Source organism: Myiozetetes cayanensis, unplaced genomic scaffold (genome assembly GCF_022539395.1).
Source record: "Myiozetetes cayanensis isolate MyiCay16 unplaced genomic scaffold, myiCay2020 scf6-25, whole genome shotgun sequence".
NCBI lineage: Eukaryota > Metazoa > Chordata > Aves > Passeriformes > Tyrannidae > Myiozetetes > Myiozetetes cayanensis.
In genome coordinates, this window is record NW_026087853.1 from 26,876,144 (window position 1) to 27,164,501 (window position 288,358).

The 288,358-nt window shown below is 34.8% G+C and overlaps 1 long non-coding RNA gene across 4 annotated transcripts; it reads right to left on the reverse strand.

Moving 5' to 3' along the window:
• Positions 1 to 34,122: 34,122 nt before the first annotated feature.
• On the reverse strand, positions 34,123 to 185,107 carry LOC126651287 (uncharacterized). Of its 4 annotated transcripts, none has more exons than XR_007631609.1 (4): positions 185,031 to 185,107; positions 83,585 to 83,681; positions 83,285 to 83,438; positions 34,123 to 35,199 (listed from the first exon to the last, which is right to left on the reverse strand). It is a non-coding gene; the product is annotated as an uncharacterized LOC126651287 (long non-coding RNA). The 4 variants fall into 4 exon arrangements; XR_007631607.1 differs by lacking the exons at positions 34,123 to 35,199; positions 83,285 to 83,438 and adding exons at positions 48,657 to 48,763; positions 75,049 to 75,123; XR_007631608.1 differs by lacking the exon at positions 34,123 to 35,199 and adding an exon at positions 48,657 to 48,763.
• Positions 185,108 to 288,358: the final 103,251 nt, after the last annotated feature.

Below are 288,358 nucleotides of genomic sequence, written 5' to 3' on the forward strand. Positions count from 1 at the left end.
TTCTTCCTCTGACTTGGTTGCAACTTCTGGGTTTATTATAGAGAGTTGTTATTTCTATCATGCTTTTTATACTGTTGTTTAACTGCTCATGCTTAGGTTTTTTAGCTTAGATAATATACATTGTTGACACAAGTATAAGAGAGGTTTGAAATAAATCTACTGTCCTATATTTCTACTAGTAGTTCACCCTTTTAACAATTCCTTTTAATTTCCTTTTAACAGATGCTATAATTTTGTATGTAGTTTGCCATTTTGAAGTCAAGTTACTGTGGATTTTTAAAGTTTTCTTATATCCAAAGCAATGCAGAGTCTGAGTGCATCAGTGTGTTCCTGTCACTATTTCAGAAGGGCCAAAACCTGAAAGTGTTAAAACAACCTCTGTGTACCTGTGAAGTTAAAAATAGAGAATTGTTTCTCCAGTTGTTGATTCACTGACCTGTTTTCCTTAGGTCCAGACAAACATGAACAACAGGTTCTTCTGTCAGATATTGCATCATAATTCACTTTAATGATATTAAACCAGTACTTATCTAACTATCTAACCCACCAAATCAATCAGTTCTCCATATTTCATTGTTAGGAAAAGGTGGAGTTTGTCAAACCTTATGAATCCTGTTACTGCCTTAATGTACAAGTGGATCCATCTGTATCTTTACTTATGGTCAATGCTGACAGTTTTCCACCTGATTCTTATGTGATTCTTATACAAGGTTAACTTTTTCCACAGAAGCTTCCTATTTTCTTTGATAATGCATCCTTTCTGCTCACAGTCTTATCCATCAGTGTATTTTCTATTGGATAGCATGTTTCTCTTGTGAAAAATTTATTCTCAGACAACCTGATCATCTGTGGAACATCAGGATATGCTTGCTTTATATGAAAAAGAAAGATACACATAAAGAAGTGGCTTTTAAAACATATTATTATATTTGTGTTTTTCCAAGTGTGGGTGAAGATAAAATTAATACATTCCTGATCATGTAAATATTTTCATTTCAGAGTAGCCAGATTTCTCAAAATCTTAATTTCAGATTTACAGTGGCTTAGAGGGAGGAGCTTGGCCTTCCTCATAACTCATCCTCCTTAACAAACACTTCAATCTCATTGAACTGAGACATACATGTTCTTACTCCTCTCTTCTCTGTCTGCTGGTGTTGTGCAGTTGTTTTTCTTTCCTCTTCTTAAATACATTATGTCAGAGGTGTTACCACCATGTCTGATGGGCTCAGCCTTGGTAAGGGGTAGATCTTCCTTGGAACCAGCTGTGCAAACCCAACACGTAGCAATAATAAGAGTATTCACACACATATATATATATTCACACATATATATACATCCATGTGTATAACATTTAAAGGCATATACAAGTATAAAGACACATATAACAACCTTCTAAGTGTAGATAATAATAATAATCTATCCAATTATGGCAATAGTACTGGTGGCTGTGAAACTTGGTTACTAAAATATATTTGATTCTTTCTAGCCTACAACATGGGAGTTAATAATAAAATGTTAGTACTACCTCCTAATTAATTCTGATATGTCACCTGTAGGAAGTCTGTGCTGTGTTAATACTGTTATTTACTTACCATATTAAATACTGAAGTTTCTACCATTCCTATGTTTTTTGAATTTTCCCTTCCTCTTTTATTGTCATACATTTATGGAATTTTGCATAGCATTTTTAGTATTCTATCAATTTATCTACTTCAGCCAAGTTTTTGTTTACTGTGCTTAACCTCAGATTATAACAAATGATAGAATAAATAAATAGAATCATTTATGTTAGACTTATTTAGTTCAGCCATAACTGAAAGGAAATACTGGTTTTTTTGATAGAGTCAAAGAAATAGTCAACCTCAGATGGAGTTCCATCCCAGGTCTTTTGCCAGTAGGACTGGTCTTTTGCCAGTAGGACTGCTATAAGTCTTACTAGACTAATATTCTATCAAGTGGACAAACTGTTTGGAGCCCTGATTGTGACCACATCTGTTTGACAATTTTCTGTTTCTTTTCTCCCCTCACCCTGCTTTCATTAGGAATATACCAGTTTGTGGAAACCAAAGTTTTCTGTATAAATGTTAGTTTCAATTAGAATCATGTTTTTCGGTGAAATGTGAGACCTTTAGTGCTCTGCCAAATAATTCAGTAACTGAACTAATAAGTGTTAAATTGAGATAGCCTGAAGATGCATTATAGCCTCAAGCCAGAGATTTGAACTTACTTGAATACACAAATCTATTAAAACAATTGTTATTCTGCTGTATATCTCTCATAAAAAGTCCCACTATACATATTTGACTTTGAGTATTTTAGCATTCAGAAGAATGAACTGAATAAACTGAACATTGTTTTTACTTCAGAGAACTCCTGCCAATGTATTTAGATTAGGAGACTTAAATTGTTTTGCTGAAAAGGGGTGAAAAAAAAAGAGAAGAAAGGCAGAAAATAAATACTTATCGGATTTTAGGATCTGCAAAACTAGCTTCCACCTACTAAAATTGTTCTGTAAGAGTTGAAAAAAGCAATTCCCCAAAGAAGGAATTCCTTTAGCTTTAATAGAACAGTGTATAAATGTTTATATTAGGGGTAACATCACAATTTAAGCTACTAGTGAGCTTAGATTGTTCATAGAAATGTATATACATTTCTTGACTGTAATAAGTTATGACTCACTTGGCCTTGGAAATCACAAGTTTTAAGTACATTCTTTCTCATTCCAATAACACAATGAGCATCCCTGCTAATTGTGAAAATTAGAAATATAAAATTAAGTGCTTCTGGACTGAGCTGTCTCAAACTTTCTTTATGTTCGTATTGGAGGTATGTTATGTTCCTATGTGTTAATGATTTATTACCATTCCTATCAGCAGTTAATATTCCCTTTACACTTACTTCAGTTAGAATTTCTTCTATATAAACTTCTTCTGTAGAAACTTTTGCTTAAATTTAGACATTAGATTACATTTGAAACATATTAATTGTTAAGGGTAAAATATAATGTCCATTTCAATACAACATTGAAAGAAGGCAAGTCAACGTGATTAAATGTTTGAATAGATTGTTTTCTGTACAGGTTGGGGGATGAACAGATTGAAGGCAGCCCTGCAAGAAGGACTTGGGGGTGCTGGTGGATGAGAGTTTGGACGTGAGACGGCAGTATGCGCCTGCAGCCCAGAAACCCAACCGCGTTCTGGGCTTCATCCAAAGAAGTGTGACCAGCATGTGGAGAGAGGGGATTCTGCCCCTCTATTCTGCTCTGGTCAGACCCCCATCTGAAGTGCTGCATCCAGCTCTGGGTCCTCAGCACATGAAAGACATTGACCTGTTGGAGTGAGTACAGAGGAGAGCTACAAAGGTAATCAGAGGGATAGAACATCTCTCAAATGAAAAAAGACTGAAAGAATCAGTGTTGTTCAGCCTGGAGAAGACAAGACTCTGGGGTGACATCCCTGCAGCCTTCCAGTGCCTAAAGGGGGTCCATAGAAAAGACAGGGACAAAACTTTCAGCAGGGTCTATTGCAATAGAACAAGGGCTAATGGTTTTAAATGAAGATGATAGATTGAGGTTAGACTTTAGATATCAGATATAAGAAAGAAGTTTTTTCCAAAAGTGTGGCGAGGTACAAGCACAGGTTGCCCAGAGAGGTGGTAGATGTCCCATCCTTGGAAACATTCAGGGTCAGGTTGGACTGAGTTCTGAGCAGCCTGAGCCAGCTGAAGACATCCTTACTTGCTGCAGGGGGGCTGAAGTAGATGAACTTTAACAGTCTCTTCCAACACAAACTATTATCTGATTCTGATTCTACTTCGTTCTGCTTTACTGGTGGATTCCATTAGTCAGGACAGCCTCACTGGAGAAGGACATGAAGATACCCTCTACTGGCTGTTTTCCCCTCTCACAGAGGAGTCACTTAATTCTTCCTGAAGAAGATTAAAATGTTTTGGGATGTTTTCTTGAGGACAATATATGTGAGCCTGTCTTCTCCATAGAACTCATTCCTTAAACAGAAGCTAGGCTTACATGTCTAGATTTTCAATAATGTAGTAACTTTATGGACTCTGCAAATCACAGTATAGAAATACTACCATTTCAAAAAAGTGTCATTTTAGCTACAGCAGAAGCACAGGATCCTAGTCATACAAACACATAAAAATTTTCAGATTTAATTGAAATTCTGTTTCAATATATCACAGAGCTGTAAAACTTTCTTTTTTTCAGAAGTCTTTCTGTTTCCAATTTAGCATGCATAATGCTTGTATGCTGTATTCAGTGAAAATGAAAAGCTTTATGTCTCTGAGACTCATTTCTATGTAAATGAACTAACAAGCATGTGCACAGCAAAGCAGAGGCTATAAAAAATAAAACTTAGTTTAGTTTACCAATATTTTGCCAGTGTTTTAACAGCTTGCACAATTAAGTTTGGAACTATGGTGAATTGGATTTGTGTGTGCGTTTTTATCTCTTTGATTGACAAAATTTTTCCTTTGTTTAGCTCTAATTACTTTTTTGAGTTACTTTGAAGTTGGAGATTTGCATTTACTAGGCATCATGTATCACTGCCATTTTATATCACAGAGTATATATCCATATGTCCGGTTTCTTGGCTGTCAGGAACTGGGGAACAGAAAGGAGGTACATGATCCTATCAAAATCCAAAACAATGTTCAAGAAATCTAAGTCTGGAGGAAATCACTGTTTTCTGAGCTCCCTTCATTTTGAGGGAAAATTCTTAGATATGAAGAGATATGCCCTCTATCAGGCTGAGGATGGGACTGAAACAACTTTGCATGCTTCTGTGAGTCTAATCCTCTAGATTATGAGCTAAGTTCAAACATAGATATGATAACATGATCTTCTTTAAATAAACATTTTCATCACCCCTTGGGAAACATACTTAGAATATGGGTATTACATCACAGCTTTCAATGACTTTAAGCAGTGTAGCAACTAGAGATGGATTGCTTATAAGCAGATGTAGATGTCTGTGTATGACAGAACCACCCAGACTCTTCATTATTGAACAGAAAAGAACATCTCACCCCAGTGTAGACTTCTGAACTAAGTTGGAAAACTGTTTTCCAAATTTTCTATTTTCCTCTTGAAACACAGAGTGATTAGCTTGGATAAATAATCTGTAGAGAAGACATCTGAAGTCCATTTCTAAATCTCAGGGGGGCCTAATTATAAGAAATACTCAGCTGCTTATACTGGCTCAATATTAAGCTTGTGCCAAATAAAGATGACAGCTTTAAAGTCAAGCAATATTTGGCATCTCTCTGTTCACATGGGTGGCCACATAAGCAAGCAGGTATTTTTTGTTGCAGTCCTTTTAATTCATTTCATACTTTGCTGCAGGCATCTAAGACTTCTTCTAGATATAATTCTCAATCTTTTGTGAAGCTTTTCATTATGTTTTACATAACCTCTCGTCATTCATTCAAAGAAAGAGCACTTTTCTGATGGAAAATATCACTATTACTGTATCAGTAAAACAAAAAAATTAAATAGATTAAGAACTACTTGATAGACATCAAAGTGGGTTCTTTCCAGATGCAAGCTAAAGATGCATTTATATACACAATTTATAATGATAACAACTTTGACTGACTTAAAGATTGACTCAATGACAATTATAGAAGTGAAAAAACACCCCATGGCGTACAGAACATAATGAAAAAATCATGGACTAAAATAACAAGAAAAATGTTTAAAAAAACAAATCTAAAATTGCATAACTAACTATAGGAAATATAAACCACAGCTACTGCATCCTGAAAAATAGTGACTCAAAAAGTGTTCCAGTTCATAATTGGCAGATAATTCAACAACAACTCTCAAAATGAAGCCATAAAAGAAAAGTAATATTGGAGGTAAAAAAAAAAAAATAAATAAATGGAGACTAGTGAGTAGGTATAGGAATATTTATCCTTGTAGATTGGTAAGCTTATAACAAAATGCTTTATATAGTACTGATGTTTGCATTTCAAAGTGGACATCAGCAGAAATACGGAGAATTAAAGAAAATGTTTGACAGCAAGAGATACAAAGAGGTCTGTGTAGTTTATTAAAAAGACTTTTTAAAGTCAACATGATTACATTCTGTAAGTGCAGGGTAGGGGGAGAGAGAGATGAATGACAAGGGACTCTCTGGTCTAACAGGAGAAAACACACAAATTTTCAATAGATCATGTCCAATAAATTGAAACTAAAAATGAGTAGAGTTGATTAGCTCCTGGAACAGACCAGTAAAGAGAATACTGTGTTCAGTGTCTCCTTGAGGAATTCAGTTTAGGGCTATCAGTCTTTGTAGAAGACAGGTGATAATGAAGTGCAAGGTAGAGTGGAGATATTCAGGAATCTCTGCTATGTGTGTTAAGTCAGAGGAGTTAAGTTCCTTCTGGCTTTAAACTGAGGGAATCTAATTAAACATACATAATGCAAGGGATAAGAATGTACTCCTGAGAGAAACACATCTGAATTTCTACCCTAGTGACGAGATTACCTTCACATGATTTGTCTCACAACTGGCCTAATCTGTCACAAAAGTTGAGACAATAAGCCTTTAGAGTTGTGTAAGGGATGGAAGTCCCTTGTGAATGGTGAATGACATCTTTTAAAACTCTTTAAAAGGGAACTTCATGGCTTGCAAATGTGACTTTGTGTCATAAAAGGAAAAGATCTCTTGCTGAATGAGTTGCTCCTGATACTGAATTCTGCAATCCCATCTTTTGGAGACTGTGCAAGACAGTGTGTAAGGCCTAGGGAAGAGTCACCCATTAAGAATGCCCCTTGCCTAAAACTTTTCCAGTCTATTCTTATAACTACCAGCTGGAGCCCTTTTATCTATTTTCATGTTTTGGTATGACGTAGGAGGTAGTTAAGTGTCAGTAGAGCAAATTGAACAATCTTATTGTATTCAAAGCAAATGGGAAGCCTGGGAGAGCACAGCAAGCAAGGAGATTTTGGTTTTGCAGAAGTCATAGATTTTCAAACTGTGAAATATCTCCAGTTATGAAAGAAAATGCTTGACAAGAACACCTGCCATGATGAAACTTGGCAAACACGGTTCCAAGATAAAATGAGACTACTGTTTTGTGTGATGCATTTGGTGCGTTGTGTGACTGTTTCTTTCCAGCTACAGGATCAAAGTCCAGGTCCAGTATGAGTGGTACAAGAGCTGCATTTTTGGGAGGAGCTGACTCTTTGGATATTGTGTCCCTCTTGGAAAAAATAAAGGAAAACATCCCAGTTTATTGATGGTAGGGATTAGCCAAGATGACACCACAGGAAGGAAGAAAGAATAATATTTTCTAGATTTATCTGCTGTGCAGCCTTTAAATTTGTTCTGAAATAAGGCTGCAGTCCTTGCTATATAAATGATTCAATGATGATTGTAGATAATAGCATAATATCTTTAAATGAAAAATTGTTCCCAGTTCCAGAGAGAATAGCTTTGAGGAACTGCTAGAGTCACCAGAATAGAATTCTTTAGTCATGTTTGTCCAATTGCATATATGTATAATCAATACATATAAATAATCACATAGAATATTTTAGTAGTTTTTAAAAAATCATAATGCAATATAAATTTTCATAATTTTAATTATATAAGATTCTACATGTAAGTCACAGACAAGTGTGTAAAAAGTGTGTGAATAACATCTGCTGGGCACACAAGTATTGTAAGCAGAAAATCTCTAAGGCCATTTGTATAGGACTCTGTTCCTTATTTGAAAAAGTTGTTGGCATATTTTTTTATTGAAGTTGTCACTAAATGATGTTTAAAAATTTAGCATGCATAAATATTTTACTAGAGCTCCTGAGTTCTTCTCTCTTGGTCTTGAAGAATTATTAGTTACTAAATTGATAAAAAATTTCCATGAAGGACTTACTAAACATGTCCAAAAGTACATATTGTTTCAGGGAAGGTAAATGCCAATACTAATTGTCTTTACAGTGTTTTCAAACATAGATTAAAGGTAAACAAATTAAACATTTTTCATGTTGATGAGGCTTCAAAGCAATTTACAGTTCATCTTGAAACAGGAAGTGCTTATCTTTTTTAGTTACTCCTTTGTGCTTCCATATTAGAATCATACCTGACTCAAAAGTGTATCAGGGCCTTTACGTGACTGGGGCCTTACGTGAAATTTAATCTGTGCACAATGTATTTTTTTTTTTTTTTAAATAATTTACATTTACTTTAATAGATACCAGGAAATGCTTTCAAAAGTTTTTTTTTTTTTTAATCTTATTTCAAATCCTTATCTCTAGATTGAAAGGTGTGATACTGGAAAAAACCCCACAAACTGAAACCCCAAAGAACAGCAATACAAGCTCTACTCCTTCATCCCCAGAACAGTTAGAAAGTGTATACAGGGAAAAGTAGATTTTGTTCTAAAGAAAATACAGTCCTAAAATCTAATAAGCTGTTTAAGATAAGCACTGTTTCACAGAGCTGAGAAACAGATTTTTTTTCTGAACTTTGAAAATAATTTTATAGTGGGGTTTTGATACCAAGAAGTTCCATGAAGACAGTCCCAATAAATTTTACTGTTGCTCAATAAAATATATGATGCATCGATGGATTTTACTCCGAGTTCAAAGAACCATTGTTTAGAAGACACATTCAAAATATGAATAAGAACTTTACACCTGATTGTAGTATTGTCTTTATTTTACCTTTTTTTTATTATTATTGTTTACCAGAATACCTGTGGACATATTTCTCAATTTCTGTGCTTAATCTGCAACATATTTAAATATAATCAAAGGGTACAGCTAAAGTATATTTACTTACTTTCACAAATACTGAACTTAACAGTGGCCATTCTGCTGCTAGGTTGAAGGACACGCACATTTTGATCCACCATTTATGAATATTAAGGCAAAACCTACTCAATTGAAATATTGGCTGCATTATGTTGATGTTGTGGTAATTCATCACTAAAACATAAGCTTCCTTTCATTTGGTACTAATCATTTATTTCTGGTAGTTAGTTTTGAGCTGGATCAGCTTCCTAGAGGAGCTCACTCCCTAGTCTCAAAAATGTGAATATTATCACAGAGGACAGGGAGAAAGCAAAGAGGTTAAGAGTGATGAAGGAGAATGGTATTACAGTGTGTTGGATATAGAGGACATTAGGCTGAGATGGAATTACATGCTTTATTTCCTATACTTAATAGAACTCATCTCTAATTCCAGGTCAACACCCAGCATATGAGGGCAGTATACCATTTGAAAAGTGTAGTTTAGAGATGACAATGACTTTTATCTAAACAGTTCTTTTTTCTCATGTTAGGAAGATAAATATTGACAGCAGTAGGAACAGTTTTCCATCCTGTATGTCTGTTAGCTAAGAAAAATGGAGAGAAGAAGGTATTTGTTTACCGCTCATGAGAGTGAACATTTTTGAGTAAAAAAGAATCAGCTTCAGTGAAATACTGAAAGTCCTGGCAAACTGAATGCTTCATAAATTACTTCTCTGATGCAAAATAATTATATAATTAGTTCTTCAAAAAGAACGACTTCAATAGGTTGTTGGATATGAGGCCAAGTATAGAAGATAATAATTGTAAGATCTTAATATAGTAAGGTCTTGATAAAGAGTAATTAAGAAAGTTCCTCTGTACTTCTCCTTCTTCATGATTAAAGAAATGATCTATGCATTGATAGAACATAATTCTTATAATTTCTACTTTGGACACCCAAAGTAGATAATGCAATTTTAAAATTTCTACTTTTTATCAGAGTGAATAACTAGTGTGTTATCAGTACAGCATCAATTTATTTTATAATGCTAATAATATGAGCAAATTACTTCAGCAGAATAAAGCATACAAGCCCTTGTTTTTCCATTTCATTGTATCATACAGTACTAAAATATAATGTATAATTAGATCAGAGCTTTTCAAGCAGAAAAAAGGGATATAATTGTCCATTGACCCTGAAACTAGCTCTGTCAGTTAGAGACTGGTGCTAATAACACCAAGGTTGTGGGTGCAATCTTTCTATGAACCATTCAGACAAGAGTTGGACTTGAGGATCCCTGTGGATCACTTGCAATTCAGAATATTCTGTGATTCTGTAATTGATTCTGTGATTTCAGGATAAATCAAACTTCTCTAGTAATTCAGTTTTATGGTCTTATTTTACAATTTCAATTCTAAAACTCTCTCTCCATATATATGTATGTGTATATATAAGTGTATTTACAATCTCAAAAGAGAGATACTATTACTTGCACAATTTAGCTTTTATGGAAGAAATGTACAAATGTCCTTTTGTTTATTTTGCTTAACCTTACAACAGATGACCATCTGGGTAACTGCTATGCATGGTGCCAAGAAAAGCTGTGAAACCCTACAATAAATAAATAAATGTAATTAAAATGAAAATCTGCCAAGAGTGTGTAATCACTGGTCTTAGAGTTGAACCTATAAATACAGGTCAAATATTGATTGTCAAGAAGCTTATCTTGCATAAGTGTCTGTGTTAGGTAGGAGAACACCCTCACTGCTTGATGCTCCTCACTGACATAAATGCTTACACTCAGCTTTATCTAGCTTTTGCCTGATTGGGAGGTTGTGGTGGGTTCTTTCCTGTTGATGTTACTATTAAAGACAGATGATTTAAACATTTAGTCAACCTCTGTTCTCACTTTGCACATTGAGACAGTTAAATTCTCATGATTTCATCTGGAATTGCAAATGCCTGAAACCATTGAAAACCAGGACATAATCCATGTGAACTCTGATCTGCTTATCTGAAAGAATAAAATGAGGCAAAATAAATGGGGTAGGTTCAGGGACAAATAGCTTTACAAAGCTCCAGGACACCCTGGCAAAAGTGCTGTAAAACTGCAAAGTGTGCATTCTTCTTGCTGGCTTTTGTAATTTTACTTGTAGTATTCAGTTTTTCCTGTTCAACCTTTTCTGGGAATTGAAATAGCAATTGATTTTCTCTTTGAAGGAGGGAAAATGCTTTTTTCTTCAGTTTTTGCAATTGAGTTGGAAAGTGCAGTTTTTTAGTAAAAAAAAGTTGCCTGATTTTTAATAGAGAACTCTTTAAAAAATAAAGATAGATCATGTATGAAACAAACTTATCTTTATTTACTTTCACTATCTGATAATCATAGAATATCAGCTTGGAAGGGACCTTAGGGATCCTTTGGTCCAGCCTTTCTTGGCAAAAGCATGGTCTAGAAAAGATGGCCCAGCACCCTGTCTGGCTGAAAAAAGTGTTCAGTGTTGGGGAATTCACCACTCCCTTGGGATATTATTCCAGTGGCTCATTTTTGTCTTTGGGAACAATTTCCCTCCTGTGTCCAACCAGAATCTTGCCCGAAGTAAGTCTCACAGTTCCCTCTCAGGATATCAAGTGGGCCTGAGGGTAACCAGAGTAACCCACTATGAACACTCATTTCTTTTTGCAGTATCCACTGTGTGCTATTGGTTCAGTTTCTCCTTGCAGACTTTGTTTGTGGGTGTCTACAGTTGTTAAAGCTTCATATCTGTTTTTGATTGTAATGCTGGAGGGTGGGGACTGAAGCAGATTCTGTAGGTGACACTTTTCTCTACTCCTCCTAATCTAAGAGAAAAAACCCAAGACTTTAAGGTCTTTCTAAGACTATGTGTTAGATGATGCTTATCAGTTGTCATACAAATTGTTGCCCCTATTCTTCAATGGCAGGTAGCCATCAGATCAAACTTTGCTTTGTGAGGTTTCTGAAAGTTATCTAATTTCATCAAATGAAATTACCTCTGAATTTCTTTAAGACTTCATAAAGAAAACTTATTTTAAGTTGGTCCAAACTGATACCAAGTGAGGTAACCAGTGTATCTAGTCACCTTAGGACTCTGGAAATAGCTGAAGAACATTTAAATTTTAGCTATGTATTTGATCCTGATGACTTTATTGCTTGTATCACTGATGAAAGAATAAAGGCCTTAGATTGCATTAAGCTAGACTTTAATCTCCCTTACTTGATTATTATGTGTTCAATACTGATTAAAGCAATTTTTATTCCTTCTTCAAATTTTTCTTCATGTGAAAACTGTTTTGAAAATGAGCAGTGAAAACTGAGCTGTTAGAACCAAACCTACCTTTTCCAGCAAAAGCATGACTAGAGGACAATTTTGTGAAAATCTTACTCCCTGAAAAGCAAATTCTTTTGACTCACAAGCTTGAAATTGTTCCTGATCTTTCTTCTTACAATACCTCAGATTGTTACTACTGACTCTATAAGTTTGATTATTTGGATACCTATCATGTAACTGGAGGGTGGTGCTGAAAACCCCACAAACAACTGTTTTAATCAAAGTTGGATTGTAATTTTCTGCAACACCTGTTCCAACCAGCTGCCTCTGACTGTTGAGCATGATTCTTTGAGTTCTTACAAATTACACAGTGAAATAATTTTGAAATAAATGGACAATCCATTGTAATTTTGCTAGAATAGGTGCTGAATAATAAACCCATGAAATTTTTGAAATGTATGCTCAGGTGAATGCACAAAATAATAGGAAAATCTTGATGATGAAAAACAAAACACCCATTTTAGAAGTCTGAAAATCTGGTTTGCTCTGAGACACTACAACAGCTATTCTCACTATTCAGGACTCTGCAGAGAAAATATTATCTTTATAATTGAGTCTTGTTATTACATGATTTTTTCCCACTGATTTTTAATTCTTTATTCTTCTTGGGGAAAAAAAAATCTGCTCAGCATAAATTATTGCTTTTCTTCCCAGAGGTATGAGTTCCATTATTTTGTATAGTGTTTTTTAGTGACACTGCAGAATCCCCAAAAATAAAGATTCCATATCTGGAGAGTGGCAACAGCATATCTGGGCAAGGATGAAGATGAAAAGCAGTAGCCAATGCAGAGGACAGAATTCCTCTAAAATCTCTGATTGCATGAAGAAATAATTTTTTTTTTTGGTGCCCCCTGTGTAGTCCCAGATAGAATACTCCCTAGTAATTATTTTTTCCTCTCATAAATCCCCAATTTTCAATTTTCTTTTGAGAGACAAAAAAAATTACCACAGTACATTTGCCATGGCAGTCTGAAGAAACTGTAAAGTGCTGCAGAAATATAGCTAGATAGATTGGTTGTTTGCTTCAGATTCTGGAAAGTTCAGGTACTTCAATCTAGTGATCTGAAGTCCCAACAAAAGCTCCAGTGTTGTTTCTTGATACAGAAAGGATCTAGGAGAATCTTCTTGTTCCCTTGCTGAAAAAAGTAAACCAGAGTTGCCTGAATGTCGTTTGTACAAGCCTGAAAGAACTAGGAAATTTTAAAGGTACAGTACTCTCTTTCATCAGAGAGGCTCTGAACTGCATCGTGGAAAATAATTACTCTTCTCAGAGTATGAATCTTCTAAATGCATGATTTATCTAAAATTTAAAGCTCTGCTGTGTCAATCTGTATATGCAGTTTGTTTACTACCCAAAGTACTCTAAATGGCACTCAGCCATTCTCCAAACAAGTCTGATAGAGCCCTGCAAAACAAGTTGCAAGGGTGTTTTAAAATAAATAAAATTTTACTGCTGCAAGTTCTGTTTAGTTTATTCAAACTGTAGCAAAATTGATATATAAAGCTGTGCAACAAATAAGACAAACTGTAGTATATCTGTATGTTGTATGTACTCAGTATAGCAAATCCTATGGAAATGCAGTTTATACAGAGTAAATTTTATATCTGATTAAAAGTTCCTTTATAAACTTTCAGTCTCTATTATAATCATAAATGTGCTAAATCTAAGCAAGCCATGCTATTTTTGAACTTTTTCAACCTTTGCATTCTAATTACTTGAGCTATACTAATAACACAACCAAAGGAAAACACCTCAAGCATTTCATTCTACTGACAGAAATAAAACCCCTTCCTTAGCTCAAATATTGAAGGATATTTAGAAAAGAGGATTGTAAGCTTCAAAGGTCATGAAAATCACAGCAAAATGAAGTGTTTCAAACTTTGTTTATAACGAGCTAAAGATTTCTAGTTTTTGCTGTTCTAATTTAATGTACTACTTTTTATTTTGAAATGTTTGGAATTAGTGTGTTGAAAAATGTAATAAATATTTGTCAATGTAGTAGCATTCCGGAGCCAACAAAAAGTGAAAGAGGACTTTTCAGGTGATAGGAAAAGATTATTGATATTTTGGAAATCTCAGGGCAAATATTCATTCTAGCCTCTGGTATACACTATGTAGAGGGTACACTGTGAGGCCTGAATAAAAGCAGGGATTTTAAAAGTGGAGGCTAGACTTAATCACAGGTAACTTTGATGGAGGTAGCACAGGATGCTAAGTCAAAAACTGCCGTAAACTGATGTCATGAACATCTTTCAATAGATCTTGATGATAAATATTGTCATTTGCCAATAAACACACTTGTAATTTGCCTGGCAGTACCTTTACCAAATGTAAATATATCTGAAATTAGTGGGATATTAATACTATCCTCTGAGACTTGTAATGGAAGAAAGATCTAAGGCACCACATTGAAATTCTGAGAGCAGTGGCAAGGTAATTCCCATACAGGAGTCACTTAGGCATAAGGAGAAATTGCAGCAGGGAGAAAGGAAAGGGTGGTAAACAGATAGTACCTGATGCTCTGAGCAAATACAGTGTATATCAGGAGCTTGGCTCTGCAGTGCAGCGCTTTGCTACTCTTATCAAAATCTACTCAGGTAAAGTGAGATGAGAGGAGCAGGTGCAGCAGGGTGATCGGCCAAGCAAATAGTCTGAGTCTTGAATATATCATGAGACATTGAGCAGCTGCCTTTGAGAAACAGCCTTTTCAATAGAAACTTTCAGAAGCAGCTCAGCACAGCTGTCCTTACTCTCATTTTCCATAATCAAGAACAATTCCTTCTGTTGACAGTAGAAATGTCTAAAAACCTTAAAAATGGCTCCTGTGTATACACAGTCACTGTAAGCTGTTTAAATGTGTATAGTCTAGACTGTATCTATCCCTCTACCATCAAAAATTTTTCTTTCTCAGTTTTGTAAATTTATCAGAGGTATATTTGTATGATTAACAATGCAGTTTCTTGCAGTTTATGGAAGTTTCTTACAAAAATTAAGTGAGCAATAAGACCAGATTGGGAATCTCCTTCCATAGAGAATTGTTTTTTATTATGGTTCTGTGTTCAGGGAAATCCTGCTGAGCAAACTTAAACCCCACTGACTTCAAACTAAGCACATACTCACATGTTTTCTTAAACATGATCCAAAGCTGGCTCCAATATGACATCTAATTGCTTACTAGTGTGAAAAATGGTTCACAATCTATCTGAAGTGTGGTGCTTATTTGACTTTTGCACTTCTTACGGCAAGGCTTAGAGAGCTTGCAAAATCAAGCCCCTATAGCTATATCATCTCTCAGGTCTCTGTTCTCCACAGAGACCAAGGAAGCCCGCTTTAAAGAGACTTTGAAAGGAAGACCTGCAATGACTGTCTTGGGATATGACGATATGTTTTCCTACCTAATCTCTTATTACTGTGAAAATTGAAAATAGAATACACATTTTTCTCCCCACTCTATGCAGGTATGATCTTATTGGTTTAACCCTACTGAAAGTGAAATCTTTCATATAAAGGTAGTAATTTAGATTATTTAATAGTTCTGACTTAATGATTTATAATGGGTTTTGTTTTATAAATCTACCTTTTATAAATGAGAGAAATTGCTCCTTTTTTTTTTTTAAACAGATGAAATTTATTCTTTATATTATACAAAGTAATTTTGGGGGAGGAACATTTTATCTTTATTTTCTTTTCTTGTCTCATTTTGTAAATTAATATAAGGTTAATAGAGATGCTCACAAATTCCCTTTTCTAATTATATACTTACTAGAGTCATTAATTTCCTGTGAAACCAGTGAGCTAAGAAAGTATTGAGTTTTTTCCCATTAAATATTTGTGTTGGTATTTCTGTAGTCTGTGACACCTGTACAAAACAAACTTACTCCAAAGTATGAATTATATGGAACTTTGTTTTGTTTTTAAGGACTACTTTTATTTTTTCTTGTCGCTGTTAAGCATATATGATTTGTAGAAGATTAATGAAATTTCATAGTTTAGTTTTAATACTCTACCTTCTTTTTTCATTGTTATAGCCTAGGAATTCAATGAAGGATTGCAGCATGTTTTTTCTCTTTATCAGAAATCGCTAAATATGTGTTTTATGACACTATGAGGAAGTTTGAAAGATCAGGATGATGTATGCAATGAGTCAGGTGAAAATTCAGTTTACCTCCAAAGCTGCATTCACTTCTTGGCCTCAGGATTTCTACTTGAAATATGAAAAGGTTCTGCTGTTTTTTTTAAAACATATTTGTCTAAAACCTTTAAAATAACGTAGCTACTATGTGACTCAAAGACTAACAGAGTTAGGATTTCCATTAACCCCTTCCTATGAATGAGAGTTTTTGCACATATTTAAGTGACACAGAAACAGATCAGAAGGTATGAACGGCTACTGGCACCTTCTTTGTGCTTTGATTATCTGTTGGCAAGAGTAGTCAGGGAGATTTTACATGGAAGACCTAGCATGACTGAAAATGTTTCCAACACTAGTGGTTTGTCAATTTAAATACTTTGTCCCTACATATTTTGATACTTCCGTGTACTTACATTGTCACTGCTACAAAACCTTTGTATGTTTAGGTATGTGTTGATTCCCTTTTATTTCTGTAAGGAAACCATCAAATTAGAGAACAAATTACTTTTGAAAATTCCTCATTATTGTGTAACCTGAGTGCTTGTGGAAACTACGCATAGACAAACTCACTTTTCCCATGGATGAATCCTTCATTTTGAACTTAGTGGTTGATTTCCTGTATTTTTTAGCAGGGTGATTACAGAGTCAAAGGTAATTATGTTCTTAATATTTTTTGGTAAAATCATTGCAAGCAGATCAGGCAGACCATGTCAGTTTCCTCTCTGAAGAAAAGTTTTCAGATATCCTGAAATAAAGTAACACAGATACCATGAAAAAAAGCTTCAGTCAGGCCTAGTTCCTAGAATATCAAATTCAGTTTAAGTCAAGTCACTAATGCATGTGAAATATTGCATCATTTGTTCTAGAGTTGACAAACAGTTTTATTTGTTTTTTCAAGAGGATACATTATGCAAGGGTGATTTTCTTAAATATTTACTCTTCACAACTATAACAGAATTCAAAGCAACACTCAGGGACTACTGAAAGAGCAGAAGAAAAAAATGGTCTTCATAGCAAATAAATAAGCACAAATGATGCAACCTTTGCAAATATGTCCTTACTGCTTATGAATTCAGAACATATCCAAATTCTGACTATTTGTTGATTTTATAAAATTTTGCATAGGTTCAAAATGGCATTACACTGACTAATTTTCTTTAATCAGTACTCTAGCTTTAGTTCTGTCATTTGGCATGTAAATATCATTAATCTTGTCATCAGCTTAACACTTTTTTTTTCAGGTACAGAAGGTCACAACTTCAGTTGAAATTGAATCTAATCTTAATTTGAAAGCCTAATATTTAACATCTTTAATAAGAAAAGATGTTAAGAGAAAAAACATCTCTAGTCTTTTGCTTTTACTATACACCGTTTTGTCACTTTGACTCAGGAATCCTGAAACCAATGCTTTCCCTAAATTTCTTGAAATAAATCTTTCTAGGAAGGTGTTTAACTTGATAGTTGCTTCAGCTCCATGCAAACTACTGTACAACTATGATTTTATTTCAATACACAGTGAAGAAGAAAGTAATTCTCCCTATGTCTTTTTTATTGTCAACAGTAATGACTTGGCTATCATCTGGAAAATGGCAAATGTTCTTTCCTTACTCTGCCTGAAGAAGTTTTGTTATCAGTCACTCTAGAAAGCACTCAAATTACTACAAATTTTGATAACAAAATGGGGGCAGGAAAAAGATCTTTGTCAGTGTTATTGTGTACAATACAGTTCAGGAGTCATCGTGTCAATTAACTTTTGCTATATCACTTTCTCATCCCATTTGCCTGATTTTACAGGGGAAAAAAAAAGTATTTGAAAAAAGGAAAGACCAAATCAAGTTGTTGCTCCAGTTTTGACAAAGTATTAAGTAGATTAAATTACATTGCCATATTTATTATTAAACTGACATTAGATTTGATCTTAGCTAGAAGGCCAAAGAAAATAAAATGCTTGTAGTGAAAATCCAATGAAAGAAACATATTGCTTTCATTTGATTAAAATTATTTTTATTCCTTCTCTCTTTATGTAGAAAGATGTATCTATGCAACAGTGAACACAGCTGCAGCTAATATTTGTGTGACCTTCAATATTATGGTAATTTATTTAAATGTTCTTTGTTAATTAAAATATTTCACATCAAAGGCAACTAACTTACTTCTACCAATTAATTATATCTTCGAAATTTTGGAGTGATCAATTATCATAATCAACAAACATTACAGAAATAAAATAACAAATGAGTCTGAAATGCCAGCTGGTCCGTTTTTGGCTTGTTTTGTATTTCAAGTTGAAAGGAATACTGCAAACCCATTTATGCATTGTTCAGTTCTACATAAACTAATAATGGAATCTCCATTAACAAGGAAATTAATATTTTTAATTCTTTCTCATTACAAATTTCATAAAGTATGTGTGGTACTATTGTAGTTTAGGAATGGTATCCTACAGTTTAGAATTCCCACTGAAAGAAAGATGCTGCTCCGCTCTGCCCTCCAATGGAAGGAAAAAAAGGCAGAGATCATGGATTGAGATAAGAACTGTTTACTGGAAACAGCAATGAGATATAAAAAACCCAGACAGTAATAGCAACAATATTAATAAGAAAAGCGATAAGACAAAGAAAAAAATTACATGTAAAATAAAACAATATCAGATCTTCCTGCCTGCCACCAAGAGTCCCTTCACCCCTGCTCAAGGCAATGACACAAGCTGTTATAGAATAATATCTTGTTCCTGGTCATGCCCCCTCAGCTACTGCAAAACATTAACCCTCTCCTGGCCAAAACCAGGTTAAGTTCACATCTAATGATCTGGTAAACGTTGTACCAAGACCCCAAGACTAATATTAGGTACGTCAAATACAAATGAAGCTTCTTCATTGTTTGTGTCAAACAAGAAAAAGGAAGTTAAAAAAAGATTAAACAATTTTCTTTTCAATATGTTCTTCTAGAGCGTACAACTCCTGCAAACTAAAGATGACAATTCATGATCAAGAGATGAAAAAGATTAGAAAATATTGTGTTGCCTTCAGAGATTCAGTATTTTCCAATAATTAAGCAAACTTCTTAGGTGGTTTTTAGTATAATATTTGCGTCAGTAAATCCCAAATTCTTCAAAACCAAAATTTTAAGGAATTTCAGTCTCAATAAAATTTTTATTGACAATGGGTTTCAACAGTAGATTTTTCAGTTATAGTCAGTGGGCATAGAAATAAAATCCAGTTGCTTTTTTTTTTTTCCTGTCATTGTCCATGCTCTCACAGCCATGGAGCACATTCCAGAACAAGAGAAGAGGGAACCTTTGATCAGTGATGACCATCTACTACATACCTGATTAGACACCTGCAAAGAGATTCAAGATCTGGAACTTATGGTTAGTCTCATGCAAAACCTAACCATGAGGTAACCTTCTACTGTAGATGGCATGGGGTAGGAAAGTGGACTATTTTTTCCTAAGAAAAACTGTAACAGTTTTATTGTGATGATGTGACTGTTATAAGCACAGAAAGCTTTATGGTGAAACTTCTTTCATTTCTGGTGCTGAAATGATTCCTTTTGTATCATAGAACAAAAGTCTACAGAACTTACCTTCTGTAACTGTCTGTAAACCATGTAACTTATCATAAAAGACTTTAATCAATTAATCAATTGTTCAGGCTTCTTCCTCTTTTTCTCCCTCTCTTTTTCCCTCTCTTTCTCCCTGTCTTCTTTTCTCTCTTTTCCTTCTTTCCTTCCTTTCTTTCTTCCTTCCTTCCTTCTATTTCCTTTTTTCTCCTCCTACAGAATTATAGTTCTTAGCTTTAAAAAGTAGAATTCAAAATTTCACACATTATAGAGATTCTCTCCCTGTCTTTTTTTTTTTTTTAGTTTTACTTTGCCAGTCATTAATGCTATTTCTGAGTGTTTTCCAGCTGTAACAGACAGTGTAAACATAGTTCCTCTGGGGAATTAAGGTTTCATGTTGACAATATTTGGGAGATCTTCCATTTGTATTTGGAAAATGTACATGCTAATGAACATTGCAAAGGTAATACTCAGACTGGTCAAGTTTTGTAATGCATTTGAGTTTCTTTTCAAGCACATGTGGAATAACACATTTAAAGAAAAAAGATAAAACCGAACCTTCTTAATTTTTATCTGCATTTTTAATGGATTTTTTTGTTTTTGAAAAGTTGTAATGTAAAATTTGTAACTCAGAATAGAACAGCCTTCCAGGTCACATACATGTAACCTTTTGTGTTTATACATAAACGTGATGACAAAGAAGCAGACCCTGACATGACCATGACTGACAAAATTAAATGCATTTTTCAAACACACGCAAAATTAAAAAAAAAATTTAAATGGCAAGAATTGTAGAATCATAAGGGATGTGAAGAGTGGACAGTGAGCAAGACATTACATGTACTTTATAGCCAAGAGGTTCTAATTAGTAGCCATTCTAGGTTAATCTTTTTATTAAGTAAGAAAGGAGTAAAATCTGCTTGTCAAATAAGGAACATCACCAATGAGATGGCTGCCTTACCCTAATCTTGATTCTTGAAATTAAGTATTGTGGCTCAGGACCCTTTCGCTTTAAACATAGATTTCTGTGGATGATCAGTGAGGGCTGCATGCTTTGATCATGTCCTCTTCCCCATGCCTATTATTTGTGTCAGAAACTAAGGGCAGGGAATTGTTAAGTTGTGGCAGCTCTGTGTCACCCAAGTTTCTCCTATTCAGGGAAATTCCCTGACTGGATGTTTAAGCTGACTCCTACTCTCTTTTGCATCAACACAAAAAGTACCAGTAATTCTGGTGCCAGAGCCTTTTTCTCCTTCAAAAAGAAAATCAAACAGCATGACTGAACCTGGAAGACTGAATAATCAGCTCCACCTGAATAAAGAAGGACAAAAAGGGAAGAGAAAGTTGCTGATGCAAAAGCAGATTTTCTTATTTGTGCTTTTCACTTTGACTCCAGTGGATCACATCGCTGTGAGCCAGTGTTCAGAAAAATAACCTCTGTGATGTGTCCTACAAAAAGTTCAGCAAAGCCTTGCATTGCTCTGAAACAGATATTTCAGAAGTTTAGCATTTTAAATTAAGTATCTGCTTTTCAACTGAAAAGAGCTCTGAGACATCCAGACAATTCGCTGGTTCTGGAATATTCTTTTGGGATTGTAATTTTTAATATATTTCTATATTTTTTAATATCTTACACATACTTAATTTTTTTATGTAAGGATTTTGGATTTTATATGTTCCTTGTTATATTATTTTAAATTTCAGTTTAATTTGTATAAATAATTTTATATTTTTATGTATTTACAGTTATATTTACTTCTTTCTTTACATAAAATCAGCAAAAACCAACAAAAATAACAAATTCTAATCTGATTGCAGTCAGAAGTTGCATAGAAAAAATACTAATGAAAAGTTTATTCCTTTTTTTGCCCTGCTCCTGCAAGTAGTAAATCTTTCCTTTAGAAGATGAAGACACTCAGAATCTTAGCAGATCATCCAATAAAGTTTAATTGAGTGTAAGAGAAGCAGAACGTAAAGACATGGAATATTACAAGAACCAGTTTTTTTTGCTGGTTTTGTTTTTATCTTTAGATAACAATATTTGCATAATACATTTCTTCTTGTTCTTTCTGTTGACTGAAAAGACATAAAAAAATTTCCAAGTTTTTAGAAAAGATTTATTTTTCAACCTGAATAAACATACATTACCTTTTTTTATTTTCAGAAAGTTATTACTAGTTTCACAGCACCAGGTATATTTGGAGGACCAATGCAAAATGTAACCCAGGTACAGGCATTCTTCACTCTTCTCTGTGATGACCAGTGTGACAACTGGGCTATGCCATCACAAAAGAGTTGATTTCATCAGCTACTTGTTTACCTCTTCTTGATGTATGCATTACATAACTTTTAGAGAGGGGTAAAGGACATACTAACTTTCATTTTCAGTGCCAGTTTACTCAATCAAACATTTAATACAATTTATATTAGGAGTTTGGACTTTCACCAGTACTACTGCTGCTATCATGCACAATGCATGCTGCCAGCTCTTCAGCTCACATCTCTTCTGAAGCAGCTTCTCTTTCTCCTTTAACAGTTTTCTTCTGTCTATGTTTGAAAAATGATGCATCATAAGAGTTCTCTCATGCTAGGATGAGAACATCCCAGTAAGAAATTTGTGGTTGTCATAGCTCAACTTTGTTACAGATACTGGAAATAGGTTTGGAAATAAAGAAGCAGTCAAGGTTTTCTCAATTCTTTCAGCAGAATTGCTAGAAGCAGGTTACATTTCAGGAAAAGGGAAACAAAAACAAATTAAAGAAGGGCAGACAGAGTGGAAGTTACACAAGAATTATAACTACTTCTAAGTGATGGCTTCTAGCTTAGGATTCTTGACCTATCTTTGTGGGTGCCTGCCACTCTCCACAGCGTTCCTCATTCTTGTTCCTCATTCTAACTGCGTCTGAGATAGGCAGTAGTGTTGTTTGTCCTCAGAGATACCTTCCTTTATGGGTTGTTTATTTTCCCTGTCTAACTTTACAAACTGAGGGTTTCTGTATAATTAGGTCAAGTACCTTAGCCAAGTTTTTGCAAATCGTTGCACAATGAAAAAATGAATGTAGCATGGTCTACTTAAGTGTAGGTTATGTTCTCTTCATCTCCTCAGTTCTTTTGACACTCTTTTCATCAGATGGTGACAGTTCCATGCTTTCTCTATTCTAATCTATGCTACAAATTTCACAATCCAGATTTTATGTTTATTGTTAACAGTTGTGTTTTACTCTAAGGCTAAATCTAAACCTAAACCAAGAGGTTTCAATAATCAAGATAAATGGAAAACATCTCTGAACTCGAATGTATTTTTGCCCGGGCTGGCTACTCAAGAGTATAAAACTAAAAAAAAATGAGAAGAAATCCTCTAAACATAATGGAATCTTACAATGTTATTGTCTTCTCAACCTCCTAAAAACCCAACATGGTAATTGAAAATCAGTTGAATTGTGATTAGTAGTCAGAATTTTCCTACTTGTGTGCAGTAGAAGATGAATTTGAATATGTGAGTATAATCATCACTTTTTTTCTTCCTGTGAAAAGTTGAGACAGTTGAGATAATTGTATGTTTCATCCTTTAAATTAAATGTTTATTGCTTTAAAAACTGTTTGTGCTTGTCTTCCTCTCCTCTGATCCTACTGGTGTTGTTAAAGGCCTAAATCCATGGGTTATTTCTCCTAATATCACACTCACCACAGAAGGTTGTGACATCAATTTCACATAGGTAACACACAGATAACTTCCCTGAAATAATACTAAAAATTTTCTGAGATATTTGAGTGAATGTGTCTCCTTTCTTTAAGTCCTAGTTTCTTGGCTTCTCCATGGTAAATTATACACATTCATAATGAAGTATTTAATGTGGCATGACATTATTATTTTCTATGAATAACATAAGAAAAACCTCCCTTTAAAGCAATTTCAGGGTGAAGTTATCAGAATAATATATAACGAATATATAAGGAATATCTCCACTTAGACAAAGTGTCTTCACAGGAAAAAAAAGGGTTAAGTCTGTGTTCTTCTCAAGAGCTTTCTTAAGAATACCAGTGCAATAATTAGAAATGAACAAACAAATAAAAACCTGGACCTGTTAAGTAAAATCACATCAGTTTTTTCAGATCTGATTCTGTCTTTCTACTGACTTAACTGGAATCTGACTGGTTTTATTGCGTGTTATTGTATTCCATACTGAATGTTATCTTTGTATAACTTAATATTCACTTTGGAGTCACATATTGCCATATTTATCTGCTGGTTTTACTAGTAAATTTTTTTATACAAATTCTGAAACATACTGCTATTGGAGCAAAAATGTCTCAATAATGGATCCTGAATAATATGTGCCCCTGGGACACAAATGTTGTATCACATCTGAATTCCTGCAAAATATGGTATGCCACAAAAGTGCCTGACATTTTTCAGGTGCAGAGGCTTCTATGGGTAGGTTCCTCCAAAGCACGCTTCTTAAAATTTAAACTTTGAGATACATACCAGAGAAAATGAAAAGTAAGGTTTAACATAGGTGTGTGAATTGCCATTAAGTGCATACCCTTCAGTCTTTCCCACAATTTCTAGATCATGTAGGGAAAATGCACACTTATGTTCTTAGATTTTCTTTATGCTACAGCATTTTCATTCTTTTTTGTCTCCTGACCAGTAATCATGAACTTGGATAGCATGTTTAATTGAACTTTTCATGACATACTCATCACAACAATATTATACATTTTTTCAAATAAAACCTTCAAGTAAGCATCTCAGGTGAACAGGGCTGGGAAATGACCAACTGCACGGCTCATTGTGTTTGTTTAGCACCTAGTACTTAATGGCTTTAGCTAAAACAAATAACAAATAATAGCAGCACTAAACATTCTGCATATCTTATACTATTCCCTGCATAATGCTAGATAATGGACTGATTAATGCTTTTCATTATGCTCGTTTTCTCTACAAGTGTTGAATTAAAAAGATAACTGTAAAGGTTAGTGTTGTCAGCTTAGTAGAAAGCACTGCATCTTAAATCTTATGACGATGTACACTGTAATAGTAACTATCGTTGTCTTTCAAGTTAGTTATAGATATATCAGCTGAAGAGAAAAGCGGAAAGGAAACTACAGCACTGGTGAACGGGAAGCTTTTAACTGGGAAATTTGTTTGGCATCCAGCTGTCTGATGTCTGATTGATATCAGAATTCCCTTTTAGTTATTGGAATAGTAGAAGTTTTCATAAATTTCCAAGAAGATATGTTTGGTTGGTTTTTTGGTTGGTCTGTTTTTTTTTCTGAGTGTGTGTTTGTGTGCAAGTGCAAACACATCTGTATGCTCGTATCATGCAGTCAGCAACACAATACATTTTGGTAAGCTTTGGTTGGGTATAACTAAGCCAAGACATAGACAAATACTGTCCTATGTCCTTGCTGTGGTTTAACCTCAACTGGTAACTAAATCCTACACAGCCATTTGCTGTCCCTAGTGGGGTGGAGGAGAGAATCAGAGGAATACAAGTGAGAAAACTTGTGTGTTCAGATAAACACAGTTTAATAGGGAAAGCAAAAGCTTCTCACATAAGCAATGCAAAACAAGGAATGAATTCACTACTTCTCATAGGCAACAGGTGTTCAGCCATCTCCAGGAAAGCAGGGCTTCTTCATGCATGATGTTGCTTGGGAAGACAAATGCCATCACTATGAACGACCCCCTCCTTCGTCATAATTTTATGGAATTATATCCTTTCTAAAACAATACATTGGCTAAATTTGATGTCATTGTTCTTCCTTCCACTATCTTTTCTTTCTCCTTACTGTGTTAATGCAGAAAAAAAATTCTATCAAATATTAAGTGTTTCATTATTGCTATCAATTTCAAATGTACCATGAACAAAGACACACTTTAGTACCACAGTATCTTTGCTTTTATGAACCATGTCCCTACAACTCTCCATGTGGATAAAGCTACTCAGGTGCTTAAATATTTTGTAGTGGCAGTCAGTCTCCACCTTAGGATTGTAACAGCCAGCCACAAAGTGAGACACCAAACAGAACAAATGCCACACCTAAATATTTTTATTTTTCTTAAAACAGTGTTTTTGGAGATTACATGAATGGTGACTAATTGTAAAATTTTTATGGACAAGAAAAAGTTCTCTCCTCATGTTTTCAAACTATTCTAATTGAGCGTTGACTAATAATCATGCAAATTTGATGGATTAAAGTGTCATTAATAAAATAATAAAAGAAATTGTTTGTTTGTTGCTTGTATTTAAGGACGTGTTTACTTATCTTTAGCTTATGAAAAGATTTAAAATAATTGTGAGCACACATTATTTACCTTCCAGGCATTTGGAAAGTGAGTGAATAGAGAGGATGTTAGAGAAATGCTATGCTGCTTATGATAGCCTTTATAAGGACAGGCAGATGTGATGGACAGATGGGTGAACTAACAGAACTAAATGCATTATTAGCTGCTCACACATTTGTTGAATGTCAGCCAAAACTACTGAATTATAGTAATTGACCATTGTTAAACATCTCCCATGGGGAGAACAATTACACGCATAACAAAAATGCATAAGATTTTTGGTTGAGATGCAGAGACAGAAAAATGATTGTACAAACTTATATAAACCACAAGTAAACAGTTGAAAAAGCCTGTTTGCTTTTGAAGTGTCTGTGTGAGTTTCAATTTTCAGTAAATCATCTTAATATAATACTGTTTTAAAAATATTTATGTACTGAGTTCCCCCTTCTTCTACACATCAAGAAAAATAATATCTGGTTTTGTTATTATGCCCTTCAATCAAATAGTTTAGAAAATTTTCAAATAGGTCTCTTATCACCACTAACATTTATTTTAGTCCTCACTGAAATGCAGCCATTGCAATTTGCAGCTACTGCAGCTGTCAAACAGTATTCAGTATTGGACTGCTCCTTGTAAAGTGTTAAATCATCCCTATTTGTTCTCTAATATTTGCTGATGGATGAATCAAATCAGTATCTACATTTACAGAATAAATAGAAATATATGTTTTGTCCTGATTCCCTTAAAATTAAACTGCACCTCACTAATATCCAGATACTAATTGGAAATGGACTGCAGCACCTCTGAAGGAGGTCATGGTGTGAGGCACACCATAACAGTGAGTAATACTTGGGAAAAAAAATGATCTGCTTTCTAATATGACAAGAATGATTTGCAGTTAATAATAGAGGGAGTAAAGGCCAGTCTTTTCAGTTACCCTTGGCTTCACCTAGGACAAAATAAAAAATCACTTCAGTTGCTGTGAGCTACTTGCTTTTTCCGACTCATTATTGCTTAGTTATAACTTAGTGATAAAATCTGTCATTACTGACTTTATTGACATTAAAGTTGATTTATTTGCACGCTTGATGAATAAGAACTGCCTTATGCTGGCTTTCAGATTGCTTGCATACTGAAGATAGTAAGTGCATTGCTGACTTAATTGTCTTTTGCAGGTTCACTTGCTCTCTAATCTCAGTTTGAAAATAATATTGAGTCAAATTCAACCTTGGCATAAGTCCACTGACTTCGGTGGTAGTTCTCTAGAGGGGAATTTGATCCATTATTTTTAAGCAGAGTCAAACGATAATAAAGAACTGTCTATATGATAAAGTATTTTTCCCCTTGCTATTGTATAATGTGTTAGTCAGAAAGCAAGAAGATAAACTTTAAGGTCAAATTCTGCCCTCAGGTATGTGTTACTGTGGCTGAAAACCTCAAAGACAATTTTGATATATTTATTCAAATAACATCTTCCTGAATTACACTCCTTGTTCCATCTTGGTTAATAACATATATGAGAGACTAAATTTGGTCTGTCTGAGGAGTGCATTTCCCCTCAGCAGCCCTCACAGGGCTGTGCTTTGCATTGGTGACTGGAAAGGGGTTGATAACACAGCTGTGTTTTGGGTACTGCTGAGCAGTGCTGGCACAGCATCAGCACTGTCTCTCAACAGTTCCCCCCATCAAGGAGCTGGTGGTGGGCGAATTCCTGGGAGGGGACACAACCAGGCCAGCTGACCAAACTAACCAAAGGAATACTCCATACCATATGAAGTCAGCTCAGATATAAAAGCTAAGGAAAGGAGAAGGAAACAGGGTCATTCGTTATGTACAGTGTTTGTCTTCTGGAACAACCACTGCATGTGCTGAAGTCCTGCTTCCCAGGAGTGGCTGAAAATCGTTTGCTGATAAAAAGTAGAGAAAAAACCCATTTTTTTTTTCCTCTTGTGCTCCAGCAAACTGTAACTTTTGCTTCAGTAAACTGCCTTATCTGAACCTACGAGTTTTCCATCTTATTCCCTCTCCTCCATCTGGCTGGAAAGGAGTACAGATAGATGGGCTTGGTGGGCACCTGGTGTCCAGCCAGGGTCAACCCACCAGAGACTGAAGCCATGTAATTTCTCTGTACATGGGGGCCACATCCTGCAAGCTGCTTAACACCTAGTAACAAATGTCTTTTCCTCCTACAGGTTTCAGTGGAAGATGAGTAGTAGCCTAAGGAATACACTGCAACATTTAGGGTCCAGACCTCAGAACAAATACATGAGGGTGTACCTTATTCTGGTCACAAAGAACCGTCCTCATCTCTGCAGTGGTCTGAAAAGGTCCACTACCTGAATCAGGAATTTAGATTTTTACAGCTAAACCAGTCTAAAATAAACACTGAATGACCAGGAAAGTCTTCTGATTACTCCAATCCTAACACTTTTTAAGCCTAGAGTTTGAACTTACACCAGATTCCCAAATACAACTCTTTATTATGGGGAGCAAGGACTGAGGGAAGATGGAGTAAAAAGGTGTACTCAGCTCGAAACACACTTTCTTCAATTTCATTTCCTGGTCCAACCTAGGTCGCTGTTCTTGGTACAGTTCTGTTTTCTGTGTTCCCTGAACTTGTCTGAATTGAACTTCCAGAACTGAATTGAAAGTAGCATTATCCCACAATGGTGGCAGAATTCAGAAGAAATTACTAAGCAAATAAACAATTAAAGTACCATTAAGGGAAATGGTACTGCATAAGAGTAGTAGTAACGAGAAATACTGTGAGGGTCAGAGGTGGTGTTAGAATTGGTGCCTAAAAGAATAGCAATAAGAAACCCACTGCTGACATGGAAATCAGTGGAGATTTTAGGTCTTTTTTCTTTCTGCAAATTAAGTCATTTATTTAATTGGTGAAGTATAGACTCAAATGCCTATGTTTTAGGGACCCTGTATTAAAAATTTTAGCATTTGGTTGTCCTGTGGTATGTGTTTATCATAGGAGAAAAAAGAAATTAAACACTAGTTGAGAAAATACAGGTTCATTGCAAAACAAATAAATTAAAACCAAGCAAGATTTAATTCTTCTCATAGCCAAATATTTCTGTAATGAACTATTCAAAAATAATAAAAGAAATTTATTTTGTTTACTGTTTTTCCAACAGTTTCTATACTCTTTCAGCTGAGTTCTTTTAAAAGAGGTATTTTGATTCACAGTAATCTCTTCAGCTATTTACACCCAATTTCACATATCTGACCAAGACAAAGATTCGGAAAAATTATTTATATTTCAGGATTTGTTTTGATGTCCCAGTCTTGGACTTACAGCAAATCCTTTTGGCATGCAACTATTCAGACTACTCACCTTCAATTGAATCTTTTGGGTTAACACAGGTGACATAAGTATCCAAAATAACTGAACTCTCCTCAGTAACTGAAAAACCATTCCAGAAAACAAAACCTATGAATCATCTATATCAAGAATACCCAGAAGCCCATAAGGCAAACATGCAAATAGAAACTCATGCTGAATCATAGCAGCTTTTTGAAAATTACTTGAGATTTCAGATCCAAAAATATCTACTTCAGTGTGTTTGTTCACTGATGAAAATGGTAACGTTTTAACCTTAATTAAAATATGTACTTTCTCGAGTACTTGTAAAGAGCAAATGTGGAATTTCAGATAGAAATTTGTTTAAAACAGAACACTGTTGATCATATTTGTGGAGTGTTCAAAGTTTTTCTCAAGGTTTTTCAGTATTAATTGGCAAATTTTGTCCAATGACATAAAATAAAAAAACCTCTGCATTGCAGTTACATATACTGCATTCTCTGTGCCAAACACATTCTCATTGAATTTCACTGAAGTTTTCCTCCTTATAAAACCAATTTCTGGCTCTTTCATGGGTATAATATGAAACTTGCTGAGATAGTGAAAAACATCTCATTGAATACTACATCAGTAAATACATGAAAGTGACTTCTCTCCTGAAACAACTTCTGTTTCCCAAGTTTTCTGGTTAAATACAGTTAATCACTTACCACTTTAATCCTTTTCACTGAGCTTTAAAAAATATATATTCTATGATTATTTTAAGAGTGCTCTCTATGTACCTAGACTCTACTGGGCTGAAAAAGTCTATGGTTGCTGGCTCCAAGAGATTTTTATTATCTTGTTTTGTTTAATTTATGGTGCCAGAAAAGCAGACCAAAGTAATGGTATGATAAAGTTGGAGAAAACTAAGAATGTCATTTAATCTTCTTACACCTGCAGAGAAGAACAGTGGGATATTTTTGACAGATGTTTGTCTAACCCCCAATGATGAAGATTCCACAGTCTTCCACAGCAACATGTTCTATGGGTATCATTACTCTTTTAGAAAGATTTTTTTACTGTTCTGTGAAAATATTTCTAGTTGTAACTAAAAGAGTTTATGGTTGTTTTTATGGCCTAATCCTGATAGCACTTGCAATGTAATAACAGTAATTTAGATAGTGTATGAAGAAACAATTAATTTCTTGGTATGACTTTTAAATTTGTTGTTTCTTAGTTTTGTTGGGTGAAATTTGTCCTAGTAATATGAATTACTATGAGTAACTCAACTTTTGCATTATTTACAATAATTTTATGACATAATTTCTGTATCATTTACATCACAAAATTATGGTTCAAACCTTTAAATCCTCCCCCATATCTTATCTTACTTCATGTTCTTTTATACCATGTCTAGAACTTTTCTAATGGCAGACTAACAATCTACAAAAATGCAGTAATAGATTTTCAATCCTCTATTTTTCTTCATTAAAAAATTAAAATTAAAATGAAATTAAATGTTATTTGCTTTCTGATTTTTTTGTTATGTTTTCCTAGGTACACCAAAGAGTTACATTAAATAAATTGTCCATATTGAAACTGTTCTTTTTTATAGTGATTGTTGTTGACTTGGGAGGTATAAGTATGGATGAATTAATGTAAAGTGGCCAGATTCAACATTCACTTCTTACGCCTAAACAATTTCCTTTATTGTTATGATAGCTAATTTTCTGTTTTGTTTATGCATTAAATTCTTAGTTGACTTTTCATTCTTGGCCTAAATAACTTCCAATAAGAGGTATTAGTTCCTCCTTCTATTTATCTTTTTCTTCAGGACATTAATAAATGTGTAATGTATCAAGTATCACCACTGTTAGGAAGAATACGGGGCCATCTCATCATTAACCTTCTTCCATGCTGAAAATGAACATTTACATCTATTCTTTGTTTTCCTATCTCTGAGCCATTTTCTAATATGAAACAGAACTTTCATCATTTATTCTGTGGCTTCTGTTTCCTTGATAATCTCCTGTGAAGAATTTTATCAAAGACGTCTTGAAAGTCTAAGTAAATTTTTTTTTATTTATTGGATATTTTTCTCCATTCAGTCTGTGCTATGTTTTCTAGGCCAATATAAAGCAGTGGGATACATTCCAGAGTGAGTGAGAAATTTGGTCCTTTCTTAATTATTTCCAGTTAAAATAATCACAGTTTAGTCAGGTGGAAAGTTTACTTCAGATGCTGGTATTCCTTCGTTATATTGACAAAGATGGGTATTGGAAGCATTTTTATCACACAAGCTAACCAGTCCATTTTCTTAAACAACAGAAGACCTGTTGTCCATTTCAGATATTAGGAAAATGGAAGAAGTACTACTACCTAAGATAATTTGGTCTCTTGTTATGCATCCAAATTTTGCCATGTTTTTTCATGACAAACCTTTTTGTCCAAACTTTTGGGATTAAACTCAATACTGAAAATATTGTTGATATCAATCTTAATCAATGTAATAGGCTTTAATTATTAGGCAAAATGGTGCCTTTGTAAATTCTTTGTTTTAGTTTGCCTGTACAGTTTTAAATATGTGACAGTTCTTACTCTTGAAGGATTATTGCAGTATTCACAAACTATTTTCTAGAATTTCCACAAACTTGATGGCCTATCAGAATAATTATTATTCATTATGTCTTCAAAAGTACTTACTCTGCTGTTAACAGGAAATATTCTGCACAGTTGTGCTTCAAAAGTTTTTGGAGTTCCTTAAATGAATGATAAATAACTCACTAAGTAGTCTGATTTCAAGACACTGAGCACAGTCAGTATTCATCTACATCAGATGAAATTATAGCTACTTAGTAGATGCAGGAATTCATACCCATCACTTCCATGAAATACAAAATAAGATATGTTGAAGGCAGTAGTTTAGCCGTTGGTATGCGGCTTTCAAAGGTCTTTTCAGAACACAGCACAATTTTTGTCAAGGTATCCTTTCTAAATATATCAAATGGAAAAGCATTTTACAACCAATCTGATCAGTTATTTTATTAATGTGGTAAGTGGAGTATACTTTAACAAGGATCTCTGCTCAGTGATCCAAAAGTATATAAAAGGCTCTATAACTTGAAATATTTTGTGTCTTTGCATATTTATATCCATTTTCTTTTTTTCTGTAGTACTTTACAAATATATAACATAAACCTTATAATTCTTTATTCTATTTATAAAAAATAACAAAGTTTTTCTGTTTTGAAAAGATTCTTCTGCAATAACACATACCTCTTAAAAATTCTACTTAGTCAAATATTTACAGGTAGACCATCTTGTTGTCTTGAAAAAAGTCAGAAGAATATGAGACAAATATAAAACTTGGCATAATTATTTTCAGAATTTTCTTAGGGTGAAAAGAAAAAAATAGATATTTTTCTATTTTGGGAAACTATGTTAAAGAAGATCGGAATGTTCTTAGCATATTTTCTTTTAAAACAGTTCTACAAAGTGTAAAACTGTTGTGTTGATGTCTATACATGTCTGCCACATGACCATGACAGAACAGAGATATAAAATTTCCTTATCGTTATTGTCATGGAAAAACTCAGTGAAAAAAAAGGAATTTGCTTATCCAGTGGGAAAGAAGGAACTGCTTTTGCATGGCAAGGTGTAATGTGTCCAGCATTTGTCCCTTGACTTACAAATACATTACGAATTCTCCTATTTATTGGTGTTGGAAGACAACAGAAGAACAGGAAAATAAGGATGATAGGTATTCCTTCTCCCAATCCAGTGCAAGAGACTACACAGAGGTGAAGGATCTTTCACCAGTCTGCCTTGTCAAGAGTAACAAGCAGATGATTGCACTGCCTTGTTTGCTGCTTAGTAGAGACTTGATTGCTCATAATCACTGATAGTGATTTATCGGTGCTTTATTTTTTGTGCTTTATTAATGGGTAAGACTTTGTGGTACTTTATTAATGGTGAAGACTTTGTCCTTTATACTTTTCTGTTACTGTTTGTTTTTTCTTTTATTTCAAATAAAGGACATTCTTTGTGTAAAGCAGGTTTTCAGCACCTTTTTTTGTGCAGTTCTAAGTATTTAAGAAAAAAAGAAGCTCAAAATAAAAGGTGTTTCCAATTTTTGTAGATCTTTGCCCGCCAAAAACTGAACACTTTGATTAAATAAACATTAACATTTAAAATGCTTGTAACCCAGTTTTTTCATAATGCAGGATTGATACAGGAGGCTTGTTTAAATTTAGCTTTCAACAGTGGGCTGAATTCAGTGTAGCTTCACAGATGATACTGAATACCATTGAACCAGACCCCAGTCCATATCGGGGAAAATTATGCTGAAATCTTGTTCATACAAAAGTGTACATTTTTAAGAAAGAACTTTTATTTCTTTTGTTCATCACTGAACTATTCAATGAACATATGAGTACTTAATAAATATGAACAAAACCAATTTTTTTTACTTCAGTTTGTATCACTCCAAATGTTGTTCTACTTTATGACATGTAGCTAGAAACAGGTTTATCATTTTGTTCCAGTAGCTAATTTCAAGAATGGCATCAAGTTTTGTTTCTGCAAAAGACACTGTTAAATCAATTTTGCATTGTAAAAAAACCCATTTCTTTCTTATTTTGTCTGTAATAGCTATTTCATCTATTCAAACTAACAGAACTCTGAAAATGCAATTTTCTTGTTCCTCCTTATGCAGATCTTCTCTTAGGCAACGAAAATTAAATGTCGGTCCCATTTTAGTTAAAGTCAGATTCACTGAAATTGCAATACTCTCTTGGTTTTATGATTTATAAAAGGAAAAACAGCTAAAAGATCCCCTTCTATATAATGAGAATGATTAGGCAAAAACCACCAAAGTAGTAGAGAAGAGAGGTGAGGTTTCTCTTTTGTCTTTCAACTTAAAACATGTATACACAATTTCTTTATTCAAAAAATAATTTAATATTGTACCTACTAAGCAACTAAATGGACAGAGAGAAACTATTTATTTATGCCAATTTCTGTAATTACAATTTGTGCAGCAGAAAAAGGCAGTGACTAGAATATTTGTCATTTAGTTAAGAAACTACAGAAAAGTTCCTTGTATGTTGAGACTTTTCTATGACTAAATTAAACAATAAATAAATCTATGGAGGACATTGCAAAGTAGTTTTGTCTAGTTTTTAATAAAAATATTGATCATCATTTTCTTAACAAACTGGAAATTAACTAGTTCCTTATGGAAATAGAAAAAATAAACCATAACTCAAAATCCTTTATCCCACCATGAGTGATATTCATGGTGATTCATAAAGATTAATTAAGAATCTTCTATGTATTTATTATTTTTACAGAGACATAATGCATGCTTTCATTTATAATTATATACAGTAAACTGGCAGTTTCATAACTCATTCATCCACCAGAGACTGCAGTTCTGATTTCACAGCTGAAAGGTACCATACAAACATAAGTTATTTATATTAATACAGTGGCTTGAGGCATACTGATGTTTCAGATGGACATGGTGAAAACTACTAGGTACAGAAAGAAATTTTATATACACAGTGTTTCAGGTAGATTCTAATTTAAAATTCTGTAGGGAAGATACTGGCAAATTTAATCAGTTTCTTGCTATGTTCTTTCTTTCTCTTGAAGACACGACTATATTGTGGCAGGATTTCATATAATTTCTTCTGGAAATGAAGATGATTCGGTCACTAAGATTGTTGTTAAACATGGACTGCAGTAGTTTTCTGATAGCTGAAACATACTGGCAGAATGTCAGACAAACACATAAGAACCGACAACACTGCTGAAGTAGAAAGAGATATTTTGAGTCAAGAAATATTCTATCAGAATGGGATGCATCTTCTTTAATGACCCCTAGCAATAAATTAGTCAGAAAATTCACTATTACTAACTTTTAAACCTGTATCAATTTTGTCTTTCAAGCAGCTGTAACTCATTTGAGCATGAAGTCATATAATAGTAGTGATACAGACAAACACGACAAAAAATATATGGAGTTGTATTTTATCTGCATTTTCCCAGCATTTCTGTCTTTCAGCATTTTACCTCGATAGTTCTCTTAAAAGTTTTAGAGAAATATCAAGTAGGAGAGAGAACTGATCCCCATGGAACCCTGTCAATGAAAGATCTGAAACCTGAGTTTTCTTGTTATACTTTTTGGGTACATTCCTTAGGAAGCCCCTAAGTCATCTTAAGCATTTCACTTGATTCCTGGCATTTCTGTCAGGTGGAAAAAAAAGTGATTTTAGTGTTGAGTGAGTTAATGTTAAAGAACGGCTATGAAAGATAAGAATGAATGTCTGCCCGTCATTATTTATCAAGCCCACTAAGGCTGTTTCCTTCCCCTGTTCCAGCAAAAGAATAGAGGTTTCTAATTGTTAAATACTTGTATTTAATAGGTGAGTTTCTAGTTGGTTAGGTTATTTAAATGTTTTATCAGGTCAGAGTGGGGCTGGGCTAGGCTAGATATAACATGCAGCAAGGTTTACTGTTCCCCATCTGTATTCTCTGTGTTTTTACCAATGTTCAATAGTAGCTTCAGTGGCACACATGTGATGAAAACTAGCAGCCAATTATTAGCTATAGAAATCTATCAGAGGTGAAAGCTGTGACACCTCCTAGATATTAAGACTATGTGTCCACTTCGCACAGAAATCACACACAGTGAAGACAAAATGGGTGAACCTTTATTTCAGGGGTGAGCTAGTTTTTATGTGGTAGAGCATGGAATGTGTGGAATTTGGGAGGAATTAAGGGAGTTTCATGCAAGGGAATGTCTATAAATGGAGAAATTGAGCTAAACACATCCAAATATGTGTGAGAAGATATAGAAAGAAGGGGAAAAGCTATAATTTTTAACTTTCAGGGGCCAATAAGCAGAAGGGTTACAATCAACGAATAGGGACAGGGCTAACAATAATTGAAACTGTAGATTACATATAAAGTAAGATTTTTTCTAACAACATTGTTACTAAATTGAATAAACAGAATGCTTTTATAACATGAAAAGCAGTCTCGGAGGTAGGAAGTTATCTGTTATCCAGGAGTTTAGCTGCATTCCAAAGCTGTCTTCAATTCTCTTTTTCTTCAGAGGTTTTTCTCCACCATGAATAAACCTCTAGTGGGGAACTTCCAACAGAAATCTATCCTACAAATCAACAACTATGCCCATACTGATTCTTCTACAGAAATCGTTGCACTGTTTCCTTACATAGTGCAACCAGCAAAAAAAAAAAAAAAAAAAAAAGCACAGTCAGTTGAGCTATTAACTGTTGCTCAAAATATCCTACAGAGAATTTATTTGAGAATTAAGAAAAGAAATTCTGCAGTGTTTTGCTTCAGCATACTACAATTTGGAGTAACAGACTTCATCTCTCTACAATGCAGTTGCTGCTGGCCTGATTGACTTCAGTTTAAACTCTTTTGTTTTATTGGTATTTCAACAAACCCTTTTGCTTGTGAATACATGATGTCACCATTTTTTTCTTTCCAACATAAATATGGTTGCTTTTTTTTTTTTTTTGCTACTGTAATAAAAATTTCTACCAGCGCCTCCTAGCCCAGATGAATTTTCTGATGTGCAATTCTCATCCTACTTGCTGTTAAGACACATCCTTTTTGACTAAGGAGCTTTATAATTGTGGCATTTTCATACTCAGCACATCTGATTAGTAAACTATGAAACAAAAGGTAAAGCAGTTGGTGTTCCAGTAGTGAATAACAGCACAGACTCATCAATAACATAATGGGAAAAAAGTGATACAAAGGTGAGCATAAGTTTGTGTCAGTATGGTACCATATATATAAATGGCTCCCAGAGGTGCTTTGCCCTCCAAAATAGTCAAGATTGAGGTGGTGCAGGTCCAGTCCCTCATGCCTTCTTAAAGAAACCACAACTGTTCAGTAGCAGTACAACAGATGTTCAAAAGAATCATTAACAATCAAAATGTAGGTATGGGCAGATGCCCCATTTCTACTGCACATAACTTTTGGGCATAGAGAGTTTTAAAGAAAATCAATAATGAGCAGATCTGTATACAAATTACTCCTCTAATTATATTTAAAAGGTAGATTAAGGTTCTTTGCTTTAGTGATTGTGGTTGAGATAAGGCAGACAAGTGATGAGAGTAGCTATTAGAATAACCATGCGTGATTGACTTGGCATGCATAGTAGATCAATGAGAGGCAAAATAAATGGCAGCATAAGAGAGAAGCTTGTGCCAAAGCCTCATTCCTACTCTTTTTGCTGCTTTTCACTAAGGACATATGAAATGCAGTGCCATCAAAATAAAGGAATAAGTAAAATAAATAGATGGGTCTAAAAGACATAGGGAAATTCTATTTGCCTATTAAGCAACTTGTCAGTGACATGTTACAGCATAACTTTTGTAATCTTTTCAAGAACATTACTGGTATTGCCATAGGGGGCACTGTCTGTGAGGAATGATCTCATTGGAGTTGAATAATTCCTTCAGGCACGATGACATATTGATAACAAGATATGCAAAAACTGTAACTGGTGGGCAAAATCCTGCCTCAGAATGAACTTAAAAAGGGGCATCAGGGGTGTGTGGAAGACTCAGTTTTTTGCTCAAGAATGTGACTACAGAAATGTATATGTAATTCATTCACACTTTGTCTTCATGATTTACTTTCACAATAGATGTTGTATAATGTTGCAATAGTTGTCATTCTATAAGCATTTATTTAAAAATGATAGGAAACTTTGGGAATAATCTGTATTAATACTAGAATTCTAAGAGCCTTAACAACTTGTTTGACTTTTCATATCTTTTTACAAACCATCGTATCCTACTGTATGACACCTAGCACACTAATTTAACGTGCATTTAGAGCCATGAGCTTGTAGTCACATTTTACTGCTGAGGCTATACATAGTCACCGTGCTATCTATATGTGGACACATACAATCTAATCTCTCTTTCCCTCTCTGTTTTGAGCTTCCTCTAGTTCAATATTGCCTTATGTTTTACAGAAGATTTTGCATAAACGTAAGCTGAGGATATGTTTTCCATCAGCAACTGCTGTTTGCCATCTAGACAAAGAAGATATAATTTTCATTCTCTTTTGCTTAGGGCTGGTCATCATATTTCTGCTTTAGAAAGTGCATCTACTCTCTAAATTTATGCCATCAATGTACTAAACAATGCTGTTCTGCATCTGATTTATTGTGAGACAAAACAGAAAAAAGCAGAGAGAAAAATAAAGCATCTCTGTGAGGTACAGGGGAAATCAATTAGATTCATCATCTGTTTTACATTCTAGTCACTGCTTTTAAAAAAGAGGAGTGCATAATACCATGGCAACAGTTGGAACTGCAGTTCTTTATGGTATATAATCATTATGGATTCTTCAGCATTCCCTGAAAATTGATATAAAAAGTCACAGGCGTTGTACTACCTACTAGGCTGATTAAATGACAAGTTTGTAATTTGCAAGCTCCTTATTGCCATGGGAAGGCAATCATACAACTCCGGTTTCTAACTCAAGGGTTTTTGAAACATGCTGCATGATTTCTAGCTGGGCTGCAAGCTAAGATTAAATTGAAAAGGATAGTATGTAGATTTTCAAACATGGTGTTGACATTTACTAGCCAATCAAATCTTGTAACTTTTCTGAATGACAGCAGATGTTGACCTTTCAAGCTTCCCTATCTGCTTTCATGCATTACCTGCAGAAATTAACATTAACTTGCTTCTTGCTCCTTGCTGCTATTAATGTCAGCTGGGAATTGAGAATCATGAATTCATTTATTACACAGAGTGGAGACCTGTTTTATACTCTAAGCACAGAAGGGCTGCTCCTGGGAGCTGGTATTTTTGGAAGCTGCTTCAACTACCTTTGTGGTTGAGGGATAGCTGGGAGCTATGGTGTAGAAAATGTCACTGAGAACAAGAGCAAAAAGAGGCAGTGGAGGATGGATTCAAGGAGAAACCTAGGGGCCAAATACTTGCAAATAGTATTGCATACAGAGAGCTTAAAGTCTAAAATAAAACACTTAAAGCTGTTCTAATGGAGTGCAAAACTAGATGCAAAGAACCAATGTCTCTGACTTGTTAACTGAACTATGAAAATGTAAGTCTGCATAATATGCAGCCTGGTAACAAGAAGCTTCAGGGGGTTACACAGCATTGCCTGAGGCTCTCTGGTATTATACTCTGAGGGAAATATTAACTTCGGTAGAGATGTCTCCTGCAATCTGAATAAGATTTTGATACAATTTCAGCTAATTATGGAAACTTGTGTTTAAAAAGCAACAGGAAAAAAACATAAAAGGAGCATTTTCTCTCCTGTCCTTTTGCTTATGTTAGGAGCAAAAGCTTCTTTTGGGTACACACAGAAGCATTATCATCAGAAAGGAAAAGCTAATGTCTATAACTGTAACAGCATTGCTGCAAACATCAACTTTGTGTTATTTTTTGTTATATATGTAACTTACCAGTCCAATGGGTCAGTATACTTCAAGTAACTATGAGTTTCATGCACACGTATTTCTAATTTTGTAGTAAAACACCTCATTAAATGACAAACATTTGTAAGATAAATAAATTACAGTCAAATTTCCAAATTTACAAGGAAAACCTGCAGTCATAGCTGGATATAAGCTTCTTGGTCACTGGTTCTGCTCTTCGACTTCAATCACTGATGTGCTGGAGGGACAATGTAACAGGGCACAAGCATTCTGTCAGGTTTCTAGAGAAGACTGATCTATATCCTGAAATAGGTGATCAAAGGGCCAATGGGGGAAAATAATGGACCAGATGCTTACAAGCAAAAAGGAACTGGTGGGGATATTTAGACTGGGAACAGTCTCAACTACAGTGACTGTGTGTTGGTTAATCACAGTGGGCATCTAAGCACCATATAACTGCTTGCTCACTCCCACCCGGTAGTATGGGAGAATGAATCATATGGGTAAACCTGAGAAAAATGTGGGTTGAGGCAAAGAAAGTTCAATAAGTAAATGGAAAAAAAAAAAAAAGAACGGGGGAGGAATCAAACCAAAAATATTCAAAAGAAGTCACTCACCTCTTGCCAACCAGTGTCCAGGCAAACCCAGAGCAACAGCTCCCGTGCTTGCTGAGTATGACATTATATGATATAGAATATCTCTTAGGTAAGCAACAGTTGCGTTCCCTCCAAGGCTCTTGCCTACTCCTCCCTACTTTCTGTGGGACACAGAGCAAGAAACACAAAACTTTAAAGCTAATAGCAGTAGCTAAAGTGTTGATGTGTTATCCACAGTTCTGATCACCAATTCAAAACTTAGAACCAATAAGAGATGCTCTGAAAACAATTAGTTCTATCCAAGCCATAGCCAATACACCATGAGGCGCTAAAGTTCAGATCCTGAGAGGAGGGAACAAGACAACTAGTAGATCACAATCCTGAATTTCAGGAGAACAGAATTTGGTCTATTCAAAGACCTGCTTCGAAGAATGACACAGGAGGCAGTTTTGCAGAGAAGTTTAGAATAACTGGTTGATTTTTCAACATTCATCTTCTCCAAAACCAGGAATGGTCCACTGATGAGAAAGTCAAGAAAGATGACAAGATGCCTGGATGGATGGAGTTTCTGACAAAACCAGGACATACAATTGGTGGAAACAGAGTCAGAATATGGAAACAGTTTCCAAATGTGCATAGATGGTGTTGGGAAAGCAAAAGCCCACCTGGATCTGAGACTTGAAAACAATGTGAAGGACAATGAGAAGAGTTTACCTAGGTAATTCAACAGGAAAAGGAAGGTTAAGGAAAATGTGGGTCCATTGCTGAATTAGACCTGGTGAGAAGGGATATAGAAAATACCTTCTTCATATATATCTTTACTGGTAAGAGTTGCCTTCAGGAATTCCAGATCCCTGAGACCAGTGGGAAAGTCTTGAGCAAGGAAGGTTTATCCTATGTAGATGACCATCAGATACGTGACCATTTAAAGCAACTGAATATAAATAAGAATATGGGAAGGAATGGAATGCACTCGTGATTGCTGAGAGAACTGGCTGATGTCATTGCGAGGTGATTCTTTATTATCATTAAAGGGTTCTGGCAGACAGTAGAGGTGAGAGACCAGGCACTCTGCGAAAGCAAAACTTACTCCTTTTGTCAAGAAGAGCAAGAAGAAGGAACCAGAGAACTACAGACCAGTCAGCCTGACCTTGATCCAGGGAAGGTGATGGATCAAAACCTACTGAAAGCCATTTACAAACATATGAAGGACAGGAAGGTGATTAGGATCAGGTAGCATTGACTTACAAAGAAGAAATAATTCCTGACTTACCTGACATCTTGCGATAAGTTGTCAGTGGATGAGAGAAGAGAAGTAGAGGTTTATCTTGACTTTAGAAGAGTTTTCAACACTGTCACCCATAACAGTCTCATTAACAACCTGATGAGGAATGGCTTAGACAAACGAGCAATGATGTGGGTTGAAAAATAGCTAAACTGCCAGGACTAAATAACTTCAGTATGAAGTCCAACTGAAAGACAGTCACTAATAACTTATCTCAGGGTTTTGTCCTATTATTAATATTATTTAACAACTTTGTTAATGACATGGATGATGGAACAGAGCACATCCTCAGCAGGTTTGCAGGGGATACGAAACTGAGAGAACTGGCAAAAACACCAGAATGGAGGTGCTGTTGTTCAGAAGACTTTGACAGGCCACTGAATGGGCCAACGGGAACATTATTAAGGCTGCAGAATGGGAAATGCAAAATCTGCATCTGGGGAAGAAGAACCCATGCAACAGTACACATTGTTCATCCATAACCTGGAAAACAACTTTTCCAAAAAGAAGCTGAGGTTCCTATTGCACAATGGTATCCTGGATTAAATTAGGAAGAGCATTACCAGCAGGTACAGGGAAGTTTATTCTCTTCTGCTCAGAATTGATGAGGCCTCATCTGGAGTGCTGTGTTCAGTGCTGGGCTCTGAAGTACAAGACAGATATTGACATAATGGAGCAAGTATGTAAGTGATCAGACTCTGCAGTAGGTTGCTGAGAAAGGTTGGTGAGTCTATATTCCTGGAAATTTTTGAAACATAACTGGATGTGATCCTGAGCAATCTGCTCTAGTTGACCTTCCTCTGAGCAAGATGACTGGTCTAAGCAATGATCTTCAGAGGTCCCTAAACCTATTCTGATTCTGTGAAAATGGAGTTAACAAATTAAGACCAGACTGAGTAAAGGTCCAAGGCTTCTCATCAGAGTTCTGCATGGTGGACTCTCAATTGGTTTCCCTCAGACACTAGAGTAGTAAGTAAAACTTGTCTCACAAAACCCAGGAGGACACTCTGGTCCTAGCAATAGGCAGCCATTACCAAGCTGCCTTTATGTCCAGCCCTACCTTGCATCTGTATCACTGTTATTTAAATTAATAATTTCTAATACTATGCCAGGTAGAGATGAATTAATTTGGAAGTTGGAATTTCCTGTAAAATCATCCCAATAGCTCATTATCAGCCCTCAACAGGACCCATAAAATCTATTTAACACCACTGTTATAGAAGAGCAATAATACCTTCATTTTGAAATTGTTGGAGTCTGAATTGAAGCTTATTCTGTAGGAAACTGATTGATAGCAATTGCATTGTTAATTGAGTTCTTATTTCCTGGAGAGGCTATCAGTGATGACAGGACAAAATTTCAAGAAAGGGGGAAGTAAGTTAATGATTAATTGAAATGTTTATTCTTATGTCAAAGATTTATAGACATGATGTAAATGTGCTTTCTTCAGGGTAGAAGTCATTTAAACAGATGAAATAGGAACAAGGTGCCTTCCTTTGTGAAGCAGGTTTTCCTACAATTGTTCTTTTGCAACTTTTTTCTGAAACAACTGGGAAAAGTTTGTGTGACAGTTTATGCCCTAGGAGGTTAATGGTCTTCCAGTATTCCCTGGACTAGTGATTTGGTTTCTCAGACAACAACAGCAATGGGAAAAACAATAATAATATAAAATTAAACATAAAAATTTAATCTGATTATATTACTACTGACCACTTATTTGAGGCAAATGTAAAGCTGAACTATGATATTGTGCAAAATAAAAAGACTCTCAGTTGTATGCTAAGAACCACTAACCTACATTTAATTTACCATTTGTGACCTATTCCTCCCAACAGTAAAAAAAGACATGTAATAGGGCTTAATTTTAGTCTGCAGCCTGTCTATTCTCAAACAAAATCAGAGCTTGCTTCCCAATTTTCAAGTGAGAGAGAATAGGCTGAATAGTCTGACTGCCAACAAGTATTTCAAAACTTATTAAGAATGGCTAACACCATTTCTAGGGGTAGAATGAAGAATTCATAGTCATTAGATACAGTACTGTCTATGTCTATTCAGCAGCTACTTTCTGCCTCCTGAATGCCTAAAGTCCACAGCAAGAGCAATGAAACTTTAGTATCCTGAGAAACATTGTTAAGTTGCTCACACTTGTAAAATCGAATGTTAGAATTTTTGGAAATTAAATACATGTAGTGGATGAGAACACATATCTGCTGTCTGTGACGTTTGGTCTTTTAAGACCCTGTGACCCTATACCACACAATAGCTGACTGATACAGTAGCTAGAGAAAAAGATGGTTTTAGAAGGCCTCAGCTGTCTTTACTGTACCCTTTCTTTCCCAGACAATCCCTTACATGACAGATTATGTGGGCATCTAACCAGTGCACAAAAGGGTCTCCTACTGACCTTGAAATTAAGGTTTTTCTTCAAATAGGAGGAACAGTAAAAATTGCAAATTCTCTCTTGCTATATCATCTGCAGTTACCCTGCAATGAATGCATAAGGAGCTGACAGTCTTTATTAGCAGAAATAAAAGAATGAAGGTTCCAAAAAGTTGAGATAGAAAAATGCCAGGCAATTCTAAATTACTCTTAGCTAATCTTCAAATGTAGTTTCTTTTCAGTTGGAATGGGAATGCCTGACAAAATAATTACAAAAAAAGCATCACTTGGAAGTTACAGCCTGTCTCAATACACCAAAAATAACTCCACCCTAAATGCTTTTGTCACACAGTGGTAATACACAGACTCTCAATTCCTGTGACCATCTGGCCTGTGATGACAAGAGTCCTTCTAAAGACAGGATAACTGAAAAAGACCTCTGCTCAAACCTGCCAAGGCCTCCGCAATCACAGCTGAGTTCTGTTGCCAAGTGAAATTTTCACATTTTCTGCTTGAATACACGGAATAATCAATCTTTGACTTTATAGTTAGTTTATAGTCTGCAGGATGTAGACACCTTCTTGCATAGTTCAAGAAAACTGTCTGTGTTAGTGAATGATTACCAGGAGAATGAAGAAAAAAAATTCAAGTTGTTGCAAGCACCTGTTTGATTTCTGAACATTAAACTGCTAGTGGCTGTCTCACATATTTCTTGGGCAAAACATATATTGGCCTCCCCTGTTTTGTCTCCAGTCATTTCTGCTCTCATTCATTCTACACTGGTAGTTTAATGCAATATCCCGGGAAAATGACAACAAACTAACATGTTAGAACTCTTTGGTGGGATCTTAGTAAGGATGTGGAAAGACAGGCCTAGCTTGACAATTCATTGAAAGTTGGATATAATTGTCAAAATATTCAGTCTAGAGGTCAACAAGTCTTTAAGGGACCAACTGACTTAAACATGAGGTTTTAGAAAGCTTTTTACTATGGCTCTAGCATAGGAATCTAATCCACATGTTTGTAATCTCTAATCTAATCTCCAACCCAAACTTTGTTATAAATGTAACCAAATTGGACTTTTATAGGATCTTACTCTTTCTCAGAACTCTGTATTAATTCACTTGCCTCATTTAAATTTTCACTTCTGTCCTAACCTTATTTCTGAACTAGTTTATCAGCATAACATTTTGTTATTTCTCAAAGTTTATTTCATTTCTGCTCTGAATTCTTCATAGTTTAACAATGCAAACACAACAAATAGTCTGACCTGAAAATGTAATTAACCACACTGTGAGCCATTTATGAGTTTAGAAAGTGTGAGCATTATATTTTATGTGGAATATATAAGTATCACAATATATAAACCAACTAATCAATAGGCAGCCAATAGTTGCAGTTCTTAATAAAATCATAAATGTTTCTGAAAATTTTCTGTCTTGTTTTTCAACAGCTAAATGTAGCAGGTTTCCATAGCAAAAATGCTTTCTAGCAAAGCTGATTTTGAAAATAAATTTAGATATTGAAGAAATCTGTCCATAGTGCATAGAGATGACTACTGATTTAAGAGCAACAACTAAGTAACTAGAAGTTGATCATTCAGACCATCAGAGTCTGCTGTTTAGGTCTTGATTAGTAATAGCTAATGGTTTTGTCTTTTCTTTGCAATGTTACTAATATACTAGATCATAAATTCCTACAGAAAACTGAGATAATAATGCATATTCTTTACCACTCACTGTTTGACTTCATTTGTCTTGGGAAGAATGTAAACAAGTTGTGTTCTGCTGTCCATATTTATGATGTCAGCTAATGGTACATTGCTAAAAGAATATACTGCTGTATTATTAAGAACTGAGCATGATAGATGAAAGACTTGGCATATGCAAAAACATGTAGTGAAGCAATTTAAAAATATGGTATGAGAGGTACTAGAGAATTTTTTAGTAGTTTTTAGTAAGTTTGCAGTTGAACTGCCGTCCATCTGCCACAATGTTGTTTTACAGCGTACATATGTCAGTTATTCTTGATTATGCTTTTAATGGTAGCATATCTTCTCACATGCTATTTTATTATGAAGCTGGCAATGTGTTTTGGCTGTCTGGACCTGTTAGAGAGAAAATTTAAGTCACATTATGATTTAAAAGATTTTAATTATATACTTCTTTTCTCTCTCCAGAATTCAACTCCTGTCTCTGTTTCTCTGACTAGCCTTTATTTTATGTTATTGAGAAATTTTTCACCAAGCTGGTTTTTTTTAAACTTTTATATGTTTTAACTCTCATTTTTTCATTCCCTTTTTAGAGCCTATGAGTACAACAGTGATGGACTTTGCAGAAATTTAGTAGATGCATGACTTTTAAATGGCCTAAGAATAAGAAAGTAATAAAAGCTGTTTTCCCTTCCTATCTGATTGAAGTGATGTTAAATTTCATGAAAGTTTTTGTGATTTTTTTTTTTCTTAAATCAGATTGAGATGTAAGGACTGGATTTGGAAATAATAATGCCTGATTTTTACTACTCTTTCCTGTCTGAAAAAGCTGTAAATTTGTGTGCATAAAAAGAGTATCTTATGTTTCACATAAACATGACAACTGTATGACATTACTCACCAAATATAAACTCAGGTAAGTTGACTGAAATTGTCATAATACCAGGAAGTAGTTCACCATAGTTCTAAAACACTGATAAGTCCTAAGAAATTTTGTTTTCATTCAACCTTTTGAACCCAATAATTTTGCAGGAAAAGGCTTTTTGATATTTGAAAATTATAGGGAATTCCTTTATGGGATTTGCCTTAGAAGATTTTTCTAAGAATGAAATTAGCAAAAATGGAGAGTTATGAGATTTTAAAAGTACTAATGATGAGGGTAAATAATAATAATAATAATGGTAATTGATCATTTGGGTTCTGGTTTTCTTTTTATGATGGGTTTTAGATAATTCTATTAGTTTTATAAATTATACGTAACCATGTTTGTTGAGCTTTAGGGGCTGCAGTCTATACCTTCCTATAGTCTGTACCTTCCTCCTTATTGTTCCTCAATGCAGTGACTTTCAAATATTTCTTTTAAAATTAAATTTTTATAAAATGTTGAAGTTTTTATGTACTGCAATTTATCAAGAAAGAGGTTTTATTCATAAAAACCTTAAACATACAGTCCCAAATCAGTAAAAACAAAGAAGAGCTATTTATAGAATAGCTATGAGTTGGTTTTGATCATATTATGATTATATTTTATGTGCTTCTATACAGTTGTATGTTACCAACAGATATAACCTTCTTATACTAATTTAAGGATAAAACTGTTTAGTGGAAAGCTGCCAGTATTAGAGCCCACTAGCCTTTGTCTGGACTGATATGGCTTACAAAGATGACTTCTACTTAAAGATGCTCCCTTCAGCTTAAGTTTATGTAAAATAGAACTATTTAGAATTATGTCAAATCTTTCACTGACTTAGAAATCAGTGGCAACTGTGAATGTTTAGGGTTTTTTTAATTTCTTTCTTTTTTTTTTTTTTTTTACTAAGCATTCTTTTTATCACTTTTAAGTATAAGCTTTCTCTTCTTAACAACGTATGAATACACATAATTCAAATTCAGTCTTCGAGAAACTTTAATATAAAGCAATGTTTTTTCATGTACTTCTTAAATTGTATTAACTATGAAGAAAGATTTAACATGGCATGAGAAAATAAAGCTAAGCAGCTAACCTAATGCTAGGTTTATTAAAATTAAGAATATCTATTAAATACTCTCACAATTATAGTTGTCAAGAAAGATAAGTTGTTCCCAAATGAGCTTATAAATTATTTAATTTTTAAAAAATTAAAAGTATAGCAATAAAAGTACTTAGTGCAGTGCAACAGTAGTTTCAGCTTTTCCTGTGCTAACAGCATCTTGACTACAGAAAAAAAAATAGTTGCATTTCTGTCCAATATGAAACAGAGATAAACACTCCTGCTCTCTGAGTCATTGATCTCATCAACTGATTTAGGCTGCCCAGAGGCCTACATTCTATTCATTATCTCAGGAAATGGTTTTTCTAAGTTAATTGTTGTAATATAACTCTACAGTTGGAATATTTTTTTTCTAATAAAGTAAATATTACAGTTAATATTTTTCTGTTCAAGATAATTTTCTTTGATAAAAAAGTCTTCTGTTTGATTATGAAGATGCAGACTGAGACTAAACTGTGAAACTGAAACATTTGTACTTTTTGTCTATCAGTTTGATGGAATTCATTAGAATTCCTTTATTACTGTTGTTCTGTCTCAATTTCACATTTCTCTTTTAAGTGTCTATATACTTTCAGGAATTAAGAAACCTGACTCTCACATAAGCAAAATCTTCAAAGGAGCACAATTTATGGAAATCTGTTTTCTTTCTTTCCAGAAAACACAGTAAACTCTCATATGATTCTCTGGTTTTCTGTTTATCAGCTTTTACGTTTGTAAAAAAGAATTAATGACAAAATTCCTTTTAATAGAACACTTCATGATCTGAAGGTAGAAAGCTTTACATCATTTATTGCTTACCTTTAATGTTAGGACATAGTCGTATTTAGTATTGTTCTGGTCTCATAGTTGCCATTGAATTGATTCCTAGATGCCTTCCATGTACGTCATTAGATGGTTCTGTGACCCTAGAGCTCTAGAAAAAGAGGGTACCATCATATTGGAGGAAGTGCTCTGAGGCCCTGAGTTGCAGCTACCAAGAAGAGAAATGCTCGGGTGAACAGATGTAGTAGTGGCTAAAAATAGAGATTAAGGAAAACTGGATTGCCTTAGGTTCTAAAATATCCTTGAGTACCTCTTTGTGTTCCTACATAATTTCTAAATATGGCCAAACATCTTGCTTCTGAAAAACATCAACAGGGGAAATTCAGCTGTGGATATAATGTTTCAAATCACCTAATTTAGGTCAGGACACTAATTTGTGTTCCTTTCTACTGTGGCTTTTTATGCATTTGACAAGAAATTATCACTGAAAGAAATTTTTACAAGACTCACAAACAGAACTCAGATTTCCTCTCTGGAGATAAGTGGAAATGAGAGGACATAACTGGACACAAGTAAGTTCTTCACAAGAAATGAGGATTGTCCTATCATTCAAACTACTCTACAACAAGATGAGACGAAAAATGTGAAGTTGCAGACACTTAGAATGAGGTTAACAAACTCTGGCTCTCACTATCTGGAACAGTGTTGTAACTGCTGCCTTATGATACAAGAGCTGTGTGATAGATGTTTTTTGTTTGTTTGGGGGTTTTTAGGAGACGAGTTCTGTTTGTACTCCTGACGTTCCTGTCATTGCAGATTGTAATTTGGATAGTTAACACATGCATCCAAATTCATTCCATATCACCAAAATTCTTGAATTAGTGGCATGATCATCCTAGACCTCCTGGTTAGTCAATGGAATAAAACAGTCCTTCAAAAGTGAGTCTTCCTGATCAGTCTCTTTTCTTTATCAATTGATGATGAGGTTAACTAATCATTTAATTTAGATTAGATACTTCATCTAAAGAAAGATGGAATGAATTGAAGCTTTGCCACGCAGTTTGAATTGGGTTTGTACATGAGTCAGAAGTTCAAAAATTGGGTTTGACTTGTCTTATTAACTAGTATTAGTTTGCTAATGAGAATATTCTGACACAGTTATGTTTAGCACTGTCAGATTCAGAAGTATACCAATGAAACTTTAGATGTGGTTTACCGAGTTCTTGTCTGCAGAGAATAAAAGGATAACAAAATTGTTAGAAACTATTAAAATATACTCTTAGAATCTTGTGATTTGTTAAAAGAGACAAGAGATGGGAAAAAGAAAAAATATTTTCAAATCTTTGGTTTGACACCTTACAAAAATATGTACATTGATGACAGGAAAAGTTGAAATGGTTTTAGAACATTGTCGTTTCCAACACAAACCATAGAAGACAGTAGCTCTAAATCCTAGAATGGAGGAAAATAAGGAGAAGTTATTCAGAAATTTAACCCTGGAAAGTGTCAGGCAATCACAGAATGTTGTGTGTTGGAAGAGACCTTTGGAGAACATCTTGTCCAATGCACCTAATCAAGCACGGTCAGCTAGAGCAGGCTGCACAGGACCATGTCTATGTGACTTCTGATTATCTTTAATATTTTGCAAATATTGCTTCTTTAATTATTGTTTTCTTTGCTTAGGGATTATATAAAGAACATTCTGTTTAGAGTTTTGCATTGAGATCCAGTTGAAATTGTTAATGTGTTAGAAGCCATACAAAAATTGGATAATTTTCTGTTAAGACTCCTAGATAACACATGGTTTTAGTAAAGACAGCGTTGTGTGGTTATATTTTATATCAGAATACTTTGTATAAATGAGTTAAAATAAGAATTTTTTTCAAAAGTATTTGAAAATATTTCTGAACAAATTTTTTTTGTTAGGCATTATGTGAGCTGCTCATTTGTTCTTCAGTGTGCAGTTACTTTTATCTAGTAGAGTAAGAGAGGGCTCCAGCAAAAAAATTGGTTCAAGACACTCGCAGTAGGGCTTAAGTAAGGAATACGGAGTCCAGCAGATTCATGTAGGAACCCAGCAAATCTCTACAGAACTGAAAGTGTTTCATTTCAACTACATTAGCAACTATATCTTGTAATTCAGTTCCTGAATTTCCTGATAAAAAACTGTGTCCATGTTAAAGAATATCAGAAATTGTTTTACTGTCTCCAATTCTACGATGATGAAGGGAAAGAAAAATGCCTGTTCCTCAGGGTAAATTTGGCAAATTATCAAAATGTCAAATGGTAAATAATATTATAAGGTTGATGTTTAATACTTCATAAAAGTAAAATATTATCTTAATTTTACTTTTAATCTGATCTGAGGACAATCTAATTCAGCATAATTAACACTGAACAATCATCTCCCATTTATTTTGTGTAAGTTTAGTTTCTGAGTCTCATGAACCAAACCTACATGATCTACATTTGTATGTTGGGGCATAATTTGATTTACTATTTCTCCTGTTTTTTCCACAAAATGTGCTAATGACATGTATAAAATTGAATACATATTCAAAAAGCCAAAGAACAGATCTGAAGATTCCCTATTTGGCTGCAGTACGCAGGGCATATCTCTCTGTTAGAAAAATGTCATTTCCCATATGAGCTGTGCTAATGTAGTACTTGTCATCCTAAGCTGCTTTTTGCTGTGCAGTTGGTCAGCCTATTGCACCTGCAAACGTTCTCTATAACCATCAAAAGACCAGTTTATGTCATAGCTTTTCAGAGCTCTCATCATCCAATCAAGCTAAAAATACTTAAAAAAGCAGTTTTTCTTGCAATATTACAGCATCCCTGCTTCTGGCCCAGATGGAGATGAAACTAAAGTGTGATTTCAAAAATGGCAAAGAAAATGTGCGGCAGACAGAAATGACAAGGCTTTATCTATAGCTGGTGAGACAATGAAGTGAAATGCCTTCCCATTGTCCCTAAGCAGTACATGCAGATTAGCTATGCATTATTACTTCAACATACTCATTGAGTGCAATTGGACAATAAACAGAGAAGACTCCCATCATTTTTACATGTGTATTAGCCCCTCAAAACTGCATGTATGTTTATTTTTTCCCCTATGATTCTGTCATCTGTGAATCCAGGAGGCCAACAGTAGCAGTATAAAGATGGCTCGGTCATCCAGACTGCAACGGTTTAACCCAGGCAAGTGTTTTGCCTACCTCAGTTCAGAAGAACATAAAATGGTACCAATAAAGTCCTGGATTTCTTACAGTAAACTTCTAATTAGATATCAGGGGGAAAAATGCACTGAAAAGCATCAGAGATTGTAACAAGTGTTGTAATGTATAACAGTGCTATACATTAAAAAATCAACTGGGCAATGCCCTGAACAACCTGATCTGCTTCTGACCTGCTCCGAGCTATGGGCTGAAGGAGAAAATCTGAGGTCTCTCACAACCTTAACTATTGTGTGACTCTGTGATTGCATGCAAGTAGATTGCATGCAGCTGTATATCTATTTGTTTGCAAATGTTGACTGGAAAGTTGACACCAATATTACTTCTACTTAAATGCTCGGTTAAAAAACTGCATAAGTTACATGGATAAATAATTTCTTATAATATCATTAGACAAGATATCTAGGGAACATTTCTTGATAGTACTTTGCCAGATAACTCAGAAAACCATTCTGTTTCAGAGAGCAGTTGTCTGCAGTTGTCTTAGTCTTAAAAGAGAGAAAAGGTTTTAATATGTAAATTGGAAGATGCCACCTTTCTGTAAATACGGTGATACTGAAATGCCTAAAAGTTCCATTATCTTTTCCTCTGATCCATTGCCTTTCACATTACCCTCAGGAAAAAAAATTAAAAATATGGTTTGTCAAAGTTTTCTTTGTTAATTGACATCACAGTCAACTAATTCCCTCCAATACAGTTTCATTTTTCAATGTTTAATCTACCACTTGTTCAGTCTTACTTGGAACCCCCTCAAATAATGAAAGAGATCAAAAGCCTTTTGGTGTTTTTTTTTTGTTTGTTTGTTTTTTTTTGTTTTGTTTTTTGTTTTTGCTTTTGTTTGCTTGCTTTTTGTTGTTATTGTTCTAGGAATTTATTTATTTTAGAAACAGTTTTCACATAAACAATACAATACAAAATACTGCCCTTAGAATATCATGGTAAGGAATATAATGGTACAGTAATCCTATTCATGATGTTGACTTGTGTAGACAATTCTGTGTGCAATGTTACTGAAAGATGAGATGAAGGGACATAAAAAATCTGGTTTCACTGTTTAAGAGGTATTTGTCTTCCATGTAAGTAACTTTTTGACTACACAGAACTCCAGTTTGAAGCCAAAGACACAACTTTTAAAAGTTCTCTGGAGCATGGCTAGAACGGGAAAGATCACTAACATTGTTGTGGTGATTGCTTGTTAGCAAACACCTTCTCAACAGGATGCAAAGGATGAAGGCTGGCAGCCAGAGGGCTTTTGCTGGCTCTTTGTGGAAGGTCTCATCTGCATGGCAGATTTCAACTATTCAGGCATCTACCAAGTCAACACAGTGTAGTACAAACAAGCCAGGAGGATTCTGGCTGTATTGAGGGTTTCATAATATAAGTGTTGAGGGGCTAGCCAGCCTTACTGGCTGGTTGGCATTAGTCAGCTAAAGATAATTTTTAAAAAGTTAAGATTATGCTCATCCTCCTTAAATGCAAAATGGAAGATCCAGAGTTCCAGGGCTTCAGTCTTAGGAAAAATTGTAGAATATATACTTTCACCATTGCCAAACATGCTACAGACAAAAAAAGCATCAGAAAGATATGAATTTACCAAAGTTAAACCAACTGGATTACCCTCAACCTTGAAATCACTGGAGAAAGAAAAAGTGGAAAGCAGTCAATATAATGAACCTTGAAAAGTCCTTTCAGAAGGCTTTTTGACAGGCTCTCATTTTTATTCCCTCTTAAGCTGAGAAGGCATGGGCTGGATGAATGTAAGGTTAAACTATTTAAAAAATCACCTGAACTACTGGATTTATAAAATATTCATCAATGGATTGACAATGATCTGGTGACTACTGACAAGTAGAGTAATGCACAGATGATATTGGTGCCAACGTTTTTTCTGTATCTTCACAAAGACAAAATACTCTAGGAGAAAATTTGCAGATTTGAAGAGACTAATTTTCTACCCTTGTTCAAAACTAATAATTATATGTACTTAGAATGTGAATAAAATACTTGAAGCAATTTTCAACATTTTGTGGTGCTTAAGTCTGTGAGATTTTTATCATATGACAATGTTAGTATTATGCATTCTTAAGTTTGGATATGGTTATGAAACACAGGATATCCTCCATAAATCCTTATTTAGGGTTTTTATGGTCATGTACTTCAATATTTAATATTGTAAGATAATGCAAAACACTGATTGACAACATAAACCTCAATATGAATTAAAACAGTTATGTAGAATATTTAAAGAAAATAGTCTACTGGATTTTGCTGTAATTCTTTATGTGACAAACCAGTAATTTGAAACAGATAGAATTAATGACAAAAGATAGTTTAATCTAAATGGCATTTTGAATACTCTTACTTCAGAAATGCTGTGTGTGATTTAGTATTCACTTCAAAATATATAACTTTCTGAATATGGATAACTTAAGCTCCCCCACCCCCATGATTTGTAGAGTGTTTAGTTTCAATAATTATCTCAAGATAAATAGCTTTTCATGGTTAGCTTCAGTACCAACATCTTTCTTCATTTGAAAGTAGTACTTTGCTGTTGATTATAAATAAAGTTTACAATAGATAAAGGAATGGAGGAAGGAAGCCTATTCTTAGGTAAGGTGGTATCTCTCTCCTGAATAACCATGAGGTAATCCAAATCTTAATGGAAGAAAGCCTAGACTTCCAGATCCTGAAAATTCAAACTCTGTAAGAACAAGGAACACGACTCAAACTGGGGTACATTGAGGACATGTACAGAATTTTTTGTTACTTCTCCAAGAGCATATCGACCTACATGGTAGACAGTCTCATCAAAGAATGAATTATATGAATTATAATTGAAGCATATGATTCAAACCTTAACTACTACTTACTGTAGTAAAAAAATGTGTGAATTGATTTGAATCATTAATTTGAGGTAGAATTTGGAATCTTTGATTGTAAGCAGGAGTACAATATTTTTAACTCTTAGTTTACTTGTAGAAAAAAACCCAGTAAAAACAGATATAAGACTATCATAGATTTTTTTTTAATGAGACTGACATAATACATGCTTTAATTTAATCACTTAATTTCATGATTATTTTACATGATGACCTTTGCATATAGCTCCATAAACACCTAAGGTTTGTTCACACCAATAAGTTAAATTAGATTTCACTTATTGCTGCTAAGAAATGTTTAGAAAAATGGCAGAATGGGTTAAATTTTTTTTTTAACAGTTACGATAGGAGTTATTTGTGTATGGAGAATATTTTTACAAAGGGAAGAAAATAACATGCACATAGACATGTGAAATGGTCATGGCTGGAAACAAGCAGACAAACATCAATGAAAACTGGGTTGTTCTTGCTTCTCTAAAAAGATGCACAGCACACTTAAACCCCCATAAATTAGGAGTTAGTACTATTCGGGTGTTATTCTAGATTATACAATCGCATGCCATCTCATGCAAATAAGCATGATGGACCCCAGTGATGTCCATCAAGAGTAGGATATGGTGTAGAAGTGTTCCTTTGAAATACTAAATAATTTTGCTTGTGGGTGCTTTTGATATGAGAACTCAGAGGATCATTAACAGCAATAGCATTTCAGTGGAAATTTCCCACGTAACAACCATAATCAGAGACTAAATATTTAATGCTTCAAATAAACACACCTACATGTTATATTAGACTCTTAGTTAGAACTTATGATACCACTTTATATATGAGTCTGGTACTGTCTTCATTCTCAGAGGTAAATTTGTCTATTCATATTGCAAAAGTTGCTATTCGTGTGGTAAACCAGTGGTGGAACTGAAAAGAAACCTCCAAACCTACTTTATTTACTCTGCAATAGGTCATGACTGCTTTATGATAACCTTTCTCCAAGGTTATAAGGATCTATATTCTATTAAAAATATGGACTACCTTCATATCTTAGAAATAAAATTCAGATACAATAGACATCAAAATACCCTCGTTTATGAACTTCCTAACTCATATCCTTCTAATTTGAATTTCTTTTGGGAAATCTCATGAGATTATCCTAATTTTTAAGATTTTCAAAAGTGCTCAAATAGACCAGATCAAAGCTAGTGTACAATGGTAATTTTTTATTTGTTTTTTTGTTTGTTCATTTGTTTGGTTTGGTTTTTGTTTGTTTTGTTTTGGTTTTTTGTTTTTGGTTTTTTCCCCACACAAACATATGAAAGTGTTTCAGGGAAAAAAGAGAACACTACAAGCTGATGGAATGCCATTCAACAACACTATCCAATCTATAATGTCCATATCTTAAGCTACATCTTAACAGAACTTTAAAAACAAGCTCTCGTGGTTTAACCCCAGCCAAAAAGCAGGCACCGTGAAGCCAGTTGCTCACTTCTCCATGAGTAGGATCCAGGAGGGAATCAGAAGGGTAAAACACATGATCCCAAACTGTTTTGAAGATAGATTAAGTCACTAGAATTTCTAGAGGAGAGTAATGTAGTACATGCAAAATGATTCAGTCTTACATCTTAACACATCAGTAGCCAATTTCCATTTAATCAAAGCAGTATCTGTGCCTACAGAGAAATCCTACCCTGTTAACAACTTGTAATTTCCACTTACTTTTTTTCTGAGGGCATTTCCTTCCTCTTCCATAATTTTTCTATCCTCTCTACTCTTGTCTATGTCTCCAAAGTTCTCTTCCTATACAATAGAACCCAATTTCACTAATTCTTGACATGCTAACAACAACTTCAGACATCATGAAGTATTAACATATTTTGAAATTGTATCTCAATTTGGTATTATATTCCCTCTAATTTCCCCTTCTATCTTTTTAGCAGCTCTTTCAGTGACCTTATGCATGACCTCTTTCATTCCTTAATCTTGCAGTAAGCCTTTCTTTCTTTGTCTTTATCTCTGTCACCTGTAATATTTTATGTCTGAGTTACCTAGAAGACAAAATTTCAACACCTATCTCGGTACTACTAACTCATGGATCTATCTCTATTTCATACCTATTTGCTTCTATTAATATAAAAAAGTATGTCAAGCACTCTTTATGTTTATCTAACCAAGAAATCCACATTGCCCTCCCAAAAGTCCTCTCCAAATTATCCTTCTGATTTACTTTAGAGAATGTGACCCTTCTTGTAATGAAGATCATAAGTTTTAGTGTCATCTTTCATGCATACCTCTTTCTACAACTCAAGATCCAACATATAGCTAGCTATTAAGATTTTTATTTTGCTTACTTTAGTCAAATCTGAAGCTCAGTCTTCCCTACTAATTTGCACAGACATTGTTATTATCCAGGAATATTTGGTTATTTCAATTTTATTTTATATTAAGCATTTCAGTTTTTTAACTTACAACTTCCCCTCCCACCCTTCAAACCCCATTTCTCCAACCTGTCCTCCCCTAAAAGATCAGAATTACTTTTCCTATATATAAAAAGGTTTTTTCAAATATGTTTTCCTATAAGATAAAAACCTCTTTGGTCTTGGTGTTCCTCCATGTTTCACCTTTTCTAGGATACCAGAATAAACTAAGTACCTTTTTTTCTAAGATTAATTTGACCTGTTGTGAACCAATGAAAAAAGAACTTTCTGGAATTTATTTATTTAAGCTAAACTTACCAAAACTCTCTATAGTGGCTTCTGTTTATTACTTTCCATGATAAACCTTTCTCTAATAGTGGTTTCCAAAGTCTATGGTCCCCTGTGTATATCATGAACAAGTTGAGACATCACTTTTAAAAAATCATTTAACTATAGTTTTATTTGGTAAATATTTTTGCAGTATTTGCTTGGAGAAAAATCCTGAGGACTTTTGGGACTACTTATTAAAATTCTCCCAACAATCTCAACAAAGATTTGGATAGGTTTTTGCTCCTGACAGAGTCTGCCGGCAGTCTTGGATAAGTATTGATAAATTATACTAAAGAACAAATCTGAACTTGAAGGTTCATAAGGGCATTCTTTGTCTTGGGAATTAACTGGATTGTGCAAAATGTCAGATATTTCAAAAATATATCCTTCTGATACAAGAATTCTTGGTGTCTTCTAGCATTATATAACTATGCTATTCTTCAGACTGTTCCAGCTGAGTACTTTTCTTTAGTATCATAAAAATAAATATGACTTTTATAAAACTATACAACCTTCTGCTTTCTATCACTTATTTTAATGAACAAATCGAATCAATTTGCTTATAGTAATTAATCTTTGTGAATGAATTTGAAAAAGAAATTTTCTGAAGTGCTTCATTGAGATTTGGATGAGCATTCTGTATGCATCTATTTTATCTGACAGTGGAAGATTTAATTTTCTGCTTTTTAATAAAAAATTTAAATATTGTGGGTTTTTTAATCTTCAACACTGTGTTTTCATTACAACATTTGATATAGCTAAATGTCTTTCTGTCCCCTTTTATGATAAGCATTTCCCACTTTGTAAATAATATCTTTCATTCAATTTATAGGATTAAAGGGTGGGCTCAGTTCCGCACACACTGTGTCTCACCTAAAAAATCCAATGCGCAGGCTGGAAGCTGTAAAGACCTTCCCTGGATTTTTGCTCGCGAAGACTGGCCACTATTATATTATTGGTTTAGAGGCTAAATGAATAGCTTGAGCAAATAATTGTGCATCATTTGTCTTTCTCTGTGACAATAAATTAATATGAAAAAAATATCTTTTGTGGGAAGAAAAATTTTGTCCTAATTTTTGCTTCCCTATTTTATGTTTCAAACATGTTTTAAATTGAAAACAGTTGTATCTCACTACAGTGACAGGTGTCCTGAGTTTGGTCACATGAACCCTGGATGAAAACAATCTGTAAACGTATAACCTTTTCCTAAAATCTCTCTATTGTTGCCCTTTCATCACTCTTAGAACTGTGTGTGTCCTGGCAACAGTTTTCTATGCAACATCCATTCAGATGAAACACTAGAACAACCTACCACTGCCATTTCTGTACTAGATGAAGACATTTCACAGATGTACAGTAACTGCTTGCATAGTCTTCAAAGAAATTTTGTTCTGCAAGTTGTTTCTCAGAATTATGTTAGACCAGGCTAAGAGTAAAGGGTTGATTTAGGATCTGGTCTCTGTGTCTCTTGGTAAACGCAGCAGGACTAGGTTTCGCTGTGCTTCATCAAAGCTGTTTGTGCTGTACCCATTCACACCTTAGGATATAAAACATGTAAGGAGTGTGGAAGAACTCTGAAAAGTTTTAGTCCTTACACTTCCCAGATGAATGAGACACAGAAGTTATGAGTTGCTTCAGATTTCACATGGTAAAAATGAAAATAGTCCCCTGCCATTTCTCCACTGAACTCTATGTAATTTTAGCAATGAGCTCACAACTTCAGTTCTATCACTAATAAAAATGAACAGTTTTGCAATTATTTTCTTGAAAACGATTTTGAGTAAATGATTGCTTTATTCAAGCTCTTTTGGACTAGATGTTAATTTCAATTTCATCTCTATGTAGAAGATCTTATTTGAAAGAAACATAGTCCATGTTCTACTGCTTTTTGTGAATGGTGGAGGAATTAGTGTACTGGTTACTAATTCCTTAATACCTGGAGTATGCCTGGTAAAGCTCAAACATGAGACAGTATGTTCACTATGTCTTACTCCTCTTTTGAAAGCCCATTATGAGTAATTAAAAATCTAAAACCAGCAGAACCACCAACACAAAACCCACAAAAGCAAGCCATAAATAGGCACAATACAAAGGTTTCTTTAGAAATGCTCTCCCCACAGCCAGTGAATGCTTTCTTCTGTCAATCAGCTTCTTTTGGTTTTTCTCTTTCAATGAATGTCACACATAGAAGTATAAGCATAAACCCACAGAAATACAAATGAGAGGAAGGAGAATGGCGTTGGTTACTTTTTGTAATTGTACAGCTAGAAGAGTTGTAGGGTGATGCTGAAATTTGTTTCTAGAATCAACAAGGTTGCAATGCCTGCTACAGAGTTCTCCTCAGTCTGTCCTGAATCAAGGGAGAAAAGGATTCTATGAATAGAGTGGTTTCCAAACTTTTTATGTTCTGGAGGCCCAAATACATGTTTTCAAAGTCCTGCAGAATGACATTGGCACTCTCTGAACATTATACAAGAAAACACACAGGAAAAATTTGCTAACATAAATATGTCTCGACTAGTCTTAAACTTTGTTTTGGTGTCAAGGACTTACAATGCTAATCAGCACTACTTGTACCTCGTGGTGGCAAAGGAGATGATAGTCATACAATCAAATCTGAGGGAAGATAATAAACAAAAATCTTCTGACTAATCACAAAGAAAAAATAATCTTAGAAACCAAAAATTTTAACTTGGGTATGAAACCCTTTTTCAAACACTTGGTATACTTTCATAATTGGATACAGTGAAAAAATTAATTTGTTATGAATTTTTCTACAATATTATGATCTTTTCCTCTCAAAAATTTTTAAAAGTTTGTTAAGTCTTTCCTTATACATGTATTTTCAGAATGTTAACTTATTACTCTGTATCTTTCCATGACTCTATGTGAGGTGGAGAGGAAGACATTATCTTTCAACAGCTTCTGCCTGAATAGTTTATAGACATTAAAGACTTTGACTCATATATAGAATGAATTAATTTGAGACAGATGAAACAGTTTCCATTCCTGCAGTCTGCCTTCCTATCTGCTGCCAGGCATATTAATGTAAAGTATATTAAAGTTAGTGGTTTATGTTAGCATAGCAGTCTGTAAACTACGATGGTTCATCAGCAGCCATGCCTTTCACAGATTGCTCAGACAGCCCTGCTGTGGGAGTGTAAATTTATGGCAGAGAAGTGGGATGGAGAAATGGGGATGGTAACCACTGTAGCTAGACAAATTTAATCCAATTCTATAAATGACTCAGCATCTGCAGCAAGAACAGAACTCTTCCTAGACTTCATTGTAACTGGCATGTTCAGTTCAGCAAGCACAAATGATATCTGGTTTAGTTTTTAATTTTTTTTTTACATAACAGGAATAGTTTTATTCAGCATTATTACAGTGCGTGCTTTAGTTTATGTTCTTGAACCTCAGGGCATACAAGTTTAGCTATGAGTACTAATGTTCTCATGTAATTTTTTTTCTTTTTTCTTTGCTAACACTTCAATTTCATTTCATCTCATCTCCCTTCCAGAGATAAAACTTTGGAAAGCAAAACTTCATAGACTGTTAATATAAACTTGTGAAAAAAATTAAAGAAGAATAATAGTAACTAGCAACACAATAAAACCAAGTCAGTTTCCAGAGCACTTAGGAATCCTGGGTGCTAGTAAGGAGTGCCCCATCCTGAGAACAAAGTTGAAATGCTACTTTCAGCTAAATTACAAGAATATAGAATTTGTTTATTCTGGTTTCTCAGAAAAACTTTGAAAAAGTAAAAATCAAAAAGCAATTGAATATTCGTATGTATACAAAAAAAAGATTATGCAATATAATTCTGGAACCCTTGAAAATAATGAATGGTGCCTGAAATATACTTTCCAAAACTAACACATCACTATTTTTGAGTGACAAAACAGAACAGGCATCTGTACCATATTCAAATATTTTCAGAAAATTCATATTAAAAAATATGAACTTTTTTCTTGTCAAATCTAAAGTAAAGGAACTGTGATAAAAGCCATATCTATGTCCTAATGCTGACACACACCTCTCTGACAGTATTAGCAAATATAGGCACATAAATAAACTGTATACTGTATCTGTTGCCTTACTGTAAGGTATTTTAACATACACATTATAATATTCATATGGAATGGTAAATGAAATTTAGTAATTATTATTATTGGAAGAAATTCTAGACTTACATAAGGAATGATGATAGATTTTGTGTCTTTTTAGATATCTTTGACAAACTTTTTGATTTCTGCCTACAAGGAAAATATAAGATTTTTTTCATCTTTGAAAATCAAAACTAACTATTGCTATTTATAATCTTATTTAATTTGTTTTATTCAAACAACCATCTGCATAAACACAAGTAACTTAAAAATATCTGATTTATCTTAATTAATAGGTGAAAACAAATCTAATACTTGATGTCTAGCATCAAAATCTATATTTTTATACGTCTGACCATTTCCAGGGAAGACAAAAGCTCTAGAGACAATACCTACTAATTAAATACACATCTAGGTAAAAAAGATATTATTAGACCACCATTGTGCAAACAGAAGAGATATTTTGTTAAATCTCTTGATAGGATTATCATGACTGTATAGATTGTTACTTTGTTTAATGTCTTTATTTGAGAACTACACACAAAAATGTTTGGGGCTGACTTGTTCTTGCACAGCAGACAGTCTGGAGATACGGAAATCCTCTTCAAGGCATAGTCTAGTAATTTGCATCCCTCCTCCCTGATAGTTAAGATTAGATCCACTCTGAATACTTCCTTTCAAACTTTCATGGCAATATGGAAGCACCATATGGGTTTTACAGAGGAAAAAGCTAATCATATATCCTACTGAAAAGATTCACCGTGTCTGCTGGAGGGATTTCCTGACTCACCCAGCCAGCCAGCCTGCAACTGCACATCTCCACCCCCACAACACAACTTTTCCCTCAGATCTGCCTGGTGACCTGTATGTATGGATATACTTTGACTGACTTCAGTCTAAATTGCAAAGTTAGTCTAATGAGCAGGGTTTTGCTAACACTATTCATTTTGACAGAACAAAATAAGTGAGCATTTGTAAAACAGTTTAGTAGGTAGATTGGAAACCTCCCAGTGGACATCATGACAAGTAACTTATGAAGAAATCTTTCACTGACAGAGTTGCAGTGGAAAGAGAGCATGTGATCAAGCCCTGAGTTTAAGAAAAAAATGCCAAACCAAGCAAAACCAACACTGCCGTATTCTTTATGGAAAGAATCAGCCTTCATTCAGTGTTAGATAAAGATATGATTCAAAAATGAGGTTTGCAAGTATAAGTTGGAAATCTAGGGTTTCACTTCAGTAACAGCAGATTATTAAGTTTTTAAAGCCAGAAAACTTCATAATGTCATCCAGGTTGCTGTCCTATAGAAAATATATCTTGATTTAACTTAACTAAGGGAAACAATTCTGCAAAATTCACATTTGTGAAGCTGGCTTTCAACAGCTGGCTGTTGAAAATGGTCTCTTGGTTTTCTGAGGTGTCTGGGACACAGGCAAGTGAAAAAACTTAGTATTTAAATTAATTTTTTCTTTTCAATAAGGATTGACCATAGCAAGTTTAAATATATTCTGAATTTTCACAGTTTTTCAAAAGTCTCCTTTTAATAAAAGTCCAAAATGTGCAAACATTTGCACTATTCTGATATAAAAGAGAGTTTCCAACTGCTTTGATGATGTTCCATCATCAAAACACAGAGGTTAATGCTGAATATTAACCTCTTTAATTGTGTACATTTTAGCTCTTATACCACATAGGATACTGTATGTGAAGTATCCTGCTGTTCAAAGACCTCCATAATACTGTGCACAATAAGGAGGGTTAATGATTAAAGAATTTCTTGGCAAATGCAGACTGAAACAGATCTTTAATACAGTGTTCATGCAGGTTTTGTTGTACGAAAGATAACGTTGTGGGAATTGGGTCTGAGTAAAAGAATTAACATTGTTTAGCCTTTTAGGAAGTGCCAGGAAAGTGTTTGAGATAATGGCAAAACTAGGCAGAGTGTCTTTTTTTGCACAGAGCACACCACCCTGGTATGACAAACTCTCTTGCTGTTGGTCCATGTATTTCATTGTGTACTTAATATTTGGGTTTGAATACCTTGCAGTTGTTCCACTTCATGTGATCATAGCATGACTGATCAAAGCAGCACAGAAAATAAGCAGCCAGTCATCAATTTCAAGCTTTTGATAAAGACTGATTTTTTCCCCTTGGCTTTAGATGTAAACCTAACTTTAGAAAAACAAATTTAACAAGTGGAAAAGTGGAGTAGACTAGCCACTGTTTTCAGTTCCTGAAATCAGTGTAGAGGCCTAGACATGTGCAAGCTGTTCTGTCTGAAGCATATGGCCTGGTGTGCAGCTTTTACACATCCAGCATATTTTATATTTTTTCACAACATGACATATGGGTTGTGTTTCAATTTTATTTTAGTGGTTCTAAGGAAATCTCTGCCTCTGCTGTCAACCACAACTGGGGAATGGAAGACAGGGTGAGCCAGATGAATTGGAAACTCCTATGACTTTTTGAAAAAAACAAGACTATTGAGCCACCAAGCAATGAACAGACACTGTCCTGCAATTGTGAATGTAACTGAGGGCTAAATGTCGCCTCCCACGCAGTGTTTGACACTGCAAGTACTCGTTATCCTTGATGTTGAGCGGTGCCCAATAGCTGAACTGAAATGATCTTCAGCTGCTTCAAAAGCAGAATTTTGTACTGTGAACACAAATAATCTGAGTATGAGCTAAATAAATATTGTCAGATACTGCTGTATTGTCAGATATCTAAACCATTCTGTGTTCCCATGGGTTTTCACCCTGTTCCCAGGATCTTTGTGGCCCATATACTATGAATATGAATAAAAAGGAATAAAATTAACTAACTCATAATGAAACCACATGTGAAAACATATAATGGATCACCTTTGGTATTGCCAGAATTTTTTATAAAATGTTACAGAAACCTAACTTTACTGTGTCCTGAGCAGTGCATGCAGAATTAATCTAAGCTGCTTAGTTTAACCAAATAAGTTTCCCTTCTCTAAAAACAGTATTCAACTAAATAAAACCAATTTGAGGTCATCAAAGTCAAGTAAAATATCTCATAGGAATGTATGTGAGGCAGTTTGGAAGATTAACATATGGTTCACTTAGGAGGTAAAAATCCCTTTTGAAGTTGAGCAGAATGATAAAATTTTGGTATGAAAGTGTCATTTAGTCCGTTTAAAATCAGCCATATAGAATTCACCTTTCACGATGAGATGGCTCAACAAAGTTAGTGGAAAATTTCTGCTTCTGCCTGAAAAGTTTTATTTTCAATATGGTAAAGGGAGGCTCATTTAAAAGCATGATAATTCAATTGTTGGAAATTTTTTAGTCCCAGTGAAGGTCAGTAGTACTCATTTCAAGGTCTCAGTGAGGGCCATTTTATAGCCTTATTGTACAGTTTTGCTTCTGTACCTCAATATTAACCTCTGTGGTCAAGAATCACAATTTTAATAGCAGTGTATTAATTTCCACATTACACTGCTTGTTGAATATGACACTTTGTGCATTTCTATGGTGTGAGAACTGCAAAGGGACATTAAGAGGTTTTGTCACATTGAGAACATAAAAGACAGCATTTTTAATGAGGGAGGAATCTGTGAATGCTTTTGGTAATATATTACTATGTAATGAACCTTCATTCAGCTTATGTTACTGATGAATGTGTGCTTAAAGAAATAAAAAGCTGATAGAAATAAGTATGGGTTTTATATATATATATCATACTTTCTCTGGGATCTACATACTGATTTCCTGCTTTATTCTACTTCTGATCAGTTATGCAATGGAAAACAATAAGAAACTAATTGCCAAAATCTTATATGTCATGGTATTGTGTGGAAAAGTGTGCTTTTCCCCTTTTTAATCAGTTTACTTGACAGTCAAGGAGCCCCTGGTGGTCTAGTGGTTAAGGGCGCGGCGCTGTCAACTGGACTCCTGTGAAATACCTGAGAAAGGTAGGGGGAAAAAAAAGTAATTATATAACCAGTTAATGAAAGCATCAGCTCTATTACATTCATCTTTAAAATAATATCTATTCTTCCTACACTGTTAGAATGCTTCCAGATCTGAAGTTTCATGCTATAATAGCAAGTGCTTCTGTTTGAAACTGGCGGCTCATTCCTGTATCTTCTGAAGCTTAAAGTTCTTTTTATTATTTTTTTTCAAACACTTGTGTTTCTGCTGTTATATTTCAGCAGTTCCAATATGGAATGAAAGTCAGAACCATGATATAGAGTTGGAAATGTTATTTTCAGTGAAAAAATTATAAGATTTGTGGGAAAATTGCACTTCTGGTTTGGACAGTAAGTCTCAACAAACTCAAATTTATCCAAAGTTGGCCAGAAAGTTAAAACTTAAAAATTTTGTAGATATTTCTAAAATGAAAGCTTTATTTCTTGAAATATATACTACTGAAATTTATTCTGACATTTTTAAAGCTGTGACTTTTCATTTTTAAATAGCACTCAAGATTTTCCTCCACAGAATGCAACTAGCTAGAAGCAGGAGGAAAAAAAGGGAAAACTTTAGTTTTCAAGTCAAATGAACATTAAGTTGAAGCAAAATTTATCATTTTATCTTATTTTGTTGAATCACTCTTATCCTTACCCCAAAATTTCTGTTTCAGTTTCTCCTCAACATATTTCAGCTTTTTCTGTTTTTGTTCCAACCAACATTTTGAAGACTGTTATTGAAAGATGTGATTGCCCAATTTGTCATTTCCTGCGTGTCTCTCTGGGAAAATCACTTTCTTTACATCAGATAACATCAATACTCTAGTATTTGAAAGCAGAATCAACACTACATGCTTATTTCACAGTGTTGCTAAGTTTTAAACAAGGTTTGTAAATGAGTTTGTGTTTCCTCAGGGTTTTTCATAGAAAGGGAAGAGAAAATTATTTTTCACTGTGTCAGATAGTTTTTCTGGAAGATATGTTCACTCATTGGCTTAAGATAAAACACTGATAAATGCTACTTAGGCCACAGAGGCAGTACAAGTGCTGTATGAGTTTTGAGTTCAGCCTCTGCCAGGCTCAACCTCAGTGATTTTGCTGACTTTTAATAGTCAAGTTTTATGTCATAGGAAAAGACTGACAAAAAATCTGTATCTTGCAAGCCAGGAGGCAGAAAGACAAAAATGAATTGTGAGACAGGTGTTTCCTATTACAGTAGGGCTAACATTGTAATTGTTATGAATGTGAGTAATTTCACATCAATAAATAATCAGTGAATGTAGATAACATTTATTTTTTGTTGGAGCCATCTGTTACAACCATAAAATAAATCCAAAAGTGACGGGGACAAGAAAGTATTGATTTTTTTCTTAGAATATTTATATGTTATTTTAATTGTATTTAAACCTGATAGATTTACAGTTAGAATAGACAGGTGGGTTAATGGTCATGAGTAATATGCATTGCTGACTCTTCCTCTTTTTGTTGGCCTCCAAAATTCAGGAGTGGGTTTCCACAAGTGCTGAAGAACAACATCTCGTATAGCATGAGTGCTACCTCTTGCTTATCTTGCAGAAGCAGAAGTCAAGAAGAATGGTGTTAAAATTTCTAACTGTAGGAAAAAAGACACACTCACAGGTATACTACCATTTGTATGTAAGAAAGAGCTGAACAGATTCCTTTGTATGGAAAACATGAAAGAAATTATGTATTTGCACTTCGAAGAGTAGAAATGAACAAATAAAAAATATCAATAATGAAAAAGCAATAGAATCTTGTGTACAAATCATTCAGACCTGGTTTTGACCCCTAAACTATGTGTAAGGAAAGATGAGATATTTATTGTACACAGAATATTGAAATCTTGTGAAATTAAGCCTTATTTAAGACTAGACTGTATCTTTTTTGCTAGGTCGTAGTAATACCTAGCAGAGGATGAAGAGTGCCCAGCAGTCTGCTCTTGGCACTATCTGGCTTTGACTCCAGACCCTTCTTTCTCCTGTCCCAGTTGAAGATTTTGTCTTTTGAACAAACTGCAACAGCATCAACAGGAAAAACTGAAAGCCATTTGCTGGAAAACTCTTGGCATAGTTGTTAACTATCTCTATCTCTATCTGAATCAGGCAGAATATAAATTAAAGCCTTGACTGGCTACATAAAGTCTTATCCATTGTTCCCACTTTTCACCTAAACAAGATTCCAAAACTAAACCATCCCACTATTTCCCTCCTCAGGCAAGTCCAGGAACAAAACATCTGTCTTGGTCTTTTCTTCCTGGTTCTTTGGCAATGTCTTACCTCTTTGTCCTACCCATGGTTGGCAGTTTGGGCACTGAGAGCATAAGATAGCTGTTTTCAATTCCTCCTCTTGGCACCATAGACTACATCTATACTCATAAATTAAACATTCCCAGGACCATTCTTATCATTGAGGCCAGCTGGAACAGAGGATCTCATGTCTACACTATTGCACTCTTTCCCCCTCCAACAAGGGTGACATCATCCAAATTGCCTAATAGGACTAGTCCTTGGCCTGTTGTAACTCCCAACTGTGCATGGTAATCGTCTGTGAGAGTCATAGCTGACCCAGAGCCAGAACTGCACCAGAGAGTTTTTAACAGATGATTATGTTCCAAAGGTCCAGCATGTTCCCTGCAATATTCTAGCATAAGTGCAGTTATATCATTCTTTGACAGAAGTAGATGGGAATTGCAAGGAAAGTCTTTCTTATCCCTGTGTAAGTATGTAAGTATGTTCAGCTTTCTTACAGTGTAGGAGAATTAGACTGTAAACATGGTGCTTCCCAAATCCACTTTTTATCAAGTTGTTCAAGAGAGAAATTTCTATTAAAACAAGTTTGGCAAAGTGACAAGCAATTGAAAACAAGGTCCTATGTGTGTTTATTCAAACTGATATACCATTAATAGGTATCCTGCAGTTGTAAGTTTGCATCTTAAAAACCATTTTCCTGAAAGGCTCAATTTTCAAGTCTGCCAGCACAATTTACACTTTCATTTTTGCACCTGCATCTTATACTAGGAATGCATATCAGGATATTTGTGCCTATGATGAGTTCATTGTTTGTGAAAATAATGTAATGGAGACCTGTAAGTACTACATTTTAGGGTATTTCTCTTCCCTCAAGATTGAGACTTTCTGTGATTCATTAGTTTCAGTGAGCTGTGCAATTTTGCAGCTTGTGCACAAAAATGGAAAATATTAATTTGCAATATTATCATTGTTTGTTTAAGAAAAACATTACAAACTGGTTGAAATCTGCTCCCACATTTTCCTGTGCTTACTCCAATGTGTAGAGGAAAATTGCTGGTAGTGTTAGAAAGTATCGAAAAGATTAAATATAGATATCTAGCCTTGAGGAGTGTAAATTAGTATGTTTTTAATTGATTGCAATATTCAGGGAAACAGTCCTCAAAGAAAATTAATTTTAGAACAGCATATTTTGACAAGCACATGTGCCAATTTAAAAATCTCTGATCGACTTAAAATTGGTTTTAAAGACAACAAAGGACTGTTTCTAATACTATAGGAATGAACATGGTCTTTTAAGCATGTTTTCTCTGGAATTGATTCACATAATATATAGAAATTGCCATAACCTTTCGACCTTTTTTAATAGAGTTCTTAGGGGCATATTTTAATCTGAGTTACACTGAAGTGAATAGAATAATTCCTTTGAAGATAACAGTTGCCCCTAATATGTGGCAGTGTAATTGAGAGCAGAATTGAGCATGCAAAGCCCTCATCTGAAAGAAAACACCAATTGGCTTAAAACTGGGAACACTAAGAGACTACTTGCTAGGCAGGCTAATCAGTGGCACCTCAAACACTGAGTGGAATCTTAAAATGTTCATTAACATTATGTTGCTTTTTCATTCTCTCTCCATTTTGTATTTCAGAAGTTTCTTCTCTAATTGACATAGGTATATTTCTATCCATTTTTGCGTGCTTACATTAATCCTGCATGCAGCACATAAAGATGGGATGGTATGAAAGAGCCAACTGATGCTTGGTGAAGCTGCTAACTTAGCTTACTCTTGTTTTATAAAAAAGGACAGAAGAATTACCTAGAATTTATTCAATAACACAGTCTGCTCTCATCTTTATTTCTTAAGGACTAAGGACTTACGAATAACTGTAGCAGTGTACTAGAACATCAAGAACTTTCCTGCAGTCTGGAGTTAGATTTGTATGCTCCTGCAAATGCTCATTTGCTTGCCATTTAATGCTAAGAAGGGCCTCTTCCATCCCTTTTTTTGGCTTGTATGACTCTCATCTGACCTTCCCTGTGTGGGAGAATGGATGATCTGTCTCACAGTGTTTGACTTAATACTTGGCAATGTAAGAAATTCTCTTTGCAGTGAACAAAGTCTAACTAAAGGCAGAGTCAATGTTACCTCCTGAAGAATGGAAGTAAAAAAAAATTCAAAAAATTGACTTATCCCTCTGTATTAGTCATTAAAATCTGTTAGATACAAACACGAATTGTCACAAGGAGAAGCGTGGAAACATCTCTTGTGGTAAAAGGTAGTCCTAATCTAATTTAAGTGGAATTTAAAGTTAACTAACAGTATGGCCAGAATGTTCAGCATGTGAAATGATTCAGATTTCTTCAGTATGCCTAAATGTGCCCAATTTGCCTCAGTATGATTCCAAGTAGTGAAAATAAAGTGTTTTCTGCTCTCCAGGTTGAAATAAATGGAGTAACACCATAGATGACACTGAGTTCATCATGTCTATATTGTAGAACAGCTGTATGAAGTATAAATCAACAAATAAAATGTTCTTTATATACATGATCTCATAAAGCTCCATTTCCAATTTTCCTACAGAATAAACAAGGAACAGCTAAAAGCTGATTTAAAAAAGTGTATAAAGAGCATAGGGCTGGAAAAATGATGTATACCAATCATGAATTTTTAGACTTCTTTCCTTCCTCTTTTTAAGCAGTCAACAAATAAAGGCATTTTATCAATTTGCTAAAAAAAAATAAATATTATGTGTTTACTAGAACTGGCAATGTGCCTGATATCAAGACATGGAAGATGTCTTGTGCCTCATGAATATTCAATCTTCACTTGGCAGTGTCTTACACAGCATCCTTGTCTCCAAATTGTAGAGACATGGACCACACAGTGAATGAATAATTGGCTGGATAGTTTCACTCAAAGAGATGCAGTCAACTGCTCCATGTCCAAGTGGAGACCAGTGACGATTGGTGTTCCTCAAGGAACACTGGTACTGGGACCAGTGCTGTTTAACATCTTCACTGTTGGCAAAATGGACAGTGGGATTGAGCACACCCTCACCAAGTTTGCCAATGATACCAAGCTGTGTGGTGCAGACAACACACTGGAGGGAAGGGATGCCAGCCATCCAGAGGGACCCTGACAGACTTGACAAGGGGGCCTGTGTGAATGCCATGAACAAGGGCACTGAAAGACTCCTGCACCTGGTTCGGGGCAATCCCAAGCACAAATACAGATTGGGTGGAGAATGGATTGAGAGAAGTTCTCCAGCAAGTACTCTGGGGGTGTTGGTGGATGAATAATTGACATGTCCTAGCAGCAATGTACTCTTGCAGCTCAGAGGTCACCTGTATACTGGGCTGTACCAAGAACAGCGTGACCAGCAGGTCAAGAGAGGTGACTCTCCCCCTCTACTCTGATCGTATGTGACCCCACCTGGAGCATTGCGTCCAGCTCTGGAAAAGATGTGGAAGTGCTGGAGTGAGTCCAGATAAAGGCCACAAAGATGATCTGAGGGCTGGAACATCTCCTCTATGAGGACAGCCTGAAGAAATTTGTGGTTGCTCAGCCTAGAGTGTAAAAGGCTCCAACTGGACTTTATCACAGCCTTCCAATACCTAAAGGAGTAAAAAAGAGAGCTGGAGAGGGACTTTTTACAAGGGCATCTAGTGATAGGGCAGGGCTGAGAGTGGGCAGATTTATATAAGTTATTACAAAGAAATTTTTTATGTGAGGATAGTGAGGCACTGTAGCAGGTTAATACAAGCTAAAACAAATCTCTGCTTCTTTCAGTTCCAAGTTTCTTTCCAAGCCAAGCAATTCTATTATTCTATGATTTTTGAAATTTCTGCAGAAAGCAAATAAAAAAATTTGAGAACACAGTTGAAATTAAAAAAAATAAGTCTAAATGTTTGCAATTAATTTCTCACTTCTCATATTGATGTAGGCATTAGTCTTGTTAATTATTTCATGATATAGGTCTCTTTTTACATCTAGCAGGTTCAAAGACAATTTAATAATATAAGTATGTATTAAAAGACATCTTGACCTTGCTCCTGAAAGTTACATTTAATGAAAAGTATCAACCATCTTTTTTGATAAATATATTCTTAGAGTAAATAATACAAAAATTACATTTTGAGTTACAAAAGAACAAATTTAGTCATCATTTGAAATTCAGAAAACACACAGATTACGCTTTCAGGTGGTAAAAGCTCCAGGGTTTCCTGGCTGTCTTTTGTGTTACACAGTCTTGTAGAGTGCTAAAGGCTGACAGATGCTTATCAAACATTCATGTAAACACTGCTATCAAAGCTGTGCTTTCTGGTACTGGCTCCAAGCAAGAGGGTCGGCATGAAACCTAATTAAAGGAAGGCCAAAAACAGAAGTGTCATGCCACCAGCCTTTGCTATATTAGAGGACTCACACAGTGTTCTATCTGGCAAAGAACAATGGTGTTAGGAAAACAGTAAAGGATACAGAAATCAAGGAATGGAATTTTTGAAAGTGCTCACATATTTTAGAGCACATATGTTCAAAACACAATTTCTCCCAAGCTAGTTGCACACTTTTTTTTCAAAAAATTGCCAAAAGTGTTTAGATTAAAAAACCCAACAAAACAACCTTTGTACTCCAATGCCTGACTTTAGACATTTGCCTCATACTTAATATTATTACATTAGCTATTGTTGACAGTAAGTCCTCAGTAATTTTTTCATCTGCACGCCAAAAGATAGGGGATAAAGAATAATGAAAGGGATAATTCTTTAGGTAGTGGATTCACATTTAAAGTTTATTGAGATGCTTATTGTTAGAACCACAAAAAGACTCATGCACTGCAGAGGTAAATGCTGTAATATTCACTATTAACACAAACCGTAGTGCCACTAAAGGCACAAAATCTCCTGCTAATTAGGGTCAAGCAAAAGCAACTAACCTCTGTTCTCAGATGCAGACAGGATGAGCAGTCTGCTGGTAAACCAGGCATTGAGTTCATCTAGGAGAAGCACTTGCCTTGCAACCCAGAAAGTCCAGAATCTCAAACCTCTTTCTGTGTTGAAAACTTACAAATTTCATACTTTTCAGTATGAAACAAGAAGAGATATGACAGAAAAATGGGTCAGTGCATAGGAACATCTTGCAGAATGTTCTTATGACCCTAGAAGGATTGACATGTATTTTATAATAAAATATTTCAACCTTGAGGCTTCAGCATATCTTTGTAGGCAAAGTAAATCTGAAGTTAATTGGCATAATTTTTGATAATTGGACTAACTAAGAAGTGAATGTGAAAATAACATTGGAGTTCATTGAATTAAAATGTACTTTTGAAATAGACACCTGAAATGCTTCCTTATCTAACTCTTAGATAAATTTGTTTTTATTAGTATCTAAGAGTAAGCAGATATGAGAATTAGGATTTGGATGGAAATTGAGTAGAAAAAACAATAGCACAGGCTGTATTTTGATTATATCCTTTTCTTTTCTTCCTTACAATCCTCTAATACCTTGTCTTTTTATATACTAGTTCTGTTTGATTTGATGTTTTCAGTCTTGCATGATTGTGTTCTACATCTAAAATTTTATGAAGGTACACCAATGCCACTTATGTTACTCAAACTGATCAGTGATTTCTGGAGCTACAGTTATATAAATACTTATGAAATACTTATGTAAATGTGAAACAATTTGTAATTTTAATTCATTATTCACAAAGAGGAAAGGAAGTGTATTGCAATGTGATCAGAAGCAAATGAATTGAAGATTAATATCACCTAAAAACTTAAAAATGACACATATATGACTATATATTATCCATTTTGATGCAACATAAACATGAAAAATTTTTGCTGTGGCAACAGATATATAGTGAAAATTCCATGAGGAACAGACCATAAGACAAATCAACTGCTTCAAAAGTATTGTCAGACAAAAAATTCTAACCATCTGATATCTTATTTTGTCTTTTGTTTTCTTTTATTTCTAATTATTTTTTAAAATGGTATTGAAAATTTGGGGTTGTGTTTTGAGTTGTGAACTCTCACCATAAATATATTGCCTCTATATGTAAACAGTAGTTATTGTAGTAGTACCAACACATGAAGAAGACTTAAAATATAAACAAGCTTGCAGTTAGTCTTTTTACTTCCACTTCATAATAGCATTGAAACAACTTCTCCCAAACAGTAGAAACATTGTAAATCGTAGAAATGTGGCTCTCAGCAGCAGCAATAGGGAATACAACTACAGCTCTGTACCGATGTGCATAACATCTGATGCATCTACTTTCATGTTGTTACCTGGCTGTCTGCCATCCACTGCTACATCTTCTATAGCAACACAAATCCAACTGTACAAACACCTATAATTGTGTTCTTAATCCTTCTCAGTCTGACAGACTGAAGTCAAGAGAAGAAATAATAACCAACCATGCAAATAATGCTTTAAATTATATCCAAATATGATACCTCATCTATCTCTCTAACAGGTGAGCCTAGTTACTGCAACCATAGTGCTTTTAGGGAGGGGGAAGACATCAGTGCTGAACTCATAACTTGGCTGATGGCTTAATAAAAATATCTTTTTTATTTTCCATTTATACAACACAAAGTGTAATTAAAATAGAAATGTATTGACTCTATTAACTTAGAGACATTGAGCTGAAATCACTGCATGCAGTGCAACTGCAAATATTGAGAGATAAAAAAGTCAACTTTCAAATTGAAACATCTTTTAAAATTACATTAAATGTGTAGAAACACAAAGTGGAAGGATAAGTATTTACTTGGTGAAAGAGGACATCCAAAACAACACATAAAATAACAGTAACTGTATGTACCATAAAATTTGGGACAGAAAGTTGTGGTAATGTATTTTTAGTTTATCACTGTGACCTTTTCACAAGGTTTATGTTTTCAGTAGGTAGGATAAATGTATTTGCAATGAAGGATGAAGGCTATAACAGTCCTGCAATACTGAGAAAAACCCAAAACAACAGCAATAACAACCAAACAAAGCAAAACAAAAAAAAAAACCAAAAACTTTTTTGACTGTATGTAAAATTGAGTCAGATACAAAGGAGTTCATTATAACCTCATTATCTGTCAGAAGTCCTCACCTGTAGATGCTACATTCATGGGATAGCTATGCATAATTTATATATGTGTTACCACACTGAGCTATCAGTCAAACAAAAACTCACTACTTAATGATGTGTACACACAGAAAAGATGCAGAAATTAAGCTGCAAATATCAAAACCTATAAGAATACCTTGTCTTCTTACTCCTTTTCCTCCTCCTTCTTGTCTTCAACCTTTTCCTTCTCTTCATACTAGAGATTTAGTAACTGTGAAATAATAATATTAAGTAAAATCAGTTATTGTGCAATTGTGTTTATTTAAAATTGATTATTTTAAACTGAAAACCACTTTTCTTCTAAAAGTTACAGACATAAATTTCTTGGAAATTGCTGAATTATTATAGATAGATGTGTAACTATTCGTGAGGTAAAGTGAAGACCAAATTAAATCTCATAAAAATAAATCAAATGGAGTTAAATCCAGTGAGAATCTAGGAGATTCTTGGACAAACATAATGCCATAGAGGTGCACACAGTGGACAGTGCTTCTTCTGTAGAAATTTCCCATTAATATTAGATAATTTCTAAGTTCTTTAGAACAAAATTTTGGTGAGTTTTTGAAGCTTATGGCTATTAAGAAGATATTAAGAAAGTTTAGAGAAGAAAGATGAAATAAATTATGAAGAAAGATAAAAGACTGGGAATTGACAAGTATAAGGAAAAACTTAAGGAGGGATATGATGAGGAACATTTTTAACTTCTAGAAGCTGAGAGAAGTCAGTGGATTACTCCCACTCAGAAAAGGTCTGACTCTGCATCATCAACAGAATATGTATGAAGATTCAAATAATTGCCAAGGGTAGCTGGACATTAGCTTCTCCCAAAAAATATTTCTTTACTGTTTTCTCATTTTCCTTCTCTTATCAGATGAAATAAACAGTTAAACTGGAGCCACCATTTGAACATAACAATAGGTGGTACTGCTTGGACTGAAAAACAGAGAGAGAAAATGTGTGTGAATAATCATAGAATCATAGAATAGATTGGGTTGGAAAAGACCTCCAAGATCATCGAGTCCAACCCCTGATCCAACTCCAATTACTATATCATGGCACTAAGGGCCATGTCTAATCTCTGTTTAAAAACCTCCAGGGATGGTGAATCCACCACCTCTCTGGACAGGCCTTTCCAATGCCTGATTACCCTCTCTGTAAAGAATTTCTTCCTAACATCTAACCTAAACCTCCCCTGGCAGAGCTTGAGCCCATGTCCCCTTGTCCTATTGTTGGTTGCCTGGGAGAAGAGTTCTAAGTGTCTAAAACCTATCTACCAAGTATTACACATATTTTAGCACTGATTTTATTCCTAGTTTAAGTCCTCTTCAGAAAATGAGGTAAGTAGTAGAATAGCATTCCTAGTTAATAAAGCATGAGGGTTCCTTCTTTTCTGACTAGGTCTTAGGTCAAGTTGAAATCAGCTGAATTTTCACTTTAGTCCCATTATTTTTGAGGTCTGCTCAAGATCCTAGTCAGGGGAGTTGTTAAAAAGTCAATCCATCCTCCTTGATTTTATTCCAACCATCTTTGCTGATTTTGCAAGAAAGAGTTTTCAAATACAGATAATTTTAGTGAAAATTTCTGTTTAAAGAGATCCAATCTGAAGCTGCCTTCTCAGTTGCCGTTGTTTGACCACAATATTAATAGGTACTGGGTATTTTAGCTGTCCCTTTTGTAAGCTTACAAGGGCCTGACTTGGTAACCTGGATGCAACAGTCTCATTAGTCAAGGATTGGGTTTGCCCTCCCATCAGGTTCTCAGCAGAATATTTACAATATGACAAGTATTTTCATTGTACGTTATGCAGCACTTTCTGCTATTTATGCATGGTCTTTTTCATATTGAAAGCAAAGAAGTTGGCACAGTCCATTTAACAGAGTCCATTGGTCTTTCATCAGCTATTGATGAGATTTATATATAAGTGTCAAAGCATTTCAATGCAAGTCATTTACAAACAAGTCTAAACTTGAGCAAAGAGAGATGACAGGATACAAGAAAACATATTGCTGTGTGAGTGCTTACCAATAATTATACATGAAAGTGCACCTTTGATAATGGCTTATGCAAAATGGTATAGCCTCTCATGAACTGAGTGAGTATATATGCTGACATTAGTAAATCCACTGAACTCTTTGATTCTCTTCATACAGATAATTCCAAAAGCATTTTTCTCTTTTCTTTTGCTTGTAGAATAGCATGTCAGTACCCATATACATTTTATTGTTTAGCAAATACAGCTGTTTTCCATGTGTATATCATATTTAACCTCTGAGGAGTCTACTTTGAGGGGAAAATATTAATTTTTTCAAGAAAGACAATACTGTTAAAAAGCATCATGTCTTAAGCATCATGACTTAAGCATTAAAGAGCTTGAGCCAAAAGAATGACCGTGTGAAGTCGATCCTTTCTTGTGTTGCTGGAAACAGCCACAAATGGTCTTTTCTTTTTTTAATAACAGTGTTCATTTATCCCACTGAGAGAGATAAATGAGTTCCACCTAGCTACTGAAGACTTTAAGAATATTATTGAAGATCCCCAAAGCAGAACCTTTGTTCTAGGTATGTATAAAAGGCCTGATCCAAAGCACAGGGAACAAATAGGAGCCTTTCCTACTATGCATCCCATGGCCCTTGTCTAAAAGATGAGGTTTATTGCCATCTTCTCAGTCACAACTTTTCTTCTCTGTGTATAAATGTGCAGTGTTATGCATAGCTGATGTTTGCCTTGTGGTTACCAGAAAAAAGTTTTCCAAATTGGTTAATTTTGTTACAGTTGACATAGTACATCTTCCTGTTCACATATTATGTTACGTGGATTTTTATATTTCTCTTATAACCTTCAATCTTCATTTGTTTTGAATCAGTTTCAACCATCCTTGACATTATACTCTCTTTCAGGAAGACTAAATTTCAATGTTGTTCTGAAATTTTGATATGAATTTTGATAAGCTAAGGAAATTGAAAAATGGGAGAACAGTAAGTGAGAGGCAGCAGACCAACATTTTTACCTTGGTATAAGACACAATGGAATAGTTCAAAAAGTTTTGATATACACAGTCCCTGAAAGATTTAAAAAAAAAATGTGAGGAAATGCATGCAAAAGCTTCTCAAACAAAAAAAAAAAAGGAGGCTTGTGTTATGTCTGTGACTGAAAGAATCATTCTGCTTATTTTTAATAAGAAGATTGGAAAGTGCCTTAATTGCAGTGTGCAATCAGTCATATGACTGATTGCCTAGTAAATAGCTATTAAACCTTGAAGAGAAATAAAAACTAAGAACCAGTTACTGGAAATTGAAATCAGAGAAGTTGAGACATATTAGGCAGACCTGTATATTTTTTAAAAAAGGGAGAAGACAATCCACTGGAATAAGTTACCAAGGGAGATGTTAGCTTGTTCTTCCCTTGGTAAAGTCCTGATTAAACATGGTTGCCTTCCTAGAAGGTACAATTTATTCACAAAGTGATGATGATTTAGTCAAACTTTTGACACTGAGTTCAAAGCAGACATAATTGGATAAAATGTAATGTAGTGATACAGATTTAATGGTGTTTTTTATCTTTAAAGTCCATTAAACTGAGTAGCTAAAGCTACTTTGGAATGCATGGTATAATTGATCTAAACATTACTGTGCAGTCTATTTCAACCATCCTGTAAATTTCATCTCCTATTCATTTCTCAGTGAGGACTGTCAGACAGCTTTCAAGTGAATATGCTATCTATAAGAAAAAGTTTGAGTTGTAGATGTCTCCCCTAAGTTGAAGAAAAGCATTCTCTGATGAGCTACTTTAAAGCTGTATGTTTGGGGATTTTGCTGATAAGAAAAACTTGTTTATCTAAAGAAGAAATTAAGGACATATAATATATACTGAGAATGTCAATGGTATAGTTTTCTTGCCTGGAAATGCCAGACATTTGAAGAATCAGTGAATATTCTTTGGCCCAGCACATAAAGCTCTGAAATGACTTACTGCGAGGTAACTTACAAGACAGCCAGCAATCTGTCAATGGGTTACAGGGTAACCTTTGTGCAAGCATTCGTAACACTATGAACACATAATTTCAGCCTATTTATTTACTGTTGTTATTTTTTTCCCTTATCCTCCAATTAGAGAGATCTGCAGAGCTTTAAAGCTGTTGTAGAAACAAAACAAATGAAATGTTGCAGGAAATAAACCCACAACAGTTATTATTTAATTCTTGTTTTGTGTGAGCTTTGTCTGTCTTACTTTCTAAGTTGATAGCTTTTAAGAACAAAACTTAAACCTCCATTAAAGAATTCTGTCATTGACATCCTCTACTGTACAGAGTTAATTAAAGAGCTACTACAGTTACTCTTTTTGCCATATAACACATGGCAACTATATTCACATCTCGTGATGCTTTTCTTATTTGAAAAGAATATGGCCATTTTAACCCAAATGCTCACCATAATTTCTCTGTCCTATACCTATAGCATAGCAGTGTAAAACTGGACATCAATGTATAATCATCAATATCTGCCTCTGTCAGTAAATAATGGGATCTAGTTAATTATCTGGCATCAATATATTTGAAGAAAATTGATTAGTTTTATCCTACCAGGTGTGTATACAGTTGCTACCACACAAAACCAAGCTCTTGGGCTTTGCTCATGTCAAAAAAAATCTGCTCTGTATTTCTGTATGTGTGCCACCATGACTGTCTGCATCTAAACTACCGCACTGAAATAGTTCTCTCAGAGCATTTTAAATGAAACCGTTTTATAGTAGTAGCCAGTTGTTTTACATTAATAATATAATGGGATGCATCAGCATATCTCTGCAGCTTCCTCCATGCAATCTGGTACATTTGTATGTAATGTATATGAAATGGACTTATATTTTATTTCTGCTCTCTCCATGTTATTCTATTACAGTCTGGCTATACTCTTCTTCAATAGCATGTGTAAAAGAACTTGATATCTTCTATCTTGATCTGTATTGTGGAGCTTCTTTTATCCTGCAGGAATGTAATTATTTAAAAGAGACTATCCAGTAATTTGTGACTAGATACCATCATTCACTTTTCTAAAAGACTTACAAGGCTGAGAGAAATTTATTATGTGATTATGGGAAGTGTTACAGTTAGGCTGACTACACTGAAAGAGTGTGCTCTTGCCTTTCAACTAGGAGAAATCTTTGCAAGTTCTAACCTGTAGCAAGACTGCCCACCTGACATTAATTTATGTCGAAACCATCAAGTAAAGAGCTTCCCTTTCAGCTTTTTTCTCTTTATTTCTTTTAGTCTTTGAACAACACCTAGGAGATGGAAAGTATCTGCTTTTGAGTAGGGACTGGTGTATTTTCTCTAAGAGGTTGCTATAATGCAGGAAAGTGAAACAGCTGATGTGATATTTTCCATCTTTAGCTACTGTGACCATTCTGAGATACAGTAATGACTATTTCAGCTGTCGTTTGCAATTTTCTCAGCTCTGAAAAAAAATTAAAATATTTAGAAATGTATTTCAGTTTAGATGAAAAATAAGTTATTTGAGTGTTGTACCCATCCAGGAAGTGATGGCAGAGAAACTAGAGAACTAGCTATTAGATTTGGGACCCAGGACATATCTTGGGTCTTAAGACAAAACAGGGAATCCAAGAAGGGGTCCTGGATTGTTGGGGGCTGCCTTGGGTCTGCTTGCCACTGGTGGTTCAGCTGCCCAGCAGAACAGGCTGCAACACTACATTATGGGACATGGTTCATGTGGTGGGACAACCATACTAATGCTCATTCTCTCACTGCTTTTAGGAAGCTTGGTCAGGAGTCTCTACATATTTCTACAGTCTACCACATACACACATCTTGAGAGCAGTAAGGTAAATATAATGACATGGATACATACCTTTAAGTATATATATTCAAAACATTAGAGAAATTGTACTACGTTTTGGGGGATATTTTGATTGAATATCATTCCACTGATAAATGTTATTTAATCAAACTTAACTGTTTACCAAATAAGGATTATTTTCATTTTATTTCCAGAGAAGACATTTTGTTTTCCATTTCAACTTGCCATTTTGCTATTTCTGAAAGAAATATGCTGTTAGCTATCTTGTCCAAGCTCACATAGAAAATCAATGAAAATATTTTAAATTAGATTCTTTATCTGTACTTGCATCTGTAGATGCAAGGTAACATATTCTTTCATTCTTTCTTCAAACTGATTTTTTTATCTAGTAACTGTTGTGTTAAAAGTTGAAATTACTGATCATGTTGGTAAAATTTTACAGTTTGATAGTGTTGGGTCCATGTTTTCAACCCAATATGTATATAAATATGATTAACATTATCTGATTACATATATGCATCTTTTAGCTTTGTACTTTCACACATAAAAATAATATTCATGTGTGTTTGGCAAATAAGTTATGTGAAGCTACTACTGCAAGATGTGAATGGTAAATACAGAATATGCACAAAGTGAGGTACAAATTCATGCATTTAAGCAACTATGTTATATTCTCAAATTTTCGGAATGTAGATCAATATAATAAAAAGATACTTCTTGCCAAACATATATTACACATTTTAAGAAGCTGAGAGAAAGGAAAAAAATGCATTTAATCACAATTTTTCATTTGAGTCCTGACCCTTAGTCTCTTTATTCCTCAGCTCTGCCAATGCTTTCACAATTTTTGTAAGGACTCAAGGAGATACTGGCTTTTTTTATTTTTTTTTTCCTCAGAAGAAAAAATATTCACTATAGGTTAAAGCTTTCTAAACTGAGTTAATCAAAATCCATGGATGCAACATCTGAGTAACAGAAAAATCAGTCTGGAATTACAGTGCTGTTTAGTGTTAGGATATTTGTTTAGTCTTCACTGGTGACTGATCTAAATAAGAAACCTTCATGAAGATGCTTGTTTGAAACAGTTACTGGCATAGGTATAACTGAGTATATAGGAGTGTAAGTTTTTTTAATTTTCCTGTAAAATGTTTGTTTGAATAAAATATATGTTGTATATACTTTATAAACCACATACAGATATGAAAGCTGGTTTCGAAAAGAAGGATTATAAGACAAAGTAGGATCAATAGGTTACTCCAGGCATTCATTTTATTGATACTTTACATATTGCTTTGAAATTTTATCTTGCATCACTTTAAAGTGCATTTAGACAGATCTGCAATATGTATAAACTGGGGACAACATTCATTTGACTTTTGAAGCTTTTGGAAAAGTACTGCAAAAGAACTAGAATGTATTAGGGACAAACACTACTGAAACTGTTTGCAGGTTCTTAAATATTTACATCTGAATTTACATTTTCAAGTTAAATTTACTGAAATGTGCTGTTTGGTTATCTTCCCCATGCTGTTGGTTGAATTGAAAGTGATGTTTTTGGCTGAACGTTGAACATAAATTTCAGATAAAACAGATCAGCTATTCTTTGGAAATAGAAAAAAAAGTTCATCATTATGAAAAAAAAATGAAACTACGTTTCTTCATTTGGATGAAGAAACCTAGTGTTTTCATACTTTGAGCAAAATTTTGGAACTGGGGAGCTGGAGAAATAGAGAGTATCAACATGAGGTCAGAGAGCTGTTTTGTTATCTGTGTGAAAGACACCTGCCTTTGGCTGTTTTACAAACTCATGAAAAAATGTTGTTTGCACATGCTAAATTGTGTGTGTCTGCCAGCGTATTCTCTGAAGATGCCATCTGCATTGAGCATGTGGCAGCACAAGGAGACTCTTTGTGGATTCCAGGGTTCACTGAGGTTATGGGCACACAAACCACAATCAAGAAAGCTTCCTCCTGAGAATGTAACAGGGGGCTTGCTGTTTCTCAGCGGCAGTGGCAGTGGCAGTGGCAGAAGAAGATGTAACGTATACAAAAACCAAAATGTATGTACAAACCTGAGTACAAAGCTTTATGAGGTAAATATTTTCTAACTCAACAAACTTCTACTCATGTAAGAAAGTATATTTATGAAATTGACTACAGCTATCTTGTCTATGTACATTTTAGGGACATTTCTCTTTTCAGTATTGTTCCAACAATTGAGATGTCATTAGGATCTAGTGAAGCATTTCAACTGATGTCTCATAGATTTTACAACAAATTATAAACTAGAAGAAAATAAATTGATTTAGTAATTTTCATAATTTTTCTTTTATTAATAAGAAAACCAGATTGCTATCCTAATTTAATAACTATATGTATCTTTTACATAAACAAAATTTCAAGAAATGGATCAATATTTCAGTAAAGTATTGTGGTCCAAAGTATCCTATTATTTTAGATATCTACCTTTCATGATATTTGCTTTTTATTGCTGTTTTGTTTCTTGTCATAAATGTCAACAATGTGCAACTTGAAGTAATTATGAGGGAAAGTGATAGCATACTTGCTAGCAGAGGAATTGCCAGAAGTAGTATCCCTTCTAGTTTATTTTCTCCATTAGTTATATGTTATTATTTTAGCAAGACATGTTGGCACATTGTTGGGAATTTGCACAGTTAAGATGAATTCCATCAGTTCCATGGTGATGAAAAAGGATGCTGTGAGAAAGAAAACATTTTACGTGAAGAGAAAAGAAACACGGAGAAATGAAGCAATTTGCCTAAGGTCACAAACTTCTTAGAGAGATATGAATTAAAGAGAAGTCTTCTGAAAGCTACATGGAACACCTTAACTAGAAATCTACCTTTCTCCTGTAGCAGGCTGTTTCAGATTTCTTTCTTTCTTTTCCTCAGGCTACTTTTCCTTTCCTCAAAATAGTTGTTCTATATTATTCGTGGTATCTGTAAAGAAAAAGGTGTAATTAGGAATAATTTGAATAATGCAATGCCTCTCTTTTTATGTTAGCTCTCTAAGGAGAGAAGAAATGAACCTAAAATCCAAGCTGTTTAGCAGTGATGTTACACCAAGTGTATCCAGTCTTTGCATTTGAATGGCTACCTAGAATAACAGCATGAACCTGCTTTCTGTGAACACATACTAGGAACAGGAAATGATACAAAAGTATTTCTAGTGACAGTCATTGTCTAATTAATTGATGTTTACATAGATGGAAAATAATTTCAAGAATAATAAAAAGTAATTTTGGGATTTTGGAAAAAAAATCATATAAAGTTCTTGTCAATTTTTGTATACAGAATATTCTACATTGTGTAGACTACTCCCCAATACAAATAATTTTCTCAAAGATTGATTTTATTATATTGTTACAGGAATCCAAGTTATTACAACTTGAAAAGAAATAAAAAGTGTCTGTCAAGAAAATTTAGTCCTGGAATTTCAAAACTTAGCAAGTGTTGACAAATCTCTACAGTAACCTTTTCTGGACCAAAAATTTAAACCAATGCCTTAGCTGACAGAAAAGGGAGCTACTGTTTGGATGATCAGACATTTAAAATTTTCAGATCCCACTTTTTCTTTCTGTAGTGATCAGTGACCACTGACAAACTCAATATTCTACTCAAGCCTGAAATAAAGGTATTCCCTGTACTGCACATTTCTTCTCTCTCAGATTGTATATATCGTCTGGTTTATCTTCCATACTATAAGATCAGCTCTGGTTTTGATTAAATTTTCATTTTATTTTCTAGTTCAACTACAAAAAGATGGTAACCTTTTCAACAGACTCAACTTTGCTTACCTCACTCTAGCTGGTAGCTCAGTTTTCATCAACAGTTTTCCTTAAGGGAGTACTGTGTCCCTTGGTTCATTCCCATATTCCTTTCCACTCATGTCATCAGCCCACATCTACTTTTTCTCTTTTACTTTACTGTATCTGTTTTTTATTTATCCAAATAATACTTCAGCATCTCTTATGTTCTTTCATCAAATGCCCTTCTTCCTAAATATGTAGAGATACAAGATTTCTCTATTCTCAAGACCTGTGAAAACATTAGCAATGTGGTGATTTAACCCTGTGCAGATGCTTGCTCATTCCCCACTCCCCCCAGGTGGAATGGAGAGGAGGACTGAAAAACACCTGGATGGAGATAAGAACAGCTTAATAATTGAAATAAAGTAAAATAATATTGTAGCAATTAATAATGATGATAGTAGTGAAAAAGAAGATAACAAAAAGAGGGAGAGGAATAAAATTTAAGTGTAAAAAAGCAGTGATATGCAAAACAATTTCTCACTACCCATTGACTGATGCCTGTTCCCAAGCAGTGATGGTGACTTCTGGCCAACTCCCCAGTTTATATATACTGAGTATGATGCTCTATGGTACAGAATATCCCTTTGACCAGTTTGGGTCCTGGCCATGCTCTGTTCCAGCTACTTTTGCACCTCCTCACTGACAGAGCAGGGGAGACTGAAAAGTTCTTGACTTAAGCAGGGTAAACACTACTTGGAAACAACTGAAATATCAGTGTGTTATCAATATTATCTCATACTGATTCCAAAACACAGCACTGTACCAGCTACTAGGAAGAAAATTGAGCTGAGAGTTCACAGCTGTAAAGGAGCTAGCTACTGTTTCACATGCGAACCTCGCTCAGCATTTCAAAGGGCCAAGGCTTTAATGGCTGCATGTATCTCCACAGTGTCACATATGACATTGTAGCAGGCTCATTTAGCAAATTTTCTTTTAGTACTTTCAATTCAGAGAAAATGTAAGTTCAGTTTATTCTCATTTTTGAATGTTCTGTAAGAAGTAGAAACTGATATTAATGGTACTATAGTTGTCATTTAGAGACTGTGTTGAGACCTGAAGGGTCATTCTTAATTATAGTCACCGAAACCAAAAAAAATGGGAATAATTCATCATTATACTTTCTTATCAGATGAAAAATAATTTTGATTGTGTTATCACGAGCTTCTTGCAAGTAATCCCATATTTTCAATTAAAGATAGATTATATATTTTTTCCACACAAAATTTGAAACACAGCTAATAAGAATCTTAATAAAGTTTTCAGTTCAAACTATCCAGCTAATTTAGGCAGCTAGTGTCTAAATAGGTTAAACTGTATGTAACAGAATAGCAATGAACATTTTTTCTCTGACCATCAGAATGGTTTGATCACACCAATACACTTCAAAATGACATTTGACATTGGGTCTTTCTGTTCTTTCTACTGCGATTGCTATATGAAGATGAAGCATTTCCCTCAAGTCAGAACGAAGAAAGTTAAATAGAAAGCTGAAAGAGGATTGAGACAAGGATAAAGGACAGTTATTAAATTTGTGAACTCTATCAGGGGACAAGAAGATAAACTGTATGACTGACTAGAATTGTATTGGAGTTTGACATTTCATTTTTATGCAGGTCTCAGTCTGATAAAGGTAACACATTGAAGAACACTGTAATTCCACAAAAGCAGTTAGCACATTCATTGACTATCAAGATGGCTAAAGTGCTTTTCTTTTGTTGCGATCTCATGTTTTTATACGGGGTAATATAGTTCAGGGACTCATGACTGAACATCAGACTCTCTGCTGCTATAGCAAGTTTATTATAGGTTTTCTTTTTTGTTCCATACAGAAACATAATCTCTAGCTGAAATCTTTTTCTTCACTCAGTTTGTAGGGCCATATTCATTTAGGAGTTTTCAGACTATATATACCCAATGAAAACAAAGTGAATAGAAATGCCAAAAGGAATGAGATGTAAGCTTCCATTAGATGTACATTGAATATGTGCTGAGATAGAAAGCAAAGGGCTAAGATGAAATGTATTTGAGTGTGAAGAAATTGTAGAATTGGTTGCAAAGTTAGAAACTATTTTAGGACACAGTCAGGCACCAACACCATCTGTTTACTAAAGAAAGAAAAAGAGAGAAAAGGATAAGATTACTCGTTAGACAAGAGTATGGCAATATGGCTTGAAGCCCTGACAGCCCTAGGAGGAGGCTGTCCAGCAGTAGGAGGCTGTAAAGCCAGATTACTAAATTTGCCAAATCCTTGATAGAATTAGGCTTCCCAGTACTGCCTCAGATTCAGGGCATGAGAAAACTAGTGCATCAACCAATTATCTGCCAAATAGTGAAAAAGTGAGTTTTATTAAATATTTATGAATGAGTGAAGAGTGTCTTTAACTTTTGATACTAATAATTACACAAAAATAAATAAATTTTGTTTAAAATTTCCTTACATATGGAGAAATGTCAAATGATATCATGTGCGGTTCAATTTTTTTATACAGGTATTTTATATGTTTAATAAAGGTTCGGTCCTATAGTCCTGAGTAGATCTAGAGGTGAAAGCAAAATGTCTGTATTGTACCTCACTATATACTAAAAGCCACAATGTCCTTCAAAAAACAGATAAAACTTCCAATGTACCCACATAGGGTGCACCTACATTACTGACTCTTGCTATACAAGGAAGAAGGTAGGAAGATTTGACTTTTCTTTGTGGTTATAGGGCCATACTTTGCAGATACACCTAATAGGCAATGGTAAGTAGATTTCTGTAAATATACCCCAGGTTGTTTTGCTGCCATTGCTAAAATCCTGAACACACATAGAGAGCAAAGTGCCAGAAGGTCATTTTTCTATATTGCAAGTGATGGCTTCTGGATGGTACAGCAAGGCACAATAAGTCTTGGCTTAGCCATGAGGAAAACCTTACCAAGACAATTGCAGTGTTCTACAGTGCTCAGCAAACAGTTAATTAAATACAGATATAAACTGAATCTACCGCTAAAAAGAGCCATTCCAAAGCATGAAGTCACCAGTGTAAGTGCACATACAGTTGCATGTCAAGATAATTCCCTTCCCATCACGTAATAGTGCTCTACTTCTCAGATGAGTGGGAGATTCTTGCTACTTCTTCGTCATCAAGTAATTCAGCCATCAGACTCTATCCAACCACTTCTCTGCTCCTAATTTACACAATAGTTCCAAGCTTCCTGTCAGAGCAAATCAACTAGCTCCCATTTAGACAAATTTTTGTTTAGATGGAAGTTCCCTCTGGGGATCCTTCTTAATAGGCTCTATGGATTAATCACAAATGTCTGGTTCCTTTAACTCTCCACAGTTCTTCATGGTCATCCATAGAGGTCTTGCACTTATTGTAAAATAGTTGTATCCCCTATTCCCTGAAATTATAACTCTCTATTAGTTGTTCATGGCATTACTGGAAACATATGTACAGTAAAAAGTAAGTTTTAAGCTCAGAGGGACACTACAAGGAGTTTGGAAAAGACCTTGGCAAAGTTCAACACAATATGGAGACAGCCTGACCAGTCTAGTGGTGTCTAGCCTTTGGCTATGTGGAGATCAGCCTTTATTCACCGTGTGGCCTAAGAACCAGTGGAATCTCTCACAGTTAGTCTTAGCCTTCAATGTGATCTAAGAGGAAATTCTTTGATCCATCCTTCACAATTTATAAACTCTACATAAACTAAATAACATTACTATGATGTGTCTTTATTTAACAAAGACTGTTAAAACAAAAAATACATCTGTAAATCAAAGTACTGCTGTTTTATTATGCAGCTGAATTGATTTAATTGAGATTTCTTTACTTACACTTTATAGACAGACTTCTATTCTTTGCTATTTTTGTTCAGTTTTTCAACCAAACTTTAAAATGCCACAGATGAATAACATTTTTCATTTGTGCTGCACCCCAGAACATGCAGTGGATTTTCTATTATGTCATTTTTTGGTCTCACACAGACTTCAGCCTGAATCTTAATAGTGCAATCAATTTCAAACCTAATTTGTTGACTTATTAAAGTATACATGAAAAGGAATATCTCTCTGAGGTTCTTCTTTCAAATACAATTAATTTGTATTTTTTCTTCACTTGGATAGAGTTCATAGCTTGCTGTAGTTTCCCAGAGCAAAAGGTGTAGCACAAAGCTCAGAACCACACTCATGTTTTATCCTACTATACTTGGATAAAAGTATATCAATAGATAGGGTAGCTTAATCACTCAGGTGACATTCTTATCTGGGTGGGAGTATAAACTGAGTGGTTTAGGTTCATTAATATTGAGAACAAGTATGACTACATCATTATATTTTATTACATTAATCTCTATACTGAATCCAGTAACCTACCTGTGGCCTCGTATCTTGACCATGACATATCAAAAGAGTGAGAATTCTTCTGTTTTTCTGACAATTTATTTCTGTCGTAGCTTGCACCAGTATTTTATTTACCTTTCTATCTGTATCTCCCATTCCTTGAACTGTTGCATAAACTGTTACACTGCAGCATATGGTTGGAACAGACTTATGTTTTTATTTCCGTTTTGCAGTACTGATGGGTTATTTGAAAGAAGGCTAATTCCAGACATCAGGTCTTGCATAATTAGAAGATACTGAGGTCCATGACTCTCCCATTTGCCTGTTTTTCGATTTTGGAGGTGATATCCAGCACAGTGGGAAAGGTTCTTAAGTCTCCGTATAGATCATCCACGAAGCATCAACAGAAATGTGTGTGTAGTAGGATTCAAAGTAACTTCTTCATCTGGGTGGTACATATATAACCCCATTTGTTATATGTTGAAATAAAGAGATAAGAAATTGTTTTCATTTCTTTAGTTTTGCTAGAATTCTATAAAATGTACACATAAAAATAATGAATAGAGCTATATGACAGATGCTGACTACAAAGACATTATGTTTTACAATAGAATAGGTTACACTCTAAAGCAAGGTTTTCTTTTCACTGTTGGAACTTTTGAGAAGGTTAGTATAATATAGACTGGTTTTACATGTTATATTTAGACATTTAGAAGACAATATCAGAGGAAGAAAAGCATAAAAACAAACATAATGAGTTTGGCATTTGCAAAACAAATGTTCATAAAATCAGTTGAACTTCGTAATTCTCCATATGTACCACAAAAATTTAACTTGAAGAACACTTGAGATTAACCAGCTCTAAAATGATAGAATGAACTTGCTAAAGTTACCCAAATTAATCCATGAAAATCACTAATGTTTCTGTTGGATTATTCTGATAGATTTAGTCTCATGTAAAGAGACAGACATATAATTCAACCAGGCATGAAAATTATTTGGGTTTTAATAGGTTGCTATTCTTGAAAAAGACAGTGTCCATAGACTGTTACCTAATTGGTTTTAAAATAGATTTCCAAAATACATTGTACATAATATAACTGTTCCTGTCTTTTAAAATTTTTCACTAGAATTGTTTGAGGAAATCTGAGTATTTTTACAACAAAGTATTCTGCTTAAACTGGTGTCAAGTGTGTATTGAAGGTGCAACTATTGAGGTCTAATCACACGATTGATATTGCGGATTTAAACATATGTGCAACTATCTACTACAACAGTGGTATCATAGCATGTGGAGATGATTTATTATTTTAATACCCACCAGGCACCTAAGAATTTCCCAATTTAAGCTTAAAACTGACTAAAAAATTACCAGTAAAAACTTAGGTTTCAGTAAAATTAGATCTTCATAGGAAATTATGTTATTATTTCTGATATTTAGAACTTGAAGCTTGCTTTTACACTTTATAATCATGATGTATTTAAAAGAAAATATAAAAGCTGAAAATGTAAAATATTGGTTACATCTGTTATGCCTATACACATCTATCCTTCTGTATAGTTATGCATATGCATCTTTTTAACAAGATCTTTACAAAGGTGATATACATTTGAGAGGCGTTTGGACATTATATCTTAATGTATCAATTGTTATAAGTTAGTATAAGAATTTAGACAACTCAATTCCAATTAAACATTAATAAATTTATTAAGCAAGCGATAATAAAGCAAAACAGAGCTGGGTGGCCTGGAGGGCAAGTGCCCTCCGAGACTCACACCAAAATGTAGTAAATGTTCCTTTTTATACATTTCCAAGTCCCGAGTTTTTACTGCGGCTGTGTTGAGGCTTCAGTTTGTAGCTCATTTTTAAGTGGTCATCTGATATTTGTCAGAGATGAAAGGTGCAGTTTCTTATCAGTTGTAAATTTTACTGATACTGATACTTGTTTGTTTAGCAAGATGTCTGCAATTATTTTTACTGATACTTGCTTGATTAACAGGATGTCCATGAAACTTATCTTGTTGAATTATAACAAAAGTTCCTTATTCCCTCATACACATAAGATTTTATGAACAAAGTTAACCCTTCTATTGCATCAATGAATTACATTTTAAAATCTCATCATTTCAAACAAAAAAGGGAAATTCACATTTGTAAGAGGTTGTAATATGTATTTTACTATACATGAAAAATATCTATCTGAAAAGAGACACAACAATCCAGATAAGATATACTCACAATGGAAGTGACTTTTGGACATGCAGGTAAAAGTCTGAGGAAATCTGAGCTTCAGTACCTAACCTAGGTTTACTAGTCAAACATCTTTTATCAATAGTTTTATATAATGAGTAAAAGCATGGATGGAGTAATTTGTTACTCCTGTGATGTTATCTGATGCTCTCTAAAATATTACTGTAATCTTTAAATTTTAATCAATTTTAGTGTATTTTACAGTGCTGATTAGTAATGGTTGAAAGATAAACATCTCAAAAATAAAAGTCTTAGTGGGAAGAAGTAAAGAAAAAAAGCTCAGAGAAAAAAAGATAGAAAGAGAGCTAGAAAAGTATAAAAATAGGACACAGAAAACAGAACTAAACAGAAATATTATTCCTTGTTTTATCTCCTTTTTTTTTTTTTTAATTAAACCAGTTACTTAAAGATACAATTACTAAGATTATACCAAGCAATAATTTTTTTCAAATTCTGTGTTTGAAATGTTCAAGATGAAAACACAATTGATTTCTGTTTGGAGAGTTTGGATTTTGCAGTATAGGAAAGAAGGATGAGTCACAAGAGGAGAAGGAGAGGGAAGAGGAATCAACGAACCCTATAAAAGTAGCTTCTTTCAAAATGGAACTTGATCAATGGATTATGTAATGGGGTTATCTGCTCTAGCACTAGCAAGGGAATGATCTCAATGATCAAGAAAGTCCCTTTATGACATAATGTATTCCAATATCTATCATTTTAGGTTTCTTCAGGACTCACTCCAATTTCAAGATGATGATTTTAATTGAACCCTAAGCTGGTAAATGTATTCAGTTAGAACAGGAGATAGTAAGCCCTTATGGAGGCCAGGTTGTTCCCAGAGCTCTGAAGTTGGATATTTGCATCCAAATGATTGAATCTGTTGTATAATTATGATGATAAAGTGGATAACATGAATTTTTGTCCTTTTTTTTAAAAAAACAATCTTTTATTTACCGAGCTACTAGCCAAAGCTCTGTTAGATTTTACTAACTGCAACCTACAGCAGAATGTTTCAGTCATGGCCCCAGACTTTAATAAGGTTGCTCTCTCTGAATTTATGTATAAACCAAGGTCATGCTCTGCACGAGGACACCCTTTACAGCTTTTCAAGCTGCTTCATGAATGTGAACTCCACATGTATAGGGGCTGATACAACTTGAAAAACCTGAGAAATAGCAATATGAAGCACTTGTGATATTTGGAGCTAAGTGAACAGTCTTCTTGACACCCCATCCTAGATAGTCTGTCTCATTGCTGTCTGAAACTGAGCATGAAACCCTTCCTATCGTCCTCACGTTGTTATGTAGAAACTACACCCCACAGATCTGACATAAAGGCAGGTAGTCAAAATCATTTTGCTGGCAATGTGTGGAAAGAAGCATAATGGAAACATACTCCTGCAGGATATCTTTTTTCTAAGAGTGAAACAGAGATAAAAATAGAAATCTTTTACTAAGACAAAAACAGTTTGTCCTCAGAGAAATAGAAAATTCCTCTTAAATGTTTTCTTGCTGTTTTTAGTTGAAGAAGCAACCAGAATGTAAATAACATCATCAGTGCACTTTTGAATTCAGATCACTGCTACATTACATAGGAGTAAATTTCCACAAAGGAACATACATTAATAAAGTTTTTCAGTTTCATGTTGAAGTTGAGTAATGCATATGACTTGTGGTATATCTGCCATTGATGTTATATTGTAGATAAATATATTTCTAAATATTGTTAATGTAGCATAATTTTATCTTTTTACTTTATAGTCAGTATAGTCATTGGACAACACTAATATTATTAAAGGTGTTATAGATAAAAAAATAATAAAACTGAAGAAGGAATTATTTGGATGTTCTTCTCTGTTTCTGGACACATTTGATTTCAGATTTTCTTGAAAATTCATTTCTATATTACACAGTCAGCAGTAGAGATGAGATGAAAAGGAGGACACATGGAACCCTGAGCAAAATCTTTTAGAAAGCAGTGAGTAGGAAGTAAACACTGAAAAGTAGCTGTACAACCAGTTTCAGCAGACTTATATAGAATCAAATTTTCTCTTGTTATTGTGATATATGCATATAACCTCTTCTTAGAAAGGAAGACACATGCTAACTATTGTTTTAAATAGTTTTGAAAAGCTCTATATGAATAGTTTGATTTCAAAAAATGGTTCAGACACAATGAAATTCATTCTTGGGCTGAAAACAAAGACTGTCCCACACTTCAGCTGTAATTACATCACCAAATATAAAAAGATAAACTGGATGAATTTCATCTACTGATTGCTGAGTGTAATTTTAGTCTGGAAACCAAGATACTGCAAATATCATAGTTTGCAAAATAATTTTCACCTGTTTCCTGGATAGATTTTAAACTGCTTTTATAAACAGCAAGATAAATATTCAGGGTTTTTTCTTCCAGAAAATTTGTTTCTCTTTTTTATTCCAGAAAATTTGTTTCTCTCCAAGTTTCTAACAGCCTACTGAAGCGTTGTAGTGCATATTGAAGAAATTTTGACTGTAAATTATCAAAGTGAATGAAAGTACTAGGAAAATGAAGAAATCAATGTTTTTTTTTTTAATATCGTCTGTATTTGAAAGGGAAAGGATCATTTTAGAGATATGTGAAGAAAAGACACAGTTGGAAATAAAGAGAGAAAAAGTAAATTCCAAAATGTAATCTACCGACCAAAGTATCTATTTTGATAATAATTTGTGCATTTCTTATGACAGCAGAATTGTCTTAAGTTACAGGGGTTACTATGTGGGTATAACCAAAATTGTGTATTCTACATAGAGTGCTATATCTCATTTTTCTGAGAATCTTAGGTAGGTATTTCAGTGCATCATCTAGTCAATTAACTTTCAATTTATTCACTGCTTTCACCTATGTTCTTATTGTTAGATATGCCAGTAAAATTCAGCAATGCAGTCTTTACGTGAATTGAAAATTTAAATAAATTTAATCTACTGGTTCTCAGCTATCTCTTGCCTTCACTTTTTTTCTTTACAAGTCATACTATACATAATTTTGAATTTCAGTTTTCTTGAAGTTTCCATAATTTTTTCCCTTTACCATAGATAAAATGTTGAGGATAAACACCCCAAATTTGTAATTTTTTTTTCTCTTTACAGAGACAAAATGTTAAGGCCCCCCTCAATATAAAATAATATATGCATTTATAATAGCTATAAAAAATAAACTTTAATGTTAAAAAATTTACTCTTTTAAAGGGTTTTTTAAAATAGTTTTACTTTTGAAAGTTTTCTTTCTTTAAGGTGGGACATTAGTCCAAAGCCTTTGAAAATTTAAGTAATGTTCAAAATATAAAATTCATAAAATTCATAAGATGTTTTATTTAATGTACTTTACAAATACTGTTTTCATATTAAGAAAAGTATTTATTTGGTTATACATTACACATTTTTTCTCTCCAAAATACATACCTCTATGAAATTCAGACAAAGAGTAATAACAGTTCATGGGAATAAACTATAGGACTGAGATGATCACTGATCTGAGAGTTTAAATGAAAAATAAAATGTTTATGATAAGAAATTATATTCATTCAAATGCGTACTGAAAAGGGTCTCAAGGCATGGTGTGTACAATGCTAGTGCCAAAAGGCATATCAAAAAGCAGTAATAGCTGCCACTCTTACACCTACCAATTATCCGTCTCATTGTCTTGTCTTTGGCAGCTATGGAGAGCTGCTGCTTCTCTGCCTGCTGAGGATCAACAGGAGCTCTGGAGCCAGCAGCAACTTTGTGCAGGTTCCAGGTGGGAGGGGAGGTGGGGTTGGTGCCCTGCTCCCTCTGCACTGGCTCAGGGCCCTCTGCAAACACCTGACTTCTGCCCCCAGATCCTGCACAAGACATATGTGTCTGCAGGGTACCAGGTTTGAGATTCATTGCTCTGATATTTGTGCTGTGAATTTCTGTATGAATCAGAGTGTTCTGCTTACTGTCCCTGCAGGGTACACAACAGGGAAAAGACATAGAAATCGTGATGGGAGGCTTTATGCCTTGCTTTTGCCAAGCAGTCACAGTTGCCTTGCTAAAAGCTGATCATGGGTCCTGTTTAATCAGGAACTGGGCTTACAAATAGCTACTTCTAAACTTCATAGTCTGCCTGGAACAGAATGGTTTGAAATACCAGTGTTTCTCACCTGAGAAAGATGTTGCAATTTTTTATTTGTGGGAGAGTCATTTGTACTGCTACTGCTAGAAGTCTTTATCTAGAGAGAGAGAGTTCTAGAAATGAGCTGCAAAAAGGCCCAAAGTTTGTCATTAACTCCAGGTGTTTGGGACAGCCTTCTAAGAGCTTAGTAACTTCAAGTGGGACAGAAAAAATTAAAAAAAAAGAAATAACTATAATTAATATTAAAACAATTTAAAAGGGACTTATAAAGAGGGAAGAGAGCAGTAATTTATTTTCCGATCAAGTTTATCCCCTATAAGACTTAAATCAGACAGACTTAATTAATGAAAGCTGTGACCAAAATTTGTGAAATATGAAATATATCATATGTCTCAATTTTCTGTTTTTGAAAGGGTTGTTTGCTTTCACATGATTGGTAAACATGGATGTATCACAGATAAAGAATGCTGTGGAATATTTGGAAAACTATAGCAGCACATGGAGATATTATAGAAACGCCAAGAAATTCTGCATTCTATGATATTTCCTGTGGAGGGTGATCTCACATCATTAAAAGACCCCATCAATTTTTACTAGGCATTACCATGTATGAAACCATATAAATAAGGCAATAAGAGAGTATAATGTTCCAGATACCACCTACTGCTCCTTGATAAAAACAACAACATGAAGTATGGAATTTCTTATACCTAGACCTATAACATCTACTTTAAAAGTATGCCATTTTATAGCATGTGATGCACCTTTTTGCCATTACGCATTAATCTTTTTTAGATCCAAGAGATGTAGTACATAAATTAGTACGAAAACTGAAACCAAGCCTGGAAGTAAGGGAAGACAAATGCCATTGCTGGCTTCTGGTGCAAGTGATGCATTATGTCTTTAGGCAGCAATAAAGGTAATGATTTCAGAGGTCTAAAATGAGACTGCTATGCTTATGTTCACAAAAATTCTTGTCATCTTAACATTCTGAGCAACATGATATCATTACAAAGGTACAGTGTTATAACTTTATGAAAAAGTATTCTATGGATAGAAAGTATATGTTCAATAATGCCACTTGTTTACTGTTTCATAAAAATTTCCCAAGTGTTCTAAAAATGTATTCTGAAGAAAAAGAATCTAACATTCACTGTGTAATCTTATTGTAGAAATAAAAGTTTTCTTTTGAAAATTGTTGACTGTGATTTTTTAGAAAACAATGAAATTAAGAGATCAAATGTTAAAAACATACATTTTATAGACATTCTATTTCCTGAACAATTTCCTCCTATATATTGGCAAAATTATATTCTAAATAGAGACAATTGATTTATCCTTACATGCATGCTTTTTATCTGGATAACTCTTTCACTTGGACTGGTCCATAGGTGAATTTCACAGCTTGGCTTTTTAAACTCTCCGATTCAAATCTCGAAAGGTGTGTATGTACCTTTGTCTTTACTTTCCTGAAGTCCCAATGTCTCCAAGGCTGCTTTTCAGCTGTTACTCAAACCTACAATTGCATAAATCTTGATGGTTAATCTTTGGTGTGTCAATATTTGCAGGAACACTCTGGTACTGAAAGTGTTCTACAGCAAAATACCTCCTTGGAGTAGGTTAAACCAAGGCTTAAGAGTGTTCAAAATGATTCCTCAAATTATCTGGGAAAATAATTCTGTGATACTGTGGTCTGATCATGATATTATGTTAAGAGAATTTTTGACATTGATCGGCAGTGCTACTTTGTTAAGATAAAAAGTGGAAATCCAGATACATGTGGAAGAACAATAGGGTGCCTACAAAAAGTGTCAGGACAAAAGTAAGCTAAAGATAAATGCAAAAGAGGTGTATAGCAAGAGGATGGAGAACCATCAGATAATTTCTGGAATTGCTGCTTGGCTAACATAGCCACTGATTTAGTGACCATGGATCCTGCCATTAAATAGATAGATCAGGGCAGCTCTAAAAGCATTCATTACATCAGGTAGCTTTATCAAAACCAACTCAGTTATGTATTTAATACTGTGCTATTTCAAGTAATGAGATCAAAATTGCTTCAGTAAGAAAGACTAACTAATAGCTGTGGAAAGGCATTCATTCAATAAACAACCAGCTTTTGAAGATATTACTACCAAAGATCCACTTGTCTCTGCTTCTATTTTGTTCTACCATCCCAAAAGATGTGATGATACTGGTTCACCTGACTGTCTTTTTGTCTTTAATCAACAAGATCAATTTAAGCAACATTAGTTAACTGAAGTTTGAGTTGATTTGTTGTATTTTATCTAAGTTAGGACTAGTGAGCATTTCACAGACAGATTGTCATCTTGTTCTAGAAGGGTACCAAGGACCTTCTTACAATGGTAATATTTCAGACTTTCCCATTTTATATTTTGGTAGGAACACTGCAGGCATAGGCCAATATCAGCCTAGTTATACTGTTCCTGCTGTATGAACTACTTCAGTTATTTCTGCACATCAATGCATAGCACTTCAGAGGTTGGAAAGCTAATAGAATCTTGAATGACACAGAAATTTCTGTGTCTATATTTTAGTAATAAATGTAGTGCAGAATTTATTTCTTTCATCTAGCTTTGATAGAATAGCTTTTATATTGCAATAAATATGTATCTGATGATTCATATTCTATTTTGCATTTATATATAGCTATAACTTTATATATTAGAAGAATACTTTAGACATAACTGTATACAACAATAATTTATATATATTCATCTAAATATATATATGTGTTTTTTAAAAGTTTGTGTTATTATAGGAAAAAATCCCTCATAAATTCATCTTTGGTCTGAGACCATATTAAGTTTACTGTAATTATGACTAGGCTCATCAGCTCTCTGAAAAATTTCTTCTTTTCTGTGATCTCCTTCTGAACCTTCATTCACTTAAATATCCATTTATTTCAGGAAGAATCAGAAACATGTAGATGCCTCATCATTAGTAACCAAAGGTGTTTTACAGAGCAGCTGTGAATGTTTCAGATGTGCAAGTGTGTGCAGCTACACATTATGAGAATGTGAGAGCTTGTGCTGTATGTGAAGTAATAAGCACAGCAGCACAGTAAAACAACCTCACTTTTGCAGTTTGTATTACTTCAGGGGTTTGTTGGCACAGTTTATAACAGTTATTTATATTCATTTCAAGGCTGGGGGAAGAACAAAGCTTGAAAGACAGTTTGCTACTAAAAATTTTAATTCCTCAGAAAATGTACGTAAAATAGAACAAATTAATTTGTTGTATTTTTTTTTTTGCCAGTGTAATGATAATTGCATTTAATCATTCTTCCTACATTGAAAATACATCACACACATTTGAAAAGAATTTATGATGAGCAAAAAGATAATTTTTTTCCTAATTTGAATTTATTTAGGTGCAAAAATAACAAATTTTATGGAACAAGAATTTTACTATTTTAGGAGAAGTATATTAAAATATTAACAAAGTTAAAGTCAGAAGTTAAGACAAAAGCAAGGTACATGTGGGAAGTTACAAGCCACAGAAAATACAACATAATTGGTGATGAAATATTTCTAGTGGGAAAAAAATGAAGGCAGAAAGGTTTCCTTAGCAATGTACTATTAATTTCTCTTGAAGAAAAAAGATTCTCTAGAATGAGAATACTCTCTAGCAAAAATGAATGCAAATATATTATAAAGGTTTAATTTTTAAAATTTCTTTTATTATTTAATTTTATAAGACTTCAGAACTATAAATGAAGTTTGAGACAAAGCTCTAAGGTATACTGGCTTGGCACACACAAAAAATAAAACAGCATCAGTACTAAAATTAGATACATAAAGGTGAAGAAAAAGTGAAACAACCTGAAGGATACAAATTTTGTTCATGGAATGCAGAAACCATTATTTAGCTTTATTACATTTTTCTCCTATGAACAGCAAGAATGGAGATAAAATTCAGATCTACCTCTGCACATCCCATATTTCAAAGTTAGCTGAAGGTCTATATATTCTTTATTAAATAAGTATCAGGGTTAGTGTTTTAAATAACATATAACATTAGTATATAACTGGTATGTTATACTACTATAATGGTCTACAGTAGCCAGACCACAGTCATACTTTCCTCATTTGTCCTACTTTTCTTCCTTCCCCATGACTTTGACATATGGTAGGAAAAATATAGAAACTATTTGTCTTCCTAACTAGACCAACTATAAACCAGAATCACAGAATCACAGAATATGTTGAGTTGGAAGGGATCTACAAGGATTGAGTCCAATCCTTAACCTCACAGGACCATCCCCAAGAGTTACACCATGTGCCTTAGAGCATCATCCAAAAGCTTCTTGAACTCTGGCAGGCTTGGTGCTGTGACCACTTCCCAGGGGAGCCTGTTGCTGTGCCCAACCAGCCTCTGGGAATAGTTAATCAACATTCAATGGGTCCTGAAATAAATTCTCTTTTTATATAAAAATAGATATTATTAATTACTATTATTAATAATAATGCATGTTGCCATTTTGGTTAAATAGAAAAATATTTGCCTTCTGTATCCTGATTTTGATAGGAATTTTTCCTCACTGAAATGCTTTTTTCCAGCATAGTTTTAAAAAATATGTTAGGCAAACTCACTGGCTCAGGACTACCACCAAACACAATTTTAAAGAGGCATGCCACCTTGAAAGAGGAAGTCCTGAAATGTTTTGTTCTTATGTACATCACTCTAATGTTTGCTGTTCTGAGAGGATAATTACTTTCTGCAAGACCTTATCTAAAATTCATTCAAATTTTGCATCCATTTAATTTCATTCTTTACTTGTGAATATTATGTGTTCATATAATGAATTTGTCAGATGTGGCAAGTTGAGAGAACCGGTCTCACTAAAATCAGTGTGAGATGCTTTTGATCTTTATTAAAGACCCTAATCCAAAACCTCCTAACAGGTAAAACATAAATATTGCAATGCAGATCTCTGTTGTGGTTAGTACTGAATTTTTATTGTACAAAGCAATAGGTCAAGTGCCATTCTTGCCTGCCTATTGTCTCAGCATGGTCCAATTTTCAGCATTTTTGAAACCCCTTTTGAAATAAATACTTTTCCATTATACACAACATGGTCATCTTTATACACAACATGGAAATCTTTATTTTGATTTTGTTAATTTAAGAAGAAGTTTTATCTTGGGTTCTAGGTCCCTAGGGCCTACTACATTGTAGTGAAGTCTCACAAGAAAAAGAACAGAAAGAAAAGAATAATGTTGGGTTTATATCTTCTGTCTTTTAATCTATAATAGTTAACAAATCATGCAAAGAAAACTATAGCTGGAAGTCATGTCTGGAAAAATATTTTTCAATATTTTATTCAGTTATGATATAACTTGGAGAGACAAGGAATATTCTGCAAACTGGTAAATTATCAAGAACAGCTGTCACTTTCTTTATATAAATGCACATGGGTATTTGCAAAACAATTCAGTAATGGAGTAATAAATTTCTCAGTGTAAATAAAATAAATGAGCAAAATGCTTCCCTTGGTAAAAGCACCAAAACTGGCATTTTTTTCAAATTAAAATTCATAAAGAAAAGAGATCTGATCAAAGTTGATACCTGTTTAAGCCTACTAACAGCCCCAAACCACTGATTTCTTTTAACAGAGCACAAAAATTTCCAAATTAAATGGAGAATTGTCAATGTGTAAAGAGGGACATAACAGACAAAAATATCTATGATATAGTTCTTTGAGTTGGACCTCATACAACTGGCCTTGGCCCATTGTTCCCTCGTGTCCAGATCCTCTGTAGAGCCTTCCTACCCTCCAGCAGATCTACACTCCTGCCCAACTTAGTGTCATCTGCAAATGTATTGAGCTTGTACTGGATCAAGATATTAAATGGGACTAGCCCCCAAAATCTTGACATGTTGCCATGACATACATATTAAAAGAGAATTAAGATGTAACATAGGCAGCATGAAGTGTATAGCAGCTGACACATCATAAATAACCATCACATTAACCTTATAGTTGTTCTCAGCTCTAGAGAACCAGATTTCAGATGTATAAGGTGAACCAAAATGAATTGCAACCGTCGCATCTGCGATGTAAGAAAGACACGGCTGAGAGCTTCTTGATGGGTCATTAGTTTTAACTTTTGTAAACAATCTGCCTGTTATATTTTCTGCATTTTCTATGGTTTCCTTCCTGTCTTATCAACAAACCCCTAGTCTCGAGAATTTCCTATCCACCTCTTTCAGAGGTATTCTATTTATTTGTAAAAAAAATAGAAAAGTGCCTTCAAATCAGACTACATCAGAATACATACAATTTAAAGGGTAAAGATATTTGTAAGCAATTTCAGAAGCATATGCCTACCTGGAGCTTTGTGAAAGTTTTGCAGATTTACAGCTATGCATCTAAACTTAATGAAAATATTACTGAATTAGTAAGGATAAATAAATACATTGTCATGAAATTTAGAATAGTTAAAAATCCTTTGAACTTCTCACGCAAATTCACCATGACATATATTTTATAGGAGAATTTAGACATAACATAGGCATTATGAATTGTATAGCAGATGACACATCATAAATTGACAAATTTACCATTTAACAATAGAAGTTTTATGTACTCACAAGTGACACGTGCACTATCCTTGTGCTTATTCTCTTTTTCTGTAATATACTTTTATAAGATTATAATACATAAAACTTTTCAGACTGATTGCTAAACAATTCTGTATTCTTCACCAAGTGTAGCTATTTATATTCATTGCCCACCAGGCAAACTCCTACCACGTAGCAGACTCAAGACACTGACCAATTTTTGGGGTAGCTGCCACCCTACTCTCTACCTCAGGATTAACTGTATGGTTCCACCACAATTCCATATGGCTTTTGACCCCAGGCCTATCTTCCACAATCTTTTGAGCATTTTTCCACTCCAGGATAGTCCCTACCCCAGAACTAGGTGGACAATGACTCCAACAGGAATCAAACCCCTCAACCCCATAGAAGTGCCTCTACTAAACACCATGTAGCATCATAAGGCACCAGACCTAACTCTCCAAAATACTGTGATTGAAATCCCTGAGTTTTTAATAAATGAAAAGCCATACATTTTTTTTTTTAAGGTTAATATGCTAAATCATACAAATTTGTACTGTGATAAACTCAGGAAGCTATAGAAAAAATGAAAGTGTCTTTGTGATTAGTCATAATGTGACAATAAAACTCACACATAGTAACTGCAGAGTGAAAAAAAAATCAGAAAGAAAAATGTATCTTCTGTCTAGGCAGTACTATCTGAAGCCTTTGTCATATGTTTGGCATTACTTTTACGGTAATAATTGAGGCAATTGGTCCTTTTTATTAAAGTAAAAATAATGTAATTTTAAAATACAAATATATTTTGTTTTTATAATGAATTTGTACAGACTCCCAAAGTTCAAAGAATCTTCCCTCTCTTCTATCATTTTATTATGGGCTTTGTGGCTAGTGTGAGACATTAGGAAATACTTATGTCACTGCAATTACATAAGCAGTTTCTGTAGAAACGTTTGTGGGTTTCTAAATCTTTCTCCCTCCTATTCTCCCTGCCATGTCTGTAGACTTGAAACCTATGCAAGAAATTCAACATTGCTAAGTGGTCTAATGTATTTATTTCAAAGATGGCACAGATAGGGACAAGATTATTTTGAAGTTTGCCAAATATACTGAAGTTTCTCTTGACACAAGACAAAAGTTAAGGCAGAAAGAAAAGAAAAATTATATGTGTGTAATTTAATTGTAAACATATCATTTACTATCTTGGAAAGTGACAAAAATAATCTACTACTTTGATATGCACATTCTACCTTTGATATGAACAACTCTCCTACTAAATTCTTGAAGCAGAAAGCTCTATTATAGCAATTTAGAATATATTTCTTTCATTCTGTTAAACCAGATTAAAGGGGACTAGTATGAGAGATGCCTACAGTTACAGTCAATCACATAATGGTTCTGCTGCTTGAGATTATAACTTCTCTATATTTGAAAAATTTTGCTTACTTCTTTTTTTTTCCCTTAAGAAAATGAAGAAGGTGGTTTTTCCTTCTCTATATTTCCCAGATTTCACAAGCACATCTCAAATATTGGAGATATGCTCAAATATTTCCTCAAAGTTTGGGACAGCAAAGGTGGTACAAGAAAGATTAAGACAAGAATGCTTTTATCTGATTAAAGCTTCTCTGAGAAGTTTCAACTAACCTTGTTTTAATCATCTGGTTTTTACATGGTGCAGAAATAGGAGCAATAATGTCATTGACATTTTCCACAAAGCTTCTGGAATGTCCTGAAAGGTCTGTGAAAGACTGATTTTAGGCATTTGGGTCAATCTATAATTGCCTTTGCATTTAAGGGGTTAGGATAAATTTCTTCCTTTATCCTCAAAGTTGTTTTTGAATTACATTAGATCCATAGTGTGAAGTCTGTAGGTATGCTTCCCCAAATAATTCCATGCTTGCTTTGTTCTGTTTCAAGTCTCAAATGGTGGTAATGGCATCCATGTGAGTTTGTCATGACTGTCTAATTCAACCAGCATTTAGCTGACCTTCCTCAATATACAGTTGAAGGACTAGTCAGCCTTTTAACACTATCTTGTCTCACATCAGTGATCAGAACAGGTTTTATTTTTTCTCTATGGAAAGAGGGCTTTCCAGTTAAATCCATTGTGCTGGCTATCTTTTCTCTATGGTGGGCCATTCAAAAAAGAAATGTGTCAATGGCAGTGACATGTTAACTCTCCAGAGATTTACATGCAACCTCATCTTGCTATTTCCTCACAGTTTTGCATCTGAATTATATCTGAGAATTCAGTTATGATGAGTTGGTTACAAACTCCTACTCTGACATCTTCTTCTTATGCATCCACTTCACAAACGGCTACAAACCCTCCATGTTTTACTCTGTAACACTCTTTGGTGATGACGCCAAGAACCACAAAATCCATTGGAACCAATTCTTCAAACTTTTTCATCCTGTGCTCAGTTTGAATTCCCTTCTCTCTGCTGCATCTGAAGCTAACAACAACCTCCCTGTTGTGATGGGATTTTAACCTACTGACACACATAGTTGGTGTGACCTGGTTACAAAAGGAGTATTTTTTAACTTTATTGGTAATGTTGTTAACCTTTTTCACAACTTCAAAGGAATTTTCCCAACAATTTTGGAACTGCTTATATTTAACATGAATTAAGAAAGTGGACTTCAAGCCCTAAGTGAGTGTTTATCTAAGTTTTTACTATAAATTCCTTGATGAGCTACTGCTCTATAAATTCATCATGTAAAGTAAATTATTATTGATCTACTGAGTATATAAAATGCCTGCTTCAATCTCTTGTTCAGTCCTATCATCTCCAAAAGTTTCAGTAATATTTTCATTTAGGTAGGTGATCAAGTCAGATTGTGTTATCTAGGGAGGGTGAGTACAGTGAAATTGTAACAATCACTTTCTGTTCAATATGTTAGTAACCTGCATTTAAGTGTTCATTTGACTCTCTCAGCCTATTTGCTTTACCCCATTAAATTCCATAAATCCTTAAAAACTTGTCTGACAGTATCCTTCTCCAACTTTGATAATCAGTGAAAAATAACTCTTGACACTGTTTCAACCTCTGCCTTGAGAAAAAGAGGTTGTGTCTGCAGAGGAAATAATATCACATGACCAGTAAAACCACATAAACAGTTATGGTTTTACCTCTTTTGTGGTGATCATAGAATAAACCAACAATATCCATTAAGACTCCAGGGAATTGCTTCCTGGAAGGGGGTAACACCAGCTTCAAAAAAAATTCTTTTTTGATTTTTTATGTGTCTGACAACATTCACTTCCAATAATATGTAATAGTTTTTAATTTCTCTATGCCCATCATACCAATATTTGATCAAGCATTTTATAAGCTTTAACTGAGCTATGCAGGATATCTCATACATGCTCTTGATAAATTATAGGTATATTTTTCCTAGATGAATGCTTATGCACAAGAACCAGCTTCTAGGAGGTATATCTCAATATTTCCCCTAACATTTCAGGTTTAGATTTGTAGCTTGGTAAGCAAAAAATTTTTCTAAGTTCTGAAACAAACTCCAGGAATTTTGTCTATACAGATGTTACGTTCATGAAGTCCTGCTAGCTCCTTGTCTCATGTATATCATATTATGCTTGAATATGCCTCAGGTGTTCTTTACCTTTCTTTTTCCTGTTTGTAATGTTATTCTTGTAACGTAAGCTTTTTCCCCTCATACGTATTTGTCTCCCTGAAGTCTAAACACACACACTAGATACTTCTTCCACTAAAAAATATTAGATTAACTAATTAAGAGAGATTTTAAAGATATCACAGCAAAAGTATCATCTATCACCCAGGAAAATCACCCTGTCCTTATAACTTGCCACACAAATGCATTTTTCTCCTTTGATCTCACATCCTAAAGTTATGCATTGAGCTATTAATATTTTCTTGGAGAAGGAGATATAAGAAAGTTTTAGTCAAAGAGACTTAATCACAACCATAATGTTTGATTCTTGTTGTGAATTAGTTCTGTATTGTTTTGTCATGGTCTGATATTATGCAGCATTTGCCATCTTCACAGAATAAGACTTGAAAGCATAAATTCCTACAGCTGAAGATAAGAGCTTAATAATCCAGTCTAACAGGTGTTGTAGATCAAACACACAAAGGACAACTAGTACTGGGATTACACTAGCACTGCAATAAGGGATGTCTGTTAGGAAAAAAAAGCACAAATACCTACTAAAAAAGAAACCCAAACAAAACAAAACAAACAAAATGTTTTTGGTGTTGTTTTTTTTTTTTTTTTGCCACTGATAGAAAGCATCAGGTGCTTAAGATATCAAAAACACATTTGACTTTTTATTTTTTTTTTGTCTACGTTGTAACTTGTGTCAGAATCTGCAAATTCTCAGAAAATAAATGTTTCTGTATAAGAGACAGGACTATACATATTAACTGTGCACAATAAATATTTGCATTCACAGGAAAAGAACACTTGTTTTTACAGGAGTTATTGTATTGGATAGTACCCAAGGACATTAGTGATTAGAATAAAGCACTGGTACATGCAACTTCATAACATGGCCCTGTGATGAATTTGCTTGTAGGTTCTGGAAGGAAAAGCACTCTATAGCAGTATGGAAATCTGGGTAGCTCAGAAGGCCTGGAGGTATTTGTACTATGACCTATTTTTTTGTATCTTCATCTAAACATATGCAGCTGAAAGACTCTGAGTTGATAATAATATTTTCTGTTGTGATAGCTCATGGTTCTGATAGCCAAATTTACTACAATAGCTTAGTACTGCATTTCTTTACCACATAAAATATTAATATAAGATTGACTAAATATCTCTTCTAAAGTCTATAGAGCCCAGAGATTATTAAGAAATCCTGGTTTTGTCTTCAGGGGTTCAGTTTCCTTTCCATACCTGCAGATAGCTTTTGTGCACTCAGCTTTTGAAGGATGGATCTTTTTCAAAGCTAAGGGGGAGGAATACTAATAAATCACATCTTTATGAAATATTCATTAATTCAGTGAGCTCTTTACAAGGCTGCTGCCAAGGCAGTGCAGGGTGACGAATTACATTTTACACACAGAGGAAATGGCTGACAAGATACATTGTCTATACAGAGGGTTTCCTGAATGGTCACATACAAAGCTAACCAACAAAAGTTGTTTACACTATTAAGCAAGTGAGACAAAAATGCAGCTGTGTATATCCCTGCCAAGTTCCTGTACCTCCTCTTTTATGAAGAGTTTTCCCTCCTGGCTTAGTTCTACTTTGTAACAGATTTTGTTCTTATGAGGTGCTTTACTTGGAATGCTAGTTGAACGAAGTCAGATGGTAAGAAAAAATTGAGCCAGCATTGTGGCCTTTGTTACATCTTGTAAGAGGATGTGGACTTGCCTTAAGGTCTCTCTTATTCATGTGTCAGCAGTCATCAGCAAGACATTGCACAAAAACAAACTGAATGTTCCTTCACTAGAGAGTGAAACGGAATCTCTTTCTTGATTGCCTCTTTCATCTCTTTAGCACTCTGAAAGCAACCCCCGGGTAGCAAGGACGCTGGAATCAGTACAACTATGCTCCATCTTGCCCACAATTGTACCCCATCATGATAGAAGATGGGGTCCTTGTGAAAGCACTCAAAGGGCATATCTTTCATTACAAGGCACATATCTTTTGGCTGGCTCAGTAAAAGAGGAATGACACAGATTTACAAGGACTCAAAAGCAAAGTTTGCAAAAAGTAGCCATTAAAATGTAATGGAACTCTTTCTCTTCACTGGAGCGTACAAACTATTCAAGAACTAGACTTTGTCCCAGACATGAAAGAAGACAAGATGCAAGGACTGTGACTTAATGAGATTGCGTCTTTATGAACTCATCTGGGAACTATGAAGATCATCTTAATTATTTCCACTTTCTGGAGAGTAAACTCCACGACACTGAAAACCTACACCCTCTGGACTTTTAACATGGGTGTTTGGTAGACTTACCACCCTCTACGTATATGAAGTTCTTTATTTTGTTGATACTGATATAGGTTTTTAGGTTGCTCTAGGATTTTTTTTGGGTTTAGGTCTCCATCTTACAACTCCAAAACAACGTGATTTTAAGAGCAATATGGTTTTCCTAACCTGGAAATAAAATAAGCTCCACTTAATTTTCACATTTACCTCCTTTCATGTGATCATAGAATGTTTTGGGTTCAAAGGAACCTTAAAGATCATCTAGTTTCAACTCCCCATGATGGGCAGGAATGCCACCCACTATAGCGGATTGCTCAGGGACCCATCTTACCTGGTCTTGAACACTTCCAGTGATGAGGCATCCACAACTTCTTTGGGCAACGTGTTCCAGTACCTCAGCATACTCTGAATAAAGAATTTGTTTCTAACATCTAGTCTAAATCTCTTTGCTTTTATTTTAGACAGTTCTGTCTTGTCCCATCACTATCAACCTTTGCAAATAGTTGCTGCCCTCTTTCTTATAAGCACCCTTTAGGTATTGGAAGGCTGCAATGAGGTTTTCCTGGAGCCCTCTATTCTCCAGGCTGAACAACCCCAAATCTCTCAGCCTGTCTTCATAGGATAGGTGCTCTAGCCCCCATATCAACTGTGGCACTAATCTGGACTTGCTCTAAGACAGGTTCATGTCCTTCTTACACTGAGGATCCCAGACTTACATGTGGAGGAGGAGGTGAGATTCCAGGTGGAGTCTCATGAGAGCAGAGTTGAGGGTCAGAATCACCTCCTTCAACCTGTTGGTCACACTTCTTTTGATGCAGCCCTGGATACTGGACTGCAAGTACACACTGTTGGCTCATGTTCAGCTTTTCATTCACGAGAACCCATCAAGTCCTTCTCCACATGCTGCTTTCTATGAATTCTTTTCTCAGTTTGTACTCATGTCTGGGGTGGTCCTGACCCAGCTGCAGAACAGATATTTACAGAATCTTCTGATTTGGAAGAGACCCACAAAGTCATTAAGTCCAACTCTTAAGTGAACTGCCCTTGTGGGGATTGAATGCATGACCTTGGCATTATTAGCATAATGACTTAGGATTTTTAGGATTTTTAGCTTTTTGCTTTTTTAGCTTTTTTTAATGTAACTGTGTGGTAAATACAGATTTTTAGCATAGTTATATAGTCTCTCACACTTTAGAATAGTAGTTAACACTTACCAAGCCCTATTTCCCACTTCATATTGAATTTTCTAAATTCTTTAGGCTTGTTTAGGTTCCTTTCAAGGCAGGACAAATCTCTTGTTTAAGAGCATTTGCATGCCAAGAACCACAAGATACCGTCATAGTCAAAGCAACTTTCAATCCCAGAACCCTGGAGAAGCTCCAAAGAGAGTATGTGCCATGAAAAAGAGGAAGATGAGGAAGAAAGGGGTCTTGGGACCTCTGACTCAGTACTGGGAAGGCTTACCGGGGGGGAGGGGGGGGGCAGATTTGGGAGGATCTGGGGGAGGATAGTTCTCATATTGGACCATAAATTGGTCCAATCCCCTGGACACAGGGGCATGCTTTTGTACTCCTTGCATGACAAGGTCTTCATTAAAGACCTGCTCTCTGTCATATCTATACTAACATTGTCTGGTGAGTTTTTTCTCCCAGTTTTCAGGCAGTAACACCATACTTTAACCAACTGAGCCAACCCACCCCCCCAACTCTTCTTTAGACTAGTTGATCTTCATGAGTTTCTCATGGGCCCTTTTCTCAAGTTTGTCCAGGTCTCTCAGGATGTCATTCCTTCTTTCTGTTGTGTTAATTTCACTGCTCAGTTTTGTGTTGTCTGCAAACTTGCTGAAGGTGCACTCGATCTCACAGTCTAGGTTATTGTAAAGATATTTCCATAAACCACATTTGTGCTTGATTTCAAGTCTTTAAAAAAAAAACAACCCCCCTGAACATTACCTTCTGTAGGGGGGGATAGTTGTTATATGAGACCCTGTCAGTATTTTAATATTGGGAATATTCTTAGCTCTCTCACAAATGGTCACTGTGTAGTTTTATATCTGGTGGTTGATGTGAAGATTTTGAATTCTGAATGAAGTTAGTGATGGTAAACAGTGTGGACTTAATTTTTTCACAAGAAATCTAGTATTATGCATTAAAGATGAGATCAGAATCTAATCACAGACTTAAGGAATAGCTTGAATGAGTTTGAAGTCTGTAATACATTTTAAACGAGGTTCCTGTGGCCAAATTCAGCTGATCTCTAAACATCTTGTTTGCACATAAATATGAAATACCTTCTGTTTTCAAAATTGACATTTATGTAATTAAGAAAAATATATTTTTAATAACAAGTTAAACAAAACAACTTGTTCAAGGAACAAGAGAGTAAGGTAATAATTTTTGTTGCTTCATTTTCACATCCATTTCTGTTAACCTAGGTATAACCCATTTATTTTGGAGAAAAAAATGCAATCCCTCAATCATATTAGGTTAAGTTCTCCTAAAATTTGCTGCATTGACATTCATGAGAATTAGCTAACAGAATTTACAGGCATACCATCTATAGTAAAAGGGCAAACACTTTCCTTTATAAAGAAGGGTCATGAGCATTGAATGTAGACAATGCTATTGAAATGCATGAAAATTAAAAATAAGAAGTTGAATAAGTAAGTCTAATGGGAAATGTTCTGTAAGTCTAATGGGAAATGTTCTGTAATTTGTTTCAGTTTCTAAGGTCAATTTTTAACAAATTCAAATAAACTTACATTTGAATCCTTTCCACTCACTAGGGAACATACGTCATTGAAATATCACTGAAGCATGTCATTTGGCTTTTCCTCTGCTCCTAATCTCCCCCATCCTTGAAATGTCCCTGTACTGAGATTGTGAATAGAGAGACAGAGGAACAAATTTGGATATCCATGTGCCTTCAAGCATTTGTGGGAGATTTTTATTCCCTTGGCACCAGCTAGGCTGGACAAACTGAGCCAGGAAATGTGTCCCTGAACCTTTACTCCTCCCTGCAGAGTGAAGATAGTTCCTCACTGGGCAAATTAAGTCCCCATGCCCTTTATCAAGCTCGTTGTAGAATTCTTGAATGAAATAGAAAGTTAAATAATAACTAACATCTAACTAAAATAATAACTAAAATCTAACATAGATTTTACATGTTTAAAGTAAAAAAAAAAAAAAACCAACAAACCCTCAATTATTTGATCAAACTAGATTTTTCTCCAAATTTGATTTCTTTCTATGTGTCTTTCATTTTTAGTCTTACTATAAATTGTACAGGTTCATTGAAGACTTTTGAATTAGGGCTTATGATATCAGTATTCAAATATACGTATTTATTTTTGACATTAACTTACTTCTTTCCTTGTTTTACTTTGTGAAATGGCTACTGTGAATCTACACTATCACTTTGATAGCATTTTATTCCCACATATTTATGATGTTACATTTATTTCAGCAAATTCAAAGTTTAAGGCTTTTTGGCTCAGCTGTAACCTCACAAGAAACAGATTTCCATAGACTTTTTCCAGAGAATAGCAATATCATACTCAGCTAAAGACATGGGGTTGCATTCCACACATTATCAAAAGTATGATGAAAACTTTCCTTTTCCCTTTGAGGTCTTAGTCAGAAATGTGAATTGTTCATGTTAGCTTCCAGACCTGACTGAGAAATTAATCATCTCCTAACATTTAGCACCAGTTCTCCCAATATGTACCGACTTCTGCAATGACATTGAGGTTTAAAAATCTGAAATGTGGTTTAGGGAAGGCTCATGGAGTTATCTTACAGAAGCATCCCTAAGGCCATAGATCAAGATGAATTTAACAAAAAGATCAGGCCTGGCAATGAGGGCAAACAATGTATCTGTTTAACTTTCTCTATCTTTCTAACCAATGACTTTCTTAAAAAACAATCAGATTCAGAGGATCACACTTTTACAGCATATTCACCCGTAAAAGGCACTCCTTTTGCTTCAGAGAGGATGCCTTCAGGGTAAAGATTGTATGGAAAATCTGTATCTGCAATAATGGCATGAGTTTTGAATTAAAATATGTATGCTGGTTTGGATTTATCTTTTTTATTTCTTTTTTTACTTTGGATAAGTAATTTGGGAATACAAGTAAAAAAATATTACATCACAGAAAAGATTTAATCTTAAAATTGCCTTTGCTAAGCACTACTATAAAATTCAGGAAGAGAGTAGGGCTTGGGGAAAAAAACACATTTAGAAAGAAAATATGTGTCCAAGGTAACAAATTTGAAATCATGGTGATAACCTTTATAGGTTCTGAAGTTTGATTCCTTACAGTGTATCCTGAAGATGTAGTAGGGGCAATTTATGTCACACTTCAGAAGTTGTGTAGTTGGGTTTCTGTCTGGAATTTACTCTGTGGAATCAACTTAAGAGCTGAATAGACACTAACTAAAAAAATCCTTCCACTGTATTTTTCCCAAAGAGCTATTTCTATATACACGTGAGTCAATGCACAATAATCCAACAAACATTAACCTTCTTGTTGCCTTTCTGAGCCATCCTCCTTGATGTTCATGATTATGAACTCATCTAATCAGTTCATCTTAATATTTTATTTTTAGCCTGAAAAACCCCCAACAACTCAAACATGGGAGAGGGATGCAATAAGTATTGGACTAGAGTCAGTTGGGATTTTTCCTTATATGAGCAAAACATTACGAAATTGTCCCTGTGTTGTATTGTTTCTCCCCAAAGAACCAGCACATCATGTAGTGTGTAATAAGTAGAACGACTAAGATACATGAATCACTATCAATTTCCTTCTTTCAACTCTTGAGTAACCTTGAAAGAAATACTTGAAAGAGCTAATTCTGAAAGAAATTACCTTGAAAAATTACCTTGAAAGAAAGACTAATTTTTTTTCTTTTTTTTTTTCATGTGTAACCTGTGCAATCGAGTTGATTTACCTGTGAGCATGTTGACTTTATTCCACTTGAGCAGAGCAATAACAGTGCAAATACTAGAATTTGGAGCAGACTTCCTGACTAATCCAAGAGTAAATTTTCATTGGACTGACTGTCTTCCTCGGAGAAAGTGAGACATACTCTCTCTTCTACTTAGTTTGTCTTTTTCTCAGAATGTTGAGTTGTCTGCAAAGATAAAAGATGAGTATGTAATACCCAAGATGTGCTTAGTCAGTGTCTGAAGAGCTATACTGAAGGTTTATCTGCCTTGCCATGCTACTTCCTACTTCAGTGCTCTGAGGTTTCTTCCTTTTTTTCTTTATTGTTGCAGTTGTCCTTTTGCAAAAAGACATAGAAGTGTTACTTCTAGAATTTGATGTCTATTTTGGTAATTGTAGTTTGCATACAGATTTATAAGAAAGGTATTGCTTACAGGAAAGACGCTCTATGACTCGTAGTTTTATTTTGTTATTTAATAGAGTTGTGATGATGGGGGTAATAATTATGTTTTGAATGTTTGGAAGTGACATTGCTGTGGAGTTGGAAGCTAAAGAAAATAAATTATAGACATGATTTAGGGATCAGCATTTCAAGTTTTATTTTTCCTTTTTAAAAACTCACTACTAAATTATAATCCAGAGATTATCTCTGCTGAAGAATCAGGAATTCCTGAAGTGTTGTCTCAGAAAAAGACTATTAAAAGGTCTGTTACTCAGTTCTGGTACAATTCAGAGCAAAAGGCTATTTCCAGTTCTGGGTCAAAGAACAGGCAGGGAGAAGACATTTCTTGTTTCATCTGTGTGGACCCTATCCCTTGGTTTTAGGTAATTTATAGGAAGAAATGATCCTCTTCTCTTGTTCTGGTTTGCTCAAGGTTTTAGGGAGAGATGCTCAGGCCCCCTAATGCTGTTTCATTTAACCAGTTTGGAAAAGCAAATAAAAAATTTTCCTTATATTTGAAAGCCAGTGTTTCCCAGTGTGTTGGCTCACATCCATTGCAAACATCTGGCATCTTTAATGGTATAGGAAATTTCAATATGAAAACACCATAGAGCTATTACTCTCATTTCTAATTCTTCTCACACCCCACCACTAAATAGTCCCTTTAGTACTATACCAACCCAGTCATAGACTATCCTTTTCAAATAAGCCATTATCTCATCATCAGAGCCTCTAGGCTCTTCCACCAATCCCTATTGCAGTTTCTTCACTCCCAAACTCTGCTTTCTACCAAAACAATCCAAGAAACAAAATATCCAAGTATCACAGATAACATTGTTCTGCAAGCTCTTGACCTTATTTTCAGGATTTGAAAAAAAAGAAAAACAAAACCTTTCAGCATCCTTCCAGTTAATCAGTGCTGACTGATTAATGTTATCTTCCAGTTTAATCACCCAGGAAGAAAAATAGCGTCATACTCTGCAATGACCTATATACTACTAATTCTTTTTAGTTGTATATGTGACCTGGCAAGACTCATTTTCTCCTATATAATAATCACCTTGACAAAAACAGATGGTAACAGCATGCCTACAAGTTATATGGCACCTCTGATAGGAAGTGTTCAATTTAATGCTACAAGACTGTACCTCTGGTTCAGTGATGGCAGTATGTCCCTTTAAGCTTACAAACTATTTAGCAACTGACTGACTACAAGGCTTTCTTTTCAACCTTTCTGTATATGAGCCTTCCTATCACATTTTCGGATGTACATGTAGTGATCTAGAGACAAAAACTTTATAAGAATGGCATTTTCAAGTTTGTGTCCTGAAGGAAATAGGCATTGTGTGCTAGCCGTGGAAAACTGAGTAATTAATTTTACTGATGGGACCATTAGTACACAATTTGGGATCATATAAGACTACAAGTTTTAAAAGGACTTGTTTGGTATATGGAAATTTTGGTGAATTTTGGAAACATCTAATTCCCAAGGATAATTTTGGTACGCATGAAATCCCAGTGATAAAAACAGTTTGAGGGAAATCCATGTGGAATCCATATCAAAATGCCTTTTAAATGGGATTCTTTTCTGCCTTAGTCATATAAAATTGTGCTGGGATTTTCAGCGATTGTGTGTTCTTGAAATCTTTATTCACTGGGTAACTATCAAAATTCAGAGATGGGAAGGAGAAAATGTATTGCTGAATATCAATGTTTAGGAGAATCAAAAATTTTACTTTTTTCAGTTAAGAAACCAAATCAGTTATTTACATCTTTTTATGGAGTTTTGCAGCATCTATTTTTTTTAACTATAACTTACGATTTTTTTCTTAGCTATTCTAATAATGCAGATGTGAAATGTTAAAAAGCAAGCTATAAGTAGATATCAGCCACCAGGGATATTGTAGGTTATCAAAGCATATGTGTGTTTTTGTATGAGTGTTTCTATATACATGTGTAAAAAAGAGAGGGCAGAAATAGATATATACAATTCCATTGTTACATTCATCTGTCTGACTGTCTAAGCAATTCTCTGATGAGGTTGCTGTTTGAAAAGCCCACTGTTCTTTTTTATGTTGCTGCAATTACAGAGTTAAAGATCGAGTGGAAATCTATTACTGTTCAAAATTAACAGACAATATTATTTACATTTTAAAACTCCTGTATGTTCAATTATTATCTTTTTTTAAAATCTGAGTGTGATAGTTAATGACTGAGTCTTTGAACATTAGCACAAGACTGCTGTTCTAAACCACTACTATTAGCCTGCAATGCAGCAAATTGTTGACAGCTATAACAAAGCATTGCATCTTGCTGTCTTGTGAGCTCAGGATGCTGAAATGCTCTCTGTCGCTGCATAGTGGAGCAAATGCTATTTCTATTCAATACTGTCACTCAAAACAATAAGATCGGTTGGTCACTTACAATTGTTTTCCTCAATTTGTGTTCTGAAGCAATACCTATGAAGTTTGCTTACCTGACAGATATTTGAAGATCTTTGTATTTAATTGGAGTCTGTGATCCACAGATGTGTGAAAAAGTAGGTGATTTCTTTGCCATGTAAGTGATCATTTGTCACAGGGTAGCAAACACTGCCAGACGATATGTTGCTCCATCCTTACCTCATTTCCAGTCAGCAACCGTATAAACGAGATGCAATAGTTGCTGTTTATCTACCGATTTTCATCTCTAAATTAATGTGATCTGCAGTGCAGCAGTCATTCTATGAATACAAGGCTGTAAATTTAACTGAATAGTTTTCCAACAGAAGGTTGATTTGTTTGCGTCTTCCCTGTTTATAGGTACATAAATTGAATCTTAGTCTTATGTGGAAGCATCATTGCTTTAAAAGCTATAACCAGTGCAGACCAGAATACTGATTCACTCCCACACAACCAGTTTTTATGTCAGATAGCTACATATGTGCAGTGGCCTGTAAAACTATCCAAATATCACAGTAATACCTTTAGAAATAGGGCACTTCAGGAGAGGTAATTTTCCACAACATTCAATGACTGGAGTTGCTAAAAGCTAGAAACTAGGTTATAAAGATTGTTGGTCTGAACTAATAGAGCACCCACATTTAATTTAGCTTATTTTTCTATTGGTCTGGACTTCTTTTATTATTACCCCACTGTTGTAAATAGTGACCTCACCTTTGTTATCATTAACAAACCATTTCGATCATTTCAAGAAAGCAGAATTGGCTAATACTTTTATAAGTAAAGATTCATACTGTAGTCCTTTCTCAGGGAACATCAGAATTAATCAAGAGCAGAACATGAAGATTTGGTTTTGATGAAAAAAATGCTAATATGAAACACCTCAAGCCACAGTTTCAAGTACACTGTCAGCTAGCACTGCTGCCTCAAGCAGCAGTCCTGACCTCCTTCTCTACCTGACAGCTTATTCTCACCCTGCTTTGCTTCCTCCCTTGGGCTAGCAGAAATGTTTGTACTGCTGCTCATTGAACTAGATCAGGGAACCAATCAGAGGTAAAGCTGCTGGTTTTTTTCTCAGATTAATTTTAACTTAGATCAGATTCTCAATTTGGTTCACCACAGGATGTCATGAGCAGGAAAAGGTTGCTGGCCTGCAAGAAAGGAAAGGTAAAATATCAATTTTAAGTACTATCTTAAACTGCAGCTCCAGATTCATCAGGAATTTGCCTCTTTCACATGCACAGAAATTGGAAACTTGCAGTTGAAGTTTAACTTCTTGATTTAACTATTGATTAGCTAGGGTTTTTTTCAGAACAACCAGTGAACCTCCCCAACTACCACCACAATCTGTTATTCACTGTAAAGATATAGGATACTACACAGGGAAAAGGTGTTCAATCTTATGACATCAGCAAGTCCTTTATAAAAAGGTCCTCTCAGACCCTTCAGGAATTCCATTTTAAAAACTTTATTTTTCCTCAGCTCTTTTTGCAGTTTTGCTAAAGAACCTATCAGCTCTGATGGAAGTTGCCTTCTGGGTCTATGCCTGCCTGAAAATACTCTTTGCATTAAAAATGAGAACTAAAGCTTGGATTAGAACATGTCTTTGCAGAAATCACTAACATTGTCTGACAGAAAAGCCTAGGAAGTATTTAAAGCTGATATATCAATATTCTTTGAGACTTTTAAGCAACTTATAGCTTATTTGATTCATGTGGTAAGCTTCTGGTAGCGGAGGGGCTTTAGAGGTGGCCTCCATGAGAAGTGACTGTCCCCATTCCAGGCACAGTCAGTTTTAGCTGGCTCCAAAATGAACCCATCACTGGCCAAAGCTGAGCCCCATTAGCTGTGCCTCTGTGATAACATATTTAGGACAGGGTAAAAAGTCAGTGTGGAAGGCTGGGGAGCAGAGAATCCCATTTAGCCTGCAGAGAAGACCATGGCAAAGCATGTTGTCCACCTGCAGCCCATGAAGGAGCACACTGCAACCAGTAGAGGACTTCAGCTGGAGCAGAGGGATATGCCTTAAGGAAGATGAAGCACACTGAGAGGAGATCATGAGGTAGGAGCCTTTTTGGGAGGAATGGTGGCCCATGCTAGAGCAGTCTGTTTCTACAGGACTGTATCCCCTGGTGGATCCATGATGGAACAAGGGAAAAGTGTAAGGAGGAAGGAGTAGAAGGGATGAATTGTTCTGAAATTACCATAACCCCCATTCCCATCCCTTTTGGGGTGTTTGGGATTGGAGGAGGTAGAACAGCCATGAATGAAGGAGTCAAATTGAACTTGGGAAGAAGTGGAGATGTAGAGGAGGAAGATGGTTTTTAGTTATGTTTTGTTTCTCACTGTCCTATTCTACATTTTATTGGCAATAAATTAAATTAATCTTTCTAAAGTTGTCTGTTTTGCTCATGATATGAATTGTCATGAGCATGTAAAGACATGAGTCCATGTCTTTACCTTGATCCATGAGTTTGTTCATCTTATTTTCTCCCTGTGCCCTGCTTAGGAAGGGAAGGAAGAGTGTAATTTGGTAGGCAACTAGCAACCAGCAGAAGTTAACCCACCACAGGTAGTAACAGTAATAGGTGGAAGTGTGTTTGCAGTATTTTGGTGAATTGGTCTTGGAGTGTACATTACTGTCTGTTCATTCTGAAAAAAATTATCTGGTTTAGAGATGAAGATGTAATAGTCTTCTGCTTCTGGTGAGGTACTATTTGGACCTGACTATGATTAACCTATCAGTTGAATTTTTTATTTAAAAACAGGCTGGAATTGATTTTCAGACTCTGTGGTTTCTTCCAAGGCATTTGTAAATGATCTTGAGTGAAAAAGTAGGGTAACTTCCACATGTCATCTTTTCTTGAAGAGTGTATGTTCTCTGGGTAAAAAAAATCGTAAATGGAGCTGCCTATGAAACAGTTCAGCTAAACTTTCCAGTTCTTAAAACCAATTTGAAAAAACTCAACAAACAACAAACAAACACAGAACTCCAAAACCCCAAAACAACAAAACACCACAGGAATTTACTTTAAAATTCAGTTCAATGTATTGAATTTAAGTGTGTCTCAAATACCTTTCCTTTGAAACTCAGAGATGCAAATAGTTCATATTTAAAATGTTCTCAGTGATCTATCCCTTTCATTATGAACTTCAATGGGATCTTTCAAACAGATTTTATTTTCAATATTTGTCCCAGATTTAAGAAACCACCTCTACTTTGTAATACTAGAGAGATGTTCAAAGGATGCTGCTGTCCACTAGTATAGCAAGGGAAATCTGACTTATCTTGTATAAACAGTGAGAAAAGCTGGACACATGAATATTTCAATGCCTGAATTGACTCCTCCTTCCCATATCAGTTTTGGGGATTGTCCTCCTTACAACCTAAAGCTGTTGTCCTAATAAGCCAAAAGTGAGAAAAGTTAGGTAACTTAGTAGTAGTTAGTGTTAGTTTCTTGTAGTTAGTAACTACAAGAAAACTCTTTCTTATTAGAGTGAATATGAAAAAGACCATGAGACTTATACTGAGTCTAATATTAACTTAAAAAATGTGAGAGATGAGAAAGACAGCAGAAATCTGGTGGAAGTTTGGCAACTGGCAGTTAAGGATCACAGTGTGTTTGTTATGAGGAACTACAGCCTAATACTTCTCAAAAGAATTGCTAGAGGATGACTACAGTCTGATGACATAAATAAAGTGCCTTTTTGAAAACTCAAGTGAGATTAAAATTCAGATTAGTTAAGAACTCTGATTATAGATGGCGCTCTTCAGTGTTTCTCTGTGCGTTTTTACTTTTCAATCTTTAAAATGATTAATCTGAAGAAGAGATGTGTTGATGCAGTATGAACCTGTCTTTTCAATAGGTGGAATGTATCACTGATTCTCCTTGAGCTTCCATTCCTCTTTATCAGTCTTCAAGTTTACCCGGGTCCATCTGTAAGAATATTTTTGTGGTAAGACTGTGAGAACTCTTCCTAGTTTCCTCAGTTTAAAGTGTTTTCCTCATATATATTGATATTAATGTGGTGGATTTTATGAGATTATTTCAGGGTATCCTCTAAAGTTTGTGTAGGCCTTCAGATATTTATCTGTATTAACACAGTTGACTGGAAAAATAATGGTTTCCAAACTCTGGAACTTATATATCAATGACATCCCTGAGTCAATATAGATGAGGTTTTCACTACCTGGGAGGTTGTTATGAGTTACATGGTTACATCAGTGGAAAACGAGTCTCAGATGGGCAATACTAATTAAATTGCTTATTTTTTCAACTGTTTTGATGTCTAGTGACAGTGCAGAAACCAAGATATGGACTAACAGAGGACAACCCCCCCATTACACAAGCTCTTGAGGCCATGCTTTTTCACAGCAAATATTATTAAGCAGGCATAAAAGTACAAGATCCTTTTGGAAGCATGAAATATTTTGTAAATATTCAATATTAGGGGAGTAAACTCATGAGAAACTTTCAATCTCTTTTCTATTAGTTAAGATAGGAATATAACTGTAAGGTTTCTCTGGTCAGGTTAATCTTTGTAAGCACAATATTTCAACCAGCAGTTAAGGCAGTAGTTAAGGATGATCAAATATAATGGGGAGCTGAAAAATTTTTGGTTTTTTTTTTTGGGGTTGGTTTGGGTTTTTGTTGTTGTTGTTGTTGTTTTTTTTTTTAATTTCAGAACTTAGCATTTACATCATTTCTCATGTATTAGAAAGCAAGACAACAAGCAGTCACCCCAATATCAGTTATTTTCTGCATATTGTGAGCATCTTTCTTGGGGTCATATTGACCTTTAAGCTGACATATAAAATGATTCTATAAATCCTATTCACAGGTGGCTGCTATAATAAGACTAAAAAGAAACCAAATGTCTAATACAGATTTTATTTCTCCTAACTATCCGGTTTCCTTGCCCAAAGGAGTGGTAATAAAAGTGGTGTGTGCTTTAGTTTTGTATACTAATCTGGATGCTTCAATTAGGGGAAAGGATCTCTTTGGTTTTGAATGCAACCTGGTACACTACTGTTTCCACAGTGTTCACTGATATATTAAATACTCTTCCAGGGTACAAAATCAGACTTGTGAATTTCCTGCTTTACTGGATTAATTCAACAGAATACTTGGAAACCACTGAAGAATTACTTGAGAAATTGTTGATGAATAGATATGAAAAAGAAGATAAAATGACATATATGTTTATAACAGAAATTTTGCCTATTTCTATTCAAAATTCCAAAGGGTAAAACCAGCAGAAACTAGAAAAGGATCTAAAACAATACAGTTGAGATAAGTGCATAATGAGTATTTCAAAACCCAGGAGCGGGTGAATGAATAGGGGGCTAATTGGTTTTGAAATGAGAAGCTCAGATGGCATGACTACAAATTACAAGGTATATAAAATGAAGTGCAGCTCTAAGTGGGCTTAAGACAAATCTGGTAATAGCATATGGAAAGAAATTTTGAGAACAAATGGTAAGATTTAGCTTCTGTTGTTCTATTGTAAGGGTACAAATCAACTATTTTCAGGTGCAATAATATGGGCAGTAATAGCTAAAGTTGCTCTCTTCTGATATTGTACAACAAAAGGTAGGAAATAGATATTTTTCTTCTTTTGCCTTTTAATAGGTGCAATTTTTACCTTTAAAAGGTAAAGGCAAAAGGTCACTGTTAACGTTACTAAACTTATTGTGTTCATTCTTAACTTTGTGAACTTTCTGATCTTTTGCATATAACTTATGAAGTTACAAGTTAAGAGTCCAGGTGTGGAAATATTGATGTTTGCAGATGGAAACGGGAACAGCTGAAGTGTTACTGAAACCTTGCTTTCCAAATGCCTGCCAGACAGGTTATGGTAACGTAGGGAGAACTTTATATAGTACCAATTTTTGGTGTATCTACCCGTAGGACTAGGAAAATACCTTATTTTTAACAAAAAAAATTGTAATTAGTGAAGATAATAGGAAGTAAGAGTTATTGCAAAGACTTCTTTGCCCATGAATCTCCTTTTCTTCTTACTTTGACTGACTGACTTTTCCATAGATGGAATTTACTAAATTTGTGTGGCTGTAGCTGTAAATTTTGGTAATTTTGGGAGACTAATTGCACTAGATGAAATTCCCTGGAAAGAACTGGAGATTTTGCTTACCCTGGTGACCAGCTGAATACCCTGGAGTACTCCAGAGACTGAAGGATCTAACCACTTAAAGTTTTATATAGTCAATAAGTTCAGCTCTAATAAACCACTCTTTTTATTTGGTTTTATATTTTTAAAATTATCTTTCACTGGAAAGAGAAGTTTTTAGACTTCAAATATCTACCAAACTAAGTTTTCTTCAAATGACTGTAGCCCATGACAAAATTAAAAGGTATCATTTTTAAAAAATATCCTTCATACTATTATGTCTACAAGTGAGTACAGTTGCAAGATATGAAAGGTAATCCTACCATGTGGCTTAGCCTTGATATGTTTCCTCAGTTGAATTCTGTATCCATTTTTCAACTCTGTACATCAAGCAAGATTTGAACCGCTGAGGTGTTTAAGAAGGGAAACAGCAGTGATTAAAGGCCTGGATGTTTCATTAAGAACTCTCTGGAGAAGCATTTTGTCAAGAATGTCAGAGAGATGGTGTAGATACTGGAGAAAAGAGAGGTATTAGGCAAAGTCTGTCATGAGAAAGCCATCATAAAATAACCTACGTCATGACAAACCACAGCTGATGTTATTACAAACAGGAGTATGCATACTTCATGAAAACAAAAAATATTCAGCCCTTCTTACTGCATAGAAAGCCTTTTCCCCTCTCCTGTTTGGTGTAATTGCATTAACGTAAGTTAAGTTTCTCCTGATTGAGACGTCAATAAAGTCTCCACAACCTTGTCTGGACTCTTAACATTTACAAAGATATGGCTTATGATGGTCATACATACAGACTGACTACTGAATTATGATATATAATAATAATAATAATAGATGATAATAATTAAATAAATTATTGTGTCTGTCTCACTGGAACATAAAGTTCTCAAATGCAGCTTGCATCCTGTGTGCTTAACTGATGACAGCTGATAATGTTTGAATATAGCACTAGGATGAAAATAACTATGGTTTGATCTTCTTTTTAGGCCAAAGACATTATTCAATCTCTCAAACACACCATGCCATGTCTAAATAAGTATCCTGAACTGAACAAGAGCAAATCTAGGTCTGAATTACTAGAAGATGCTGTTCATCTGTGTCTAAATATATACATTCACATATACAGAAGTACAGGAGAGCAGTAATATATATGTTGCAGTAATATATCTGTGTGTAAATATATAGTACTGTTTCTAAAAGACTAGTGTGTAAAATAAGATTATATACAATAGGATTATATACAGAAAGAGGAAGATAGGAATGTGGTAGCTCTATAAAAATACACAAGGCTCATGAGGCAGTAGATACTTAAAAATATTGAGGATCTAGGAATGGTGAAATAGAGGAAAGTTAGGAAAATAAATTACAATAGAAATGTGAAAGGGGTCATGAAGGTGAAATGGAGGTCACATGGAGGTGAAAAATGAAGATAAAAAATTTGTGATCACAAAATGAAAAATATATGGTGGAAACATCATAAGTGGATTCAACACCATGCCCAATATCGACAAATCCAGTCTCAATATGCCTTTCTGGTACAAATAAAGTGTAGTATTCTTCTGGTTTTTGTCTGATTTTGTAGAGTCACTTTATATGACATAAAAACTTTAATTTTTTATCAAAAATATTTTAGATGAGGACAGTGTATTTCATTGTTCTCTCTTTAGTTTGTTTTTAAATGGAACATGAAACCAATCAAAGGTTAGCATTGCAGATGCTTAGAACCAGGGACATGGATTTGATCACAGCCTGTAGCTAAATTACAGCACAATTAAACTGATTTAGTGCTCTCACTTTTTGTGTTATTGTATACTGGTTATGCTCACAAAACCTCTCAAACTATTTTTACAGAAAAGCCTGACTCTCATTTTCATTGGGGAAGTTTAAAGACCAAACAAATCATCACACTGCAGTTGTTGTGTTTTACATAAAACTTCCATTGTGTTTCTCTGGGTTTTATCTTATTCAATCTGATTTAATGTTTATATGTAATCAATATTTTTGTTATAATAACATTTTTAGACCAAGAAAACAAAATTTATTTCTCTGCTAAACAATTTAAATCCTGACATTGAATTGAATATTATTTCTTAGAAAAAAATATAATTGCTGTTTCTGTAACTATCCTACAGTGTGAACTGCATCCTAAAAAATGTCTGTATTATTTTAACTTCCACTCATTTTTTACTATGTATAAATTGAATCACCAGGCTGATTTAAATAAAACAGAAATTTGGAAAATTAATATGAAAAATATTTGAATGGTTAGTTGTTTTTTTTTTATTTCCTAATTTAAGGTGTGAAAAAGTTCAATTTTTGTTCTGCTTTTCTACAGATTTCTCTCTGATCCATGGCTAATAAAAGAAAGTGTTATACTGATATGAATAAATGTTTCTTCTTTCTAAATAGTATGATTTGATTTAATTTTTCCATGTCTCTTCCAATCTTCTTTCTTTAGCTGTATTTTTCTCCTTCTTGATATTATTCCTCACCTGCTGTATTCCACCTGCTGTTTAGCTATTTCCACTGCAGCAGTGTTGCCCTTTGCAATGCTCCAACAGTCATCTTCCATTCAGCTGATAGCCAGGCAAGTTTTTTGATGGTGATGTTTGCAGACATTTGCATGAAATTGGAGTGGAACTTCTGTGGGATCATATCAACAACTCTTTTATTTATAAGCTTTTGTAAATAGCTTTCCATTCTCACAATTATTCAGAAGATTTTTTCATACATATGATTCTATTTTCATATCTGTTGTTAAAACACCAACAGAAGAATGACTATTATTTGTTTAACCTCAATTAAAAGAATGTTACAATATACCCAAACGCAACATAAGTAATTTTTAGGATGAAAGCTTTTGCTATGCAAAACTGAAGAAAAGAATTAAAATTAGTGAGTGATATTCACACCAGATAGAGAGGAGCAACTTGAGGCACTGAAAGTCATATAATAGCTAAAAATTTTGAATGCTGACATAGACTAATATTTATCTTAGGACTGTCTTTGGCATATAATGGAGATAAATTATAAATCTTAGAGTCACTGAGTCCATCTCTCATAGTCACAGGAAAGCATGAAGTGATATCCTGCATACCTTTGTACACTGTGCTATTTTAGATCCTGCTTTATGCTACTGTGTATGTCGATGTTACAGATCAATTCCCAACAAGCAATAATAAAGTCACTACCAACACAGTAGGATACAATGTGCCTTGGGGCAGTACTTTGAAAAGAACAGTGATATCACCAAAGACTTATATCCTTGCAACACTAAACTGGAGATCGGTCATAGGGTTGTTTTGTCATTTTAAGGTCGATTATTCATCAAATAAATCCAAATGTTGGACAACACTTCATTCCAGGAAAGATCTCAGTATAAACAATATCCATATTCTATAGTCCAGATTTTTTAGTCAGCATATAAGGAAAACATAAAAAAAAATTCAATTTCTTACTGTAGTGGCTCTGTTATTTTATTGTGTAATCCTTTCTATAGTCTCAAGTTCCACCAACAAATATTTTAGAACCTTTTAGTAGTAATAAAAGGCAAACTAGAAAATTTGCTAATCTTCCAGATGACAGTATTTCATTAATCCCTTTAGAGCAGACTACATGAAATTATTCAAATGGACAAAATAATCTGAAGTAGTAACTCATCCTGAGGCCTGACTGTCCTCTAGTTCTACTGGGAAGGACCCAGAGGTCCTGGTGAAAATCAAGCTGAACATCAACCAGCAGTGCAATCTTTTAACAAAATTATTTACCCTGTGAGTAAGTCAGCATTGAAATGGGTTCTCCATAGACGTGGTGGATTCCCCTTCACTGGAAATATTGAAGATTTGACCAGAGAAAATTATCAGAGGCCTTGCTTTCAAAACCATGTTAGACCAGATAATGTAGAGTTTTCAGGGACTCTGTAATTTAAAAAAATAGTGAGGTAACACAACTTATAATTCTAAAAATATTAAAATAAAAATCTATAAGGGTAGTCCCTTTCTGGTAAATATACTTTTTCTATTTGCACTTAACTTCTGCAGTAGTCAGTCATCCATTTAATGCTGTAAAGGATCAAGAATATCCCTTAGGATATTTACCGGCCATCAAATTCATCATGTCATGCATAAATAGGTTTTTGATTTCTTCTTAAGATATTGCATCCTCTTATTAGTGAGATGCTTTCAGTTATTTTACCATCAGCAATTTTACTGAAAGAAGAGAAAAGCTAGGTGAGATATTCAGAAGGAAGTAATTTCTTTTACTACAGATATGCACAAAACCAGTGCATGATTCCCTACATTTTTTTCAGGGGACAAAAAAAGAAGCTAGCTCCTTTCTACTTTTAAGTCCGACTATCTAATGGGACGTGTGTAAAAAATAGAAGAAAACACAGAAACATCCTGAGAGCTTTGTTACAGGATTGCTTAGGACGAGGGTAGGGCTCAAGGTGAATCTGTTATTGCCAGTCCTAAAGAGTTCGACTGGTTTATTAAAGAGAGAAAACTCTTTATCAAAGAGTAAGATCTTTAATAATGCTCTTCAACAGCAACAAATTAAACATGCAAATACAGAAACAAGCTCATATTATTTTACCTACTGTACATTTTGAAATTGTCTTCATGGATCACTAGGCTATTTAATGGCCTTTCACCCCTGAGGCCACACTTCAAATTAAAACTGAGTAAACTTTGAGAAGTAACTGATATCAAATTATATTTTGAATTGATTTTAAAATTGTATAACCTTAGAGATCTCTCTCTATGAGCTCAACAAGCTTGTGAAATGTTTTGACAAGACAAAAAGTTTCCAAACATGAAAACTTTTTTCCTTATCAGTACAGGTAGTTCCCTATAGTGAATAAAGGATTCTCCCAGCTGAAATGTGAGAAATGGGGAAGAGGGAAGGGGGGAGGAGGGGTTGAGACTAGATGATATTTAAGGTCCATTTCAACCCCTTAACATTCTATGATTCTATGATTCTATTAAATACTCCATACCATTATAATTCAAAAAATACTGTGAAAATGGGGTGGAAGGAGAGTAAAGGAGCTCTTTCATTAGTTTTGTTAGTTAAGCCTACCCTAGAAGTCTTATTTTGCTACACCACTGGAAGGAGACATGAAGTGAATTTCTGCTGCCATTTATTAGGATTCTTTTACGTGCACAAGAAGAAATGGGGAAGCAAAACTCTGCTTACAGTTTTTCTCAAAATATTTTCTCAAAATATTTTCTCAAAATATCAAATGCACAGCCTTTCTTTGATATAATTTGTTCTTCTGGCAGTGGATAATTTCTCTTTAATGACAAGTTTTGCCTTGACAGTGAGTTATCCGAAAATCATATTTCTTTATTTAAAGTAGGAGCTTTAGAATAAAAAAAATAAAGGTACAAACATACACGGCACTCTGTGTTCTGCAGAGTGTGTTCAATTTTCTTCTTTTTTTGTGCTTGCTCACTGTGTCTCATGTTGCTGTCTCTCTTCAGCCTTTCTTGTGGGTGACTGAAAGCAGTCCTATGCTTTTGCATAGGGTTTTTTTTTGCTGTACCATAGCTTTTGCTTCTGGGAAGAAAGTGGCTAGGACTCCCTCATGATGTTTTTATGATATAAGGATTTACCATGAGATGCAATGCACCTTCTCTGTGTCACATCAAATTACTAAAGAGAATACTAAAGTGGAGTTCATAAATATTCTCTTTCAGATAAATATTGTTCTGGGCAGCAACCCAACTCCTTATTGGAGAGTTTCACTAAACTTAGGTCCTTCTTTGGTCCTTTCACACCATTTAGATATTGCTCCTTTAGTTTTTGTATTCAAGGACAGCTTGGATGATAACTGCTTGTAAGTATGGCCTGAAGGGAACACCAGGTGGTGTAATCCCAGGCAGTAATCCCAGCTGCTGTCAGCACAAGGAAAATGGAGAAATTGCCCAATACACAATCCGTGAGATGTCATGAACATATTCTACTCCAGCATTATCACTATGTCCACTATAAGTAATGCAAAAGCTGCTGATGGTGGTCAGTATTTAATGCCTTGTGACTGACATGTCCCAGATAGTTAAATGACAGTTTTCTGATAGTTTTATCTATGGCTTTCCCTGGGCTAAGTACCTACCTTATTAAAAAAATAAAAGTGATAATAGCATTAACTTGCTCACTTATTACTCTTTGCTACAGTACCAACAACATTCAAAAGAGAATAGTGATTTATGGTAATGACAGAAAGATGCAGAAAACAAAAGAGGTGAGAAGGCTGGAGAAGGAAGAGTACTAGAAAAAAAACCCACAGAGCTAAACCACTTTTTTACATTATAATAAGCATGGGCTTTCCTAATCAATTTTAAAACTATTTACCATCAGCAATTTTTGAACAATATACCCATGTGTCTTTGTGATGGTTGATAGTTCTTTCTTTATAGTATAGCCATGTTACTTAGGCTTTCTGGGGCTATTAAAACAAACACAACCTAACAATGAATATAAATGACAACTGTACCATCAGCAGTTATTTCCAAGTTAGAGGCCAGCGCTTTCACAATTGCTTTCAAAAATAGGTTTTCTCACAGGTTATCTGTGTGTACCTGAGTATTTTTCAAAATTAAAATTAAGCACTTGTATTCCTCCCACAGCACAGACAAAAAAACCAACCCAAACCACCAAACCCACAACTAACAATAATATAAGTGACTCAAAGGCTTCAAAACAGATAACCAAATAAAGTGAAAGTATAGTTGGTGCTATCTGAACCTAAGGATCTCTCCCAACTCTCCAAAAAGGGTAAAAATTATGAGTGTACACCAGAGATACTAAAGACAAGAATATTTTTGCTGTGGGTTGTGGGTGGTCCAATCTCTTAATCCAGCTGCTCTTAATACATGCATGTTGTGTTATATACCAATGTAAATTATTTCCTGGTTATATTAACTTTGTGAATGCTTTTTTTTCTAAGCTTCAACTTTCACTATGATAAGAAAATAAAAAACTTGAAGGGCAATTTTAATTTAAAGGGCTTTGTACTTGAAAGTCTCAAACACAACAGAAATGTTCTGGTCAGATACATGGAAATTCTATGACAACTCCAGATTGCACTGGGGATATTAAGCAGAGATTACATTCTTCTACACTGTTATTGCCTTTTATTGTGAAAGTACAACCTAAATAATTTAAAATTTAGAAGAATAATTTAAGGAGTACTTTCAACAAATGTGATTTTCATTGCACCATTTTCTTCAGAGAAACACAAGACTTGAATATTAACACCACCAAAGTAATGGCAAAGATGGTTGGTGATGGAAAATCTTATTAGTAAACAAAAGCTGCATCTGAAAAATATTGTCATTAAAAGCTATGTAGTAGTTAATTGAGTCTGATATGAAATTTAGTGCAGGAAAGTTAATGACTAATGCAGCTAATACACAGAGCTTGGTTACTTCAGGCTCTATAATGATCTTCTTTGCTTCATAGTAACAATGAAATTAACCTCTCTTTTGTCCTGCAGGTGTTGTGTTCTGATAATGCATATCATTTACAAGTATGAGCAAATTATTTACTTTGCATACAAACTGAGCATAAGCTGAATCTATATGAAAAAAAAGGCGCTTCTTATATTTTTGAACTAAAGAATACACACTGGAATGTAAGTCAAAATTCAATAAGCTGACGTCTTGGGTGGACTTAAAATAACATTAGTGTGGGTAGGAATTTAGAAGATTATTGCTTTTCTGGATTACTTCTTCTATGATTCTACTGTCTTAAAACCTTACTGGACAACAACCCACCAGTTAGTAAAGCTCCTCCATTGTTTCATCTCATGATTCCCAAAAGACAGGGAATCTAAAGCAGAGTGGTCCAGAAATCAGGTTGGAGAGATGAGGGAATGGGTTTAAAAGAAACATTTTTAGCTTTTGATTAGCAAGGTATTTACTGGATTAAAGGAGGCAGAGTGCATTTATAATTCGGAGTGGAGAAAAAAATGAGCATCAGAACTTTTGGTATGGCATCAGAAAAACACAGTGAGAGTATTCAGGAATGAAACAATAGGAAATAACCCAATAAGGCTGGAAAACATAATATGAGAATTCACTGTACTCAAATGAAAGTTATTTTTTCTTTTTATTCATTTTAGTGACTAAATTGGTTATGCATGTCTTATTGGCTGTATGATCAAGAGATATCTTTGCAGTAGAAATTGTGAGAGTTGATTATGACTCCACTGTGAGTATAAAACATCAAGAAAATTTGAGGATGCTTCCTCTTTTCTCTTTTCCAGTTTCCCAGAATGTTAAAGGAATGTAACAGGGTAGATGACAGACTAGCAGAAGATTAATTGGTTGGTTTTAATAGATTGTTGTAATACTGTTCCTAATGTGGGCTCTCCTACTAGCTTCTTCCTCCTACTATGAAGAGCAGACATGAGAACAAGGTGGGAAGTGCTCAGTATTACCTCCAGAAAGATGATGACTGCAGCTGACTTAACTCCTACCACCATCAGTGAGACTGTGTAGAGTAATTCCGTTTGCAAGTTTGGTAACTACATCAGCTAGTCAAAAGCAACCTAATAACAGTAAATTTTAGAAAGTGATATGCTCGACTTATTGCAAGTTCAGGCTAAGCACCCAGTTTCTGCCCAAACCATGAAAGGGATGGGTAAACTTGGATATAAACAAGCACTGAATTTGCTTTTGGATGGGAGGTAATTATCCAGGAATGACATTTTCAAAGACTAACTTAGAGTCAGAAAATGAGTGGGAAACCATTCCTTTGTATAAGCCACCAGTTTCATAGGACAAAGCTGTATAATTCTCTATGTCAACATCAGTGATATATGACTGAAGAGGAAACTAGATGCTGGGTTAAGAAGCACACAGTATTGAGACTCTCAATCAACTTTTTTTTATTCTGACCACTACTTTTCTACTTTTGGTCTTTTTTGTTTTGTTTGGTTTGGTTTTGTTTTGGGTTTGTTTTTTCCTGCATACTTTTAATAGGAAAAACTCTTACAGGAAAGAATTGAACAGCTGTGGCATATGTGTTTGCTTTCAGTTTAATTTCCTGATATAAAAATTATATGTAGGAACTATTTGATAAAAGACCTTGTGAAAATTTTATTTTCCTTAGAAAAGTCTGAAAATTAGTAGAGGAAGAAACAGAATAGACAAAGAAACTCAGAAAAATCCTCAAAAGAAAAATACTGAAAATAATTTATTTTACAGTGCTAGCATATTTTTTGTTGGAGAACTTCAAATTTTTTTATTTGGATGAATGCCTCCTAGATCTCACACATGTCAGAAACTGAAATCTTGAGGCCTATGGTTTAGGGCATAGCATTTAGACATCTCACAGTTCTGTCTATTTGACAGAAACAGAGGTTCATGAAAACTGAAACCAAAAATGATTACTAAAACTCACAGTGACTTTAGGAGTGTCTCAAAATTTGCAGTGATTGTATGACAGGCTTGCTTCATAAAAAAAAATTATCTATACGCATCTATGTGTACTGAGCAGTAAGAAAGGGAAAGTTCATAAGGCAAGTGTACATATTTTAATAATTCATAGATAAATTTTAATATCTGAACTACTTCAGTACCTAATAACAAAGCTTTGTGGGAAATTCTCTTTCAAAAATCATATACATCATATACATCAGCAATCAGTTGCCTCTTGTTTTTTTCACCATATTCATAGAATCATTAAGGTTGGAAGGGACCTCTAGAGGTCATCTTGCGCAATCCCACTGCTCAAAGCAAGATCAGCTAGAGCAGATTGCTCAGGAACATGCCTAGTTGGTCACTGACTGTCTCCAGGGACTGAAACTCTACAGCCTCTCTAGACAACATGTTCCTATGTTCAACCACCTTACAGCTTTGAGCAACCTGATCCAGTAAAAGATGTCCTTGTTCAGGGTAGGTAGTCTTTCAAAGATCCCTTCCAACTTAAACCTTCTACAGCAGTTACACCCTTCCCTGTGTTTAAATGGATTTTTCTGTGCTTTAATTTGCTGTTGGACTTCTTAGTTGTAAAGGTGCATTTCTGGCCCTTTCTGCAGATTAATTTGTGAGAATAAAAGGCACAGACTTAGTTTTGTAGACTGCAAATCTAGGTCCTGATCAGGTAGTCTAGTCTTAGTCTTGATTTTAAAGTATAACAACAGTACTGATATTTAAAATGTATACTTTATTTATTATTAAAATTTCTAAATTCCACAGCCAACCTTTGGACATTTAACTATTATATTTTTCACCTAACTGAACCAACTTCTTTTCACCCACCTGGAATCTTACCAACTGAGTTCTATCAGGGTGTGGGGTATTTATATGTTTGTTTTTTCCTTCAAATTTGTTATTGTATGGCTTGAATTGGGAAATACAAAAGAAGACACAGTAGTCCAGTGCCATACACATACTATATAAACTCCCTTGCCCCATTCAGTCTATCCTTATTCATGCTCCAAGCATACAAAGACAGTTCTATTTAATCATTATTAATTACTTATCTCTCTATTGAATCTTCCATCATTGTTTATGCTACTTAATCTGTGAAAATGGTCAGAGTGAAAAATAAATATTTATTTGGGCTATTGTTTTTACCTTATTAAACCAGATACACAATGACAGTTTCTTACCAGTCTTTTGGGATCTCCAGTGTTATTAAAACTGAATATAAATGGATTTCACTAGCTGAGTCTTTTCCAATTATTGTTTGCAAATTATCCATACCTTGTGATTTGAAAGGTGCAACTTTATTAGTTCTTTTTTAAATTCTGCTTAATATCTTCTCAGATGAAAAGTATTTTTCCTTCAATCACCACTTCCTTATTTCTGAAACTTAAAATAGTATTTACTGAAACACTTCAGTCTTCTATGTTAGCAGTTTTATTATTTACATCAAATAGGTGGTGGACCTAAGAGGCGACCAAAGACTCCCTGGTTCCTGAATGTTCTGTGTTGATTTCAGGGCATTTCAAAAATATAATAAGGGACAAAAAGCACTTGTCAGAGTGTCATGATTTAAGCCCAGCTGGTATCTAAGAACCAAGCAGCTGCTTGCTTAAAATTATATTAAATTATGAAGTTAAATCTACTTTCTCCATGTAACAGAAAATTTAGTTTTCAAAGATAAAGTTATAGAAAGGAAAACCCAGACAAGTGAAGAGCTTAAATACAGTAGAATCATCTCTGGAAAGATCCATATGATGACAAGGAAGCTGTGACATTGCCGGTGTTCCCTAGGGTTTGGGACATCAGAGAGTTAGTTGAGACTACCAAGAGATGCTTTAGTGTTTGTAGAACTATAACTGTTTTACAGAAGGAGAAAAATTTAATTTGTCTGAGGAAACTGAAATTTTAGTTGAACTCATATATCGTTAAGGAGGCTTTGATATATTAAATGTATCTCTGCACTTCAGGTGGAGTATTGCAATGTTTCCTGTGATTCATATACTAGTTCTATGAAGGGCAAGGTCAGCTATCTTGCTGACCTTTCCCTGACTGCAAGAGGATGTAGTTATAAACATATGGATATTCAAATAGGTGTCTTATTTAGAACGTGCAATTGTGCAAGCTGAAGTTGTCTGCAACAAGCTGCACTTGTTACCTTCTACAGTGATTCAGATTAGGGACATTTTTATGAAGGAATCTAAGGGACAGTTCTAGGCACACTCTATGACGGACAACTATACAACTTTTTTCCTAAAGTAGGATGGGGTTTTTTTCAGATTCACAATGAATGACTAAATTAGAAAAAAAGGATTTACTGAGTTGCAAGTTACATAACTGGAGCCCTGCAATGACACACTTGATTCATTAACACAAGAAAAAATGTGCTAAATTAACATGGGGCAGTCTGTCAGTTAAATCTGCTTTATTTACTCGAGCTCTGGATTCTCCTCCCAGGTAAGAGAATATAAACCCTGTTATGTGAACAGACAGTCTTGAGGCAAGAGATTTTGTGGGGTAGTGTGGTAATAAGGGTTTTTTTAAATTAATTTTTCTTTTAATCATAATAGCATTATCTGCTCTATAATAACTAAATAATTAATTTTAAGTAGGTACAGAAAGTATGAAAGTTTGTCTTTGGGTTTAAAGTCTCTTGAAATCAGATAAATATGACAAACTTGTATCTTTCATTCACTCACAGTCTGTCAAATCTACAAAAGAGTGCATAAACAAAGTCATCATTATGAGCCATCCTAACTTTAAAAACTGATTTCCTAATCTTTTATGTGCAGTAGAATGCAATTCTAGACCAAACCTATTTTTTTTAATCTGGCAGTTGAAAGGTAAAGTTTGAAACTGTCTTGTTTGAAAAGTCTAAGGGGAGGACAATAGATTAAAGAGAGCCTCTCATTTATCACAGCAGGATGGCCTTAAATTTAATATTCCAGACATTAACACTGGCAGAAAATGAAGTTATAAAACACTGAATGCAAAAACAAAACAGAACAAAACAAAACAACCAAATGAACACCTACACTGGAGAATACTGTGAAAAGTTGATAATATATTGTTGAATTCTTCTCTGAGCTAAAGGAGTGCTTGTTGCACTAAAAATTTTCAGGTTTACATGTGAACTAAATGCAAGAGTTTTCGTAATTAAGGATCCCATAAGAGAATGATATTCTGGCCAGTTGCTAAATTTATTTATTTTTAATTTTTTATTTTAATGACTTCACTATTATCTAGAGATCCCTGAATGTAATTTATCTCTTGGAAATGTGCTGGAGCTTTATAAATAAGAAATTACTCCACTATTTGCAATTACAATTGCAACTAAAATACAACCACAGTATATATAGTTGTTTGGAATAACTAATCTCTACAACAGCTAAATTCACCACAGGATCATTGGATGACTGGTCATCAGAATCAATATAATTTCACTGATAATAATCCATATATTAGAATACTGAAGAAAGACATTTGTCATTTTCAGCAAAATGGATTTTTCTTTCCTTCTTCCTTCAGCAACATTTATATTTGACTGTTTCCAAGACCAGTGTCCTGCAACAGATGCTGCCAGCAATACTGAATACTTTCAATTAGTAGTTCTCTACTTCTCTCGTAGCTAAGCAACTGACCTGTGGTGAAGAATACATAATGATTTTGTGCATATCCACCCAAGAGTATCAGACAGAGCACAGGCTTCAAAGCATGGGTTTGTTCACCCATATTGATGACTTTGGTTTATCCTTCTGTGAATTATGATTTGTGTTTACTGTTTAATGTAAATAAGCCAAACATAGAAATAAGAGGTTGCATATATATATATATATACATATATGTGGTTTTATCTTTCCCCATTCATTGAATAATTTCAACGTTGTTAGCAAGCAAACACACAAAACTCTATAAAATCAAGGTAAATAAGGATTTGATATCATCAGTATACAAACAATCATAATTAACTACATGATAGAATATTTTGACTTTTTTTTTAACGGTTGTGAGTGATATGGTCTTGTTAATAAGACAGTGTTTATGTAATGGGAATCTGAGAAAAAACAGCAGCTGCCACAGACTTCATCCACATAAAAGAGAGAAGTTCCTTAGTTGTCAGGAGTGTGGTAGCATGAAACGAATACCTGAAAGAATAATCTTATCCATTATGAAGCCTTACAGTACATTAAGTGAGTCCGTACCTCAGAACTGGTCAGCACTTACCAGAATCCCAGATTCTAGTAAATGCCTGAGAAGCTATCTGCCTTCAGCTTTGTTTGATCAGAGGACTATGCTTATTTTGTCCAATGAAACTTTCACAGTCATAGTCCCTTTATGTGTCACCTGTGGGAGACTGCAAAAAGAGAGGAGAATTGGCATGGTCATACATATAAACTACAGAAACTCCTCAATTACACTGGCCAAAACCCACAAAAAATCCAAAAGGAGCAGAATAAACCCAACATTTTAGATTACTGGGATTACATTACAGTGGTCTAATTAGTTTAGATAGGAAACAAAAAAATATGGCCAACACAGATAATCCATTTGCAAACACAACAAACTTAAATGTAAAGCAAATTGTCAAAAATCAGTTTGGCTCAGTAGTAGATTTTGCACAGCACCAGTTTAAAGACTGTTTGGGTTAAAGTGGGGTTCAGACCAATTTCCAAAATAAGGAACACATGACACTAACTGAAATAATTAGGAAGTGTCTCTGAGATGTTTGTATCAGTAGTGAAAGGTACTTGTAGAGAGTGCTTTAGCAGTTCTCCTTTTTCAGTTAGCTCAAGTCTTCAGGGAGTTAGGCACTGTAATCTGCTGCAAAATTAATTTGAAGGGAGGAGAAAACATGTGTTGTCAGAAAGAAAGGAGAAACTAAAAACTACTGCAAATCTGTGAGTATATGTGTAATAGTTTTTGCTTCAGACTAACAGTATTTATATTTCTCTTTGAATAAATTTTTTGTTTCTTTTTTTAAAAAAATCACAATTGTCCTACCAGTTTTTAAAATATTCCACTAATGATAGTTGTAACTTTGTAGTAAGTTGACCCTAGGTGGGTCACCACTTGTTCAATACTGGACACCAGCTATTCAATAAGGCTGCTCTGTGACTCCACTCCTCAACTGGACAGGGTAAAGAATACACAACCAAGGGCTCACAGGTTGAGATAAGAGCAGGAAGAGATCACTCACCAGTATGGTTATAGGCAAAACAGACGGGACTCAGGGAAATTAGTTTAAATTATTGCAAGAGTAGGACAATGAGAAATAAAAACAAATCTTAAAAGCCCTTACTCCCATCCCTCCCTTCTTCCAAGACTCAGCTTCACTCCCAATTTTCTTTACATCCTCTCCCACATTGTTTGGCCCAGCAGGAATAGGGAAAGGGGTCTTTGGTCAGTTCATCACACATTGTCTCTGTTGGTCCTTTCTTCTCAGGAGGAGGACTCCTCACATCCTTCTCCTGCTCCAGCATGCATTCCTCTCTCCACGGAGCCACAGGTCCTGCCAGGAGCCTGCTTTCCACTGGGTCACAACCTCCTTCAGGCACCCAACTAACCTGTTCTGACATGGGGTCCTGGCAGGTGGATTTCTCCCCTGTGGACCTACACAGGCTCAGCTGCCTCACTGTGGTCTTCCCCATGGGCTGCAGAGGAATCTCTGCTCTGGTGACTGGAACACCTCCTCCCCTTCCTTCTTCACTGATCCTGCTGTTTGCAGAGCTGTTTCTGTAATATTCTCACTCCTCCTTCTAGCTGAAATTGCCCATACACAGTTCACCATCCACCCTGTGAGAGACTGAAATGTTAATGGTTGATGACTCAAAAAATCTGACCATTTGCAAAAGCAGTAGGTGCTTTTCTGAGGCCAGGTTTGCACCCCCCAAACCAAGGGGAGGAGAAGAGATTTTGGATGTAGGTGGCAAAACTTCTGATCTGCATAAGAACAGCTCAGGTGCAGAGGGGGTGAACACCCATCACCGGAGGATGACCACGACAAACTGAGCTTTGCTTAGCAAAAAGCTGTGTTTTGAGTCAGATAAGGGAAAAAGCAGATAAGAAATAGATCCTGAGAAGTGGCATAATGCTTTTTATCATGCCATTGTCCTCCCTCCTGATGAGGCTCGGGTGTAAAACCCCCCTATACCCTGGGAGAGGTATCAGAACATTTACAAGGAGACTTGAAGGTATTAATCCATTCTGATGGGGAATAACTGGCTCCACTATGCAGGTGTGAGAAATAATGGCCATGTCTTAGAAGGGGTCATAAACCATCAAAGACCACTGAAATGCCCCCAGACTCATTTCTGGGACCTTCTAGTAGAGGACTGTGCATAATCCACAGTGTTGCATCAGAAAGAGTAAAACTCCCCCTCCAGGGGAGGTATATTCCCTGGACCTGAATTAAACTTTATGTTGTGTGGGCTTCCACCACCCCTGACAGATCCAGACTGCAGCCATCACTTCAATCGATGAATATATAAATTGCAACAATCAAGTCTCATAGCTGGATCCATGGGTGGTGATATCTTTCCTCTCCACTATCCACTCTTATCCTTTCTTTTTCTTTCCTTCTTTTCCTCATGTATTTTCTTAAGTGATATGTTTATACCATTATATTTTTATATTTCTATAGATAATAACCAAAATGGTTACATACCTCCTTTCCATTGCAACCAAATTATTCTAAAATAAACCTAGCATGTGTATATATATATATATATATATATATATATATATATATATACTGGTAATTCAGTTTCACTCTAATCTGCCCCAAAGGATCTATTAACAAGGACCTCAGTTACCCTGCCTCAGGGGTGGGTCGTAACATACCCCCATCCCCTTCTTAGCTCTGTTATCCCAGAGTTATTATCACCACCCTTGACAGCCTCAGACCTGCCAGTGTCAGATTCATCTTGTACCTGACTGGTATTGGCTCTGTTGGACATCAGGGAAGCTTCTGGCAGCTTCTCACAGAAGCCACCACTGTATCACCCCCACACACAAGACCTCGTCACCCAAACCCAATCATAAACATTTATTTATTGAAAATAACAGTATCTTTCATGTCTCTTTACTGTATACTACAATTGCAATTTCCTACTGCCAGTGTCACAGTTTGACTTTTCAAGGTGCATATGTTTAGAGCTATCTGTTATGTAACTTACTAGCTTTATTTAAGTTTGTTAAAGCATACAGCATGTACTAAAATAATAATAATAAAAAAGCTAAACAAAATCTGATCCTTAATGACATTGTCTTTTTACAAATAAATATACTCAGCCCATTAGGTGAACCAAATGTCCTCAGGAATTATATGTCAATAGCTTTGTAAGTTTTTTAAAGCCCTAATATAAACAAGAAAATATCAGTGGTTTCCACAGCTTGGCTCTGAGATCATCATCATTATCATTTCTGCATCACAACATCCTTATCGATAGTTAAGCACTGTACAACTGAAATGAAATATCTGGCATCATGTCCTGTCTTTTACCAATTTTTGCAGATCTTAGAGTCTACATATATGAAAAGAAAAAACCCACACAAAGAACAACAGTGTAACTAAATACTCAAATTTAATAATTAAAAAGAAATTATATAAATTCAGAAGTCAGAGAGTTGAAGGTGGCTTTCTCTGTACAGTTAAAGAAAAATCTCATGTTCCTCTCTGCAAAAAGCAGTCTGAATTTACACTGGGGTTTAAAAATATTGAATTATTAAAATAAATAATCTGAAGTATTGTTTTCACATGCAAGGCATTTTCATTATGTTAGAACAGAGGATTTAATTTGGGAACACTAATATAAAATCCTGCATTAGACAGGGAGATCTGGATTCTATTTCAATCTGGGACTGAGAGTCCCTTTGTGATGTGGGGAGAAGAAATAAAATGTGGTGTCCCTTAACAACTGTTGCTCACTGTATTTGTCTCAGACTTTTCCAGCAGTAATGGCTATAGGCTATTCAAAAAAAAAAAAAAAGAAAAAAGCTTGTGAGAATACCTAGACTGCTCCTACTGCTTCTGCCTTATACAGAGAAGAATTTTGCCCTTCTGTGAAGGTAAGTGCTGCCTTGTTGAAAGAACTTTGTCTGACTCCTGGAAGTCTTTGAAGAGCAATGGTGAAAGAGGAACAAAGAGGGAGAAGTGCTGTGTTAGAGTGAAGGACTTTAAAAAAAAAAAAAAAAAAAAAGGAGAGGGAAAATCCTCAGCAGCCTGTTAGGGAGTGAAAAGTGGAGAAGAAAAGTAGAATGCAATTATTCTGAAAGGAAACCACTCAGCATATAATAATCTAATTTAAAATTATGTCTCATTTTTACAAATTTTATTCTAACTTTTGCTTTAAGTACTGCTAGTTTTAAAGCTCATTTTTTTGTGAATTTATTAAGTATGAAGAAAATTTCATTGGTGCTCTTCTGCCAGCTGTCATAGTCACTCTAAACATTATCAACCTGTTGCCACCAGAGCAGCTGTCTGCCTTAGAGTGTGCAGATCACTTTCTCCAGCTGCTCTGTCCATGACAGGTTGCTGTCTCTCAGGGGTTTGCATTTGTAGCTGGATAATAACCAGTGGCATAGTATTCCATGCTACATCAAATTATAGAGCCCTTCAAGAATGTGCTATTCAATAAAGTCATTCAGAACATAGGAATAAAGACCTTAAAACCTAAAATTTCTTCCCATTTTGATTTAAATTTTCCTAAATTTAATCCAAATCAAGGGGAAAGCTCTTTCTGTTAGACATTGCTCAATTATGAGGATGAGAGTTGAACATTTCTATTGTATGATCAGGATGGTAATACTTTCCAATAGGACTCATGTACAAGGAGAAACCACAGAAAAGTAGTGCTAGATGAACAGCAGGAGGAAGTTGAAATCAGAGTAAAGGGAAAATTTGGGTTAGATTGGCATTAGCTATTAAAGCAATGCTCTTACGCATCTACATAGCTTGAAATACAGGAATAAGTTGTAATTAACCATCTCCAAGTGTACATCTCCATTCATACATACAGGATGGATGTATGTCACCACTGGATTTGGTGACAACTCCCATAGAATAAGAAACTAATTACTATAGAAGTCATTATTCTGAGTTTTAAACTGTTTTCTTAAAAAGTTATAGTATTTGACAATTTACACAGAATTTTAGAAGCTCCTACCTGGTTATTGCAATAGTATCCCTCAAAGCCTTTAATTGCACCTCCCATTCATTACCACCTTAAAGGGGTTTTGTTCTTTTAATGTCTCATTTTGACTGATTGTGGAGATTTAGCCCCAGCCAGTAACCCAGCACTATGCAGCCTCTTGCTCACTACCTGCCCCCAACCTTCATTAGCACTGGGGAGACAATCAGAAGGGTAAAAGCTAGAAAACTCATGGGTTGAGATAAAGACAATTTACTAGGGAAAACAAAAGCTGTGCATACAAGTAAGGCAATGCAAAGAATTAATTCAGAGCTTCCCATGGGCAGACAGGTGTTCAGCCAGGAGAGCTGGCCCCCATCACTCACAAAGGTTACTTGGGAAGACAAACGCCATCACTCCAAATATCACCCCTCTTCCCCCAATTTTATATACTGAGCATGTCATATGGTCTGGAATATCTCTTTGGTCAGTTAGGATCATCTGTACCTGCTGTGTCTCCTCCCAGCCTCCCATGCACCCCCAACTTCTTTGCCAGTATGGAAATACAAAGACTAGAAAAGACATTGGCTCTGTGTAAGCTCTGCTCATTAATAACAAAAACATCTCAATATTATCGACTCTGTATTCAGCACAAATCCAAAACACAGCCCCATACTAGCCACTGTGGAGAAAGTTAAGTCTATCCCAGCCAATCCAGCCCACTGATTCATTATTCTTAATTGTTCCTGCAAGATCATGTTATTATTGCACATGCTTATAAGAAACCTTGATTCCACAGTATGAAGAAACCAAGAAGGGAAGAATGAACTTTTTGTTGCCAGGTAAGTGCTGGAGCAGTGGTTTGTACATTCTGTATACAGACCAGAATCAAGATAGCTCTGTCATATCCAAATGATTTTAGTACTTTTTAAGTCTGGCATTCCACATTTCTGTTGAAGGAAGAAAATTAAAAGCTGACTCCTGAAAAAGGATAGAATAAAGTCTGAATATGGTCTCACAAATATTCTGATTTCAGAAAACTGCATGTGTGTCTCCAGAAAGGGAATTCTGTTCAGGAAGAAATCCTTTGAAGGAAGGTTTTGATTTCATGACCTTGTGCTGTATCCCAGCTACTTTTACTGCATGAATCAGATAGTAAAATCTCTTGGAGTTCTAAAACACAGGCAAAAAGATGGTGTCTCTAAACAGAACAGATGTATTGCCACACATTATTGATTTTCTTGTAGTAAACCTTATCTGGCTTTAAAAAAGGGAATTTGATACAAGGTGTTAATTTTCCACAGCTGTGGCAATACCTAAAGTAAGAGTACTAACAGCGAAGTACCCAGCACTCCAGTACAAACTGGGCAGCTGTAGGAAATTGCTGTGCTGCTTGTCCTCTGAGATGATATGGTTAGATTTTGGTAACAGAGAGTGGGGTGGCATCTTCTGTTGAAGGCTTCTAGCTGGGAGCCTTTAGCTTTTTGTGAGGGTATCATAGGTCATGACTGAACTGTGAGGATTCACTGAAGTTTGTAACATCCTGTCCTGGTTCTGGCTAGAACAAGACTAGCTTTTGAAGTAGCCAGGAGGGGCATGGCTACTGGAGGCTATTCTATGTCATTTTCTGGGAACGGGGGAAGGGCTCTCTTCTGGGTTGGGTTGGTCAAGTGGAGCATTTTGCGTGTGAATCACTTGCCTCTCTCTTGAATACTTTTGTCATTAATATTGTTGCTATTACTGTTTGTTTTCTTATCTGTTGCTGTTTCCAGTAAATTGTTCTTATCTGAACCCATGATCTTTACCTTTTTTGCCTCTAATCCTCCTCTCCAGCCCATCACAGGTGGAAGAAGGGGAGAGGGAAGTGAGCAAGCAGTGCATGGTTTCAGTGGGAACACTAAACTGGAGAATACCATTCCTAAGCCACAACACACCCTCTATCTGCTTGCTAACAGTTTAAATTACATTCTACTAAATTTCATTTTATTCTTTAGGGTCTTTCTGGAAATAAGTGTTATTTGAGATATTCTCTTGAAACTTAGTGTGAAGTGTGATAATACAAACATTTTCAAAATATGGTCTTCTTGAATATTCAATGCAATGGACTGATGCAGACTTTATTTAATGTATCATGTAAATTTGCTGCTCCAATATCAAGAAAAAAGCAGGAGTATATTATCTCATGCTGCTGCAGTGTGTATTTCATGGAAATATGTATGTGATAAGCACTGATGTAAACCATTAGACCATGCCCTAGGTCCATAAAGCTTTTTCCCTTCACTTGTCTCAGCACTGAATACTTCTGCAGCTTGAACAAGGAAAGAGGAAACACACAAGGGGAAAAGCAGCAGAGATGGTAAATCAGCAGAGATGATTTATACTCTTGTTGCTGCTACAGAAAGCTGAAGATATGAAGAAATAGTAATTTGATGACACTATGGCAATTAAGAAAACAAAATTTTTTTTTGTTATCATATTTTCCTATAAATGTTAATGGGAATAAGTAAATGTGATTTTCCATGTAGTTTTTTTCCCCTTTTTTTTGCTTTTGCACACATTACAAACCCGTTTAACTGTAACAGGAGGAAGTGTTTCTGTTAACACAACTTTACTCTTTTCTTGACTGAAGGGAATACTTAATGAACCTATGAAAGAAAGGAAAGATGAGAGTTTAGAGACGAATTCAAAATCATCAACAATGTCCAGATTCATAAGAGTGAAAGAGTAAATACCGAAGAAATGAAAACATGAATAGAAAAGTTGACATGAGTCGTGACCTGGCATTACTGAGTGACGACAGTGGGTATTTAGCTCTGGATTTGTTTCTTCTTGGTACAAAATTCAATGGCTTTTTTTTCCTGACAAAGACTCAAGAGAACATGCTTTGTGAAGCCAAGCAAGCCTTGAAGACCTTCTGTTTAAAAGCAAGTTTTTAACTATAATACCATACCAACAAAACCATCAATAACACATTTAGCCTTTTCTTTTTGATTTGGGGTTTGGGGGATTGGTTCCACTACACATCACATATTAAGGAAAATAATAACCCATCTGCAAGAACAAAGTGAGGTTTTTAATCACCCTTTGGAATCAATCTTGCTATAATCTTTGCAGAACCTAGTTTGCTGATTTTACTCATTCTGAGTTTAGCTTGTGGTAAGCTATACGAAGCAGTAATATTTGGAAAGAGTTACAATGAGATGTCATTGTTAGGGAGAAAATTGCTAGAGCGGTGACTTCTTCCATGTTGTAATGCTGTTATTTTCATTTTAGGGTAGGGAATTTTTTTTTTTATGTGAGTGAAGTTTGTGAAGATTGTGAAATTAATGTGTGTTTGAATGATAATTTGTAAACATGAGATTAACAGGCAAGGGGTGAAACATACAGTGTTTGTGTGGCAAGGTTTTGGTAGTGGGGAGCTAAAGGAGGGGCTTTTTTGAGAGACTGCAAGAAGCTTCCCCTACATTTTATAGAGCCTATGCCAGTGGGCCCCAAGAGAGACCCACCTCTGGCCAAGGCAGCAGTGGAGGTGGTAGTGGCACTGGGATAACATAGTTAAGAAGAGGGTGGATGGTGAACTGTGTGTGGGCAACTCCAACCAGAGACAGGAGAATGAATATGTGAGAGAAACAACTCTGCAAACACCAGGGTCAGTGGAGAAGGAGAGGAAGGAGATATTCCAGCCACCAGAGCAGAGACTCCCCTGCAGCCCATGGGGAAGGTCATGGTGAGACAGGTTATCCCCCTGCAGCCCATGAAGTTCCACGGTGGAGCAGAGATTCACCTGCAGCCCATGGAGGACACCATGTCACAGCAGGTGGATGACTGTGAGAAACCACTCTGGAGCAAGTTCCTGGCATGGTCTGTGGCCCCATGGAGTCAGTAGCCCACACTGGAGCAGGTTTACTGATAGGACTTATGACCCTGTGAGAAACACACTGCTGGAGCAGCTTGTTCCTGAAGGGCTGCATCCTGTGAAAGGGACTCACACACTGGAGCAATCTGTGAAGACTTGCAGCCTCTGGGAAGGACTCATGTTGGAGAAGTTCCTGGAGGACAGTGTCCCAGTTGGAGGAACCCCACCCTGGTGCAGGGGAAGGGTGTGAGGAGTCCTTCTGCTGAGGGGGAAGGAGCGGTAGAGACAATGTGTGTTGAACTGACCACAACCATCATTCCCCATTCTCCTGCACCACTGTTGAGGAGGAGGTAGAGAACTCAGGAATGAAACTGAGCCTGGAAAGAAAGGAGGGGTTGGGGGGAGATGTTTTTTTAAGATTTGTTTTTATTTCTCATTGTCTTTCTCTGATTTCATTTGCAATCAATCAAATCAATTTCCCCACATTGAAACTGTTTTACCTGTGACAGCAATCGGTGAGTGAACTCCTTTTTGTCCTTATCTCATTCCATGAGCCTTTCCTTGTATTTCCTCTCCCCCTGTCCAGCTGAGGAGGGGTGTGACAGAATGGCTTTTTGGGCACTTGGCATGCAGCCAGGGCCAACTCTGCTCCTTCATAATATATGTTTCACATCTGATCAGGAAAGGGTATCTCACTATCAATCATTAACAATCTTCTCAGACAAAAATGCCTCCAGGAGAGAGTAAGTGGCAGTGATATATTTTATTTACACTTACACAACTATTAACTGACATCATATATACTTTTTCTCTTCAGTAGATTTGGGAAATTCCTAACAATATAATAATGACCACACTGTTTTCCATTTTAATACAAGTGACCATGCAGATGTCTCATATTATCTAGAACAGTCAGGTATTTCATTACCACTTTGTGTTTAATTTTAAGCTATTTTAGTTATTTATACTAGAAAATGTAAATATTTCTGCAGAGGTGAAACACACTGGACTAATTATTATTATTATTGTTATTATTGTTATTGTCGCATTTTCGTGTGCATCACGATACATTCAGTTATATATTACCTACTCTGAAAGCAAACCATTTTATATGCAGATTTAAGGTAATGAGCATTCAACTTTAAAAAATGGTTCTGGTATCCTGTAGCTTCTCAATAATAATATGCTTTTACATTACAACAGAGAACAATGGATTATTGGTTTTTCAATTTGCATCAGGCATATTAATTGCAGAGTAGGATTTCCACATAAAATATCAATGTACTGGAACAAACTGGTAATGTACCAGAATATGAACACTTACATTCATTTCTTGAGATTTAAAAGCAATCTTCTTTTTCATATGTCTGAATAGCATCTTTTTTAGTCTGTTAATGAGAACAACGTAACCAGTGTTTTCTGAAAACCTTAATTATCTTCAGTGTTAATAGTGCTTTCCTAGTCATTGTATTGGCAAACGATACAGAAAACCATTAGGGAAAAAAATAATTTACAGGATAATTTACAGAAAAAACTTTACAGCAGCTTTTAAGAAACATGACATGGAAGATCAGCTTTATGTTGTATTAGCAAGCAAGGAAACATTGAATTCAAGTTTTACTTGTTTAGGGTTTTTTGTTTGTTTGTGGGTTTGTTTGGTTTTTGTTTGTTTTGTCGTAGGGGGGGTTGTTTTTTCTTAGCTTTTGTCTGTTGGTTTGTTTGTTGTCTTTCCCTGGTAGGAGAGATTCTTAGACAATTCTTACACAATAAAAATGTACTTGGAAGTGAAGTTCAGCTGGGAATTTGCAAAGGGTTTTTAATGGCATACAATGTAATTTTATGATTTATGTATTACCAGATTTGTTTGAATTGCACACACAGAAACTAAGATTTTTTTTTAATAGGTAATCATAATAAAAAACAATTTTGCTGTATAAAAAGAAAATTTAATTCTTTAAGAGCAGGTAGGTAAAGAGTTATGATTCTTAACAGTACAGAGGGGGTTGTTACAACCATTATCTTCTTATTTGTACACCTGAGCAAGTACATATCTTCTCATTCATTTTCAAATACCAGGCTATTACTACTTAAGAAGATGCAGATTAATTCCTTCTTTGTTTATGCTGTTTTATTTTATGACTGCTCTGTTTCAAACTACTAATCTTTATTGGACTTTCAATTTTTTTGACTTGTTCTTAAAAACAGCAAATGAATGCAAGTCCTATTTTTAAAGCCAAACAGAAAGAGAAAAATATTTGAGTTTTCATGTCACAGCTGCAGGCTGTGAATTATCCCACTAGGGAAGAGTGGAAATACCATCCACATAATCCAACAAGAGGCCTGATTCATTTTGTATCTGAAGCAATCATTGTGGTCTTACAAAGCTGAAATGAGTTTCCTTTGCAATCTTCACAGGAGAAAAAAAAAAAGAGAGTATCATCCTTAGTAGTTCAAAGCAAGATTCCACTTTTTAATTTATTTTTACTCTTATTTCTCACTTTTAATTTTCTTCTTTAGTTTCCTACTATTTAGCAACTAACTTGACTTTACATATAATAATGGAATGAGATGGGATGTAAAGAAGAGCCAAGCAATATTTTCTCAGCCCTATCAATCCCACATAAACTTGTGACAAGTGATTTAGTTAGAGTATGAGAACCAGACCTAACAAATTTTGCCTGTTTTCAAGGCTCGTAATTGTTTCAGCACAGTCAGAAAAACTTCATGTCTCACAGACAGGAGTGTTAATTGCCATCTGTTTAAGATCCCAGTGGAAGCACCTGCCTAGGGTCCTGTCTAAATATGCAGGACTCCACTCAGTATGCATAGCCACTCTTTATGTAGCTTCCTACAGATCATCAATAGTGAATAATGAAGAGAGAGATATTAAATTCTGCCTTTTAGATTCTTTACTCAAGGCTGTAGGGAGGTTTTTTCCTCTTGGGATCCTAATGCTTGAATGTAGTTTTAAAGTGCTCAGGATCTACCCCCTCCCCCCGCCCCCCCCCAGAAATGAGCTGGATTAATTCAGCTGATTAAAGCTGAATTTAAAAGTTCAGCTACTGACAGATGAAATGATGACTGCAGTAAAAGTCTTATGATTGCAGTACTTGTCCAGAAACAGTCCTTTTTACTGCCTCAAAATATGCATACATTTGCTGTCCATTCTTTCATACAGTGATGTAGTTGCGAGGCTGTGTTTATTAGGGCAAGAGAACAGAAGGGAAAAAGGTAGGAGGAGGAAAGAGAGGGAGGGACAGAGAAAGAAAGATAGTTGGTTTGAATTCTCTTGAAGAAGGTGGAATTAAATATATATCTTTAGCAGTTGGTCTAGGTGAACTTTGTAGGTCCCTTCCAACTGGGACTATTCTATTCCATATCTCCAGTGGACATCTTGGACATGAGATTACTATTTCTGTTCTACATGAAGTGGAAATTGCAATGATATGTTTATTATGTGTGAACAGGTACACTTTGAGAATGTTTTCCAGATCAAATCTCTGATCTGAGTTGGATAACTGCACAAACAGTTTCAAGATACTGACCAATTTTAGGGCTGGGTGATGTAGTAATCTCAGTTCCTTCAAGAAATTGTAAGGATGTAGAAGAGCTCATCTCTTAATCTGATTTTACAATTCTCTATCATAAAAGATTCATAGATTTCAAATGTTGCTAGTAAGTAAAGATTTGAACTAAATAAAACACTAATTTTCATTGTAATTACATTATACTTTGAAATAGTAAAAATCATCTAAAATTTCAATACTGTGTTGCTGCAATCTTTCTCTACATTTAAACTGAGATTTAAACTCAAGTTATATGGTTCTGAACTCAATTTCAGATTTAAACTCAAGATATATATGGTTTGAATCTTTAGTCTGAATCTATATGTGTTTCAAAATAAAACCTCAGTGCTTATTCTAGTGATAGCATAAATATGGCTGAGAATTCAATGAACTCACACAAATTTTGCTAAGAACAGTTAAGTTCTGAAGAGATAAAGGCAGTATATTTAATAGCCTTAGACATATGTAGTGATCTTGTAGTAACCATTGTTTTAAGCTTCCATAAGGAAAAATATAAAACCCAAAAAATGTATGTCAGCTCACCACTTTTTAGTTTACTCATAAATCATAGCCTTAGCTGTATTTTGTTATGTATATTAAGGAGCTGTAATCTCTGGAAAACCTGCCAGGCGTTGCAAGTGAACTCACACTAATGGGCATCCTAAATAAAAAAGGAACCCGAATACAGGGAAAATAACTGTTCTAAGAGCTTTGGCATGGTTCTTGTTGCCAGGGAAACCTCTTCTTTGTCTCTACGTGTTCAGAATGGCTGCTTCATTAGACACTGAACCTGATCTTCACTTTACACTACCAAGAAAAAAAAAAAGGAAAAGCTAAGAGTTCCACAAATCTTTAAGAAAATGTCAAGAATGAATAGAGATAATCTTAAATATATTTATGTGTAATTATAATCATAATTACATTCTCTAAGGGTAAATTTGCCCAGGCTGCTTCATTCCACATTTTCTGCAGGTGAAGGTGAACAACTCTGGATTATCTTTCACTGAATCAAAATAATAATAAAAAAGCAATGTGAACCACAAAACTGATCAATTACATATTTCATCTAAAATATATCTCTTACTTTTAAATATTGCAAGATATCTGTTTAATAAGGTCCTTCAGCTTATTTAACTGTTTGAGATATTTTTTTAATGTTACTGCAGCAGATTTTATTCATGGAGTCAGACACATAAAATGTCAGGGAGAAAAACCTATATAGGTGCATTTATTACTCTGATCATAAAGAGGAGTGGTGAAAAAATAGTAAAACTGTGAAAATATATAGTGACAAGAAGAGTTACTTTATGTTTACTACTAAGTCTTAATCAAGATACTAAAAACAGCACCACATAAACATCTGAAGTGCAGCAGAACTAGATGCAGTTTCAAGGGCATTACTCATTGGTACTATAACTGTGAACCCAAGGTCCCTCAGGAGCTCAGCTCCTGACCTTGGCTGAGGAGAAAAGCCTTTGAAAACAGGGCCAGAGCTTAACCTCCACCCTTTGTGTCTTATAAATATCAACAAAGGGAAGGGATTTTAAAGTCCCGACAACTCTGTTCTCTGAGATGAAAAATGAAATCCAAATTATAGGTGAAACAGTTAAGAAATGCCTAACTCTTCTACTCATATTTATCAAGAGGGAAAGTAACTCAGCTAGACAATTTTTTCTTCCTTTTTCAACTGTACCAGATGTGAAACTGAGTATTTAGGTGCAAAAACAAGAGACTGCCTGACCAGGTGTTTCGAAATTAGATGGTTACTTTCCAAGAATATAAAAAAATTACATGAACTAGATTTGCATGTACCTGTAGCCATTTTCCTTCTTACTCATTGATAAAATATGCTAAATTTGTGACATTGCCTAAGTAAGAGCATTCAAATTAATATTTTTTTTAAAGAACGCTTTTGTTACAACAAGCATTTCAGTGTATTTTTTTTCCCTTCTTTGGGATAACATTATTAAAACAGGATATGCAGATTAGAGCTAGAAGAAGAGAAAAAAAATGGCTGAATGTAATCACCTATCCAGTACACAGCAAGAACACACGCATAGTTGGTCTCCTTGGAAAGTAGTTCTTTATAGTTCCACAGTGAAATGTTCTCAAAATTTAGTGAAAGCTGAGTCACTAACAAAAGAAATAATTTGTCCAAATGGGGACCTGAGCCAGAGACAGCTATTCTGATGGCTTCTGTAACCATCAGTGTTTTGCTTTCTATATTTTAAACAGTTACACATAGAGAAGAACAAGATGAAGATATTCCAAATTAATATACAAGGCAAGAAATAACAGCAAGAAAAGTTCTAGAATACTGTTTGAAGTGGGCTGATATGTAGGGTTTGCAGCAACTGCTCTTTGTACCACTGACTAAATAAATTTTGGTAAATATAGGGAAAGTAAATGGCTTCTCTTGGCTTCTCTTCTGAGTAAATACACACAAGGACACCAAGGTTTAAAAAAGAATATTAAAAACCATGTCTGGAATCTTAATGAATAAATGTGTGAATCGGGATGTCTGAGAGAAAAGGTAATTAAAATATACAGTTATAACTGGGTAGTAGTTATTATAATCACTTAGTTTTGTTATGATAGTCTAACTGAACCAGGCTGGAAACTCTAGGACTTCACTGTGAGCTACATTTCAAAGTCCTGTTTATGTTGTGAGCTACCAAGCACCAGATTTTTTCATGAATTAGTTTGTACTGACTCAATTTCTTGATTGCATTAACAGACCTAAAATGCAAAGTCTTGTGTCTCTTAATTTTTGAAGAGGAGTTTAGAAAAAATACTGAAGAGATTTCAGTAACTTACTGATCTCTCAGTGCAGGAAGAGAAAAATATTTAAAAAAAAAATATTATACTTTTCAGTCTCAAGTATTTTCCAGAAATATAAGGTATACTTTCTTACACAAAAGCACAAAAAATAAGGAAGGGAGATTCAAATACAACTTTTGATCTAGCAAATTTAAGCTTTAAAGTTACTTTTAGCCTTCATATGAATTAGTTGCTAGTATCTAAGTGCTAAAAACCACACAAATTGCACTGCTTTTATGGCTCAGGGCCTTGCTTAAAAGAAGAAAAAACCTCTTCCTATGTACTTTGTAAAATTTCCACAAAAACTGTCCATATCAGTGGATCAAAAATAATTTCCTTTTCAAGGTAGCAAACATTTCACATTCCTTTATTTTACATACAGTTTTGTGTTACCCAATGAAGCAGTCTTATCAAAGTTTAATCCCTTTAAATATTACACACCTAGTATGCAGGTCCTAGGGTGGAAATGGATGCACAATTGCCATCGTTATTGAATCAGAAACTTTCAGAACTAAAAATATAAGCAGTTCTAGTTGGATGTAGAAGACCATGAAGGAAAAAGGGCACCTCTGCAGACTTCAAAAAATGTTAGAAGTCTCTACGCAAAAGTCCCTAAGTTATCACTAATGTGAGCAATGATATAATTCCTAGGTAATTCAAGGCACATGGAGGAAAAGGAAGGGCATTGCTTATTTAAGGTATATATATAAACGATACAAAAGAAAAGCACAGGTCTCCCACCTTAGCTGGTGTTATAAGAACATGGTGAGTATCCATGTTTGGTTTTTGTGGTTTTTTTGTCTCTTGAAAAGCCACCTTTAAAGGTGCATGCACATCTTCTTGCTAAGGTACTTGCTTTAACAAGCAGAGTCAGTGATGGGAATCTTAAAGTTTGTATTTGAGTCCAGTGAGAAAATTGCAGTCTGTTGTCTCTCTGCTCTGCATCTCTATTTGGTGAAAATAATCAACTAAGTCACCTTCTTAAAGCTGGAAAGACAAAATAGAAACATAAACTAGAAATTTGGCTGCTAAGTGCTGATTATGCTACCAGAACTCCAAAATTACACCCTCTGGATACTTGGAATGTAACTTCATTTTTAAAAAGAAGTATTCTTATTGGTCAATTGATATTTTTAAACACCATACTGTCACTGCAAAATGGAAATCACTGACGATTCTCACACAAATTTGGTACTGGCAGAGCTGTAAAAGTATCGTCTCTAAGTGTTAAGCCTTGGGATATAGTGTTTATGCAGTCTAACAGCAGTTCTTGTCTCAGTATAACATACATGAAAAATCTAGAATGCACTTCAGGGATTATTTTTAGTTTGTCGTTTCCTGTCTCTCCATGCCTTTGAAATTATCTCTGAAATAATAGTACTGCATGCATATTTGTGACTGTTATTCCAGGTGTATTCAAGAGTATTTGAAAGGATGCAAAAAGACACTTTCCCTTCTAGGTTGAAAATTTTAGCTTTACTTGCACTGACATTGCAGGTGAAAGCCAAAAATTATTAAAAAAAATAAAAATAAAAGAAATTAACCTGTTGGTAGTAACCTACCGTTGTCAGTTTCATTCCCAATCACACGGAGGCAGAAAGTAGCCCTGACACTTCTATGGCTGCTCCAGCCCATTGTAAACAGGAGGTGGCAGTTCTAGTCTTTGATCCAATATGCTGCAGTGTTATAAAACGGCAGTAACTAGCTGGGGAAGACGTTTCCACAATATGCAAGCTAAATAGCTTTTCCAAGGCTAGCAGGAGCTGCTTCCCCTTTAATCCCATTTTGTAGGAAGCTAAAACGTGTTACTGAGAGAAAAAAAAGAAAAAGCAATTGAGCAGCTTTCTGACAGCTTGGTATTGGTACTGTGATAGAGATTCTGAAGCTATCTGCACTGCATCCAAGGTTTTTTTTGGTGGTTTTTTTTTTTTTTTTTTTTTTTGAGCGTGCAACCACATAAAATTGTCTTTCAGGGCTTTTGTGGAAACAAAATCCTCTCTATTCATCTTGTGCTCTGTCTCATGCATTAGCTTCAAAAATCTTTCTTATCGCAAAAAACTCTTTTGTTCTATAATATTAAAATCCTGCTTAAAACTAAATCAATACACCCCTCCCCCAGTATATGCCAATATATGACAGGTGAAATCCAGCAGGAGTGGATCTAAAATCCAATGCAGTCTATTCAGCAGGTCATTATTTTTTAATTTCTCATGCTTTTCTGAGATACCCTTGAATTGCTAAAACATTGCTTTATCATTAAAGTAACTTCAGGATGGAACCTCCTCTATTAACTCTAGTTATGGAAATGAGAACCTAAAACCACACGTTAAGGAATCCTATGACAGTAAAGCTGAAAAGCAAAGTAGAGCCATTTGAAAGTCTTTCACCACAGAAAGAAAAGGAGCAGAACAGGGATGTTCAGCGGATGTGAAGAATGTAGTCTGGCATCTAAGAGAAACAATACAACCAGCATTGTATTTACTGCTTTTTAATCCAGCTCTATGTCTGATCACAAAAAATCACAGTAGAAATATATTGCACAACCGTACTTAGAATATAAAGATGGTCTGGAAACTACGTGGAGGTGAGAACCACTGAAAGCATCCGACATTCAGAATCACGCAGATCAGCACATATCTGCAAGATGGTAATCTCCATGAAGCTGTCTAATGTAATTGCCAAACAACACCCTTTCTTAGGAAGAGTCCTGAGATGCTTCATTTTGATCAAATAATTTTTACCCTTCTGCTATTCCATCTACATCATCTCTGTAAGTAACTTCTCTGAGTAGAATAGCTGCTTCGTATTGAGATGTGTGAAACTAGGACATAATATCATGGCCACAGATAACAAAATATCCTACTGTTCCCATCCTGTCGTCCAGTGGGAACTCCTGTAGTCAGAAATTCAGCAGTGTACATCAATCTTCACAGGGTTACACAGGACATCTCTAATTCAATTCCCTTACATCCTCACAATGGAGTATGTCCAATTGCAGAAAGATAAGACATAAGCCTGATATTGTTAATCAGACAGGCACATCCTCTGATGTGTTTTACAATAGGAAGAGAATCCAGATCATTTCTTGTAGCTAGGGAAGGGAAGGAGAATGATAAAGGCAGTACTGAACTAAAGAAGAAACCTGTTTATAATTGTAGAAGTACTGTGGAGGTAGAAAAGTGGTACAGATGTATTGACACGTATCATTTTGCCGGGATCTTTCTGAGAGATTTAGGGATCATTTAAGGGGTTTGCACAAAATGCAATTCTTACAGTTCAATTACTGTTTATCAGCTGAGCCATGGTGACTGTCCCCAGAAGTGCCTTATGGCCAAAATCAGGTGCAGAACACTGCTTACTCTTCTTACTTTCTAACCTAACTATATAATAACATCACATTTAATGAGTGCTAGAGGAGAATAGATGAACAGACTAGTGGTTCTTCTGATGTATTTTACCTCAAGCTTTGTTAATCTACTTTTCATTTAAGTATTTCCTGAAAAAAAGTGTTAAGGCAGGGAAAAATCAGCACTGCATATCCTAATTTAATGGACATTTGGCAACCAAACCTCTCACATAGAAGGAGATCTCATGGTAAGAGCTAAGAGGCTATGCAAAGATTCACAGATGTTCTGGGTATAAAACAGAAAAAGAAAAAGAGTATGACCCAGGTTCCTAAACTTCTGTTTTAAGCAGAGGTAGGTACCTTCCTGTCTGCTACAAAGATCCATCTATTTAATGATTAAATTTTATTACATTAAGACATTTTCATAATCTCCCTCTACCCATGAAAAATAAGAGTAACCCCTTGACTGTGCCACTCACAAGAACAGTACTTTCTTGTCACATGGAAGGAATTTGTAGCGAGAACTTGAATTTAATTTCCCTGTGTATATGAAAAATCCAGATATCACAGAGCAATTTGAGAGATTTTTTTTCCAGTTACTCCACTAAAAATTGTATCACTTCTGCATAACTATCTCAAATTTCCTGGGACCAGAATCTCCATGAATCCCTGTGTTGCATAACCCTGATAAGTGCCTTGAAAAGCAGCTGTTATGATAGCTACGTAGCCTTGTAGATGTACAATAAGAAAGGAGGACAGATGAGACAGCATGGAAACTGAGGCAAACAGAAAGTAGTGTGGTTGCTGAAAGGCAGTTCAGAGATTGCAATGTGGTATCTATGCCATTCTGAGAAATAAGATTTATAAAGCTCTTTTTGAAGCTCAGGTATATAAACTGTCCTAATAGTTTCAGTGAGACTATGGAGGAACAAACTTAAGAGTGTGGTTAGGTACCTCCAGTAAGAGACAGAACACAACATATGAACTCTGCTAGATTTTTAAAAGGTTAGAAAAAAGATTAGAAAGAAATATAAAGACTTAGACACACAAAAAAGTTGCTGAAATTTAAAAAGCCATTCTATGTCAGCTGAGACACTCTAACTGTTCATGTGAATTCTCTTTCATTGCAGATGTCACTAAATCAAATTATTGCAATTTTGCAAGAGCAAAAGCCCACACATTGACAGAAAAGGAGAGAGGAGGAGAGAAGATGAAAATTATGAGGAAGAGAGAGATGCAGAGGGAAGGGAAGAAGGAAACTACCCGCCATTGAGAACCAAATAATTGAGAAAAAAACAAGTATAAAATCATGGTTTCTGGAAGCAGAGGTAGACAGTACTTGCAGACATGTGAAAAATACTAACTTAAACAAAAAAAGGAAAAGTGACACAGAATTCCAGGGGTGAAAGTTGGATAATCTCATAAAAAAAAGTACATTTTTATTTCTGACTTCTTACCAACTCAGTATTTGTAAAATGTAACTGATTTTACCTCCTTTTATTCCTCCAGATTAGATATGAAAATTTCTGTCTTAGTTTACTCATTTCGCTAGGTTCCTCCTAGAATTTCATACACAGTAAGCAGATTTGTCCAATAAGTTATTAGAGACATTTTCTCAGCAAAAACATTAAAAAGGCTTTTTTTTTTTCCTTTTTTTTTCCTGTTCTTTCTCTAAACCACATAGAGTCATAGAATCATTAAGACTGGAAAAGACCTCTTAAATCATTGAGTCCAACCATCAGCCTGGGACTGCCATGTTCACCACTAAACCATGTCTTCAACTGCCACATCTACATGCCTTTTGAATACTTCCAGGGATGGTGATTCCACCACTGCCCTGGCAGCCTATTCCAATGCCTGACCATCCTTTCAGTGAAGAAATCTTTCCTATGATCCAACCTAAACCTCCTCTGTCTCAACATGAGGTCATTTCCTCTTGTCTTGTCAGCAGCTGCCTGGGAGAAGAGGCTGACCTGCAATTCGCTGCAACTTCCTTTCAAATGGCTGTAGAAAGTGATAAGGTCTCCACTGAACCCTCTTCTCTCAGGCTAAACACCCCAACTCTGTCAGCTTCTCCTCATAAGATTTCTTGTCCAGACCCCTCACCAGCATGTCCTTCTCTGGACATGCTCCAGAACCTCAGTGTCTTTCCTGTAGCAAGAGGCCCACAGCTGAACACATTTGGGAGTGGCCTCACCAGTGCCCAATACAGGGGGAGGTTCACTGTCCTGGTTCTGCTGGCCACACTTTTTCTGATACAAGCCAGGATGCAATGAGGCTAATATGTGTATAGATGGATATTCTCCTCCACTGTCTCTTTGGTCTTGCCAGTTGCATTCTTACTTTTGTCATCAGTTTTGTTTCATGAGCATTAAACTGTTTCATTAGTTATGACTCATCAGAAAGGCATAATCATACCAATTTCTGCTCAATTTCATTTATTCTCACTTAAATATCAATTTTTGTCTGCTGCTGAGATATCAAATATGTTTTTATTCCCTGGATATCACAGTAAAAATTGAAACTGCCTTTCCTTACTTCCATCAAGAGGAGGAATCAAAGTTGTGGTTTTGTTTTGTTTTACCTGTCAATTCTTCATGTAGTTTCTAACTATCCTAATTTTGTTTCTTTCCTATGTAGGGTTTTATGAACTGTTTTGCTAAATAAATGAGATCATTGTCTAAATTAAATCAGGCTAAACATTTAACCAATATAAATGTTCATTTTAAACACAAGTCATTCTTCAAAGAAACAGTTGGGTTTCCTGTTAAAAACAAATTCATAGATACCAAGGAAACAAGGAAAAAAAGAACCACAACAAAAAACAAGGCAAACAGATTCCTGCAAGTAACTGCAAGTCTGCAGACTGTTATTTGCATAGAGTTAGTGTTGGTAGCAGTGACTTATTTCCCCTTTAAAATATAATAAGAAAAGAGAACAAATCTTTAGTGGTATAACTACTTTCTTCAGTCATTAATCACTAATATCAAAACCTCATAAATATGGTAAGAGACACAGAGGAATACTTACTTTTCAGAAAAGGTCAATCAAAAATTAGATATGGTAAAAAAAGTCCAGTCAATAAATAATCTTATAAGACTAAATATTGCACTCATTCTTTTCAAGTCACTCATTAGTCATCTACAGTGCCTTCAATGACATTTTTAATGTATTATTTCAAAATTCGTTCTTTTTTAGTGAGAAGGGAAATATTTTTAGCTTGCAAAGCTCCATCTATAGTCAATGTTTGGTTCACCATAAATAAGCAGTTTCCCAGTGGACAAGAAATTACTGTGACAGGAACATTAATACCTTTGAATATCTTCTTACCCATCTCATTTTTTTGAAGAGACTTATAGTTTTATGAGCAAATACTGGAGGAACAAAAAGGAGAAGCTAAGAAGAGGTAGGAAAGGTTATTTTGGCTAGAACTGGTTGAATTATTATTGTTCAATATTTCTTCTTAAATTACTGCTTAAAATTACAATCTTGAGCCCCTTGTTTCAATTACAATAGAAGGAGCTACATCTTTGTGTAACAGGTCATTCCTTTAAGGGTAAAATTTTTGAAGATGGTTAAAGGACTTAAGTAGCACTTTGAACTTGTGCCAAACTTGTAAGACACTAGTTGCCTTTTGGGCATTGTGTAAAATTTCTGGAAATGGCTTAGATGTCTATGTAATTTTTTGAGTTTCCTCCCTCTGCACTTGGTATCCAACAAACATTAAGAAGCCTAGTATAAGCATCTAATTTTAATGTTTGTCCTTTATGAATATACTGTTCAACGTATTCCTTTCATTCTGCATTGAAACTATTCACATTGAATTTATTCAGCTATTGAATATGTTGTAAGAAGTTACTGAAGAGATTTATTCTTCTTTGTAATCTAAGAATTTAAAAATCTTAATTTTCATAAACTTTTAAATTACTTTCAAAATGTCTGCATCAATGAGTAGTTTGTCCTATTTAAACTAACCATTTGGCTATAATATTATTCATAGGATGTATTTGATCTATTCATATTTTATCTATTCACACAGGAGATCTGCTCTTCAGATGTTTGATGGCAATTTTACCAGGACTCTAATGACAAATATCCAAATATAAAAGATTAATAAATCAGTTATGCAGTTTCATAAAAATAATCTGCTCAGCGTATTAAAACAAAATTGAAGAAACTTTACAGTTGGGAATATAGAGGCGGCCAAATACTTTAAAATAATTTGCAAAATGTAAAATGAATTTGCTAATCACTGTAACAAATAAATAAAAGGAGAAATACAGGGAATTCAGACAAAATAAGAATGCTCTAGGGCATGGAAGAACTAATAAGAATGTGAAAAGGCTGGAATTTTTTTTCTGAAAGGAAAAAAGGAATTGGAAATGTGTAATAAATAATGAATGATCAAAAAAGCATAGATTAAAAAAAACCAGAACAACAAACAACAAGTTTTCTATCCTGGTTCTGTGGTATAAGAACAAAGAGATAATTAAATGGTAGAAGGCTTGAAGTAAATAAAAGGATATAGTTACTCTTAAAAACATTAAGTCACCCAGGCAAAGAAACCTGAAAAGTGCAAAATGAAGACTGGACATGAAATTCTTAGTTTGGATCAGTGTGGCACTTTTAACCCAAGCGGTCTGGGTGGAAGAGAGAGCCTGACCCACCCTGGACTGCAAATAGAAACATGAGGGACACTTCAGGCTTTGTACAAGGGCACAGCAGTGCTTCTCATTGGGTGTCAGATGGATAAAGCAATGAGTGGGATGGCTCTGTAAGGGAAGGTTCTATCTCACAGGTTCACAGGGCTTGATTTTGCCATCTGTGCAGGGGGAAGATAATCAAACTCAGATCAGGACAAAAACCCCTGAAATATTTATTGTGCTCTATTTCCCTTATGAAACTGTACACATTTTTGTTGTGCAACACCTTTTAAGACTAAGGCTAAGTGGAAGAAGAAGCTATAAATCAAAAAGCTTTGTTTATTGCTGAGTTATATGTGTGAGAATATGGTTTGTTATCTGTCAACCATTTCTCTCTCTCCAGATGTTAATCTGAAAACTGATATTTGTACAGTAGTACATATTAGAATTAGACAGTATTTTTTTTCCATTATCCAGATTTATCCTAAGAAACAAAACAGAAATAATTTTCCAAGTCTCCATGCATACCTGCTTGATTTGTAATGATATGGAGAAGGTCTAAAATCTTAAGTTCCAATGTGAATCTTCTGTACAAAGCAATATTGTTGAGAACTTTTTAAAGACCTATGAACACCTGCTCTCTGAATCTTCATAAACTCCATTCAGAGAAGGAATAAAAACATTTTGGCATGATTGAATTTAGAGCAACAGCAACTGGACCCAACTGGGTAAATGCAGCATTTAAATTACTTGTTTATCAGCTCAGTCATGATAACATCTGCTGAGTCCATGCCAATTGTGAAGTGGATTTCTTTCTCTGAAATTTAGGGACACTACCACAGATAATTAATTCATTATTGTGAACTGACTTCACAACAGTTTAATTAAGATTGCAGATCAGCCTCAGGGCTGACTATTATTATGGCATAGATGATAATTTAGAAATTGAATAGCACTGATCTGGACATGATAGATAAGTCACTTGGAAACAACCTCATCTTTATCATAATATTTGAAAATCTCTTGCCTGATTTCATGGCATTGTGCATGCAGCAAAGCCTTTCTGTATATATGTTAGTAGTGAACAGTCTTTGGAGAGAGGCTTTGAACAGCAGAGATCTGTAAACATAACTTTCACTGCTCAATAACTGTATAGTGGATCAACAGCTTAGAGAAACACAGAAGGTGTCGGATATAAAAATCAAGATGGCTAGCCACAACGCCCAATTAGGAGAGAAGTACTTAATCTTCCCTTTCTAAAGTTAAAACTGCCAACCTGTGAACCATGTGAAAAAAATGATTAAGCATGTTGGTCTTAGAATTTCAGTTTGAAGCAGCCAAAAATGGACTCTGAATGAAAATTATAAGCATTATTAGGGAAGCTTTTATAAAAGCAGGAAAGCAGAGTATCAGTTATGCTCCAGTGCCTGTGTATACCACACAATGTGAATAGGAAGTGCCCTTTCTCTTCCAGATGATTGAAAAAAGAAGGTGATGAGACATGTGTTTGCCAGGAAAGAACAATAAAATACAAACTTACAGAAAAAGGGAGCTGTTCTGTTTCCACTTGATCTGTTGTATTTATTTGTTTCTGAAGCTTGATTACTTGGGTGCAGCAAAGAAACAATTCCCATGAGCTATTTTCTCATTTTGAGAACAGAGACAAATAATATCAAGTGCTGCAAAGAAACAAGGGTGACTAAGGCTGGGAGCTGTGAGGGTTGAACATTTCTTGTAACTCCCTAGGGTCAGCTCCCCTCTGAAGATACTTACTCCTAGGCATTCAGAATCTATCTGTTGCTTTCAGTAAGAAAGCTTTCCACAGATTTATTTGCTGTAAAGAAGACTATGGAAGAAAATAATGGTTCATTCTATTCTGCCTCGCATGTCATCAACCAATTTACTCAAATTCCAGTTACAGAAAGTTTATTACTGGTGATACCTGAGTCAGGATCAAAAAACCCAAGGAAAATAAAAATCAAACCAAACCAAACCTTACCTTCTTGACCTTCTTATACCCCTGAATGTGGCACTCTAGAGCAGAGCAGAACTTCAAGCAAGGATTCTTCATGTTCTGACTATTTTTCAACAAAAAAACTTTAACTTTTTTCCTCCTGTTTTTTTCCCTACTGCTTGCATACAAAAAGTGGTGAATCTGCACATTTGTAACATCCATTAAATATTAGAGAGTAATCTGAACATTACTTAATTTCCCAGAAAATAAGCCCTATTTTACATACTGCTGGAAAATTAGAAACTTGATATTACTTAACCACATGTAAAGTAATGAACGTAAATGGTGAAGGAAAGACTGATGTGAAAGGTGATGTAACATTAAAAAAGAGCCATTTAAGAAAAAAAGGGTTTAGAAGTGTTTTGTTTATGCTACTATTTACAGATTCATTAATTTTTTGAGCATACCAAGAAACAGGATTTAATTAACTTGAAGTGTGAAGAACACATGCATATATTTGAGTTTTCACCTGTACTTGCAGCTGTTTGAAAACCCATAGGCACAGAAGACTGATAATGTATCTGTGTACTTGTAATATAAAAGTTACCTGGAAGACTATTAAGCATCTGATATTAATTTCATTGGGATCACACCACAAGGACATTCAGCCAATAATCTGTGTATAAAGCTTTGATCATCTTCCTGATCAGGCTAGCTTTACTATTGATTCCTTATTATAATTTATTTAACATAAAAGCTGTTACATAAGTTGGTTAAAGTTGCTTAATGAGCTAACCGATTAGGGAGAAATGAATTTGAGATCACTTTGAACCCAAAGAACCAAAATTTATGAGGTTTGGGGTCCTGGAGGAAAAGAGTTGAGCGCAGCTCTTTAATTAATAGGATACTTGGGTAGAAAAGATATTCAGTTCTGAACGACTTTGATTTTATGGATGGAACTGGAACATAAAATGAGCTCATTCTCTGCCTTTACTTATACCCTTGACACTGAGCAGAATTTGCCCCATGGCAGACTGAAAACCCCTCACACTAACACAGACTAAATTTCAATTGTTCATTATTTTTAGCATAAGATGAGAATAGAACTACTTAATCAAATAAACTTACAGAGAAGGGGACAGAACAGAGAAACTGTGCTTTAAAGTATAAAAGGAAAGTTTGCTTATGGCAGTCTTCATCACATCCATTTCTGTATCTATTTCCAAACCAGTTGGACCTAATTAGATTTCACAGCCCTTTGCACCTGAATACATTCATTTACATGATTTTTGATCTCCAACATAATAAATGAGGCCACAGCAAAAAAACTTTACAGAGGAATGATAGGAAAAGTTAGCAGGGAAAAGTGTTTAGAAAAAAGCTCTTAATAAAACAGTTTTTAAATTTTTCAGTTCTCTCTGTCTGAGTGGCCCAAATTTCCTTTTGTTATTTCTTTTTCAATAAAGGTTTAAGGGCCTCAGTAATGATCCTTATCACTGTTTTCCACACTATCAGATTATAAACAGTCAGTGTCTCTGACATCTTGACTTGTATTACATGCAGTCATGTAACAGCTGAGGATTCAGCCAATTAAGACAGATTCAGAATGAAAAATAACTTTAAAAGGAAGTATTACTAATATTCAGTATGTTAATATTTGACAAAATTGTATCAACCTGTTATATACATATGCAAAACACCTAATTAATTAGAGGGGATATGTATGCTATTTCGTTACTGTGGCAGAAAAGCTGTAAAAAAATAGCCCTTGTTTAGTTTTAAGTGCCATTAGCATGAATAAGACATGATGCAGATAAAAGGAGAAAAATAGAAATAAAAGCCAACTTGAAAAGTAACTGTGTGTTTTAATATTCTCATCCCTTAGGAAGATCTTCCTCACTAGTAACTTATGAGAAAAGTATGATCATGTTAATTTTTTTTTTCATCACTTCTCTCACAAGAATATGGATGACTCACCTTTGGAAAAAAAAATCTTTACATCTGATTCTTGTTTTTAAATGTTTTTTGAATCTTAAAAAATAGTTTGACTGAAATAAAATATTTATAGAAGTACAGGGAAATTACAATTATCATTGTCTGTAATAAAAAAAAGTCTGAGAACAGTTTCAATGTCACTTAAGAGACAATGTAGACTATAATCCCTATTTGTCTGTTAACTACTGAAAATCTATCTAGAAAAAACCTTGAATTTCAAGTAAGAAAATGTGTCCTTAAGATACTACACCTCAGTATGGTCAGTGCTCCTTGAAAAGAAATAATTTAATTCTCCACTGATACAACACTAAATATAAAGCTTTAATTATGTTCTATGGCATTCAAATGAGAGATTGTAATTCTTAATGAAATCCTTTTTTTTTTTTTTTTCACTAGGAAATAAGAGTAATTTTAGCTTTGATCCACCCTCCTAAGTTCATCCTCCTAAGATATCAATTCAAGCTACTGAACTGGAGTTCAGTTTACATTGCAGATAGTATGCCATGTGTTTTTTCTTCCTAAATTGCCTTCCTCATTTCTGAACAGTTAAGAGACCGCTGTTTTTCTGCTTCCCAAGTGCCCAAACTTGACTTTTCTTCTGTCGTTCCATTTCAGCTATGACAACAAATAAAATAATTTCCTTGTTTCTGTACACGTTTATTCTGTGTAAAGGTGGCTTTCACTTCATAATTGTCACAAAAAAATAAATGTGTTGTCATATCACAGAAGGGCACTCCACACTTGTGCTGTCTAAAAATAACCACATAACTAATAGCCAATATATGGGGAAACAATTTCCCAAAGGCTAAGAACAATAACCAAAATCAGAAAGTACCTTATAGCCTAGGTATTGGTCTACAGTTTTGCAGATAAAGTTGTAGAAACTTTCTAGCCCAGTACCCTTCAAGGTGTCTGATTGACATCACAGGTATCTGCACTCAAAAATAATCCTGATTTTGAAAGACTCTTTATTAGGAATTTTCAAGTCTTTTGGTTTTATAGTGGGTTTATGCTGGGCTCTTGAACTATTTTTGGGAGAGAGACAAGGAAATGTTAACATAACAGAAGATGTTGGGAGAGGATATGATGTTGACAAAGGCCTCCCTGGATTCTGTATGCCAATCAGGAACTCTCTCTGCTATACTGAATCTGTTGATATATTAGTTCTGTCAGACTTTTTGAACCTGGTAACACTTCTCATGGGATTCATCATATCATAGCTTTTTCTGTTAGAGGAATATTACATCTAATCAAAAAGTTGTCTGATGGCATTGTTAAGGTTAATAGGAACTTCAAGTAGAGTGCCATTTTAGCTCTCTTCAAGGAGAGTTAAAATAGGAAGTTGCTTTATTTTCCCTGTTAAATATGTTACTCAATTTTTTGAAGTTTCATGCTTCAGACAACAATTCAAATTATCCTGCAAAATTATTTAATCTTTTGTGCATACCATTTTAAAATTCATCTTTCAGTATTAGTAAAAGTGACGATGATCTAGTCAAAGATTTTGGGAAAGATGAAAGCAATGTCTCTAGCATAACGAATTATATTGGTGAATGTAATGAAACAGAATACTGTCAAAAATTAAATTCTCAACTGTTTGAACTGGTTTTATCCAGAGGCACCTTTTGCCTAATACTGATGAAAACAACATAATAGGAATCACAGGGTTTAAAGGATAAATCTTTACTCAGACTAGATTCCCTACTGTACTGCCAAAGAAGAAGGTGATGTTATGATGTAATTCCATTAATTAGCTAAAAACCTGTAAAAAAGAACAAAAAAATTGATCCAATATTGTTCTAGATAGTGGGGAAGACTAAGGATTAAGTAACAGTTTGTTAAATAATCAGTTGTAAATTCAGCAGCCTATATTTTAAATAACTCTGAGGATAATAGCTTCAGAAACACAATGGACATGAACTCCAGATGAAAACTAGGACCATTTTTCTCAAAGTAGACTTTAATTTTGTTATCAGTGAAACAGTGACTGCCACAGAGACAGTCTTCCTAAAAATGTAATTTAACTTTGAATGACTAACTCATTAAAATCTATATTTAATTTATTAACAGGCATTGCACTTAAAAGCAAACATACAATATAATTATATATATATACTAGCAAGGCAGTTTTTAAGTGATCTTTAAGTAAAAAGAATTAATGTGTTGTAAGACAGCTTTTGAAAACTTGACCTGAATTTATCAAAAAGAATAATGAATAAAAATCCTATTTCTGCTGAAGCAAGTAGGAAAAATAACAATCCACACTTACTGAGTTGGCTCTAAGTTTTCCTACATGATAGTAGACAATTTGCACTTAGTTGAAATATAAGTAGTGATTTAGAAAATGGTGAATGGGCTAGATGATGGATAACATCTCTAGAAGCATAATTTTGATTTCAATAACAAGTGGAGTTCAAAAAATTCCTGCTTTGTATTACATTACATTGCATTTTATTGAAGTATTGGAAGAAGAAATACAGATCTGGATTTTGTTATGGATCATTGGATACAAACATTGAGGGAAACCTGAAAATAATTTAAAATCATTTTCATATCTACTTAGAATTGTGAACAAACTTTGAGGGGAAGGACTAGTTAGTGTAGTTGTTGCTGCAGTCTGAGATAGACTAGGGTAGTAAGTGGAGGCAAAGTGGCATGAGAAAGTGTACCAATTTAAAGTATCAGACCTATCACTATTCAAAACAGGAAGCACTTGTTTTTCCTGTGTCTGCATCATGTGTGACTGCAGGAAATGCACCCATAGCAGTACAACCTCTCAAAAAGTTCAGGCAAGCTGGGTGAACAACCAGCACAGCAAAGAATTTCAAATCACAAGCAGTGTCGAAGTTGCCCTGCTGTATGTCTCACAGCAGGAGGAATTTGGTTTCTCCAGGCTCCCAAAGGGATGTATCAACCCTTGGGTAAATCTTTCATACGTTTCTTCAGCATTATTTTGTGCACATAATAATGACTGATCCCTTGCAATGGAACACTGCTGTCTTGATGTGCACACATAAATTTTATAGAAAGTGTATCTTAAAATACAACATCAAGATGATATTCAAATACTAAAGTTATTCACTAGTAAGTGTCTTCTGAAGAAAAGCATAACACAACAGGAGACAGCAGCAATCAGAAGACACACATGCCTAAAAGAAAATTCAGGTATATCTGGCATTTTGTAAAAGTAAACAGATTCAAGTTCTTTCAAGAGAACTGAATACCTGCTGTGCAGATTCTGGGATTTTCAGGATCCCAAAAGCATGTGGAAGAGTTGAGATTTCTGAAGGCTTTCATAAATATTTGACTTAAATTATAAGGTGGAATTCTGGCCTTGTCAAAGCCTGTGGAAAAATTCCCTTTGACTACAACGAGCTTGGTTTCCAGCAACCAGGATTTTTTCAGTACCTGACAGGTCTGTACTGAGAGTGAGGGAGAGCAAATGTTTCAGGTGCAAGGGATTTTTAGTACTGTTACCAGAAGATTTTCCAGTGATGATTTCATATGGATCCATTTCTTTAAACAATAGTAATTGTGGAAATCAAAGGACAGAAAAAGAAAATGTATTTTTGGTTCTGATGTGGATAAGTAAGATAAAGGGATAAAAATCTGTGCTTACTTTGTTAAAATCCTTCTTTGTACTATCAGTGGTGTAGCCAAAACACACTGCAGGACTAGAATGATTGTGCAGAAATTATGAAATATTTTTAATAGCCTTTTTGTTGATATTTGTTTTGTGTTTATAAACTTTTCCTGAAATTTTTGTTTTGTTTTCAGGTTTATGTATTTTAATTTTCACTTCATTTGTCCAAAAGTATTTTAAAAAATAGTTGTAAAACACTAATTTCTTAAAAAAAAAAAAAAAAAGAAAAAAGAAAACTTCCTTCCCAACCCAATGTAGGGTTCTCAAACTCAGGTGAACAGTTCTGAATTTAGAACTTTTATACAAAAGGACATTCCTCTTTCTGTTTCCTCCTAAATGTTGTAGGTCTCCTCTGTTGAAGGTGCTTTTCTTAAGAAGGAGCTTTTCTCATAAAGCACGAAGTTGTGAAGCAAGATTGGATAGAAAGAGAACTAGAAACTGCTTAAAGGAAAATATTAAGCATGCAGTCAGCTAGCCACAAAGGATGATAGGATTTAGGATTTAGCACGTACTTTCAATTAACATCAACAGACAGACTTAATCTAAAAGAAATTATGTTGAATGGTTTAAAAATAATCAGTAAAATATCATTTGTTCTTCTGTATTACAAAACAATTAAGATTAGTTTTTTATGTAACACTTTGAATAGAGCTTTAAAAGTATATGGTTTATACATTATACATTTTGATTTTCTTTGACATAGGTATTTTTTATCTTTTTTGACATTAGCAGGGCAATGTATCATTAAAACATTCATCTTGAGAAAACATTGTGGGTTTTTTTTCTGGAATATTGATTATATTTTGTTCATCTTCTTTTGATTTTCTTGCCATTTAGGTAGGGTCTTATCCACATTACAAGATCTAGTGATGAGTATCCCACATCACTGAATGATTTTCATGTAAGCGTAAAGAAATCAATTTTCACAAAAATAATTAAACAGTTAAATATTAAATGTATTTTAAATGAGCCATTTTCAGTTAATTAAATATTTCAGTCTAATTTTTGGAGTCAAAGCATGAGTCGTTTTCTTCAGGAATACAGAGGTTTAAATGTGGGGAGAAGGTGGTATAAGGTAATGGACAATAGTCAGTAATGGGTTAGGAAAGTTTAGCTAATCCAGCCTGTTCCCTCTTGAAAAGGTTGTTCAATTCAATTCCGTAATGTATTCTTTACCCCTAGTTATCTTAACTTTCTAGATTTATTAGGAATTTATAGTTTAATATGTATTGGCACATTTTGGATGTTTTGATTTCCTATATCATTTCGTTTGCATCATTATAAAAGGCAGCTACATAAATATTCTTACAGGTAGAACGAACGTTCAAATGAACGGAAGCAATTTGTTTCCTATTCCTTAGAAAACTTGTATACTTCTCCAACATTTTTGTTTTCTCCTTTTGGTTGTTTTTGCTTCTTGTACACATTTGTATCATGATTGTAATGAATTTTCTGTTTAATGGTATTTTTAAAGTTGGTCACTACCTGCCAGGTCACAGGAACTTTTGGACTCTTATAAAAACAGATATAGAATATGCATATGAAATTATAATTGAATTCAAGGTAAGACTTTCTTTCCCGATAATTTGAAGTTAGCTTTTTTGATAGGAATATATGGATGGAAACTTTTGATTTCAACTGGATTTAGAGACCTACTACATGTTTACCTTTATGCACAAGTTTAACATTGTGGTGGATTGAGAATCAGCACTTAGCATCTTGCAAGAACTTAATCCCCCATTCAGCAAATACAGTTTAGACTGCTCTGAACTTTTTGATCATGCACCATATAACGAAAGAGAAAGAAAATTTAGGACTGATAATCTACCCTGCCAGTTGTTATGAACAAACATTTGGTTAAAGTTCACTAATGTTTGGAAATTCCCCGCCTGAAAAAGGAGAGAAAGGAAATTATTCAACATCCTTGATTAGAGATTCTTGCAAATTTTAGGCTGTGTTAAAGAAATGGAACCAATTTAATTGTTACAAAAATCAAAGCAATAATCTATAAATATTTTCCTACAAAACCTTCTTTATTTAAGAATAAAATACACTAATCTCTTTTCCTCTCCTTGTCTAATATTCTGTTATAGTTAGTTTAATTTATAAAGGAATATTGTACACAGACTTCTGTAGCTGTGCTAACAAAGATATATAGAAGCAGGAATTTCAATAAAACTTTGCAAACAATTCCAATTATAGTTTGTCAAAAGCACAAAGAACCTCAGCTATAAGTTGTTTCATTTATATGTCAGTTTTGTCAACATCACTGACTAAAAGTATGGACTCATATATTGAATCTCTGCACAAAAGAATAAATTGACAATTCAAGTATAAAGCTTTTTCTGTGTTTATAGCTCTGACATTTTTTACTACCTTATATGATTTTACAGCAAAAATAAGAACTGCTAGAAAAACCCAAATGTAAATTTATATGTTATTCAGATATTAATAATGTATTCTAACCAAGTAGACAGCTTGTATAATTTAGTTTCTCCTTTCTACATAATTTTCATACAAGTTGCAACAGGACAATAATTTAAAAAATATTAACTGATACTTATAGATTGTTTCTACTATGTTTATAATACTATTGTGTTTACATGTTACACTTTAAAAATCATGGGTTTTCTGTTTGTGGGAACTAAGTTTTGGTTTTCACATCTTTTATGACCATTGTGCTAAAGTTCATGTGTGCATAGGATATTCTCACTTCAAAATTCACTAGCCTACACAGAAAGTGAAAGTGATACCGTATAATGGGTACAGAGAAATTTGTAGCCTACAGTCACATAACCTGGAAAAACCCTTGCATTCTCTTCACCCCATCTTTATGCTGGGAAATCAGTTCATCAGTTTTAGAGGGAGAATCAATTACTTGATGAGGCAAAAGTATGTACTTAAGTAACTTTTTAACAGTATGAGTTACTAATTTCTCATTTAATTTGCATTTATATAGATCTTTGAAGATTTTATAAAAAAATAAAACAAATAAATAAACAAAAAAATCAAGGCAGTTGCCGTAAATTCAAACCAATATCTATTATTAAGCAAAAAATTAGACATTATAATTAGAAAATCAAGCTCAGATATGGGACTGAATTAAATCACAGACCATCCAATTAATATATTCAGCAATCAAGTCATTAAGTTAATACAGGATGCAGTCAATTCTTACAAGTCTCAATACAGGAACTGAATTAGTTTGTTCAGTTCCTTATCCCCAGTAGAAGTAATCTTTTAAATTTGTCGTAATATAAAAAAATCCAAATTCGTTTGGAACATGCAATCCTCAGGTCAAATGGAGATTCTTTTTTTCCTGAAAATACCTCTGTGTACAGGACACCTCACTGCTACCCCTGCATTTCTTTTTATTCCCATTCAATTTGCATTCTGCAATCCTGAATCTGTAACAGTCATCTGAACATCTATGTTTTCTTACAGAGGTAAACTAGATTCTCTGACATTTCATGCAAACATTTAAAGGGAGACCATTGCTGTGGTTTACCAAATGAAACTCCTTTAAATTCCCAGCGCCATCAAATCATTCTCAGTGCCTTCCTAAGGAACAGGGGTTATTCTTTATAGGAAGGATATATCATATATAAAATGATGAAAAAAACAGAAGTGAGGCCTATAATTTTTATACTGTGTGGTCTTTCAAGGTGCATGCTATTAGAATCTGTGTTGTAGTTCCGGAACAAAGGTAAAACAAAACTTTTGTTCCCTTTGATGGTAACAGGGTTGTGATATTTACTGAGAAACATTCTTTTTACTGTCTTAGTAGGAGAACATCTAACTGTGGGTAAACTAAGCAATTAGTGAACTATAAAATAAAATAATTTGTCAATGACTGATGTTTGGCCCTGGTGAGATAGCTAACTCCATTTGGGATGATATAGAAGAGATTTTAGAGATTAAAAATGTTTTAATGGAATACAGTAAAACAAAAAGACCTAGTCCAACAAATATAAAATAAGCTTCATTTGGGATCTTTTTATCTCAGTCACATCTTCACTAATTTAAGCCTTGTTGGTGTGATATAGACTGGAACCCAAGGTACTAGTTGAGGAATGGGGATGCTGAATAAGCTGCAGTAGAAACATTTAGTTCCTTTATAGGAACTAAATCTAAAAAGAGTGCTTATAATGTAGTTGTATTTTTCCTATTTTAAATTTTTCATACACAATACTTTATTGCTTAAAAGTAACAGCCAATCAATGTCTTATGTTGCTTAGTTAATTACATTAAGAGAAGTCTAGTAATTATCTAGCTATAATTGCTGTTTCTATTATTCTAGTGTTCTATTTCTTTTATAAAATGTTTGCTTTATTAGCAATGCAATTTTCATACAAATAAACATTAGAATAGTTACATTTCTTCCTTGCAGTAAAATAATCCTAAATATAAGACACTGCTTATTCAAAATCATGATATCAGCTAATTAAAAACATTCTATGGCAGAATATGTTTATAATTTACTAAGAATAATTGTTTCTCTTTAGTCTTCTGCAGTTATTATTACGATAGGAAAGTATTACTGTTCTAATAAGTCAGAGTCCTACTTACTGGGTTGCACTTTCTGTCTCCTGAATTTCACAGTAATTTCACAGTATGTTCTGAGTTGGAATGGACCCACAAGGATCATTGAGTCCAACTCTTAAGTGAATGGCCCATATGGGGATCAAACCCACAATGTCGGTGTTTTTTAGCAACATCCTCTAAACAACTGAACTAGTTTATGGAAGACAACTACAAAAATACTGCTCCCATATTTTATTATCCAAACAACATAGTCTGTTGTGTTAGAAAGAGTTTCTGGAGAGTATAACCAGCACCTTTTCTGCAGATGAGCTACATTTTCTTCATGACGTAAACAGATGCAAGCTCACCAGGTCTTACATACCAAACAGGCAGTTTCATCACTCTACTGCCTGATTTTGTTAGAAATCAAAGTAGAGAGAGAGGTTCTATGATGTTAACATTTTCAGTGTGCTAACTGAGTCAAAGGGCTCCCAGTAGGGTCTGTGGATGGTCAGCAAGTTTTCCTCTGCATGCAAAGGGCCCATATACAGCAGTGTGTTCACAATTCTGTCTGTATGACCTCCCACAAAGACAAGACAGATATACTATTTTAAAGAGAATTAGACCATGTGTTTCAATTGTTGTCAAAACAGGAAGACTAAAAGTACAGTTTGAAAAATCTACTCTCTGGAAACTCTTTATAGTGTCAGACAGAGTAACTATCTGTAATCTCGTTCTAAAAATATTAAGAATATTAAGAATAAGACAAAGAGTCCTACTCTCTCTTTAAAGAAAATGCTACAGAATTTCAACTGCAAATATTTTTAACCCCATGACTTGAATTAGAAATATAAGTAATAAATAGAACTATACTTACTGCCAGACACAGCTATAAATAAATGTTACCAAATATTCATGAATAATTGTGATTATAAAACCACCAGAGTAATTTTTTTTCTCCAGAAAGCATTTCTAAATAGAAATAAATTCAAGGAATGTGTGATCTGCTTGTGGATAAACCTTGAACAGAAGGAGAGGTTAACATTTTTAGCTAAATTTTGCATTGCAAATGGCTCACTGTTTTTTATCATTTGCATAAGTGGCCCTGGTTCAAAATCTCACTGATTGCAATGGAAACGATTTTACAGGTTTGTTGTTTTGTTTTGTTTTGTTTTTTTTTTAACCACACTACATAGGGTTCAAAACTGTAGGATAGGGGGAAAACCAGTACAAAATCCCGGTTTAAAAACCACCTTTCTTTGCTTAATTAATATGGCAACATAACTGGTTTTGTAAATTAGGTTCTACAATTGACTATCCGGAATAAAGAAGTTAGAATTTTACTGAAAACAATTGCAAGTTGCTGACAGAAATCCTAGCTACTAAGACCCAGTATTTTATCCCCTGAAGCCACGCTTCATAAGGAGAAGAACTTCTCTGAGTAGCAGTCTTTGGATAACTTTTTTATTTCAGAAATGTTGAAGCACAAAAAACATGCCATTAGCTTAGTGACTTGCTTCTGTTTAGGGAAGAGGTAATGAGCTGCCCAGAGGTTTGCAGCAGTGGATTCTAAGATATGGAAGGAGGAAAGGAAGGACTATAAATCAATTTTTGTGATTTTTTTTCTGGATTATTTATAAGAGTTTCATTTTTCAGCAGCATTACTTAATCACTACTGTTTTAAAACTATTGATAATATCCTTACTAATCTGATGAAAAGCAACAGACGTTGAACTGCAAAACACCAAAACAGAAAGTGCTAGGTAATGTAACATGTATTAAAAAAAAAAAAAAAACAAACCCAAATAAAAATTTAATCAACAATTCAGATATCTATAATCTCATTCAGTCATATAATTCAGAAATATTATGGCTTGACCTAAGAAACAAATGCAGATCTTCATGTTTATTTCATTAACTGACTATAACATCAGTAAAAAAAATCAGATTCAGAATTTCTATCTACTTTAGAGCCACGAATGGGATTTTTCTATTATTTATTATTTAAAACTGATACTTTCATAAAGCTGTTGTAAATTGGAGAGCTGTACAGTGCTTACAAAGATATGTCCCACAGATATTTGCTTTTTTTTTTTTTTTACTTCTTGCCTTTGCATTATACTTACACTGTTGTATAGTCATCATCTGGTCAGGATGGATAATTTTTCTGTCAATATAGTCACAGTTAATGACAATATGAGAACATTTACAAGGTCCAACAAGACTTATGAACCAATAAGGACACAGAGTGCAGGGTTTAAAAAAAGAAGACTCAGCTAGCATCCTGTCAAAAGACTATTAATTATGGAGTAGTTGCTAATTCTGAAATAAATTCTCTGCAGAAACATTGCTTGAAATTTGGGATTTGCAACCTGAAAAATGCAATTTTTTGTTTTGTGCTTTCCTTATTTAACTAAATTCATTAGTTTTCTAGGTATTTTAGGTTTTAAAGTGATTACTGAATTGGTAGACTACTCATAGATGAGTGCAGTTCATATATATTCAAAAAAGAAAATCTCATTGGTATAGTTTTAGATTTCAAAAGATTTTCAGGTTTGGCTGAGAAATGTGAACTTGCAAGGAATTTCACATATGTATATAGGAGCAAAGTTGAACCATTTGCATATGTATTACTTCCCAAATTTGGTCCAAAGTCAGCCAAAGCAACTGAACTCCTTTGAGTAAAACTGAACCCTTGATCTAATTTCAATATTTTTACTAGAAGAATCATGACCAAGTATCCCTGAGGAATTTCTGTGGTGTAATTCAACCGTACTACCTTATTTTAACCTAAAGTGAGATCTAGATGTAATTTACAATTTAAAATGAGTTGTAGGTTTGATTCAGAGTATCTGCTACACTAGAAAAACATGTCTGTTGAATATAAGATTTATTTTCCCCCTCTTTTTATCCACATTTATAAATGAACAAAAGGATATTTCTTCAGGTTAGAAGAATAATCAAGTTTTAAGAGCCTTGCATTGTGCTTTTGTCCAGAGGCTTTTTAGGTAAACTTGAGCAAATCACTATCATCTCTCATGTATCATTTATTTAAACCCATTTTTTTATCTGAAAAGGGTATGGAGAAGATTAATATATTAAAAATATTGACTAATATAGTAAATATAACAGAAATAAGTGTCTTAGAACTACTGGAGACTGATATAATCAGAGAAACAAAGAGTGTTTAAACTTTAACTAAATGCATTAAAGAGACATTATGATCACTCAATGTTACCATAACTTAGGTGTTAAGTCGATTATATTGATTGCAGCTGTGACACTGTAAGGATATAAATAAGGTAAAGCTTGCAGAAAGTTATACTATCTTTTTTTTAGATCAATTGCTCTAGCTTGTATCCATAAGCTCTTCTGTGATGAGAAAAAGAAGAAGCAATCTTCAAAGCTAAGCACAAGTTTTAGAACGAATTCTGTGAATGTAACAAAATACGTTAATCAGACTAGATGAAAGAAAAGAGTAGATAGCAAGATTCTATTAAAGGAGAAAGATGAGATGAATTACCATGATTCATGAAATTATTATTTCTGAAGTTCATGATTTTGGAAAGGTGACGATGGTACTTTATGTTCCAAGCCAATCTTTTGAAGGCTGTTTATTTTGATATTTTTAATTTAGTTTTTTCTTGAGAACAAATACTGAAATTACAAAGATGAAGGTAACTGAGAGGGATTTTTTTTAGGTATTAGATGAAAATCTAATCACCATTAAGAGAACTTTAGCTTTTACATAAGCCTGTTCTGGTGTGTAGTGGTTTCTTAATTCCATGCAAGTAATTTACATGTTTATAAGTAATGACACATTTGCATATGCTGCTCATTTATGGTCAGATTTGATTTGGTGCCTAATCTAGGAAATTATATTTCTGAGCATAAATACAATTCTGAAGTCAAGAGGACAGTTAAAGAGTAGTTTCTAGGAATCTTTCTTCTCTAGGTAGGGTAATTCTTAATATATTTTCATACAAATGTTAAATAATTCTAGTATTCAAAACAAGTAAATAACTTAGAAAAAGTGTGAGTTCAACACTTGTTTTCTCTGTATTCTGAAGTCACTCTCTATAGGTTGTTTGTACTCTATAAGAGTTTGCCTGCTGGAAACAAACTCTCCTCTAGATAATTGAGATGGGAATCACAACTATGTTCCCCAGAGCACACACACGTGTTTTCCCAAGGCCTCTTAATAATTTCATATATTAACAAGACAGTTTCACAGAATTTTTACATGTGCAATACAAATCAATAACAGAGCATTTTCCAGTATATTGTGGGATAACGCTCCATGATAAAGTCAGTTAAAAAACCCACCCAAAACCAGAAGTCTCTCCACGTACAAGTACAGTGCTCATTTCCACAAAGGACCTCAGGAGAGAGTAGGTAGTCAATTCAGTCAACATTTCACTAAGTTCACTGGAAGGCTAAAGGCAGATTTATTCTAGCATTCCCTAACCTATAGTTAGTGCAGGCTGTACTCACTGCTACCAAGCAGAAGATTGAATCATTTTCCCCTGATCTCTTAGCTCAGTTTAGCTTAGATGTTTCCACTGCTAGGGCAATTTCATATTCTCTGAAATGACTGAAATTCAAATTTAATTTTGTCCTAATTGATAAAAACATGAACAACCTTATACACTCTGTATACTGTAATTTGTGTTTCAAGTAATGCTAAAACCAAAGCTACAAGACATTGCAGGAAAACATACCTGAAGAATTATTGCACCCAGATGCCATTAATTTGAAATGAAGTCAACATTACTATCTGAACAAAAACTATTGCAGTGAGATTCGGGGCTATGCTCCCTGATAAGAATCATGAAAAACACAGGAAGAAGAATGATTACCTGAAACCCAAGGAAGCTGCATTTATTTTGTTTTGCTTCCTAGCCTCCCCAACCCCTGCCATGCCTCCAGCTTTGTATTCCTCTGTTTAGGTGCTTTTATTTATGGAACACCTAATTCCATTCTATTCCCAGTATGATTGGGTATATATGTATATATGTAAGACAGCTTAGATTTAATGTACTGCTTAAATCCTACTCTTTCTAAACAAGCAGGAGTATATATTTTAAAACATTAATTGTTTTTTCCTCATCGAGGTAGCATTTTAAATGGATGCTTGTTGAGTGTGTACTTCATGCTATTTCATACTTAGTTTTATTAAAAATTTTTTTGGGAAATATTTTACTCCAATTTTACAGTCAGAGCTGCTGGAAGCTCAGCAGTCATTGTCATGAGATGATAATGAAAATAATATTAAACTTTAATTTAATCAGTCAATTATATAAAATCAATTTCCAGATGGAAATCAGAGACCAAAATGAATAGAAAATCTGCAATATATCACTGAATTTGTTCTATTCTGAGCAAGATTAAGAGTATCAGAACAACTAAAAAAGTATTTGGACCACTCAAAGATGCCTACCTAAAGGCATTTTTAGGGGGAAGAAAAAATAACAAGAAGACGTCACACAAAAAACCAAAACCCAACCCAACAAATAAACAATCCTGTTAAATGGAATTCCACAAATATTGACTCTAAGCTTTTTTCATAGGTTTATTTTTGCTATCTTTGTCTTCAAAGTCTATGTGGTTGCAAACTACTTCAATTTTCTTTTCATTCTTCATGTAATTTTTTAAACAACTGGAGAGACATTCAGGTGTAAAAATTACAGACCTCTGCATAATTTCAAATCCTCTGGAAGATAAGCAGGACACATGGACTGTTTTAACTGGTCCTAGATATCAATGTTTAAGCAACTAAAGCCTATCACAACCTTTTAATTATTACAAACTTTATATTTTCTTACTAAAATTTGCATTTGATTGTCTTATTGTTCATGTTTTCCAAACATCATCTCCTCTGTTGTTCTCCCTTTGACTTCCTTTGTTATGATGAATTCTGAAAGTACAGCATCCCAAAATATTTCTGGTGAGACCTACCAATGCTAAGTAGAATGAACTATTCCTAAATATATATTACCTCATTTAGGAAATATTTGTTTTGTGTCACCCTCTTCCAAATTTCACATTTTTACCTGAATTCATAGCAATTTTAACTTTCCAAAGCCAAAGTATTTTCTCAAATACAAAATATTCCCTATGCATTAGGGAATGTTTCAACTCTATAGAGCTCAAGAACAGTGATGATAAGGTTGAATATCTATGGGTAAGAATCCAGGGAAAGGCTAATAAAGTAGACATCCAATCAGGATGAAGAGACAATTGAAGTACCCCATAAATGGTTGGTTGATGCTTTATGATCTCTAGCCCTTCTTCTCGTGGGAGGTTTTAACTACTGGATGTGTGCTGGAAACTCAGCACAGTAGAGAGGAGGCAGTTCAAAAGGTTCCTGGATTGTGTGGAAGATAACTTCCTGACACAGCTGATAATGAGCCTACTGGGGTGGGGCCCCTCTAGACCTGCTGTTTATGAACTGACAAGGGCTGGTGGCAGGTGGTGGTCGGAGGCTATTTTGGATGCAGCAACCACGAAATGATAGAGTTTTCAATTCTCACTGAAGCAAGGAAGGGGGTCTACAAAACCTCTGCCTTGAACTTCTAAAGACTGGACTTTGGACTGTTCACAACACTGGTTCAGAGAGTTCCTTGGGAAACAGGCCTTAATAGAGAAGGGGACTAGGAAGGCTGAACATACTTTAAGAAATAAGTCTTAAAGGCACAAGAGAAAGCCATCCCTACGTGCTTAAAGGTGAGCCAGAGGGGAAGATGACCAACCTGGCTAAACAGGAAGCTTTGACTGCAACTCAGAGTTAAAACGAGAGTTTCTGACCTCTGGAAGAAGGGACAGACAATTCAGAAAGACTACAAGGATACCATTAAGTGATGTAGAGAGAAAATTTGAAAGGTGAAAGCTCAGGACGTGACAACTAGTGCTATAGACTTAGTTGACATGGTGGTATTTGGTCAAAGGTTTGACTCAATGGTCTTGGAGGTTTTTTCCAAACTTAATGATTCTATGATTCTATTTAGAACACGATCCATTCCAAAAAACCCACACTACTCTCTACTCGCAAGTATGATTTATTAAGTAGCTAGTCCATTTCCTAGCTTGTAACACCCAAACCCCGGAGACATTATGATAGACATCGTTTTAATGTTCTCTTTGTTCAGCTAAGGACTCAGTGAGGACTCAACTTTCATCTTCACCATTTTTCTTTATTTTGCTTATGCACATACTACCTTCTTGCTAGAGCAATAATCTCACCAGTAAAAGGAAATTAGGCTTGTTGAAAATATCTTGATTTTATTAATGTCAGGCTTTGTGTACATTTCAACATCATCTCCTAGGTACCCATAAACTGATTATTTAACATTTTGTTTGGAGGGTTTTTCCCCTTTCCCACTCTCCCTGAAATGGGCTGATTAATAAAGGCCTGAAGATTAAAAATTAATTCACTTAAGAGTTGGACTCAGTGATCCTTGTGGGTCCCTTCCAACTCAGAATATTCTGTGATTATGCATTCTCTCTTTTTTGCCTTTGCCTAAAATATTAAGACCAAACATTTCTATGAGATCTTGATCATTTGAAACCAGAAACAAACTCATCTCTTTCAGGCCTCTGGGTACATCCTCTTCCTCTCTGTCCTGGTAATCTGTTTGACAGGCTGTATTGGATCTGGCTGAGATGGGGTTCATTTCTCCATAGCAGTCCTCACAGTACTGTGCTTTGCATTGGTAGCTAGAAAGTTGTTGATAACACGTCAGTGTTTGGGCTACTGCTGAGCAGTGCTGGCAAAAGCATCAGCCCTGTCTCTTTTGAGAACACACACAGGATCACTCTCGAGGAGAAAAGACAACGCAGAAAGAATCGTGTCTCGTCTGTATCACCTGGGGAGTCTTTCTGCTGTGCCTTCTGCAACCGGACTTGTCTATCTTGCATTGGCCTTTTTAGCCATCAGCGCGCTTGTAGCAAGCGTGGGTAGAGCCCTTCTCAAATCTTTGTTTGCAAAGCCTAGCCATGATGATAATGAGAAAAAAAAGAATTAAAATAGTATACAAGTACTCTAACTGCACTGTTTTTCTTTTTTTTCCTTAATAATGCTTGTTTCATTCATAAAATTAGATCTACAGTAACGATGACCTTTTAATTAGATTAAGTTTTCCATTACACTAATAATAAGTCCTTGGTTCTGCTTACATATATGTGTATGTGAGTGTGTGTGTGATGTTTCCCTCGCCCATTAACAAGATTCTGAGCGTAACTCTTCTGAAGTGAGTTCTCACACTTGGTCTCCCAAATAAAGCTGTACTGCAGCAGTTTTGTAGCTGTAACAGTGCTGGTCAAGTATGCCCTGACCTTGTCCCAGTCTGTCAGACTGCCTTCATCCCAGGTCTGTGGCATTACTATGGCCTTGCACTCGACTTAGTCTGAGCTTGCTTATTGTTGAAGGTATCTGATCCTGACTTGACACTGGAGGTATGTCATGGCTATAAGCGTGCCTGGTAAGCCTTGCCTCCTGGCTGTCCTGGCAGATCTCCAGCCCACCATGCTCTGTGCATGGGAGGTTGCTGGACAGTGCCTTGCCTTGTAGCTCCCGTGACATCCCCCGCCCAATAACTCCCAGTGCCCTGAGCCAGGGCGCAGTGTCTGGTGAAAGCAAATCATCCATGCGGGCTTTGAGCAAAAGCTGGTGGCATAGCAATGACTTTGCTGTTTATTTACATATAGGTTTGTATGTGAGTAAATGAGACAAGGCAATGTGAACATGGAATTCTGGTCAAGTTTTGTTTTAGTCAGATTTTTTAGTGTTTTTTTTTTAAACAGAAGGTGCTGATAAAGTTTTAAAGGAAATGCATCAGGTGGGTTAAGGTAGATAATTACCTCAGTCAAGTACACAAAGAAAAATCTGAATTAAAGTTTTCTTTTTCTATTTTGTCAACTAAAGCTGAGTGACCTAAGCATAAGTTGTGTTCTACGATATTCTTTTTCCCATTTGGAGCACTTTATACAAATTAGTATTAGCAAAATTCTATCAGAAAAAGTAAATGATACTTAGTTATAAGCTATTTATATTATGCAATCTTCTTTTGTTTAAAATTAGGAAGTTAAAATGGGCCGAGATTCAGCTGAAAGTTTGGTTAAAATGGGTTATTTGTCCTAGAAAATGCAGATTTTAATAATATTTTCCTCCTTTATAAATTAGTATCAGAAAATTAATCAGAAAAGCCTTGATAGACCTTAATACATGTGGATTTTAACAGGTAGAGGCAAAGAACACATTCTAAAAATAAAATTTTTAGAAAAGTTATCATTATCTGTAAACATGGAAAGGAATATTATACAATTTTTCCACATGGAAATGTGGGAAAAAAGTCACTAGACTCTGAATAGTCCTACTTTCTATAGACTTACCTTAGGCTAAAGCAACAGCTACTAGAAAAAAAAAGACCGCCTAGGGCAACTGTTCTTCTATAAGTCTAGTCAGTACTATGATTGCAATCTTATTGGGATTTCGGCATTTAAGAGTTTTCTTTAGAATGAGTACCTTTTGTTTTGTTAATATCACATTTCTTACACTCAAAATTTAAATAGTCTCTTTTGAATCCATTATTCCTTTAATGCAAAATGTTAAAAGAATGGAAATTTCTTACAAGATAAGAAAATAAGCCAACACCTTGAAAAAAGCAGTAACTTTTCTACAGTACCTAGATTCTGTTTTAATTATGCCCTGGCATACTGTTTTATGAATAACACTTATTAGATGGCTTGATATTTCAAATTAATTTGTTCTCAGAACTTTGAATTTAAATTTACTGCTACTACTACGTATCCTTCTTTAGGAAGACACAATTTGCATATGTCTACCACCCAGAAAACACGATACACTGCAGTCTGAGGCATAAAATTTTGCTTAGATACCACTTTTATTTACAATACTTGTTAAAACTAAAGTTTTGTTTTGGTTTGCCCCTCCCCTGGACATGAATCCTTTTTTGTTATAAGAATCTGTAAAACTGACAATATTTTTGTTCCTAAATCTTTCTTTTAGATCTTATTAAATATTTCATTTCTTGACAGATTTTGCAATTATTTGTTATATATATTTTTTTAAAAAATCTATATTTTATTAAGTTACTCTTCAACCAGCTCTAGAAACCAATGACAGAAGACAAAAATTATATAGTCTTTCCAAAATTGATAGTTTACTTGAGGATGTGTAATAAAAAAAAAAAATCAGCTATTTTATCTACTCAAAATCCATGAAAAAGCAAGCACAGATCCTTCAGAGAGAGATGACACAAATACTTTCTCACTGACACTTTAAAAAGTGGAGATCATACTTTGGTTAGATTAGAAATAAGAACATTGAAAAGAATAGAAACAGAGAGGGCTGTATTTCCTTTCTCATTTTCTCTTATCTCCCTGCAAATACCTAATGACTTTTTTGAAGTGGCAAGCTGACTGCATAGTTTAATAAATTTTTATGTGTAAAATGGAAGTGTTAAATTCTGTTAAATTATCTGCAGCTGAGGAGGACTTGCAGATTTATTTTTTTCTCCTAGTTTGATTTCTTACTTTGACACTGTGAAGTCCATAGAGACTCACCTCTGTCACCTGGAGCCTAATCCTAGCGATGCATGCATTTCTTGCTGTTAAACATCCCCAAGTATCAAGATTAAATGCTTCTCACAGTCTATATTCCCTTTCTAGTTCTAAGAAGTTTCTTTGGATGTCAAGCAAATATTTTGACTGTATATGTTCCTTGCACTTTGAGGTTGTGTTCTGCCTCCCAGAATGCAGAAAGTTAATACGAAGAGTGCCTTTGTAATCATTAATTTAACATTGAAAATTTCCTTGAGGAAATTGATTGCATCCCTTATTGCTATGATCTGAAGAAGGAATTTGTCTTGCCTGTCTTGTACTGGAAACTTGCTTCCTTTGCATAATGTTGAATTCTGCAGGAAAAAAATCACAGCTGCCTCTGTTTAAAAATGCTCAACGTAGTATGAAATGCTCACAAACTCAAAGGTGAAATTAAACGAAGTTTTAATGCTTACAGCATTTTTCTTTAGGGAGTAGAAGTCCTGTGTCAGAATCTCTCCTCCAAACAGGAAAGAGATGAGGGACTTCAAAATGATCTGCCTCACCTTTCAAGTCATCATCCTAAGCACAGGATAGTGGGTTAAATACAGTACTAGGAAATTGTATTTTGTTGTTATGTGCTAAATAGACGACCATGCTTAAGGACCTTCTTCACGGATAAGAAGTGAGGCCAGGCTGAGTCCTCTGAGTTTCTAAGCAGACCAAAGTCTCAGTCCTTGAAGACAGTCTTAGACAATTCTGTATTCAAATTGTTGGCTTCTGTAAGTTTTCTATGTAGAAACCTGAAAATCTCCTTCAGGGCTGCAGATATTATTAAGTGTTAAAGCATCTAAAATGACTGAGTCACTTCTATTTCGTAGCTACACTTTAATCTTATGAGTCACAACTGATTAATTATAACCCATAAATTTGAAGTATAGTTTGTCATTACTGCATTTCATCATGTCTAATTGTTGTGGTAAAGGCACCCACCTTGGTTCTTCCCAGGAGAAATCTGTAGCCAGAAACACTCAAATGCCCTTTTAAAGATGCTTATGACGGTGTATTGTGGTTATAATTTCATTGTGCCTTCCCTAAACAAAATAAAAGAATATCTGCCTCTTTTGAGCAAGATTACACCACTCACTATAATTACACTATAATGTTTGTAAGCCCTGTTTGGTAAAGCTACATTGAATTTGAAGAACCTACTAATTAAGTTGTTGCTGTCTTTTGTTTATTGGTGATTTTTTTTTTTTATTTGACTACTTGAAAAGTGAGATACAGAGTAACTGCAAAAATGTCCACTGAATCCTTTGCTCATTTTCTTCTTGTTTCCTTTAAACACAATATATTTAAGGAGATTTCCAAAGAGGACATTTGGAACAAAAATACCCATAAACTATAAACTATGGAATAACAACAAAATTGATAACAATCAATACACCAAATCAGTACAATTTGTTCCTTGTGAATCCAAAACATACTTTTTCTCTCCAGGTAAATACAGCAATTCTAAGTCAAAACTGGGTGAAACAGGAAAACTGATGAATATTTACCTATAGATAAGAGCAGTCTCTTGTCACATCAGGTAAAGTTGAATTAATAGTGATCTTTCCAGTGTAAATTGCTACCCATGTAACTACCAGTTAGAAACTTAATGTTATTCAGTGACCTGAAAACAACTATGGGTATGAAATCTACTTCATAGTCTAACACCATGAATCTCAGGAGAGAAAAACATTTTTAACAAAATTTCAGAATAATTTTACATAATCAAGATTACAACATCTTCCTCTGGGGACTGAAAATTCTATGAATTAACTAACTTATTTATAAGAGTTCATTCTGAACTTTCCCCTTAAAATAACTAAGTATAAGTAACTTGAATTTTTTTTCTTTGTTTTCTTGTATGCTAATTCAGAGAATCTGTAATACTTCAACACCCTTCTTTGAACTCTTTCCACACACTTGCCATTGAGCAATTATGCTATAAAAACCTGTGAAGGGTGGTGACTCACCACTTTCAAATTTCAGGCACATAGTAAAATGTTCACCTCCTGCACAGTGAGGGTGGCTATGCTCCCTGCAAGCAAAACTACTTAAAAAAAAAACTCATGGAGGATAAAACAACTCCATCAGAAGCATATGCTGCAAAGATAGCTCAGCTTACATACAAGATGCCTCACACATTATTCCAAGACGCCTGTAGCATTTCTATTAGTTGTTACAGAGAAAGGTAAGTCTCCTACAAAGATCCAAACTTTTGTTTATTTATTTTATTTTTTCCCCATGCTTTCATTAAAAAACAAACAAACAAAAAAACCCCAAACCAAACCCAGCCACTATCACAGTGACTATATATTCCAGATGTTATATGAATGTGTGATTAGTTTAGGACCCATTTTTCCATCACTTATATTGTACACATCATAATGGAAAACTGAAAATTATTTTTTTGTTATATGTTTTTAGAAAGTAAAAAACATACATCTCACCCCTTGCATGTTCAGTTATAGGACTATGCCGATACCAAAGAGATCTATTTGTATGTTTTGGTATGTCTCCTATGCAGATAAAAATGTTAATTCAGATTTTTCTTCTGACTTTGCCTGTAGGTTACAATATGTTTTCCATTCAACTGGATCTTCACTTACTTAAGACTCAATTTAATTGACTAAAATTAATTTTTAATAGTTCATGTGAGTTTCAAAAAGTCTAAAAGGTTCACAAGAATGAAAACTGCCCAGAGTGTTTTGAATGTTTATAGATTTTTCTTCACAAAATATGTCATTGTCAATGAGTAGTATTGTATAGCTCTTTTTGTTTAAACCTAAATATGTGTCAGTACACCTTATGCCTGTGATAATCTTTTATTTCTATGAAAGAAGTAATTTCAGATACAAAGCTTAGGACCAAGAAATCTAAATATTTCAGGATGGATGCAATATAATAAATATAATATAATAAATTATTTTATTTTACATATTAAAAAATATAAGCAAGTATTGTCTGGATCAGTTCAGAGGCAGAACACAAAAATGCAATAAAATTATTTCAGACAACAATTAATTAAATCTTATGATATTCCAAGCCAACTTCAAATTCAAAGATTTGATTAATTCAAAGTTAAAAACAATCCAAATGAAAGGTTATGGATATCATGTGTTCCACCTTTAAAATATATGAATAATAGGAACTTTAACTTCAGATATATTTTTTTCCCTCTTGGCTATCATCAAATTATTCCATTTCATGATGTACAAATAACTAAACCATCCAAATTAACAGCTGAAACCTTATTTATAACAAAGACACTAATAAACAATCTTCTGACTTCTTTATTCTTAATATACTTTTTGGAGTATCTGTATAGGAGCTTCATTTTCAGTAGAACTCAGTACAGATCATTCTGCTGCACAGTGAGCACTTGCAAATCTGACCTCTTAATTTGGCTCATAAGTGAAAGCTGAATTGTTTTGAAAATCTGGTCCTTATGGCCCAAATTCTTCAGGTCCTTGTCTAGTATCAACTCAAGAAAAAGCCCACATCAAGCTGTGACTTGAATTTACCACAGGAGAATCAGAATTAGGAATCACTAAGACAAATATTTTTGTTTAATTATATTAAATTAGTAGATAGGATGTGAATTCCCTCAGGATTACAATAGGCTCGCAGTTTATGTACTTTTTTTTAAAAAAACACATTGAATCCACCTTTCCTTACTTAATGTAACTAAAGAGCAAAAACCAAACCACATTTGGTTTTAAAAACAACCAGTACCAAACAGGAGCAGAGAGTGTCAACATACCTAATGCTTTCATCGAATCAGTACATACACTGCCTTCATTATGTTATTTACAAGTAACACAGAAGAAGAAGAAGTTCTTCCTGTCTCAGTCCACTGAGTGTCTGTTTGCCCCATTTGGAACACCTGCAGCTAGCACATATTCCAGTTAGTACTTCTTTTAACACATGATCTACCAAGGAAACAAGGGGAGAGCAGGAACAGCTTAGCAAGCAGCTGCTGGCAGAGAATGAAAGGTTTCATGCAGCGTGAATCAAGGATTACAGTGTGAGGTTGGCAGCTGATACAAAGTTTGGAAGCAAGAATCTGTTATTTTAAACCCTGAATTTTGAAACTTGTTTGTATAACCTAGGTAGTGAATTTTAGTTACTTGTAGTTAGGTCAGATATTGCAGAGATTTAGATGAAAAAGAAGAAGAAAAGCAGGTGTTCCAAGTGCAAAGCAAAAGGAGGGTCACTGTTAAGATAATTTGGTTTTTAAGAAGACATTGCAGAGGTCAATGGAATCAACAGGTATAAAATTAGTCTTATGAGCGAAAATGTGTTATTATTGTGTTTGATACTTAAACACTATGGCCATTAAACCATTATAGACTGAACTCAGACCCTCAAGCTTGTTTCAGATTACCAGATTCGTGTCATTAGATGCCTCAGAGAAAATGGAAACACTTTGAGCTACTTTTACTATATTATCTGTTCAATTTATTTTATTGATCTGTGTAATTTATCTATATTTCTTTTTTAACACATTATCTCTCAGCTCTAATTCAGCACATTGATGAATAATTAAATTCAAATTAAGGTAAACCAAATTCTTAAATAATAACACAGGCCATTAGAATCTATTGTCAAACAAAAATCCTTCTAACGTCCCCAAAGCAAAATTAGTGCAATCTTTATGCATGGGGAGATGGGGTAGAGCGGGGATAGAAATTAATTCAGAGCAAATTAATCTGTAGTTCATTAGCAAACACTAATGTTGCTTTTGGGAATGAGGAAATTAGCAGGATTATAATTATAAGCAACAAGTGTCTTCATAAACATCTAATTGCTTGTCAAGGATGTACAATACACTATATAAGGCCATTAGGTAGGATTGATGCATGCCATAAATCAAGTTTTCAGTTCTGCAACAGATTGTGTTTATAAACTAATACCATTTCTGAGGAGTTATTACAGTGACCAAAGCAATTTCACAGGTGTCAGCCTGGTGAATTGTAATAAGAAATTAATTAAAGTACAGTTTCTTTCTTTGTCTTTATAGATTAGGTATCCTACCTACAACTATAGCCAGACAGTGCTATCAGCTGAGTCCTCTAGTAATGACAGTAAACCAGCATTAGACACTGAAGGAAGAGGTTCAAAGAGATCAGGGTGTCTGGTCTCTGTCGGGGTTTGTGTGTGTTCACGCAAATGCAAGCAGTGATGTGAAAGAGGAAGAGAGGCAAACAAGTTGCTAGTAAGTCACTTTAGTTGTAGCAAAGACATTGGCTGCCAGGGGAATCAACTAAGATATTGTCTCCTGTGGGGGCTTGTTAGGTTGTACAGCAGACATCCTGCAAGAACCTTGAATAATAAAGAAGCCTGGCAGGCAGAAATCATTATGGTACCTGTGGCTGCTCTAACCAGACTCTTCTAGCAGGGTCATTTGATGGGATCCTATAAAGAGCATGAAAGGGATTTAGAAAAGCTATGTTGCCTAGAAACTGACTGAGCCTCTTTACAGGGGAAAAATTTCTAAACTCAAAACTCTTCAAAGCCTTTTCTGTTTTTAGTATCTTACAGACTGTGTTTTGGATTCTGATTCCAAAGAATTTTGTGGATGCTGAAGGAGATCAGTTGTTTGTAAAACTTGCCTGATACAAATTTCATGAATGTAAAATCCTTTGATTCTAGAAAAGCTTGAAAGAGAAACATTTCTACATGCATTTTATGGCTGTTCTAAATTTGATTTGTACTTTCTACCTCGTTTTTATAATTTGTCAGTTTAAAGGCCTGCATCAATGATTCAGACATTTACAAGGTGACAGCAGTGACATGCAAACACACAAAGAGATTCATTTCTGCAGCTGTATAGATCTAGAATAATGACTACTGCGTTTCTTATAAATGTGATCTTGACAAAATTCTCAGACAACAATAAATATAAAATATCATGCCTTTAAAAACATAGAGACATAAAGAACACATTGAAATTACGTCTAAAATTTAAATATTTAGATATTATTTACTGCTTTTAAAAAAAATTATATTTGTAGGGATTAAAGAGGATGGGAACACAAAAATAGCAAGGGTGAATTACCTTCTCAAGGTTTAGCTTTCAGTGTTATTGAGTTAGTTCCTGAAATATTCTCAGGCAAAGTTCTTGTTTTACCCAACTAAGGGCTAAGCAGGGATGGAGAAATTTCTGTTTTGGTGAGCTGAGCTGAAGTGGGAAGTAAAGACATCTCAGCAGTAATCAACTCTTTCTAAATGTAAATTATATAAGTAGATGTTACAAAAGGGAGATTAAGCCAACCCCAGTGAAAGAGCACTGTTTTTCTCCAGTATCCTCTGAAATCATGCACTTAAACATATATATTCTATGTAGAGTAAAGGGCAATTTGTGTATGGCAGCTGGGAAATTCTCACGCATCCTCAACATGCAAATTTCATATACAGTAAAATTCATTCTGTTTCCCTTTTCTTTCAAGGAAATGAATTTGTAAGGTCTGATAAGACATTCAGACCGTGAAGGTAAGTTACACAGACAACAGAGATTTGTGTGTTGGAATAAAAATATATAGACATAATAATATCTGCCAAGATATATTGTTAAATAACAGCGTTTCATAAAACTCCAATACTCATATAGACCATGATAATGTTGGGTTCAAAATCCTCTGGATACATTAAGGGTGAAAAGACCTTGAAGCACATCTTCTTCGAGAGGTATTTTATTTTATTGGCATTTGTAACTGAATCACCTTAAGACTATCTGGAGATCTTGTTATTTAAAGGAAGTTATTTGTTTGTAGCTTTAATACACTTTATACATCATCACTTTTTCCCTACAGATTGATCTTATTTGAACCAGATATTATGACTTTTGCAAGGTCATTCAAGTTCTTACAGATACTTTCACCAGAATAAGCAACTTGAGGTTGAGTCCAGAAGCATTCCTAAGCAATGAAAACGTTTCCTTCACCAAAATTTTCTGTCATAGCTCTCTATGTTTATATTTTGTATGGTAGGATTTCTCTCTTTTAAACTCAAAAAAACATATTACTTTGCTGGCTGTCGTGGTTTGTGCATGGATGAGAGAAAAATACATCTGATGCTTTGTAAATAACAGAAATGAAGTTAATTTATAAGACTGAGAGAATTTCCAAGTTCCAGCTTAACTCTTGAAGTTGCCTGACAGATTCTTCTTTAGTTGCCTGAAATATTAGTTTGATGAAACAAAACATTTCACTACTTTAGAACCTAATTGTGTTTTTCTTTGAGAAGAGTGAGTTAATTATCTCAATAATAATTCACTTCAAAAATTAATTGCCAGAGAAGATATTTAAATATCTATTATTTGATCAAGTACACACACAGTTTTTACCCTGTCTGTCTGAAAATGAGTTTAACAACAAAACTAATCTGGATTCCTAGTTTGATGCCATTTCATTGTGAAAACTGTAGCACACTAAAATCAGTGAACACATCAGCCCTTCCTCATGGTCTACTAATGTAGGTTCAAACACAAGTATTTATTTTAAAAAATCTTATAGAGAAATCATGTCCCACAAGCTAATATGTTAGAAAGAGACAGAAATTATGTTATTAAAAAGCTTTTAATATACAACTGAATATGAAAAAAAATTCCTGTTTTATTTTTGCATGTACTGTGATTGTGTATGACATTTGGATAATTATCCATAGAAAGGACATAAGGGGAAACCTGTTTATACAAATTATATGTCAACAGAGATGAAGTTAAGCCCAATTTTCATGAAATACTGAACAATACTCCGGCTCAAAAAATTGAAGATTGTTTTTGGTTTGGATAATTATTTTATATTTTGATTTCCCATGAGAAAAAATGTCTCTGTGACTTGTTTCTTTTCATTCACAGTTTGTATTACAATGCTAAATATTTATCAAAAATAAATAGTAAAAACCTATTTGTGATTTTGCCAAAATATGTTATTGGTTGCTAATTACTTTGTAATAGAATGAAATTGCAATTTCCATTTCTTGTTTAGAATACTCAATAATATATTGCACAAAACCAAAGAAATTTGCCCTATTGCAAGTTTAGGAACATCAGGAAAAGTTTGTGTAAGCCCTTTCAGTCTGTTCAGAAAAATAGTTACAGGGTAAAAAGAATAGGAATGGCAACACACTTAGCAGCAGAAGAAGTGGTTTAGGTATCTTACATTGCTTATCAAATTTTGATAGTACAGTAGTATTATATAGTAGTATGATGACCTGAAAGTGGTCCATTTGCTATGCATAGCTTAGGAAGTTCCCTAAAGGACAACTCACATTAAAATGTGTGTCAGTGCATCAAATCACAGAAATAGAAATATCACTCTAGAATAAAGGACATTTAAAAATCACCCTTAGAATGCTGAGATGTCAGAAGCCAGCTGTTTCAAAATGGCCTTTATATAAAAGTACCTGCAGTGCTTACTTCTCAAATTGTGAGTTATAGAGATATTTCTGCTGACCATATTCTCGTATAACCTCAGAATGTTATAACCTCAGATATTTTTGCCATGCTCTCCAAGTAGGGTAAACTACTTTGATTTGGAGATATTTTTGCTGTATGACAGACTGAAAGATATTCCCTTTCCCAGTTTCAAGCATGTGAAAAAAGTCACTAAATATCACACTGCTCTAGACTTGTTCTGCTTGACCAAGGGAGTACTGCAGAGGAGAAAAAAAGATAAAGATTCAGGCTGGAAAAGTAGAACACATAACACTCTTTACAAGTAGCCCCTGTGGCTAATAACATTGCTATTAGATACAGGTCACTTACTCAGAGGGAATATGTTCATTCAGGCAGTCAGCTGAATCAGACTGCAACTCTAGGGGAAAGAGTACTGCAAGCTTGGCATTCAATCAGGTTCATTTTCCAATAGACTTTGAAATGCCTCATTCTAGTAATAGCCTTAATAAACAATATATGGATATGAAAATTAACTATACAGATTTATAATGTTAAGCTATAGTTCATCTATGTTTTTGCTGTTGTAGAGCAAAATTTCTGAAGAATTTCTGTACAATTTCTGAAGAATCTGTAACGGAAAGTTAGGAACTCAGTTTTTGCTAGGAAAGCTTTCTACCTAAATGGTAACTCTTTCTCAAAGGCAGTTTCAGTGCTTTCCACCCCAACATAGCAAGAGAAGTTCTTAGCCTTTCTGTCTGATATGTGAGTGGAGAGAGGTAGGAGCCCTAAAAGACATGCACAGAGGTCTTGGGAAGGTGGGGGAGAAACAGAGAGGATAAAATGGACCCTTAGGGGACGGGAATCTGCTTTTTTCCCTGGAGGGGAAATTTTGATTCATTAACTATCTCCAAAATAGCTTTTCAGAAGTGTTGAATATAAAGGACTAACTCAGGGAAGTAAAGTTTCTAACAAAAACAGACTCTATACTCTACAAACAGGTCTGTAAAACTCATTGAATGTTTACACTTTGAAAGGAGTTTTATTTTGTTGTGTGGAAAAGAGGTGAGCAACAATTCTCCTCTGAGAACTCAATTTTATTTATCTTTTCAGTACAAAATCTAGAGGAATCATGGTGGCTGTGGTGCTGCCTTTCAGATTTTCTTCTGCGTATAAATACTTACCCAGTACTTACTCAAGCCTTAGAAAATGCATTCTTATCAACCATATTTTATCTGGAAAGGTTTTATTTTTCTCTCTTCAGTAAAAGGAAGTATTTCCAGTTAGTGTTTCTTAGTTTGCCCATCACATAATCACTTGGTCTTAACTTTCATTCTAGGGATACTTTAGATGGGCTTTCTGGTCTGCTTGGTAGCTGTGGATCAAATACATACTTTATTTCTTATTCACTATTTATTTCTCAGATCTGAGAAACAGACAGATTTTTCTAAATTGAATTCAATGTGTTCCTCCCCCCCTCTTTCTATTTCTGAAGGAAATTTTACCATTATATTCTTACTGAGGTCTTTATTTTCCCAGACCTTACCTACTCTTACTACACTTTCATCTGAGCTCCCTGTGCATTGTGTGATATACTTGCATTCATCTGTCAAATTCTAGTAAAGGATGTCTCAAATTTATTACCTCAAATTGTCTACAGTCTTGATCAACTTGTTAGCTTCTCTTATGTGTCAGGGATGTGAACTGCATGATTTAATGTGTGTACATACTCAAGGAAATGAGTACGTATGCATAATACATGTTGAAGTATGTTGGGTAAATCAAAACATTTCACCGAGGTCAAACAAAAAATATGACAATGCCTACTTTAGAAATGCAGAAGACATACAGTCAAGGAGTTTTTTGAAGGCATTGTTTTCTAATGAATAAATGATACTTCTCTCAAGCTCATACCTTCAACTAGAGGACTGTGTTTTTCTTTGATCCTACTTCATTTTCTTTCATTGTGACCAATGTCTCTTGATTAATGTGACTTACCAAATACGTTATGAAAAACACAGAGAGCTATAAAAGTGCATATCTCCAAACTCAACATTAGAAAAACCCTACAATATGTCAAATAATACAGAAGTAAAAAAATTTGCATTCCAAAAGGTGAGTTAACGCATGTGGATGTAGTAAAGATGATATCATCACTGATATTTGTGGGCTTGTCACGTTGGCAGAAGATTGATCTAACAATTTCTGAAATTAGTTTGACTATAATGTGTAATTGAATAGAAAACTAAAATCTAAGTGTCAAAAGAATCCCATTACTCATCCATGTGATGCATGGAAAATATAAAAAGTATCTACTAAAAATTCAGTAAAAACAAAGCAATATTTTCCCAATTTTTTAAAAGGAAATTATTTTTTTCATTATTATTGAAGCTTATCCCAACATTCATGTAAAAAAAAATAACCTCAGGACAGAATGGAAGTTTTGTTCTTTGGCCAGTTGCCTAACTACTGTAATTTGTGTGTGTCCTGCCATAATTAACTGCTTCTTTGGTTTAAGACACCTCCACAGAATCTGCTATTTTGAGGCTGATGTCAATTCTCTAACAACTCCTGAGCATTCTAGTTGTTCTCTGTCAACTACCTCAATATCAAAAGTTTCTAAAAGTTTAAACTGAAAAATAGCTTTGCCAATTGGTTTGAAATAATCACCTCTCCTACAAATCAGTAGAAGGACAAGTTGAACCCACACTTTAAGTAATATGCTTAAAGAAGTTCAGAAGAAAAAAATTATCAAATAATTAGAACAAAATTATCTGTATCATTAAACATTTGAATTCTAATCAGTGATGACATGCATTTTTATATGCTTTCCACAATTAAAAATTTTTGTTTTAAAAAAAGATATTGCACGTTACAAAGTGGACTGTTGCTAGGATCCCAGAATTAACCAAATGCAGTAAGCATGCATAAAAGTCATGTAATAGAGGTTCTGTTAGCACTTAGCATAAGAGGAAAATAATCAGATAGCCTCAGTCCACAGAAAATAGTGGAAGAAAACAAAAACCCTAACTTTTCATTTTAATGTTGTTAAAAAATAATAGGAATTCTTTTTGTAGTGTGAATAGTAGTGTGGAAAAATAACTGCAGTTTTAACTCTGACATGTACCATCTATAATGATCTTGAAACTAAACACTGATACTTCTCCAAATTACTTTTATTTTTGGAAATATTATTATTTGAGAATCCTAGCTATAGAAGTTCCTGAAGCTTCATGGACTTTGTGTTACATATTCACCTTAAGGATAAGAATAAGGATAAGATTCATCAGCAAGAATAAGAACTTTTACAGGAATGATTATTGAGTTCCATCCTAGTAATTTTGTTCCGTTTGATTTTAATTTTTAGTTAATAAACCAGCCATTTTTAACTACTAAATCCATAACAGAGTGAGCAATTAAAAGAGTAATTGGTATGTTCCTTTTCTTGTAGTTTTCCTTTATTTTAATTAATGATGCAATAAATGCAAAAATTATAGATTTGACTGCTCACATACCTTTTCCTCCTTTGTTGATTCTGTGGTTGGTATTTACTGTGTAATTCTAAAGTCACTTTTATTTGACAGACTGTGAAGTACATTTGAACCAAACTGCAGTAAGCATCAAGTTCATGGATGATTAAATATAATTGCACTGAGTTCTTCATCGAACAACTGAAAATTGAGACTGTATACTCCAGACTTTGATTAGACACAGTATATTTTATTCTGGTTGTAATGGTGAACTAGTTTCTATTTCAGGTCTTTCAGTGTTTTTAATTAAATATAGCAGCATCCCACCTGGCATGCCTTTACTGCAGTATTGTCCTTGAGAGAACGTTAAACCATTTTGACATTAGCCACGGTTTTGCATGTTGGTAGTTAGAATTCAAGGGAAATACTAAGCTTGACCATTCCTGGCAGATATTAGGGCATATAATAATTCAAATACTGGAAAGTTAACTCAAGGATTAATCCCACTCTACTCTGCCCTAGTGACCTCACTTCAAGTCCTGTGTGCTGTTTTGGCACAACAGCACAAGAAAGATATTAAGCTATTAGAAAGCTTCCAAAGGAGGGCAGTGAAGATGGTGAACGGTCGAGATGAGAAGCCATATGAGGAGCAGCTGAGGTTATTTGATTTGTTCATCCTGGAGGAGACTGAGGGGAGACAATTTGCTTGTGAAGGGAAGTGGAAAGACAAACACTGTTCTTCTCTCTCTGGTGACCGGTGACAGGACACTAGGGAATGTCCTGAAGTTGTGTCAGGAGATATTTAGATTAGATATTAGGAAAAAGATCTTTACCTAGAAGGTGTTTGGGCACTTGAACAGGCTCCCCAGAAAAGTGGTCACAACACCAAGCCTGAGAGATGGTGTGATTCATGTGGTAATCCTGTGCAGGGCTGGGACTTGGACTTCACTCAGGATCTTTGTGTGTCCCTTTCAACTCAGGATATTCTATGATTTAAGAGATTATGAATGGTAATGTATATTATTCTAAGGTTTTAAACTACTGGGATCTCAGGCCATTATCAACTCTCAATGTCTATCATCATGTTACATTTTAAAATGCTTAACTGATTAACACCATGAAGGTGATAAGACCAGAATTACAGTGTATATTCATAGCAGTCATAGAATTATTCTTCTTTCAGAAAGTTGTCCAGACACCTTCTAAATTCATGGAGTTATTACTACAGCAAACTGCAGTAAGGTATTCTACTGCTTCTTTTTTTCCTATACAATGGCTGATTATTTTGAAACTCCCATTTGAACTTTAACTTCATGCATTTCCCCATGTCTTTGTACTGGCAGGACATAACAAATAGTAAATCTGCATCTAGTATCTCTATGCCATTTATTACTCTATAAAACTCTACAATATTCTTTCCTTGCACATTTTTTTTTAATATTGAAAATCATATTTTCAACACTGTTTTGATACCCCTTACACAAATGCCTTGATTTTCCTCATATATCTTCTTTTTATGTTTTGAGTTTTTTTATTTATTCTGCTATTTCCTTTGAGACAGAGAGGTCTGAACTGTACACAAAATTCTAGAAGTGTCTGTGAAGGATGTATGAAGTGATAAAATTTTTCTTTATTTCTTTCTTAGGAAATTTGAGGTATTTCTATAGTAAGTAAAGATTCTTCTCAGCTGCATCTGAAATTTTCAAGTCATGTTTGCTTCTAATGCAACTGATGCCAAATGCATTCATTTCACTACCAGAGTGGACTCAAATTTAACTTTGTATCAAAAAAATTAATTAAAAAAGAAAGAGTAATGTTGAATGGAAGCAAAATGTCAGACATATGTAATGAATACGTTTAGCATTCACACTTGACTGATCTCCACAATTTTATTTTGTCATAACCTAGTGAAAATATACAGTATGTAAATATCTCCTTTCAAAGTAATCAAAGCTTATGATATCAAAAAGTAGACTTCGGTTGGCATTTATGGTACTTAACATTTTTTAAATTAATTAATATTTAACAGGGGAAATTTTTCATTTTTTATTTTATGGACTTGTCTGTTCCTGACCTGTATGAGAAATTTTAAGTCACCTAGGTCTTGTTTTGCAAGCCTTATGTCTATCATACCTAAGGGGTAGAGTTGTATTCAGTTGTAAAATGTTTAAATTTTAAATAATATTTGAAGTGTCCAAAGGGATATTAATACTAAAAAAAGATTTGCATATGCATTTAGGTCTCTCTACACAAAATAAGTAAGTCCATGTCGTGGCTTTGCTCAGCCTGCCAGCCCCTGGGGCTGAGAATGGTTTTGTCCAGGTGAATTTCCAGACAAGAAGCCAATTAAAACTCTCAGTAACGCCTTTGCTAATTACATCTTTAAGAAAACAGAAGAGAAGGTGGATTGTGCAGTTGAAATTGGGAGCCATGTAGAAAAGGTGGCGGCGGGTCCCGAGGTGGGCCGAGGCCTTCTCCTCCCCCGGCCCTGGGCTGGGGGCAGGTGTGGCACTGAAACCTCCTTTCCCTCTTGTAAGAGAGTGAAGAAAAAAAAAGTTTAGAAGACTAACTGCTTGGACAGAAACTGCGGTAGAAGAAATTCCAACAAAAAGATAACGGAGTGTCCAAGGTCAAAGCTGGCAGCTGAAGCTGCAGCAGGAGAGAGAAGTGCGAAGGGGAGGGGGGCTTACTTCTTCCCCCTTTCGCTCTCTCCCTTTAGCAGGGTAAAGACTGAAAAATAAATCCCTGCCACCTATGGAAGTTTGTGGGGTGAGGAGACCCCTGTACCGCTCATGGAAGAACCTACACTGGAATAAGTTAATGCATGAAGAAGCCAAGACTTCATGAGAGACCTGAGGTGAGGCAGAGTCCTGTTGAAGACTTTGTGACCCTTGAAGGGGACGATGCTTATACTGGAGCGAGGATGGCTCAGATAAGCTTGGGATCTCAGTGAGAGATCCATGCTCCTAGTGTTGGAAATTTGTGACCCTAAGAGAAACCTGTGCTGGAGCGAGACAGCCCAGGTGGGATGTTGGGATCCAAGTGTGGTATCCATGCTAGAGGTTTATCAAGGACTGTTCTCCCATGGGATGGGACCTCCACAGGGAAACAGGGGTGGACTCATGAGCCATTATCCCCTGTAATCCCATGGAAGAAGATCCATGGTAAGCAAGTGTCCCCTTGCAAGACTATGGAAGAAAAAGCCTTCAGGACCTGGGTAACCCCCCAGTCTCTGGTCTTAGCCCAGGAGGGGGGTAGGCCCAGCCCTGGAGGCCGACACAGAAAAGGAAAAAAAGAGTTCCAGCTGTGACAAGGGTGCTGCAGAGTTACTGGAGAGAGAACTGGAACTCCGAGAATGGAGAAAAGGACTACTTCTCCTCCTTGGACTGATATAAGTGTGGGGGAGGAGTATTTCTGTAAATACTTAGTACTTTTACCTAAGTAGCATTACTGTAGATGTAGTTCTTTAGTAGCTTTTATTTTGATTTTGCTAATAATAAATACTCATACTATTTTCCACAAATTCAGTCTCTTTTGTCTGCATAAACCTTTTCTCAACTAATAGTAATTGTGTGTGGGGTGTGAAAGCAAATTGACCCAAAGCAAAACCACGACAGTCCATAAAATTAATTTTTTCTCTCAAATTTCCAAACATTGTTCTACCTATTTTACAGCTAGGGAATTAAACTCCAAGAATTGAATTTTCAGGTATCTGTACAAGCCCCTTAGCCATAATGCTTGTTCACCTGTCAACTTCCTAAAGATAATATTTCATTTGATATAGAAGTCTACTAACACAAAGAAAGGCCAATATATATGGCTATATATTTATACACATAGTAATATAAACTAAAAGCTTTTTTTTTTTTTTAAATCTGAAAAACTGATAAAATATCATTCTATTTGTGGTGTATGATTTACAGTTTATTGTGATTCCATGAACCCATGAACTTTTAGGTAGTAACACTCTCTAATAGATACTATAGATAATGCTCTTGTAGCTTCATAATTTATTTGGGTTTTGTTGTTTGGTGGTTTTTTTTAAGTGGAAATGTTCCCTGTGATATTTGTTTCTCTCTATGTGTGGGTTGAGGATAAATATTAGCAAACATGACAAAAGGGCAATGGAATGGTGAACCACCAGCTGCTATGCAAGTTCTTGTCATGTCAATCCACCTCAGTCATTTAATGAGATTTAATTTGAATAAGAATAAATGAGATTTTATTTAAATGAAAACCAAATGAGATGGTTGTCACGACACTGGAGGATAGTAAGAGAACAGTGCAGTGCAGATTCTAAGTATCAAAAGGGAAAATATTTTGTGTTTTCTGCTTCTGATGTTTGTTTTATCCACCAGTAAGCAGTTTATAACAATAAAGTTTAATACTCTGGTCACGTTCTCTTTTTACATGATCAGTGAATAGGACCTGCTCTGTTTTACTCTAACTGCAGTATGAAAAAAATCCTATTTAACAGAAATGATTGATGAAGGTGGAACTTTTTGACAAAAAGTAGTGTCTTTGTTAGTCTGATATGGATTCCGCCCCCTTTTACGCATCTCAAAGTTCCTGGATATTCTAAGTAAATTCAGGAGTACAAATAATACAAATATCTTGTTTTCCTTCATGACCTGTGTTTTTTTTACCTGAAATAAATTATGCATATACTACTCTTTGTAAATCTATTTTTTTAAATACACAGCAAATTCACATTTTGTATTAAAATAATTCTATCAAACTGCTAATTTCTTCAAGAGATAACTCTTTCCATCTGAAAACCTTTTCTTCAGTGGTAAAAAACATCTTTTTTGTGTACTTCAAAGCCAAATTGTTCCTCTTTTTGGTCTCTAAGATTTAGACTATGTATTCATAAAAAGTCTGGAGAGGAACAACATTTTGATGGTTTCAAGCAATAATGTGGCCACTTATGTTTCGCTATCTTGGTTTTGTTTTCTTACATCTGAAAATACCAGTCTTAAAATACAAGGGCATGTCTTACCCACCCATGGAATCAAAGGAAGAAGGATGAGCTGAAAGGCACCAAAAGATAATGAATGTTCAAAAAGCCCCTGTGACACTACATTTGAGAGAGATTGATCCAATATCAAGGAATAATCAATAAATATATTCATTTCAGTAAAGTCAGTTATAAATTACATTTAGACAAAGGAACTTAATTATCAAATATGAGACATTTTTATTCTCAATATTTGTCTTTGTTTTTAAAAGCATTGTTTTACTGCATGAACCAACAGCCTATTTTATAGCTGTTTTACTCTTCCATGAAATACCTCTGCCACAGTTCCCACATGTTTAGAGGAATATTGTTGGACAGAAATTGCATACAGGAAGATTTTTAACCTTTCTGATTCCTGCCTATCTGAATTCAGCTGTTCATAAACAAACTCTAAATGACACCAGCATAGTATTTTTCTCCTGTCCCATCAGATGTCACTATTGGATATATTACTTCTTTAATGCTAAGAGGATATCTTTGGGGTTGCTCATTTTTCTGTGATATAGGCTGGCTAACACACGGAGTCATATTTATTGTTCACTATTTAAACACTGTAAACATAGTTGGTAACAAACCAGGAAGTGATTAGAAGTGATGAGAATACTGTAAAGTTTGGCTATATTTTTAATAGATCAGGTGGTATAATTAGAAAAAGCAGTCAAACTTTGTATAAATTGCCTTTTTTCTAAGTAAAAGAAATATCAGATATTGCTTATATATATACAATATCTGATATCAAGAATATCAGAATCCACTAGTTTCTCTTAGTATAAAAGTAGATGAATTTGTATATTCCTAATGATGGTTTCAGAAATCCATTTGTTCTGGTCTTACATATGGCTTTTTATCTGTTTTCCTCCCTTATTTCTGAAATATCCACAGTAATGTTAGGAGATTTATTGATCTGTTTCTGAAGGATAATTAATATTCACACAATCACTGATCCTTTTATATTTCTTTCATAATAACTTTAAAATTTGCTCTCATACAAAATGATTTTCGCAAATTTCAGTAAAGTATACATTGTGGGGTTAAAAAGGTTGTGCTTTACTCATTTATCCTCTGGCATACTTAACATAAGAGTTATTTTAATATGGTCAAAATATGAATTAGGCCTGAAGTCCTTTTTTTAATGATATAAACAAAAAATGCAGAGATGTTACATTTTACAATGAAAATATTTCCTTGCCTTACCCATCAGGGTGAATTTAATTTAATTTACAGTTGAGCTAAAACTTGATACATACACCTTCAGTACCTGCATACATTACCTTCCTCATATCATAAAACTGCATTGCATCATTTCTGGAAGTGCTGCCCCCAAGGGTGATAATATAGTGAATGCTGCTTAGTATCAGCTATTAATTTTGTCCCTGATTCAGAATTCAACTTTTTGAGCAACATTTTCAGGATGACATAACTGTAGGAGTCTAATGAAAGTAAACGTGCTCAGAAAGAGTATTTTTACTGCAGTTTAGTGTACTGAAGAGAGAGCTAACCTAAACCACTGTAATTCATGTCAGAAGAGAATGCAGCAGGCACTCTCTCACCAGAATTTGTATGGTGGAGTGACACATTTGCAGCTTCATTCCTCCAGTATACCAACACTAAACAATAGCACATGGGACAGTTGGAAAGAAAATCTCAAGGAGTTTACAATCTACAGCAGAACATTAAGACAGAGAGCAAATAATTTCAAAAGAAAGTAGATATTATGTCAGACAGAATCCTGTAATAACATTTGTAATATATATAGAGAGAGAAAATACAGATGCTTCACTCTCTCCCCAGTCAAGTGACCAACCATTAGAACATACCAAGTGACAGGTAATGCATTTACACTGAGCTACATGCACCTGATGCACCCAGCAGACAGACAAACAGAGCAGAAAAAATGGAAACACTGATGAAATACATCCTGTTTTTACTCTTGCCACCACATTTTTAGATTATCATCAAAAAGTGGCAAGAACAAAACTTGATAATTCCTTATTCTGTGCTGAGAAGAGAGCTTGCAAAATATCTTCACTGACATAAAAATAAATTCTGAAACTTTTCTTTGTGTTTCATAATTCTTGTTTGCTTTCTTGTAATTTTTTCTTTCATTTTCTTCCCAGTTCTCCTCTCCTGTTTTGATTAGCAAATAAATAAATAAATATTTAGGAAGGAAAAAAAGAAAGAAAGAACAAGCTCATGCAGGAAAGAATATAGGTAGAAAAGAAAACTTAAATCTTGAACCTAAAACTAAGGGTATAATAAAATTTGTGACACTTTCACTGCTATAAACGTGGAAAAGTCCCTGAAGCACTTTGTTTCTTTTTAGAGTTTTCCCTCTAGAGTGCCAAATACTTTTATTTTTTTGACTCACTTGAATGATAACTTTAAAAGCTGTATCTATGCTTGTTAATCAAGTCCATTGCCTCTTTTTCTATAGAAGACAAGAGGAATTTTCATAGTTAAAGTTTGATTACTTTTTTGTGCTCAAATTTAGTCATGTCCTAGTTTTGCTTTTTGCAGAATGAGAGCCAATAGTTTCTTGTAGATAACTTACATTTGCAAGCTTAGTTTGATTTCTGTTTGGTATCTGCACTACCAAATGACTTCTCCTCTTAAATATTCTTTATTTCCACTTGATATTCTTTCTATCATAGCTTAATTTGCAATACCTTCTTGACCATGAACTTGCACATGAGTTATTACTTTGTAATGCAGAGATAAAGTATCATCATGGGCAGATTCATTTAAGGAACCAAGATATCTTTTAGTAAAGATAAGTCAGTTCAGTGAAAGTACTGCCTCATAAGCTTCAGCAGAAGCCTTACAAGCCTGTGTGAGATTCTAGTTGTTGCTGGCTGTCTGTAGAAAATACCTTTTTTAAAGTATCAGAATTTTTTGATATGAGGCCTGTCTATATTTACAGCTATAGAAACTGAGATAAAGTTAATTCTAAAACATGCAGAGATTTCAGTTACACTACTTTTGCACCGTTAGCATACCCAAACTGCAATTTTGGCAGGCTTTTAAGGCTGAGACCACTTACTTGAAGCCACAGTTATTGGAGGAATAAAACATATGGAGATTTTACATTCTGGACTCATCCTAGAACAACTTGTTTGACTGTTTTCTTTGCAGAAGATAAAATGTGCATTTTCATTCCACAGACATTTCTTCATTGTAACCCATTTTACTGTGGAGAATGAAAAAAGAAAGCTACAGAGAAAGGGAAGGAAGAGAAATAGAGTCAGAATTTTTTCTTTCAGTTTGGTGAGGATATTTGTAAATTATTTTCCCCTGCAATATTCATAAAAGTCTGCTCTGAGTATTTGTGATTATATCCTCCCTTTGAAACTATCTGTGGTTTCTACACCAAAAAATGAGACACACATAAATGTGCTAGGACATACTAACTTCCTCCAGATTCAGGAATCTTTTGCATTGCCCTATGTGTTAAATTTCCCCATGGTCACACCTAAAACTTTGCAGAATAATACACTTATTTTTATTCCAGGAGTCTTTCCCCCCCCACTTTTCTTCAGTTCTGTAAGTTTACCATAGTTGTCTAGATAGTAAATTATGTCAGTAGAATATGAACTCTGTCATCTAAACTAATATAGCAGGTAAAGTGCTGGAGTAAGTGTTCCTATTAATTCTTTTCCATCATGAATTTAGAAAAATGTATTCTCTGTACTTTTAATCCCATCTAATGAGATTTACAACTGTTGAAATTTGTAATGGTGACATCTAATGCCACTGTGGAAGTGTTAGGCTCATAACATTGTGAAATGACAAAGTGATACCAATCAATCTCTAAATGAAGATGAACTGACATCAAGTTAAGAAGATAAGTCCTCACTCATTTCTAACCCTTTATTACAGTTCCTTATTTCTTTCCCAAGCCACTGGTGAGGTAGGGGTCAGTCTCTTCTCCCAAGCAACAAGCGATAGGAAGAGTGGAAATTGTCTCAAGCTGTGACAGGGACAGTTTAGATTGGAAAAAAATTTCACCAAAAGGACTGTCAAGCACTGAAATAGACTGTGCAGGGTAGTGGTTAAGTTACCATTCCTGGTGGTATTTAAAAGACATGGCAATTAAGGACATTGTTTAGTAGGGGTCTTGGCAGTCCTGGGTTTGCGGTTGGACTTGGTGATCTGAGATGTTTTTTCAAAGCTACATTATTCTATGAGTCTACGAATAAAATTTAATTTTATTTAATTAACTTTTTATTTTATTTTTTATTTACATTTTAATATATATTTATTATGTCTAACACTAAATCCCAACAATCTTTGGATTTCTGTCTGGCTGTTTAATTGAATTTCAATTTTTAGTAACTAGACTGAGTCTTTAATTCAGAAAATCTAAATTGTTACTGCTCAGCTCTACATATTTCTAGGCAGAGATGTGATTCACATCGAACAATTAAGTGATTTAATGTTATCTTCTTTACTGACACTGAAGTTGGACTTCTGATATGATACCCTCAAACCTGTCAGGATAAGTTACTCATAGTTAAAGTTTAAGAAATAATATTGAGAATTTTTTTACAGTTACTACAAACATTGAAATGATAGTATTTTATAGTAAAAACTGTATTATATTTCTTATACTCGTAATATTAATAAATTTACAGTAGCTAGCCATGATTTCTACAGAAAGATCTGTAGATCTTTATATAGACATAACTATACTTCTAATGAAAAATGGTTCTAATGATGATAAGACTATGACAACGTTATGGTAAAATAAAAGAGTGATACAGAAATGGTGGGTTTTTTCCCCAACACTTTATGTCAGTCATGTGCCCAGTGTGGCAGAAAATATCTGTAACACAGAACTCTAGAAGGCATCAGAGGCAGAACTCTGTCACAAGAATTCTTTTCTCTCAGACCTGGGAGGGCAGACATTATGTCATTCCTAATTCTTCTTTAGTCCATAGGAGGCCTATCATCTTATTCTTCACAGTGTCACAAATGTTACAGTTCGCCCTCTCTGCACAGAACTACAAGAGCTCCATAGCCATTAAACTAACAAGCCCTTTATTTCTTAAACTACTTGTTACTAACTGTATAAAACTGCGCTTGTACCATGAAAAGATAAGGAAAAGCAAAACAGGAGAAAAGTGTTTGTTACAGCTAAACCAAACCCATAGAAAGCAACAAGCAGGTAAAAAAAAAGTTCAGAGGTGAGGTCTTGCAAACTCAATGCAAAGCCTTTAGTCAGCTTTTAGCAATGGCAGTGCTGCTGTGCGGAGGTATAGGGCTACACTAATGAACATATTGCACTTCCTCTCCAACCACCCTTCTGTTAAAGAAAATCCTGCACCTTCATCTTCACTACTGCAAAAATGCCTCCATATGATTATTTATTTATTTATTTATTTTAGTAAGAGAAGTCAGCTCATCATTATCATTGTGGACTTTTTATAACTGAAGGAGAACCTTCTTGGTAGTCCCACTCATTATAAGAATTACAAGCAATGGAGTGGGCATGCTTGTATGGTCAGCCTCCTGATTTCATAGATTTGTGTTTGCATTTTATTGTAAGTTGATCTAAAGTTGACTGAGTCCTTTTTTATTGAATTCAATGAGCAACATACTAAGCCTTAAGATAGGTCCAGGTTTGATGTATCTCTGCATTAATTGTATAAGATTTGACAAATTTGACAAAAAGTATCTCTATACATGAGCAAAAGGGTTTTTTTAAAATGAAAGTTTATTAGCTGTTGTAAATTAGGAAAGCTCCAGAATGGATCCATGACTTGCAACACACTTTCATTAATGATTTTGTTTTCTCCATGTGTTTGAGAACAAATTCTCAACATTTTTTAGCAATCTAGCAAAAGACATTCAATTGAACTTGATTTCACAGAAGTCTTTTTCTTCCTTCTTAATTGGAGAAACATTGGAGAATACTGATGGATAATCTCATATTCAGTCCATGGTATATGGTAATCACAGAATTGGAACCATTTTATTCTGAGGCACCTATCTCATGAGACAAGGAAGTTATTACAAATACAAATAAAGTGTTTTTAAAAATTTGTTTAGTAATTCTTTTTCTGGCCAAAATTTGTCAGGAAATAGTTCTTGGAAATGACATTAAAGGAAAGGATATTTTTTCTTTCTGAGGATTTCTTACAAGAGCTTTGCTGAAAGAAATAATATAGAGGTGGACAAGTCCTGATGTTTTTTCACCCCAATTAGACCTAATAAGGTTAAATTCTTTGTAAATTTGAGTCCATCTGGTCTCTCAGTTCCTCTGGTTCATAAGTTCTTATTCTGTCATATCTTCTACATCTACCAGTTTAGCAATGCCTCCCTCAAACTGTAAATACCCTGACTGCTCTAAAATGTTTTGCTCAACTCATATAAGTAGGAGTTGGTATTGGAAAGGCCAGGAAAGCATTCTATAATGAAAACTATTACAACAAAGGCCTCCAAATAGCAGAAATCCCAAAACAAACCGTCAGAACAGGATTTTTTCTTCCATATTAAAATTTCTTTTCATGTGGTTATTTTACATAGAGTGTCTACCTAGGGATATTCTTTACAATTAGTTGACATATTGTTTGTGTTCTTGTTGTTACCCTGTATGTATAATGATCTAAAATCAGATGAAAGAAGTTTTATCCCCCCAATACCTGAGAGATTGCAACCCCTCTCCAAGTTTGCCATTTAAATCCCAAATGTGTTGTTGCCTTTAACTGTGTAAGACAGCAAGACAGCACATTTTGTAGATTAAACCAATAAACTAGCAAACATAAAAGAAACAAATCTCATAATTGTGGATTTCAATTAAAGGAAGGAAGATCAAAGTAAACATTCTGCTTGAAATTGCACAGCTGCTATCTACACAAAATGAGAAAAAACACCCTTCTCTAGCTAGCCATAATTTTTGGGCTGGGGGAAGGAGGAGGGAGAGCTCAAACCCTGCAGTAGAACAGATTGCTTATGCTTCTCACGTTCCAATCAGTAATACAGAAATATTGAGTAATAAATTCCCTGCCTCTCCTGATCTGAGAAGCTCCCACCATCTGTGAAAGACAATTTGTAACAGCTTTAGTATTAAGATTCAGTAAACAGACAATCACAAGCATTGTGCCAAACAGTGCCAACATTTGGAGAAAAAACATAAAGCCAAAGCATGAGTAACATCACGACCTTTGTATTGCAAAATTATCCAGCAACCAAAACACTTTCAATTGCAAATTTCTTTCTTCTTTCCCCAGTCAGCAAGGAATGCTGGAACCAGCACATAACTTGGCTACATCTGTGGGCTGTGTATATAGGCCTTGTTTTAATGTACTGAATTATTATTGATGGCTGGGACAGTTCTGCTCTGCTGGTGAACCAATAATGTCAAGGTAGTACCTGCAAGATTAATTATAGGAGAGAATGGGTTTTGGTTTCCAGGGACCGAGACATTAATAGAGACTGAGCATTACTTTCAGGGGATTCAACAGACAGCTGAACAAATGCCTCAGACAATGTTATACATGCTAAATCCTGGCAGTTACCTCTTAACAGTACTGAAAGAAAAGTTTGGAACAATTGTGTTTAAACTGGGAAAAACAGGGCTCTATAAACCAAATGAAAACAAGCCAATACCAAGGTTGCTGAAACAAGTTAGTCTCTATAAATCTATGTGAGCCGATTGCCCCCTGCAATACAACAAAGAGAAAGCAGACTAACAAATGACTCTAGCATTAGCAGAAAAAGAAATGGCTTTTTAGTTACTGAGAGTACCCAGGTTTTCAAAATACATATGACATTCTACACATGGAAATATAAATTGGATCAAAAAGTAGAATATTTTATGCTGTTTCTGTTGCACCACTGCAGTGGAAATTTGTACTCCACAGGGCATTTTAGCTGTAGAGAACTGAAAATATGCAGTGGATGAAGCTGCAGCCATAGCAACAGCTACATAAATTTTCAGGCAATGGCAAGGCACATAGTACACAATTTAAGCAGTATGACTCCTACACTGACTACCAAAAAAAAGAATGAGGAGAAGAGGGTGTCAAACACTGATTATTACAAAGTAATCATACCTTAGAACTTGTCGTGTTTTGCTTGTGTGACCAGAGGGACAGCTGAGAGCTCAGCCGTATCTCTCTGTCTTGTATTTTAGCTTTGGCAGATAATATTAGTCTTTCTCTCTTTCATTATCTCTTAGGCCTAACATATTTGAAAAATCCCTGAGAATGCTGAGGCCAAATTTTCAATATATTGTCTAACTACCCACCCTTTGTGTCTTTTGACAAAATAATCCCCAAAATTAATAAGATGTGTAGGCTGGTGTGGCTTAGCACAGCAAAGGGTAGACCTATGAAACTAATCTCAAAATGGAATGAAATAACTTCACACTTTACCGATTTTCCAGTTTCACAATTGGTAAGTGCTTTACTACTTTTCTTCAAACTTGAAACTGCAGTAGAACAATTAAACAAATGGACTTGAGGTTGAAAGACCTACAATAGGATGATACTCAAGCTTCCATCATCACTTTGTGCCCTTAGGTTCCGGCTGATTTCTTTCACAATGTCCTATGAAACTCCACTGCCAAATTTCCATTGGCCACAGGTAGAGGAAAGAAGGCCCTGAGGAACTTTGCTCATCTCAAACTATCTGAGAACTTTGCAAGCCTAAAGAGTGGTTTAGGGATTGACTAACAGGATTCAAATCCTGCTCTGAAATGAAACAGTGAGACTCCCAAAAGTTTTTACTTCACGAATGACAAATTTTAAGATATGCTTTTGATGCCCTCAGAGGTTTTTTGATTTTTTAACTATTGTAGTTTTTAGAAGTAGTTGTATAATAAATACAGATTTTAATGTAGCTGTATTATATTCCTTACCCTTAGCATAATAGTTACACATATTACCCCATTTCATATCAATACCTCTAAATTCCATTAACATGTTTAGTCTTCCTTTCAAGGTAGAATTGTAGAAAAACATCTCTGTTTAAGAACGTCATACCCTAGGCCTGGACCAGGACACAGCAGCCTTCAAGCCCAGAACTTCGGAGAAGCTCCAAGGACTGAACCTGCTGTGAAGAAGATGAAGATGAGGAAGAAGGTGTCCCAAATGCCCCCAGACCCAATTCCTGAAGTGATGTGTTGGGGGGCAGAACTGGGGTTAGACAGACCTGGGCTTGGATTGGACCTTATTATAAAACCATGGAACCACTGTCTGAGGAGGTGTGTGTCGTGTATTCCCTGGGCCTCAGGCTTGAGATTAAAGGACTTACTCTCTTTAACTTATCTTATACACTAAATTGGCCTGGACTGTTTTTCTCCATGGTCTCTTTAGACAACACTTTCAAGACCAAACGATGTTAAACTACATAATTTCAGTTGGAACATACCAAATTTTTTTTTTTCAGATCTGTGTTTAAATGACTGAGTCAATGGCAAATCTTAGGGATGTTTTTTTGCAACAGACACAACTTCACAAAGCTTTGCTGTTCTGATAAAGTGGAGAATACCAATGAAATTATATTAATCAGAAAAAAATATGACCAACTTGAACTAAATGAAACCCATTTACTCCCTCTTAAGTTCAACTCATTTTGGCCAGGAGCAATTTAGTTCAGATTGAATAAAGAAAAGTACAAAATCTACATCTAGCACTTGAGTGTAGGAAAGCATTACCTGTTACGTTGTGCCCAGGTGAATCTTGGAAAGGAATGGATGAACTATGTAAAAGGATAGTTTGGAATATATCGGTTTGTCCCTGTATCTTTTCTATGCTGATATTAATTTAAACTACTCAGCAGTCTCACAAAAAATGCTCAGTTTGTCATATGCCATAGAAGTCAAAAAGATCTTAGAAGAGTGACCAACAGTAGAGTACATTACTGTGTTTGTTACTACCCTGAAGACAATCTTTTGCAAGATTGGTTAGCTAAAATGTCACTTTATTCCCAACCATATTTGAATAAAGTGAAGTGTCATGGCTTCACTCTGTCTTTATCACACAGTGTTTTGTGGAGCTGTGAAAAATAAAATTCTGCTATGTGAGAGTACCATTCTATTTGATGTTCTATTTGATCTTGTAGACAAAAGTTCTCATGTTTTTGCTTAAATATCAGCTGGTATTTTTCTTACTTGTGTTCTGAGTTTTGGAATGAAAGATAAGTTGAACTCAACAGTCCAGAACCGGTTATTTTTTTTTCCCAATCATTAAAAAGTTTTAAAAGAGGAAATAAAATATCTTAAACATTGTAAATTTTTTTCTTAATTTTGTGTAGGTACTTCAGAAGTATTTAAATTGGAATAAATTTATAGTCATTATAAAATCTAAGCTCCCACCATGAGTGATAAAGTTGACTCAAAGAAGGTGGACTCAAAGAAAAGAAATGCACATTCAATCCACAGCAAATCATAGGTAAGGTGGGCTATTTTAAAATTATTAAGCCTCTTAACAATCAGATTTAGCATTTCTCCCAAATGGTACAGGATACCACTGAATGCTGTTGACATACAAAAATCTCCTGAACTTAACAAGAAACAGACTTATGTCAAAACTCCAGAGCAAAACCTCTAAACATTTATATCACTTTTGAAGTCACAGGCTTCTTATACCTTACTGTGATCCAACTCTCATAAAATTGCTTCTCTTCCTCTCAGGGGAAAATGAGCGTTACAAATTTATCTGACACATTTTTAGTCAGTTGATAGGGATTTGGAAACAGTAGGAAAAAGATGAAGTCTAGATACTTTCTCCTGTGGTGTGGAAGGTGTTATGTTCATGTTGTGATCAGATCAACTTCAATTTGCACTGCAGTGCAATACATCATGCTAAAAATGATGTCCTGCCTGAGTTTTCAACCATCCAAATCTTACTGAATCCCGAAACTCTGTTCACAAGGTAAGCAGACTTTGAATAATATTAGCCAAGGTAACTTATCTACAGAAACAGTAAACTAAGGAGGGAAGGAATTAAAAACAAAAGTCGTTCCTAAATGAGATAATTCATTAAATAAGAATTAACTATTTAGTGCAGTGGACATTATTACCAGCTTATCAGAACTGAAAAAAAAAAAAAAAAAAAGAAGTAATATTTCAAGCTAGGTTTGAAGTGTCTTTTGTGTGTTTAGCACATAACAGCTGTATCATTTTTATCTCTTATATTAAAGTGGCTGCTTTGCCTCAGCACTGATACTGACACCTGCACTTCTTGTGCTGCATGAAAAAGTTGTCAGTTTAAAAGTGATTCCTATTTTTTCTGAACATTAACTTCATGAAGTACAGTACATTGTTATTTGAATCCATGATCAAAAGAAGCATATTTTCCTAAAACAATGTTGATTTCTGGCAAAAGATTTAATAGAAATTTACAGCAAAAAAGCATTAACAGAATAAACTAGCTTTTAATCTCTACCCATTTTGCTTCCCTCAGAGAATAATTAGAGTCCCAACAACACAACTGCCACATCAGCTATCATGCTGTGTCCTGGCTTCCCAGTATTCACTATTTTTAATTAATTAAAAGAACAAATTATTTATATTGTGGTTTTGAAGTTCTAGAGAAAAAAAAAACAACTTGCATTTCTCTGTAATATTTTTATATAAATATTTAATGTGGAGCTCACTGAGTGATTTTACAGCTTTGTAACTGTATTCATAAATTTTGCCTCATAGAAAGTAAAGGGACTTCAAAAATTTTTGTGTCTATACTTGCTGTTGTCAAGTGCTGTAACTCAGGGAAGGTTATTCTAGATAGGAAGCTGTTCATCAAAGTGAAATACTTACCTTCAGTAACACGAAACAAGTGCCCCACAGCCTCTGTTCATGGTTCTTCATCATGGACCCAGAGTCAGTATTGTAAAACAGATGGTTGTAGGGATGAAGGGGGGCTGCAGTCCTCACACTAGGTGATTGTGTGTAGGAAGGAAAGGAAAGGACTAGGGTTGTTTTTCCTCACCATTCTTTTTTCTGATAATGCTGCAGATTTTTTTCTGAAAGTCATATACACAGCATTGATGAGAGTCAGAGACAGAGGTCTAGTAAGAGTGTGCAGGAAACCAGGCTGTACCTTTCTATTATCAGTATTAGGAATGTGCTCGGTTTCCATGTTTTGAGCCAGGAAGGGAAATGGTACCTGAAGGAATACTTCTGTTTTTTCTACAAGACTGAATTAATTTTGTCATTATCCTTGGGGTTATGAAATTAAATTTTACTTACAGTATTTAGAAGCATTGAGTTATCTATGCTACCACCTTACCAGAAAGAAAGGATAATTATTTTTGTGGAAATGCCCCCCTGTGACACAGGCATCTTAGATTCTTCCCTATCTCTAGGTAAACTTCTAAGGAAGTCATAAACAATTCAGCATAATTACAGGTCTGAAAGTGGTCTGTGTCTTCATCTGGATATGCCAAAATCAAGGAAATAAGAAGCAAAGTAATGAACAATAAAACCAGGGCAAGAAAGTAAATATTTTAATACTATTTGCACTGAAAACTTATTTGGCATTAACAATTAGAATTTTTTTTTTTTATTATTTCTTCTTCTTTATTTCATTTTAAAATGGAAAGAGATTTGTAGAAATGTGAGACCTCCCAATTAATTTTCTAATTTTACAGAATCACAGAATATGCTGAGTTGGAAGGGACCCACAAGGATCATCAAGTCCAACTCCTTGCACTGCACAGGATCATTCCCAAGAGTCACACCACGTGCCTGAGAGTATCACCCAAATGCTTCTTCAACTCTGTCAGGCTTGGTGCTGTGACCACTTCCCAGGGGAGCCTGTTTCAGTGCCCAACCACCCTCTGGGTGAACAGCATCTTTCTAATATTCAACCTAAACCTCCCCTGACACAACCTCAGGCCATTCCCTCAGGTTCTGCCACTGGTCATCACAGAGAAGAGATCAGTGTTTACCCCTCTTCTTCCCCTCCTGAGGAAGCTGTAGACTGTAATTAGGTCTCCTCTCAGTCTCCTCTCCTCCAGGCTGAACAGATGAAGTGAACTCAGCCACTCATATAGCTTTCCCTCTAGACCCTTCATCACCCCTTTGTACATGTTTTTTACCCTCCTTTGGATACTCTCTAAGAGTTTAATATCTTTCTTTCATTGTGGCACCCAAAATTGCACACAATATTCAAGGTGAGGCTGCCTCAGTGCAGAGCAGAGCGGGACAATCCCCTCCCTTGACTGGCTGGTGATGCTTTGCCTGATGCTCCCCAGTGCATGGTTGGCCCTCCTGGCTGCCAGGGCACTGCTGACTTATATTCAAATTACTCTTCGCCAGGACCCCCAGGTTCCTTTTATTGTCATTGCTTTCCAGTCTCTCATTCCCTAGTCTGCATCTGGGGTTGCTCTATCCCAATTGGCATGTGCAGAATCCAACACCTTTCCTTGTTAATTGCATGCTCCTCTAATTTGCTGAGGTCTCTCTGCAGGCCCTCCCTGTCTTCAAGGGAGTCAACAGATCCTCTGAGCTTTGTGTCATCTGCAAACTTGTTCAGTATCCCTTCCAGTCCTGCACCCAAGTCATTTATGAAGATATTGAAGAGCACAGGGACTAAGATGAAGCTCTGTGGAACCCTCTTAGTGACACGTCACCAGTCTGATGTCAACCCATTCAGTATTACCCTCTACTCTCAACACTTGAGCCAATTGCACACACACCACATGATGTGTTTATCCAGCTGTGTGCTGGTATTTTGTCCAGAAGGATAATGTGAGAACCAGTATTGAAAGCTCTGAAGTACTGAAATCCAAAAAGATTACATCAACTTGCTTCCCTTGATCCACCAGGGGGTTACCTTGTTATGGAAGTAAATCAGCTTTGATAAGCAAGACTTTCCTCTCATTAAGCTGTGCTGGCTGTGGCCAATGACTGTATTGTCTCTTAGGTGTTTTTCAACACCTCCCAGAACAATCTTCTCTATAACTATATCAGGCACTGAAGTGAGACTGACATGCCTGTGGTTTCTGGGGTCCTTCTTGCCCTTCTTGAAAACTGGAACAACGTTTACCAGCTTCCAGTCAGCTGGCACCTCTCCATATTCCCAAGACTGCTCCAAAATCATTGCAGGAGGTTTTGCGATGACAGCACTAAGTTCTTTGAGGATTCTGGGATGAATCCCATCAGACCCCATAGATTTCTGAGAATATAGCTAGGGCAGCAGATCCCACACAGTTTTGGGCTCGACTGAAAGTTGATCATTCTCACAGTCACAGTCCTCCATTTAAGGGCACCAAAAGCCACTTTTTCTCTCATCCATGTTGAAGACAGAGGCAAAAAATGCATATAACACCTCCGCCTTGTCTCAGTCCCTGTTCGTGAGGTGACCATCCTCACCCTGTAACAGGTCAATGATATTTCTATACTGCCTACTGCCATTAATATATTTGAAAAAACTCTTTTTATTGTTCCCCACATTTCTGGCAGCTTCAACTCCACTTGAGCTTTGGCTGCACAAATTTTCTCTCTACAGTAGCAAGCAGAATTTCTGAATTCTGCCCATGTCCCTTGACCTTGCTTCCACTGGGCATGCACCTTCCTTTTTTGCTTTATTTCCAAGAGAAAATTCCTGTTTAGCCAAGTTGGCCTTCTGCCTTGTCTTCTTGACTTCCGTCATTTGGGAATTGCCTCTTCCTGTGCCCTTGGGAGATGATATTTGAAAAGTGACCAGCAATGATGGACCCCAGCACCTTCAAAAACATTTTTCCAGAGGCATTTTACTCACCAGTTCCCTGAGGAGTTTGAGTTATTCACATAACACATTTGACTCTGAAACTGCCTACTCAAGGAATTTCTTTCTTTGCAGCTTCCTATTTCTAGGCCATATGAGATTGAATTTAATGATTTTACAAAACGTACTGTCTTCTAAATAGATTTTCTTCAGAAATTCATCATCTATTTTATCTGAGATCTTTCAGCAATTCACAAGCTCTTCTCATTGCAGATCAGATGAGAGATCTCCTTTTCAAAAACCCTCTTTTTCTGCATTCTCTTGTTTCTGGACCAAATGAAATTTTTAAAAATTAGTAGTTTTTGATTTGGTCATCCAAGCAATCAAAAATTTTCTAATTAACATGTCACTGATCACACCAGCTTACCTCCTAACATTAATCAATACACTATTTGCATTAATTATCTTCTTTGGAGCAGTCAGTAAGCACAGTGAATCTAAGTTTTTCAAATAGCAGAGGGACTCAGTGCATGGTCAAATTCAAATACCTAAAATGAAGAAATCAATTGTAATCCTTTTCTTAAAAAAAAAAGGACCAAATTTATTTTCAATTAAAATTACAAAAATCAACAACATCAAACTCATATACAAGTAATGAAGCATTACTGCTTTCAGTAGCAGAACTGAATACATTCTTTTGGTCTTAATATTATGCACTATGGTACAACCATTAGGGAACAGATCCTTATCAAACACAAGGTGCCATAATTACACTAGGAAGTTACCACATGTTCCACCACCTGAGAATCTTCTTTGAATGTCATCTTCATTTGCACCTCCTCATTTGCTACTCCCGTGTTGTTGTTTTTTTGTGTTTTGTTTGTTTGGTTGGTTTTTTTTTGGTTGTTGTTTGTTTGTTTTGTTTTGGTTGGTTGGTTTTTTTTTTTTCTAATATGAGGATTTTTATATAACTGCAGAAAAAAAGAAATTTCTTTTGGAGCTTTACAAAGACAACCTTTGAAACTTACTATGATATACAGAGTATAATCTACCAATCATGTCAACAGAGTTTATTTCCTTTGATTTCACAATATAGCTCTAGGCATCTGCTATACCAGATAGAAACAGCTTTCGATAGTTCACCAAACTATCATAGCACTAAATGACTTAAAAAAAGGGCTAACAGATTTTGTAAAAACAAAAAGAGGGGAGAAAAGTAATAGCAAAAGAGAAACACAAAGCTGATTTTTGCAAAAACAAAACATGAAGTTAGACCTGAAACACTGTCTTCAGTAGTGAGGAGATCACAAATGTGTATTGCCCAGTACTCTTAATCTTGTCATGTGAAGTAGTGCATAGTGGCAGAGAATGCTACAAATGACCAGTTTCTCATCATCTTCCTGTCTTTCTGGGACATCATAAATTTTGTTCTTACTACATAGAAATTAAGTGTTGTCAAAAAAACCCTGTAAATTCTGCTGGTATAATTGGAAATTATTTTGATTCACTTTAGAAAATAAGATTGTTGTTGATTTCTTTTGTTATATATCTGAACTTTATATACTGTCCAAGCTTTGAATTTTTATATTTATATTATTTATATTTTGAATACAGTATATTTTATATACTGTACCAAGCTTTGAATTTCCTCAATATTTAAAGAACCTAGTTCAATAGCCCACTTAGTGGTCTAAAGAGAGAATCACCTGAAAAGCATTAATTTATCATACTTACAGTGCAACTTTGATCTACTAAAATGTTAACCATAAAATCTGTGTGTTTTTACATGCTTCAGATTGTAAAGATGATGATGACAAAAAGGCAAAACAAAACCCAGTAAATTAAAGTGTTAATGTGAAACAATGGATTAGATCTGAAATTTCCACACTGCCCAGAGAGTGGGGAGGTAGGAATGATAGGATGTTTCTTCCACTGACTCATATCCACATACCTACCAAAGGCTGAACTGAAGTAACACTGTCTGTCAGTGGGTTTGTTTACACTCTATTTTTAGTTGTTCTGTGTTCCATCAAGCAGCAGGGAAACAATTTGTTTAGTGGGCTTTGAAGTTAATGAAGAGTCTTTTTTTTTTTTTGTTTGCTGTTTTGGGTTTTTTTGTTTGTTTGTTTGTTTTTTTCCTGGGAACATGCTTTGGTGAGAAAAATTCTATTTGCCAACAGACTTAATTGACTACCTTTACTTATACTGAACACTTAACTCCGTATATGAGAAAAATATTGCTTTGCAACTGGTGCTGACAGATGTGAGGGGACACAAGGTTGTCTGTTTCAGATGCTTTGCAAACTAAAAAAGTTAAAAAACAAGCAGTTGGAAGTAGCTTGGCTAGAGCATCCTGCCATCATTTTTTAGAGGGGGTGGAGATGGAATGATTCTGAACAGCTTCTCAGTACAGCTGTCACTACTTGTCAGTTTTACTTGAGCCACCACTGTGATAACTTGAACTCCCACCACCACTGCATGATTCACTATGCTGCTTGATCCTAGGAAACCCTGATGCTATCCTGTGACTTCAAAGCTGCTGCTGTAGCTGCATGTGTGGAAAGTTATCATCTACTGTAACTAACAAAAGGTACTGACAGTTATTAACCCTTCTGTAATAGACCAAATTTCTGTTTCTTCAAACTAAATACTGAATTAATGTGCTTTTAAGTTCCTAAATAAGCGCAGTATACACTTTGGTCCTGGTCTCACTCTCTGAGACTAGACTTTTAGTTTGTTGTTCATTATTAGAAGTTTCATATTTGATATAATACTGGTCTGTTTTCTAGAGTCTCCAAATTAGTACTTCTTGTCCATACATTAACTACAAGATGAAAGACTAATACAACCTCTACCCAAACCATAGATACCCCTTTGAAACATCTTCTGGTTAAGACTTTAAAATTAGAAAGTATTTGGTCTCTTTAAAAACAAACCAAACCAAATAAACAAACCAACTAAACAAACAAAAATACTCCCACAAAATAATAAAGAAATATAAAGTATGTATGCACAATGTACTTAAGCATATGTGACTCCCCCTTCTCATGTAAAGGAGCCATTGTGTTGAGGCCAATGACATGACTTCTCACAGCAGCATAGGAAAAATTGCAGCCGTGAGTATTGCTCTACAATAGGATAGGGAATTATGGCAAAATACTGGGACACTTCATCATGTACTAGACCTGCTTCTGACTCAAAGAGAAGAACCCTGTCATGTTAGTCATGTGACTGTCATAATAGTGATATGACTTATATAGAAAAATACTGAATTACCCTTTATATTTACAACTTCTCTTTACAGAGAAGTGCTACAGTAATCATGAAAAAGTGCACTCTTCTGATTCATGGAATTAAAGAACGAGGATTTCTTCTGACACAATGCCTTGAGCAATCAATGATGTGTCGGAGATATACCCTAAACAGTGTGATGACACAGGTGCCAGGTCTTAAGGTTGTGATGGAGTTACAGGACTTGGCTGCTTTTGTGGTAAGTGCTGCAAGAATCATTAGCCATCAGCCATAGTTTAGTTCAACAAACGCATGTGCACCGTACACATAACTTAATTGAGTCCATTCTTGAAGGTCAAGAAAGATAGGAAAATAAAAATAAGAAAGTACTCCTGAGATAAAAATGACCCTGTTACCGAATGACAAAGAAGACATGGTTCAAAAATTGACAGCTTTTACGTACTCGTGATAGGATCGTGCAGCTATAGCTATTTCCATTTGTCTGTTTAGGAATGGGAAGTTATTCAGTAATTTGGATTTTATGCCACTTACAAGACACTGAGCACGAAAAATAATTGTATAGATTTTTACACTCTTAAAAACTGAGACAGGCATTTTTCTGTCCAGATAACTTTCTTGGCATTAACAAAATAATAAACACAGCATGAGTTAATGTGAATCTATCAGTAGGTGGAGGCAGATCCAGATACCTTACAGTTCCAGAACTGTGGGATACATGGCAATAATTTCTCATTTCAGTCAGAGTTTTGAGAAGTGATTGTAAGGGCTCATAAAATTTTACTGATACAGTGACTTATCAGTTTATATGGCATATAAATTGCCAGTTTATATGACATATACATACAGGAGAGCAGTAACTTAAAACTTCCTCAAAGTCATTTTGTGTTTGCTAAATCCCAAGCCAGGAATCTTTGAACTTTTTCACATATGTAAAACCAAATTCACACAACCTTTCATTTACATGACTTTGCATTTCCAATATCTTTTTCCTCTTCTTCATTTCAGGACATCCTCATCAGCTTCCTCTCTAATTTTCTATATTTTATTCTCAGTCCATATCCTCATGCAATATTTTTGTAAAATTTACTTTCTGTTAAAAAAATTTCTCATTCTCTTCAAAATTATATTATTATTATTTATATCTTTTCATAATCCCTGTTTAACTTGAAGTTTTTTCTTTCCACTTTATCTGCTTTAATCTTAATTTCTCTGTTTGGGTTTCTTCTTTTTGTACTGTTATTTCCACTTTTTTTTCTTTATTCCTGCAAGTTTTCCTTCCTTTTTTCTCTCCACTCGTTGTTTCTCCTGTTTTCATTTTTTCTTACTTCTTTCCACTTTTTCATTCTTTCTATTATTTTTTCCTTTTCATTTCAGGTATTTCTCTTAAACATGCACTCATCTACACCCTTTTTTTAAAACCTATTTAAAAGTTGCGTTCTTCTCTCAGTTGCTAGCAAAGTCTTAGTTAACAAGATCTCTTCCTTTCTCTTTGTACAGAATATAGCTAATATAGCAAATCCAATATAGGGCTCTACTGGAGAGCTCTATCAAACTCATCACTGTATTAATAAAGTGGTTGGGAAAGCTGTGTTACTTTCCTGTTTTTCACGTGTCCTATTTAGAACAGCTGGGACCAGCTCATCACTCTGTGGGTGTCACCCAAACTGTGTATTCTACAGCCTCTATGCCATTTCCCAGAAACTGTTAACAAAAGACCATTTGCAGCAGCTGCCCAGAGCACACCTGACCCCTCAGGCTGTAATCTGGATGTTAAGAGGCCTGGGAGACAGGAGGATGCTCCTGTCCTCACACCCAAGACTCACAATCACCCACTGTGGAACTCCTCACCCTAGGGGAGGTGCTGGGCATTTCTACCTGAACCTGAGTGTATATAATCTTGGGGTCTCGGGACTGCTGGTACCACTCATGGGATCCAGAGAAGAACCAGAACCTCAACTGGACTGTGACCACCACTCTCAACCAGACTGTGACCAACACTCTCAACCTGACTGTGACCATCACTCGCACCAACAGGTTTTTCCTCTCCTTTTACTTTTGGACTCAGGGGGACCACGTGGGGCTCATCATGGGGGGGCCAATGAAAACCATTCTGTTCATGCCCCAGGATGCCGGGTTATACATCTGGGTTTTTGTGGGTTAAAATCAATTGTTCATCTGTATGATTGTATTTATTGTATTATTTTTATTAAATAGTAATTCTGATTTATAATCTCTTTTGAGTTGGGTTAATTTCTCCTACCAGTTTACCTTTAAACCAGCACAATATGTAAAACAAAGGAACTCTTTATGAGAAGACAAGGAGGTAGGACAAGCCTTAAAGGAATAAAACACCCCAAAACTGGAGGAAAAGGAAGTATTCCATTGAGACAGAACATAATAAATTTCTTAAGATTCCAATCCAAGTAATTTAAAACATTTGAAATTAATTTAAGAAGAAGTCATAGTTATGTTTTAAGCCAGTAAAGAAAAACCCCATGTTGCGTAATAGTGCTTTGCTGTGGTGTCATGGTGCTGGCACAGCCAGGGAAGCCAGATCTGAAGTCCTTCCTAGAAGATCCTGATGGTACACGTAAGAGAGAGCAAGGGTCTGCTCTTGCTGAGTTTTGTTCTAGTGGAAAAATTATGCATCTACTGCCCTAGGACAATGGCTATGTGGACAGACACGTCAGAAAGCAGTCACTGTTTTGTCTTGCCATAGGAACAAATACCTATCAAGAAGTGTAGATGCAAAATGTAAATCAGAATGCATAAAGAATGTTGAGCCAGTTAGACTGAAACTACTAATTTTTTATGACACTTGTACACAGTAGAAAACAAAAGTGATCTGATAACATCTTCATTTTCAGTGTCTTAAATGTCTTAAAATATTCTCATAGTTAAATGACCATGAATAAACTTCCACAGTATCTAATCTGAAGGATCTTGGAGTATGATAAGCCTTAAATAAAATAAAGCTTCATCCTATGCTTTCCTAGTACTTAAATCTCTTAATCTTTAATATAAATATATTCTGCACTAAAAACACAGAAGCACTGAATCAGTAACTGTCAGGGGAAATTCTAGTACCCAGAAAGCCACACAGGTCATTCACTGAAGAGCAGTCAGTGTACTGGACTATGACACTTTAACAGTGTTAACATTAGCAGAGCACTGACAGAAGTGTGTCTGTATGTTTTTGTTGGATGATACTACAAGTCACAGGATGTAAAAAGCTGACAAAGGGAGAAAAGATGAAAGTAAAAAGCTGTGATATAATGATAATAAAACTCGTGGCAAGTCAAATTACTGAGAGTCTCATATCAAAAGCGACTTTGACAATAATGGGATTCCAGAGTCTGTAAAATTAGTCATGATTCAAAGGCAAAAACATCAACAATTTGCATAAAAGCTTTCCTTTAAAGATTTAGTACTATGTACCAAATGAAGAAAAAAATCACTACTATAACAGTAACACTTTAATATAGGTATCTATTATCTAATGCTTATATAATGGAAGCCAAATTGAGCTCATTATTATCAGTGCTATTATGCTGAATACTAAATGAACTCATCATAGAAACATACTTGCTTTAAAAACTACTATCACAACATCAGTGACAAGGTAAAAAACTGCATGCAAACTTCCTGAGATGGTTAATTTGATTTCTGTGTTAACTTCTAATGCATTATTAATCAATAGTTCATTATACTTTAAGATAGCACTTAGTTTATTTGTGGTTTATTTGTATACATTTAATTTCTGTAATCTTTTACAGTATTGCACTTTATTCCTATGTAAACAATGCCAGTTGGACTGATGATGGGCTGGAAGTATGATATGTTTGTGTATAAATTCAAATTTGTTCTGTTTTACAAAACCAGATAGGTACAAAAAGGGTGATGCAATCCAATGCAAACAATAAGTTAATGTGATGAGAAAAGACTGTGAAATTATAAATTTTTAAATGGCCTGAATAAATTTATTGCTAAAAGATGTACAAATATGGTCAAATATATATGATATATAATATACGTTATATGTTATGCAATATATAATATATAATAAATAAATATTGTATAAATGTGTATCACATACACATATCACACATTAAAAATAGGTATTCATACCTTAAAAATGTAATCTCAGTGTGAAATTATTACATACTATTTATATTTATACGTGATTATTTATATGTAGATGTTTTAATGTACCAAAATCATGTATATGAAGCATACCACATTACTTGGAGCCTGTAAGTGTTGTGAATTTTTTGTTTCTATCAAAATAAAATGCAATATTTTCATGATGAAAAATTAATATTCCTTCTGTCAAGACTAACTAAAGCATGACTTCCATTAAAAGCAGCATTTCAGGGTAATTTCAGAACTCCAACATGATTTTCTGGTAACAGAGTTTATAAGCAGCAGAATAAAGGAAAGTTAGGATTCCTGAAAGGTAGAAGTCCTCTTATCTTCAGGACTGTTTTATCACTTACAGAAGAAACCGAATAGCTTCTTTTCCCCAGTTTCACCAAAAACAAACAACAAAGAAAACCAAAACAAAACAAAACTATAATTTTTATTAAATTTTCTTTAGTGTTTTCATTTACATTCACGTTAAAAATTCAGCTATTTGAATAAAAATGACATTGTTTAAAACTGAATTGAAAATTAAAAGAAAATTGAAAAATATTTTCAAAGACATAATTTCAAAACATTGAAGTCATTATTCTAAAATGAGTTTTGTAATAAAGATTTGGAAACAAATTTGAAAACTAGTTCTCCTGGCATAAAGTTGTTGGGTATGATATAATTACAGATGAAGAATACTAATCATTTTTGCTTCCTAGTAATATTGAGAGAGTAAAAATATATAGGCAAAATTTTAAAAATATTGCAGCTCACTGCCAAAGGAAAACAAATAAATAGTCCTGAGGAAAGATTTTTCCTCTGTTATTAGACAGTACAGTGTCCTTAACTTATAGGTTGATTCACACAATGCATTCCCTTCATCCTTTTTATTGAAGACTTTATATACAAGATAAAGGAAATGAGCTGAAAAAAGAATTATGTGATATTATGATTCTGTGGAAGTATTTCAAAATTCAGTGCTATCTTTCTTTTTGTGCCATTGTGCTTTGCTGTGAGAGTATTCTTCAAATCCTACATTCTTTATCTAGAGGGTAACTAAATAATATATATATAAATACTCTTGTATAATTTTATTCTTTGCAGTGGCACAGGCATAGTTTTCATATTGTATGCACATTGACAGTAATTCCAAAAGCTTAAACCAAAGAATTTGTAGTTGATTAGAAAATCTGGAAAAAATTCTACTCAGGTCAACTTGAAAAACATTTTAAACGTTTAAGTATTTATTTTGGTGTTTAGTATTTAAATATTTCTTTTGGTGATACAAAACCCAAACAATTCAGAAGCATGCTGATTAGTCTGAGATGAAATATTTAGTTTCATTCTCTACTTACTTCATCTGTTTGCTTAACTTCTTTTCTGAGAGGAAATATTCAACAAAATGCCTTTCTGAAAGCAAAAAAACTATAAAGGAAATATTTTGACAATTTTGAAATGTGAATAACCAGTCTTTCTCAAGCAAAGAATTTTAGGAAGTGAATTCATATTCACCAAAAAATAATAAGAAAAATATTGCCTAGCTGTATATTCTAACAATCTCTTCTACATTGTTTCAAGTTCCTGACCATAAACCAAATTCCATGTTTGATTGGTTATGCTTAGATAATTCTATAAGCAACAATAACCAGAAATTAAATGAGGTTGTTTGGCTATAACAATTCAGGGATTGATACCATTAATACAATAAGTTATAGGTTATATTTTATGAGTTTTGGATTCTTATCTCTTAACCAAAAAAGAAAAAATCTTCTTTTACAGTCATCCATAAAGTCATAGTTACCACACAATAGTCTTCAACATTAACCTTAGTTTCATTTTCTGCACTAGAACAGGGAAGATTTTGCCAAACTTTCAGTGTTTTCCTGGTGCCTTATTGTGGGGGGGTGTGGTCCCCCGGGAAAAGACCCTTGAGCGCACTTTGTTTAGGAGACAGTCACACCAGTGGTGACCCACAAAATGGCGTTTATTAAAACAAGATGTCAGTTTATATACAGGGCAGTATGGAAGAGTCTGGAACAAAGGAGGGATTCTTGATAGGAACATCAAATCCTAAGGGTCAGTGATAAGGGAAATGGAGGGATTGGCTGCGGGGGATATGTCCAGCCATATAGGGAGAGTTGGGAGTTAGGGAAGGAAGGGAAGGAGTGGTCTGGGGTACAAACAGGGGAGTTCTACAGAAGTTTGTGAGGTTGCATCCTGTAGCTGGGTCTCTAGGCAACCCTTGCAGCTGCAGTTGTTCTTCCTCTGAGGCTTCCTCGCAGCCCTTTCGCATCTTTCTCCATTCTCTGTAGGCCTCCATTGGTCCACCCCCGACAGTGCCTTTCAAGGCTGTATTCTAGTAGTTAGCCTATATGTCAAGTATAGATTACATCAACACTAAGTCTGGAGTGGTTGAGACATTACTGAAGCACATTTTTGAAGCACTGTTTTGCCAATTAAAAATGTCCTCTAACAACAGATTATATAGCTATATACATACCTGTGTAGGGGAGCATTAAATAGATTAAAATAAAAGTGTATCTTGCATCGTGCATCTTGACAATTTGTTAAGTGATCTCTATCTTGCAGGTAGGATACGTAGTTACGGGCACTAATTGAGAGGTTGTTCATTTTCCATTAAGCTGACTCACTTCTTCTGTCCTACTGGTAAAATAATCAAACAACGGAAGTGATGTCCTAAGTTAAATAAAAAGCTCATGAATAGGGAAGTCATAGTTACATCTCACAGTGCCTTGATCTAGTACATAGATATCTGCGCATGAAATATGACTGGAAACAGTACAGGTACAATGCCAACCCTGTTATCGTCCTTCTGGTCTCAACAACTCACAATTCTGGCCTTAACAGCTCACAGTCAGCTGCTTTGTTTGATGCATAAGAGCTAGAAAGCAGATTTCCTGGGCAATGGGGAATTTCTAACACATGACCATACTTAATCCAGTTTACCCAGATTCCATTTTTCTTAACTTGTCTAAAGTGTAGAGTCACTAAGCTAATAAATTACAAACAGAGATGAGCCCTTCCAGAGAGTGTTTCATCATATTTATCTTGCATGCCTTTAGTAGGTGAAGATGAATTCCTATTTAAAGGAATCTCTATTTCTTCACCAACGACAGAGGTATCCCAGACAAGTAGTTGATTTAATTTTTCAGTTGATGAAATTAGGTAAGATTAATCTCATCTTTAATTTTGGAACCTAAAATTTCTTATTTGCCAGTATTTTTATTGATTAAATTAATTTTCCTGAATTTGAGTTTTTATATAGGCATCCAAACCTATCACCACTCCAATCCCTAAAGCATCCTGGCTGAAGGCATTATAGTAATATCCATTCCCTACATTTCATTAGGACTGTCATTGCTCAGATGTCGATCTTTTTTGTCATACCATGTTCTATTAAGCAACAGCTGTTCAAAAACAACCTCACATTCTTTTATGTTGCAACAACCACCAGATGGCGACTTTACAACTGCATAAATAAAACACAAAACAACTGGAACGTGAATTGGTTTGTATTTAGAAGGGATTTTTTGGTGGACATTTTTTTTAACAAAACATTTGAACAGCATAAACTGTCTCCAGGTATTTCAATTGGTTGTAGGTTTTATTAAACTTATTCTTTGTAGTGAATTCTTAGAGAATACAATTGTTAGAGTGAATTCCTTAAATTCTTCACTTTTCCTTTCTCCACTGGAATACATTGCAGTTCTATTCTTATTAAATCTCTGATTTCTTTAACACACAACACTAGCACAGTGGGGACTCCCACAGTATGCAGTGCTGCATGTATCATTGAAATTATGGTCAGTATGTCATTGCTTCCCATTTTGTATAGCAGCAAAGCCTTTTAAAGACTGTTTAGTTTGCATAGCCAGGCTCACAAATTGATCTGTCTGTCAAAGTGATGCAGGTGTCAGACTGATGCAAGTGCCAGACACATACTAAGAGCCTTATCCAAAGTCTGAAGCCTCAGCTGGGAGGCTTTCTACTGCTTAGAGTAAGCTTTGGGCCAATCCCCTATTTTCTCCTTCAGTCTCTGTCTGATATATATCTAGGAAATATTTGATGTAGAAAGCAATTTCCTGTTTAAACTATGTCCATAGAATACACTATTCTTCATCAATTTAAAATAGGAAAGACAGATATTTAAAAATAATTTTTGGCAAGATATTCTAGCACTCTGACATGCAATGTTCGATTGCTCAGTGTTTATGTTAATTTAAAAGAATAAAATGAGTAGGAGTTTGCAAACCAGGCAGATTAACTTTGATGCTTGAAAAGATAGTTGAACAAATTACTAAACAATCAATTTTTGAAACCCTGGAGGAAAACATGATGATAACAAATAGCTAACATAGATTTGTCAAAAAGAAATCAAGTCAAACCAGTCAAATTTCCTTTCCTGAAAGGGTGACTGGTCTAGTAGATAAGGCAGAAAGTAATAAATGTAGTAGATTTTGATGTTGAATGAAAAGTTCCACTTAGCATTTTTGCAGGCAAATGTTGGAATGGAATCACCACATCGGTACAAAACCAATTAAAAATCATACTCAGAGATTAATTAACATGGGTTTATTGTCTTACTAGAGAGTCTGTCTTGAATCTTGTTCCGGTCAGCACTTTCATTACTAGTTTGAATGATGAAATAAAACATATTTAGCTCAGTTGATTACAACATGGTACCAACAACGCCAAGGTTGTGGGTTCAATCCCTTTACAGACCATTCACTTAAAGAGTTGGACTCATTGATCCTTGTGGGTCCCTTCCAACTCAGAATATTAAGGTTCATTGTGATTCTTTTAGAAGTTCTCATGAACTGCAGACACCCAGATTAGGACAGTTGATGCACTACTGAAAAGAGGAATTCAAAGTAATCTCAGTAGACCAGAGAAATCATATAAAATCAAGACAATGGCATTCAGTTAGAGGAGAACAAAGTACTTCTCCTAGATAAGAGAAAGCAGATGCATATAAGATGGGAAATAAGCAGCTGGAAATAGGAAATAATTCTGGAAGGATAAATTCCTTGTGTAACACATTCAGGGACACTCACTTATTGTGGGGAAACAGAACTTAGGCACAAAAATTATTCTTCTGCTTTATTTGACATTGATAAGGTCTCAGAGTGTTTGAGCCAGTTTTGGGAATAACACTTTTGGGTACAGGATAACAGGGGTCAGTTCTGAGGAAAATAGTTAGGAGAACAAGTTATTTATATAATATGACTGACAGAAAGGTCAAAAGAACTCTTTTTTTGGTTAGAGAAGACTTTGGAAACATAAGAGTTATTCAGTATCAAATAAAAAGTTTTTGTAAAGACAGCAGTAGTTTACCGGATAGGGCAAGAAATAATAATCTTAGTTTACAGAAAGGTTTTCTTACTATAAGGACAGTAAAATATACAAACTAGTTAATAAGCAACTTTGTGAAATCTCTCATCTTGGTAGTATATTAAACCAAATTCAATAAACCTATCCGGGAGAGGCTATTCAATGCAGCCTTAGGAGATAAAAATAACGGAGGGTATTTTTTTTCAACCTTTGAAAAAGCTTAAGTTAAATAGCTATTTCTACCTTGATCAGAGGTAAAATCCTTAAAGAAGCTCATCCATCACTCCCTTTCAAATGGTTCCATTCCCTGTTATTCTAAATGAGATTCAGTTAAGGTGAGGTGCTCTGTTTCAAAATGCTGATTGTTTCCAGAGAAAAGGTAGTAGAATCTTTCTTAAGAACAAATTGAAAACAATGGGGGGCAGATAACCATTTCAGCATAATTACCTAGAAGTTGGCAAGCTTTGAAAGAAGACAGTGCTATGTGGAATATTTTACAGTATTCATCAGTTCTGTGAAAGAACCAACTTCAGGAACGAGACTATGATGGGGAAAACCCTTTTATCCTTTAAGACATGAGATACAGGCTGTACCAAAGAATCCTACTAAAGATCTTCGACCAGGGGCCATGGAAAATTTTTACCCCTGTTTCATTATGAGCATAATTGAAGATGTAGAACACTATTTATTAAGCCCAAGTAATTAGTGATCAATTTTTAAAATTCATCCATGAAAGCTTACTTTGAAATTTTCAGAAAAGATTTGAGTGTAGCTGTGTAATAAAAGAAGGTCATTTGATATATGCTTTGCATTCAAAATTAGATTATTCTTAACTCCGGAACTGCAAGCAGTGCTTCCATGGCATGTTTTAAGATAGTAGTATATTTAACAGAGAAAAACAATAATTTATGATTGTATCTTCCAATGAAGTTAAAAAGGAAAAACAAACAAACAAACAAACAGAATAATGAAAAGTGTCAAAAATATGTAAAAATAGGAACAGCATAGATAATAATTTTAGATTTCCGTAGTGGACCATACTGTAGGAGAAAGACTACCACAGTCTTGGCATTTTTAATTCATAACACTTTCTTCAAGCTCATTTTGTGATAATAAAGAGTGAAAATAATATAAAGCTGTGTCATCTTAACTGAGGCATTTACTTCATTATGAGTAGAGTTTTATCAAACTAGCAAACCTGGTGTCGAATGAAGATTACAGAGTCAGCACTCCAGTGGAATATCTTTCACATACCCTTACTGTCTTTCAGTAGTATGTATACATCTTGATCCTGTCCAAGTGAAGCCACCTAAGAGGATGCAGGGCATTTATTTCCTCACTGAAAAATTACACTGCCTATTTTTGCTATAATTTCTTCATATACTGAAAACCAAATAAAGATAAATTTCCTAATCCTAAAATTGTTGAGCACGGAAATCACAGACATTACTCTGATCTTTTTAACTTCTTATATTCCCAGGGAGGGGCACAGGGAGGGGTGTTATAGTTTAACTTCAGCCAGTAACCAAGCCACACACAGTTTCTTGCTAAGTCCCCCACCTGCAGGATCAGGGAGAGAACTGGAAAGGTAAAAGTTAGAGAACTCAGGGATTGATAGAAAGACAGTTTAATAGGGAAAGCAAAAGTCATGCACACAAGCAAAGCAAAACAAAGAATTAATTCATTGCTTCCCATGGGCAGGCAGGTGTTCAGCCATTTCCAGGACAACCAGGCTCCATCATGGTTAACTTTGTATACTGAGCATGATGTCATACAGAATGGAATTTCACTTTGGGATTTGGGATCACCTGTCCCATTTCTGTCTCCTCCGAGCCTCCCATTCACCCCCAGCCTCCTTACCAGTGTGTCAGTACAAAAAGAGAAAAGGCCTTAGGTCTGTGTAAACTCTGCTCAACAATAACTGTTGGATCCCAAAACATATCTGCAGAGAGGGATTTGAGTGGACTTTGCAGAAAGCCTTGGGTTATGAGAGTTGGGGACAAAAATCTCAGTTTGAGAAGCAAACAAGATATCATCAGATGTTCATTGCCCTGCCCCAGCTCAGATAGCCCATATCTTGATTTCATCAAACCTCTGTAGAAATCCTATTGTACCTTATCTTTCCCTTTGTGTTCCTTGAATCCCTGCATCCTGTAGAACCAAATTCTTGTACCCTCTGTAAAATCCCCTAAGATAAAGTAAGTTTTTCCCCATGAGGTAATTGCTAAGATCCCAAATTTGTTAACCTAGGTTTTCCCCTTATGTCATCCCCAAAAAACCCCTATTTGTAATAAATTGTAATAGTTCCAACCCCCTGTTGAATATGTAAACACTAAACCCTTTAACAATGAACCTGTAAGTCCAATAAACAATTCCAGTTTTTTGCCTCCCCTGAGATCGTCTTAGTTTCATTGAACTCCGCAAATAACAAAAACATCTCTATTATTATCAACTGTGTTCAGCACAAACCCAAAACACAGCTTTATACTAGCCACTGTGAGGAAAATGAACTCTACTACATGGAAGAATCCAAATGCTATGGGTTGAAAGTTTCATATTGCTTTGAAAAAGATTTACACAGTGTGAATATCCTGTTGCACATGTTTTAGTTTGGAACATTCACTACTTTTTCACAACTTATGTTATAATCAGATAGCTGATAATTTTCAGTTATGACTACTAAGTAAAAATTCAAAAGATTCTCTGCAATTTTAAAAGGACACACTATTTTTCAATCACTTTACCATCTGCAGCACTGTCATGGAAATAGACTGACGACTGCAAGCCCTTCCCAAATCAATGATCCTGGAATCTCTGGAGGAATTTGTGAATTTGAGGATAAACTTTCTGTCTGTTAAAGAGGAAAATGTCTAATCTCTAAACAGTTGAATAGATTTGCCTCCATGCATTGAGTAACAGTAAATCTTTTTAGATCTATTTCAGCTTCATTGTTCCCCTGGCATTTGAGTTGGCCCAGAAATATATCATTCAAAATACTTAGTATTCAGCTGAGAACTGCACTTTAAATAATATTCTCACCATGCAGAATAGTGACTATCATATAGGTAATATTTTAACCAAATTAGAAGAACTCTAACTGTGTAGTAACACCCATTTTGTGCTGCAGTGTTAATAGCTGGGCATGATAGCAAGTCTTAGCATGCAGCTGGAAAGAATGGAATCTTGAACTCCAGGTAAAATTTTACAATATGGTTTTACCATTGCCAGAATATACATTTGAACAAAATTAGTGACAAAAAATACAAACTTGGTAATTTTAAGACAGGTTTAAAACTGTTTACTATTTTTCTTTCTTGCAACTATAAAATGTAATTTTTAATTCTAGTGAATTTTTCAATTGTCCAATTAAGATTGTCATCTGGTGAAGGAATAGAAACATCTCATGTACTGTAAGATAAAAACAAGGAAAAAGAATTAATTAGTTTTCTTTGATAAACCCTTAGGCCAAACAACACTTTTAATGTGGTCACCTAGAGGCATTTCAGAGCTCTGTGAAGCATTTCTCTTTCTAATAAAAGGTGATTTTTCCAACAGTTTGAGAATGAAAAACTGGGATATGCCTTAAGAGAAAGGAGGCTTGAATTGAATTGCTCAGCACATAAGTATTATCCAATATAGTCAGAAGAGAACCAAAACATGGTAAGAATTACCACATCAAAAATTCAAAGGAACAAGTACATATTTAAAAAAGTCTAGAGCTTCTAATTTTGCACTAATTTTATTTTTGTTAATTTGATTTTTTCAAATTATGATTACTAACTTTAAATTTTTCAAATATATTTGGAATACTGATGATTTTAATTTGAGTTGTTTTGACAGCTTGAGAGTCCTCTGATGAAGCCAAGATATAACCTTCACTGAATTATATTTAAAAAAAAAAAAGAAAAAAGAAAGAAAAAAGATTTTTTTGTTTTGTTTTGGTTTTTTTTTTTTTTTTTGGCTGTAGAATACAATGAGGAATTGATTGTTTTACTCCTGGTTACTGCTTTTGCAGGGACCTTAAAAGTTGTAACTGTAATATACTGGAGGCACTATAGCTGACTTGCATTCATCTATGAACATTTGTCGATCTGTCTTTTTTTTTTTCTAATTAAAACTACATCCAGTTGATGTGGTGTCCAGGTTTCTGGGGGTGCACTACCTGAGTTTTGTGGGGGTACCTTTTTTGAAATAACTTTTCCCCGCTCTGGAGGGAATATCTCCTCCTATGCAAATGAGTTATCAAGCAGAGTTTATTCTTCCAGACCTTATTGGAAATGGGTTGGAGGGCTTCAGGAGGCTTTGGTGATCCTCCATCTCCCACTGGATTGACCTCTGACCAATATTCCTTGTCCGGTTCTCAGCCTCACTCCTGTGCCTTCACTGTACTGCATGGTGTTTATTTCCAGAAGCCAGAACAAAGACTTTTGTCCCATGCTGTCCCACGAACATGCTGCCCTACCTCTGTATGGCTCCCTTCTCCAGGCACATCCTGTTCTTTCTCTCAGTGTGTTCTTATCAATAGTCCTTGGTTGGCTCCGTAGCTTTACGGCACTCGGTGTTTGAGACATATATATTAATCCCTTATCTTCTGGGCTTATGCCTCTGGATGAACAAAATCTTTTTGGTAGCATGGTTACACTTGGAGAGAATAATCTCTGTAGGTCAAAGAAAAACACCTGTAATTTAAGTTTTTGCTAATATGCAGATTGTAAGATTCTATGACTTTTAATCTTGTAAACTTTAATTTTCTTTTTGAGGTAGTTATTCTATATAATATCATAGTAGTCTACTACTAAGAAAAAATAGTAATTGATTTTTATTGATAGAACCATTCATGGTAAAACTGTATTAAGAAAGAGGTTTATCCACATAGTTTTCTTTTGCAGAATGTGTGTGAAAATTTAATGCCCTCTCTAACTTTTAGGTCAACCTTATTAAATAAAATCTACTGTGCATAAATTTTATTTTAAAATAATTACAAAATCAACTAGCTACAAATAACTACAATTTTTTACATGACCTGTGGTAGAATACCTTACAGTTATTAAATATCCTTCAAATTTTCAGAACTTAATAAGGTGAGTCTTGTACTAACCTTTTGCTTTTTCAGAAAGTAGTAAAATCTTTTCCTGAAGACAGGAGTTCTACTGTCATAAAAGGTAAAGGCAAATTATCATAATATTTCATTTAAATAAGATAGATGGGGTATTGTAAAGAAAAAAAATTACTAGTTGTTCAAGAAACAAAAGGGAATTAATTTTAAGTGTGAAAATTTTATTGAACTTGAAGAAAGAGGAGTAAAAATTTGATGTCCAGAACCTAATATTTCACAATACTAGAGTTCTGTGTGTCCTCTTTCACCTATTGAAACTGCTCACTTACTATATGACTAAGCCTGTATGCACATAAAAGAAGGGCACTGAATATTTGGTTCTCTACAACATAACTGAATGAGAAAAAGAGAAAAAGGAAAAGAAATGAAAGAAAAGTATGTTTAAGTCAGTAAAAATAAGGATAATTGCCCCAGATAATAACCTTCATTATATTAAGTTGTAGTCAAGATTTTAAACATAGCATCATGAAGTGGAATGAAAAGTGACATCAAGAGTTAGACCAAAAATGTTTACAGTATTGGGAACCCTTTCTCTCTTTTAGCAAAAATATATTCTGAAGAGTGCTGTGCTCTGCCAATTAGCTAAGGTTCCAGTATTTTTTAAAATCAGGCTACAAGAATGATCCAAATGATATGCTATGCAATTAAACTCTGATATTACTTAGATTGCATATTTTTCTACATTTCAAATAAACACACTATTTTTATTCATTAGCTAAATTTTAATTATTTGAATCATAAGAAAAGGATACTATTTATTGAATAAGGTGTAATACTTTGTAAAGAACATCAGAAAGTGCAGCCCTCAATTTTTCAGTTAAGTATTATTGTCATCCTTGTTTAGATGACCTTAAAATACCCAATCGCTGCTCCTTTAACATTACATTTCAGAACGACTTGCATAACTGTAATTTTGAGATAAATCATGAGTCCCAAAATAGGTGGAATTACAAGATATGTTCAAAATGAGGAAATATCATAAATCTAATGCCTGGATTCTCCTGGCTCTGCTGTTTAGTAGTGGTTCCAGATACTCCATACTTAACAGCTAGCATTTTTTATTAAAAACTTTTGTCAATTAATTTGATTATATTGTTGTTGCTCAAACTGAATGAAGTCCATGGTACAGGGAAAGTCCACTGAGGTGATTTCAACTTTTCAATTAATAAAAAATGGACATTAGTAAGAATAAAAAAAATTCCATTTACTAAACCTAAAACTGGATTTCACACTTATGAAAGGTACTAGAATCTGCCTTGAACTACACTGCCCATTAGCAGATGGGTGAGGCTAGTGAGAAATAGTCTCAATTTACTGTCCACATAAACCCCTCTATAATCTCATTCCCAGATAATGGAGATTAACTGAAATTTTGTTAGTGTGAGCATGAGAGGATATTTCTATACCATAGTTCTTCCTACAGTTAGGTTGTTGGTTCAGATTATGTGCCACCTTCTACCCCATGGTTGTTCCTTTTCTACCTGTTGAAAACAAATTAACCATCCTTGAAGGAAATAAATGTCTCAAGTCTGCAGGGATAGTAATATGTTCTACCATAAATCAAGTTTTTGCACCAATATGTACCTCTTGAAGAAAGTGCAAATTGCTATTCCCAGCAAAAAAAGAAAAATGTCCTTGTAACATGCAGCATTCCGTAGAACATTCAGTGTCTAAATTTGTTCTACACTGTTCTGAAATATCATTAATCATAATTTCCAATGTTAAAACAAATTAGTCTATTACTGATAGTTCTCCAATTAATCTATTACACATGAAATTAGAACTCTTGTAGCAGAAACATTACCCATGAAATGCTGAGGTTTTGGTAATGTGTATAAATCAAGAAATCTCCAGGTTACTCTTTTAACACATAACCATATGAAACCGAGAGATGATAAGGTTCCAGCTTCTCATGAGCACACTAAAGTACAGTCATGGGCTCATTGTCATCAAGTAAAGAAATGAACTTCTCAAGATTACTTGACATTAACTAATTCAATGTAGTCTAGTTCCAAGTTTTCGTATTACAAACCTGGGATTTGGAAGTAACTTCTTTACAATTAAAGTCAACTTTGTTTTTTTCTTTTCATACTTATTCAAACTCAAAGAAGAGTTAGTTTCTATTTCAATGAATAAGATGTTTCATAAGCATGATGATCCGTTAGGAATGTAACAGTAGTTAGGGTGTTTTTTCATAATTTCCATTATAACTACTCTTTGTTGTCAATAGTCAAGCTAACTGAATAAACAGCAAAATTTTATCTTTTCGTGTTATGAAATGAGGGCTTCTTCTGTGTAAAGGTAAGTGAAAGACCTTTTATAATTTCAGTTGAATTTATGAACTAATAAATAAAGTGTCCAAGGGCTGTCTCCTGAACAAAATCATTTTTTTCAACTTGAAGTACATCAATGGAATGAAAAGGAAGAGTAGCTTGTAATAAATGTATTCCTGATTAAATAATTAGCTAGAAAGCCATAAAATAAGAATGTGAAAAACTCAGGGTGTTCAGTACTACATCTGACAAATGAGATTAGTAGAATTCAATAGACAGATCTGCTGAATTTTTTGAGTACCTCTGTTCACTTTTTTGTCTCAGCAGTTTCCTCCATTGTAGTTTTTAATACAGTAATTTTATTTAAAATCCTGGAATTTTTGAGGTATAGCTGAGAAAGTTTTCTTGAATTGAAGCAGTCAAATGAGTTTTTGCCTTACAAGTAATAAGCCTGCAATGAAATACCAGAATTTTTGCAAACAGAACAGACTGGGAATCTGGAAGTCATAAATTTGCTATTGTGTTTTTACCATTATTTTAGCATTATGAAACTGGTTAAGACAATGAGAGTAAGACTAGACACTTTGCTGTTTTCCTTGTTTACATGAGGGATCCAGAGGATTTAGTAAATCTTTCTACCAACTTCTTTTTGTTGGTATTCAGTCACGGTTAACATAGTGCTGCTAGGGTAATGGTAGGACTTGGTGATCTTAGAGGGGTATTTGACAAAAAAACTACTGAGACAATTATTTCTGTTACTCTTATTTTATTTTTTTCATTTATTTGTAAAAGTTAGGATCTCTAAAGAATAGAAGTGAATATTCTTGATCTACATGATTATTTTACTACTTATATTTTTGAGAAATATTTGCAAAGAAAACATACTTGAATTCTTTCTGTGCAAAGGCATTAAGTGTTCTGCTCTCTGAGAACTCTAGACAATTCTCTGTGTCCTCACCCAATCAGTGCTTATTCCTTTCAGTTATATATGCTTAGGTACTCTTACATTGCAATCGCAGTTTCCTACCACAGAAATACAAAATAGTCCAGTGTACAAATAATGGTCTCCCTTGGTTGCCTGGTAAAAAGAAAGAAAGAACTTAATTAAAAAAAAAAAAAAAAGTTAAAATGCTGCATGAAAACTTCCAATTTATGTGTTCTGAATTATCCCCTTGAGGATATTCACTGACTATAGAACAAGCTCAAAGAAATTAGCCTTCATAAAATAATGGTAATTTTAAGAATACCCATCTTCTTCTGAAAGTGAAAGAGTTATTGAGAACATTCCTATTTGTATATTCTTACTCTATATTTTTTGTATTTACATTAATTTAAAGCTTATTTAATAGGTCATCAACGAGCATAATAAACAAATATGACAAGAAGGGGCTCAAACCTCTTTTTGCCCAGACTATCCTGTCACATTAATTCACTTATTAACCAAGTAATAAGATTTCATAATTTATAACCTCTAACTCGTGATATCATGCACCTATGAACAAAAGAAAGGAATTTTTTAGTTAGCTGATGTTGAACACACTCATTCTTCTTCCTCCATCTCAGTGCAGGTGTCCCCTGTATCTCACTGGAAAGCAGGAAAGATTCTGTGGTCCAGCTGCTGTTCCACTTCAAAATCTCTTTTGGGTAAACCAATGTTTCATACTCTGCAGTTTGAAGGTTTGTTCTATACCATTTCTGTATATGTTCTATACCATTTCTAGGAAACTGGCAGAAAAAAAAGATAATGGTTGCAGGAGACATCAATTTTCAGATATCTATGGCTGTATAATGGGTCCTAGCTCTTCCTGGACACCTCTCCCGACTACCTGGTGCTCTTGATTTGACCTAGTGGAGCAACTTCCAGCATCCATCAAGTCTTAGCATGAGCTGGGTTAGTCAAAATCTAAGCAGGAACTGAGTGAACAGTCACATCAGTGAAATAAAATACTTTAAGAAATACTTTAATAGATGTAAAACTATTCTTTCAACTTTTTAACTCTTCATGAAATATCGTTCAAGGTTAAAAGGATGTAAGATGTCAAGTAGCACAGATATGTAGTCTCCTTACACCTATCAGTGAGATATAAATTTTCTTTTGCAGTAGCCTAGTAGCAATTAAGGAGACCAAGAATTTTTATGTCTATTGTTCTGCATAATTCTCTGTCCATTTTGTAGCAGTATTGCACTTATGGCACTTCTATTAGAAATCAAAGATCACAGTAAATCACCACGATGCTGCCTAGCTGCATAATACAGCAGTCAGACATCTATGATCTAAAAAACTAGTCTGACATTACCCAGATAAGATCTTTAAAATAGACCTTTCTATTCTTTCACAATTTAAATAACTATGTCAGCCTTTAAGTACCTTGATAGCAGAAGAAACTATATTAGCTGGAGGCAGTCTAAAGGAAAGCAAGGAGAAAACACTATTGTGAGAAAAAGTTGCTTTATGAAAAAGAGATTTTAATTTTTGTCTACAATTCCTTTGCTTGATTCTTTCTTTCATGTAGATGATTACACTAATCTAATTTATAACATCATCTCAAATGGCAGTATTAACACAACTGACAGGATAGTCAATTGCTTTGAGAGGGAAGAAGCAAGCAGATAGGAAACAGAGACTATAAGACTTAAACTAGCTATGCAATGTAGACTTGTACCCATGGGGTAAATCAATCAAAGTTATATTACGAAAAACAGAATTGTTAGGGTTGGCAGGGACCTCTGGAGGTCATTTAGTCCAACCCTGTTGCCAAAAGCAGATTACACAGATGCGCATCCAGGTGGGTTTGGAATGTCCAGAAGCATATACTTTAGTATATGCTGATCCAACAAAATGCTTGGGAAGGTCCCTGTTAAGTGATTCTAAAGTAATCCACAGAAAAGGCTAAGAGTCCTACCAAGGCTCTGCCTATCCCTGGAGCAGAAGGTGGAAGATAAGCTTTTTGAGATCACTTATCATCAAGTAAGTGAAACATAGTTGGGTTCTGTTTTAAGGGAACTGGTGTTGCAGTAGAAGAGAAGATGTAGTTGAAGCCTGAGAGATAAGGGTATAGCTTGAGGAGACATAACTGAATACACAGAGGTTGAAGGAAACCATGGTGTGGGACCTGGTCACAGAACCTTAGTTCAGATGATAAAAGTACTTTGAACGAAGGTGAAGAAGATGCAGAGGACTTTCAGTGTTTTCAGTAAGGTTCTGTCTTGGTAAAGATTATGGGTTTGATATTATAGTAGGTGGGAAAATGAGATTGTGAAGTAAGAGAGCCATCAACATGTTTCTGTGTACATCAATATATATCAAAGAGACATTTCTGCCTCTATTGTTGCTAGTGTCACCAATGTTGCTTAAATGAATTCAACTGTGGCTCACATGATGTTCCTAGGGAGCAAGTCTGAATTAAGGAGAATAAATTGCTCCCAACATCTGTCTTTTGTTTACAACAGATATGCTTCTTATAACTTTTAATAATATCTTTCTAGATAATTATATTTAATGAAAATCTTAAAAATTTTTATCATTTAGAAACTAACCCTCTATTTAATATGCATCATTCAATTATCTGTTATGAACCGTGGTTGTTCTTTGTTTCCATGTTATGAGTACTGCCTTAATTTTCCTCTTCTCTTCCTGTAACACATATGTAGGCTTTACCAGTAAAAATGAAACTTCCGAAAGAAAGTTATGTTTTGCCTATTCTGAGGTCTGTTTTCAGAAGGGTATTAAGAATGTTGTACTCGTGGGAAAATACACTTTTATTACTCTGTAACTGATCACTTTGAAAATTCAGAGATTATTCTACAAGTTTTTGCATATGCAGAAGTTAGAGATCATACTGCTTCAGATAGGGAAAAAATGTTGATGTTAGATTTTTTTTTAACTCTTGGTTCCCAAGGGTCTTTTTAAAATGTATCTGCCAAATCTTAAAAGATTTTGCTTTAGGAAATTAGAACAGCTCTGCATTTAATTTTAAATACCATTATTTCAAATAAGTCCCAAGAAAGGTAGGGCTGCAAAAAAAAAATCTTTTCCTTTTTCTTAGGAAAATATTACATTAGCAGTAAAATAATAAAAGCTGAAAAGAAATGCAAACCACATGAAATCCATTTTTATACTATGCCCCTGGGCTGCCACTGTCTTCCAAATTGCAGAGGACCAGTACAACAGAAAATCAAGGTTACTGAACTAGAATATATATTCTGTCAAACATCTTTAGTTGAATTTGTGAATAAGAAGTTTGTTATGAGGGGAATAAAATTAAACTTGTATTACTTACAATTAATTTTCTTCTTCTATGAGAATATAAGACTTTATATCTCAAATACAGAATAAGAATTGAGAATGAAGGTAATGGCAAACTTGTGATTGTGTGTTTTCTACTTTTTCTTAATGTGTATATTGGGCTAATCCAAAGGCTATGCAATAGAATTATTTCAACTTGAGAAAAATAAATTTCTAATACTTTTCATTACAGAACCATTTCCAAATAACTTCCAGCAAAGTTCTTTTCTGCCCAATCACTATAATGGTGTCTTTTGTCAGTTTCCTTTTTTTTTTTTTTTATGTCTGAGAATTAAAACTTTCCCTTGCATTTTTGTTTTCTTTACATCACTAATTTGAAAATGAAAACAATTTTCATGCAAATGTTTAAATCATGATGCACAGCCCTTTTATATTGAACAGTTTTCTCTGTTTTTCTGCAAAAATATTTTGATTGTTACTATATGCACTAACTGAAATGAAGTGAGATTTTTCTGGTCAGTCAATGTCATCGGAATTATTTTTCTCAAATTCAACTAACCTAAAAGAGAGTGTCTGTGCCCTTTTTTTTCCCTAATAGGTCTCACAGGAATAGATGATTATTCAAATAATTTCACTTTGAATATCTCCGCTCTTCTGAGACCCCACCTAGAGTGCTCTGTCCAGCTCTGGGTTCCTCAGCATCTGTTGGAGCAAGTCCAGAGGAGGGCCATGACAATGATTAGGGGAACTGAACACCTCTTCTATGAGGAAAGGCTGGGACAATTATGATTGTTCAGCCTGGAGAAGAGAAGGCTTTGGGCTAACCTTATGGCAGTCTTCCAGTATCTGAAGGGAGCCTACAAGGCAGATGGAGAGGGATATTTTACAGGGCATGTAGTGATAGGACGAGGGGGAATGCCTTTAAACTGAAAGATCAGATTGAATATTGGGAAGAAATTCTATACTGTGAGGGCACTGGCACAGGCTGAAGTTGTGGTTGCCCTCATCTGAGGGGTGTTCAAGGCCAGACTGGGTGAGGCTTTGAACAACCTGGTCTTGTGGAAGTTGTCCCTCCCCAAGGCAGGGAGACTAGAACTAGGTGATCTTTGAGGTCCCTTCCAATCCAAACTATCCTATGATTTCATGATCTAAGCTGGGAATGAACAGTCTCTTCTTCCTGTCTAAATTTTGGAGTTTATACAGTATTATATGAGACATCATGGGATATTCTACAAAAAAATCTGAAGGTAGGTAGATACAGTTGTATGACCAGCTTCCTAGGAAAAACATGATGCTTTACCAATCTACAAGCCAAATGGAAAACTCCAGTTGTACTGTTCTCATTTCAAACCCCCTCCCCATGAAGGTAAATAAACTCCTTGAGCCACAAGGAAATGTTAAGATTAAATATCAGGGGATATTTCATATTTTTGTTACACTTACAAAACCAGCAAACTGAATGGTGAGGAAGAGAATCCAAAATGAAAAAACTCAAAACAAAACAAAACAAAAGACCAATATTGGAGAACTTTATGTAAATCAAATTGTGGAAAAAGCAACTCACAAATTAAATGAGTCCCTTTTCATAAGTAAGCAGAAAAAACTAAGTATTAGCTTTTGGCATGGTGAATAGCATCAGAGGCTTTTGTTTTCATCCTTATTTGCTGTACAACATTAGGTCATTGATTCACTCTAAACAAGGGAAGTTCATTAGGGGATGAGGAATGAAAGATTTAATACTGAAAAGTGTTGTGTTTTTGTGTATTCACAATAGAATGAAAAAGTGATCTATTAAAAAGGTAAAACTTTTTCGAGGCAGGTGTGAGAAGTGGCATCTATTTTGTTATTGTTAATAACATATTCTGCAAAAAAAATGTATCAAAAGTCAGTGGTGCTAGAGAAAGGCATGAGAATAATATCTCTGTGAAAAACTCCACTTGAGTTGGTAAAGATTTGTTATAGACAGAAGTATTCTATTTAGAGGAGAATTTTTACCAAATTTCTCACACCTCATGTAAGTAAATTTTTATGTAAAAAATAAATAATTGATTAAAGTAATAAGTTAAATATAATTAAAATATATAATTATGATATTTTAATTTTAAAATTGTAGTTTGGTGAGTTTTGCTCATTTATGTAGAGAGTTTCAATTAATTAGTCTTGCCAGATGTTGTTCCAGAAGTGAATGAATTGGAAAATAACTGATTCTTAATGTCGCATCACACATCGGGGTTGTCAGAGGGTTTTTTCTGCATGTTAGCTTCTCCAAACTACAAAATAGCTTTTATTTTAATTTTTCATACGTGCCTTTTTAAGCTTAAACTTTCCACTTACCATAGCTGTGCCTCCAAACATTCTTATTTCAAGTCAGGCAGTATTGTGCTCCATTCTAACTGGTGTAACAGAACTGAGAACACCAAAAAGTGCTTTAACACCAGAGCATGCTCAGTACAAATGAAGCCTTCGTTGATTTTACCTGCTACACTCTAATACATTTCTAGCAGGCTTATGTAAATGGGTAGTCTTTAATTGTTGTTGTGTCTCCTCTTGTTAGAAAAATGTAAGTTATAACCCTGACAGTGAGGGTGTGTGTTTTGATAGATTTCAAATTCCTATTCTAAATTACGGGGCTGCTACAATGTCTTTTTAAACTTCCGTAACAATCAAATTTAACAGGAAATCAAACAAACCCCCAACATTTCATTAATTTATTTTCAGGATTTGTTGGAGTAGTTCTTGATGAAACTTTAAAAAAATCCACTCTAAATGTTCAAGTAGCTTTCTGAGAAAATCTTGTAATGGAAACTGTGAACCAGTTCATAACTGAACTGTTATTACCTAGATCTGCTTCTGATGTCATATTAAAACGAATTTCTTATATTTACATGAATAAAAACCTTAATCTCCAAAGGATTTATAGAAAATTATTCCATCAACATAAGAAAGTGACAGGGCTACAGGATTGGCAGAATTAGGAATTGCACATACAAGAGAAGAGGTTCAAACAACCTTGAAGACTGACTTTACCAAAAAAAAAAATCCTTAAAAAAATCAGCTTTCTAAAAAAATGCTCTTCTATGTTGTCATTGTGCATAATTTTCTAGATGAGAACCCTCATACATTTTCAAGGAGAATTTGTGCTAATGACTGTTCTTATATAGTCCCAGTACATTTACAGAGTTGGAACAAAACTTAGGAAGGTATCATCTATCCCCTGTGTTGTACATGATTTCAGGAACAGGAATATGCCAGATAGGCACTTAACCAATTATTGTTCCAGAAAGCCACATTTACTTAATTCTTTTGACATGCTTAGATTATTTAAACTAGGCAATAATTCAACTTGCATAGTAGCATGAGATGAATTACACAGTACAGTGTCATTATATCAATTAAGGATATGTGATACTGTACTTCTGCGAGTGAAATGTGCAGAGCCATTGGGTTCTAGCAGAAACTATGCTCCCCAGAGCAACTGGTCCTTATGAATATGGATGATGATTATTAGAGAAAAAGAATCTACATATGATTCTAGTTAAGGCTGGAATTTCAAGAATCAATTCTTTTGTTTTTACAGCATAACCCATCACTTCTAAAGAGTTATATAGGGGCATACTACATCTATGAAGCTGCTAGCTTACGTGTTTTCTCTACTGGGGCTTTGAAACTACTTTACCTGCAGACTAGTTGACTAGTTCCTTTATGCTTGAAGATAATTGCTTACTGCAGCTCCCAAGTCACCAGTCAAGACATCTGTGATCTGTATAAATGTGCATGAGGGATTCTTGGGTCCTAAACAATTCTTGCTACTTTTTTTAGTTCATTTGCTTCACCCTCTTTGTACTCGATCTGTGTTCAAGACTTGACTGAACCTTCCCAGATGTTCAGGAGATTTGGCCAGGTATTAGCTTTCTATTAGAGACTCATTACAACCAGTTGAATGACCTAGTGTCTGAACACTCTTTTGAGACCAAGATCACTTTAGTGCCTTCAGGAACTTCAAGTTTCTCCTTATCTTTAGTTCATAATTCTCTGGGTGACTGAATTAACACTCATTTATCCTGAAAAAAGATTAGTTCAAAAATAAGTGGTCAGCTAGGAGAAATGGGGTGAATCTTGCCACTTCTGGGCTAACTCACAAATGTCTACATAAAATTTGTCACGAATACAGCCAAATGGTTTATTATTGCTAAAAGTAATAAAATAAAAAAGGTGATATATTTATTTATCATAATCACTAAAGGCAAATCCTCCAAAATCAAGCAGCTCTACCAGATTCCATTCCAGGAGAGATATTTTGAGAGAGAGGACAAAAAAGTTCATTTAAGCAATTAACGTTCCCTGCATAACTCTTCCTTCAAGTCTGTTCTTAGAGTTAAGAGCAGAGAGGGATAGCCAGAAGAAAATCCTGTCCATACCTTTTCATGAAGAAAAAGCAGAGCAATTGTTTCAGAACTACATTATTACCACGTATGAGCTAGGAAGATCATTTTCTTAACAAGAGGATGCCCCAATGTCATAATCAGCTCGTATGATTTGATGCAGGTCACACAGTGCTGCTTTCAAAAAAGCTAAATGATTTATCCAGTTCTGGTTGGAGGAGGAGGGTACGAAGTAGTCTTCTGTGTTCTGTAATGTGAATGTGGAACACAAACACCAAAGATCACATCAGATATTTAAATTTAGCTGCTATGATCAAGGTAAGCTATTTGGATAGGCACCTTCTCTGACTCTTAACTGCAACCAGAAAGGGCTTATGACTACAGACCTATTGTGAAGTGGTGGGAGGGGAATTCAAACAATTTTAGTGGTTTTGATTAATGAAAACCTGCTCCTTTTGAACTTACTGGAAAAATGTACTCATCCAAGAGGTTAATTCTTTAGTGTATCACTTTGTCACACACTGAACTTATAATTTGAACATTGAAGTCATATCCTGGTAGTTCTAAAGCTGCTATATTAGGTATCCAGTGTTAGGCAACCAGTGTTCAAATAATCTGTGAATTTTCACTAAGCAAAGGCACATTTAGTCACTTTGTGTTTTATGTCATGTTTTGTGGTGTGCCTGACAGTGAATTTCTGCCTCTAGTGTTTGCTGACTAGTTTCTTCTTCTAAACAAAACAAAACAGAACTAAATCAACCCAAAACTAAACCAAAAAAGCCAAGCCAAACCAAACAAGAACAAATACATGACAAAACCAAACAAACAGAAAAAAAAAAGAAAAAAAAAGGAAAAAAAGAAGGAAGAAAGCCTGTATAAGAGAGGTAAGACTTAAATCTGTCACTTTCAATAAACACAAAACTGAGTTGAGTAGATAATTACTGCTAACAATCCCATCCATTCTCTGACACAGTGCAGAAAAAGGACATCAGGGTGCCTCTGGATGGGATCTGCTTCACATACATTCAGGATGTAAGTCAATCTCAGGGCACACTGACTAGTCTTTAATTTTTTTTTTTTACTTTTTGCAAGAATACGTCCTGCTGCTGAACATCATGTAATGTTGAAGGGTAAACCAGCAGCTACACCTGATATATTCTTTTGTTTGCATAAAATTAAAATTACACATGGTTTATTTTGTTTGACATATCATCAGGAAATACAACTAGAACTCAAAGAAATGAAAAACCAATTTATTTCATGTTGTTTAATAATGTCTACCTTCTAGGAATCTAAAGCTCAAGTTCGTTTTGCATCCTATTCACCAAATAAAACCTAAATGACCAAACACAATGCAATTAGCAGGAATGCTAGGTCTCCAAATTGTCTCCATTCTATTAATGTGCTATATGTTAGAGACAAGGATTACATCACTTTTTACATATCTGTTTCTGGGTTTTTAATTTGTGTATGAAAAAAAAAAAAAAAGACAAGGCCAATATATCACTTATGCCTTACTTAACTCAGAAACCTCAACTCAAAAGCTAAGGGTACTTTGTAATATTGGAACTGAGTGAACGTCTAAGGATCTTTGAAGACAGGGTCCCAAGTCCCTGTTGCAAGATATATTTCAATTATTGATCCTAGAGAATATTAGACATTTGACAAAGAGATGATGCTAGATTTATGAACCGGGTAGTTGTCCAAAAGGGACCAGACTAATTTTAAAATAAATTTCTTAAGAACTTAACTAGATACTGTTTCATTTAGCATGACATTATAATTTAAAGTGAATGCACAAATGAATTCACATAGGCTGTTGCCAGCTGAACAAGTAGTGAAATATATGTGCTCTTCACAGTTTTGGGACATGGTCCAAGCCTTCTCACTGCTTCACTTGGTGCTAGATTCTAGCACGCAAAATATCTGATGAGATCTGTCACTCTAATAAAGATGTGTTACTTATATTGCAGATTACATCCAAGAGAGAAAATTGCAAGTGATGTTCACTGTCATTTTCCAGAGGAAATCTGGTACAGATACGGGCATTATTTGAAAAACAGAGCTCTTTGGATCCCCTCTGGTAACATCAAAACATTTATCCAATCATAATCTCATGACCTTTTAAGCAGTTGACAGAAGTTAGATGATTGGAAGCTGTCCAGCAATAACTTGGCATTTTTTTAGAACTGCTAGTAGATCAGGTCAAACGCTGATGTAGGAAAGTGAAGAAAGAAAGAGAAGGGGAGAAATAGTAGCAAAAAACTATTGTTTTTTAAACTAAAGTATATATAAGTATATATAAGGAACTCAAATCTCTGTGGAGGAGACCAGTTTTTCTAACAGATTTATCTGACTTATTACAGAGATTTTGGTAGGCACTCAAATGTGATTGGCATGTATGTCAAGACCAGTTCACATGAAAAGCTGAGAAGGAAACAGGAATGTAAATAAGTCAGATCTGTGAGATATGAATTGGAAGCATGATGGTAGGAAACACAGAAGAAATCTAAGCAATCTTTTAAAAGAGTGCAGGCAGAACAAAGCACTGATCTCAAGGAAAATGTTCATGATCACAGTGTGGAAACAAAGAAAAGCTTAAATAGGGTTCCTTTCAAAAACAATTGTAGGAAAAATTAGAAATTAACTTCAGGAGAAGAATTTAATCCCTTCCAACACTTTGATCCTATTGTATCAAAGGTCACTGCCTGATAAAGCAGTACTGTACTCTGAATAAGTGCCTAACTAGAGGAGAATAGCATAAGAGCCTTGATTTACATTTTTCCTTTAGCTCATTCAATGAAATACTAGATTGCATTTTGTGATCCTTTAAGAGTTGGATTTCTCTTGTTCTCAGAAATTAAAAGCTCAGGCTGAAACAGAAATTATTATTTTATTGGCTGATTAAGCAAAGATGAAGCCTCTTCTTGATCAAGGAAGTTCCTCAATTTCCATACTTTTTTGGAAACTGGTTGTATTTGAGTTATGTGTCAAGACTGTAAGCAGGGAGGGCTGCAGGAGTGGCCTCTGTAAGAAGAGAGCCTGTCTTGGACAAAGTGAATTACACCTGGCTCCAAACTGTACCCACTGCTGGCCAAAACTGAGCCTACCAATACAGCTAGTGGTACCTGTGAGTAAACAGATTTGAGTAAGGGTAAAAAACACTTTGCAGCAGCTGCAAGAGAGAGACGTGAGAAAAAAAATTAAACAACCCTGCAGACACCAAGGTCAGGGAGGTAGAAAGAGAAGGAAGTGCTTCAGGCACTAGAAAAGAAATTCCTCTGCAACCTGAGGAGATGACCATGTTGAAGCACCTCAGATAAGATAACTACACTACAAACCCATGCTGCAGCATGGATGTGCCCTGAAGGAAGTTGCACATCTTGCTGAGCCCACTCTGAATCAGACTCCTTGAAGAATCTACAGACCATGGAGAGAAGCCCACACAGAATCACATTTTTTTATCAGAACTGTGGTCCATGGGGGACCTACTCTGGAGCATTCAGTTCCTGAAAGACTGTGTCCTATGGAAAAGACCCATGATGGAGCCACTTTTGAAGAACTGCAGCCCATGGGAAGGACTGAAGTTGGTGAAGTTAATGGAGGATTGTATCCTGGGGAGGGGGGAAGAGATGGGGACACACTGGAGCAGCAGAAAAGTGTGAAGGGGAAGGAGCAGCAGAGATGTAGAGTTATGAATTGACTGCAACCACCATTCTTCATACCCCAGCACCACTGAAGATGAAGAGGAGGTAGAACAGTTGGGAATGAGGGAGTGAAGTTGAACTTGGGAAGAAGTAGGTGGTAGGTTTTTAGTTTTGTCTTCCTTTTGCATATTCTGCTATATTGTTTATTACCAAAACATTAACATTCCAAAAGTCAATTCTGCTTTTTTTGTACAGTAACTGGTGAGTGATGAGTCTCTCTATTTTATTTTCTCTCTGCGAGGAAGCAAGAGAGTTGCTGATCTGACATCCAGCCTGGATTGAATCACCCAACTGATTGTTTCCAGTATCTTAGGAGGAAAAAAATAATAAAAGTTGAAGATTTCTTGATCAATTGATATAAAATCTAAACCAAGAAGAAATCATTGTGTACAGTAATAGAGTAATAAAAGGAATTAATCTCTTCATACTGTATATTTATTTATTTATACATCTATTCACCTTTGTGATGATAGGTTAGATGCTCAAAATGTGCATTCCACCAGGGATTGTGATTCCACCACCTCCCTGGGAAGTCTGTTTCAGTGCTTGTAAACCCTTTCACTAAAAGCATTTTTCCTAAGATCCAATCTACAGTCCCCTGATGCAACTTTAGGATGCTTCCTCTTGTCCTATCCCTTGCTACTTGGGAGAAGAGGACAACCCCCATCTCACTAAAATCTCCTTTTAGGTAGTTGCAGAGAGTGATAAGGTCCTCTCTGAGCTTTCTTTTCTCCAGGCTAAACAACCCCAGCTCCTTCAGTTGGCCCTCATAAGACTTGTGCTCCAGACCCCTCACCACCATCTTTACCCTTCTCTGGACATGCTCCAGTACCTCAATGTCTTTTTCTCAATGTGTGAGGGGCCCAAAACTGAACACAGGGTTCAAGGTGCACCCTCATAATTGCTAAGTAGAGAGAAATAATCACTGCCTGGTTCCTTCTGGCCACACTATTGCTGATACAAGCCACGATACCACCTGGACACAGCTGGCTCATGTTCAGCTGTTGAGCAGCAACCCCAGATCCTTGTCCAACAGGCAGCTTTTCAGACACTCTTTCCCCAGCTTGTAATAGGACATGGGGTTGTTGTGACACAGTTGTAGGACCTAGCACTTGGTCTTGGTGAATCTCATACCATGGGCCTTGGCCCACTGATTCAGCCCGTCCAGATTCCTCTGTGAAGCCTTCCAGCAGAGCAACACTCCCACCCAACTTGATGTTGTATACAAACTGACTGAGAGTGCACTTGGTCCCCTCAGAATTATCCCCAGATAACTGACAAAAATATTAAACAGGTCTGGTCCCAGTACTGAGCTCCGGGGGATAACTCTTGTGACCAAATCTCAGCTGGATTTAACTCCATTCACCACCACTCTCTGAGTCTGGCCATCGAGTCAGTTTTTTTGCCAGCTGAGTACATCCATCCTTGCTGTGAGAAAAGTTTCTTCAGGAATTAGTAGACTGGTATACTATAACAATAACATAAAAGACCATGTCCTTAAATTATATTCAGTTTCCTACAGTATAGCATGAATTTTACTCAAACAAACTCGAAAAAGATTGTAATACAGAAGTAATTCTATTGTAAGGATGAGTTGACTCTGACAAAACATTGAACAAAGACAACTTGACACAAGAAAACAATCAGATTCTGGAGTTCATCTCAAATAAAATATGTACTGATATTACCTACTTAAACCTCATGAGACCTGATGTATAATCCAAATTACAGTGACAAGACAATAATCTGGTTGTGCTAAATAAAAGAAAGATACTTTACGTATTACAAGGCAGAATTGTTTGAGGGGTGTACTGAAAGGAATGTTTTTTTGTCAATGCTCAGTAAAGAAATCTTTATGGTAGAATATAAGCCAGGAATATAGCCATGCACAAATATCAACAGAAAGGTATTTTATAGACACAAAGAATCACAATCAAACTGTAACAAGAATTCTTCATATTACTTCAAAGAGAAGTGTACTGAGATATAGTATTTAATTATTGGTCATCTTTGCCTTTAAGAACTTGGACACAAAAGTTTTTTGTATTCCATTAAGACCTTCATCCTATTTTTTTTTTTTTTTTGGTGGTGAAAAAATAGTTAAACACAGGTTAGAGGCAATTATTAGGGTAGCTATCATTTTGACTTTTTTATTGATTATACCTATGGATATCAAGTATTTATTATTTTTTTATTTACCTAACAATGGCTATTGCGGAAAGAAAAGAGGAAGGTAATGTATGTTCATATACATTTTACTTTGCTCAAATATTAAGGTACACTGTAACTTGTTACAAAAAGCCATAGAAGAAACTATGAGAATACATACAGGCATCATCCTTTTACAGGCTGGAAAAAAGAAGGTGATGCTAATATGTAAAATTTTAAGGATTGAGATTGGGTCTAGCTTTCCTGGCTCTTCATTGTACATGAGATAAAATACTCATCATTTAGGGTAAAAATCAAAAGATTTTTAAATGGTCACTTGCCCAGGTACAGAATAAAAATTCTTAGCTTCTATTTTACACAAACCTTATTTTCTGTCCTTAATTAGAGGATGTATAAACCACTGCAAATATGAATGACTGATTACATTATATCAGTTTCAGACATTAATACAGCATACATGAGCATTTAATTTGGATGACTGAAACAGGTATATGCTTAGATGGGATAATAGCACTTCCTGAAATGTTACCTTCCTTCCAAGGCATGTCAGTCAGTCTTTTGATCAGCTCCTCTATAAGTGAAATACATTAACCTAGAAAGCACATAATCATAGAGCATGCAGCAGTCTTTCTGGTAAAACAAGACATGCTGTGATCTCATAAAAACATGCCAGAATGATTTAATTCATGTGACAAATCCCACTGCTTAGTTATGGTAGATGTGCCAGTGCCTAATATGTAGGAAGAATTCATAAAGTTCAAAGGGTGAAAAACTGGTGAAAAAACCTTCCTGGTGATGAAGAAGAAACAGTTTGCCATATTTTTTTCTTAAAGAAAATAAAAGAAAATAATAAAAAAAAAAAGAAAATGTAAGAAGTATTGTACTGGGTCTTTGATTCTTTGATTCTTGGAAGATCTCTTATTAGTCAAGAAATGTTTATTTAAAAGTTCCAGTAGATATATTGGAAACACAGTAATACTTAAATATGACAATTTAGATAAGTCCACCCAAAGACAATTCTTTAAAGCTGTGGTAAAGGTTTTGTGTGACTTATTACTAAATCGACCTACCAATGAATGCTGATACTGTCATTGGGTCTGTTCTATTCAATTCCAAATACTTCCTTGACACTGCTGGAAATGCCATGAAAAACCTTTTACCATGCATAGCATATTGTTTCATGGTCCTCAGAGATCTTTGTTTTTATCAGTTCATGTATATGTGTGTGTATGTATATTTTAGTTTTCTTAAGAAGGTATAAAATTTCCTATAAATAAGGTTATTTCGCCTGTCTGAGATGTGCAGCTATTTCAGCAAAGATGCAATTTCTAAATAAGAACAAACAGCAATTGCACTACAGCTAATTGAGTGTTAGGACTACACCTGAAAATAAGAATACCTGGTTACTTATAAGCAACCTAATATAAAAGAAAAAGAGGCAATTATTTGTACAGTCTCACTATAATGTATTTTTATTGTGTATGTGATTGAATAATATGGAAATTTTAGCAGCTTTTAATTAGTTCATAACAGTGACCGTCATTTCTCATGAAATGACATTAAACTGTAGCGATAGATCTGCAGACATTGCTTGAATATGGTAACAACATACGAGCCCAGGATCCTAGAAAAGGCAATGAGTTCTCCCTGTAAGTTGTCACCTACCCTTTATGATTTTCAGATACATTGTTCACAAACACCACTTTGTGGGTTTACTTTTTAAATGTTAATTACTGTGCTCTGTATAAATACTGCTGTGCCTTTCTATTGCAAGATCTTGGATCAAGAACACATACTATGTCTTTTAAGTATTTTATCTATTATAAGTATTTGATATACTCTGGTATTTTTTAGCAATGGTAGCCAACAGGTCTTCAGGTGTCAGTTTTTAGCACTATGTGACTAAAAATTAAGTCTCTGAGCTAAAATAGGCTGACATCCTCTTCATAATCTTTGAGATAAAGAAAAAAATGGAAGAGTATTACCTTTCTTTCTTAGTCTAGCTCATCCTTGGAAATTTCCTCATTATTACTGTCCAGGCTTAATCTTGATTAGTTTGTCAGATCTGATAGACTACAAATGAGAGTTACTGCCTTTCAAGGCACCCTGCAACACATTTCTGTACTACTAAACCTGTTTATTTTTTAACTCCTGTAAGACTAGACATTGTTAAAATTAGGTACGTGGTCAGAGGTCAAGAATAGATAAACCTCAACACAGACTAGATCTGATGCCTGGTAATTAAGATCAATACAGTGAAATCCAGTTCTGTCAGAGTAAAAGAAAAGAGGAATTGAAGTATTAATTTAAACTTCACCATGAGAACAAAGGCAATCCATATATTGATAATAGCTGCTTAGAATGAGCTATCAGAAAATAAAAAGGATTTGTATTAATTTTTTGAGCTGGAACAAATGAATAATGTAGTTATTGTTGCAGTTGTCTGGCAATAACAAAAAAGGTTCTTTTTGCTAAGGTGACGTGATGATGTCCTTCCAATAGATATGCACAACATTAGGAAAGAAAATGTAGTAGTTGAAATATTTCTAGAATTTTGAAAGAGCTTTCTTACTGAAATTGGAATAATTTAATAGGTGATTGTTGCTCCTATCAAACCAGCATACATCCACATTAACAAAAACAGGGCATTAATTGTAAAATTTCTATCATTATGAGTTGATTAGTTTAGTATCTCATGTATTTTCAAATGTATCATTCAGAGGCAGTATTGCTGTACCTAAATTGATTTCTCTCAGAGCAGTACATGATGTGTTATTTGATGCCCTTCAAAGGACTCTATTAGCCAAGCTATAAAGTGTCTGATTTTATTAGCTTTGCTGGGTTTTATCAGTTTGTAAATGTGTTATTTTCTCCATTTATTGTGCCTATGGGATCCAGAGATAGAGTGAGCTTCAACTTAATATGTTGTTGGAAGGTAGCAGTGGTCTTACTTTAGCACTCTGCACTGTGATGGGATGACATTGAAGGTAGAATCATGAAAATGCTAATGTCAGGGCCATTTATCAAGGCAGTTCCTGACTGCTATAAAACTCTGCTGTGACACTGAATTCAACAATAGGTTTTTGTCTTAAATAGAGTGTTCCTGTGCTGTATAACTACAGAATAAGATGTTGTTAATAATAAGAAAGTAGGTCACACAGGTGTTTGACAAAGGAAAGAAGGTAAGTTGTTAGCATAGAATTCTGGGAAATAGCAGCTTTAGGAAAGGAAAGGTATAGTTGTCATAACCTTTATTTAAATTTTGGAGAGTAACATACTGCAGTGGACCCCAGTTTTCCTTGGCACCCTGATAAATAGCACAAGTATTCGCTGGAGTGATCAACAGGAAACATATTTTTTGCAATGTGCTGGTGTAAATGGCCCACCTAGTACAATTTAATGCCATGCCTAGTATTTTCTCAAAGGCCTCAGAGTAGTTGCCAGATGCAAATCTAAGCTTGTACTACAAATTTCATGCAGTCCTATTTTCACATCAGGCTGTCTTCTCACTGCATTTTTGATTGTTACATGAGTCATATCTATAACAATACATATTTTAAAGATTTTCTCGTCTATTCAAGATTTATCTGAAAACTGAAACAGATATCACTTGAACATCTCTACAAAAATGGAATGCCCAGAACTCTGAAGTATAGTGTCTAGTTTTGATTAGAAATTGTTTTCTTCATAACAATATAAAAAGAACTACAAAGGAGAACAAATGTATGAGTAAGAAGTTGTCTATCTTATTGCGTAAAGAATATACTAGAGATGGAGGGTCTTTTAATGTATTTGCACATACATAATACATTACATATTTTAATTCTCTGTTTAGCTCAGTAATTGTAGCTCTCAATGACAGTAATTTCCTTCATTTAAATAAATATTTTCTGTCTTTTTAGACTTGCATTTACTTTTATGCTTAAGTACAGGAACAAAATTCAGAAATAAGAGTATTGTTGCAATATTAAGACATATTCAAGAGATGACCTATAAGAATGAATAATTTAACATGATGCAGCTAAAAGTCTTAGAATGGACATTTTAAACAGTAACATCTAAAAGAGAAAAGTTTGCATTACACTTGATCAGATTTAGAAAAATTGCTAGAAAAAAATGGAAAACATGAATACCAAAATTATTTAAGGTCTGGAAGACAAGTTTCAATATACTAAGCTTTTACATCAGCACACAAAGGAAAAAAGTAAGTTGATGACTACAGATAGTAATTATTATTGCTGTTTGTTTCTCATTTTATAGACAACTTTCTGCAATACCAAATTTCTAGAAAAAAGAGAATATCTATTTACTATCCCTAAAAATAAGTTCTCCAAGCTTGTTTCTATACTAGCACTGAATCACCGAGTCACAGAATATACCAAGTCGGAAGGGACTCATCTTGGAGTTCACAAGGCTCTTTCACCTACCCAAAGGAAATGGATAGTATTAAGGAGCAGGGACACTCAACATCAGAAATAAAGGAATGAGGTACAGACTTAGATTCTCTAATCATTCTCTGATATCACAGTTCAGGGGTGAATGCACTTAGGAGCTTTCTTGGTCTTTACTGACTCATTTTAGAAACAACAGACTTATAACTGGCTGACATTCTCTATTTTACCTGTTTTTACACAAAAATACCACAAAATAGCCTTCAATTTTTAAGCTTTGATGCACTCTTCAAGTCTTGCAGATTTGGCATCTGCTCTGAAATCTGTTTTGGAGTTACAAGAAGTCAGGAAAAAAAGGGCAAAAAATGTTCTTGAAAATAGGTTTTCATTTAATTAGCTATAGAAATATTACAAGCTGACTGGATCAAGTTAGAGATGACAAAGATGTGTCTACATACTGTTTGGTTGCAGATAGCCTTGGAGTACAAGGGGCCAAACAATAGAGACTATTTCTTGTATGTGTAACATTCAAATATCTAACCTTTCTAGTGAGACCGATCAACCCGGGTCACAAGCTGACTGTCACTCATGACTAAATTCCTTTGCTTAAAAGTTTCAGCTTGATCTTTTGTACAGCTTACAAATGCTCAGCATGTATAATGTATGAAAAAATGAGGTTTAATTTGAATTGCTTTTTAATTTTCATGTGGAACTTCACAGGAAATGAGCAAGGAGGGATATAGATATAGAGAAACAGAGACCATTAAACTACTAGAGATGGCAAAAAGTAAGCCTTGAGGTAAGAGTTCTGGAAAGACAGACTGGGAAAGACAGACTGGTTGCTGAGAGTGGAGCAGGATATATTTCTGAGACAACCTTTTTCAGCAGCAGCAGCACTTATCATCTCCAGGATTTCCCATATTTCTCTACTCCTTTGCTCCATCCAGTGGAAATAACATCAAAAAATAAGTCTTCAGAACTCTCTGCTATGTGCAACTCTTTTTGGCTTTATTCTTATTGTGATCAAGATAGGGAGGGTACCCCCACTCTTAGAGAAACAAAATGTGCTTTTGCTCTGATCTCTGGTAAGCCCTGAGATGTCTTTCTGAGTATTCCAGTTTTGCTATGGTAGAACATATCCGTTGTATTGTACAACATGCTCAGTACCATCTACTTTTCTTTCCTTTTTATAAATATCTATTCTTTTCATAGTCTACAACTAAACAGAAATTTATCTCCCCTGTTCATGAGGGCAAACAAGAAAACTGAATACGTTCATTTGTCAGTAGAAAGAGATTTCCTAGGAATTTTTATGAAATCTTTCCATTAAGTAGCATTAAAATATATATGGCTTTTATATATATATATTAGAGTAGTCTCAGTGACCATACTATAACAGTATACTATAATTATCTACTGCTTAAAAATAAAATACAAAACAACCAATTTCTTTTTGCTGACCAAGAGAAATTTCAAGGACGCAGGACTATACTCTTTATCTGAAGTGATGACATGAGTATCTTTCTTACAGAATTCAACTTCTCTATAAAAAAGTCTATAACTGTATATTTTCTGATGTTTTAGTATTTCCCCTCAGTATAATGTATCATACAATTCAGCCAGCTTTTTATAACTGAGGAGGGAGGAATATGTATCTTTACATCTATACAACAGACACAGAAGATTTGGAGGAAAAATCACATCTTTCAACAGCAGAAAACCATCAAAGACCATAAAGCTCAATATGGGTGTTTCAGGAAATGCAAAAATGTTAGAAGCATCTTGTGAAAATTGTTATGAAGAAACTGTATAATTACATTTTCTTATTACCTAGTAAAATAACACACTTTTCTCCAATACTTAAGTTTGAATTGACTAGTAGAATGAATATTTTTTAATGTTTTATTGAGAGATAATAGATTTAATACAACTATGGGAGTGTAATGCATTTTTTCAAAATATTTTGGTTTGGGATTTTGGTTCTTCCCTGTATTCTGGTTAATGCAATAACATGTTCTAGTAAAACTGTTCAGAAACCCAGTGTAGGACACTGAAACAAAAAATGTGGATAAAAGAATTAACAAGAAAACAGTGGTAAGTTTAAGGAGAAATGTTGACACCTGTTGTAACCTCAAATGATCAGAAAAGGTCTCATTCAAAAGTAGGGTAATATTTAAATAAATAACACACACAAGTCAACACCAAATAAGCATATTAATATTTAGCATTTCAAAAGTTTACCATTCTATAACAAGTAAATTAAAGTTATAGATTTTTTAATCAACCATGGTATTGCTTAATCCAACAACCTTATCTTGTATAACTTAGTTACAGTGGGCTAAATTGTCATCACTGAGTTGCTTTCATCTGTGACACACTACTACAGCCTGTTCAGTGACAGAAGTATTACTGAAAACATAATTTATTTCAAAATCAAAAAGAAACAAAATGGTATATACTTATGTTCTGGGATGCATTTCACATTTTTTTGCTTTCCTCGTGAACCAAATTCAGAACTTCTGTCTTGAAATCAGGATTCCATTTGAGCAACTCCATTTACTGATATTATATATCTTGCTTTTCACTGAGTTGGCATTTTAAAAAAATGAAAGGCTATCCAGACTAGCAAAATTCTGAAGAATAGAATTTTCAGGTTGGAAATTGATTATCCAGAATAATATTTTGTGACATAAAATGAGCAATATTTCCTTAAGAGTCTTAAAAATCCACATATCTTTAGGAAATTTAGAAAATCAGTTCCAGTCTCCAGTGCTTTAATTTACTTAGATTTGTAGATGTAAAATATAAGGACTTATAGATACTATAAATTATCTTCTAATTCTCCATGCTGTACAGAAGAAGGACTTTTGGTTGTATGGATTTTTGATCATTCTTTATATTGTATATGCCTTCTAAATTATAATAATAAATCCCTCCTGTTACTAATGTTGTTCTATCTTATGGTAGCAGTGATAGTACTCTTTTAAGAATAATCTTTTCTAATCTCTTTATCTCAGAAAAATAAATCAGGGAATTCCAGAAATCAAGGAGCTGTTGAAGTTGGAAGGAACCTCTTAGGAACATTCAATCCAACCTCTCTGCTCAAGCAATATCAACTAAAGAGGGTTGTCTAGAGCCATGTCCAAATGGAGATCTGATCTACCTGATCCAAACGGATTCCCACAGAAGGAGATCACACAAGCTTATTGGGCAACTTGTTCCAAACTTGGACCTCACGCATAGTAGAAATGTGTATTCTTGTGTTCAGAAGGAATTTCTTGTATTTTAATTTATGCACATTTCCTCTTGCTCTGTCAGTGGGCACTACTGCCTCCACTGCCTTCATTATCTCCTATCATGTACATATTGATAAGACCACATCAGTGATCCACCCTCAGCCTGAGCAATCCCCCAGCCTGAGCAATCTCTTCTCTCTGCTGAACAGTCCCAGTTCTCTCAGCTTCTCCTTGTAAGACAGATGCTCCAGTCTCTTAGCCATCTTTGTGGCCCTTTGCTGGACTCTCCAGAGTAGCTCCATGTCTCTTTTGTACCAAGAAGCCTGTAACTGGACACAGTGCTCCAGATGTGGACTCACCAATGAAGAGAGGAGTAATCATCGCCTTTGACCTGCTAGGAACACAGGTCAACATATACATGTTTTATTTATATATAGTACTGAAACATAACAAAACAGATTTCAGTGCAATTCTTTGTTTCACACACAGCAGCCTGCAACAATGTCTGTTTTCCAGGAGCAACTCCCAAGATCTCTTCCAACTTTAAGGGAGGAGAGTAAACTTTTCAGTTGTTAACACAGCTTCTTTTCAAATTAACTCCATGGGAAATAATTAGAATTCTAAATAAACTGGTATTCCTCTCATGAAAAATATCATACTTCAAATCTGGTTTGATTGTTTGGTTTTTTTTTTTTTTCCCCCAAATAAGAACAATGAGCTAGAAATTTTATATATATATATATATTTTTTTCATATATAGACTTTTTAAAGATTTGGGGAAAACAACAACCAGCCAACCAAATCAGTCATCAGAATGTAGTAGGGAATTATAAAAAGTAATAAAACTAGAATTCAGAACTTGACATATTACTTACCTATGAACCCAGCTTTATTCATGGATCATTAAAACAACTTGTAAAGCTAGACCTATCAGAAATCAGTCATGTTTATACATATACATATAGGATTAATCTTTTCTTGATAGTTGAAGAAGGCTTATTTTTCTTACAGCATTATTTAAAGCAGATTACCATAATTGCTTCAGAATACCCTAAGACTTGCAACCCTAAGCAAACTACTGTAAAAGTTGTCAATATAAAAAATTACCTATGAGTAGTTCCTCTGAAGAAATACCTTTCATTGGGAAATCCTGGTGCTGAAAATTTCTAAATGTCAATAAATTTTATAGACATTTTTATATAATTTATAAGATCAAAATATTTTATAGGATCTTTTTGTAACTGAACACCATATTTTTATTCGTGTGCAGATTTGTTTCTCATTTAAATTTATATTAATTAATATTTTGACAAAAGCAGAATGCTTTATTTTAATTGAATAAAATTGAATCTTTATCCACCCATAAATATTCTTTCTTTTGAGAAGAAAAACAATGTCATTTTGATAGGAAATCTAGTATGCATCTGATGTAATTAACAAATATAAATAGAATATCTTATATTTTTGATTAATTGTTCATTAAGCCTATCTCAAGTTTCATGTTATTAAATATCAGAAGAATCAGTGTAACTGGTGTATTGAACTACATTGTTAAAAAGGCAATGTAATGTAATATAAGAATGCATTAAGATAAAAGTAAACTTTGAAGGAATAAATAAAATATTTCCACAAATTTTCTTTTGTAGAAGCTTGCTGCCTATTAACTCTTTTTTCCTATGGATTATCTATCTGCTTGGATTTCAATGTGGAGAAGAGAAGGCTTTAAGGAGACCTTATAGTAGCCTTCCACTATGTAAAGGGAACATACAAGAAGGTTGGAGAGGGACTTTTTGCAAGGGCATAGGAAAGAGGGAACAGCTTAATGCTGAAGGAGGGTAAATTCAGATTAGATGTTAGGAAGAAATTCTTTATTGAAAGTGGTAAGATACTGGAACAGGTGGGCCAAAGAAGCTGTACATGTCCCATCCCTGGAAGTGTTCAAGGCCAGGTTGAATGAGGTTCTGAGTAATCCACTCATAATGGAGGTGTTGGAATTAGATGATCTTTAAGGTCTTCCTTAACACATTCTATGATTCTATGACTTATTTTGTGTATATCATGAGTTTAAACAGCAAGGCATTCCCTACATACACTTCAGGAGCAGCTGACATAGGTTATAATAAAGTTTCCTAGAAGGGGATGCTACTTTTCCATAGAAATTTTACTTTTTGTTATTGTTGTTTTGTCATTCTCAGGGCAAAAGTAAGGTTATCTTGAAAAAGGGATGTGCTTGCACTTCTTTCATTGAAAGCTGAAATATGTTGAATGCTGGACATAGGAGTCAAAACTGTCAATTACAAACAGAGGGGGAGATAGTACAGTATTCTAAAACATTAGAGGTAAGTGCTTTATTATCTATGAGATCAGATGTAACTATATGACCCAATAATTAATTCTTCATACATGCTAGAGGATGAAGCAACATAATGAAGAGGGTGAATTTATGTCAAGTTTCGATAAAAAAGCTACATATAACTTTTAATTTATTGGGTAAGAAAAAACAGCCCTATTTATAAGAGAATCACATTATTTTTTGAAAGAACTTTCAATTGTTCATAAGGAAACTATGCAGCAATTTTCAAAGTAAAAAAAACCCACCATAATACATTTAAAAATAGAAATATTTTGTTTAAACACCTCCAAATGAAAAATTTTGAAAATTTGTTCAAGGAGGTGAGGGTTATTTTAGACCAACTTGACTCAGTTTATTTTAATCAGCAAATCTGTACTACTCTGTGGAAGTTTTAAATGCAAAATAATTCCAGTCCTGGCCAGCTTGTTCTACCATCTGAAGGGTCAATGGCATGGCATGTTTTGTCATTCATGTTTTGTAACCAAATAGTTTGTGCATCCTGTAACTGGCAAGTGTAACATTTCCCCCTTTACCACTACACTAAAGCTAATTTCAGGACAACTAAATCAGGGGAATTCATACATGAATCACTTTTCCTTCCAGAAGTTTATTTTAGTGTAGTCACTATATTTTCAGTAGGCCTTTGAATAAATTTACTGTGTTTCATCAAGAGCAGGTCTACATGACACAATGCAGGGCCATTAAACAGTACTTGAATTTGTTTTTTCCAGTTTTGATGAAAGTCTCGATTTAAGCAAGCAATGTCGATGTATCTCTTCCCCATGACTGTCCGTTTATTCTCATTCAGGACAAGCTCAGATATTCCTAAACTACACATTTTATTGTTTCAAAGGGGAAGAAAATATGGAAGAAAGAAACTAAAACTTATCTAGCAGTCACACAGTCACGAAGTTGTGAGAAATAAAATAAGCTTCTTCTTTGTACAGAAGGAAACAATATATTTTATTGAACTACTACAGTAACATTTTAAACAAAATTAAAACAGTGGAATATGAGGACCTTCAGAACACTGTAAAGATTACTGTTTCTACAGCATTCCAACTCTGCAAGCCCCATTTTACAGAGTCTTCAACTTACCCTGTTGATACTAGATGTTAATATTTGCTGATAATTAGTTTTCATCTGAGTCAGTAAATCATACAGCTGGATTGCCAAGCGGCAATCTTGACAAAAACAAGATCTGAGAGGAGTTTTGGGGACCATGGTCCTTGATTAGGGATAGCATTTTAAAGACTCATGGACAATGAACTCTGGGATAGGGACTGAGATCTCCAGATCCATGTGAAATAACTCTCTTACTCTTAACCCTGAAGTATGATTCCTAAAAAACCCAAGGATTATGGGACTGTCAGCTACACATTTGTCTGTGGTAATATGCAATTGTAATTTGGCATTGTAATTAGTTCATATGCAATTATAATTGTATACCAAATTGTGGGAAAAAAAGTTGGAAAATATAGTTAGGAAATTCAGTTTGATCCCACCCAATTGTCTGATTCATCCCATTCTCTTTTTTTTTTTTTTTTGGATGCCTGGGTCAAAGTACTTTGGTTATGTTTTGTGTGCTATACTCTGCTTCTTGTTTCTCTTGGTAAAACAAAAATACAGCAGTGTGTTGAGATTTCTCTAACGATAGGTGTTTTAGTCTTCAGCATGTAAATGTGAATGTGTTTAAGGATGTTGAAGAGTTAAGAAATACAAGCTACCAAACTTAAAGAAAAAGTGTAATTTGTGGTGACTAAATTGTGACTTTTAATTACGAAAATAATTTGTTTACTTAGCTATTAATTTTCTATAGCCTTTCTATTATTTGTTATTCTGAGTATAAAAGTTGTTTTCTGGTAGAAGTGATAACTACAGAGCAGAAACGTAGTCTACTTCAATTTATTTTCATTAAGAAAAAGGTGTTTTCTTATTAAATTTGGGGTTTAATACTTTTCCCTTTGCTATGTCTGTAGTTAAATACTTTTACTTGAGGTTATGTTAGAGAGAATAATCCAGCAGTCACACTAGCAACCTACTTGATTAAAATGCTATGAAACTGAAATTGCTTAACACTGTCCTTGCCCAAAGAGAAAGATAGGTAAGTTACTTCTTTTTATTATCATATCCTTTTGACAGTCATGTTTGTATTTTCTAGAGATCTGTCTCTCTGCCTTTATGTGCTGCTACCAAACCATGGTTCTGCATTTCTTTCTAAAGTCAATGCAAGAAAATCCATTTTAGAAGAAGAATAAGATTCAAGCTGTCAAATTTCAAAATACATTTTGTTGGTGGTTCTTGGTAACCATTTAGAAGTTCATCATAAAAGCGGTCAGCTTGAGGTACTTTTCCCTTGAAATAAATAATACTTGGCAGGTTTATTTTAGTTTCTGCCTACAGGCCTACCATTCTGCCACTGGCCGTTTGCCTTGATGTCTGTCATCTGGTTTTGATCTCTTCCCCATTAGTGTACAAAGTAGATCAAAACTAGGCAATAAGCCATTTGGACCCTGTAAGGTCAAACATTTTCACTGCAAAGGATATGAAGGCAACTGCTTGCCAAAAATTTTGACAAAATGCGAGAGATTTCAGAGCAAGTACATCTTCAACTGGATTTTAGCCATGAAAGCACATAACCTCTACTACAGTGTTGTGAAATTTGGAAACAGATACCTAACAGAAGGCTATACTGAGATTATAAAGAAACAACTGTTTGGCTCATTATAAAGTTAGATGTATTCTATGGCATTTGAGTGGACAGCAGAGACCCTGACATTACACATGGCCCATTGAATTTGCATTTGGCATTTTTATTTCATAAACAAAACAGCTAATATACTCAGGAATAATCCTGAAAATATCTGTGCCATCTCTTTAGTACATAAAGTCTTAATTTAAAATTGAAATAACATCTATTTCATTTGCAATTAAAAAAAAATGATACTGGCTTAAAAAAGAAAAAACAAACCGAAAAAACAGGAATAGGAATGGCACGGCATGAGGGAAAATCAAATACATGTTCAAGCACCCTATCTCTAATGGTACCTGCACTAGATAGCTCTTTCCTTGTCTTGCCACAGTTACAATGAGAAACACATAGCAAAGTGCTATCATTATAGTAGCATTCAGTGCATTTTTGGTAGTTAAGAGTGACTCAGCATTTCATTTACAAAGTCTGGTATTAGAAATCTGCTCTTCTAGTTTTCAATTTTCTGAAGCCTGACTATGGACTTCCTGGCAGGCATCCAGGGTTATGATGAAATAATAGCCACACTGGTCTCAAAACTCACTGATTTCAGTAGGGCCAAAATTTCAATCAGAATTTTTGCAATAATGCAAGTCTCTTTCATCTGGTCAAACATGCCTCTGTGGTGCATGTGTGAAAATACTGATTTGATGGAACAACAGTGTAAAATATTTATGTGATGCTTTAATTTGACTGATGGAGTGTTTGTTTTCAAAAAGGAAAGGAAATTCAGCCACAAGACCTTATATACAGGTAAAAATTTACTACGACGGATGGGTTGGAGGGGGAACCTTCAGGTTCTGGGTGTTAGGCCATTCCCTGGAGGAGAATGTTCTTCCACCCTGCCTCCCAGCACATGGCCCTGTGAACCTGTAAGAAGCTCACACAGACCACCTTAGAGGGACGGACGAAAGAGGACGTTTATTGTGGGATGGGGGTTTATAAGGCTTTTAGGGGGGTTAAAAAAGAACCAATTACAGGCTCAGGGTCTTACAGAAAAAACAATCAGGTAAGGAGTTAATAACCAATAGGAAAGGGTTAACAAAGGCCAATGAGAAGACCTCAGGATATCTTCCCAGGACATTCCTGCATGGGAGATAAGAGTTCTTTGCAGAGGGTGTCGGAGTAGTGACTTGTAAAAAACCATTTTAAGATACGTTTAAACAACATTAAAAACTTCTGTTTCTATGACATTTGGGCTGTTTTCTTCTTTTTCTTCACCAGTCCATCTTTGACAGGATTTTTTCCATCCTACATATGGTAAATCCATTGCCACAATTTACTACTTTTGGTAACAAGTACCTGTTGCCTATCAGAAGATACCATGATAGATGATCAAAACAGCGTGACTTATTTTCACTTATTGGTTAGAAACATGTGCATAACTAAACCTCTTAAGTACTAATATATTCTGATTATTTGTCAGCAATAATTTTTCCAGCAACCCGATATAAGGTTACTCCCTGTATAATTGGGGAGGGGGGCTGGATGTGGCTCTATATGTTAGAGATTCTCTTGACTCTCTAGAAGTCAAGGTCAGTGACGATAAGGTTGAGTGCTTATGGGTCAGAATCAGGGGGAAGGTCAACAAGGCCAACATCCTGGTGGCAGTCTGTTATAGACCACCCAACCAGGATGAACTTGGTGATGAATTATTCTACAAGCAGCTGGTGGAGGTTTCAAAACCACCAGTCCTTGTTCTTGTGGGTGACTTTAATCTGCCAGATGTTTGCTGGGAACTCAACACAGCAAAGAATAGGGAGTCTAAGAGATTCCTAGAGAGCATGGAGGATAATTTCCTGTTGCAGCTGATAAATGAACCTACCAGGATAGGGTCCCATTAGACCTGCTATTTACAACACCTCTATCCTGGACTTCTGTGCATCCATGTCAATGATTCATTAAGGAGAATTTATCATACCTCTACACTAAGAATGCTAAGGGATTTCTATCTGTAGTGAAGTTTTATCAGCATTTTCATTCTCTTGTTCACTAATCTTGCTGTTCTTGGTATTCAATGGCTGTGAAACACTATGTCATTTTAGACTAAGAATTTTCTTGTAGATCAAAGATTAATCTCTTCTAGTGAGCAATTTCTGATGAAAAGTACAAACAAAATGACTGATGTAGAAAAAAAAATTGCAAATATTACTGTTAAAACAGAAATTTACTCAGAGTAATTTGAACAAAGTAATTCATTGACGAAACTGAAGACATTATTCCTGAAAGCTACCAATATGAAAGGATATTTGCAAAAACAAAAGGCTAGCAAAGGAAACCTTAATACCAACAAAGCAGTAACTCATGCTGGAGCTTTTTATTTAGTGCCAGACAATGACTTAATAGTTGCAAGATTTTGCTTAACTGTTGCCTTAAAACTATATGAAATCATCTCTAGTTAGAAAGATTGTAGATTTCTCTTAAGTTTTGATCTTCCTCAGGATGGTAAAAGTGTAATCCAGTACAATTTAAATTTTAGCATCCTCTTTCAAAAATATTTTATTTCTTTCAGTCCTGTATAGCAACAATCAATTGCTTGAATTACTTAATCTGTATCCTATGAAAAGATGAAATTATATAGACCAAGTGAATGGAATTCTTACTAAGAATTAAATTTACTAAGGAACAGTTCCAACTTTTAATGGATGGTGAATTGACAATATCTCATAGAATAAGCAAAAAATTTACATTTATTAAAATATATTTTTAAAGTGGTTTCCTTCTTTGAAAAGCATTTTCACCTCCACTAAAAATAAAGATGAAAATAAATAAGATTTATTTTGATTATTTCCCTCTAAGACTCTACCTATGAAGTTAAGTATTTTATCTCAGTAGTCCTTAGCATATTCTTGTCCACACAGCCTTTTAATTCAGTAATTTTCCCTTTATGATAGTACTAATGAAATATTTTTCAATAACATTGAAAAAGACTTCTGTTTTTCTGGGCATTTTCAATGTTGAAATCAATGTTGCTATTATGTATTCCTTAAATATCATTCATGAATCTTTTACATTTTTACTAAGTAAACTTGATTGTGTCCTGATTTTGAGAGAGCAAAATTATTAGAAATTCAATGCTCAATGTTTTCTTTAGAATAATGTGGGAAGTGCAAAGCTTCTGTTGGAAATCTTAAAATCTCCTTTCTCTTTATTGCCTGTATTAATTAAAATTTTGTAACTAAAATCAATTAAAAGTAAGTATAGAAACTTCTTTACTTAGTTTTTTCTTTAAATGGATGAAGTTTAGAAATGATTACACAGCTCATAGACAATTAATTTGCCTACTATTTTATCTTTAATCACCATTTCCCATTCTTGCAGCATCCATTTTTAATATTGCCCTGAAGTTTTCCACTTTATTTAATTTTCATTTTATTTTCAAAGCAGGTACTTCCGTGGCTGAGAAAAACCATGCAATAATTAAGGGCACCTAAGAAGGGGAAAATATTTTATCCACCCAAACAAAATCTGAATTTAAGCTATGTTATGTAATGCAGATGTATGACATTGATATAGTTTTACATGAAGCTGTTATATTTCTACAAGCATTACTGTTCAAGCAAGAACATGCACAATTCATTTTACTGCAAACTGAAAATCAGATATTTTTCAGCTACTTAATTGCAGTTTACAGAAAAGACATAATGACCGGAAAGTAGTAAGCATGCAATGATATTTATTAATAGCACAGAAAATGTGGTCGACTTGGCTGTCAAAGGAGGTGTCCGACTTAGGGCACATAATTTTTCACTAGAATTATTTCTTTGTTTATTTTCTATTATATTTCTTAACAAGAAGTAGAAAAAAAAATTATGACTGATGACAACTTTGAAATATAAGTTTCCATTAGGCATACAAGAAATCCCAGTAACCTGTATATTTCACCCATTTCTAAATTTATTGTTGTGGTTTATTAAATTTTAAAGCATATTTAATAAATGAAAAAATGTAAATATAGATGATAAAAATGTTATTAAGTTGATGTAATCTATTACTTTGCTGGTAATGAGACACGATAAGGAAGTAGTGTTGTTTAGCCATCAGCACAATTTGGACATAAAGTCAGGTATACAGCAAAGTGAAGTGTCTCCAGCATCCAAAAATGGTGTACTATTAAATGATAAGAGGGGCCAATCTTGAGTTAGCATATTGTAGCTTAAGTTAAGTCTCTGGAACTAAACCACTTCAGTCCATTTCAGAGTCTGACCCATAGCACACAACTTAAAGCTCTAGTAACACCCAGCAATCATTGGAAATTGGTTGGGGTGACAGGAAGTAGCACATACTGAACAGCTGAGGAGTGTTAGTTTTGTTTCCTTTCTCAACAATTATTTTTATTCCCCCTTGCATCATCATATTAGCTATTTTTATAATATGAGATAAAACCTCTTTGTCTTACTTGGGGATAGAGACAAAAAACTTGGATCTCTTCAAACTGATGTAAATTTTTTTCATATAAAATATTTTGGGGGTATGCCTAGCACAAAAAAGTAAGATGAGATCCATAACTACTCCAATTAATTCTAACTGCAATAGATCCTTTTGGATCATTCCAAAAGGAAAGATCACTTGTTATCTTCCAGTTGATCTCTAAATTTTTTTGGATTGAGGTATCTCAGAAAAATAGATACAATTGAGAACATCCATTCAAAAATGTGCCAAGAACAATGAATTTTCTGTATTTTGTTGCCATTTTTCCTGTAAGGTATCGATCTACATGATAATAGGAACATAAAAAAATATGTCATCAGGAAATATGTACTGGTGTTTGGCTAAGAATACAACTGCTCTAGTTGCTTGCAGTTTTCAACCTGAAGACATTTGTGAGACACTGGATTATTCTATTAATTATTGGCTCAGACCAACTCGAGTGTGAGAGTGGGTGGGGAAGGGTCAGGTCGAATTTTAGGAAGGTAAGGTGATGCCCTGTCCCACACTTTGGCCCCTACAGCCTCCTTGGGCAGCCCTGGAGCAGCTGTCAGTCATTGGCACACCGGGAACACTGCCCCTTACCCCGCCCCAGAGCTCCGGAATGGACAATGGGCCTGAAGTCCCGCCTGGGGGTGGAGGTGTGTGACCATAGTGGGGCCAAAGCAAGTGAAAGCAGCAAGCATGTACTCTCCATGTGGTTTACTCTCTGTGGTTTACTCTGCCAGCTGGACACATGGAAACTGGACTCGCGCAGAACTCTGGTGGTAGCTATAATTTTATCTTTTTCTCTCTTTTTACTTCTTCTTCTCCTAATCTCCTTTCTTATTTTGGGTATCTTGAGACTGGGTGAATTGGATTTTGCTAAGTGGTTAGCATATGCTAAGTTAGTGCTTTGTGGAATGCTTTATTTTGGTAGAATGTTACCCTTTAAACTTTTGCCAAGTTACCTTATTTTCTAAAGTTTACCAGTGAAAGCACCTCTGGAGAAAACGTGCAGAGTTTCTTCTTCACTCTCTCTCGTAAGGTTTTAGAAGAACTGAAGGCTCTTCTATTAATTTTGGTCAGCAAACTTTTGGAGCCTTGCATATTTTTAAAGTAAAACTCCTTCGGCGGCGAGCTTGTAGCTTGGAGCCTGTGGTCTTACTAATTACCTGTAGTTTATGTTAGCAGCCATTTCATTACAGCTCATAAACAAATCCCATCAAAATTAACCATAAGAAATCACTATATTTCTGTGCCAGCCTAGCTGAGACTGAAAGTACCTCCAGTGATTTGAAAATGAGTTATTCAAAAATATTTTAAGGATCACAATTGAAATTTAAGCCATCTATAAGGTCAGTTACACAGCCTTAGGAAGAGTAATATTGTTTATGAAGTGGGGGAATAGGCAGTTGTACCAAGATAGATGTGGAAAGTGTTTAAGTAATGTTTGTGCATTTTATAAAAAAAAAAAAATCACTGTTTTATTTTGCACATAGTTTGATTCAGAATACAGTTACAGCATCACGCTCCTTAATGTATTCAAGCCCACTTAGCTTATAGATTCCCCTCAGTTTTTATCAGAGTATTGTCAACTTTTTTCTTAGCTCCTCTGGCTACACATGCAGTCAGAATTCAAGGCACCTCAGAAGTTCAGAATGAAAAAGTGTTGCATATTAATACAGGAGTTTATAGGAGACTTATAAGGGTCAGAATTTCCTTCATAGTTATCTTTGCAGGAGGATAAAGTTCTTTCTGGTTAAGCTCTAAATAAGCAGCCTTCTAACACATGTCTAAAATTACAAACATTTTATAGGACCAGTAAAGCTTTTCCTCACTCTTCTATTAGAAATGAGTGCGCATGAGTAGATTTTAACAAAAATGGCAAAATAAGATTTATATTCCTATCTAATTTGATCTTGGGTTGAGAGGGACCTTAAAGATCATCTAGTTCCAACGCCACCCACCATGGGCAGGGGCACAACACAGCAGATCAGATTGCTCAGGACTCCATCCAACCTGGCCTTCAACACTTCCAAGGACGGGCCATCAACTTCTTTGGGCAACCCGTTCCATTGTCTCACCATCCTCACAGTAAAAAATTTCTTCCTAACATCAAACCTAAATCTCTCCTCTTCAAGTTTAGAACCATTCCCTTTAAGCCTATCACTACCCATCTTTTTACAAAGTTCCTCTCCCTTTTTTTTTATAAACTCCCTTTAGTACTGGAAGGTGCTATTAGGTCTCCCTGGAGCCTTCTCTTCTCCATGCCGAACAACCTCAACCCTCTCAGTCTGTCTTCACTGGAGAGCTGCTCCAGGCCTCTGATCATTTTCATGGCCCTCCTCTGGACCCAGTCTAACAAATTCCATACCTTTCTTGTGAAAGAATTGGTTCAAGTCATAGCTACAGTATAAATGAAGTCCAGAACTAATCATCAGAACATTTTAATAAGTCCTAAATATGAAATAAACTGGGGAAAATTAGGCAATATATTCAAATTTTTTTCTTTGTCTGACAGTGCAACTGTCTTTCAGGGTATAGGGAAGCCATAAGTATCATATATGTTTATCATAGTAAGGCTTTAGAGCTATTTCCACTTTCCACTTAAAATTCTTATAGGTGTCACTATGTAAATAAAAAGCCCATTTATTATGAGATTCCCAAAAGGTATATTCACAACATGTTGAGAAAAGTTAAAAAACATAGTCATTATTTATATCTTTCATTTTAACACCTGGTTTGTGATTAGTGTTTGACTGAAGGCTCGAAAAGCATTAGTTTTTCTTAAACTGAAACAGTTAATCTGGGAACTGCTCTAGCTATTATATTGGTAAAGTATATATGGTACATATAAATACCTCTACATATATAATGGAATATTTTCAGTTAGAAGGGGCCTACAACTATCATATAGTCCAATTACCTGACCAATTCAGGGCTGACCAAAAGTTAAAGCATATTTTTAAGTGATTGCCCAAATGCCTCTTAAATATTGACAGGCCTGGGGCATCAACCACCTCTCAAGGAAGCCTGATCCAGTGCTTCACCACCGTCTCTGTAGAGATACTTTTCTTAATCTCATATGAACCTCCCCTGATGCAATTTTGGGCCACTCCCAGGAACTGTGAACTCCAAGAAGAAGAATGAAAGTCAACTTTGCTTTAGCTCTTGATCTAAGAAATCTCAATTCTACTCCATAGCATTTTATTCTACCCTATTATTATCCTAGGAAACTGTATTGATAATTAATTCTATTTTTTTTCCCTCCCCAGAGATAAGTTCTGAGGCAAGAAACTACAGAAATTAAACAGATGAAGTTCAGGCAAAATGATTTTCAGCCAATTGAAAGTTGATAATGAATATGAAATCTTAAATGAGGAGGATTCAGAAATTGTCATTAATATATATAAAATCCTGGCTTAGACAAAAAAGTCCATTTTTATCAAAAGAGATCTCTGAGACTGTAGAAGTAGAACCTGAGGACATTAGTAATTTCTTAATTGTGTCTGCTATGCAGTACCTTAGGAAAGCTGACGCAGTGGTATCACAGTAATGACATTTTATATATTATGGCAGTCTGAATAACCAGTAATCTGCTCAGTAAAATATTGTGTCACTAATTTTACTTTTAGACTATTCCATAAGATATAAAATCACTTTTTAAAAAGCATAATTCTATCCATGTCTGTTCTCTGCTGGGAAACAATATTTTCTATACATTGATCGTACATTGCTCACACCTCATTTAATAAAATGAGACAACATAAGATGCTCACTGAAGTGCACCACATGTTTTCGCTTCCACAAAATATAGTATCTGCAGATCCTTACATGATATGGGTCTGAATCTCTGTGTGCAGTCACTCACTCACAGAAATGCATTTTATATCAGACTATTTATTACAACCATTAACTCTGAAATAGTTTGTTTACATGCCATCGCATTATTTTGTGTATATATAGTGGACTCTCATTAACCCTTCTGAAATGGTAACCCACCATCTAAATAGCTTAACTTGTCTCATTTTTAGAAAACAGAAGGATTAAAACATTTGGAAGAAAACAATTTTCTCTGGATTTGCCTTTAATGTGAAAACAGAGGAATCACATTTTCACTGGAAAATATGGAGGTAATGTGTCTTGAATTCTGTGGGCAGCATTTCAATGAAATAATAAAATTTGTTTCTTACTGCTTCCAAAAAGGCTGTGGAAGAAACTAAGTGAATAAGCTTTCCTGATCAAACTCATAGGACTACTGTGTTCAAATATTACCACAGATACACCCTCCATAAGAAGGAATGTAATTATATGTTGATGTGACTTAGCATTCAGTATATACAGTAAATCCTCACCCCTGAAATGAAACAATTAATGAAATTAAAGTTTATAACCTGAAACTTTATAGTCTATAGACTTTGTAATAGATCTTTATCAGAATTCTTATGTTTATATATTATATGATCTTAGGTTGCCTAAGACATAGTGTCTTGAATTAGTACTAACTTTAAATCCATAAAATTTAGGGAACTCGTGGAATTTTACTACTCCTTTACTGTCTTCATGTAAGAATTTCTACAGCAGCAGTAACAATTGGAGACTTGTTTTAGTATGTTGAAAATGTTCTAATAGAGCTAATTTCTCCTACAAAAGAAAGGAAGTACAGAAAAAAATAGTTTTGCAGTAAATTTATCTTTGGACTTTTTTATCAGCAAGATACCTTTGTTGTACAGTTCTTGGCATCTTTTCTGTCATTAATAACTCTACACTCATTTCTATCCTATTTAATTATCCACTCTGGCTTAAAACATAATCTGCATTAAACCAGCTGTGCAACCTTGAAAGAACACCATTTCAATAATACACTGATAAAAACAGAGCAAGCAAGCTATTAATTTTAATAGGAGCCCTCCCTTCTGACTAGAGCCTGGACACCGTCTCAGAGCTGTATTCATTTATCGTCAAGAAGTAGCATCCCTGGTGAACTCATTATAGCAGTAGATTCCATTCATCGCCTGGCACTGTGACTAGCTGTATGACCATCCTGGGCCAATAAGGTCACCTTCAAGGTGCCAGTTTCCCTACTAATACAGTGGAATGACTTGTGGAAACACTGATCAGTAGTAGAAGAAAATGTATGTGGCAAATAATGAACAAGCTCAGTATAATTTCAAAATTGTTTGTCAACAAAAATCTTCAAGGAGACAATTATAATTTAATGCTACAAGAGTCTTAATCATTCCATCCTGTCAGTTATGAGTTCTGGCCAGAAACCCTAACTGCTAAAAAAGTCAGAAACTAATAACTGCATATATCCACTGATCTCCTAAGCTGCCAGGATATAAAGCAGAAGTCTTGAATTCAGACTTGTTGCTCAGTGGGCTGCATCTAGTGAAGCTGCACTAAGAATAAGCAAAATTTTCAAAATTATAGCATTTTCCTATTCAATATGTTTGTTGGACACAAATAGAGACCATTCAGGTGGAAGCTTTACTATCTCAAGTTCATGTTCCTTACCAGAGTGACTTACCAGACATGTGCACAAAGATGTTAGACATACCAGTGCAATCAAAAGTTCCCTTTGCTCCCACCTACAACCACTGTATTGGTTCCATGAGCAGTATGCACTGTGAATTCTCTAAATTTAGTAACCTGCCAGGCCTGCTATACATCAGTGAAGACTTTATGCAGTTGTGATCGTGAGAGTTTATTCTTCACTATGGTGAGAAGCAAAATTAGAGAAATAGTGCTGATAAATTTATATAATCTGTACTTGGTTCACTTTGTATGGTGGAAATACCATAGTCACCTTATTTAGGAACCATGGCACTTTCAGGCTCTCATCCCAGTGAGGGATTGCAACCACTTGGATGGCTGGCAGCAATATAGTTGGCTGTAGGCAATTCAGGAGACTCCTAGAATGCATCTGGACTCCTGGTCCAGGTATTGGACAAACCAACTGGAGGAGAATCATTACTGATCCATGTGCTCACCAGCAGAAAGAAGCTCTTCAGAAGGGTTAAGATCAGAGGCAACCTGGGCTGTATTGACCATGTGATGGTTGAGTTTGTGATATCGAGGAGCATGGGCCTGATGAGGAACAAAGTCAGGACACTACCTTTGAAAGAGCAAAATCCCATCTCTAGAAGGGGTTGGTGAAGGAAATCCACCGTGAAACTGTCCTCAGGGACAGAGGAACTGACCAGAGCTTCTCTTTTCTTAGGACAAGAGCTCTCCACCCTCATGTGCAAGAAATCAAGCAGAGCAGGCCAAACCTGGCATGACTGATCATGGATCTACTCCTCATACAGTAGCAAGAAGGAAATACACAGTCAGTGGAAGCAGGGATAGGTGACCCAGGGAGAGTATGGGGGTATAGTCTGGATGTGTGGGGATGGGATTAGGAAAGCCAAGGCAAAGATGGAAAGGGGCTTGGCGTGTAAGTATGTAAGTCAGAAAAGAAAGGTCAAGGATAAGAAAAGTCATGAATAAATGGGAAGAGAGAACTGATGGCAACAGATACGAGAACGTAGATGTACTCAGTAAATTCTTTGCCTCAGATTTCACTGTTAGCCAGGCTTCCCATGTCTCTCAAGTTCCTGAACCTCTAGATGGGGGCTGGGGAAACAAGGTCCCTCCCACTGTAAGCAAAAACCCCTTGATGAAACTGAATAGGCACAACTCTATGAGACCTGAAGACATGAATCCCAAGGTCCTGATGTTATTGAAAAGCCACTCTCCATCATATTTGAAAAGTCATGGGTGCCATGTGAAGTCTCCAGCAGCTGGAAAAAGGGAAACATCATTCTTATTTTTAAAAAAGGGAGAAAGGAAGACCCAGAGAAGTACAGACAGGTGAGCCTCATCTCTGTACCTGGGAAGATTCTGGAGCAGTTTTGCATGGAGCAATGTTAAGGCACATGCAAGATAAGGAGGTGATCTGAGGCACCCAGTGCAGTTTCACTAAGGGCAAATCATGGCTGACCAATCTGGTGACCTTCTATGACAGAATGACCACAATGGCCAACAAGGGAAGACCAACTAAAGTCATCTACCCAGACTGCTCTAGGGCCTTCAGTATGGTCCCACAGAACATTCTTATCTCCAAACTGGAGAGATATGAATTTGAAGGGTGGACTACTTGGTGGATTAGGAATTAGCTAGATAGAAGCAGCCAGAGACCTGTGGTCAATGACTCTGTGTCCAAGTGGAAGCCAGAGACACAAGCGCTCTTCGTATTTTCATCAATGACATAGACAGTGAGATTGAGTGCACCATGAGCAAGTTTACAGATGACACAAAGCTGAACTGTGCAGTTGATATAACGGAAGGAATGGATGTCATCTAGGGGAACCTGAAGAAACTTTGGAAGTGGGCCCACTAGAAAACTCATGAAGTTCAACAAGTCGAGGTACAAGTTGCTGCACATGGGTTGGAGCAATCCCAGACTGGGAGAAGATGTCATTGAAAACAGTCTTGTGGAGAAGGACTAAAAGACAGGCCTGGGCCAGCAATATGCACTTGCAGCACAGAAGGTAAACACCATCCCGGGCTGCATCAAAAGAAGTGTGGCCAGCAGGTTGAGGAAATGGATTCTACCCCTCAGCTTTGCCCTAGTGAGACTCCACCTAGAGTACTGCATCCAGCCCTGGAGACCTCAGCATGAAGTCATGGACCTGTTAGAGCAGGACCAGAAAGGGCCATGAAAATGATCAGAGGGCTGGAGCAGCTCTCCAGTGAAGACAGACTGAGAGGGTTGAGGTTGTTCGGCATGGAGAAGAGAAGGCTCCAGGGAGACCTAATAGCACCTTCCAGTACTAAAGGGAGTTTATAAAAAAAAAGGGAGGGAACTTTTTACAAAGACAGATAGTGATAGGCTTAAAGGGAATGGTTCTAAACTTGAAGAGGAGAGATTTAGGTTTGATGTTAGGAAGAAATTTTTTACTGTGAGGATGGTGAGACAATGGAACAGGTTACCCAAAGAAGTTGATGGCCCATCCTTGGAAGTGTTGAAGGCCAGGTTGGATGGAGTCCTGAGCAATCTGATCTGCTGTGTTGTAACCCTGCCCATGGTGGGTGGGGTTGGAACTAGATGATCTTTAAGGTCCCTTTCAACCCAAACCATTCTATGGTTCTATGTAAAAGTGAAATAATAGATAACCAACAGAGATAAAGGAAAGATTCTGGGAGGTCTGAGATTATAAAAAAATTTATTAAACTTGAAAAAAACAACAGTTGAATGAATACTCAGAATAGTCATATTGGAAGGCATGTTAAGAGGAATGTAATATGTAAATCATAGGATACAGTTTTAGTCAGGGCCTGTGGCTTAAGTGAAATACTTAGAAAGAGTAGCAATGATAATAAGAGAAGAACATGAACTACAAATAAAAACTGAAGGAGCTAAAATACTTTCCTTCTGAAAAATGAAACATCAAAACAATCAAAATCAAAACTTCCAAATAAAAGGGACTGCAGGGGATTTAATATGAATTTTCAAATATATATGGCTTGATATATCTCCCTGTTGGTAACATTGCTTTTTTCTGTAGTTCTACTGTTGCAATTAATGCTTCAAGAATATGTTGAGCATGTGATGAAATACAAGTCAGTATATCTAATGGTTCAAAATAGTTTGGTTTTTGCATATTAAAAAAAAAAAGTAAAACCAGGATTTTTTTTCACTATATCCACTGAGGACAGACATAATCAGCTCAATTTGCAGATTAAAAGATTCAGTTTAGGTATTACCAGAATCATACTTTCTAACTATAAAAGAAATTAAGCCTTAGAATTAGAATTTTAAATAATCTAAAATCTATATTTGCTTAGAAAGACTTAATAAAACTACCACAAACCAGTATATTTACTTTTCAAGTAAAGATTAGGGTCAAGTCATGTTTCAGTTTGGTACCTGAACTGTGACCACTATGCATAGCTTGAGCTATTAATCTGCTGGAGTCAACCAACCATATCACATACAAATGAACATTTGCTTCTGGTCTGTGCAGCAGATTTTATTTGAACTACTCAGAGGTTACAAAAGAAAGAGAATCTACCTTTACATTTCTGGCAGATTCTGTCAATCCCTTATTCCCTTCAGGGGAATTAACAGCTTTGGGCGGGAGACAGAGCATCAGGGGGATGGCTGGAGTTCAGGATTAGCTGGTGTAATGAAAAGATACAGAACTAGGACACAGTGGTTGAACTGGCTTGGGGTGAGTGTGGGGTAACCTTTCCTGAAATTAATGAAATGTTTTCAACAGATATATTCCTTTGTTTCTCTCCTTTATGAAATGGTGAAAATACTGAAAAATATGTCAAGTGTTTGATCTGAAGTGCTAAAAAATAGCACGCATCGATAATCCCTTTACTTTGTGATACTGTTTTAGAAATGTTCAGACAATACTAAGCGTGACTGAATTGGTTTGTAATGAAGATAGTCAAATTGTAGATCTGCAAATAAACAACTATGGGCTTTTCTCTATAAATTAGATTCACTATACTGCCTAATACTATTTTGTTCCCTGTTTTCTCCCTGCTCCTGAGATGTCCCTTGCCATCAGGAATATGAAGGTTGTAAAGTCTGCCTACAATGTGCACACATTCTTGGAAAAGAAACAGGAATAAGACAACTGGAGCAGCTTTAGGAATCAGTTGAAGCTGAAGAACAGGAAAGATGACAGATAGTAGCCATGTCTTGAGTTATATCTGTGTGACTGTATACAGTACCACAGACCAAGGCAGTAGTACTCCTTTGGACTTGGATCCAGAGTCCTGTACTACAACGTGCTTTTCCTGTAGCTGACTTGTATAGCTTCTCAGCAGAATTAAGTAGTTGAGGTATAATCCCATGAGTCTACAGTTTCCAGTTCCCGATGTAGTCTGTTTGGAAGTAGCTCAGGTACCTCTGAACAGTATGGCATTCTTCCATATAGCTATACCTTGAGAGTTTTACCCCTGTCAAACTTGTATGGACATACATGAACTATGTTTTTCTATGGATACTGTTAAAAATCCAATTCAGATTTTTCCATCATATACTTTAAAACTCATACTGCAGCCAGTAGGGACATCCAAAAATAGAATTCAATTACAGCTTGTGACATTTTCTACACAGAAACCTATATATTTATGTCATCCAATCCAGGCTGTGAAATAACCTAACTCATCAAATAAACATCATTTTATCATTACTTATTAATTTTGTTTTGTTATTCCAGTAGGTTAATAAAATGATCTTAATTTTAAATCTTACTGAATATAAAGGTCAATTAGTGTGTGTTTTTGGTACTCTGAAATTCTGAAGAGCAATGTTAAACCCTTATGCACCTAAGAAAAAATCAAGTCAACATCATTGGTATTCAGCTTATGGTCTGATAACTTCTCGAGTGTTTTAGGAATAGATTGCACAAATACTTTAAAGTGCTGGAAATCTACAGTAATATATACGCATATGCAATACGGAATTCAAAGTAATTGATTGGGTACCTCCTTAGATTAGATTTAAGGGTCTCTCCACCGATGCAGAAAGAAGGCATAGCTGATGTAGTATAGCAACATTAAGGAGCAGTCTTATTGTTATGGAGAAACCTGAATTTTCTGAATTCTTCATTATATTGCAGGGAAATGAGTTTTATCCTAAGAGAGCTGGCGACTGTGGAGAAGAATATACGTGTGTAGCATTTCAAATCTACATAAACTCTGAAAATGCAGCCACCGCTGCAATTCAATGTAACAGTTGGCCAAGAGGTTTGTATAGTATTTGTCTCTTATTACAGAAAATTAAGATATTGTTACAGTTTGTTACAAACATCAGAACAAACTCCAGGCTAACAAAATATAATCATTCTGTTTTGCTGCCTGAATTTCAGTTCATGGAAAGTATGGAATACCAACTGACAACTGAATTTCCAAAAGCAGTTAGATCCTTGTGTTTTGTGTTTTCCTCAAAGAACAAAAAGATGTTTTTAAACATTAGAAAATACATGCTAAGTTAATATGTATTGTAGATTGAATTATTATGTAAAATTCAAATAGTCCAAAAGACATTGTGTTATACTAAAAACACTGCTATCTAGTAATAATAAATACATTGCTATGACTGTTGATCCATCAACAAAACTACATAAGAAAAATGGGGGAACTTAATTAAAAAACATAAGAAAAAAACTAATTGACATATAATTTGTAAAAGTTGCAGAGGGAAAAAATGCAAAGAAATTTGATTTAGGTGTGAATATTATCAGTGCAATCATTAACAAAACCTTAATTTCAGGGCCCAAAATTCTTCCTGTTACACTTACTCATTATAGATAGTTCCTTTTCCAAATACATACATACAGGGAGAGAATTTACTATTGGTATGAAAAGACATGCACCAAGGATTCACTTTTAAACTCCAAGATGAATGAGTTAAGAAATTCCTTCAAAACAAACCTCTTTTTATTCATACATGATGTACAAGTGCAAGTTTCCTTTTTTAAAATGAGAATTTGCTTTGAAAACACTGAGACATTGAAATCCCTCAATCCTGTTTTCATATGATCATTATTTGGAAGAATCAAAAGAAGGCTGTGTTGTGACTACTGTTTCTACTGAGAAAAATACAGCTAATTTGCAAAACATCTGTTAAAGAATCAGGCACCAATGCCGCTTAGGCCATGTGCAACTTTTTAATGCACAATGACTTTGGGAAAAGACAACTGAAAACCGAAGAAAAGCACCCCCATTCACAGTATATTACACTGTTTCTGAATTAAATGTTTGTGCTTTACATACATGCTTCTATTACAGAAGCTGGACTCCAATATACTCCTATTTTATGAAAATTTTACTCTGAAAGATGGAAGCAGACTTTCTAAAACCAGAAGTTTTGTTGACAATTAAAATGGCTGAAGGATGGGGTCATGCTGCAGAACAAAGATTTTCTAGAGTGGGAAACAGCTTGTGATTGCTTTTCTGATGAGTTTGTGAGTTGCTTCTCTGGTGTGTTTTTCTGTATGATTTATTAATTATTTTGGAAAAGATTGATTTTCATTAGTAAATTCTTGTTTTACTGAAGAAGTTACAAAGGCCACAGAGGTTTAAATCTCCTACTTTGTGAGTTCGACTGAGTCACAGTTATACACTAAAATTGTATCTTTTCTCTGAGCCTTTTGAAATGATGGATGACTCACATTGATATTAAACTCATTTAGTATGTTTTTTGGGGGAAAACCAACTTCAAAATGGGTTTCATTTTAATTCTCTCGCGCCTCAAAGTGCTTACTAAAATAGAATATAATCTGAGTCTCTGATAAAATCGTAGTTTTCTGACTACCTAATTGAAGCCCGTATTCCTTATATTTAATAAACAATATTTCTCTATTATGTAGACAAGACTATTTATTTATAATGTAGGAAAAGGTCACTTACTTTTGCTTCTATATATTTGACACCAGTGTGGATTTTTTTCATTGTTTTGGACTGTTTACTTTGCACTTGTCTAATACAAACTCCTTTGGCATTTACTGGACCCTTTTCTCTGTAGGCTGAAGTTCTCTTCCTTTTTAATTAGATTGACCTTTTGATTCACTTGGCTATCTTGAAATGACTGAGAATGACTGTTCTTTTGGAAGACAAGTTGAAATGAGCACAGAGAGACTGAAAACAGTCATGTGAAATAAAAATATTTTATGCAGCTATCCCAGCACTATAACTGCATAATCATTACATTCATAGCCTCTAACACAAAGAAATACTGACCTCTCCAAATTTTGTGACATTTTAATTATGACAGTTTTTTTCTCATCTTCTTGAATGAATGCTTTTATAGTGCACTTTGTAACTAATATTTTCAGAGTATATTTTACTGTCCCATAATGATTCATCTTTTTATCTTTTCAAGTTACAGAGACTAAACGTTTTCTACAAAGTATAAGTTCATTTACTGCTGTCTATTATATAAAGTCTATTTCTATTCTTTCTAGCAGCATCATAGCAAGACATGAGTATTGAAGTTACATTTCCTAGGTTAAAGACTGAAATCGATGGACTTTATTTGGTTCTGAGAGTGATTACACATCATTCAACGAGTTCAGAAAGAAAAAAGAAGAGTGTCCTTTACAGGCTTATATAATTGTTCTAAAAGTTTAATAGGTGAGGCACAAGCTCTTTTTCATTTTTATTAGGAAGATAGTAATCACCAAAATTCATGTTTTCATTTACAGCAATTAGAGCAATGTACCTGAAGATAGGAAGTGAAGAAAGTCTTCTTTCCTACATCTTAGGTGGTGAGAAGGAATTCATATCTCATCCTCACACTCAGTTGAAGGTTCTCTATTTTACAAATGAATAATAGGTCAAGTAAGATTCATTCCTAGTAAGTGAATGCTACCTAGAGTTCCCAATAATAATTGCAAGACATCTGAAAAATCAAATATGAGTTACTCAACCAATATTAACTTACAGAATCTGTAAGGGCTTTAGACTTCTCCAGAAGTCTCTGGGAAAAAAAAATATCTTTTTGGTACTTCTGCATAGAACCAGAAAAATTAACCTATTTTTCTGCTTCTAAGGAGTTGCATTCTTGTATTTTCAGGGGCTTAGTAAATTTCAGGAAAAGGGACTAGAGTGGCTGATGCAGCTAATCACTGATAGACTAATTTCCCTTCCACAACATGGCCTCTTGTATTAACAGTCTGTGTCTCCTCTGCCTATACATGAGCTTCAAATCAGGCCAATATTGTGCCCTGGAACAAGGTGTTCAGCTACCGGTGTTGAACTGACTAGCAGTAGCTGGAGGTTTTGCTTTTTTCCTCTTAGTGCTGACCTTTAGAGCCAGTAGTTCAGTGACAAACATTGCTATTTTTGGAATAGTAGTATCAACAGCAGTACTTGTTGTTTTTGCTTTCTTTCTGCTTCTGTAAAGCCACATCTTGCTCTTATATTCGTTGACCAGCATCTATCTTTTAATGGAAATTTCCTACATTCATTTGTAAGCACTTCAGTTAATATCCCACTTCTGCTATAACCTTTAAGGATGTCTACTTCATCCATTTTAAAAACTAATAAACATCCTTATTTTCATGACCACACTGAGACATTTTAGTTCTTGTGTATCATAATCCAGAATCCTACTATCAAGCCTGAGCATTGTTGTCTAAAAGGAAGCAGAAACATTTCCCTTATCTGTTTCCCATTCTTTTTACTCTAATCCCAAATATCTTTCTGTTTAAAACAAGGACTCAGAACCTTAGCTATCTGATACAAAGCATTTGTCATAAAACAGACTTTTACATATCTTTGAGCAGACACTTAATATGCCCTTACAACTGTTGATGACCAGTTGCTTACCTGCAGCTGGAGAAGCAATTGCTCCATCATAAGGCCATTTATTTATGCAGTGTAGGATTGATACCTCCATCATGGTTTCTGCAGAATTTTGTGTAGCAAGGAGTTCCTTGTTGTGGAACTTTTAGAGTGCATGTTCCTTGTGTAAGTCTAGTGAAATTTAGATTGTTGTAGGAAATGTTAATCTAAATATTGTCATAAATGAATACAGTGAATTTTATTATTTTCAGAGGAAATGGAAAAACACTCTTGAGGTGTAGTTTGGCTAGATAGGAGGGGGTGTAAGATCATGATGTTCTACATTTTCAGGGCTGGTAAATCGAAAAGATTAACAAAATCCTTAGACAAATTTTGTTCTGAAGAGATTTTGTTTAATTTTTAAGAATGAATGAAGATTTAGTGTTCTAAAGCACAGTGAAGTGTAAGAAAGCTAATTTCTCCAATCTTAAGGCATTAATTAACCAAAATATTAATTAAACTTTTCAAATAATTAAAAGTAATCACTATTGCATTCCTTAAGGAACCAGAAAAAAATATTAATTATCAGCCAGCTTTAATATTTGCTCAAAAGCTTTAAGACTTTTCATAGATAAATAAAGTTAATTTTTTAATATATATTTCCTACCATAATAATTTTTAAGAATAACTAAGAAGGTGCTTAAATGATTTTGTGTATCTGTGTATTTTCACATAACAGGAGGAGCTGGACCTATTTTTTTAATAATTTCTGAAAAACATACTGAGAGATATCTTAAACATTTTGAGAAAAATCTTCCTACCTTAACCTTCACAGTGTACATTGTCCACCACAATGTGCAATGTTTCAGAATTCAAATGTAATGTATTCATTCTCATGAATTCGACTTATTATTTCTATTACCTGTGGAACTGACTGTTTTCTGCTTCATCAACACAGTAACTTAGTTGAAAATAAGTATTTCTCTCACTTCAAAATTATTTTGTTTCATTCCCATAATAATTCAATGAAGAATTGTTTTGGATCCAACTGAATTATTTTAAAATCTTTCACCGTACTGTGATGTGATTGGTGTATTTTATATTGGTTAAACCTCATAGATACAGAAAAATGAGAATTTAATTTACAACTCTTTATTTAAAGCTATAACCTCATAATTCCCCAAAACTTTGGTTAAAAATGTATAGTTTATTTAATTTTTGGTAGATGGATATGTAAACACTACTGCCCCCTCCTCTGTGACTGAGTAGAGTACAACCCTAGTGGTGGAATGTGAATCACTGAATAAATCTCTTAAATGGAGGAAAGCGCAGAGGAGATGGACAAGTATGATGAGCTTTGAAGCTCAGGGAATAATGCATGATGTCTGATCACAGCTGTTGAAAAAAGCTGAGTTTGTTTCCCCACAAAGGGGTGCTGGAACATGACCTTAATTTTCAGTACCTATCAACAGCTGAATAGATAAGGTGATGGTGTGTTTCCCCCTGAGTTCATTAAGAGAGCGTTAATATCTCTCTGAGACAGTCAGACCAGCATGGTGGGAGGGAATTAGTGATTCTGCCCTACACAGGGTTTAAAAAATGGACTTGAGCTGGCTTCAACCCACATATGCCTTCCTGGCCACTGAGGGGACAGTTACAGTGTACTGGACTCTGACACCCTCCCTTGTATGAACATCAACTGTTACTAAAGCCTGAATTCCAAACTATTTTCTGCACACACAAGTTACCTTTTTCCTTGGAAAAACACATTAGCAGCATATTCAAAAACCAAAGGCAAATATTAATGTAAGAATAAATTCGTGCAATCATGCCTCTAAAAAAGCAGAAAAAATGCATGGATTTTGATAGATGTAGTTTATTTGAGTATATCAGTATCACCATGCAGCTGTCATAGGCATCATAAGCATTTTGAAATCTATCCTTTACATGTATGTGTTCAACATCATATCTGTGCACTTGTAGTTCTCATACTCCCAAAATCTTACCTTTCTCATGAAGGATTTCTTGACAGCAACCTGCTCGCATAACTCACAGTGGATTTGCAGAAGGGAATTCCAGCCACACTAATTGAGAACACTGTTTGACCTTTAATATAGTTAATGAATTCCCTTACAACATTGTTTTGCAGTTTTCTAGGACTTGCTTTTGCTGAAAATTTTAATTTTATTTAAACCTAGGTATACTAGTTGCAAACTTTGCCACACATATTTAAAGATAGATGATTAGAAGCAGAAGACAACATTTAGAATAAGTTTATTAACAATGTTTTGAAGTGTGCACCAATACAGTACTTAACAATCACAATTGGATCATTTCATATTAACCTTAAGATAGGTATAACTCATAATCCTAAATGCGGTAAATAAAGAAGGCTGGACAATGCAGAGGTACGGATGTTTTCAGAAGAGTTTCATTTTTACTTTCTCCGGGAGTTAGTGTGCATGCAGTTCTCTGTTGTTTGCCACATTAATAATAGGGGTATTTGGCTCATCTTTATGATCTGCCAGCATAGAGCTGGTATTCTGAAAGCTTCTGAAATTCCAGAAACACATGTAAAAGCACTTGGCTCCATTAAGTAAAGCTGGAAGTGTCATTGTCAAATGGAAATAATGTTTTTGGCTTAATTTTTTAAGTTTTCTCTAATTCTGGAAGTTTCTATATTTAAAAAAAAAAAACAAAACATACACCTGGTATTGAATATTCACAGAAATATGATGCATAAATATGCTGCAAGATTAATACAAGAACTGCTTACCTTAAAGGATCTTGTGCAGTATTTACCAATACATTCACTGTACTTTTACAGTCTCATCATCTGTGGCACTATCATGAAATGCAGTGAAAATCAGGCTGAGTTCTTTGCTTCAGTTTCAGATTTCCATTAATTTAATTTTAATGTCATTTAGAAATATACTGTATATATTTATAGAACACAGAATGTAGTTTCTTAGAAATGTTATTTCCTCAGGCTTCAAATGGATGATGAAATGCTTGGTGCTCTGATTGTTTGTATGAACTATCACACATACACTGAAATCTTTTCCTTTATCCCAGAGATTAATATATTGCCATTCTGTCATAGTGAGTGATTATTACGACCCATATCACAAAAATGACAAAAAGAATTCTGGGAAGTGTACCTGCTGTCGTTGTTGGTATGTCCAAATTTGATATAAGAATGTCACTTTTTTATCATCTTTGGGAGTGGCCCACAGCAAACCTGTATTTTGTGAACATTAAATTTGCATTTATTGCTTCATCAATCTCGTTAAAATCAAGGAGTCTCATAGGTTTATAAAATTAAACTGGTTATTCTCAAAATACAAAATTCAAAGCTGTGACTTAGAAGTGTCTCTACTTATTATTAATCCGAGACATCATGCAACAATAATCATAGCATTCTAGTTGCAATAACATAAATAATGAATGAAATTTACCTCTCAGAATCCTTTTGTTATAACTGAATACAGAATACCATTAGAAGTTTTCCCTGACACAATTTTTTTGCCTTTGTGAAGGGATAGAAGGAAAAGAAAACACTTGGTTTGTGCAACTCTATCGAGGAATCTTTTTTAGTACTGTCTTTGGAGTTGGTTTAACAAATACTAAAAGAAGTCAAAGGAATAATGAAATTTAAGTACCTTAAAATTTAATTCTGGATTTTAGATTTTTTGAGAGCAAATGAAGAGTTGAAATACTGACTGAATTTGGAAAGTAATTTGTCACTGCTGTATCCATATCCATTTATTGTTGCTAATGTATTATCTTTTTACTAATATTTTGGAGTATTAAAATTAATACACTGCTACATCACTTTGTTATAGAGATGGAGAAAAATTCCATTTACAGTTACGCTCATGTAGAATTACTCTGAAATTCTACCTCTGGGAGGTGACGATAGCAGGAAGGGGTCAAAGAAAGTGTCCTAGTGACTCCATCACAGCTTTCAACCTTTCAAAAAAAGGGTTATGCAATTTCACAGACAAAAGGCAGGGAGTTGTAGCATTGTCAAGATCTCGATTAGTAGTATTTTAAGTGTATTACATAGACAAAATCTGTACAAAATTTAGGATAGTGGAAAATGAGGCTATTCATTTTATAGTACAATCACTTTTCAGGTCATCCCTTTATAGAATATAAACTTGATCTCTTCTTGTTACTGTTAAAACAGGACTTAACAGAAAATGCATGAATTGGTTCATATATCTGTGGAGGACATCTGAGTATTTGTTTTTCTGGTTACAGTTTTGCAAGACTGATGATGCCATATTGTGGGGAAAGTAACTGCAAAATGGTCTTTCCATTTATAACACCTTCAAAGGTCGTACTTCCTGGGAGATTTTAGCAAAATCTTGTTATAATACTTTAATTCTCTAATATTAGACATTAAAACAGAAGACAATGTGGAACTAATCTATTTTTTTAAATAATATTCAATTAATTCTCTTTACTATTGGTATTTGGATGTGTATACACAAATTCTGTAATCTCTTCCTGATTGTTCAAACCAGTGATGCAGCAAAAAAGTGTTGAATCATTACAAGAGCTAAGAAAACATCTCTGTTCGAGTATCAACTCCACTATACCCTGAAGCCAAAGGACCAGCTTGATCCTGCTCAGCATGAAGCACAAAAAAACCCTCAAAGTTAATCCTCAAATTATAGGAACAAGGAACATGGAAGGGAGATGGTCTAGTTCCGTTCTGCTCCACCCAGTTGTTATGCCTGTCTGTACTACTCTGACTACAGAGTAGTCATTGGGGACCAGTCATTGTTTTTCTAAGTGAAGAAATGTCCATAACAATTAATCTTTTTAGTCAAGAAATGTAAACTACTCTCTGTTTCAGGAAATTAAACACCTTCTTGCACTTTTTATTTTTCCTTTACAAAAAAAAAGGCAGATTTGTGCAGATGTTTGATGTTTCATTTAAAGAATACAACTTTGTAGAGAATACTTAGGAAAGTAACAGGAGCTGTGTAGATGAGACTTTGAGGAAGTCTTATTGAATTTCATTGATTTATCATGCAAAGGCCAAGAGCATGTGGTGGGATAAACTGTAGGCATTAATAAACTCCCTGGAAGCTTGATAAGGATGTGTTCAAAAGGGAAAGAAAAAACTATTTAGATAAGACCATATTTTGTGAGACTAGAATGTGATTATTTGTCTGGTATTCAGAGGCATTATAAAACTTATGCAGAACTGGCATTTGGAAGGATGACCAGATTGAATAAAAAGGTGAGCTTTAGTAAGGAAATCTCTTTGTCTCCTGATTTTTGTTTTGAATTTTAATTTAAATGCTCTACATAAGAGAGAAGCAATACCGAATACAGAGAAAAATTTCCACTTCAGATTTTAGCCTGTTCTGCTCCATGAAAAGTAAATTGGAAAAGGACAGAGTTAAATAAATAGTGCTCTAAAGAACATGAAAAAATATTAAGAGTGGTAAAAATAATGTATTTGATCCATTTCATGCCAATTATTTATCAGCATTGAATTCAGCTTCAAGATTCTGTGACTAAATTTCTCAGTGATTCATAATAAACTAAGATAAACTGCTCTCAGGTAATCATTCAAGGAACAAAACTTCATGCATTGCAAACTTACATGAGTAATATTGTATGTATAACTTTGTGTGTTTGATATAGTTCTGAATGCTGTGTGTAGGATCAAGTGGAAATGAACATTCCTGGCACACTATTTTAGAAGTAAAGGGATTTGAAGTAAATGTCTCTGTGTAGTTGTGTATCACACTTCACATGAAAGGCAACAGCTGCACTCCATCATCACTGCAGTTCCAGATGTTCACTGATAACAGACTTCTCTTTTTTCATTACATATCAATGATGTAATACTTCATAATACATGTCTTACAGACAGGAAAACAGAATATATTAATTTGATGCATGTTTCAGATAGATAACAGCTGCATGTTTTGAAAGGTCATCCTCAGATATCATTCAGAAAGTACTTGCTCTCATAAAAGAAAACAAATCTTTCTCCATCATGCATACCATTTTAAAGCAAAATGTCTTTCCTAAATCATTACTTAATTTTTTAAGTTTGTCTTCATCAGGAAAGAGTATGAAGCTGCAAATGGCAAATTACAGATGGCTTCATAGTGGTAAATGCTAACAGACTACAGGTAGGGCCTTTGATTGAGTTGTGTTAGAAGTTTCTCAGAAATTAATTTCTTTTAAGGAATAACAAGGCCTAAGGCCTTAATCTCAGTCTTTTAGCACTGTTTATATTGAAAAACAGCTCACACATTCACTGACAGACCCTGTTTTATTTCTAGTAGGTCATAATTTGCATCATCATGTGGGGCATTCTTTAGTCTATTCTGCAGGAATACAAATAACATGCTTATGTAAAAAAAAAGAAAAAGCTCATTAATCTTTGCCTCAGATTTTTCAGTGTCACTTACAGAACCCTTCTTTGCATTCCAGTAGCAAATGCTTCTAACATATGTCTGCTAAAAACCTAAGGTAACATGATGATTTTCCAATATAAATCTGCCATCTTACTGAATTGCTAAAAGAGCATAATGCAAAATTATAATAATAGCTGTCATTTTATCCTTAGGTAGTCCAATTATTCAGGCACCTATCTTGTTGCAATGAAACACCTCTAAGGGGAAGTGGTAGTACTAGCATCAATGTCACGAATGCAGGATGCCCTTAGGGCGTGATTTGTATATCTTTTTTTTAAATAGATTTAAAAATATAGGTGTTTAAAATTGTATTTGGGATATTTATTTCCTCCTTCAGATGTGAAACAGAGTCAGCTAATTTCAGACTTAGAATAATAGGTCTGAGTTTTACCCAGTCATGACTGGGTAAGCTGCTGGGAAGGAAAGGGTGTGGTACTTGGGGAACAGAGGAGCATGTTAGAAGAGTGAGAGGGTAGAACATCACTATCCATGAAACAAGAGAGAGATGAATTTGGGACACTGGGAAATGAGGTAGGAGGAAATGAATATGTAACAAAGTCACTACTGTTGCTGAGATAATAATTTTCATATCCATTGGTGTTATACATTGTAGTTTCCAGGCTCCCCACTTCGAAATATCCCTCAGGTTCAGGATTGAAATCAGAGGTGGAAAGATATTGGAAAGATATTCCAGGTATACTCTATTGGTAAGCAGTAGTTCCTGGCTTTTATTGATCTAATATCTTCACTATAGCAGGTATCAACTGTGTCAGTTATAAACAAAGGTGTACCAACTGAAATATAAATTAAATTGTGACTTCTACATAAAAAAATTGAAGAATTTATTTTGTTCCAGGCCCTCCCTGCAGTTAAACACAGATTCAAAATGTTCTTCATTTTTTTCAGGAGAATAAAGCATTAATAGGAAAAGGACTGTTTAATTTAAAAAACCAAAACCCAAAAACCCCAAGCCACTTAGAAGTAGAGGAAAAAGATGTTGCAGATGTTACTTAGCAACCATTACTGCTACAAATAAAATAGTAGAAGAGAAATCTGAGACAACTGGAAATACACTATTAAAAATGTCTTTTATCTTGCATTTGAGTTGTGGTTCTTGGGACTTGCAGTAAAGACAGTATCATATTACTATATATTGTGCTTCTCTTTCTAATATTATTGCATTTTCTAGGAGAAATCTAAGCCATCTTGGTAAAAGCTTAACAAAATTTTTAAGACTGTTTCTGAAGTACAGTAGGAGTACAATTAAATTTTAATTCTTGAAGTAACATACTGAATCTAGACATGAAAACTTGCTCCAGATAACAGTGAATGCAGTGGTAAAATCTTTTAAATGTTTTTTATAGGGCTTGGACTGAAATAAAAATGCTTCACCCTTGCTTAAAACTATATCTTTCCAAGGATATTTTTTCACATGAATATTTTATTTAGCTATATTTTGGGTTTCATGTCTGCTTTCTGGAAAAAAAAGTAGGTCTTTCATTTAAAGTAAAAAGTAGAATCTATGTTACTCAAAACAAAATCCAAAGTGAATTTGAATAGTGATCCTAGAAGCTACAAAAAAAGCTTTATAAAATATTAATCATATATATGTGTGTGTGTGTGCAGTTCAGTCAACCATCATATAAAAAGCTAGATTATATAACTAGCCAACAAAGTAGCTTTTTTTTTTTTTTTAAATTTTGTTCAGGATAAAGCACCAGGAGAAGTATCAACATTCATTTCCAAATGTGTTTTAAAATGTAGCTGCTTGTGAAGATATTGTGATTTTTTTGTAACTGCAAATTAATTAATTTCTAGAAGCCTTATTTTTTTAATACAAAAGTACATAGTCGTTTTTGTTGATGTAATTGAAACAGGCAGAAACTGTCTTTAATTAATTTGTTATGAAACCAATACATTTCTCCTTTTCGGCGTGTTGCAGTATTGTTCTCAAACTGACATGCCAACCATGAATTTAATAAGTTCTTCCAAAAAAAGTATTATAATAAAAACATTTTATACTTGAAGTTGAATTTAAAATGTTCATTAAAAAAATACTATCGTGAACCAAAAAAATTCTCGTTATCTTTAACATACCCAGATAATCCTGTTGGAACTTTGCAACAAAAAAAACATATGTGAAGGTATCTTGGAAGGTGAATCCTTGTACAACTTCTGGAAAATACTGTTATCTAAACTTACACTTTTATTTTTGTCATGTTGTTACCTAAATGGCTGTGGGGAAAAAAAGACTCCAAGCCAAATTAGGTAGGAGATAAGATAAGGATACAAAGGCTTTAATGAGCCCCCAGGCTTTCTGGAATACCCCCAACGCGCCCCCCCGAATACAGATGTCCACAGTTTTTGTAATGATTTTTGCCCAATCCCCGTCCAGCCACCACCCAGGTTCTGCCCCCACCATGCCTCTTGGGAATTGGGTCTGGGGGTGTTTTGGGACCCCCTCTTCTTCATCTTCATCTTCCTCAGAGCACGTAATGTCCTTGGAGGCCTTCCAGAATTCTAGGCCTGAAGGTTGTTGGGTCTATGGCTGTATCTTCTTCCGTAGGGTTAGGGTGTTCTTCTACAATTCTGCCTTGAAAAAGAGACTAAACAGGCTGTGGAATTTATGGGAATTGATATGGGAATGGGTAACAGGGGTTTGAGCTGGTATGTTAAAGGGTAAAGGGATAATATGCTGCTATTCTAAAATCTACATTTACTACATAACTACTACTAAGATCTACAAAAATTAAAAAATCAAAACATCAAAACTCCAAGGTATCATGTCAATGCCCTAAATATGAGACAGAGGTGGTATTACACTTAAGTATTTTCAGTGTAGCCCTTAAAAAATTATATTTTCCCTGACAATTTTATCTTAATAAGACCATGTTTGTAATCAGAATACATGACATAGTTTCATAATAACAGCAAGATGTAATCTGCAATACAGTTTTAAAAAATTTTTTCTAGATGACTTGAGTGTATTGTGAGACTGATTATAGATGCGTGCAGAAGTTCTTACCAGAACACGTCAAGTC